This window comes from Parus major, chromosome Z (genome assembly GCF_001522545.3).
Source record: "Parus major isolate Abel chromosome Z, Parus_major1.1, whole genome shotgun sequence".
Classification (NCBI taxonomy): domain Eukaryota; kingdom Metazoa; phylum Chordata; class Aves; order Passeriformes; family Paridae; genus Parus; species Parus major.
Window position 1 is genome coordinate 50,789,926 of NC_031799.1, and position 288,358 is coordinate 51,078,283.

At 40.4% G+C, this 288,358-nt stretch overlaps 9 protein-coding genes and 3 long non-coding RNA genes across 36 annotated transcripts in view; 9 read left to right on the forward strand and 3 right to left on the reverse strand.

The window, feature by feature from the left end:
- Positions 1-23,483: 23,483 nt before the first annotated feature.
- Positions 23,484-36,421, forward strand: LOC117243723. Its single transcript, XM_033511387.1, has 4 exons — positions 23,484-23,668; positions 30,559-30,724; positions 34,523-34,649; positions 35,291-36,421. Exons 1-4 carry the CDS (start codon positions 23,484-23,486, stop codon positions 35,953-35,955), a joined length of 1,143 nt encoding a protein of 380 aa, XP_033367278.1. The 3' UTR covers positions 35,956-36,421.
- TXN (thioredoxin) lies at positions 36,249-45,351 on the forward strand. Of its 2 annotated transcripts, none has more exons than XM_015652685.2 (5): positions 36,249-36,443; positions 42,251-42,355; positions 42,822-42,881; positions 43,690-43,755; positions 45,128-45,350. In XM_015652685.2, exons 1-5 carry the CDS (start codon positions 36,420-36,422, stop codon positions 45,188-45,190), a joined length of 318 nt encoding a protein of 105 aa, XP_015508171.1. In that variant the 5' UTR covers positions 36,249-36,419; the 3' UTR covers positions 45,191-45,350. The 2 variants fall into 2 exon arrangements, with proteins under 2 accessions (XP_015508171.1, XP_033376314.1); XM_033520423.1 differs by lacking the exon at positions 36,249-36,443 and adding an exon at positions 38,516-38,572 and having other exon boundaries at positions 45,128-45,351.
- A 6,731-nt stretch (positions 45,352-52,082) lies between these two features.
- PTGR1 (prostaglandin reductase 1) lies at positions 52,083-72,649 on the reverse strand. 3 transcript variants are annotated; one of them, XM_015652683.2, is made up of 10 exons: positions 72,560-72,649; positions 62,916-63,022; positions 61,015-61,060; positions 60,235-60,294; positions 58,837-59,004; positions 56,845-56,962; positions 56,391-56,546; positions 54,819-54,924; positions 53,686-53,804; positions 52,083-52,757 (listed from the first exon to the last, which is right to left on the reverse strand). In XM_015652683.2, the coding sequence occupies exons 2-10, from the start codon at positions 63,019-63,021 to the stop codon at positions 52,647-52,649; spliced, it is 990 nt and encodes a 329-aa protein (XP_015508169.1). In that variant the 5' UTR covers position 63,022; positions 72,560-72,649; the 3' UTR covers positions 52,083-52,646. The 3 variants fall into 3 exon arrangements, with proteins under 3 accessions (XP_015508169.1, XP_015508168.1, XP_015508170.1); XM_015652682.1 differs by having other exon boundaries at positions 72,564-72,642; XM_015652684.3 differs by lacking the exon at positions 72,560-72,649 and adding an exon at positions 63,693-63,797.
- A 56-nt stretch (positions 72,650-72,705) lies between these two features.
- SMC2 (structural maintenance of chromosomes 2) lies at positions 72,706-94,335 on the forward strand. The gene is made up of 25 exons (XM_015652680.2): positions 72,706-72,793; positions 73,436-73,677; positions 74,576-74,725; positions 75,317-75,439; positions 76,364-76,402; positions 76,583-76,693; positions 76,881-76,925; positions 77,397-77,630; positions 78,295-78,444; positions 79,092-79,325; positions 80,172-80,331; positions 82,238-82,355; positions 83,043-83,181; positions 83,431-83,550; positions 83,863-84,067; positions 84,642-84,777; positions 85,759-85,883; positions 86,698-86,891; positions 87,177-87,320; positions 87,561-87,755; positions 88,334-88,534; positions 89,304-89,420; positions 90,695-90,855; positions 92,103-92,250; positions 93,120-94,335. Exons 2-25 carry the CDS (start codon positions 73,510-73,512, stop codon positions 93,345-93,347), a joined length of 3,645 nt encoding a protein of 1,214 aa, XP_015508166.1. The 5' UTR covers positions 72,706-72,793; positions 73,436-73,509; the 3' UTR covers positions 93,348-94,335.
- A 189-nt stretch (positions 94,336-94,524) lies between these two features.
- ECPAS (Ecm29 proteasome adaptor and scaffold) lies at positions 94,525-156,108 on the reverse strand. 6 transcript variants are annotated; one of them, XM_015652677.2, is made up of 49 exons: positions 156,006-156,108; positions 148,410-148,540; positions 143,862-143,978; positions 142,165-142,283; positions 140,906-141,058; positions 137,993-138,161; positions 137,379-137,518; positions 136,127-136,208; positions 135,766-135,885; positions 135,512-135,597; positions 135,172-135,250; positions 133,579-133,628; positions 132,954-133,020; positions 132,745-132,867; positions 131,572-131,675; positions 130,381-130,504; positions 128,076-128,156; positions 127,124-127,355; positions 126,494-126,585; positions 124,306-124,440; positions 122,179-122,344; positions 121,592-121,764; positions 121,025-121,126; positions 119,103-119,226; positions 118,064-118,209; positions 116,957-117,011; positions 116,120-116,234; positions 115,126-115,191; positions 114,766-114,883; positions 112,858-113,025; positions 111,935-112,014; positions 111,080-111,185; positions 110,392-110,439; positions 109,453-109,574; positions 108,208-108,358; positions 107,399-107,464; positions 105,497-105,586; positions 104,950-105,016; positions 104,231-104,322; positions 104,077-104,143; positions 103,655-103,846; positions 102,208-102,416; positions 101,697-101,740; positions 101,005-101,197; positions 100,313-100,457; positions 99,608-99,713; positions 99,364-99,452; positions 98,131-98,202; positions 94,525-97,320 (listed from the first exon to the last, which is right to left on the reverse strand). In XM_015652677.2, exons 1-49 carry the CDS (start codon positions 156,025-156,027, stop codon positions 97,181-97,183), a joined length of 5,538 nt encoding a protein of 1,845 aa, XP_015508163.1. In that variant the 5' UTR covers positions 156,028-156,108; the 3' UTR covers positions 94,525-97,180. The 6 variants fall into 6 exon arrangements, with proteins under 6 accessions (XP_015508163.1, XP_015508162.1, XP_015508164.1 ...); XM_015652676.3 differs by lacking the exon at positions 156,006-156,108 and adding an exon at positions 155,632-155,730; XM_015652678.3 differs by lacking the exon at positions 156,006-156,108 and adding an exon at positions 148,650-149,621.
- A 2,837-nt stretch (positions 156,109-158,945) lies between these two features.
- On the forward strand, positions 158,946-166,516 carry DNAJC25 (DnaJ heat shock protein family (Hsp40) member C25). Its single transcript, XM_015652637.3, has 4 exons — positions 158,946-159,258; positions 160,269-160,421; positions 162,338-162,808; positions 165,566-166,516. Exons 1-4 carry the CDS (start codon positions 158,950-158,952, stop codon positions 165,686-165,688), a joined length of 1,056 nt encoding a protein of 351 aa, XP_015508123.1. The 5' UTR covers positions 158,946-158,949; the 3' UTR covers positions 165,689-166,516.
- An 11,362-nt stretch (positions 166,517-177,878) lies between these two features.
- GNG10 (G protein subunit gamma 10) lies at positions 177,879-184,056 on the forward strand. The gene is made up of 3 exons (XM_015652638.2): positions 177,879-178,044; positions 181,277-181,408; positions 183,176-184,056. The coding sequence occupies exons 1-2, from the start codon at positions 177,964-177,966 to the stop codon at positions 181,400-181,402; spliced, it is 207 nt and encodes a 68-aa protein (XP_015508124.1). The 5' UTR covers positions 177,879-177,963; the 3' UTR covers positions 181,403-181,408; positions 183,176-184,056.
- Positions 184,057-187,626: 3,570 nt separating this feature from the next.
- On the reverse strand, positions 187,627-282,234 carry SHOC1 (shortage in chiasmata 1). 16 transcript variants are annotated; one of them, XM_015652619.2, is made up of 30 exons: positions 281,851-282,234; positions 236,012-236,253; positions 234,272-234,349; positions 230,352-230,481; positions 229,702-229,786; positions 227,862-228,052; positions 226,051-226,213; positions 224,116-224,218; positions 223,268-223,424; positions 221,929-222,036; positions 218,452-218,581; positions 217,541-217,635; positions 216,299-216,541; positions 214,707-215,153; positions 212,175-212,300; positions 210,572-210,748; positions 207,968-208,075; positions 206,227-206,414; positions 202,545-202,611; positions 200,493-200,565; positions 199,744-199,928; positions 199,098-199,203; positions 197,330-197,441; positions 196,218-196,339; positions 195,132-195,225; positions 193,934-194,065; positions 192,508-192,657; positions 191,263-191,434; positions 190,483-191,040; positions 187,627-188,115 (listed from the first exon to the last, which is right to left on the reverse strand). In XM_015652619.2, the coding sequence occupies exons 3-30, from the start codon at positions 234,338-234,340 to the stop codon at positions 188,015-188,017; spliced, it is 4,392 nt and encodes a 1,463-aa protein (XP_015508105.1). In that variant the 5' UTR covers positions 234,341-234,349; positions 236,012-236,253; positions 281,851-282,234; the 3' UTR covers positions 187,627-188,014. The 16 variants fall into 16 exon arrangements, with proteins under 16 accessions (XP_015508105.1, XP_033376387.1, XP_015508106.1 ...); XM_033520496.1 differs by having other exon boundaries at positions 236,012-236,312; XM_015652621.2 differs by having other exon boundaries at positions 187,628-188,115; positions 200,493-200,562.
- On the forward strand, positions 208,101-234,260 carry LOC107216095. The gene is made up of 4 exons (XR_001525387.2): positions 208,101-209,149; positions 212,002-212,146; positions 214,263-214,384; positions 233,186-234,260. It is a non-coding gene; the product is annotated as an uncharacterized LOC107216095 (long non-coding RNA).
- LOC117245617 lies at positions 236,201-237,175 on the forward strand. Its single transcript, XR_004500484.1, has 2 exons — positions 236,201-236,285; positions 236,385-237,175. It is a non-coding gene; the product is annotated as an uncharacterized LOC117245617 (long non-coding RNA).
- LOC107216094 lies at positions 240,384-245,494 on the forward strand. Its single transcript, XR_004500485.1, has 4 exons — positions 240,384-241,051; positions 241,741-241,787; positions 241,921-241,966; positions 244,927-245,494. It is a non-coding gene; the product is annotated as an uncharacterized LOC107216094 (long non-coding RNA).
- A 233-nt stretch (positions 282,235-282,467) lies between the features above and the next one.
- The window catches only part of UGCG (UDP-glucose ceramide glucosyltransferase), a 34,591-nt gene continuing 28,700 nt past the window's right edge, over positions 282,468-288,358 (forward strand). For both annotated transcript variants that reach the window (XM_015652636.3, XM_033520498.1), the window contains exon 1: positions 282,468-282,650. In XM_015652636.3, the coding sequence (XP_015508122.1) occupies positions 282,553-282,650 (98 nt within the window). In that variant the 5' untranslated portion in view covers positions 282,468-282,552. The remainder of the gene's footprint in view (positions 282,651-288,358) is intronic.

A 288,358-nucleotide genomic window follows, 5' to 3' on the forward strand; every position in this document is an offset into this window, starting at 1 on the left:
AGTACCCAGAGGCAAGCCAGGTGCAATAGGCACTACCATTATTGATCTATTTCTCTGAGGTTATTTCCCTTCATGCACACGATGCAGAGCACTTCTTTACATATCCACCCCATTTACAGAGAACTCCTCTCCCAGGAGCAGGGCTGCACTTCCATTACCCTTGCTTTCTAGCCTGATGTGTTACTAGTGCCTGCCAATATCAAGGTCTGCGGGCTTGCCACTTCTCCCTGATGAGCTTGGAGCACTACAAAAGCTGATGGACTTGGTTCTTCAGCACAGGCTTGTCCGTCCTGCCATATGTCCCTCCTGTAGATGGACAAGGTGACCACTTTGTGCTGTAAGAAGTATCATGCATAGCCTGGTGAAGAGGACACTTGAGTTTCTCCCAGCCAGCGGCAGATTGTGCCACTACAAGAAAGTCACTTCAAATCTTCCCATTTAATGGGTCAGATGAGCCCTTCCTTCTCCCCCCAAGTGGTGCAGATTTCAAACAACAGATGAGATTTAAGCATGATTATCACCTTTACTAATGATAGCCCTTCTGCAGATGTCATCTGCGCACCTCATTGCTAGCTCAGTGGACCAGCGCTAACCTTAATCTTTTCAGTCTAGTATCTTTGCTGAATGTAAATCTTCCTTCTTCAAATTTTCATTTGCAACCAACATCTGCTGAACAGATTGTCCTGAAAACTCAAGTTCTCTCAATGTCTCCAGAAACTTGAGGCTATGACAATGTCATGGAGCCCAGACCAGCACCAGCTCTCTTTGGACCCAGAGCCTGCATGCATGGCAAAGGCCAGGAAAGGACAGGTTGTCAGTGTGATACTGATGGCCTACACTACATAGCAGGTCAAGAGCATGGTGAGGACTGACCCTGGATCTCTGCTCAGTGCTCTTCTCTCCTTGACTACAATTTTGCCATGCTTTATCCCAGTCTCAGGGAATCAGTCTGTCATTATGCAGTCACATGGCAAAGAAAAATCACAGCAGTCACCACTCCCAGCTCATCTATACCCTGTAAATAAATGCAGGGCTTTCCTGGCTGCCTCTTAGTCATGCCTTCCCTTCCTATCCCCTTCTAGTGCTTCCACTGTGCAGTCTATTTATTTCACTTTGTTTTGAATAGTTTGGCTGTAGTACTTCCCTCGCAGTTGGGAGTGGCATGATTTTTTGCAGCTAACTCAGAAGTCACAAGGATTCATTGGATGTGAAGCCAGCAGCCTCACTGGCTGGGAGGGAGGCCCAGTGTGATGTGGGGTGAAGGGTGATAAAGCTCTGCAATTGCTGGTGCAGGCAGGACAGGCAGCCTCTGTAGTGCACAGTGGCAGCCCTGCAGAGCTGAGCACTCTAACTGCTGCTGCCTTGCCTTGCCTTACCTTCCCTTCCTCTTGCACTCCTTAGCCATGCTTTTCATCTTACAGATGCAGGTAATGCTTGCAGCTGCTGGGGGTGTGTCTGTATTTTCTAGACACCAAAGGCACAGAGTAGGGGTACATCCAGATCAGCTTTCAATAGCTGGTGAGAAGATGCTGTTGCCTTCTCCCACTGCACTGCAGCAGCCTAGGGTTGCACTTTTCCCTGACATCTGCTCCATGGTTGTGGCTCACAACTGATTTCTGCATCTATCCATGTGCAGCTCTGTCCAGGAAGCTGCAGTTTCATAGGCGAGGTCATGAGCAGGGTCTTAGGCTGGTGCATAGGACACAGGAGTCCAGCAATATGCAGACACCCCATCTACCTCGTGTACATACCTCATGAGATAATTGTAGGTGGGTTCCAAATGTTGTTCAGTGCCAAGGGAGTTATTAAGGGAATTACTGCTCTTTGCTGCTTCTGGAGGGTGCAATATCAACTGACAGCCTCCAAGCCACACTTAGCACCAAAGCCAGGCTGCATGCCCATCCCTGGCTCAGCTGGGGTGGCAGACAGTTCCCCAGGGAAAAGGTAGGTCCACAACACCCTCTGCAAAACAAAAACTTTGGAGTTGGACCTTGTCCTGGCTCAGCCACTGCCTGTTCACCCTGGGAGAAATGGCACTAACACCAGGAAACAGACATAGGACCACAGTCCATCCCTGGCAAGTAGGATGGGAGCAGAGATACATGCAGTGGTTACTGGTGGTGCTGAACTGGTACCGTCATACAGCTCTGTCCAGGGAGAACCTGGACACAATTCCAGAGCCATCTCAGCTAGCACCGGACATTTGGGGAATTCCTGAATGTGAGGGGAGGTTTTTCCATGCTGGAAAAGAAGGGGTGGAAAAATGGGAGGCTGTGTGGTATGACAAGAATGGAAACCTCAAGAAAGCTGCAGTTTAGAAAGCACTTAAGTATATGGTCATGTCCTACAAACATTAAGGGTACTTAATTGCACCTATGTAGTTAAAAACATGTTTAAGCATTCTTCTGGGCTGCAGTCTGTCATTACAAGATTATAATAAATATGAAAAACTGTGTCTGCCCTGCAGTCATTGATGAGATAGCTGCTTAGTGCCTGGCACTGAATACTTGCCATCAGCTGAACATAGAAAATTGATAAAAGAGGTGGCTGCCCAGTCAGGTATTGCTAGGCCAGATGTCTGGTTTGATTTTATTAAATAGTTTGGTTAACAATGTAGGTTAAGGGATAAACAGCTCATTAATTAATCTTGTTTATTGCATGGAAGTGCTATAAGCACATGTGAGAATAAATTACATGAAGGAAGGATAATCGTATTAAAAGGAAATGATGTGAAATTAAAGTTAGAAATTACAAGTCAGTGCTTGCTGAGGAAAAAAAAAAAAACTAAAAAAACCCACTAACCAACCTAACAAAACAAAATTTTAAAAAAGAACATGCCCCTGGGGAGTGAAGGAAGTGTGAAGGCAGGCTGGTGACCTGGCTATTCCCACACCCACTTACTTTGGGTTTCATGCTTGGGAACAAACAACACTGGCAGAGTGCTAGGCAGATGAGACAAGAACAAAACTATGACTTCTCTTTGGCCAGTACCAATGACATAATGTTGCTGCCACTCCTGTGTCTGCTGGTTTATGAAGCTGGCAGCTGGTGTCCACAAGGGAGGAGGAGGAGTTTCACAAAATCTTGAGGTGGGATGCTCTAAAATGGCAAATAAATAAGGGAAGATAAGCACAGCCGGCCAGGGGCAGGGGGCAAGCAGACCCTGTTCATGCACCAAGGATCACACTGCACAGCACTTACATAATCTTATGTAAGATTACATAAACTAGATATGAGTGGCTGCCATGTATAAATAGCACATTTGAGGACACTTCAGAGAGGAGTCACTGATGGTAGCTATGGGGTTCAATAAAACAAAGGATTGAATGTAAGTCGAGCAGATTTCCCACTGCACCAAAAAAGTGTATGTTTTCTAGGTTACCTGGAGTCTTGGCTCCCTCTAAGGAAACACTGGACTTGATGAGTTGAGTTAGTGTAAAACAAGGCACAATACAGCATAATAAGCACACTGTACAGTCGGAGATCTCAATCCAGAAGGTTTTTTATGTTTCTGCTTTCAATAAGCTACTGTGAGTGTTTTGAGACTTTCAGGTTATTCATGAAAAGATGCAAAAGTGGTGTAGAATACAATCTGGCTGGGAATGAATGACTCAGTACACACACACCAGCACTCCAAAAACCATCAAACACTTAAGAACCAAGAATTAGAAGAGAGAGCCCTGTCCATCCGCTTACGTTTCCCAGAAGATTTGTAATTGAGCCTTAGAGTAATAGAGGTAAAGCTATGCAGCAAAAGTGAACCACGGAATCATAGAATTGTTAAGGCTGGAAAGTAGCTTTAATAACATTGAACCCAACTGTTAACTTTGCACTGCCAAGACCATCAAATTACACATTTACATGTCTTTTAAATACATCCAAGGATGGTGACTTCTGGGCAGCCATTTTCAATGCTTGGCAACCCTTTCAGTGAAAAAATTTTACTAATATCCAATATAAACCTCCCTGGCTCAACTTAAGGCTGTTTCCACTTGTCCTGTCATTTGTTATTTGAGACCACAGAACAACCCTCACCTGGCTACAACCTCCTTTCATTTTCTCCAGGTAAAATATCCCAGCTCACTCAGTTGCTCCTCGTGAGACTTATGCTCCAGAACCTTCCCCAGCTCCATTGCCCTTTCCTGGACATGCTTCAACACATGAATGTCTTTCTTATGTAAGGTGTGCAATGTCAGGTGTACAAATCTGGGCACAGCATTCAAGGTGGGGCCTCACTCAGTGCCCAGTACAAGGGGGACAGTCATTGCCCCAAGGTCCTGATCCAAAACTCTTGCTAATACAGGCTAGGATTCCATTGTCCTTCTTGGCCACCTGAGCTCCCTGCTGGCTCATGTTCAGCCAGATGTTGACCAGCGCCCCACGGTCCTTTTCTGCTGGGCAGCTTTCCAGCCACTCCTCCCTTCACCATGTGAGGTTGTTGTGACCCAAGTACAGCATCTGGCACTTGGCCTTGTTGAACCTCATACAATTGGCCTCAGCCCACCATTCCAAACTGTCCAGATCCCTCTGCAAAACCTTCCAGCAGATCAACACTCCCACCCAGCTTGGTGTCATTTGCAAACTGACTGCAGGTGCAGTCAGTCCCTTCATCCAGATCATCAATAAAGATTTTAAACAGAACTGACCCCAACACTGAACCCTGGGGTACACCATTTTCCTTTGAATTATAGGAGCTTCATTCTGTTCCGTATCCTGCCTTTCAGCTCAACTACCCTGAGGACAGCCAATCTTAGTATTAAAGACTGAGGCAAAGAATACCTGAAGTAAGCTTGCACAAGAACTTGCCTTCACTGGTGCCAAGTTCCCTGTCAGACCCAAAAAGGCTCAGGACCCTGTCACATTTGACATGTAGCTGGGTGCACTGTCTCTCTCAGTATTGTACTCATCACCAGTGGGTGCTTTGGATGCAAAAGCAGCTGCAGATGTCCCCAGCAATCAATATTCATAGCTGGGCAAAGGCCTTTCTGTGTAGTTTAATGAAATTCAAATCAAGTCAAGGATCAGAATCTATGTAAGACATCAGTGGGCTAGTACAGGAAATAACAGCCAGGGTGACTTCTGTAAAAAGACAGCAAGACCACAACTGGATCTTCCACATAGTCCAACACACAAAAAAAATCCATTGGGAAATAAAGTGACATCACTTAATCCAGACAATCTGCTATCAGGAAACCTTCACCAGTTAATATATAACAGATAACCGATAAGTTATTTCTGTACCTCCCTCATGCACACACATGTGCACAGGGGAGCCACTGTCTGCCACTTGTGGGAAAGTAGTGCTGACTCTTGTGCCAGCTCCACATCTCCCGAGGCATGGATGGAGAGGGGGCTGCAAAGGAAAAACCAGAGCAGCTGCCCATTGTTTTCCCTTAATTTAAAAACATCAAAACTGTTGGTGGGAAATTTAGTTGAGCCCTGCCTATGTAGGCACAGTGAGGCAGGCAGGCATCTTCAGGACTACAAAGCAGAGAGCCAGATGCACAGCAGACAGTGCCCTGCAGCCTGGCACAGTCAGACCCCTTCCAGGGGCAGCACTGCTCCACACAGCAGCCGCAAGGAGAAGCAATGCCCAGTGTGTTGTCTCAGCTGCTTTGGAGGAACTGTATACAGGGTGTATATCTCCACAGTGCTCAGGTGCAATCAGCCCCAGAGCAGGGTGTTTTAAGGCCAAAAGCGAGTAACACACCTCCCACAGGAAGCAAGGGTGTTTTCACCCAGCAGACAATCTCTGGAGGGTCTTGTGAGGGAAAGTCAGTCTCCAGAGCAACAACACTGTTGTCCCTCTGCAGACTGACAGGAAGCTGCACGGCCTCTGTATGTTGAACTAGCACTGTGATGTCAAAACCCAGGCTTGGCCTCCAGGCTGAATGTTACATCCTATGTGGCATCCTGCTGTACTGTAACAGGACTACAGAACTTTGTCCCCTGCACTCAGAGAGAGCTGGCTGCCAGGGCAGCAGCCCAGGCTTTTCAATAGGAATGCCAGAAGCTCAGGCTCCTTTGCCACCTTTCTTAGATATGGTGAATTGATGGTATGGAGGCTGCTGCCACCCTCAGTTTCTGCCTGCACCCATGTGTTGCTGCAGCTGCAGCCACTCTTCTTCTGACGAGATGAGGATGTCACTTGGTGGTGTCCTGAATGTCACAGGGCAGATCCTCTGCAGATGGGTGTGAGCTTGGCCAGTTTTCAGACCACAGCCACATGTAATTAATTTCCATAGCAAGACTTGCAGGTATTGATGTCATCTACAAAGATGGGGAAACTAAAGCACAGGTATCAGGTAATCTGCCCAGCCATGCACTGGAGATAGAGAGATACAGTCTGGGCTGGAGCTGGGACTTCCCTGTTCTTCCCCCAGGCTGTACTGCTGCCAGCCCAGGTCTCCAAAGCAAAGCTTGTAGTCAGTGGCTGCTGGGGCTCTTAGGGATGGGGTGGGGTGTCTGTCTGAGGATGCAGGAGGAAAAGTGCCACATGTCACCACTACAGGAGTACTCTCTGCCTCAAAGGCAGACAGAGGAGTACTCAAGGAACCTTGAGAGAGCCACATGTCCAATCTCCAATCACATAGTAGATCATCAGGACCATAAAAGCAGAAAATAACTGGAAACACTGAGAAATAAAAAAGATCTGAATGGGCAATGAGCTGAGTGTTAGGATAAAATGGGATTGAGCCTTCAGGCTTACCATTACCTTTTTGCAAGTTCCCTTCAGCTCTAGCCACTGCATCAGCAGTGCTGCCCACAGATCAGTTTGTAAAACTGATGCAACCAGATATGAAGTACTGCAACTGCATATCCTCTGCTGAAGGTGCCTGTTAGAATACAGGAACAAAAAAAGAGAGAAACTCAAGAAAGCCAGACATGTTGTTTCATGGAGTTCAGTCTTGTCTGGAAATATCCAGATCAGACCTGGTGCATTCCTGCTTGCTGGAAGGAGGCACCAGGCAGCACTTACACTCACCCTAAGTGCCTATCCAGGACAGAAACAGTGGAAGGCCTGAGAACTGTTTTAGCCCTGAGTTCATACTTCCCATAGCCACACAACCCCAAATCTGCCTACCTGAGGTCCCAGTAACCTGTATTTTGCCTGCAGACACAGCTCCTGTCTCAGACCAGCCTGGCAACCCCACAAGAGAGAGTCCCCACATTGGGATTTTAGTTGGGGTATTGGACCCTTCATCCCCACTAAGCAATGCACAGCTTCCCAGTGTAGAAAAGAGGTCTACATTGCACCACAATGAGAAGCTCTTCTGCCTTCTCCCCGAAAATGGTGCTTGCACCCAGGTATCTGAAAATCTTTGCTACCATGGGTAAAACAGTCCTTGAGGGTCCTTTTCTGAAGGAATTTTGTTGTGCTCTTGTTGAAAACCAATATTTAGTTGCTGTCTTTTTCCTAAAACAGGCTGTTTTCCTTGGTCTTCCTCCAAAGCATCTTTAGGAGGAAGTTCTGCTTTCATCATATGAGGAAAGCAAGTACATACGGCTCCAGTTCAGCCAAAAAAAAAAGGTCAGATGAAGATGACTGTTTCCCTGCCAACCTTGTGATGTTTCGGCCAGGATTTTATGCAGCCTGATTGATATGTCAAAATAAAATTCTCCTATGAGCTGGCCACATTCCTGAATGCTAGCTTAAATCTCACAATAGGACAGTGATTCTCCTGGAAGTCCAAAACTGCTGCCTGTGCTCTGCCACTCTCTGCAAAAACCCCTTTGCCCCCAAACCTTCTGACATCAGTCTCTCCATGCCAGAGTTGGACAGGCAGCCATAGAGGGATTGCCCAAAACACAGTCTGGCTTTATTTGTGCTCCGTGTAACTGCAGCTGTATCTTTCTCTCATCTCTGTAACACCTCATACAGCTTTTTAGGTTTTTTTTTCCCCTGCCTTTATCCTGTTGGTATTTTTCTTTCCCTTGGAGATGCAGCAACCATGTCCAGCCAGAGTCTTTTCGCCTTTATACATGTGGCATCAGGAGTTGTGCATCCTCATTAATCACTTCAGCAAACTGTTAAGGCAGTGATGAATTCCTGTGAGCTGGACCAGGGCTCCTGCCAGCCCTGCTGTGGGCTCATGGTGTGCTCCTGAATAAACCACTCATCCCCCATCAGCTGCCTTGCAGACCCTGGATATGAGCTGCCTTTGCTGGGCAGGCATAGACAAGCCCACATCCAAGTGTGGACTTGTACTTGAAAAGGAAAAAGGCTTTTTCCAGCTCCAGATATAGGCTGAAGTCTAACTCCTGGTCCCAGTCTGCAACTCCATCCCTCTCATCATCCCAGCAGGTTGACTGCAATGCTGGTGAGTCTCCATAGTGCCTTGCCCAGATCCCATTAGCCCTGGTTTGGACATAGATACTGTTCTTAAAGGCGTCTGTAAACATATTTTTCACTTTGTACTGCTTTTGTTTTGGGGTTTTTTTCTGCAGCACCCAGGGGGCTGGTACTTAGAAACCTCTAGCCCCTGCAGGGTACAGTGGGAAGTACTGTACCTGGGGGTATCCCTGATCCCATATTCCCCTCCAGAGATCTGGTCTCAGTGGAAAGGAGGATGGCAGAAAACCCACACCTTCCAAAATAATCTATATTTGCTACATCCTTTATCACATCTCTTCATAGTCCCCCAGGGTGTTTTGGTTCCTGTTTGTCCTAATTTTATTTGTCCAGAAACAAGGTGCAAGGAATGAGCAGGGAGAGGTAAGGAGACAGGTAGAAAAGAGCAATCTTTGCTCTTTCCCTCCACAGTACCTGCCCCCAATTCCAGGTATCTCCAAGGCCATCTCTCCAGGGAGAGAGGCCACCTAGCACCCAAGGACTCAACATACAAAGGTGTTCTTGTTTTTATCCTTTCCATGGATGAGGACTCCCAACAGGTACCCTCATGTGGCACCCCCTGCCTCAGCCACCTCCCAGACATCTCTGGTCCGCATGCATGAGCAGTATGAGATAACATCTTTCATGTCTTGTGCCGATGATGTAGGGGTTTATATCTCTCTTTGTCTATTCTGTGTGTCCAGGAACAGCTTGCCAACCATCTGAAGGGGAAGAAGTTTCCCAGACATACTGCAGGGATGCAAACGAGTTGTTTGCACAAACAAGTGTTTGTGCCTGTCCTTTTTCAGAGTAATTCCTTTTATTAACCATACCACTTTTCCAGTTTGCCAAGATCATTATCATTATTTCTGTGCTTCAGGGCAGTGCATCCTAGTCCATCATCATCCATAGATGTCAGAAGCATATGCCACAGTCCAGCATTCAGGCCAACAATAAAAACACTAATCGGGACCAGCCTAAGAAAAAATAACTAATAATAATAAATCAAGAACTTCTGGAGTTTGCTTGGAATATCATGTCAGTGTGACAAGAAGTCACTGTCATCAGATGCAATCATCCAACAAAATCTGCATTCACCTTCTAGTAATCTCATTTAAACCATGCTCTGGAAAGCCTCACAGGAGAAGGTATAAAAAGCCTGTGCCAAGAGACGTGCCAGGTGTCCTGCTCCACAGGAGGTGATGTCAGCATCACCTCTTACCTCCTTTCAGGGAAAATCAGGTTTTTATAGTGCAATCTGCTGTGCAGGTGTCATAATGCACTTTTGAGTCTTCTGTTACATTTCCTGCCTCCATCAAATTTTCAGTGGTAATTACAAATAGTTTTGGGATTGACTGAGTCAACTCTTGCATTGTTAGAAAATTAATTTTGTCAGGTCATGACAACCTGTCAGTGTCTCACAGCTGTGTGTTCTTCTCCTCCCCTTGGCTCGTTGGTTGCTATTACAGTTTAACAACTAGCAAAAAATTCAGCCTGCACCTCAAAATTCAGCCTGTAAATACAGAATTAACCATTTTTTCCCTTCCAGTGTCAAAAGTTTCTGCCTGATTTTCCACTTTGAGTCTCACAGGCAGCTATCACTATATGTATTTACTGGGACTATATCTGCTTGTGCTCTTACACTGAAACGTTGCATGGAGTAAAAATTGGGAAAAAACTCAAAAAATAAACAGAAATTGTTTCCACTCTTTTATTTAAAATTCACTTTCTCTATTGAAAATATTCTTTTAATGATCAACAACAAACTGGTTTTTTCTTGGCATGCCCCTGACCCCCTAAGTGGCACAGAAAGCACACATTTAAGTTCTAGGTCTACCTGGGGCATTCCACAATGAAACAGCCTCAAAGAAGTGCTACCCACCTGATTATATTCTCTGAACATACACTTCATTTGCAAACTCTGCTTGCATGAGGGTGCAGGTTATAAGTGCCAGATATGTTTCAGCTGTCACTACCTCCCCATTTCCATTCATCTGGCTCCTGCTTGATTCAAACTGCCCACTGCAAACAAGGCAACTTTGCAGGAAGTTCAGCTGTGTGGCTTTGCTTATGAGGATGAGCGTGCTGGACCTTATGCCTCACACTGGCAATACAGCAAAGACAGGGTGCTGTGAAACACAGATTTTGGTCTTTACAAAAAACATGTGTTTGGGAAGAGGCATTAATTTACAATACTCACCCACAATACTCAAATGCATGAAGGTCCTGCTGATACTTTTTCCTTCAGACAAGCTGCAAGCATAAGCTTCATTAATTAGTCTTCCTGCATTGGTGCTGACAAAGCTGGCAACACAATCAGGGCAAGAGCAGCATAACCACCACACTGCTGCACTTCTGGCAGGGAAGGCACTGCGTGCAACGTGCATTTAATGGAGCAGGTCAGGATGTGAACACCAGGGTCAATGGATAGCTTTGGGATTTGCCAGACAGTCAAAAGCACTTCAAATGCATAGTACCACCAAAGTACTAAAGTGAGGATGGGCACTTATTTTTGGCAGGTCACCACCATCACACTCAGCAGACTTCTCCTTAGCCAGTGGACAGTATATTTCGCATGCCCCTCTCTCTTCTATCCAGTTGTATTGGGTTTGCATGGCAAGACTTTGGTAGCAAGGTGTGACTTCGGTGAGGGGATGCCAGAAGTTTCCCCTGTGTCTGATGGAGCCAAAGCCAGCCAGTTCCAAGAGAGGGTTGCCACAGGCCAAGCCCAGCCCCATTAGCAAAGGGGGTAGTGCTCCTGGGATAATAAATTATAGAAGGGGGAAAAACTGCTGCACAACGGCAGCTGAAGAGAGGAGTGAGAATATGTGAGAAAGACAGTTCTGAAGACACCAAGGTCAGTGTAGAAGAAGAGGAAGGAGATACTCCAGAAGCCAGAGCAGAGAATCTCCTGGTGGAGCCCATGGTGAAGATTGTGGTGAGGCAGGAAGTTCTCAGTAGCCCATGGAGGTCCACAGTGGAGCACATATCCATCTGCGGCCTGTGGAGGACCCCATGGAAGAGCAGCTGTTTGCCCAAAAGAGGCTGTGACCTATGGGAAGCTGGTTTTTACTTTCTCTAACAGAGAAGCACTAGCATGGAAAGGTTGTGGGACCCTAAGTGCCGATCATGCAAAAGCCCTTTGAAGGATGCTTTTCTCCCAGACTCCCCACCACCACAGGCAGCAAGGTCCATCCTCAAAGTTCAGTCTGCAGGTGAGGGCTGTGATGCATCCTGGTGAACCTGGCACCTGCCCATTTCAAGGGGCTTTGGTGCAATTCCTCTCATCTTTGAAGTCTGTCAGTGCTTCTTTGAAAAGGAATGATATGCTAAAGCAACAGAAAAGCTTTGAGCTTTAAAATAGCTCCATGTTTTGCCTCAAAAAACTCTTCCTGAAACAATTAAGTGGTCTTCTGTTGTTAGTAACAAAGCAGTGGAGGTGATGCATTTAAAAAATTATGCCTCATTTACAAAGTCTTTATCCAATGAAACTGCACTTTTTTGAGCCACTCATCTCTCAGAGGAAGTGATTTTAAAACACAGTTCACTTCTTGCACTGTCTGGGACCCCACTCAAAGCCAGATGTTTGGGCAGATTGTGACCCTTGGGCACTGCTGAAGTCTACCTAAAAGCACTCCCTGCTTTTGGAAAGATGCTGCACAATCAAGGCTATCCACCTGAGAAAGAAGCAGTTTTATTTCTTTCAAAACATTCAAAGCATTGTCTCCAGAGTGTCCAGCCACTTACCTTCTGTTGGAGTGGCGAGTGGAAGGCAGGACCCTCTCCCAACCCCGCCACCACTGTGCAGCTCATGCTCTCCTGAGATGCCAGCTAGCAATCACTCCCTACCATCCAGATCAACTACACAGTCTTGTTTAACTCCAGCAACAAGGATTTAACCCAAGGATTTAAGCTAGACAATGCAGACAGATGTGGTCTTAGCTGATCATTTTTCTGAAAAGTTCTCCCTGGGACTTACAATTTTGTAAACAATTCTTCCAGAAAAATGGTTTGCTCAGAAGCATGCACAGCAGAAACAAATGTCCAAAACCCATTCAGCTGTAAAATAATAGAGATTCTCAGAACTTTCTTTTACTTATGCAAGACACTGCTTTGTTACCTCAGACTGTACAAGTAGGATGAGAAGGTTTACAAGGAATTTGTCACTGGAGGATAAAGATCTGTTGCTACATTGGGCAGACATATTCAGACAACTACATGAAAACATAGGGATGGTGTAACCGTGGGTGATGACAACAATCTCTTGCACCATTAGCATGAAGTGAGGCTTGTAAAAGAGAAGAGAAAGGGATTTGCCTTCCTTAAATTTTTTTGGTAAAAAAATAGTACAAATTATATAAATAATGCAAATAATACAAATAATACAAATAATAGAAGTAATACAAATAGAGGTGAGCATGGATCATAGAAGGGAGATGAGAAATGTTCGCCACCTTGACTTTAACTTGGGAAGTTTCTACTGAGTAAAAGGGGATGATGATGAAAAGCATCCCAAACAGTGAGTTTCACCTATTATTTCAATTGCATGCCTTGTTTACCCAATGCCCAGTTTTGTACATTGCACAGGTTTTGTGGTTCTATAATGAAAAAGTTTATTTTGATTGCAAATTTTTGTCATGATTGGCACCTTTCCTTCTCATTCAAGAGGGCTACCCCTGCACCCTTAAACATATAATGCCAAGAAGGATATTTAATTTCTATCAAAAGGAAAGGTGCTGGGTACCTCCACACAGACCCCACCAACAGGCCCAGCACTACAGGCAACTCCAGCATCACTCCAGCACTCATCCCTGGTGGACCACTGCTCCACTGACAGAAGTGGAGGGGATCATCTGCAAGGACCAACCCTGGCACTGTTCTCTTTCCCTGATGCATAAGGCCATTAGGACTCAGCAGCTGGCCTGAAGGCAACAAAAAGCATTGTCCTTTATTGGCATCATCTGCCTTTGGCAGGTGCAAAAATGTTATGCATAGTTTAAAAAAAGAGAAAGAAGTTGGCCTCAGGTGTCTTCAGCTGCTGAGATGCCACTCCCAATGAGGGGGTACTCACCCATTGAAACCTCTTGCACAAAGGCTCCTACAGAAGACAGAGCGCCTCACCACGTGGCAGGGCAGCTATTTCTTTCCTAAAAAGAAGCCATGGTGTGAGCAGACCTTTGGGTTGACTTATTTTGCCCCAACCCAGGCAGCAGGAGAACCAACAAGAGGAAAGTGGTGTGCAGCCACCTCCAGCAGCACAAGGCTTAGAGCCTTCACTTTCGCAACCAGAGGGTCTCAGCTTCTCCATCAGTTGGATTGATTCCTTCTCTGTTGTTGTTAATTTCTCTCATTTTCTTGAGGGTTTTTGTTTGTTTTGGTTTTTACCTCTCTGCTATAGGGTTTTCAGATCTCCACAGTGAAGTGAATTTCATCTGGGGGGTCAACAGCAGGTTTTCGTCCTGCAGACCCAGGCAGAGCATCCTGTATCACACCCCACATTTGCTGGATCATATGGGCTTGGACTTATAAATTAGCTTTGGTGTTGCATTCATGTGGAGAGGGGAAAGCTGGACAGGTGCAAACTCATCTCATGCTGCACTTGGAGGACTTAAACTGATTTTTCATCTGCCTCTGCACCTCAGTGGCAGGGAGAGGTCCCTGGATGTGTTCCACACTGCAGCTGGCTAGGCAGTACCAGGAATCCAGCCTTTTTCTGGATGACAACTGACAATGGCTAAGCCAGCCAGTAATGGAAAGATTATTTCCACAGGTGCCTCTCCATTGCAACAGCAGCCCCAAGGTTCTACAGAAACCCACAGAAATATGTTTAAATGCAAAGGTGCACTTGCCCCCTACTCGTGGCTCCAGTACCACCGCAATCCTGCTCTGACCTGCTGAGGCATCATTACATACACCTGTCTGCAACCACCCCGGGGCATCACTGGCAATAATAAGACCTCGAGGTAGCAGGACCTCTGGTCTGGCTCAGCATGGTCCTTTCTGTGTTCCTATCTCAGCTAAAGAATTGCTGCAGACTTCTATAGCTCCCTTTGAAACCCCCCCATTTTTCAGAACTCCTGGGGATCAAGAAGCCGCATATAGTTTTCTAGTGAAAATAATATGTCTGTTCCCTGTTTGTATTTAGTACTCCCCATTTAATACCCTTAGTCCATGACAGTATGGAAAATACCTGTTTCCTCCTGAAGAACACATCAAAGACCTAAATAAAACCAAAAATATTAACTGATCACCTCCATCTTCTGAAATCAGAGTAAGCAATTTTCCATCCTTGAGATCTTTTCCACTCACACCATATGATTCTGTGTTTATGGAGCCTTTCTCATTGTTATATTCTGCTTGCCAGAGATTATGATCGCACATTCAAGAGCCTTAATCAAAGAGCAAGCCTGCCTAACATGAACTCTGCACTGGTTGCTAATGAAACCAGCTTTTCATTTGACTTGTACTAGACTTAGTTTGTGAATGCCATTTTCCTTCTGTTTCGCAATCAAACTGCGTTTCCAGGTGAGGAAGGCCCCTTGCTCTGATGTAGTGCAAGAGAAGATAAGTTCAAAAAGCCCTTTATGGCCTCTCTCCAGCCAGTACCATGCTTAGTTCTGCACTTCCCCTCATGTAAATTTGATTACACGTATGCACCCACACATACATATGTTATATGAACACACGCACTAGCATAGGCATGATCAGATGAGGAGGTGGACAGATCTCCTGTGAGGTGTCCCCCACCCAGCGAGGCACTGATTTAGTTTCAGATAAGCATTGATAGAGTGAGAGGTGTGGTTCTTTAAAGCCCTGGAAGAGTGGATTCCATCCCTCTGCCTAGGGGGATGAGCCCAGGAAGAATTGCCCCACCCTGGACCCTCCTGCAGTGGCCTTGTGGGGTGGCCGCCCAGGGAGTTCAGATTGGGTTTGGGTCCCTGGGGTTTCTCCCTTGCTATGTTCCTCTTAGACCCCAACCTTAAAACTCCACCCTGGTTCTGTCCCATAAACCCACCACCTTGTCTCTGTTTGGGGCTCTCTGTCTCTGGATCTAAGCTGAGTTTGTTCCTGTGTTGAAGAAATGATTTCCTGAGCAGAAACCCATCTCATGGAGTCCCATGCTGGTCACTGGTAAACTGTAGCCTCCCTGGACATGATCCTGCAGCCCTGAACACTACAATCCCCAGCTGAGGAGCCCCAGTTCTCCTAAGCCTGAAACTTAGGAGAAGTTCCTTAGCAGGAAGGCATCACAGACCTGGAGACATCACAGCCCCATGTCCCAGGCCTGGTAGGGGTTATCCAAAGAACTTGGTGGGGTTTACTGGGAGTACATTTGCTGTGGTGAAAATGAGAACACATGACCCAGAAAGGCTGGTACCAAAACCCCAGAGGCTGTCTGGGGATGTCCCTCTTGTGGTTCCAAGGACTCTGGGGAAAATGTCCATCCAACAGACCCAGAGTTTTGTGTGCCAAACCCCAGGTGCAGCCAGCTCCCAATAGGTGGACCAGCCTGCTCCCCAGTCTGAGAGACCTGTCCCCAGAATCAGTGACTGGAGAATGCCCTGGTGGACAGGTGTGTCAGCACTACCCTAAAGCCCTCAGAAAAAGGCTTCTTTAATACTTGAGCTGACTTCACAGGCTGTCAATCACAAAATATTTCAGTGGTGTTAAAGCACCAAAACAAGAGTAAGGGGAAGAAAGATCAACCTTACTTCCCTTCAGGTCTGTGCCTTCCTGTGGCTTATTCCAAATCCTCTGGTACCTCTTCACATTTTATTTCACTGATGATGGCTTCCATGTAAGGTGGGGCACAATGTAAAAAGGATCTAAAAAATTTATTATTGATCTGACAGGGGAAGAAGCAAATAATGAACAAATTGTTATCAAGGAGTTTTTAAAGTAAAGGAAAAATAAATGTTTCATTGCAGGTGAAGGGGCATTGAGGGACAATTCTTTCTGCTGATAAATGATAGCCAGTTGATAGACCACTGACAAAAGCCTTGCTCAGTCCAATGTCCTGTCTCTGGGATTTTCCTACAGTGCTGGTACAGTGGTATTTGTGGCACATGCCGCCACACACTGGAAAACCCATGTGTGAGGACATACATGCAAGGAGGTACACCTATGCACAGGGCATGTGCTGCTGGGCCAAGGAGGCTCCATGCCCAAAAACTCTGTGCCAGGTCTTGTTGTCAAACTGGGACTTTTTTTTTATGTCAATACCTGGAAAAAGTGTTTTGCCTGCAGCAGGAGCTTTCCTGAGCATGATCATCAGAATGTGCAGACTGGAGACTACATTAAAGAAAACATCCCAAATAAGCTTGCTAAATCAGAAAAAAAATGTTGAACTGGACCTGTTTTGCTGAGTCAGGATGATGTAAAGGTGCTTGAGAGGAATAAATGCTCCCAGTTCTGAGTCATCTGATAAAATCACATCCTTTGACTACCTCTTAAGTCTGCTGATATGAATGACTTATTCTCAGTAGTTTGCAGTTTGCCAAGTTCAGGAAAGCTCTTGGGAATACACAGATTGCCTGGTAGATGGGTGTGTGCTGCACACTGTTTCTGTGGATTTACATAAGCTCTCCTTCTGATCTCACTCGTTGACAAAGGAGGAGTGCCACAGCACTGAGAATAAAGCTGAGCCAGTAAAAATGGTGTACGAACAAAGCCAGATACCTCAGATTTTGCAAGGTCCAGGTAGCACAAAAATTTTCTACTGGGGCACCTTTTTCAGATCTGAGGCATTGCCCTAGGAATTGCTACTTCTTGTAAGAGCAAATTCAGCCTACAGATACAGCAAGTTCCCTAAGAGCCAAGGTACAGGCTAGCAAAACTCTTGGGTTAGTGGAGAGCAGGTAGAGGCTGGGGAGACATCCTGCTTGCCCTCATACAGTGCCCAAGAGGCTCCTTTGCCCCTCAAAGGCACATGGGTGACATTGTCACCTCAATAGCAGTTATAGGCAAAGCACTGACTGTGGCAACTGCATCTGCTCTGGCAGGGCTTGTGGATTTGTGTATTCAAGTGTAAGAAAGGGACAGGGATGAGGGAGGGCATCTGTGTCACTAACTGTGTTCTATTCACTTTGTCCCAGACTAGTCTTTTGTTCATCTAGTGTGAATTTGACTTTTAGCTGAAAAAGCTACACTGGCTTTTAGTATAGTTTTTTGTTCCACCGGGAGTGCTCATTACCCAGTGAACAAGAAGGTTTCTGGGTCAGAATGACCTGCTGGCTTTAGGATCAGGCATCTTAACTGCAGTGGGAAGGCACCCAGCAGAGCACCTCCTTGGGCTCTGCGAGAGCTGAGACCCTTGACCCCTCATTCTCAGGGCATTAGCCAGACATTCCTCTTGCTTCTTAGGATGAAAGTGAAGCAGAATCCGAGCTCTTGGGACTTAATAACCACGTATAATAAAGACAACTAATGCTACAAAATAGTAAAACAACCATCAGGTTAAGCTGAGAATGTCACTAATGGATGTTTTTCCAGCCCTGCTTCAAAGCACAATGATGGGCTTCCAGCAGAGCAATTACAACAGTACCTACAGTGGAAATATATGAACTAAGTCCTTTTGGGTGGTTGGGCTGCAAATTTTCCTCATGTTTAATGTGCAAAGGATGTGAAAAGGGTTCAAAAATTTGGGGAAATTTGCACATTTTCAAAAAATAAGCTCTGGCTCTTCTTAAGAGTGACAACTCAGGAAACATGGTGCTATGGCATGCCAGAGAGGTGACCTTACCTAAAATTGGTTGTCCAGAGGAAACAGACAAAACTGCTTCTTCCTTGTCTCTCTCTGTCCCTGAATATTGCTGCGCTACATCCCCATGAAGACAGCCCTTCAAGCATCCTCATAACTAAGGGAGGTTTGGGGCCTGCTCACCTTACAGGAGGTGGAAGGCACCGACTGGACAGCCCAGACCCCTGGGAGCACCTTGTGGTGCTGGGGTGCTGTGCTGCACTGTGTCCTGGTGCTGCCTCAGAATCAGGCAGAGACCTGCTAATGCATAGTAAGGAACAGACAAATTTGAAGAGAGCAACATTTTCTGGAGGACAAAGTGAGAGAGCACTGTGCTGCAATGTTAATCCTAGCAGCAGAGGGACTCTAAAGTACTGTCCTTGATTCTGGCTGAGGCAACCAGGGTTCTTGTTCATGGTGACAAACCTGTGTTTTGCTGAACAAGACAAAGCTGTCTTGTTCAGCTGTGCAAACCTCCTGAGTGCAGGTCAGCCCTCAGCTGAGTCCCACTCACAGGCAGCTACTCTGATCCTGAAACAAACCCCAAACCCTGAGCACTCAGCCCAAACCATGCCACGTCTGAAGCTACAAGATCAGATAAACAGAAGAGCAGGGTGAAATGCAGCATATGGATTTAGGAGCAAATTCTGAAGTTCCCTAAAGCTTGGGAAGATTTGGTACAAGATACTTTTCTTGGCTTTCTTCTCTTCTTCACTAGTAATACCTCCTCCACCTAAAAGCAGGCCAAGCATTTGTATGGATTCAGGTGTCATATTCACAAAAAATCCCCTCACTGCAGTGACACAGACCTGCAAGGATCCTCTGTCTTTAGCAAGCACAGTGGAAATCCAAGAAAGCTTCCTGACTCTGCCTCAGTACCTTGCACTAGCAATAAACTGCTGCAATCATATCTCTTCTCAGGAGGAAATAAGGTTTATCTCTCAGCTTCGAGGGAATCACGAAAATGCACTTCAAAGGAGTGACTGGCTTGTAAGTGCTGTGGTTTAATTGCAGAAGAGCAGCCTGTCCAAATGAATCCACATTCAAGTACATTCTGCAGCTCTTCCCTGCCCATGAGTCTATGTACTGAGGACAGCATACTCAGGTAAAATAGCACAGCTTCTGTGCTGCACAGAGTGCTGAAAAGTGCTGGGCTTGTTACTTGTCATGGTGGCAAGTTCATTTACTCTATCTACCCCAAAAGGAATGAGCAACATATTTTCTAATTTTGAAGTCAGTCTGAAGTCAGTTAGAGGCTATAAACAAAGACTGAGTCACCTCTACTTACAAAGTCCTGTTGTCAACTTTATGTCTTGAGCACAAAATCCAAATTACTAAGACCCCCTGCCCAGACTGCAAGAATTTAAAATGTCACCAACTCATATAAGTAAAGAAGCTCCATTGACTGCAAGAGGCTTCCTTTTCAAAGGTCAGACCAGTAAGTAAACTAATATTTGCATGTGATAGTTGGCAGCTTGGGTACAAAGGAGATGTAAGGCATGAAGAAATAGGCACTTCCTCTTCCCAAAGTCTCCTGTCTGTACTCCAGCAACTAAGCTTTGCTACAAAATGAGAAAGAAATCAAACTGCTCCTGGATTTGATTCCTGTACAACCAGAGCCTCAGGTAAATTGGAATATAAGTCCAGCACTAACCATCCAAAAAATGCCCACAGATTTGTTGGATATATATACTGCATCTAATGCAGTTCTAGTTTTGCATTATGGAAATCACATCAAGTTAGGTCCTACTCAGTAGAGATCTTTCCCAGTAGAGATAGGCATAAGAAAGGAAGTTCCAATACATATTTCTAATATTTTTTTCAATCTTTGCTCATTTTGTTTGTGCTAGCAGAGTATACAGCAACGAAACAGGTGATATTAACATATCAAATATAGAACACACTTTTTCCTTTGCTTTTCTGGTAAGGATTCTTAGTTTCTGGAAGCAATCCTGTTCTACTCAAGCTACCATATCCATGCTAGCTGATATAGAGGGATGAGCAAATCCAGATCAAATACAGACAAATTAAACATCATGTTTTATTGCCAAAAATAGGAGAGGGTTTCTGGCCATCTGCCAGGAAGATAATGAAGGTTTAGCTGGACACTTCTTATTTCAAAACCCTGATCTTTTATCATTGTTCAAATTTCCACCTTGGTATACAATTTGGAGAGGTGGCTATTTCTCACCATGAGCAAATCTCTTAATTGTGACAAATAATTAGAAAAAAAAATGAAGAAGAAGAAATCAGGAAAAAGTGAATCTCCTCCTGAGAGTGGGGAAGCAGACTTTGTATGATAAAATGGGAAGACATTTTGAACTGCAGGAAAGTGGTGAGTTTTCTCAAAAATATGATTCAGAGCAACCTTTCATGGTGTCTGTATTTAGTGGACACTTATTTCTATCTGTGACAATAAATAATTGGAGCCTCAACTTCTTCAAGCCGGGGCCTGGCTCTCTTGGGAGAAAACTCCATGCAACTCAAACACTGCTCTTTTGCTTCTATTTCAATCCTGAGGGCCCAACATAGACAGGCCATGGGGACAAAGGGCAGATGTATTTTGAGTGAAATAGGAGCTAGAAACTCAAAGTTTACACTGGCATGAGTGAATGGTTAAGGAAATTTAACAAATCATCATCAGCAAAAGCAGGTTTATTATAAATGTCTAAAATCACAACAAAATTCAATGGCAGGCTCCACTTTAGTATTTACTGCCTACATGAAGCACACAAAGGAAAATTGTATTAGAATAGTTTTAGAAGTACTTATACAGAGGCTAGGGATCCAAAAGTGTAAGAGGGGTTCCCTTCCATTGAGTAACAGGGTTTGGTGAAGACTCCCTTTCTTTCTAAACTCTTGATGAAGCCTAGGTATGGCTGTGCCCAAACTTAGCCCCAGCACAGTTTATAGCTAAAGGATTTAACATCCCTTAATCATTGACCAATTTAATACTTACAAAATTATTCAATAGGGTGTACTGTAACCATAGCAGTAAAATTGAGATGGAGACATTCAGGCTACACTTGCTATATAGGCTGTAAGGTATGTAAATCAATTCACATATGCACACACAGAAAAACATAGAAGTATGTTTTTTGTATGTGCCTGTTTAAAAATCCCCCTCAAGTTCAGTAAAATATGTCAAATGCCTTTGCATTTCTCAGTGCTCAAAGGACTGACCCTCAAGGAGGCAGGGGTATCAGTCCGGTCCCTTAGGCAACTTTTGACAACAGTTCCGAGTCTCATGTGTGAGAGCTGGTAAGCTCCAAGAGGCATCCCACTCAGAAAGTGTGGTGTGAGTGTGGCACCAGGTGCCCTCCAAAGCCACTCTATCATTCCCCTCCTCAAGTGAACAGGCGAGAAAGCTTCATCAGTTGAGAAAAGGACAGGAAGAGATTACTCATCAGTCACCAATATGGACAAAACTTAGGAAAATTACTTGAATATATTAGTAATAAAAATCAGAATAGGGGAATCAGAAGTTTAAAAAAAATCTTAAAAACAGATTATCCACACCTCTCCCTCCTTCCCAGACTTAACTTTATTCTCTTATTTATTAATCTCTACCTCCTGCGCCACATTGGTGCAGGGAGACAGGGAATGGTGAGTACATTGCTTATTATTTCTGCCACTACTTCCTCCTCAGGGAGCAGAGCCCTACCCCTGCTACACAGTGGCATCCCTCCCATGAGAAACAGTCCTCCATTGGCTTCTCCAGTGTGAGACCTTCCCATGGGCTGCAGTTTTTCATTAACTGCTCCACCAGTGGCTCCCTCATGGATTCTGCCAGCAAATCTGTTTCAGCATTGGCTCCTCTCTCCATGGATCTGCAGGTCCCTGCCAGGAACCTTCTTCAGTGTGGGCTTCCCACCACAGGCCTGTGGATGGTGCTTTTTTCAACGTCCACCTTTTCCAGCAGGGGTTCCTCCTCCTGTAAGTGGATCTCTGCTCCACTGCAGTCTTCCTTGAGCTGCAGGGGAACATCCTTCCTCACCATGGTCTGCACTACAGACTGCAGAGGAACCTCAGCTCTGGTGCCTGAAGCACCTCCTGCCCTTCCTTCTCCACTCACCTTGGTGTCTGCAGAGTTGCTCCTCTTACATATGCTCACTCTACTCTTCTTTGGCTACAGTTTTTCCTGTGCAATAACATTTTTTCTCCTTAAATATGCTATCATAGAGGTGCTACATATCACTGAAGGATTTGGTCTTGGCCATTGGCAGGTCCATCTTGGAGCCAGCTGATATAAGCTGTGTTGGACATGGAGGAAGCTTCCATCAGGTTGTCAGAGAAGTCACTCCTATAGCCCTTCTGTCACCATAACCTTGCCACACAAACTCAATGCAGACAGAGATGTTGGTCACAGCCCACCGTGGTCCAAGAGACTGAAAGTGCTTCACTCAAGATCACTGTTCATGGGTTAGATTATTTGCTGTAGTCATCCTGGTCACTATCAGGGAATTTTTACTGGAATTTTCCTCAAAAAAAGTCCAATAACAATAATATCGTTCCACTTTGGCTAGTATTTTGACAAAAATAAGGGTTTAAGGCTATTCATTAGAAAACTGGAGCTCATTAGACAACAGAAGCTCCTGGGAACAGAGAGTTCTTTTGATAAGCTCAAGGGTAACTTAACTGCCCATTAATCAAGGCCAAGGCTAACAAAAATTCCTTGATCATGGAGTGGTCAAGGCAGGGAGTTAAATGGGGATGTGCACTACGGCATATACCCAGTTTCATATGCAGTCTTGAAGTGTGCTGCTCCAAAGATGGTAAATGTTTTATTTCAGGACCAAATAGACAAAGGCATCAGATTAGGCATTTTCTTAAGCACCTTTTAATGAGAGTGCATTCCAACAAATACCATTTGCCTAATAAAGACTTGAGCTCTTGTCTTAAGCCATTGCAAGTGTTTTGGGTTTAATTTATGCTAAAAAGGGATTTCATCTGTGCTGAAAAAGAAAAAAATAATTAATAAGGACTGGGTTGCTTCTACAGGTTCCTGAATGGCTGTTTATTGTATGGAGGCTGCAGAAATAAGAGCCTTGAGAAGGTGTTAGATAGATGCTCAGTGCTTCTCAAGACAGATGCTCAAGCTAATGTACATCAGCTGATATCCAACCTATACAAGTGTGTTAGTTTGGCACAGCCTGGTTTTTGGTAGCGGGTGGTGCCACAGAAGTGGCTTCTGTGAGAAGCTGCTGGAAGTTTCCACCATGTCTGACTGAGCCAATCTGTGATGGCTCTGAAGATGACATGCTGCTGGCCCAGTTAGAGTGATGACATATTTCACAAGAAAATAAAAAAAAAAGGTGCAGTTTTTCCCCAGAGGTAGCGAAGCGCCACCACCGGAGGCCATCCCCAGCATGGCGCGTGGCGATGTGCCACCAGGGCCACCACCATCTCGGCATGGCCTGTGGAGAGCCTTGCCTGCCTGGCAGCCCCTGGCCAACTACACTGCGGGCAGAGGGCAGGGACAGCAGCTCCCTCTTCCCAATACCCTGCATGAAGAGAGGTGTTAAATACGCCGGCACCACGGTGGCCTCCACTGCCCGCATGATGGCACTGGGGCTGCCTGGCCAGCAGGAAGCACGGTGAGCAATTCCCCAACTCAGAACCTAGATGAGATCAACCTCTCAGCTCCGTGGGATCCTGCAAGACTCTCTGGATTAGTGGAACTTGTTGGCAATGGTACCTCCAAACTGCAGTTTTCCTTCTAGTCAGGGAATAGGAAGAAGGGAGGACACGTGAGGGAAAACAAGGCAATACCAAGGTCAGTGGAAAAGAGAGGGAAGAGGTGCTTCAAGTGTTGGAGCTGAGATTCCTCTGCAGGCAATGGTGAGGACTATGGTGAAACAAACTATCACCCTGTAGTGCATTAAGTCCACAGGGGACACAAAGATCTGCTCGCAGCCCGTGGGAAAAGTGCTCACGCTGGAGCAGGTGGATGCCAGAGAAAGCTGTGTTCTCGTGGGAGACCTGAACAGAGAGAGAGACGCTGCTTCCAGAGACAGAGAGAGCCCAGAGAGCCCTTGCTTCCAAACTAGAGCAGCCTATCCTTGAAAGGCTGCAGCCTGTGGAAGAGCGACCCACACCACAACAGTTATCGAAAGACTGTTTGCCTGTGGGAGGGATCCCACGGCATAACAGAAATTCCCTCTCCCTGGGTGAAAAAGATCTTGAGTAATAAACTGACCAAACCCCTATGCCCTGTCTTCCTGCACAGCCTGTGGGAGGGAGGGGCTGGGGGGCAAAAGGTGTTTTAAAGGCTTATTTTTGTTGCTTGTTATCTTCCTCTGACTCTGTTAATAATAAATTTATTTTCTACTTTAAAATTTAAACCTATTTTTCCATTAGAGTGTTTTTTTCTCTCAATCCTTATCTCAATTCATAAGGCCTTCATTAATCTTTTTTCCTCTCCTCTGCCAAACTGTAGCAAGAAAAGGTGAGTGAATGATTCTCATGGGTGCCCAGCATTTGGCCAGAGTCAAACCATGACAATGGGAGACAAAAGCAACATGAGCCAGCTTCAATAGAAGGGGTACACACACACAAAAAAAAGGCAGGGTACATGGAGTTCAGAAGCTTTTCCTTCTGCTCTGACCAAAAACTCACAAAAGGCCAGTGACCAGTCAATGTAAATTAAGACAGAAGTCCTCCTGGAAGCACCATCTTTGTTTGGAGTCAAGAAACAATGGGTGATTAGTGTCAACTGCCATTGACTGGGTGGGTGTGGTCCAAAGACAAGGGCTGTACTCCCAGGTATTGCAGTTGTTAGTAACAGCCCAGCCCTGAGTGCCCTCATATTCTTGTCCTCTCCAATTCACCTACTTTAACAAACTTCCTTTGACCTCCCTCAGCCAGCCAACCACTAGCCTCACTCTTAAGAGAAGCAAGCCTAAGCTGGGCCCAGACCAAAACCCAACAACCAAACTCTGGCTTTCTGTTCGCTCCCTGTCCTGGCCACCAGCTGCCAAGTGATGTGTGTTTGCAGTGACTTACCAGTTTCAGCACTTTACTGAATTGCAGCTAAAACCAGTGTCCCAAACCTCATGGTGAAAGCTGGCTCCCAGAGAGGTATAGGGCTGTAGAAACCTGGTTACTATCTGCCTATGACTTCATTTTCTGCAGAAGCAAAGTTTTCAAGTGACAGCATTTGGGGATGGCTTTGGACTTCCCACTGGACCATTTCCTTTTTGCACACAACCCTTCCCCCAAAATAAACCAGTTTGTTGCAATGACAGCATGTTTTCTGTAAGAGTCTGATGAAAAAATCTGGGCCTTTATTTCAATACTGAAAAGAGAAATGAGTCAAGGGAGCCCTTAATCTTGTTAAGAGCTCAGAGAACTCTGAAACATTAATTGGCCTGTCTAGACCAACTCTGTGTCTGGACACTATTATTGTAGCCTCTGCTGCAACTATTGAAATTAGAGTTTGGGACCACACACACACAATTTTAATTTATATTCTTTACATTGCATACCCTATTTCCTGCTTACAGCCTCTTTTCGTTTTTAACAAAAAAGAACATACTTCTCCATTTTAATTGGTATTTGTATTCCTAAATTTCTGTGCTTTGTAGCTGCTGGGAAAAAAAGCTACGGCTGTGATTGCTTTAGAAGGAAAATACATAAACATGATGCTAAAGAGTAAACTTAAGACTGAAAGTGCTTGTCTGGCACAGATGTCACTGTGCAGTACAACCTCGAGGGAAGGGCCCTGCTGAGCTCCACATCAAGGTTCAAGTTTACATCTCAAATTTGGGTAAAATCTGAAGAAAACCTCCAGATTAAAAAAAAAACCAACTCCTGGCTGAGACAGTATTTCCCCCAGACCACAGTCAAGGGGGGACTCTTATCTGGAGGAGAGAACACCTCATCTATCCCTGTACACTGGTGCTTGCCTGGTGCAGTGCTGCAACACTAGTGGGAAAACCTAGGATTTATCAGAAAGCAGATGACCAAGAAGAAAGCCACCAACCTATGTGGACTGTCCAGGTGCCCCTCTGCAGAAACCCCCACTGCTCCAACACAACTCACAGATCCTAAACATGGGGTAGTCAAGAAGAAATTGTTGCAGCAGAGCACCTGTGCCAGGTACAGGTGCCCAGCCCATTTGTCTCTGTTGGCAGGCAACAGTAGTGCACTCATGCAGAAGCATCTCTCATGAGGCATGGGGTGCCCAAAGGCTATTAATGAGTATCACACTTCTCAGAAATGTCTCATAAGTCATTTTGGAGTTGCCGTGAGAGGAAATTGCATGGCAATAAAATAGAATTATTTAGTTCCTGTTAATTAACTAGAAAGGTGTAAACATTAACTATCATTGAGAATCATGTGATGCATACAGATGTGTTCAGGTTCCTCTCTCAGCTCAACACTGTTTTGATTTTCTTCATACGGAGGTTCCTGGAGATGTGCTGTCTCGAAGGATCCTGTAGGATGTGACAGCACACTGAGGGAGAGTTAGCCTTCCAGCACAGGAAAGAAAAGCAGCAGCTATGCCTCCCTTCATCTTTAAGCACTGTCACATCCTGTCCCCTACAGCAGTTCAGGGAGTTGGTATGACAGCACTGGCTGCAGTAGTGTTCACCTTTTCAGCAGAGCAGAAAATGAAAGGAAGATCCACACATTCCCCTGAGTCCTCACTAGGCATATGACCACAATTTTACTGTGAGGGCAATGGTCCAAATGTGGCATAGCCAAGTAACTTGAAAACCTCTTCTGGTTGGAGGCTGAGGTGCAGCCTGGCTGTAGAGAGGGTGGAAAGGGACCTACTGCTCCTCTGTAGCACACAGAAAAGCCAAGGCTGGGTCTTCTCCTCATGCCCTGCTGGTGAGTAGGAAAAGATTCCCTCGTACTCCTCTGCTCCAATAGACAAAACTGGAGCTGACAGATGCCTGAAGTGCATCACTGGCACTCATGTGACCTGAACCCAGTCATACATTTGGGTACCATCTGTCAATGGTCACCCTGGTCACATGGACAGACACACAAACCACTCATATATGTTAGCCAAACAGCTGTGAAATCCTTATGAAACATGTGATACCTGCCTCCAGCAGGGATGTGACATTTACAGCATCTCTTCTACCCAGATGTAGCAGTGGCTTGAGATGTCTGATGGATAAGTCTGACTAGAGGGGAGGACGCTCCTCTGTCCTGGGGCTCTGGCTGTGTGGTTCCTCAAGCCTCATTGCATGAATCTCATTGCATGAATCACAGCCACCTCCAAGCTTGTGGAAGGGGCAAGAGCGCATGGCTCATGTTTCAGCTAGTTTTGTTTCTTCCTGTCTGCTCTAGGGCACCTCAGCCCTATTTTTCAAATGCTTTATTACAGATGCCTTCAAGGACCCTAAGTTCTTCTTGGATGTGGTGTCCATCTTCCTACTCATCCCTGCATATTTTCACATCCAAAAATATAATTGCTTTGAAAAATGTCAGCTGGACAACTTCTGCAGTGTAAATATGGGCTCTTCAGCATTATTTGTTTAGGCACAGAAATGCAATTGCATGTGCGCTTTTGGAAACTGAAGCTTGGGCACATCTCTCTCTAGTGAACATCATGATTCTGTTAAACAAGCATCAAGGAAATCATAGATTACGTTTTTTAAACTTGACTCCACACCCACACACAATCATACCCTGACCTGAGCAACAAGAGATGAAGTGTTCCTGGTTTTGGGAAAGAAAATGAGACAGTGATGGTTTATGGATGCACTGCATTTACAAGGCAAATTTTCATGGAGGGGTGGGGAGGGGCTGCCTACAGAGGTGGCTTCTGTGAGAAGCTTCTAGAAGCTTCCCACCTGTCCAATGGAGCCAATGCCAGGCAGGTCCAAAATGGAGCCACCACTGGTCAAAGCCAAGCCCATCAGCCATGGAGGTAGCTCCTCTGGAGTAACAGAAGAGGAAGAAGTTACTGTGTAGGAAAGGAGAGCCAGGGAGAGGAGTGAGAATATATGAGAGATGCAACTTTGCAGACACCGTCAGTTGGAGAGGAAGGAAGAGATGTTCAAGAGACCTGAACACCATGGTGAGGCTGTTCTCCTGTAGCCCACAAAAGTCCATAGCAAAGCAGAGATCCACCTGCAGCCCCTGGAGAAATCCAGGCTAGAGAAGGGGAAGAGTGTGAGGAGTCCTCCCCCTGCAGAGGAAGGAGCAGCAGAGACAATGTGTGATGAACTAACTGCAGTCATCTCCAACTCCCTGCATTTCTGGGGGATGAGGTAGAGAAATTGGCCAGGAAAAAGGAAGAGATGGGGTGGAAGGTGATTCTTTAGCATTTAGTTTTATTTCTTATTACCCTACTCTGATTTGATTGGTAATAAATCCAATTGATTTCTCCTCCAAGTCAAGTCTGTTTTACCATCATTACCCATGATGGTAATCAGTGAGTGATCTCTTCCCATACTTATCTCAAGGCACAAGAATTCTCTCCTCTGTCCAGCTGAAAAGCAGAATGACAGAGCAGCTTTGAAGAGCACCTGGTGTCCAGTCAGGGCCAACCCACCACAAGAGGCAACCATACAGCTGCATTTTAAGAGACTTGTCAACTCCCCAGCCTAGGAAGAGCCAAGGGTGCAAGGACAGAAAACAGTGCTGAGGCAGTGGTCTAGTGTTCTGACATCTACCTTGTGGGAGGGATGTGATGCTGTCCCATGGATGACATGAAGGCCTTGAGACACCTAGGGATGCAGGCTCAAAGCTAGTCTGCCTTTCCCCTTCCATTGATTTTCCTGCATGCTGCTGACAGCTTCTTTACTACACTGCTACAATGTCTCCAGACATCAGGTCACACATTGCAGGGTTGCAAGTGGAGCTTGAAAGTGAGAGCTCTGCATGGAGTCCTGTGAGAGGTAACACGCTTGCTCTTCAGAAGGCAGTGAAGATGACCCAATGCCTCACATCCATTCCAGTTTTTGGAGCACAGAGGACCTTAGAGGCACTAAGGGACCCTGGAGCTAAATTTGTCTCTGCAGTGGTCCAGGGAGTGTATAAAACAGGAAAGAGGGTGTATGTGAGCCCTACACCTTCCCAATAAGGCCACAAACAACTCTCAGTGTACAAACCACATAATGTGTTTTTAAATCAGACCTGACAAATGCATCACTGCTGAAGGTCAAATTTTGTGTGGCTTATGCATCTGGGTCCCTCAGCCTGCAGGTAGTGCAGGAATGCAGAGTTTTGTGAGGCAGATTCAGATACTACAGAAATGTAGTATTTTACTTCCAGAAGAAAAGATGCAGAGGATGGTGAGAAGAAAAAAAAAACTAGGAGAGGTCAGGAACTAAAAAATACAAGACAGGGAAGAGGGTGAAGCTTAAAAAGAAAGAGAAGCAAAGCAGAACAGCTTTGGGCAGCAAACAGTAAAAAACAATGTTTGTCATTGGCAATGGTTTGTAATTTGAATGTGATGCTAAGAAGAATGCAGAACTGAACCTTATTCTCACACCCCTTCTCACACACTGCTTCTTGCGGGCAGCACAGCGTGGTCTGCCACAGCCAGCTGCCAAAAGACACTAGTTTCCTACACATTTGATCAGGAGATCAGAGCTAGGCTTGATTCGAGGACACCTGGATGGTGGCATTCAGATCGAACAGTTCAGGACCACAGGAACCTACCTCAGGGGCATAGGGATGTTTTTCAGTCTGTGAACAAGATTTGAGAAGGTAGCTAAAGATAATTACAGCTTGAAACTTCTCTATATTACATAACAAAGCACCTGTGTGTGATGTCAATACTTTTAATGCAAATGTGAGCGTTTGTTCACTGGTAACACACCAACTCAGTGTATCTCATTCACAAACTTGCATTTAAGATGAAGAAAATCAAAAGCACCTGGCAAACTGTGCTAGTGGAAATTGGCTGAGCCCTGTTGATTTCCTGGAAACTCTGATGAAAGGGGTCCTGCCCACACAACAATGAGCAGACTCTTCTCTGGTGGAATATTTACATTAGTCATTTCCAAGAACTAATGGTATTTCAGATAAATTGTAAATCAAAAGTACTGGATCAAATCCCTGGTGAATGGGAATTAGTTTTGGTAATAGGGGGCCTGCAGGACTGGCTTCTGTGAGAAGCTGTTAGAAGCTGCCCCCATGTCAAATGGAGCCAATGCCAGCTGGCTCCAAGATGGACCTACCACTGGCCAAACGTGAGCCCATCAGCAAAGGTGTTACCACATCTGGAGTAAGAGATTTAAGAAGACACCAAGGTCAGTGAAGGAGAAGGGGGAGGAGTGCTCCAGGCACCAGAGCAGAGATTCCTCTGCAGTCTTTGGTGAAGACCACAATATGGCAGTCACTGCAGCCCATGGGAGCTCATGGTAGAGCAGAACCTACAGGACCTGAAGTCTGTGGAGGAATCCATGCCCAGAGCAAGGGATTGTCCAAGGAAGGCTGAGACCCCATGGGAAGCTTATTCTGGAACAGGCTTCTGGCAGAACCTGTGGACCCATAATGTGGACTTCTGACCCCCCAGGGGACCCTGGCTGGAGCAGTCTGTGCCTGATGAATGGCACCCCAAGCAAGGGACCAAAACTGGAACAGTTCAGGAAGAACTGCTGCCCATGGGAAGAACCTACACTGAAGAAACTCATGGAGGACTGTCTCCCATGGAAGACATCCCACAGTGGAGCAGGGTGGGAGTAAGAGTGCTGTCCCACAGAGGAAGGAGTGGCAGAGACAACGTGTGAGGAATGGACTCACAGGAGCCCCCATTCCCCAACCTCCTGTGCCACTGGAGGCTTGGAGGTAAAGAAAATCAGCAGTGAAGTGGTGCCAGAAGGATGGGAGGGGTGGGGAAAGGTGTTATAAGGTCTGTTCCTATTTTTCATTATCCTATTTGTGATTTTAACTGGCAATACATTAATTTCCCCAAGCTGAGGCTATTTTGCCTATGACAAAGCAGTCTGTCCTAACTCAACCCACAGGATTTTGCTATAACTTCTCTCCCCTGTGCAGTTCAGAAGGAGGAATGATAGAGTGGCTATGGAGGCCAGCCAAGGTGAACTCGCCACACCTGGAAGCAAAACACACACCAACCATTTTGTCCTCTACATAGACACAACATACACATTTACTCTGCATGACCTGCTTCCTCAAAAACATCTCCACATGTGTATCTCCACATGTCCTGAAACACCAGTGCTTGCCTATTATCAGGCCAAATCAGCAGATACTGTCCCCCAGACAAAAAGTTGTGAACGTGCACATGTCCCAAAAAAGTAAAAATATCTCATCTTCTCTCCAGGAGGACCTCTCTTGGTCTCCCATTCTGCAGATACCCAGCACAAGCACAGCAACCTCAAAGGGCTAAACTTCATCTTCATGCTTTGGCACAGCCTTGAAATTCTCCTTTCCTTTTTGTCCACTGCTGTCCTCAAGGTCAAGAGCCTTGTAATACCCTCCTGCTCCCCAAAGACTGTTGCTCCGGAGTAGCAGCAGGGGACATTTGGCACAGACAGATTCAGCAGTGTTCCTTATGAAAATGAAGGATCCCCTAAAAAAAATATGTGGTTCTCTAGGAAAAAAAAAAAAAAAAAGACACAACATGTCTTGTAGGAGAAATGCAGGTCTGCTTGCTTCAGCCTGCTCTACTACCCAAGGAAGAACAGAGGCTGTGGGCATGGAGGAGGTGCCTGAGTTTGAGACACTTAAGGCAAATACATAACATGTTTGTCTTGACATGAGACCCAAAGTGCCTCAGTACCAGAAAGTGCAGATGAGCATTTCCACACACATCTGAACATCTCATGTCAGGATACTTCCCTTCTGGAGATCTGGAACATGTCATAAATCCAGGTAAGCTTACAGAAGCTTTCTTTAAAAAAGAAAAACAAGTTCTTTCTAATACAAATCCCAAAAGCAGCAGCTTCATCAGCTCTGGAGTATTTTTAAATTCTTTTCTCCAAAGAGTTTACTAAAAATTAAGCAAAAATTAGTGCAAGGGAAGTAACATGAATGTTTTCTTGATTCCCAGAAATGCTTTGTTAACCAAGATCTCCCCATGGTAAGGGAGGTTGGTTTGTTAACCAACATCTCCCCATGTGGTCAAGATCTTTATTCCCTTTTTTTTCCCCTCAACTTCTCCTCTCCTTTTTAACCAGACATGCTACACCAAGCATTCAAAAGACTCTGCGCAATTACATCTGCAGTACATCAGCCTGGGAGAGAGAAAGAAGCATCTTTCCTCTGTGACTTATGCTGGCACAACACCAAGCACACCTATCCAATTATTAAACAGTTATTGCACCTTTAATAGGCCGGTTACAAAAGCAAAATCTTCCAGAAGGGCAGGCTGGAAGGAAAGGGAAAGTACAATTAAAGGTTGCAGCTCAGTTGCAGTGTTAGGGCGAGGTGTTACACTCTCAATTTCCATTGTAAGACATTGGCAAATAACCTGGCTTTCCTATAGTAAAATCTGATGCTGCTATGGCTGGAGTTGTTGCCTCTAGCAGCCTCCTCATTTCTGCAACTGGATGTACTATTTCTTAATGCTGGACATGACCGACCATCTGTGCCCTGGCTGTAGCAGTATTATCCATGTAGCTGTGCCTTTTACTTTTATGACACATTTGTGTGATTAGGAGACTTAGCAGTGGTTTTAGGAGACAAAAGTTTGTTTTAGATATGCTCATGGGAGCTTGGAGAGGTTACCTTGCAAGAAGACAGCACAAGCTGCTGGATCCGGTTTCCTGCTCTTTTTTCCTATTCCATTTCCTTTTTTCTTCCCTTTTTCCCTCCTATTTTCACTTTTTCTCACTCTCCATTGCATGCCTATGAGGAAGTGGAACATGAGTGACTGTTGTGTGCATGAGTCCAAAGCCTGCAAAGAGCAGGTTTTCTGTTGGCTAATGCTTTGCACTGTTGCACTCAGGATGTTGCGCTGCAGACCTCCAGCCTACCTTGGGTCTCACCACTCCATGCCATTTCCTCCATCCACCAACATGCACTGGCACACAAAGAAGAAAAGACAAAGCAAGCCCTAGAAAGCAGATTCATGGCTCCAAAGCCTTGACACTACAGACAGGTAAACAGATCTGGAAAGCCACATGGAGCTGGAGGGGCATCACACCAAGACCATGTGTCACAGCTCTGGCTCATTCATGCAGACAGGACACCATGATCTACAACCTGCTTCACTGGTCATCCTGTCAGGGATTACTGCTGCCCACCTTTCTTACCCTTCCCACCTCTTCCAGCAGCTCAGAAAGAACTGAAACTGTAAATTGCTCAACCTCCCAAATCTACTGCAGGTCTGACCCTGAGCACACCCTGAGTTCACCTCCAGGTCTGGGTAAAGCTCTTCCCTACTGCTGGTACATGTTGCTCTCACCTAACAGGTGACAGAAATCAGCACATGCAAAGTCCAAAATAAAAGGATGCCTTCCATCACAGGAGCTTTAAAGGAGACTAAACAAGGCAAATTGAATTTCTTACTGGAGGTTTGTGAGAATTGTGGAATAGCATAAGCTCTCAAAAAATACAGTGCTTTTTACTACTTAGGCCTACACCTAAGTGGTACTGATTAATTTTCTTAAGGGTGCCTAAATTTAGACCTGCTGACTTCCTCTCCCACACTTTGTCCAGACATTCAAGGAGTGTGGCAAATATATATTTACTTATAGTGCATGGGTGGCTCAGGCATTTGTCAATATCTCCAGACCTTTCTACTATCTAGGGACTGATTTTTGAAGATTACATTGCCTTTCCACTCTGTCCCTCCTCAAGCCTCATTTTCTGACTTTCAGAAGCAAGCAAACACACCTTCCTGTGTGTCTTTAAGTGCTTCCTGGTCCCCTGTCACCCCACATTTGCCAAGAGGCATCTATTGGCCACCATCCTATCCAGTGACTCCTGGGTATGACACATCATATAGCAGTCTGCTGAAGCATGAAATTCACGTGATTTTCAACTTCTCCACAAGTCAACTTGCATAACTTTAATATCCATTCACCAGCAGCCGGGAGGAGAGAAGTATGTTACATTTGCATTTGTGAGGAAGGTGGGTGGGGGTGAGGGCACATGAGAAGCTGGGGCCCCTGTGGTTGAGTGACTGTACATGGGAGAGCTACAGCAATTTTGAGGTAAACAATGAGACATTCCATAGTTTGAAAAAAAATATAAGAAAAAAAATAAGAAAAATGTAGATTTTTTTCCCCACTTAGAGGACACGTTTTTATTATGTGCCATCATGATAGTAATTTCTACAGTCTAAAAATGAAGCACAGATCAAATTTATCTCATAATTATATTACTGTCCAGTTATTTTAGGTATCCATGCAACAATCCTACAGCAACATTCTGGACTTCAAACTGCTGTCTGCCTAAGCCTATACTTGACTGTGAGCACAGCAGGAGGCAAGTGGCCACACATGACACCTGAGGAGGGGGACACCTCCTCTTCCAGTTTAGAAAGGCTTTACTCACCTACACTTGCCTAGAGAAAGCTGTTGGTTTCTAAGAATTTATTATCTGGGTGGGTTGTTTCCTGCCTTTGCTTGCACTGGCTTCTGCAAGAGCCACGCAATGCTTGGCAGAGGTGGAGCATCCAGGAGTTGGACTTTGAAGGTATTCTGGGCTTCTTGTAATTTTATCCTGCCAGGCAGCAGGTTGCAGAGCAAGGTGCCTTGGCTGATGAGGAATTCCTGCTTTCTCTTGAGCCAGCAGCAGCAGCTGCACTCCCCAAAGCAGCACAGGGCACATGTACCAGCTGTGTCTGTCAGGCAAAGGACACACAGACACAAGGGCAGCAGGGACCAGCTGGAGGAAGCTGGAAGAAAATATGAAAGACAGCAGAAACTAGCAGGCCTTCACGGTGCTGTTTCTCATCCACAGGCATCCTGGCTCCTCTAATATTTTTTTTCCAAAGAAAAAAAGGGGATACTTATGGTATCTAACAGGCAGGGGAAGAAGCAGGGACAGTAGCACCCGAAGTGTTTCAGGCAGATAAATACCAGGTATGGAAAGAGCTAGACAGGAGGTAGCTGACTGTGGTGCAACTAAAGCTGAGCAAAAGGGATGCAACTAAAGGGCCAGGAAAGAGCTTACTAGTTCTGCTGCTGTAGTACACCGCACACTTAATATACTTCCAAAAGAAAGAATTACTTACACCGTTTTCACTACAAGCAGAGCAACATTAAGAGGGCACATCTTGTTGGGATAAGCTGCATCCAAACCAAACTGTCCTTTGCTTTCTTTTTCTTTTTAAGGAAGAAGTGTTTTTTTCATACAGGACTTGCACTACCTCTTCCCATCCTCTGCTCAGCTGTATCCCAGAGCAAACCTTTCACAGCCTAGTAACCCAGCTGCTAAAACCTGCAGAAACAGCCCGTTTGTGACACACCTGGCGCCGATATCCCAAATCCTAACCTTTCCTGTGTCCCGTGCAGTGGGAGCTGGAGTCAGCAGCCTCCAGAGTCCAACATTAAATCCTACCAGCCCAACAGAAGAGGAGGGCTGTGGCAGACCTGTGGTGGGCAGCGGTGCAGGATGTGGTGAAACAAAGGCTGTCTCCAAAACACAGAGAAATAAACAAGACAAATGGGAACCTAAGGTTCCACCAGAGTCTCCTCGGATGGGAAGGCTGAGTTGTTTCCGTGAGGAGTCTTTCTGGTCCTGGCTGAGTCCCTCCGTGAGGGGAGCTACGGGAGGCGCTCAGTGTTTACCCCGGGCCAGCACCGCTGGCGTCGGAGCCTTTCGCGCTGCAGAAAGGCCCGCATCCCAGAGAAACGGCGCCACTCCGTGCTTTTGGTGGTGGGAAGGAGAGCAACAGGGGCCAAAAAGGAAGAAAGAGTCTTTCTTATTCCAGCCTTCCAGCTTTGCAGTAGCCCCGCTCTGCCCGCATTATGGGCAACACCAGCTCCCTTTCTCGTAAGGCGAGCAAACCGCGGCGTCAGACAGAGCCGCTCCGCGGGGGGAAGCTGGGGGGGGAGGCCGAGCACTTCCTGCTCATCGTTACACAGCACTTTTCCAGCCTTCCAGGGCTTTCATTTCTTCCGCTGCGGCTGCCGCTTCCCCCCTCAGCTGGCTGGCACGCCCTCTCGGGGCCCGGCCGGGGCTGCGCGGGGCGGGGCTTCGCCGGCTCCCCTCAGCAGGACCCCAGCGACCTCGGCCCCGGCGGCGCCGTGGGCGGGGGCGCGCTGGGAGCGGCGGGAGGCGGGTCGGACCTTGCGCATGCGCGGCACAGCGAGGTGCTGGCCATAAAAGGGCGGCCGGGGCGGCGCGGGAGCAGCGCTGGGACGGCGGGCGGTAGGAGGGGAAGCCGAGCTGAGCTCAGTACCGAATCCCTTGGTTTCTTGACTTTACGCCACCGATCCTCCTTTCCCAGCCGCCGCCGCCATGGTGAAGATCGTGGGTAGCTTGGTGAGTCCGATGGGAGAGGCAGCCATGTCCTTTGGCCGTGAGAGGGGCGGACGGCGGGACGAGCATCACTTCCCGGCGGGCGGGCGAACGGGGAGGGAGCGCTGCCGGGGGCAGCTTGGCAGGCGGGGGATCCTGCTCGGGCTTCCCTGGGCTCCCGAGAGGCCTTGGCCTGCGGGAGATGGCGGGTGAGAGCCCGTGTGCTGCCCGGGCAGGCGGAGCCTGCTTCACCCATGCGGCGGGAACGGGGGAAGCCGCGCGGAGGGCTCGGTCGGACCAGAGGGAGGGACAAATAACAGCGCGACCTGAGGCTTCGGGGAGTCGTAATGAGCAGGGGGTGATGCAATTTCACGTTATTACAAGTTGCTGCTCATCGGACTTAAAGTCTTAAGGAAAAAGTGTGGTTTCTCCAGCGGATAACAGGGTACTCCAGCGACAGGAGGAGAAGATACAGTCTTAAATTGCGTCAGGGGAGATTTAGGTTGGACATTAGGAGGAATTTCTTAAAATACAGGGTGATTAGGCTTCGCAGCGAGGCAGTTGAGTCACCGTCCCCGCAGATGTTTTAAGAAGAACTGGACGTGGCACTGAGTGCCATGGTGTGGTTGACAGCGTGGTGTTGGGTCACAGGTTGGAGACGATGATCTCGGTGGCCTTTTCCAACCTAACTGATTTTGTGATACAGAACACTAATTTAGTAGTCCCGATTTGCTTCATGTACTGCTAGTGTGTAGGGGACCAGGTGGCTTTCTTAGAGTTTGGCCTAAGTTCTGTTGCATTTTTGGGCAGGGCATCATGGAAAAGTTCATCCATTCTTGACTTGAAAGGAATTGCTAGAGCCCATTGCCTGTACTTAGCAGGAGTTGCTGGCATTAAGAAGTATTTCATTTTTTATGTTGCTGTCTGACATATTCACAGCCCTAATGCAGCACATTGCTGTTCGGGTGATTCTGTGAATACAAACGCATCTGTGGCTCTGAGATACAGAATAGTCATAAAGCCTAGACCAACACATGGAGAATACCCCGCTGGTGAGGAAATAGTATGTGGTCTTGTGCACAGCAGCTGATGTGGTTGATAGACAACAATAGAGTATTTGTTAGCTGTAACTTAGGAACGCAAGTCTGGAAAAATATTCTCCATGCAAACTTAGCAAGCTCTTCATTTCAGGAAAAATCCTGTTGGGCTAGTCTCATCTTTTGAACTTGAAATTTGGTGCAAGTATCACTTTAATCTCATTCTGAGGCATCTACAAGTGATGCTGTGTGGGCATCCTGTAAGGCTCCAAAAAGTCATTCAACAAGGTCTTTAGAAGGGCTTGCAGTTGTTCTTGTCTAACTCTGAGTTAGACGCAGGGGAGAAATACCCACAAGATATTCTCAAGAGGTCAAAACAATAAAAAAGGCTTTACTGGCAACTTCAGAAAATTAGAGAACTTTGGCAAAAGGTTTAGTGCAAAAATTCAGTCAACACAGAACACTTCTCAAAGCATGAACACTTAGCCCATTCAGCTTAGCAAACTCTAAGCCTGTTTGACTTCAAGATAAAAATTCTGAGAAGAGGGAATTAGAAGAAGAAAAAGACAGAAAGGACATAAAGGGCACATATAGCTATACTGCTGTAGGGCACACCCAGCTAACTGCTGGATCCCAGCGGTGTTCAGCTGATGAAAATTCCAAGAGGAGGTAGGTCAAAACATACGCTAGCAGCCTGTTTGGCCTTAAATACCCCTTGCCGCTAGTGTGCCAGTGATCAATGGACACTGTGTGTCTGGGATACAGGCTCTAGGGATGCCCCCGTGCTCCAGTGTGGGGCACTGCACTGCCCCTCACCAGAGCAAGGCCTGACCTGCCCCTTCCCCCCCACACATTTGCACCCCAAAATGTTTTGAGACCTCAGTCTTTAAAGTCTCAAACACATCCAAGTTTGTTTTCTAGGCTGTGGTTTTCTACCGTCAGTTCACTTTTAAATGAAAAGCATGTCAGACTTCTCCCACTGGACTGCAAAAAGTGTTGACTTGTGATACATAAATATACAAGCTAACACTTGTGACCGGAGCTCAAAAACCCGAATGCTGGCAGCTCCTTAAGATGAATGAAATGACTTCCCATTCATATCCTGGAGAAAGAATGGTATGTGAATGCAATTCTGCTTTGCATCTCTTCCCACTTCTCTGTTTGTGGTGGCACAGGAGAGGCAAACTTTTGGTGTAAGATCCGAGGTTCTTTACACACAGGAACAGATTAAAAACTGTTTAATCAAGACAAACCTGGCTCTGGAGGAAGAGCCTGCTCTAAGTTAGCTAGGCTTCTACTATCCTGGCTGTGAACTTTGATTAATAGTCTGCTGTAGTTAAAGCAAACTTTTGTTACTCATCCATGGAGAGTGTGGACTCAACAGTCATGCTGACAGTAGCATTTTAGCGTCAGTGGCACCCAGAGTATTCAAGCACAATACAGCTAGGATTTCTGGATTAATTCCGATTTTCTGTAGCGCAGGTTTGTATTCTTCTCTGATACAAAGGGGAAGACCCATTCTTGCACTGTCTGCAAGAGCTTCAATGAGTGAGAGCTAGCTCGACATGGCCCTTCTCCCTGCACACCTTTTCAGAAACAGACTAGCTTCTGAAGAATGGCTACTTTCAGGGTGCTTGGCTGATCCCTCTGTAGTACCTGCTGTAGCACAGAAGAAGTATTTTGTCCCTTCTGTAGTGGCTCTGAGGTGAGTGACTAGTGTAATTTGTAAGAGGGTTTGACTATGGCATGTCATTTTATAGCCAAAGCTAATGGGTTGTATAGAGTTAAAAAGCTGGGGCTGCCAAAGCTTTCCTTTTGATTATAGCTGCCCCTCTTGTTATTTGAGTTAAAGAAAATGCTGGAAATTTGCAGCTTTTGCTACAAGTGCTAATTCAAGAAGTGGTGTGTGCTAGGGAGTTTAGGCTGTTTAACCTTTGGTCTGCTAGCTTCTGGATTTAAAAAAACCTCACTAAATTAAAAAGTAACCATTGGCAGTCAGCTGATGACTGGGCAAGTTCAAGGGTGACTTGATACTTACTGAAAATAATGTTTACAACCAAGCTTTAATCAAATCTGCCAGATAGTGTGGACCTATCTTATCTATTGCTGAGAGCAGCAGACTCCTTTCAGCACCATCTGTGGCCGGCAGCCTCCTTTCTGAAGCACTGCCTAGTGCTGGGAACCTCTGAGGCACACTGGAAGTTTTCGTTACTAGAGCTTCTTACTTGGCCCTTGGGAACAGATGCCTGCTACCAATGTGTTTGTTGAAGGTAGCATGCCCTTTTCTGATGGACAATACAAATAAAATGAGATCTTGTGTATGTTCAGGGAGGTTGTAGTTAAATGTTTAAGAAAAACAAACAAACAGAAACAAATGCTGCAAAGAACAAACTGATATTGACCAGCATACTAGCTGAGGTTTCTCTCAGTGGGCTGCTACCTGGAGAAAATGCTGTTTAACGAAGTTGGAGTATGGTCTCAGAGCATGACAAAATAGCCTTTTGATGGGAGGTTCCCCTTCTGGTAACAGAGATTATTTAGCTTTTTTATAAAAAACCTTGTCACTTTACAGTTAACATGAAACACAACTAGTGAAGTCAGTCAGACAGACCAAGCAGCTTGTTTTTTGTTTTGCTCCTGCTACTGTTTTCCTTCCTCCAGGGAAATTAAGCTCACTAGAAAAACTTCCATAATCTCCCACTAGTTTGATATTTTTTAAATTGCAGAGGTAAGACCTTTGGACCCAGCATCTTTTTTCACTGTCCTGCAGCAATTTTGGCCGATAGTAGAGATGATTTGCAGGGTAACACCTGATTTGTAGTCAGGACCAGGTCACCAGTGGAGAATGGTATATGTGACCAGATGTAATTATGATGCTGTCCCACTTTCCCTTTGTTCTGTGCAATAGCAAACCTGAGGTATGTGGCCATATGATGAACACATTCCATGGCTGGGCTTCCTTTTGCAGAATATAGTAATTATGTAGCTGGACAGGACAAGTAGGGGTTAAAAGAGGATGATCTAACTGGCAGCTGTGGGAAGTGGAATCAATAGAGTGGTGATGCTACCGTGCAGAGGTCTGGGAAGCTATACCAAAAATCAGTAGTAGAGTTTCCAGGCCAAAAGGAGTGAGGCTCAACTGAGGAACTTGCAGTATAAACAAGTGCTGGGAGGGAACAGCGAGTGTGGATTGCTGTAATATACAGGGACATTAAACATTGCTGGTGGGAATGGGCACAGGAATCCATAATATGTCAGTACAGGAGCAGGGGAATGTAGGGAAATAGGAAAACTTGATAGTTTCTATCTCTTTCAGAATGAGAGTAGGTGGTGTGGAGTGTTACTATGGGTCTTGTAGCAGAGTAGACTGTGACTGTCCAAGATGCAAGGATGGAAAAACCAGCACGGATGCTGTGCCTCTGAAGAGAGCTACGTGGGGAGGGAAAACATCTGTCAACAGAGAGATGTAATGCTGAGTCTATTTGAAGTTATAGGAAGCTGTGAAGACTTTCACACAGGATTATACATACATAAGAATGCTCATGAGAGCATGATCTCTGTTTGCTTTTTATGTGTATTCATGTCCAGTCTGACTTTTGGCTCCTCACCTGTATGACATTCTTTAGCTTACTAGAGTCAAGTCGCAACTTAGTGTGGCTGATTGCAGAAGCAGGTATCAGTTAGTTAACTCCTGCACTGCAAAACCAACCCCTGCCCTATCTGGCAGTAACCATACTGCTTTCAGTCAGCTGTTGCTGACAGGACTCCAGCACTTTGCTTCATTAAGTTGAGGGGCTACTAAAGCAGCTATCTTTTGACATTTATACTGACAGCTATCCTGAAGCTTGATTGACAAGACAACAAAGTTGAAAATTATTGAAGTGGTTTGTACTTTCTTTGACAAAGATAGTGTCAGGAAGTAGGTGATCAGCACTTTCTTCTTCTGCCTGAAATATTTGTTTGCCTTTTCTTAGCATCCAAGTATTTATTGTTTTTAATATCTTCCAGTTCTATTAAAGCATTCACTTTTTGGCCAGCAAAAATGAGGCATGGTATGTAAGAATGTTTAGCTCCAAGAAATATTGTCCACAAACGATTCGTGTGACTAAGTGCAACACACAGATTTGAAGACTCTGAATAAGCATCGAGTATTTGTGTAGTCTGTTTGTGTAGCATTGCTTTGGATAATGATGTCAAATGTGGGTTCACTTGGTAAAATAACAGTCCTATGAGGTTGCTTTCAAAAACATGCTTTATAACAAAACACACAATACCATTTTAATATTAGCTATTGATTGGAAAAGTCACCAGAGTGGAGGACTGTACAAAGGTTTGTGTCTGTCCTTTTCAAATTCTGTAGAGGAAATGTGTATCCCAGAGGAAAATTTAAGTCTTAGTGCCAAGACAGAAACAAGAATATGGAATATAAAAAAACTCTAAGGATCATATATTGGGGATAACAGAGCTATCAGAGTTGAGCATCGTAACTGAAGAATTTCTAGCTTGCTTCCACAATTCAGTGAGCTTGACTGAAGATTGTGGTTGTTTTCTAATTGGTGAGTCATAAGACATTGACTGCCTTTAGCACCAATGAAAACAATTCATACTTAACCACTTACATGATAGTACAAATAACCCAGTCAAGTGTTTAAGACTTGCCATAATGACTAGTGTATTAGTTCTGAGAGCAAGCCAGAATTGAGATTAGTCTTATATCATTTAGGAAAGGAGGGGGGAAATCATCAATGTGTTCCAAAATTCCAGAAAGTTTTTTTTTTGTTGGTTTTTTTTTAGGTTGAATTTGAGGAAGAACTGAAATCTGCTGGTGAGAAGCTTATAGTAGTTGATTTCTCTGCCACATGGTGTGGACCCTGCAAAATGATCAAGCCGTTTTTCCACGTAAGTAGTTTTTCTGGGTTTCTACATTAAATTGTATATAAATTTTTGTGTTGCTTGATAGTAACACCGAGTTCCTTTTCCCTTATGTGGTTACCAGCATTTTCTGGAAAAGTGAGAAGTTGCAAAAGTATCTATTTTTAAGACTACCAAGTGAAATAGACTGACTGTTGATATAGTTGGAAACTAATATGTGGTTTAGCTTTTGTCCTGATGCTTACATGCATTTCAGGTCTATAGAGAGATGCCAGTTGCATTGCCTCAAGAAGTGGAATGCACAGAGGAAACAATGCTTATCCTTCTGTACAATCAGCAGCAGAACAGAATTTTTTCTCTGGTAGTAAAATAGCTGCTTTAAGACAACAAAGCATGTTTCACTAGCAGTTTGAGCAGCAATTTATATGAACATGTTTTCAGGAAGCTTTCCTGAAACACTGTAACTGCATAGTTTTTTTTTATTTCTTTCCAGAGTTTGTGTGAGAAGTATGGTGATGTGGTGTTCATAGAAATTGATGTGGATGATGCCCAGGTAAGGTCCAGGGTGGTGCTGAGGGAGGACAGCTAAGGACTTCCACACGAGTGGTAGACAAGAATTCAAAATGTCTTCACAAATACTGAAACAGAACAAGAGTTTACTTCAACTAAAAATTGAAATACAGGGATTTAGCTGGAAAGAATTATTTTTTTTTCAGGGGATACCTGAACAGAACAAGCTGCCTTGGTTATCAGCACATTTGAAGTCCTATGGCATGTGTCAGATAACTTGGAACCAATCCTGTGCTTTGGGGGGGAGCATTAGTCTAAGGTCTTAAGCTGCTTCAATGCAATCTTCCTTAAACCTACTGGTTCACAGCCTACTGATCTGTCTGGTCCCTCCACTACCCTTGGCACTGTTTCCTCTTTCATTAAAAATTAAATTAGGTCTTGAATTAAGTGCAATAAAATGTCTGCTGTATTGCAGTTTCAGCTTGTCAAATATGTATTTGAAACATATCACATGGAAGCGCAGGAGTTGTCATAGGGCTCTTGAGTCTTACAGCCAGACATCTGTTTTGATGCAGAGGTCTGTTTGTTTTTTTCCAAACACAGAGTACAGGTTAAGGTTTTGCTATTGCATGAATTAAATGTTGAGGAAGGGATCTTTAAGGCTTACTTCAGGGAGATGTTACCGTTGCACTGGTTTTGCTAGTGGTGGACTAGCAAAAGAGCTTTTGCTTTATCTTGAGCAGTAATGGCTTTACCCTGTCACCTAAACAGAAGTCAGCTACAGTGGGTTCTAAATTTAGCATCCTTAAGAATATGCCCAGTTGAAGATGTTTTTTTTTGGTCTCTTCCAGGATGTTGCTTCACACTGTGATGTGAAGTGCATGCCGACGTTCCAGTTCTACAAGAATGGAAAGAAGGTAAGGCTCTGTGTTTTTGGTACTGGAGCAGGCAAGCTAAACACTTGAAAGAAGATTGGGAGTGTTGGACTACTTAGTCTGCTTTCTCTTGATTATGTCTCTGTGGTACCACTAGCATTAAGACACTCCTGAGAGCAAGCAAGTTCATCTTAGTACTGTACCAAATGTAACCGGCAGTTCACTGGTGATGCAGACTGGGTTGTTCACAAGTAGTGAACTGAGTTAGTTACAGGTCAGGCTTACAGACAGTTTCATGAGAGATAGTGGGGTGAGATGTCTGTATTAAGACTGCTGGTCTATCTGCCTAGCACTCTGCTATTTACTTGATCAGTGTTTGTCTGGATGCAGCTTGTGCTCAAGCAGAGACATAACCATAAGGTGTCTTTGGAATCCTACCCAAACAGAAGTCTCTAACCTGGCTGAGGTTACTGTTGGAGGACTGAACAGAACTCTTGTGTCTGCTCTGCCAAGGGATGGATGAGATGGGCTACAGATTGTGCTCTGACAGTCTCAGAGCTCAGCTCAGCTGACCGTGGGCTGCCTGTGCAGGGTAGTTTGAGTAGCTCTCTGCCTGAACTTGCGGAGCTGAATGTGTTGTCTTAGGCTTTTAGTTTGCTAAGCAAGGTGAAGGTAGGCTTTTCTAAAGGAAAACGATGTTTGGGTGTAAGTTTCATGGTTGAAGGTGATGGAATTGCACCTTGGATAGTTGAGTGACTTTCAGTATGGGGTCACTATGAACCTTTGACAGTTTTGTTAGGGTGAACTTCTGCAACTTCATGATGTTATTGGAAGAATTGTAATCACAGTGCTACAGTCAATGTGTGGCTTTTTGTACCAAGCAAGCAGTTTCATGGCCTGTAGTGTAGTCTGCTCTGTACCTTGCGCCCCTGGCAATACAGGAGGACAGAGCTGCTGTTTCTTGAGACAGTAGATGAATGTTGCCTCTATCTTTCTGCCTTGTAAATTACAACAACAGTTCTTCAGGAGAAGCTGGGCACAGGGGTAGGTCATTTGGAACATTCCTTCCAGAATTTGATTGGTAGAGTCTTGAGCAACTTCAGGTAACTTTGAGCTGCCTCTGATATGTGGGCACCTTCAGAGTCTCTTCAAGAGAGAGACTCTTTTTGAGTCTTATAACAATATTGATTCAGGGTCAATGGTAAGTGAAATTTGATAGTCTTTTGTCTCAACTTTTGCATGAGTTAAGTGGGAAATAAATACATGAACATCTGCAAAATATTTGCTGTTTTGAGGGTGGGAAAAATTTTAGTTTTTAGCAGAATTTAATAGGTGTGTATGTGACTGGATCCTATGCAACTAATATTAAGAAGCATTGAATGCAAGAGTTCTAAAAACCAATCTCTCTTTACAGGTGCAGGAGTTCTCTGGGGCCAATAAAGAGAAGCTGGAAGAGACTATTAAAAGTCTAGTCTAATCTCCAGCCATGAAGACATTGAAGCATGACAGCTTTGGCTAAATTACAGCCTGCAACTTTTCTACTTAAAATAAACAAACTAAACAAGCTAGCTAGATTAAGTGGTGGAAACTATCTTCTTGGTCCATGTATATGAGTAAAATAAAGTATAAACTCTTCACTTTTGGATACTGCTGTGTGTTTAACAAAAATATTAAGAATTTCATGATGTCAGGTGAATGTCAGGTTTTGCTGTGTTAAGGAGTACTGTCTGTATACAAAGACTTGTCAAAGGCAACCTCATCTATTGTTGGCTTGGGATAGCCGTGACATTTGCTTCAGGAGGGGTCTGCTGCCATCATGTTCAGATGGTAGTCACCAGGATATAATCTGGTTTACAAATACAGAAAGAGGAGTTGGAGAAAAATGGGTAGTCACTGGGTGGGATAGTGCTTTCTTTCGTTATATCTTTTTAGTTAAAAGACTTATAAAATGTTTCAAGCTGCATTTTAGTCTTCAAAGCTAAGACTTGTCCTTCCAGAGCATAAGACCAATCCTACCATGGAACTGCAAGGTAGGACTTGGACTTACTGTCTTTTTGCCTTATCAATTTGCCTTTCCATTGGTATGTGTACATTCTGGTTCTATTAGTAACGAGGTGTGTTTAGTCAGAGTTGGGCTGCTTTGTTCTAGGCAATAGTCTGGAAGAAATGACTGAAGAAGTAAAACTTGTGATGTCTTAAGGTCAAGAAATTTTTTTTATACTCCTGTAATTTTCACTTGATTGCACTGTTGCACTCTTAGAACACATCTGACACTGTGTTGGACAGTAAACTGGATTCTGTGGTCCTCCAATTGTGAATCAGGCTGTCTAGATGAATGCTGACCTGCCAGCCTTTTTATACCTGACATTCACCTACTCCTGGCACTGTAACCAAGGGGAACAGTGTTTTTTCCACAGAATCAAAATCGCTTCCTTGCTGGCTTGGATGTCGTCTTGTATAAGATCTCTGTAAAGAAGGGAGCAGGGCTGTAGCTAGCAATGGGTTAGTGAGCTGTGCTGCTCCCTGATCACTCAGAAAAGCTAGACTTCCTGCTGCATATGCAGACAATGTGGAATGAGTGAGCCTCTTGTCTTTGTGGTAGGGAACTCACCCATGACTCAGCCTTACACTCACTTCCCAAGCATGCATGAGTTTCTTGATGGCTCTGGAGGACTGGAGGCCTTGAACAGCTTAATACATATGTTCCCAATTTGAAACAAGATTTTTCTAGTCCAAGAAGTGGCCACACCCTTTAGTTGAGGATGATGCATCAAGGTTCTTCTTGGATGTAAGTTCTGAGTTGTGATTATGCAATGAGAAGAACATGGGAAATGTTTTACATGTAGCTCTGGCTGTTTGAGTAAGAGATGTGCAGCTGCATGTTTGAACTGTTCAAAGGTAAATGGAAAACCACTACCCCAAGTGGTGCCATGGACAGACTTGTGAGGAGAGAATAAAATGAAGCTGTAGCAAGAATGCACTATGAATACCACACCATCTACAAACAAGCATTGCTTTGGAAAGCAGTTTCTGCACGGCATACATATACCCTTTGGGCAGTAACTGTGAGCAAGAAAGGTTTAAAAAGTTCCTGCTGAAAGTTCCAAATGAAGGTCAGTAAGAGACCCTGGCGTCCCACTTCATCCTTAAGAAATAGTACTGAAGCATGCTGCAACATACAGAATTTCTGCTGAGACCAGACCAGGTTCTTGCAGGGGAAAGGTGCAGTCAGTGATGCATTGCTGCTTTTGTGTTGAGTTTAACTTCACTTTGTTTACTTTCTTAATAAGATGCTACTCTGCAGTAGCCTTGGACCAATCCAGGTGACAGTGACTGGAAATTCAAGTCATGCTTGGGAAGACCAGAATAGCTGGAATATCCCTTGTGCTGAACCAAGGGGTACAAAGCAATTCTTAAAAAAGCAGTGAGTTCAGCTTCCTGTGCTGCAATATCTTCCCCTCCCAAGAACTGGCATGTAGGCATACTGTGATGAAAATAACTTGCATAGCCTAATTTGAAAGATGTTCTTTAAGGCTTGGCTTTTTGAGGAATATGCAGTGAGGATCTCCATGTTAGGTAAACTTTCCCTTTAAAGGAGCCAACACATGGTCCTCAAATGCAGAGTTATCACAGAATTTGACTGTTTGTCAACAAATTCAAAAAACCAAAACTGTGGTCATTACAGGTGATGGTAATGACCTATGCTTTGTTCTGATTATATGTAAGAAGCCTCGGTTCCTAGAGGAAAAGTGCCCCTGCTGGTAGGAGAGAACCAAGTTTAGGACAGGAACTGGCTTGAATCATTCAACGTGCAAGGACAGGGCGTTTCAGTCTTGAACAAGCCTAGGTATAGCAAATACACATCTTGTTCTAAATGGAATGGGTATGAGTATCCTTGCCCAGGCCCATATGCCCTCCCATACAAGTATTAAGTAATGATACTTCATAGATAGCTCAGTGGGTGCATTTTTTTGCTTGTTTTTTGTGAGAAGGTGTGAGGCCAGTATTCCTATGTGCCAGGCAGTAGCACAGCATTCACTCTTTCATTAAACTCTGTGGTCTGCTACTTGCATGAACAGAATTGGTTGCTTTGATCCAGTGATCTGCAAAGATGTGTGTAACCAGGAAGTGGGTAGATGGCCAGCTGACTTGAATGTAAACCTGATGTACATGGCAGAGAAAAAAACAACATAGAAAGGTTTTTTCTGGGAAAAAGGATTTCAGGAAGAAGTTCTCCCCTCAGGCAATGACTGCAGTCTGTGTCATTTGGCTATGAAATAGCTGGGATCTGTGCCTTGCTGTCAAACAAGAAAAACAAGATGTCTGCAGGCCTGTTACATAGCTTGCTTATAATGGGCTGGCCAACAGGAAGAGAAGTACTTCCTTGAATACAGCAATTAAAACACATAGCTGGAATAATTAGGCTTAATGAGAGAGGACTAACTAACATGAAAGAAAGGGCCAAGGGGTCACAGTGAGTAGACAAGTGAACTGTTCTTGACCAAGCTGCAGTAGAATAGTGACACTCCTTACCTCCATCCAGGGGTTCTGAAAGAGCTGTTGTGCACTTGGGGATGTGTATATCCTGCACATGAGGCACCGAACCACCCATGTGTCTCTTCCATCTCTTACAGCAGTTAACCTAACTTCAACTCCAGCTAGCCATCTGCTTTCCATTCTTTCCTTGACCTGAATGAAATCAGACTTTGATTCCCCTGGAATAATTCCAATAAGAGTATATTGGTAATAATTTTAATGTTTAATTTCTTAACTGTTCATACATCAAAACTAGTTGGATCTACCAAGCTAAAAAAATTACTTCTGTTTTTTTACCAATGCCAACAAACTAGCATAGCAGCTTTTCTGTGTTATGTTCTATTGACATGCAGCTTTCAGCTACTGAAGGAATTTGCTTGAGGAGCATACTGTTGAAATCCTTACTGGATTAACTCTGTTGTGCTGGTCCCTGGCCCTTGGTTAAGGGTGGGAGTCTGACCTGGCAACTGTGTCTTGCAAGATGCTTTTTCTCATGTGCTCTTGTTCCTTTCTCCCTGCTGCTATAGTTTAGAGCTTTTATTTAAACTCAGATATCACAGAGGGCTTGGCTTGGGCCATAAGTTAAGTCGCTTTCGGAGATGGCTGTCACTCACCATCTGATCTTCAAAGAAATTGGCCAGGAGAGAAAACTCTGGTCTTACACCTTTATTAGGCTTCAGCTCTTGGGGTGGGGGGCCCGGGGAGTTGCTTGCACCACGGCCATTCCCACACTGGCAGCTCCAAGGAGGAGGCACAATTCAGCTCTGCAGCACACACTGCAGAGCTGGGGCTCCCGTCCTCATGAGAGTAGCCAGGAGGCCTGTTGTTCTGGCTCGTTGTCTACGGTGGTCAGTTCTTTCCAGTCCTCTTTAGGTCATGGTGATGCAGGAAGATGGTTTCTAAGCAGGCTTAGGTGATGCAGGGAGATGATCTTTCATCACAGCTTGCTATAATATGTTTCCTTGTCCTTTTATTCCTCTGTTAGCTCGTTGTTTTGGTGTCTTGCATGCCTTAGTTTGCATATTACTTGGTTGCACAGCTTCCTGGGAGTTTCTTTGTTCTAGCGTGGCACAGCCTCCATGGGAGTTGCTCCTTCTGTGGCATACCTTTCTAAGGGGTTGCTTTTGTTAGTTTGATTTAGCCCCCATGGAAACAGCTTTGTTACATAGTAGCAAGGAAGTAAGGGAAAGGGATAGAACAATGTCTCATAAGAACCTTTAAAACACTTGAGAAACTGGTAATTAACATTACCAATAACCATCGGAGTAAACAAGGGGTACAACAAGCAAGGTTTACAAATGGGATAAGAACATTAACTGTACATAACTAAACACACTATTTTAACCGGGGTGGATTTCTTGAGAGATTTTATTCATGACAATCTAATGACCAACATCACATCTGATGTGGCAGCTTCTGGTCCTCACCAGAAGCCACCCCTGTAGACTCCCCAGTAACAAAACCTTGACAAGGATAAACTAGGTGAGTTTAATAAACTTGAAAAAAACTGAGGAGATGCTGGAAAAGGATATCCACCTGAAATGCAGTTTTTCTTCCTATAGTCCAGGTTGGTAGAGAGACAAGGTGAGGGAGGCATGGGAGCTGCATGAAGCTCTATTTTTACCTGCAGCTGACAAACACAAGCTTGTGAAATGCAAATCACCACCAGGTGGCTGTTTGGGTTTTATACACTTGTGTATACACAGGCAGCATCTGGGAATGCCTTCTGCTTGCACCTCTCTTGACAGTGCTGAGGTCATGGTTGTAAGGGTATTAAGGTAATGGGCTAGAGGGGAATGCATGGGGGAATACTGTCCTGGTGGCACCATCTGTCTGGCTTACAAGAATTGAGGCGTTTGTCATGGATATGACAGAGGTATAAACAGACTATAGGGGGTGGTGAAGCCAGGCATTAGGTCCAAGGGCATAGAAGAAGAAAGTTTTAGACCAGGCTTGGGTCATCTCCCTTCTACCTGAGTAAGGCCGCTACATTTACTCAGGGAGACAATGAGGGTCTGGTATTTCAACTTTCTTTGTTTCTAATTTCTCTGAGAGGCAGCTGGGGGAAAGCAAAGACACACATCATGAATATCTGTGAAGCCTGCTGATAAGGGAAACACGATGGGCAATTTTAGCACCACTTAGCAGGATTGCTCCAAAGGCTTTCAGCTTCCTTGGAGGCTGAGCCCCACACTGAGCTAGTAATGATGGGCTGGAGTACAGGGACAGGAGGCATCTCCCTACACTGTAGGTAATGGCCAGCAGCAAGCTATCCTGTCTGGAGGTGATGGTGTGAGATGAACAATTAAAGTAAGGTGTCATGGGAGCAAGATAAAAGCAAAGGATCCGAGGTATGACTTGCTTGCATCAGTACAGGCAGAGGTGGTGCAGGTTTAGGGTTGGATTTGATCCAGCTAGGGAATAAATCTCACCTCACATAGGAATGGCTGCTGGGGCTGGGCCATGGTGTCTCATGACCCCTCCTGTGGGTATTGACCCTGAGGGGACCATGAGAGAAGCTCATCAATGCATTCCAGGAATAGCTCCCTGCTTTCAGCAACTCACAGCCAATTGCAACAATTCCCAGTGCTTCCTGAGGACACCTGTGGTGTGGCAGGCCATGGTGAACTCCTCAAGGAGGGTACCCACTATGTCTTTAATTATTGCCACCAGCCCCAGCTTGACATTGCTTAGGAACAGGACACAAAAGTTGCATATTTATTAGCCTGGAACTAGTTTAGAGACTGCTTAATTTTGTACAGGCAAGCATAAGGTGTTAAGCAGTTAAACCTACTGTAGAAATAAGGATATCTATAAATAAAGAGTTATTTAGCCAACAAATGATGAAGCCTGCAGCTGTTTACATTTAAGATTAAATAAACTCTTCCTGTTGCTCTCTTATGTGTGGCTATTCTTAATTTCCCAATCATCACTTTACTTGAAACAAGAGATCAATAATTTACTGGACTCAATTCAGTATTTTAGGACTCAGAAGCCCTCTAGAAATTCCTTAACAAAAAGTCACCACGCAACAGCACACCTCTACTCACTGCATCTGAAGCCTACTGACAAGAAGTTCCCTTTTTTGTTTACTGCTTTACATGACATGCAGTGGCATTAGTCTACAGATCTTTCTCAGCACTGGAGCTAACTCAAATTGTAAATTTGTTCTCCTCAGAAAACACTTTGAAACTACCAGTATCTCTTCCCTACTTGTGCCAAAATTCATTATTTCCAGTGGCCAGTTGACCTGCATTTCAGGGTGAGTTTTGTTAAGTCCATTCAGCAAGTATTGTCAATCTACATCTTAAATAAGTGATCCATTTTTGTGGACATACAGAGTATCTAAACCTGCCACTGTGAAGATATTAAGGCTGCTTGGAATCTCTCTTCAAGGATCAGTAACAAAACCTGAAAACTCACCAAGAAGTCCTCCACAGTGACTGAAAAAGTGACCCTCAAGGCCCGTCCGTATCCCACAGTAAGAGGCCCTTGTTCTTTTTCAGAACATCTGAGATTCTCAGTGTTGCTAATGTGTGTCTCCTTTGCTTGGCACTTTGTGTGTGAAGGAGTGCAGTGTGAGTTCATATGAACAGTAGGGCTAACATGTTCATCTCACCTTCCAGGAGTGCCAGGGTGAACACTATGGCAAGGTCAGCTCCAAGGTTGGACACCAATGACAACTTTCTCAAGGAAACTGGTAACTATCCATATCACCTGTACTGAGATCTGCTGGGATAAACAACTCCTTGTAAAATCATAGCTCCTTTGTGTTAACCACAAGGAAGTGAAAGAGAGAGGGTTCCACAATCAGAACTATAAAACAAGCAAAGTATACACATTAAGAGGTTTATTTTTCCCTTCCATATTCTCAGAATAACTAAAATAGCAACACTGTATAATAAAAGAAAAAAAAAGCCAACTAGAGAGGAAGCTGGAATCCCCAAGTGCTGTTAGCTTAGCTTGTTCTCCACTCCTTGATATGGGTTAAAAAAAATCCCCCTTGCAAAGTTCTGGGCCAAATCAATAGGTACAAATTAAACGTGCCATCAGTTAGCAAAGCTTTTCAAATTGATTTGCCTTTCTACAAGCCCGCCCATAGAAAGGTTCAAACTATTATCAAATCTGTTACAGTTCTGATTTTCAGCAATTTAAAGGCACTTTGTTTTGTGTAGCTCCAGGAAGCAATTCTCAATTTCTTCAAGAGCAAAGCAACTGGAATATTAGATTTATTAGCCAAATTATTACTTAGTAGCCAGAATTATTATTAGAGGTTACAATCACCAAACATCCGGCAAAATGACAGAAACATGATGATCGTATGATTTGACAAGTGAATTAAAAGCATTTAACAGAATCACATTCTGCTTCACCAGTCTCCCAGAAATATCTGATCTTCACATTTTTATAACAGCTTTTCCAAGATTTTCTCCCTTTAACATTCCTATAAAAGCCATTGGCATGTTCTCAAATCCTTCAGTGACTTGCTCATGGTACTTCATTTTTCCCTGTCAAAAATTAGAAAGGAAATTACTGAATTTTCATTCACCAAAACTGAATAAATCACAGCAAAATTTTCTCCAGCATATATACTTCATTTGAAATATGTAAACTGGCATACACCAAGATAACTGAAAAACCAGGTGTGCTCTTTGTGAGGATCTGCTTTTGTTGTAAAACTGTTTACTTGGAGTCATAACAGTAAGCAAAAGTCACTGCTGTAAAAATATACCAGGACAGATTTATTGCTACTTGGTCCCAAGACAATTGACAGGTAGGGGATCATCTCCCCAAAGCCAGGCCTATCTCTACCCATAAAGAAGTATGGAATTGCAAATACAATGATCAAAACTTCACCCATCCCAAATCCTCATGTTTGTAAAAGCTAGAGTCTCTTAGCCTTTAGTGTTCACACTCACAAACTTCTCACAGACATGAACCAACCTGGTTACTAACTCAACCTCCATCTAGAAAAATAAAATATAAAAATTCCCTATTAAGTCCCTTTAAATCCTAGCTCCCAATACTATAAAAACATTCATTCTTGCCAGTAATTTCAGCACAATACTACAATGGAAATCCTGACCCATACTGCAAATTACCGAATGAGAAATACAAGAATTACTCCAAATACAAAAATCGTCATTACCAAATATGTGTTTTGAATTATTCTGGAAGCATGCTTCTTCAAAGCCTACATGTATTCTGGATTATATCTGAGTCTACATCTGATATCACACAACAGAAAACAGAAGGGATCAGGCATATTAACTATTGTTTAAGTGTCCCCAAGAGTGTCAAGGATCAAGGCAGTGAGAAGGAAAGTGTCATGCTGGGACCTCACCTAAACTAGAGGTCTCTATGACAAGAGACCTCTTGCAAAGAGAGAATCTGCAGTGTGAGTACATTTTAAAACAGCTGCCCTTCCTTCCTTACCTCCACGACCCACTTTAGCAGAGCCTGCAGACCTTCCTCCCACTGGTTCTTCCACCGGCTCACAAGAAACCCCTCCATTTGAAGCTCTTTGAAAATCATGGGAATCTGCACATAAGGCCCTGAAAGAGAAAGGAACCAGCAAGCCACCTGCAATATTAGTTTCATTCAAAATAAGTCCCAATGCACAAAGTGAACTTTTAGCCAGTAAAGACCACTGAATCACTTTGTTTCAGCCAGAAGCAAGAGATATTTTTTCCAGAGAATTTCTAGCACAAAAGACCAAAGACTCATGGACAGACTAGGGAGACAAAGCCTGATCCATAAAGCTATGGGGCTAAACAATTCTGGAAACAGTTTCATTCAGAAATAAAGTGGCCTCAGTTTCACCTGAGGGACTTAAACTGAATCTCAAAAATACTGTTTTAACACATTTTGGATAGTGTGCTGATAGCCTGACAGACTCTCATGCTCTCTCTAACTCTTAAAATTTAAGTTATAAACTCTAGAAGACGTTTCCTCAACCACAGAAATGTGTGATAGTCTCCTTATTACCAAAAGCCTGTTCTATTTTTTTAAAGTGATCTGAGCCGGTCAGCTACCAAAAAGAATACAGTCTTTTTATTTCTTTTAGAAGGCAAATCTGGAAAATTTAAAGCTATTGAAAATGAATACTCATTCAGCCACATTTCTCAGCAGTTTCATTAGCAGCTGAAATCTTATGGGGGTGAAAAAAAAAACAACACAAAAACCTTAACCTGCATTATCTAAAAACCTGAGGGAAAAACCATTATCTCATCTTAAAGTATGTACTGCTGTATAAATGGAATCATGACACCACACCTGGCTTCTGCTGACCTGTATCTGCATAGGGCCATTTGGAGTGCTGTTTTAAGCAGTTTAGCCACTCCATCATTTCTAATCAGCTGATTTTCACAAGATAGTGTGCACAAGGGAGGATGAGTGCATGTACACACAAGGAGCATGGTCCCAGTGTCCCACAGCAGCAGTCAGTTACCCAAATATATACACATATATACTCTTAAATGGCACAGGGAAGTAAACAGTAGATTGCCATTATGTCTTTCTGCCATCACCAAAGAGAAAACCAATTTAGACACAATAAAGACCTTCACCTTTCTGAGGCACAGTGTCATTGTACTGAGAGATGGCACCACAGACTGCAATCCTTCCATACTTCTTCATCTGGTTGATAGCAACACTGGCAAATTCTCCACCCACCTGCAAGAACCAGCGCATGTGCAGCGTTAGAGACAATCCAGTGTTTAGCATTGACTGTCAAATTCTGCCAACATTGCATTGTTGCACAAAGTGGTTCAATCAGAGCATCAACTTCCATCACCCCAAAAACTTGGTGGCCGCAGAAACCCTTGCATTTACACAGTGCTATAAGGACTCCATCTCACTCTTCTAAAAATTAGTTATGAATGTAAGGAATCAGTTTTACTTCCAAATCTGCTTCACAAATCTTGGTTTGGAAGTATGAGACAGGACTAGCACCACAATTTTACATCTATACGTTGTGGTGATGTAAACTTTTCACTTTATGGTTCTCATCTCCAAAATAGGGATGTGATGTAAAAAAAAGTTTTTAATGCTTAAAAGCTGTGAGAAAATTGACTGCTGTGGGGAGCTCTGCAGAAAAGTTGGAAGTGAAAAACAATGGAATGGACATGACCATAAAACCTATTTAAGACCATAGCAGCATGGGACATGAAAGTTGGAAGGCTAAACACAAAGTGGCAGGAGCTCCTGCAGCAGAGACAAGCACTCTGCCCTGACACCAAACATTCCTTTCAATTGCCAGAAAAAGGCAAAACACCAAGACCTTCATTCCTGGATTGGCAGGACTCCTGAAGGAAAGACATGCTAAAGAGGTGATAATGGCTTCTTTTAAATGGGGTATATAGCCAGGGAGTTTAAAGACCATGTATCAGTTAATACCCCTATAAGGTATTATATTATCAGGTATAATGCATATATTAGCTGTAGTAGGAAAACAAAAGAGACAGGGCTAGTTTTCTTTATCTTGAAAGTGAACTGACATGATTTACCCGCATCGCATCCATACTGTTAAACTTTCTTAGCCTTCAAAACAAGATGCTCACATTCAAACACCTAGCAAGAACAGCACATAGTCCCCATTAATTCCAGCTTTATTTGGGAGATGTCAGAAACTTTCTGAGGTCTGCTCCAGTAGTTTTGCCAGTGGGCCTTGCTACAGTTTTGTTTATAGGAACCAATGTAGTCCCCATGACCACATAATGTGGAGCAACCCGCACTCGATACCGTTTCAGTAACAGCAGAGAAATGCTGCTGGTCAGAGGTGGGGCCAGGAATGGAATGGATCAGTTTCACGTTACTGTGACTGTCACCTCCCCAAAACGTGCCATGCTTTTCAGAGAGTAAAGTAAAACTTATCTCTCTACATTCACAAATATTGCCAACAATACAGCTTTGCCTTTTGGGTTTTGTTCTCTCTCTTACTGCTCAAGTCAGCTGCAGAAATATGTGTGGGAAGGGAACAGAAAAGTGGTAAGCTCCTACAGAGACCACTGCTTGATTAAATGGATCTCCATACTGAAATCCTAGTGTAGATTTCAATTAGATTATTACAATATTGAGTTCCTGCTACAGTTAAAAAAAAATGACAGCTGCTCAAGGCAAGACCTTCTCTCTGAACTTACATTGTCAAAGAAACAGTCATAGCCATCAGGAGAGGCTTTACGCAGTGCTTCATCCAGAGATTTAACAGTCTTGTAATTAAAGGCTTCATCAAAGCCTATTTTTTTCAGATAGGCAACCTTGTCATCTGAGCCAGCACAGCCAACCACTTTGCAACTCTGTAAGGAAAGGAGAAAAATATTTACAAACATCCCCTGACAACACAGAGGTCAATTCAGGCTGACACTCAGAGTGTGCAGAGTGAAGGGTTCACCCTTAAAGTAAGGCTGTTGTCAGCATATGAGCTCCTGAAACATCTAACCAGACTTACTATGTCTTCAGGAGCTTTTCCATCTCAAGACCCTAGTGTAGGCATGTTGTCAGGGATGCTTGTCCTACTGATCCTTCATAGCCTTGTTGCCCTGTTTTACAGCTATGTCTTCTCAGCAGCAAGTATGAGCAGTTCAACCCACTCACCCAAATTTTAGCAAGCTGTCCCACCACAGAGCCCACTGCACCAGCTGCAGCATTAACCAGCACTGCCTCTCCTGGCTTCACCTTGCAGACCTTCAGCAGACCAAAATATGCAGTGAGGCTGCAAAGAAAAAGAAAGAATGTTCAGTGAGGAATAAAAGATGACAGAAACAGAGACATGACTTGACCACACTGAACCAAAATATCATCACCACAAAACAAGATTGTTTTCCTATACTGTGAAATACCTTCTTAATTTGGCCTTTTCACAGCAATCATAGGAAAAACCAGACACTGCTGGGAAAGAGAATGCTAAGGCAGAAATTTCTATAAGGTGAAATCAGCTTTCATTGTATTTATTAGTAGAAAGGAGAAACACAGATAACTCTGAGACAACTCAGTTACATACTGGAAGAGATAGTAAATCCAAGCTAGACAGAGGTCAGTTGCCAATTGGTATCTACTAGATTAAATTATACTCATCACAAATCAAAGCTGGCAGAAAAAGATAAAAAGGGTGAGAAACACTTGCTGAACTGATGGGCTCACTGCTCCTGAGGACTACTCTGCTATGGCTACTGGGTGAAACACAGAATCGTTAAGGTTGGAAAAGACCTCCAAGATCACCAGTCCAACCTTTGACTAATTATCACCTTGTCAACTAAACCTTAGACCTAAGTGCCACACCCAGTTGTTTCTTCAGCACTTTCAATAGTGAATAGTTAATCCACCACTTTCCTGGAGAGCCTGTTCCAATGCTTGACAACATTTCCTGGGAAGAAATTCTTCCTGATGTCCATCCTCTGATGGATCATCTTCCCGATGATCCTGAACATCCTCTAATACACCTTGAGGCCATTTCCTGTTGTCCTGTCACTTATTACCAGAGAGAAGAGACTGACCCCCACTTGGCTACAACCTCATTTAGGTAGCCATAAAGAAGAGTAAGGTCTCCTTGACCCTGCTTTTACCCATGCTGAATAAGTCAGACTTGTGCTCCAAGTCTTCCATCAGCTCTGTTGCCCTTCTCTGAATATGCTCCAGCATCTCAAAGTATTTCTTGTAGTGAGGGGCCCAAAACTGGAAACTGTACTTCAGGTCTCACCAGTGCACTAGAAATTTGTAGGAACCACTAAAGTAGTTCATCGACTGGTCAAGAATCCCAAAAAGTACTTCTTTTAATTTCTAAATTCAAGCTTAGAGCTTCCCATGTGGTCATAACTGAAAGAGCTAAGTGGATCCCTTTAAAAAAAAAAAAAAAAGCATCTTGACTGTTGCTAAAGTGAAATCTGAGAAGTTCTTTACCACACACAATTTTACAATCATTTTGAAAGCCTTCCAGATCATTAGAACTAACTCCTGATCTCCCGTAAAAACCTCGTGATGGTAACATAAAAACTAAATGAGGTAATGCATGAAAATGAGGTAATGTATAAAAACTAATGAGGTAAGAAATGCAAGATCACAGAGAGATTCCAATAGTAAATACGGATTCCAAAGCATAGCAATTCTGTCTGCTGCAGTGCAATTTAAAGGACATCTATTTTGCTGCATGAAACAGCATCTGCCTTTTGCATGTTAGGGTTGATACTGGAAATACAGCAATAGCAACAGAGCCAAATCAGTAAAAGCAGACTAGTCCAGGTGCCAGTGAAGTTTGAGACTTTCCACTGCGTTTAACACAGACAGACTTAACTAGATTCTTTCCAGCTCTTCCTGGATTCTCCTTCTGACTCATTACAGCTCCTCAAAGGAAGGAGCATAATCTCCTAGGCAGGAAGAAGGAGCATAATCTCCAAGGCAAATCTCCTCTGATGTGGAGGACGGGCCAAACTTCATGCCCTATACAGGGCAAGGGCAACCAGAAGCACACCTTTTTTACCGGCATAAATAGGCAATATGCTGGTAGAACAAGACAAAGGTCAGTACAAACAGCCAGAAACCTCCTGCACACCAAAATCCAGAGGATAGTTGCCTTTTCATCTCAAAACTTACCCTGGCATGCCAACTGTTCCAAGAGCTAGAGATCTGGGGAGTGATTCTGGCCAGTTGGAAGGAAGGAGTTGTAGGTCTTTCCCATCAGAGATAAAATGAGTTCTCCAGCCCTTGTAACCCAAAACAAAGGCCCCCACTGCAAAAGCAGGATTTTTGCTTTCTACAATCCTGTTTAAAAAGTAAAAAAAAAAACCAAAAAAACACAAACACAAAATCAAAAACCAAAACCACATCCTGTCAGAAACAAATTAATACCAGCTCTTCCATTCTTCCTGTGATTCAGAAAAGGAGTGTTTTCACGCCATGATTTTTATCCCATATTTCCTGATGCTGTAGGTGTCAAGTGTCTTTCCTGAAATGTTGACAACATCTTATCATGAGGGACGTACTGGCAAGATGATTTTAGATTCAGCCCCTCCACAATAAATTGAATTTCCCACACAAGCCCCAACTGTTTCTTTGACTAGCACCAGTTTGGTCTGAGATCAGACCAGGTTTCTGTGATTTAGAACACAGGAAAGAAGACACTGGGATTAAAACATGGAAGAGCAAGGAGTTGCTGATGGACTGACTGTTCTCAGACAACCTGCACCTCATTTAAAAGTTGAAGATCCTGAAGATGGAACCTCTTTGGGTAATGAAACCAGATAAAAAGCAGTATCTAAAATCAGGGAGACATCCATAACAGCAGTCTCTATGCCAAATGAAAATTCCATTCTGTTCAACAAGAAAACTGTGTTGGAAAGCGGTAGATAAGAAGTTTACAATTATTAGAGACAGCTAACCTTCCATTCACCAGACTTGGTTGTTAATTTATCCTAGCCCTCAATGTTTCTGCAGAGAAACACATGAGTCAAAGGCCACAGATGTTCCTAGGCAGCAACTTACAGGCAGCACAGCAGGAACAAGGCGACAGAGGGCAGCATCTGTGTATCTTCATTGCCACAAACTTGGGGAAAGGATGGATTTAAGGTTATATAACCCTTTTGCTAGAGCTGTATCTTTGGCAATGCAGAGATATTTTCAGATGGAGTAGATAGCATGCATGGTTGCAGATAAGAAGCTACTAGCACATCAGGTTTTAAAGCGTTCAAAATGTGTGGCAAGTACAATGGTTGGTCCTTTATACTTGTAAAAATTGCCTTTGAAGACATTATCAGAACAACATACAGATTTTATCATAGGTCTAAATGCTCTCCAGAAAGGCAAAAGTGGTTCTTAGAGGCATTATATATGATGTGATGACACATTCCAATCAGTTACAGCTAAGAATGTCAGTAGCAGAAGTATGTATACACAAGTCAAAGATGGGTAACATAGGCTGCAGATGTCTCCAGTGTCAGCACATTCCTGTTGAGATCTGCCACGCACACTGATAACAGGAACTGAAGATCTTACCTGGCAACCTGTGAGCCTATCATTATGTCACCTTCTTTCATGTCCCTTTGACTGTAAGGCCTGCAACACAGGCAAACACAGTTTACTGTAAGCAACTTTAATAATGTACCAGACACGCTACATAGTAGCAACTATTTGACCCAGGAAGACAGTATCAGCTGTGCTGCTGAACAGATCACAAATAGCTTGTCATTCTAACAGCATAACCAGATGTTTTCCAGAGCCAGCTACTTGGGCATCCTGGGCAGCAGTGTTGGAGGGATGATTGCATCAATCTTCCCAGCATGGTCTACCACTAAAAAAACCCTGAGACTGAGAGAACTATCTCTGAATTTAGCACCCACAATGCCTCTTTAAACTACCCAGTCTCCCTGCGCTTCAACTACCACCTATTGGGTATATCCCCAACTGGGTATAGCAATGTCCAACTTAGAATACGTGTCCTTAAGTACAAGTTTGCTAAGTTAAATTAAGCAGGAACTCCTAAGAGGCTGCAGTCTGATTTGAGTACATTGCATTCCAGTTGAACACATGACAAGGAACAACAGATGATTCCAAGAAAAGTCTAGGGCAGCAGAAATGTTACCCCAATGTCTAGCTAAATCTGGCACAGCTCCATATTTTGAGTGTTGCAATTAACATATATTTTCTAAAAAGTGGACAAAAGCATTGGGACTCTGGCAACAGCAGGTACTGCCTGCCCACTATTTTTTTGAGGTTCAAATGGCAAATCAAATGAGGCGGTTTAGCCAGAAATTCAGAAAGGACATAAAGGTATACCTCATGTAAGGATCAACACTGAGAAACACGGATTCAAGCAGCAACTCTGCAATGAAAGACAAAGCAAGTTCCTGGATATTAACAGTGCAGAAGAGCATAGTTTTCACAAGTCAATCTTTCAGCTAAATTGATATGAACTCCTGACAGCTCAGAACTCCCATATCCCATCTTTGTTTAGGGGAAAGCCTATCAAAAACAGCAACTACATTCATTAGTTTTGGTTTACTGATATGCTCTTGAAACTTTTCCCAGTTTAGCTTTAGGAAAGCATCTTATTTTCAACCTGCAATTTTGCATGTGTCTCTTCTCCCTACAGAAGGGTCAAGCAGACATTTTGTTTTCCTAAACAAATCTCTCATTTAATTTTGATGTAATAAAAAATGTCAACCCATGAGTCAGGCAGAAGAGGGTGGCACAGGTCAAATACAAACTATTTGGCTGCCTTAAACAGAAGGCATTAGTTTATCTTTTCTAAGTAGCCACTTTACTGTCTATAATAACCCTAGTTCTTGGGAAAGACATTGCTAAACAGGTTTTAAACTTCTCATTTACCCTGCACTTTTAGCGGTTCCTCTCCACCTAGTAATATTTTTCATTGCCTGTGCTGTACTGATCTAGCTAGCACAAGCTAGAAATGTACTCAGACGTACATACCTTCTCTTTATTCGAGTGAGCAGGAAAGCCATGCAACATAACAAGGAAGGCCATCCATCACCTTTAAAAATGTCATTGTAGTGTGAACTTTTGCCTCTTTTTGCTTTAGGGATTAAAATAGGAAGGAAAAAAATACTCCACGTTCTTAAATACCCAGCAGCATGAAATTTTTAAGTGTATGCGTATATGCAAGAAGAAATCAGTTTTCAAACATTTAAGTTGTAAACATAATTGGTACTTTAATATCCTTCTGCACAACTCCTTCTGCACACCTTTTTAAGTGTGGCAAATTTTGTAAATGACAAGTGATTTGTCATTTACATTTGTCATTGGGATGAGGCTCAAGAAAATATGGTACAAATGTCCATGTGAAACCAAAAATCACAGTTCATTCTTTTATCAACAGCTCTTGCTGTTGATATGATATTAAGTTATCATATTCCTTACTCTTCTCAAAACAGAGAAACACAGGAATAAAAACTGTCCCTTTTTTTTGTATATTTATATTCAACCTCTCTTCTTGTTGCAACAGAACAAATAAAATAAGGACTGGCAAAAAAAAATAAATTTGAATGCAGGTAGCAATCATGCTATCCTACCTCTAGAAATAAAAGACCAACCTTCACTGACTCCAACCCCAAGGTCTTTCAGCTGTAAGCTCATTCCCAATGCAGTCACTCTGCTCCTCCCAGCACTATCCTCAACATTTTCCCCTATCAGCACGAAAAACTCCACCGAAAACCTACTCCTACAGGGCATCATGTTCTCCATCTTATTCCAAAGGATTTTGCAAATTTAAGTAGATAAAAACATTCTACTAGTAAAACATGTTAGGATTTTAATACAGTTACTTCATTGTCTGTTTTCCCTATGGTTGTAGGTTTTGATGCCATATCACTTTGGTAATTTTCTCCATTTGCAAACACATACGAATGCCTTTGTCATCAGGCAGCAAGTGTGATTAGACAGCATGAAACTGTGAAAGGTATGGTGCAACTGCTGTGCAATGCACTTACAATTCAATCACTGTTTCTACGGGCATTATCAGAAGGCAAGGTGTCTGAAACCACCAACCCCCTCAGTATAGTCTTCAGCAATTGTCCTTCTCCCTCAAGGCACACAGCTTGAGAGAAGCCAGCAATTTTTGCAAGTCCAAAGAGAAACATGCAGTTTGATAGATTCACAGCCATATATCAGCAACCATAATCTCCAGAAAAATTAGTAGTAACAGGTAACACTCTACTCACCTCCATCCTTTAGATTTGGTAGCTCTATCTCTTTCAGGTCAAAGTCACTGGTTTTGGGAAAACCATCAAAATGCTTCTTGAGAACCCATGCTTTGGCAGTCACCATCCTGTGCAACAAACACAGACAAAACACGTGTCAATTTGATGCCCAACAGTGCTGGGTTGCTCAGGGGGATGGTTTAGATTTCATCAGGCAAAACGCCTATCTCAATAATATGCCATCACACAAGAAAGCTTCTGCTTGCTTCTGTGGTCAAATCACCAGGTAAAGAAAAATGTCAGAAAAGTCTCCTTATTGCTTTAGCAACCCAAATCTTCCTGTGACCTGTCAGACCTCCCTGCCCGATGGCAGCAAGTCCTCATGTGGGAAGTCATCCCAGAAAAATGTACAACTCCCATGCTAAGGATAGTAAAGAAGGAAAATCTACTATTTTTAGGAGAAAAAAAAATCCCTTCAGAAAAAGAGATTAAAACTTAAGTCTTAAGTTGCCACCATTACCTGAGATGTCTACTGAACCTACTTTTACATGCTTGAACCAAAGTGCAAGTGAGAAAAAAATGGTAAGCAAGACCTCTTTCTGTGACAACCATAATATTGAAAGAAAACACTTCTCCAGTAGCGAAGCTTAGAGCTTGGAACTGGGAGCACATTGCTACAAATATATTCCATACAAGACAGAAACAAATAAATTACTTGCATTAATGCTATCCTCACAGATCCTTTTCCCTTCTTACACCCAAGTGCATCAACAAGAACAAAGAAAGAGAAGCTTATACTTAGAGCAAGCAGATGAAAACTGGGTCTTCTGCTGACAAGTTAATGTGTCTGCTCAGTCAGTGGCTGGACTCCTTCAGTCACACACTTTAAAAAGGTGAAAATGTCTGCTGTCGACAAGTACTGCCCTCAGTACACTTCCCCAGGAGTATGCGTAGATCCTCAGCAAACGTAGCATAAAGGCACACCCACTGTGATTCACCTTCTTCCCATTAAGATTTGACATCAACCCTTCAAACACCCCCAGTTCAGAGCCCAGCCAGTTGCACAGGCATGTTGTCAAGCACACAATGCTAAATGCATAAAACCCGTGGTTCTAGATCTAGAACCCACAAAATACTGCAGTCAGGAGACCAAGACTGTCCACCACAACACGAGTTTCTTCAAATTACATTTTACCAATCCAGCCCTGAAACTCTTAACTCAGTGCAAAAATTTCTAATTGAAAATTAATGTCCGTTTCATTGCTCAAGTCATACTTTATCACAGCAAATGGCCCATATATTCACCACTCATGGTGTGCCCTGGAATGTTCACTGCTCCCAGCGCAAGGAGAGTTTGTTTGGCTATGCCTCTGTCCACGAGCCACCTTAAGAAACAGTAGCAAACTCTGGCATTTTGCCCCAACTAAGCTGCAATGAGGTGTGTAGCAAGGGAGAAAACTTTGAACAGGAGACTGTCTTCAGCTTTTGTTCTTTTTGTGAAAACGCACAAGTACAATATGAAGGGTGAAAACTGTAAAGAAACCAATATATAGCGTGCGATGTGTTCAACTACAAAACCCACGAAGACAGAAGTGCTAATTGGTAACAAGGACCTGAGGGAAAAAAAGCAAAATGTGTTTATTGAAAGTGCACATGTAAGGATCAAGGAGAACAGAGCAAGCTCTCCATTATTTAGATAAAAGAGTAAGTCACCAAACCCAGAAACTAATCAGCACTCAAAAAATTTCTGTGATGAAACAGAGATGTTCTGTATTCCTCAATGACAAAGAAACACAACACAGGTGAAGGTTTCCTGCACCAGAAGCGTGTGCAGGGGAAATCACCTTTCACAAAATTAAGAATAAGTATCCTCAAAATCAATGTCAAAGCACTTAGGTAAATGAGCAGCCAAAGCCAGCATTTGTATCTGCTGCTATATGTGTTTGCTTTGTTGTCAACAGTGTTTGGCTGTAATAAAAGACACCATGACACTGCAGCAACAACAAAGCAAAGCCAGAAAACACATTTACAGGAGCAAATGGTGAGTTCAGAGTAACACAAAACTGATCCCACTCACTAGCTTACAGTCCCAGGCATTGAGAGGGATTTGTCCCACCTGTGTGCCCTGCATTCAGATAGGTACCCAAGTGGTCCAACCAGAAATGACCAGGGACAAAGGGATGCTGGCTAGGCTGGCAGCCATTCACTGATGTGCCATTTGCACCTCCGGGGAGCCAACAGTGATTCAGAAATGCTTTGTCTTCCATTCTGTCACACATTTGTGAATCAATAACTGACTCCCTGCTTTTTGTATCTTTTGTCTGTATGCCTCCAAGGCACCAGCCCTGTTCTTTATTTTCCCACTATCCTATCTTAATAGCTTGAATCTCCATGTCTGAATACAGGAACTCGTTATTTCTTTGGGCTGTCCTTTGTTTTGCCTCCTGGTTCTTTCAAATATGTTGTAATCATGTGATCTGCAAATCTCATTGCCATCAGTACTGGCCATTTCTGTCTCTGCTGTTGTTTCTTCGAGTGCTTCCAAGCTCAGACCTCAAAGATCTCTACTTTTTTGGAATATGGGTTTTTTCAGCAGAGCAATGATCACGTCTAGGAACAATACTGAAAAACTAATTTCACTAAACCTTTTTTTTTATTACATTTAGGCCTAATTCTGGAAACAAGACAAATTTTCTGCTTACTATTTCTCTTTTTCTGTTGAAATCACATCGTTTCAGCCATTTCAAGGCTAGGAGACTTTCCTGTAGGTCGTAAAACCAAAAGCCTCAAACCAAACAGAAACCACAGACACGTGCTTGATTAATGGATCCACAAACTAATTCCTAGGTTAACAAACCAAGATTGTTTTGTATATTTAGATATAAAATTTTAAGAAATGGTAAGGACTACATTGCTTAAGCATATTAAATAACTCCAAAGGATAAACAGCAGTGATACAACATTTGTGGGCTCCAGTTAAATCTTACTGGACTAAGCATGTCATAACCAAAAACTCAGTTCCAAGAACAGTAACCTGCTCTTGTAAACTGTAAAACTACTTTGTTTTCAATGTCAGTAGGTTTAAATAATACATTTCTTTTGACTGTGACTTTTGAGTTTTAGCTGGTTTTCATTTAGATCTGTATGGGCTGAGTGTCAGTTCTGCACCTGCAGAACAGGACTCCAGGGACCCATACCTCTTAGACAGCCTAATCAATAGTTGAAGAATAAAATTCAGCAAAGAATAATTTAATGGTTATCAATTAACTAGAGATGAATTAGAAGTCACAGAACAAGAAAGATATTTTGAAAAAGGTAAGGAGTCAAAGGCCTATACATCCCAGAAAACTTGATTAATACATTGCAGGTGCAGTAAGGGAGCCATTTCACAGTCGAGTACACCTCAGAAATCTTAATCAATAGTAATTGTCTAACCAGTAACTTTAATAAAGCACTGTTTAGCTGGATAAAACTTGGGTTATCCATTAAACAAAGATAGATGAAGTGTTCTGGAAGCAAAATAAACAAAGCACATATACCATGATGTAACAAAATAGGCAGATTTTTGGGAGTGTCTATAAAAAATCTTGAATGTTATAGTGTATATAAATGCTGGAAAATTGTTGTTTCTTTGAACATGTCTCTGGCACATAAATTCCCAATATGTTCCAAATTTTGACTCAAAATTATTATTAGGAATGTTCATCTAACAGCTTTTTGCTGACAGATTTAAAACTCTTTGTTTCACTTCTGTTTGTTTTCTATATAAAGTGTATATATACACTTATAACCATTATATTAACCACTATAAATTAATATAATTAATAGAATATAAATATAAAATACATCATTACAGTAAAGAGACTGCTATGTTAATTTGAGAACAAACAATCAGACAGTGATAAGACTCCTTTAAAAGTAAGGTGATGCATTTCTGCTTGATTCTCTTACAAAAGAACCATCAAAGCCTTTGCTGAAATTTAAGTCCAAGACAGCATTTTTTCTGATGTCCTTCTAACCCTCCTTGCCCTGTAGTCCAGCCCATCAAGTTATTAAATAATAAAGGCTATCAAGGAAAGAAGTAATGGATTAGGAAGTCTTGGCTTTTTGCACTAACAATATATATAACAAAGCAAAGATCCCATCTGTGTTCAGGCACTGCAGTTGCTGCAAACTGTACCAGAGCTGAAAACAAAGCACTTTCAGGTAATCATAGCTCAGTCCCCCAAAATCAGCATGGATAAAGAGATTCACAATTCAGGGGAAAATGGAAGTGAAAATGGAAGAGGTGAAAACTGGAATACCATAATAAACACTAGCAACTAGAAAAGAAGGTCAGGAATGAAAGAGACAGACAAGTCTGAGAAAAATGAAATACTTTAACTGAAGGCTGAAGAGCTAATGGTGATACATGAAATCTGGGAATTGTCACATTAAAGTAGAAAAGCCATAAAGCTTCCAAGACAGCATGAGTCAAATCAGAACAGTTTACCTTTCTTAAGTAACCTCAGCTGTTATTCCTGACTGGTGTGGTATGGTTTCCCAGCCTGGACTTGCCCAAATCTAACCTTGAGGACAAAATCCTCTTAGAAACCTGTCAGTTATGAGTTCAATTCAAATTCTGGGTTAGTTTAACAGCTCATTTTCCTGACAGTCACAATTTGCAGATATGATTGTGGTACTTCTATCTCCATTCTGAAGCAGTTACACCTATTCTCACACCCACAGTGGAAGAACAGGGCATGATTAAAAGCTGAGTAAAGTGTATCTCGGTCATAATTAGTATACACACACACATACACCAAAACAAACAAAAAAACCAAACAACAACAAAGAACACCAAAAAACCCACCCCAAACTAACATTAAAGGATTTCCTGGGAGCAGATACTGCCATGGCAGTAATAATCCAGAGGCTACTTCAGGACTTCCCATACACATACAAGGATTACCAATTACCTAGAGTGAGTATAGCCTCAAATCCTATGTGCCTACAACGTTTAGAAAAACTACCTTTACCTCCCCTCTGGTTTAGCTCTTACAATGCTTTTTCAATTGCATTCTTTTTCCCTGTGGTAAGAACAAAGTAAAGGCAACCCACTCCCATGGTACTTTCAGCAGAGACCATACTGCAAATATCCATGCAACCATGACACTGCATTTTGAAGCAATAAAGCTGCAACTACACTTACTTACGCAATACTAGCAAACCTTGGAAGAAACTCAAAGATTGGAGGTGACTCATTATCACTCTATTAGATGGCTGTGCGACCCTGCACTTTGTTACAAGGTTGCAATTGCAACAGAAGTCCAAAGGAGCAGGTTCACAGAGGAAGAGAAAAGGAAAGTTAACACCATCATGGAAACAGGTCTGCTGCATTCAGCTTTCAGAAACTGCACATAAAGTAATGCTTTATCACTCTCTACAGCTATCTGAAAGGAGGCTGTATCCAGTCTGCAAGTAACAAGTGGCAGGATGAGAGGAAATGAGCTCAAGCTGAGCCAAGGGTGATTTGGTACAGGTGCTATGAAAATATTCTTCACAGAAAGGGCTGTAAAGCATTGGACCATGCTATCCAGGGAACTGGTGGAATCACCATACCTGGAAGTGTTCAAAAATATGTGGATATGGCACTTCAGGACATGTCTACTACATGGACAAACTACATTCATTTAGTGGTGAACACGGTAGTGCTAGGTTGGACCTGATGATCTTAAAGGTCTTTTTCGAACTTTAGCAGTTCTATGGCTCTATCTGGCACAGCAGTTGATGCGGGCTGATAAAAAAAGCTGAAGCTTCTAAAAGGGCCAGCTGTGCTTTCCCAGTCACTGCACAGGCACCCTAAACTTCTTACAGGAACTTTTTTGACTTCTGACTTACTTAAATGTTGGTACAGGACAAACACATGTTGTAACATCAGCAAATGCAAGATTTCTTCAAAGCTGTAGCTTTCCTGTAGCCCAGTTTCACTTCTTTTATTTGCAGCAACAGACCTCTTACTGCCCCACAGAGAAAAATGCTTAATCTGCTTGATTTTACAGCTGCCACAGAAAACCAAGTTTTTAATAGCACAGGTTTCTACAGAGGTTAAACACTCCCTTGCAACATACACATCTCTTGCAGCATAGTGTACTACATGAACTTGGATCTCTGAAGCTCCCTCCTGGATTTCTGTAATATTTTAGAAGGGTAGTTTCATCGCTGAACAAGTTCCTGCTTGTAACATGCACAACTTCTCCCTCAAGATGGAAACTCACTGCTCCAGCCTGCTTAGCATACACATACCTCTGATCTGGTACCTGTTATATTGTAACATTAAGGAGACAGATAAATGAAGAATTAAAGGGACATGAGAAAAAAAAAGAAAAGAGATGTGAACAAGAGTAAGGAAACAAATTTTAAGAGTGGAAGCACAGACCAGACTGCAGACAAACATGTGAATTATATTTCTTCTAGAAGATAAGGACTTCACAGTCTCTTCAGGCAACCTGTTCTAGTATCTGACCATGACATGGTTTGGCAGGAGGACTCCATGTGCCATGGGAAAACACTGTTTAGCAAACAACATTTATCATCTCTTACAGTGCATTCCCCTAAGATGAGCTGTGTTCCATTCTCTTAATAATGTCTTGCTAAGCAGCTAAAGAAGGCAGTAGGAAAAACAGCTTTTGTTTCTGGATATTGAACAAAACCATTTCTCTCTTGGTTCTTCATCATCTTGGTGATCCTGCACTGGATTTGTTCATGTGTACCAGTGACTTTCTTCTGCTAGGGAACTGAGAACTCTGAATGCAGCAGGATCCAAGTTCAGGGTAGCAGGGAAAGATTCTGCCCTTCCAGGTCATGACTATCTAGGTCTTCCATAAGGTTATCAAAAATTTTGGCTGGTAATGGGCTGCCAACTGGACTTAGTCCTGTGGTGGACAATCCTCCAATTTAGGGACAAGTTTAACTCTCCAATTTCTCTCTGAGGTATGGCTAGATGAACACTCACATTTACAGACCATAGGAAATATCTCAGAACTTACATGACTACTGTTGATCAGTGGCAAGAGGCAAATCTGTCAGTTGCCATATTTCACTGCTTCTTTGTCATGACACTAGAACCCCTAGGGTGGTATTTTTCACAGATGCAACCCTGCCACCTTCAGTTATGGTGGGAAACACTTTTATACTTGTCCCTACTCTTCTGTCCACCGATTCAAAGGGTGTGGAAGGAGAGGTGATTTGCCATTGAAGACCGAGGCAAAAAAGTCATTGAATACTGTGATAGATAGAGACCCTTTTGTTCGACTAAACATGATGTTCTGTAATGCTATGTTGTGTAAAATCACGATTACATTGAAGGTTGATACTGACGCTGGCATAATTATTATGGCCTTGCCGAGATTCTTTGAATTCCAGAAAGCCACCGCGATTAAAACACCTCCGAAAAGGGTAGAAGGTCAGAAGAAAAAAGAATCTTGTGATCACAAGAGGGCAGAAGAAGACCAGAAAAAAACCCTGAAGGCTGGAAGGACGCAGGCGCAAAAAGAACTCAGGAAAATACTCAGCAGAAGAGCCGAACAGATAAAAGGGGATTGGGGGGGGGCACGGAGACACGGCCAGAAGTGGGTTACTTTCTGGCCGCCAGCGCGCTGTGATTTGCTTATTATCTTGCTTGCTATAATTAATAAAACTTTTCTTTAATCAATTTTAACACTCTCTAGAGTGTATTTATAACAAATACCTCAACCTTCTTGTCCATTGCTACCTGCTTGCCAGCCTTGCATTTTCCACTGTAGCATGTGTGTGTGTGCATGTACCCTTTCTTTAACATCTCTCATCTGAGTAACATACCCGTAGAAACCACTCTTGATACTCTTCAAACTCCTTCTCAAGATGCTCCTGGCCTTCCTCAGTCCATCCCTACACAATCAGACTCCCTATACTCTTCCCAGATACCTGTCCCTGCTTCCATGGCCTCTGCATGCCTTTTAGTTTGGCCAAAGAAACACCAGCAGTTCCCTACTCACCCATGCTGACTTCTTGCCCTTCTTACCCAATTTATTGTGACTGGGGATCGCTAGCTCTTGTGCTGTGTGGAAGGTGTTCTTAAAAATATGTCAGCTCTGCTCCATCCCTTGTCCAAAAGGGCAATTTCCCAGAGAGTTCACTGACTAGCTCCTTGAACAGCTGGAGTTTGCTTCCCTGAAATTCACTATAAAGTTATTATAACAATAGCAAAACCACTCCTAGATAGCCAGTTGCTAAAAATATATTTTCCTTCCTCAAACCATGTATTACATTCATTCCAATGTGCTAACTGCATGCTACGTAGCTACAACTGGATTTTATTTTTCTTAAAATGAAGCACTCAAATTTAAGCCTTATGACATCAAAGCTATTACAGATCTACTTAAGAACCTATTTCTTATTTTTCTTTCTTATGTCATATGCAAATAGGGAACAAACCTGGCTATTTTTATACCATGAAGCCTCTCATATCAGAATTGGTTATGCTTTATTCTGATTTCCTTTTTTCAGGCTATGGTTAGTCTGGATGGAAAAGGAACAGTTGGAGCAGTTACAGTACTAGCTCCCCAGCTGCCAGCTCCATCAACCACACATTGAGAATGACTTTGGCCATTTGAACAACCAGGTGCCACCTACAGTGTAGTCCAAACAGCCACCTCTAACAGGAACAAACCAGGAACCGTCCTGCAGGCAGGCAACACTCAAGCACATTTGCCCCAGGGTGCAGATTCAAAAAGAATTTGGGAACATTTTCAGTTTGTCAAATAGAGAGTGAGCTGTATAGTTATACAGTATCAGATTCTTGTCCATACCTCAAAATCATTTTTCCCAATGTAGTTTCCAGATGTAAGAAAGTGACTAGCAGATAAGGGACCATCAAGCGCTTCTGGCTACAGTATTGCCACACTAATTCCTTAAACAGCTGCATCCAACGTAATTCCTGAAGCAAGCAAATACACTAACTTTTTTCCCTAATGCAATGTAGGCCTGCAGTCTGAATTATTTCAATTTACTGAAATAACATCAAACTCAGTAGTCCAGGCCACCAAGTTTTACAGCAGACCTCAGCAGTAGCACCGTCCAGCTGACAGAGCAAGACTGGAGCCCACCGCCAAGGTCCTGGTCTACTTAAAAATCACAACAAAAGCAGGTTCAGGAATGAGCAAATGCATCCAGCCGACTTTGCTTTCTTGCTTTGACCAGCGCATCAATAAATAGACAGCTACTGTTCCTCAAGTAACACATACTCACAGATTTTGAACAAGTTCTCCTAATCCTGCTTGAATGGAAGCATGTATAAGTAAATGTCAGCAATGGAATTTTTCTTTCTTTTTTTTTTTTGGTGGGGAGGGAGTGGGGGGTGGGATAGTAGGAACGCATGTACAAAACATCGAACAGCACATCGTTCATTTCACTATAATTCCAGGGAGGTACAAAGACACTTGCCGCTCAAGTTAACGCTCAAGCTTCCTCAGCCCCGCTTCAGAACTCCTCACGAGCACCCAAGTGCGTTCCTGTGCACCCCCATCTCCCCCGGGGACCAGAGGCCCCAGGCCTCTCTCCCCCACCGGGTCAGCACCCGTCATTTTCCGCCGGGTCCCGCCCCCGTCAGAGCCGGAGGAGCCCCTTCCTAGCCATGCCCGCCGTGCCTGCCTGCTCCGAAGTGCGCTCACTCCCTCCAGGCCACGTCCCGGCTCCGCCCGCTCCTCTCCCGGCAGGAGCCAGGCGCGGCCCTGCACCGCCCCTCTCCCGCCGGGGAGGGCGGGCCGGGCTGAGGGCCGGGGACGGCCGCCATCAGGCACCGCCCCTAACGGTTGAGACGCTGGGCGCCAAAATTTGATCCTGGCGGACGGGCGGGCATCTGGGAGCGGCGCCGGACGGGGGTGAGCGAGTGAGGCAGCGGCATCGGGGATCAGCTCTGCAAGGGGGTGGGTGGGTGGGCGAGTGAAGAATCGGGAATGGGGAGGGAAGCAGGGTTGCCCGCGGCCGATTTGGCATCAGAGCCGGCAGGGAGGGCTCGCTGGAGCGGGGTCGCTGGCGGGGCCGCGGGGGCAGCGCGATGAAGGCGGCAGGGTCGGGGATGCGGCTCTGATGGGTCCTTGTTCTCGGTGCCTCTCAGCCGAGGCTGCCGCTTCCCTGGGATTTTACCCCTCGCGGGCGGTGTGGCTGAGCAGGTCCAGCAATTCTGCCAGCGGGAAATAGAGCCTCCGCCGTGTTCTGAAACATCCGGGCATTTCCTTCCCCTTCGCTGGCGGCCAGCTTTGCGAAAAACCGTGGTTTTGCCGCGAGTCTATACCCAAGTGTCGTGATAAACTTTGTGCGAAGGCAAGTCGCTTAGGAGTTCTGAAGTACAGGTTATTGTTGGGATACTGCCAGGATCTCTGGTCTACTTGGCTTTTTTCGTTTATAAATGCATGATATTTTTGTTGTAAAAGGCATGCGTTCTCTCTATTTTCTCACAGGTCTAGTTGTTTGGCAGTATGATTCATTTGGTTATTCTTTTTTCTTTACTCTGAAACATACAGGATTACGATCCAGATACCTTTCTTAGTGCTTCTCAGAGGAATACTGTGACTGAACCCTTAGGAAAGTTGAGAAGATGTACATCAAGTCAATTGTTCTTGAAGGTTTTAAGTCCTATGCTCAGAGGACGGAAATTCGTGACTTTGACCCGTTATTCAATGCCATTACTGGCTTGAATGGTAGCGGCAAATCCAATATTTTGGACTCCATCTGTTTCATTCTGGGAATCAGCAATCTATCACAGGTAAAGAGACGGGACCTTTAAGAAAGGACTTTCTTCTGTCAGCAATTTTTCATGTTGCTCTAGTGAGTGACCTCCCACGGAAGACCTGAAGTGGTGCTTCTTTGAAAGAAGTAGTTTCATTATTTGGATTTTTCATTACATAAATCTGTGTCTCTGTCATTGTTTCTCAATCTTACATTAAGGCTGAGTTACAGCTTCATCCACATACCAGTTACACAAAGAATGTGGCTTAAAGCAATAGGCTAACAGCTTCAAACCAAAGATCTTTTGCATCTAAAGGCACTAATTTACCCATTTGTAATAAATGTTTTCAGTTCTTAAATTGGGTCTTAAAATCTGGCTACCTGGTTCATCAGAAAAAAATTTAAAAGTTTTCATGCAACACCTGCTATTTAAGAGATAATATATCTGCTTTATTCTCGTAAAAAAACTGTGTGCTCTGACATCAATTTTAATCTCTGTCTGAAGGTGATTTTTTAATTTCCTTTCTTTCCCATCCCTACCTTTCCCCAGTTGTAGACAAAGCCAGCAGACCTCCAAGGAACACTTTCTGAATCACTTCCTTGTGAACTGCATTGTGAAAAATATATGCATGTTAGATAAATTTACTGTCAGGCGGCTTTTTTCACAGTTGTATTCAGTGTTTGAACTGAACGCTGTATGAGACTGAATACATCTGATGCAGAAACAGCTGGATAAGTGAAACTAGACTGGAACACACTGGTTGTGGTATGACACTGATAGCACTCTGCAGCTCCCATGTGTCTGTTCATATGAACACATAAATACGAAGCTAAATCTTCATTTTTTTATTAATTTCTCCAAAACCTATGGTTGTACAGTGAAAATGTGAAGTTAATTACTTTCAAAAAAGTATTTATCTGTTCCCTGGACTTAGGTGCGAGCTTCCAACTTGCAAGATCTAGTTTATAAGAATGGGCAAGCTGGAATTACAAAGGCAACTGTGTCTATTAACTTTGATAATTCAAACAAGAGTCAAAGTCCGCTGGGATTTGAAGCTAATGATGAGATCACTGTGACTAGGCAGGTGAGTCTTTAATATCTTTATTTTTTTGTAACCTATATACACTTTTACCATGCTCAAGAGCAAACAAGGAAAAAAAAAGGTAGTTTTTAAAGTCCCTGAGTTTCTGCAATAGAGGCAAGGTTTCTATGTTGCCTTTACAGTGTACTTAGTTCCATAAACTGTAGGAGTAGATCCAGTGTGTTAGCTAGGATTGTTTATATAGCAAGTTTAAATTTTCTGTCTTGTGGCTTTTTCTGTTTTTATATCTTACTCTTAGTATCTGAATTGTGTGTTAAATTTGGTCTCCAGGAACAAAGGAATCTTTATTTTTTCTGATGAAGATGTTGTGATTTTGGTTCTTGATTATTTTTTGAGTGTTCAGTTTTTTAAAGTAGAGCTTTTTTGAAAGTTTCTTGACAGTATCAATGACTCAATGACTAATCTTTCTTACATTTTAGTTAAATATTTTAAATGTCAAACAAGCTCTGTTTTGATGTTCTGCACAGTATACACATACATGTGTATGCAGTTGTGATTTGCTCAGATGTTTTATTCTTTATTACAGTCTATATTCTCACGACACAAAGCGGTTTTTTTGTCTTTGCTCTCCAGGTTGTTGTTGGAGGTAGAAGTAAGTATCTTATCAATGGCGTGAATGCTGCCAACAGTCGTGTGCAGGATCTTTTCTGTTCTGTTGGACTCAATGTCAATAATCCTCACTTCCTCATTATGCAGGTATTGTGTGCATCTTTATAAAATCCAGAAAGAATAGGTCTTTCACTAAATTTAATAAGACAGGGGAGATAGTGGGAAAACACTTCATTTTCTAATTAGAGTAGGATCTTATCAATTAAAAATTAAGTCTGTTAAGTAGTTAAGATTTCCAGTACAGCATAGTTTGATCCTAAAACACATCTTGTAGCACAAGACCTCATGTTAGCAGACTTTACTGGAATATGTACCCGTTTTATTTTGTATCTTTTTTTCCTTAACAGATAGGTATTGCTTTTATAAATATTCTAAAATGGCAGATTTTATTTTGTATAATTTGTGCTGCATGTTAGACAGTAGCTTGAATGAAGTTGAGATATGTACCTTCTTAAGCCACAATTATCAAAAGAAAGCTCACAAAATTAGAAGACTGTAAGGAACTAGACAAATACCTGAAATATTTGCAAGGAATAATAAAACAGAGTAGGATTTGTTGTTTCAAATGTAACTGTTCCAAGTGGATGGCAAAGGAGGGACAGTTTTGTACACACTCTCTTTCTCCCTGTTATGTATGAGCTACATCACCAAAAAAGCTGGTTTATGATTAGGAGCTTATTCAACATCAGCAATCCAGTAAGACTCTAGGAAAAATACTTGCATTACTCCTTTAAGATGTAATCAGGACTGTGGAGGATGAGCATAATATATGACATAAGGGCCATTTCAGGTATATTACCTGAAAGAGTGACTTATTTGAACTTCGAAGAGCGAAACAATTGAGTAAACTTGATTATTGTTTAGAAAAAAAAATAAATTCAAAAGTGCTTGAGCTTAGAATACAGTGTAAAAAAGTGAGTGGGGAATTAATGTATAAAAGTGAGTGGGGGTTTGAAGTTTTGGTTTTGGTTTTACTTTTTGCTACCACTCTTCTTATCTTTTTGTCAACAGGGACAAATTACCAAAGTTCTAAATATGAAGCCACCAGAGGTAGGAAAGTTGTGGGAGTTTTTTTGTCTGAACTTTTACTGAACTGATTTGAATGATATGATGATATGTTGGGAGGGGGACAACAAAAATAAGGGTTGGAGGGAGATGAGATGTTCAGTTTAATGGAACCAATCTAACATAAGAAGGAATATCAAATTTTTCTGCATTGCTTTATTTTAGATTTTAGCTATGATTGAAGAAGCAGCTGGTACTAGGATGTATGAGTGCAAGAAAATAGCTGTTCAGAAAACCATAGAGAAGAAGGAGTCAAAACTGAAAAGCATTCAAACGGTATTACATGTTGTAAAGTATGCTTTCATTGGTGTTTGTTAAAGATAACTGAACAACCAGTTTAATGTTGACTTTGACTTGTAGAATATTTCATTTCTGCACCTGGAACTAGTTATCCATGCCTAGACATGTTTAAAGTTTAGAGTTCAGTAAAATCAGAATATAAATCTTCTGTTATGTGTTTCAGGTCTTAAATGAGGAGATCAGTCCAACTTTAGAGAAACTGAAAGAGGTATGGAAAAATTAGAAGGGTGTTAAGGTCCTTCAAGTATTGAAAAAATATTTTCAACTACCCTGAACCAGTATGTTTTGGCTAAAACAACAGCATGTTTTCAAGCTCTGTAGAATCTTTTGAGAGAGAATTTTGTCATATTTCCATATACAGAGCATATGACATTTTTGACTTCCGGGAAATCCTAGAGAAAGATGTAGGGAGAAGGACAAAATCAAGAGAACTAGATAAAAAGTTATTTTAAAGTGTCTTAGTTCTTAAGAAAATTAGATTAAGCAGTATTTCTTGTCTGTAATCAATTATATTAATATTGTTTTTGCTGAGAATAACATGAAGAATCCTTCTTACTTAAAAATACTGATGTTTAGAGGTACTTAAAAGATTTCTATAGTAGTCTTATGTAACATTGTTTTTCCATCAAATTTTAGAGTTGTTTATTTTGTTTGTTTGTTTTTATTTTTGTCTGTTCAGGAACGAGCATCTTACCTAGAATACCAAAAAATAGTACGAGAAATAGAACATTTAAGCCGCTTTTGTATAGCTTATCAGTTTGTTCTGGCTGAAGAAACAAAAGCATCTTCCACTGATCTGTTAAAGGAAATGCAGTCTAATGTAGAGAAGTTTCAGGAATCAAGGGGTGAAATTGAACAGAAGGTAAAACAACTTAATGAAGACATAGCCGAGATGGAAAAGGAAAAGGATAAGGTAAATGGAAACAGAGTTGTGCTCATCTTAATACCTGAATACAAAGAATTTTAAGTCACTGGAATTATTCTTATAGATAATATAGTCTTGAATTTTTATCTTCTTCTGGTGTGTTGCTTAGATTATGCATTGCTCATTGTTAGTTCATTGTCAGTTTTGTCTAGAAGACATCCATTTAAAGGGTTGGGATTTTTTGTCTGAAATGCAAATGAAAAATTACAAGCATAAAAACTGTTTGCCCTTATGTTTCCACTTGGTGCATTTAATGGTAAGTTTTGCCAGAGACTTGTTTTTCTCCTTTTTTTGTTGATGTCTCTAAAGAAAAGTAAGGATGGTTTTGTTTGACAATAATCAGTATTGACTTCAATTTTGGGGGCAGTAAACTTAACAAAATACAGGATGGCCCACAGACTCTTTGAATGTCTAAATCTCCTTTCTGTACAGGGACAATGTCCCATCTTATGGAGTGACATCAGTGTTCAATAGTACCTTCAAGTTAGGTTGGATTTCAGACGTACGAGATGGTCTGACCTGTTGGTATTGGAGACTACTGCCTGCTTGGCCAGATTTCCTTCTATATAAAGCTCTGAACAGAAGACAAAATATTACAAACACAGCACTGGTTTCACAGGCTAAATTAAATTACCTTTATTACTGATTATAGGAAGTTGGTGGTAGACTCCGTGCATTGGAAGCTGCTCTTTCAGAAAATCAAAGAGTTAATACAAAAGCACGAAGTGCTCTTGATCTCAAGAAGCAAAACTTAAAAGCTGAAGAAGTTAAGTACAATGAATTGGTAACACGTATGCAGAAGGTAAGATATTTGTATATAATTTTCATTACATACTAAATTAATTCAGATTGTTTGAATTCAGTTCAGCAGCTGTTTTTCCTTTCCTGTTATGGTATGAAGAATCCTGTGATTGGCAAGAATTATATCAAGAAAGCAGAGACAAATGTTAAGGGCATTGTTCAATTTGTACAGCATAGGTACTAAGTTCCCACTAGAGAAAGACATGATGCAAATACAAATACAGTGCAACTCCTTATGGCCCCAGATTTTCTCTTAAGCTCAGCAGAGGTCCCTGTAGAAAACTATTATACTCTCTGGACATACATTACTCTTCAAATTAAATAAGAAATCTCTACCTTGCATATTTTTGACAATCAATGTTTTTTATGCAGGAGTATTATTTTTAGGTATTGGGAAGATTGAGATAATTCTCCTAGTTCTTGGGCTCTTGTTACCACTTCTTGTATTTCATCCCTCTGAAGATATTTAGCACACTCATGGGGCAAGTAAGGCATTGGAAAACATGCAAAGGCATATTGCAAGATCGCAAAATCTGATAAAGGGTCATGGAAATGTAGTTGATGAAACTGCTTGTTGCTCCTCATACAAGGAAATAGACTCAGGTTTTCTCTTAGTTTTTTCTGTTTTTGTTCTTTATTTTGCTGAAGGATTCTAAAGCATTAGTGTCGAAGGAGAAAGAAGTACAGAATCTAGAGAAAGAATTAAATGTTTTACTGAAAGAAAGTGAAAACGATGCACATGCTTTAGCTGCAGCACAACAGCATTTTAATGCTGTGTCTGCTGGCCTGTCCAGCAATAAGGATGGTGAAGAAGCTACTCTTTCAGGACAGATGATGATCTGCAAAGATGAAATTAGCAAAGCAGTAACAGAGGCTAAACAGGTAAGAAAAAAACCTCTGCCTATCTCAGACTTGCCTTCATGCTTTTGAAAATTGTCTGAAAACAAATTGACACATGCTTTGAAAGGTCAATGAAAGGTTTTTGAAAAGAGGGGCAGAATATCTATGCAAGATATTTTACATTTTGGTATATGCATTAAACTAACTTTTTGATAAAATATAAACAAAATATCCTTGCACAGGAAAATACTGTAATATTGCTGCGAGGGAATATTAGAAACTGGCATTTGAGATATAAAGTAGGATTCACTGTACTCAAATGATCAGTAGTTTTGAATAGGAAAGAAAGGACTGTTGTCCATGGTACACAGTCAAAGAGATTTCTACTGTTAAATGGAATCAAAATAAAAATGCTTGTGATTGTGAAATGGAGAGTTTAGAAAAAACTATTTTCTCCTTAGTTAAATTGTGTGCTCATCACATGAGTGAAAGAGACAACACTTGTTTTGTCTTAAGGTAGAAAACCTCTGCTGGGGTAGTTGTGATAGTGGAGTTTAAATTTCCAAAGTCTACTTTTCTTGTCTCACTTAAGGAGAAATTCTTCTCTGTAGAGGAACAAGGAGAGCTGTATCCCACCTTATTTTACTTTCCTTCTTCTCAGACTCTACTCATGTTCATATATTCATGTTACCATAGTTAAATATAACATTTTAATTTCCAGATAACCTATGCCATTATTTTCAAATTCCAAGGCTGTTTTTTGTCATATCTGCAACCAGTTGAAAATCTTACGAATTATATGGGCAGCTTGGCAGTGCAAGAGTTCTAAATTTGCACCTGCAAGATTGTCTTTGAAGATCTCATTCTGTATTTGCTTACTCCTTATAGGCTGAAATGAAATTAAATTATGCACAAAAAGAATTAAAAGCTAAAGAAGCTGAAGTTAAAAAGATGGATGAAGGCTACAAGAAAGACCGAAAAGCATTTGAAACTGTCGAAAAAATGAAAATGACCCTAGAGAAACAGATAAAGGAGCTGAACTATTCAGGTCTGTACTTCTGATGCATAATTTTGGGGCAATCTGAAAGTAATACAGAAGTCTTGTGAGTTGACCCTGACTCAATGCCAGGTGTTCAAAGCTGTTCTACCACCCCCTTCTCAACTTGACAGAGGAGACGATACATGCCAAAAGCTCATGGGTTGAGATAAGGACAGGGAGTGATCACTTGGCAATTACTGTCATGGGCAAAATAGACTTGACTTGGGGAAATCAATTTAACTTAATTTACCAGGCTCTATTTAACAATTTGATATTCTGTACCTCCTCTCTATGAGTGGCGCAGGGGGATATGGGATGGGGGCTGCAGTCAATTCCTCACATGTTGTCTGCCACTCCTTCCTCCTCGGGGACAGGACTCACACTCTTCCCCTGCTCCACCATGGGATTCTTTCCCAGGGGAGGCTGTCGTCTCTGAACTTCTGCAGTGTGAATCCTTCTGATGGCTTGCAGTTCTTCACAAACTGCTCCAGCATAGGTCCCTCTCATGGGGTGCAGTCCCTCAGGAACAGGCTACTCCATTGTGCGTCCCGTGGGGAGTCACACATCCTGCCAGCAAACCTGCTCCAGCATGGACTCATCTGTCCTTGGGTCTGCAGGTTCTTACAGGACCCTGCTCTAGTGTTGGTTTCCACAGGCTGCAGGTGGATATCTGCTACACTCTGGACCTCCATGGTCCATATTTCAGGGCACCGCTACCTCAGCAGTTTGCACCAGAGGCTGTAGGAGAATGTCAGTTCTAGTGCTTGGAGCTCCTCCTCCTTTTCCTTCACTGGCCTTGTTGTCTGCAGGGCTGTTCATCTCACATATTGTCACTCCTCTTTCCAGCCACTGCAGAGAGGTTTGGCTTTTTTTCCCCCTTCTATAATGTATTATCCCAGAGGCTTCACCACCATCAGTGATGGTCTTGGCCTTGGACTTGGCCAGTGGTGGCTCTTTCTTGGAGCCAGCTGGAGGATGCAGAAACAAATGAACACAAAAGAATTTATGCTCTGCTTCCCATCAGGAATTAGGAGGAAATGTTCAGCCACTTCCTGTGAAGTAGGACCTCAGTATGCTGATTTTGGAAGGCTGTTTTGGAAGACAAAGGCCTTAATAATGGATACTCCCTTCCTTCATCCTTTCTCTTACCTTTTACTGATGAGCACACCTTCATAATAGTATGGAATATCCCTTGGACCCCATATTCTGTCTATGTCCCCTCCCAACCTGTTGCTTACCCACAGGCTTTTGGAAGGGGGACTGGAGAGAGAGCCTTGGTGCCTGTGCCAGCATGTTTAGCAGTAGCCAAAACTGTGTTACAGTTACTGTATGCCTGTTTAGTGGAAACACAAAGAGCAGCACTTTGAGGGCTTCTGTGTGGGGTGTTCACTCCATCTCACCCAGCCCCAATGCAGGAGGGGGATGAAAAATGAAGTACACTGCTTTCATGCATAAAGAAATTTCTCTGATCTAAGCTCTGCAAACTCTTAAACTTCCACAGAAAGCAGCTTGAAATAATTTGATTTTAGCAACTTTGGGCTGAATCTTTTGAAGTTTGATGGCATAATTAAATTCCACATAAAATTAGATGGAAAAGAGGACCAACTATTGATTCCTGTTTTTATGTACCTAAAACACCTCTTATAGTTTGTTTCTTATGCTAGGTAAAATTTGTTTCTGACACTCCTCCCAACTGTTATCTAATATTCCAGATTAACCTTTACAGAAGAACATTACATTTTAAACTTTTTATTTGTGTATTTGGTGTCACAATAGTATTAATTATTTAGTGTGAACATTTGCAAAGTATTTTAGAAAGTCTTCTCTATATATATGTAAATAAACAGTGTAGGATTTTTAAGATAGTAGATTTCTCTGCTCTGAATATGTCTACTGCTTGTCTTCAACTCTGAAGAAGAGAAAGGAGAAGCCCTCCTAGCAAAAAAGAAGGCATTGATTTCTGATATCAACCGGCTAAGAGAACTGAGTGAAAATTTAATGGCAAAATTTCCTCATCTACAGTTCACATACAAGTAAGATCTCAGTGTGATCCTGAAAGATGCTTGAAAGGGTTTTTGGGGACCTTTTACCAGATGATTCTACCAATGTCTTAGCTCTTGCTTTGCTTTTAGTGCCAGTGAATAATGACTGTCTTACCCATGCTGCAAAGTGAAGGGAGGAAGATGAGGGGGAATGTCAGGAAATGTTATAATCTTGTCAGAGTCACTAGAATTTAAAAGTTTTGTCTGATGGCATTTTCAAGTCATAACTTCAGTAGCCAGAGCCATAGAATCCAAAGGTCTAAACTAGGAAATATATAATCATTGTTTCTTGCCTTTGGACACAAAGACTTCCTCTTTGGAGGTCAACTCCAGACAAATACCCATATCCCCAGGTTTAATTTTTTATGTAATAGGCTGAACATACTCCTATAGCTGTGGTAATAACAGAACCCATTGGAAAAAGAAATCGAAAAAATATGTAAATAAATCAGGAATTACATCCTTTTAATGACTATGTAACTGACTCTTCATTATCAAATATCTTCTTGTGAAGTATTTAATTTGACAGGTATTTTTGTTGGGGATTCTTATTCTGATAGAATTTAGAATTGCTTATATGAGAACAATAAGCATCATGGGTTTTAAATAGAAGTTTTTTAAAGATGTGTGAGAGGAAAACAAACATGATTCATGGTCATAATTTGTATTTCTTTTAAGACATCCAGAAAAAAATTGGGATCCAAACCATGTGAAAGGCCCTGTTGTGTCTCTTTTTACTGTGAAAGATCTATCCAATGCCAAAGCCCTGGAAGCAGTGGCTGGAGGGAAACTCTATAACATTATTGTGGACACAGAAGTAAGTTTATTGTGTTAGTACAGAACTTTGAATTTTGACATGTGGTTGTATGATTCAGGGTTGGCAAGCATGTGCCTTGTTACAGAATGTTTGAGAGTTTGGGTTTGGACCCATGTTCCTGTTTTAACTGGGTCAAGAAGGTGGTGCACAGTTGGTGGCAATGATGTGTTTTTTTCCAGTGCCCTATTGTCTCACTTTACAAAATCACTTGTGTACTCAAGTATGCTTTGTAACTATTTTTCATTTGAGGTTACTGGCAAAAAGCTTTTAGAAAAGGGTGAACTAAAGCATCGCTACACCATCATTCCATTAAACAAAATTTCAGCCAGGTGTGTTCAAGAAGGCACAGTCAAGTTGGCCCAAAGCTTGGTATGTAAATAAATACACTCTTTACATTATATTACTTCTGTCCAGTTTTAATTTTGCTTCTGTACTACAAACCTGGAATTCTTAATGGTTATTATTGTGTGAATTTCTTTTGGGGGTTTTAGGATATGCTGATTTTGTTTTCCTTTGTATCCGTTCAATTTTGTGAGGTTTAAATGGGTATTAATTATTCCACTTGTAGCTGAAATAGTTTTAAAATGTAATGATACTGTCTTTTGTTGATAATAAAAGACAGAAATCCAATTTGAAACTTATAACTTAAGGCACACTAATTGCATTTCATTTCATTTCTAGGCTGGCCGCGATAACTTGCATTTAGCCCTTTCTCTAATTGTATATGAACCTGAACTGCAGAAAGCAATGGAATATGTCTTTGGAACAACACTGGTCTGTAATAACATGGATAATGCTAAGAAAGTGACTTTTGACAAAAGGATAATGACAAGAAGCGTTACTCTTGATGGAGATGTGTTTGATCCCCAAGGAACTCTGCATGGAGGCAATTGCTGGTTCTATTCATATAATACTAATAATATTGTGTGCCTGTTGATATGTTTACTGCTCTTGAGTATTTTTTATAAAAATGAACAGTAACCTTTTTGTTTAGACACATACTGGGAATAATCTGTTTGAGCTAAAGTTGTCTTGAGCTGAAATAATATTAATTAGTTTAAGAAAAAATTACTGACAAACTTCACATAAAGTAATTTAGATTTTAAATAGTTAAATCTTAAGAGACTGTGTAATTCTCTTGGAAGCAAAAGTGCTTGGAATTCAAGCACTACTTGAAGCAATTCATCATTGGTTTGCGATAATTTAATAAATTATGAAAAGTTAGCTATTTGCATAAGATATGCATTTGTAGTATTCAGAGCCTGCAAAACTAAGTTAGGGAACAGAGGAGGTAGTCTTTCTCCTCTGAGAACTCTAACTTTAGCCTAACTGCTGTACCTGTCTCTCAGCTAAAAGAAATTATCAACCTGCCTATTGGTTAATGTTTAGAATTTGCAACTGCCAATGGTAATGGGTCTAGTTACAATTAGCCTGGCTTTTAAATTTTTTTCATTGAACAGGTGCCTCCTCACAGGCTACACCAATATTGTCTAAACTTCAAGAAGTGAAAGATGTTGAAATAGAACTCAAGAAAAAGGAATCTGAACTTGTAGCTGTAGAGAATGAGTTGGCAAGCTTGAAGACTGTTGCTGAAAGGTAGGGTTTGCACTATACAATGTGTAATTTATCTTAATCTGACTGAGTAAATTGAACATAATGAATTGTTTTGGGAGGCCATAGGCTTTTTGAGAATGTAATATGCAGAAAATAATTCCCTTCCTTCCTCTCCTCCCAATTTAATTAGCAAGTCAGCAATCAAAAAGCAAATTCAATTTTAAAACACACATGCAAAAAACCTATGTTTTGGATAACACAGGGTAAAAAAAAAGGGTACACATTGATGTATAATTGAAATTAGTTGAATTTTCATGAAGTACACTGAAAAATGGATCTGTTCTAGACTTAATTTTAACATCTGTACAGAATTCCAATTTGTGGTCAATCTTATTTTTCTTGGAAGAAAATAAAAAGATGTTAGAAATATCCGAGTGCTACTGCTGTAAGCATTTAAATTAAATAATTTTAAGTATATTTGATTTTCAGCTACTCAGTTATTGAATACCATATTAAAAGATGGAAGAGAGAAATATATTTAGTCGGTTCTGAAAAAATGCCATAAGGAAGGTAGTGTTGCATAACATGCTGTCTACCAGCTGGATTTATTTCTTCAAATCATTTTGAGCTGCAGTAGACTTCCAGAAATGTAGCCAAGAGGAGGAAAGAGCTTTGGCTTTTAGATATCTTTTCTTTAATTATTCAGCTAACATCTGTCATGCTGCCAGTTGGGAAAAAAGTGGTCCGTGAATTGTTGCCAAATTCCATGAGTTGCATTTGTTTTAATGTGTCAGATCCAGGCTAAATAGCAGGACCTGCATATATAATAACTTACATGCCTACAAGCCTCACAATTATCATTAAAGCAACTCTATTGGATTTTCATTCATCTGAACTTATTTGCCCTACTCTCATCACTGTATTTTACATGAGAAATGGAATATCTGTATTCATCTACTCAGCTTTGAAAGTGAGATGCTGGGTACCCTTCCATATAGCAGTGTGTCACTACTGTCTCCAAAGGTACCAGCAACTGAAGCAGCAATTGGAGATGAAGTCTGAGGAAGCAGAGCTGTTGCAGAAGAAGCTTCATCAAAGTGCTTACCACAAACAAGAGGAAGAGCTGCTTGACCTGAAGAAAACCATTGGTGACAAATGTCTTATTCTTTTAACTGAAAACTAATTGCTGAGAATGAAATGGATGCCAGGCTGTTAGAGTTACAGAATCTTTATTTAAGAAAGAAGTACTTTTCACTTTAAAAATACTGGTTTTATATTTTGGAACATTGTAACAAAGAATCGTGGTATGCTTGCAAAGGGGTGATTCACTTAAAGGTGGTCATTTTCTTATAGTAAAGGTTATACTCTCATTTAATGTTTTTTATATACTTTGTAATAATGGAAAATACATCTTTGCAGGGAAGTTTAAAAATGGATTTGATCCCATATTTGAGTAGTCGTGGCTTTTTTCAAGCTATCTGTTTCTGTAGGTGCTTAAGGTTAGTAATACAGTAACATAGTTTGCACAACAAGAAAGCATTGGAAAGAAATAGTGTTTCATATAGCTAAGGAAAGACAGAAATGCACAAAACGCAGCGAGTAAAACATCTAAAAAATGGACAGAAGTACGTATCTAGACATAGTATTCTAGGGATGAAGTGACATCTTGTTAGGTAGCCATCTGATTAATTACTTCTTGATCCTGAGACTTGACATATTCTTCCCTCTGTCTATAAAAAAGGTCACCTTTTCATAGTGGCTGTTTGCTCCCCTATCAATAACTGGTAGCAACAACACACTCTCTTAGAGTAATCATTGAAATATCTGACTTTAGCAACTAGTGAGTGTTCAACCACTTTTTTTCTGTTGGAGGCAAAGAGAGATTTATTTCAGTTGGCATTTAGGATGTAAATTTAAAGATGAGAACAGTACTTAATCTCAGTACTCTACTTCTTGATTTAGCGTCTTGTGAAGAGACATTAAAGAAAACTGAAGAGAGCAAAAAGAAAGCAGAAAAAAAATACAAGGAATTAGAGAATAAAATTAAAAATGCAGAAACAGAGTGTCTGAAAGAACGGAGTAATGCAGAGCAGAAACTAGAAAATGCCAAGAAAAAGGCAGATGCTTCAAGCAAAAAAATAAAAGACATGCAGCAGGTAAAACTTCACTTTTGTTGGCAGTTCTCTCCCTGTTGAAAGTGGGCACAAAAATCAGAAAATTTGATTCTCCTGCTCTCAATTTTGGGACTTACTATATTACTGTGTAGTCACTGACATAGTCACAGACTGAGGTTTTTTGTCTTTTTCTTTCTTTGTTTTTGTGAGATTGCACCCTTGCTCAAGAATGAGTGTTGTTAATCTTCTACAGCATTTACTACATCAAACTGAATCTTAATTCTCTCCATTTAAGTAAAACTAATAAATTGGAAAACATCTTTCTAGGAAGTCAAAGCTTTAGTTCTGGAACTTGAAGAGCTGAAGCAAGAGCAGGCCTCCTATAAACAACAGATAACAGCTGCAGAGGAAGCAATCAAATCCTACCAGGATCAAGTTGAGGCTATGGTGGCTGAAGTGGCTACAACAGAGGTAAAAGTGAATACTTTCATTATCCACTTTCATGTTGCTTTCTATGTGATCCTTTGAACCTCACATTATAATGTGTATGTTTTTCTGCAGACTTACTTGCCACATTCAATCAGCCCAGGCAGTTATTTTTTGCTTCACTTTCACATGTGAATTTTTTTCTTTTTGCTGTGTCAGTTCTAATACAGCTTTAATGTCACCTTTAAAAGAGGCCAATAAATGTCTGCTGGTTTGCTTTTTCAGGAATCTGTAGAGAGAGCACAGAAGGAGCTTGCCAAGCAGAAGGAAATAATTGCATTACATGATGATGCAATTAAAGACAAATGTGCAGAGATGATAAAATACAGAGAACAAAATAATGAATTACAACTTAAGGTTAAAGAATTGGAACATGGCATCACCAAATGTCAACAAGAGGCTGCTGATGCTGCTGTCAAGGTATTTCAAAATTGTGCTTCTCTTCACATCTTGTGACTGAGAATGGTCATTTCCCTTGCAAAGGAAATAGTCTTTTTTCTTTAAGCACTGTCATATTTGCAGCTCTCAATGTGAAAAATTTTATCTGAGGAAGAGGGAAATTGTACATTGTAAAAGAGCTGATCTGTGTAGAGTAACAGAGGATAGATCACCATGAGAAAGCGATCAGTAAGAACATTCTGATTGTATGGACAAATTAGATAACTAATCAAGGAAGGTAATTCCATGATGTAGTGACATTGTTATAGTTCAGATGTACAAAAAAAGGTGCTTCAAGTAAGTTAGATACATTAAAGCTACCTTAAATTCTTGGTTTGTCCACAATGAGGGAAATCACACAAAGCATTGTAAAGATAAGTACCTGTGCTACACTGGGGTAGAAGAATTAATGTGGTAATTTCAGAATGTAGGTGGGGTTGGTTTGTTTGATTGGTTAGTTGGTTGGTTGGTTTGTTTTGGGTTTTGTTTGTTTGTTTTAATTTTCAGTTCACATTTGAGAGGGGTGAGGGAAAAGCCTCAGCAAATCTATTTGTTTACAGGTGGCCAAAATGCTGAAAGAATACAAGTGGATAGCTTCAGAAAAAACACTCTTTGGCCAGCCAAACACAGCCTATGATTTCAAAAATAGCAACCCTAAAGAAGCAAGTCAGAAGCTGCAAAAATTGCAGGAGCATAAAGAGAAGTTGGGAAGGAATGTGAACACGAGGGCTATGAACATGCTTTCTGATGCAGAGGAAAGGGTAAACATTCTGTGCTTTAATCTATAAAGATTGGGCCGGCTGGTCATATGGTGCATGTACAATATATACAGATTTATATAATGTAGCTTTACATTTTCTTGTGCTCTATTTCTCAATACTCCAAAAATAAAACTAAATCGTCATGAGATACCAGGAAACCTTTTTCTGGTTCTTTCATACTAATCTTAGATCTTTGAACTGTTTGGATGGTAAAAAACACTATTTTATTCATTCTTATCCCAGTTCACCCTAAATTGAAGCATTAGCAAGCTTTGTGGCATCCATTAGAATATCTGAGAACAATATACTGTATTAAAAGCTGCAGACCAAAACAAAATTCATCCTCAAGCCTGATAGCTTGATGGTGTAGCAAGGTTGTTTTGAATAAATCTGCATCTTCAGGCTATTCCAGGATTGTCTGAAAATTGCCCACTGATTTTATCCTTCGTCTTCTCTAGTACTGTTTCCTCCTATTCAGCCTCCAGAAGCATCCTTTCTTCTATGGAAAAGCAAATTAACTTGGATGTGCAACTTTCAGAGTAATGTTGTCCTTCTCCTTTGCTGATTGTTGAAAATTCTGATGCTTTAATTTGCAAATAATCCCAAAACTTACGTCCTTCATGCAGTTAAATAAATGCACTGGATTTTAATCTTGTGGTTGATGACTATTTTATAGCTACACAATGATACAGTGAAGCTGTAAGATTAGCACAAAATGCATTTGAGCACATAGCTCATTGAAACCAATCTTTTCTTCTCATTTCACCAGTACAATGACTTAATGAAGAAAAAAAGAATTGTAGAGAATGACAAGATAAAAATTCTTGCAGTTATTGAGGAGCTTGACCGGAAGAAAAAACAAGCTTTAGATATTGCTTGGAAAAAGGTATGATACTTGAAACTTATCTTAGATTTTGCATATTTCCTTGGGAAAAAAATGTCTACTTTCAGAATTAACATCCCTGACCTATATTTAAAAATAACAACTTTATTTCTCCTGTTTATTCCCACTTTTGAGAATAAGACTTGAATTCTCTGAAAATTGTAAAGGTCCAGTTAAACCTGCAAAAGTACTTTCTCTTTCCTTTTTTTGGTGCCCACAAAAATTTCATGAAGGTTAACACCTATTGAAATTTAATTGGGTTTTATTTTTAGTATTTTTTCTTTTCTTAAACCAGTATTTTACCAGAGTTAAAATTTTCTGGTTCCATGTTGCCTTCTATGGTGTGGGGCTGTGGACCTGGGGTACTGTTCCTGTTACTGTCAGGATACATAATACTGGGGTAGAGCAATGCCTGATTTATGTTTTTGTTACCTAGGCACTCTGCCTTTTTAGCAGGTCTGTCATATAATGAATTATTACAGAAGTATAACATTTACCCTTTCTACCTTTCTTACCTGTCAAAGAAATCTTTTGACACTTTCTTTTCTGCTGTACCAGCAGAACTTGTGCTTTTTGGCCTTTGAGAAAATTGATTTTAACCAAGATTAAATTGCACATAGATGATGAAGTATCCATTTAATTATTAATTATCCTGCCTGTACTTAGGTTATCACTAACAAAATGGTACCTTTTCATTGTAAAAATCATGTTTGGCAGAAATTAGTGAGTTGTAATGCAAAAGCATCACACATGGTGGAATAAGTGTGTTTTCAGATAAATTCCTAAACCTAGGAAATTGCAATCTGCATTTACAAAGTTGCATCCCAGCCCATACCTGGACATTGTTTAAGTAAGCCTGGAAAGACAAAGAGTCGAGAGAATGCAAGTATGTATCTCTTACATGGTGCTTATACTTTTAGTAGTCCACTAATTGGGAGAAATCACAATTTGCCAGTTAATAAATCTGAGTTAGGGTGTCACCATTTCCCTAGCTGATAGCATAAAGAAGCCTTACAATGTATCTTTCACTTGATCCTTCTAAAATGCTTAGTAGAGGTGTCATATATGCTTTGGTGTTGCTTCTCTCTTCAGAGATAAATAAAATAAATAAATAAAATAAAAGCTAGTGTTTCCTCACCGTCCTGTATGTGACATGAGAAGTCACCACGTTGAACTGGGAAAGATGTCTTGATTGTCGTGCTGCTCACCACTAAGTTTTTCACTCTGTGCTTTTCATCCAAAGCATGTTCATACATCTTTTGTGATCTGACTTCCAGGTGAATGAAGACTTTGGTTCCATTTTCTCAACACTCCTACCTGGAGCCAGAGCTATGCTAGCAGCCTCTAAAACTCAAAATGTCTTTGTTGGTATGGAGTTCAGAGTAGCCTTAGGAAACACCTGGAAGGAAAACTTAACAGAACTTAGTGGAGGACAAAGGTTGGTGAATTCATTTGTTTTCCATTGTCATTGTGTATGTAATGTTATGTCTAATTAATTAAAGTTCTGAAAAGCAAAAAACTAATATTTTCCTTGTCAGGGAACTCTGCCTTTTTCTAGATGGACTCAATATTGGAAGCACTATTAATACATTTGGACTTGGAACAATGTCCAATCTTACACTTGCTTAGTGTAAGATAACAATCAAGATTTTACTCCTGTCACACATAAATGACAAAAAAAAGAGAACTGAATGGTGAGAAAACCACATTTAACTCTAAGTAGAACTAACATAATGTCGAATTAAACACTCCTCTCCTTGAGTTGTAGCCACAAAAATCTATGTAGGCGAGTATTTCCCTGGCATAGAAGTAGTGTCAGGGCAACAGTTTTCTTCTCCAGTGTCTATGGCTACCAAGTAGGGCATGTACTTCTTTGCAACTTTTAAGGAAAAAAATATTAGCAAACTGAGAAGCAGAAACAGAATTTGGGGAGAGGTGAGAGAGATACAGAACTTTCTAAGGACAGAATACTTGGAAGAACCAGGTGTGGAAAAACATTGCAAAACTCAGAACTGGAATTAGAACAACAGCATAATTTTAAATAGCATCACCCAGCTAACGTGATCTTTAAATAAGAAGTAATATTTTCTGTTTGTGACAGAAGACTTCACATTTTGAAATGGAAAATTATCATTCCATCTCTTCAGAATCATAGCAGTAATGCGGTTTTGAGGGACTGTTTTAGAATCATAGAATCATTTAGGCTGGAAAAACACTCAAGCTCATCAAGTCCAACCATTAACTTAACTGCCAAGTCCACCACTAAACCATGTCACTAAGCCCCACATCTACGTGTCTTCTAAATCTCTCCACGAGTGCTGACTCAACCACTTCTATGGGCAACCCATTCCAATGCTTGATAACCATTTCAGTGAAGAAATTTTTCCTAATATCCAATCTAAACCTACCCTGATGTAACATGAGGGCATTTCCTCTTGGCCTATCTCATTACATGGGAGAAGAGGCCAACCCCCACCTGGCTACGTCCTCTTTTCTGGTAGCTATAGAAAGCAGTAAGGCCCTCCTGGGCCCCTTTCTCTCCAGGCTAAACAACTCCAGCACCTGCTCTTCATCAAGACTTGTGATCCAGACCCTTTATCACCTTTATTGCCGTTCAACAATTGTTTTCGAAAGCCATAGCCTTTCAGATGAAATTAAATCATAATTTTCTTGTCTCCATACCAGATCACTGGTGGCCTTATCCTTGATATTAGCCATGCTCCTCTTCAGGCCTGCCCCTGTTTACATCTTGGATGAAGTGGATGCAGCCCTTGATCTCTCTCATACCCAGAATATTGGGCAGATGCTTCAAACCCATTTCAGACACTCCCAGGTATGATTTTGAAATTATTGTAATAGAATGGTTTGGGTTGGAAGGGGCCTCAAAGATCATCTATATCAATCCCCTGCCATGGGCAGGGACACCTTCTACCAGGCCAGATTGCTCACAGTTCCATCCATTATTTCCAAAGGCAGTCTGGCACTGAGGACTCCGAGTTGTTTACCTCTTTTATTCTAGGGATGTGTGTTATATATATATATATAATATATATATATGAGTTATTTCATCTGGAAGCAGTGGTGAAACTTGAATGTTGTTGCTGCTGTTGGTTAAAATGGAGCAAGAGGGAGGAGTATCTCTGATACACTTAGTTTCAGACAAGATCCTGAATTCTTTTTAACTGGAGGTTAAAGATATTTCATGTTGACCCTCTGAAATAAGTCACGCACTACTGGAAAGGATCTCTGTATCACTGTGACCTTGTCATGAAAAAAAAAAGGCAGTACACATCCCTATTAAGGACTTGACCATTCCAAATTATGAATGAGGGAGAACATTTGTTACCAGTGTTGCAAAATTATTTGAGTAGTATCTTTTGACTATGTAAGATCCTACAGTCTTTCATAATTAGTGGCAGTTTTTTCTGTTTTCTTCCACCATGAACAGGCATCCTGTATTGTGGACTGTGTATCCCAGGCCAGGTGCTGGGATATGGACAGAACTGTCATTAACTGCAGAAATAGTGGGTGTACATTGACCTGTGTGACACATTCTCTTGGGCCTTAGTTAGTTTTAGAATACTTTTTAAAGAATATTACTGAGGTATTAGCCAAATGAAGGAAAAAGAGTCATCTCTTTGGAAGCCTTTTCTGGTGTTGTTTGGATAGCAACATTTATTACATGTTTCTGGTTTGTTTTAGTTTATTGTGGTGTCCTTGAAGGATGGAATGTTCAACAATGCAAATGTCCTCTACAAGACCAGGTTTGTGGATGGCGTATCCACTATTGCAAGATACAGTCAGATTAAAAACAGAAAAAACGAGTCTGCTCCCAATAAAGCTGAGAAAACATGTAGAGTATTGAAGGAGATAAACAACATAGAAAGCTGGGAAGAAAGACCCCACGAAGTAGGGGTCATCAATATGTAGTAGCACCTTCTTAAGTGTTTCCTTTTTAGGTTTCAAATTTTTTTCCTAATTAGAAAAAGTTTTAGCTGTTAGTTCATACCTGAAGCTTTTGAAGATCTGAAGCGCATTGGAAATAAGCCTGTAACAGTCTGTTCTATTAAGTAAGCTAGACAATTTTTGTCCTGCTTCCTTTCATTCCTTTGTAATTCCTGTCATTCCTTTGTAATATATACAAATAAATGTATAGAAGCAGTAGTTAAAGCTTTTGTATGAGGAAAAGCTGATTCAGCTACCTGTGTTCTACAGCATTCGGAAGACCTGTTGCAAAGTGTAGTAACAGTCTTCCTCACCTGTTGTCAAATTCCAGAGAAAAGTGTCATACCAATTTTTGTTGGTATGTAATTATTTAAGGAGCAAAGCAATCAACAACTAACTCCCAAGCTATTTTTACAATTTTTAACCTTTTTTTACTAAATATAACTACACAACACAGCTGCATGTGTGCTTTCCTTCATCAAAGTTTTTCACTCAACAGTTTCTCAATTTTTAACTTGCCTGATGATTGTATCCTGCAGCTTTCACTGGCCAGACACATCAGTGAGGCTGAGCCCAAACCCACTTTATCACAGCACTGCAGAGGAGGTCTCTGCTCACCACAGCAAAACCCACCATGGTCTGTGCATGGTGGGTATATGGTCTGACCACATTTCCCTTGCTAGGTGATGCTTCAGCCACTTGGTGGCCAGCATCAGTCAGGTTTGTGTTTGTGTGCTGTTCTCGGCTGATCTCATTTGTGTCCCCTCCTTTTTCTTCCTTTCTGAATACTGGTTAGAAAAGTACATATAACTGAGGATGGGAGGGGAAATGTGTCCATGTCTGGAATAATTTGGAAATACTGAAGTTCTTGAATATTTTTTTAGTAAGTTTTCAATCTCATGGCCTCATCTACTATATATATGTAATATATACAGGACTGTATATATAATAAAGGCAAAGAATGTGTCTGTAATCTAACCCTCCCTGTTGCAGAAGACCAAGCAATGGGTTCAAAAACACAGTTTCTTCCAGGGCTGCAGAGCCACCATCTGTCTCCATGAGGTGAGGGCAGCAGTATGGAGCACAACAGCAGCCCACTCTGAATCTGAAGCACAGGAACACTATAAAATACCCACCACAGAAGAAAAATCACTACTCCAAGGAACAGGTCATGCAGCTTTTATTTAGTTTTTACCTTTTTGGTAAGCAGGAGGGTTTTCTTTCAGTCAGATCATTCACATATTTGGACAGTACAGATTGCAGTAAATTTGATGGAGATCTTGCAACATTAGAAAACTTTTCTCAATATACATCCATTTAAGCAACAGCTTGTAAGTCAGAGCGAGAGTGCTAGAGTCGAGTCTGCGCACTGCACTCCAGGTATACAAAGCATCGCAGCAGCACAAGAAATGCCCGTGCTGGGCAAAGTACAGTGTGTTTTACATAGTGCAATCACTTTTAGAGGAGAAACTCTAGGAAGGCCACATCTATTTTTTTTTTAATCCTATCAAGTTTACAAATGCGAGGGGGGTAGAAATCAAACCTCTGACTTAATTAACTTTTGTACAGGTAGGTTTTGTGTATAGGCACATGCTTTAGAGAGGAGCTCTGAATCTGCTCTGTAATCACGAGAAAGACATATTGCTTTGTGATTCAGAAAGTGTCACACCGTCTCTAACCTTCCCAACACTCTTGGCCAGAGTTGTTAATCCAGCTGTTTACATATAGAGTTCCTAGAATACGCTCTTCCCTCTAGTGTAAATCCCCAATAGAGAAATTCAGGTTCCTATTGACAATGGTTACAGTTACTCTACGTACAGTCATTTGACCATACGAGGCATTGCCTCTGAATACTCCCGTCCACAGTGAAAGCTCAAATTACCAGAGACACGGAGGCTCTTGCTTTTCTGTTACTGTCACTCACCAATATGAAAAAACCCAAATCAGACAATGAACCGCTACAGCAAAGCATCACCGGTAATATTCACCTAATACAAAAAAAAAAGAGCACTCATGACATGTCACGGTAAGCAAGTTTTTAAAGATACTGCAAAATGATTTGCCCAGTAAAATTTTAAAATGTACACTGTGCTCAACAGTTCAAACTACACGTAAACAAAAAGCAGCTCCCTGCAACAAGGTGTAAATCAAAACATTATAGCACCAGCTCCCAGCACCAAGGAGTTGCCCACTGACCAGTTCTAATGTACAATGCAATAGTGCTCGCTGAGGTTTCTGCTACACAAGAGCCACAGTGGGACACAGCTCTGCCCATTTCTTACCAACATTCCCTTACCAGATGTGCACAAATTACATTCTTCCCTATGGAGAGCAAGTCAGACAACAAGACTGTTACAGTACCAGGAAACACTGGCTGGGGAATGGCACCTGAGGGGAAAGTAGGTACTGCATACCTGAATCTGAATAAATGGGCATGAAGGAAACATTGTCATCTGAGCAATCCTCTCCTTAACAGAGCAGATCTGAAAGAAGCTGCAGACTGCAAGAAAATAAGCCTTTCGGTGCTGAAAGCCATGAACATGATATTGCCCACACTAATGATTTAATTTTACCATCAGCAAAGCATTTATCCCCAAAAAGTTGTACACATACTGGTCAGATTATGGAGCCGTGCTATCTTCACACTATTACAGTTTGTTGCTATAGTGGTCAGATTTGTCTTTTGTCAGAGGAGGGGAAAAAAAAAGGAGACAGGCAGCAGGGCCACATCACCATATAGCAATTTTACTTCCATGTTAATGCAGATATAATCTTCATAAGTGCAAATTGCTAGAAACCAGCATGACTTGGGCTCTGATAAATGACAGATGATTCAGTTTCTTACAAATATTGACAAGTCTAAATTGTTACAGGTTTCCAAAGCAAGAACAGGTTTACGAACAGGAAGGGAATAAAACATTACCACTATTAAAAAAACGTGTAATTTCAAACTTCAAATGCTCTTCCAAAACATATCTAAAAAAGATTGGTTGTTTTTTGTTTGTTTTTTTTAATTTCCTGGAGCTAAGGAGTGTCCATGCAAAACAATTTTGAGAAGAGCAGTGTTCCACCTGGGTACTAACTAGGCTCAACTTCGTCCCACACAGCTCAGTAAAGTGCTCTCTTGTGCATCCTTCGGGGGAAAAAGTTCTCATTTAAAGTTTGGGAGGCTGTTTGCCATCTGAGGAAGGCATAGTCTCAGTCAATCCATGCTGAGGTCAGAGGAGGAGGAAGGAGTGTCGTTAACAGTACTCTGCCTTTCATAATGCACAGACAACAGGCTGGAAGGGAGGAGCAAGCAGAAGCAGAGCTGGGTGTCAGATAAAACCCTGCTCCTGGGAAGCCACAGGAGTCGAACACAGACCTCATCAAGGGAAAACTTTGTTCTCTACAGATAAACACCAGCACTACTGAAATAGACACCAATTAACAGTTCTCTACGTACAAAAAATGTGAAAACTAAGTATGCTTTTCACTTTCTGTGCTGGTGGATTTTCAGCAGTTTTTTGGAAGGACAAAGGGGGTCAGAGTAACATTCTTCTGCCGATTTAAAAAAAGAAAAGCATCTTGCTCTTGTGTTTTTATGTTGTACACTTAAAAACATTCTTCGGCAGATAGAGGTATTTGCTGATAAAACAACTAACAATCAGCTTAAGAGTAAAAATAATATTAATGGGGAAAAGAATTTAAGGCATTTTTTTATTTTGGCCAGGAATGATGCATCCTACAGAGTAATCTTCATTTCCCCACTTGGTTTTCAGACCACTGCACTTTTTGTTTTTGTTTTACATGGCACTTTGAAATTTATGTTTTACAACTTAATCAAGATTCTCGAGTGTTTTCTTCAACACAAATGCCCTCTCTTGTAGCTCAGGTCTGCTATCTGATGCCATCGTAGACAACGAACGAATGAGGTGCTCTCTGTTTTCTCGTGTCAGGCTTTCCCACTGTTGAGCTTCTGTGCAGATAAAGACAGATAGACATTGGACATGAACACCAGAAAACAAAAAAATTCCAAAAGGACATTGCTTTCCCCAGACAGGCTAAAAGAATGAATGCTTCAACCTTTCACTCACATTCCACACTGTGCTTCCAGAAGAACTCAGATTCACCTAGACACTCATGTATGTGTGCTGCCTCCTGCCAGGGAGTTGCACCTCTAGACCAGGTGTCATTGTCTAAGCTTCTAACATGTGAACATGAGGGCCTGAAGAACCACATGTTTCCTGTGTTGCAACTGGCTCATGAAAGAAGCATGTAAGATTTTTGCCAGAATAAAGGAAACACAAAATGCGTAGCAGAAACCCAAAGGAAAAAATTGTTACAACAACTGCAGATACATATGAACCTGAGACTTAGGAAGACCTCATGCTATGAAGTCAATTCCGCAAGGCTTGAGTACTAAATAATAATAAGAAACCAAACTTGACACTGAAAAGGTAAAAATCACTCTTCCGTACTAAGAGGAGCTCCCCTCTCTACAGAGCCTGAGCATAACACAGATCTGATGAGACAGTTCTGTGAGCTCCATGTGGGACCCTCCTTGCTGACCATTTTCCTCACCAAAGGAATATCCAACAGTACTTTAGAACTTGGCATTAGCCTCAGTTACTTCAAGGCCTCTCCTGCTTCCAAGTCCCAGTTTCCCCAGAATCACCCAGTGCTGCAAGCAGAAGGCAAGGCCATCTCTCCATAGGTCCAGGCCAAACAGCCAGAAGCCATCTTTACCAAGCAGTGACTTTTCTAGGTGGCAAGTAATAAGTCTCACCTTGTAGTTTGGTGAGCAGCAGTTGAATCACAGACAAAGCTTCTGTTCTTATTGACGTGTAGCTTTTGTTTTCTAAGGGATTTAAAGAAAACAGACAAGAAAACCCAAAACCATGTTGACAACCAAAAGCACTAAGCTTTCAAAAAGCTCTGTGATCTCCAGACCACTTCTGTTAACACAGTTCACTGAGCTCTTGTTTGTGCTGTCAGTCCGCAGTGCCCACTTGAAAATCAGGCACATTTGAATGGTGGAAAGTCAACAACTGGACACTGACAAGTCAGCTGAACCTTGTGCATTGCCTCTGCCATTACCACAGAGCTACTGGTCCCTACATATTCCAACAGGGAACAAAACGCTGCCACAGCTGCAGGGTGATGGCAGACAACTTCTCTGCGTAACAGAATGTTCTAGCAAGTTGTACTGGCTAGAGACCATACCAATATTATTAAGTAGCATTAAGTAAGGGTACATAAATCCCATGCCAGCCATCAAGTACAAGCTTGTCACAAAAAGTTACTTGGTCTCTGAACTAAAATCTTACTAAGGTGAGGACCCTAGTCTTCATTCCATGAAGACTGATACCTAAAACAAACTTTCTCCAAAGGGGTCTCTGAATTGGTACCTAGCACTGGTAGGTACTGTCTTCAGGCACATCAGAAACAAGACCACATGCAGGTATGAGATATGGGGCACTGTTACAGTCACAGGACCAATGGGAACACCACAAAGTAATGAAGAGGCCTGTGACTGTCAACATGACATAAGCAGCACTTACATATGGCTGCCCTGCTCCAGTAGAGCACAAACTGCCTCTATGCCTTGGAGCTTCATGCACTGGTGAGAAAATCTGGGGTATCTTTTGGATACTATAATCTTGGATACATAATGCATGTGACTAAGAAGTCTGAATGGTAGAGGAAAAAAGGTGGTATTTCATTAAATCAGGAATAGCTTGATTGTGTTCTGAGAGGTTGCATGGTCTGCTGCCTGCCTCTCCCTCCCCTTGCAGAGCTCTCTTGCACCAGAGGAACGCACTCCTCTGTGAACTGCACCCTGCACAGTACTGTCTCAAACACTGCAACCCCACAGAAATCACACTGCAGTGCAAGGACAGCTAAATGCTTCCTCTGAAAACTTCTGTTCATTCTGCATTTCCTCTACCACACAACCCCTCAGAGGACAATGGTTTTAACAAGCAATTCATCATCTATCACAAACCAGAAATCCATTTACCTAAAGAATGGGTGATAGAGGAACAGGTTTCCAACAGTATTTCTGTCAAAGCCACAGGGTCAGAGTGCTCCTCATCAAACAGCATTAGCCTGTCAAATGCAAAAACAGTCAGGCACCCTGCATCACTGGGATGGAAGTCTGGCTCAACTTCTCCAAAAATTCAGTGTCATCAAGTTCATTAAACAGTTTGAAGCAAGAAAGAGAAGACAAGTCACTGAAGTGGACTGCAGAAAGAAAAATTTACCCTTGAAAGTAGGCATTCATGGCTTGTAGCACTCCAAGCTGCACTTTCCATGTGCTGAGTTTCAGACGGTCACACATTAACTTGCAAAACTCTTGTCGATAGCAACCTACAGGAAAATAAGGACATCACCATGTTACCACAGGGAAAGGCAGAAGGAAACACTGGTCTGTGCTCCTCAGCAAGTGACATCAAGCTAATACTGCATATGACCAAGTCAACATCCTGTAATGAGTGACCCTGAAAATCTTCACCAGATCAATGCACTCATTACAAATGCTGGCAGATGAAACAGCTGCATTACACACTCTAGTATGCTAATAAAAACAACTTTTTCCCATCCCTATCCAGGTATTTCCAATTCTTCCACCTTGTACCAGTTTTGATGCAAATGTAAACGTAAGCAGCATATTTAGACATCTTTTCAATAGGCAAGCCACTTCACTCATCCTGCATATATATAAACTCAGAATATTTTTGTGAATTGTATTTAAGACAAGTAAAGATTTTTCCTAAGGATAGGTTACTTTGCAGGAAAGCTGTTGGGGCAGCTCTCACTGAAGACCATTACAAGCTGCCTGCAGCGAGATCCTGCATCTTCTGCTGCGCTCTTCTCACTGTGCGCGTGATCTCCAGGTCCTTCCCCCCTTCTTCCACTTTTGATTTTAAGAGAAAATAGTTTGTTCTGCATGTCATCAGCTGACTTACGCTGTGTCTCCGGGCTCCTCGGCCAGGCTTTGCCCAGGGTCTCGAAGGCACAGATCAGGGACTCCATCTGAACCTCTTTCTCCCTCATGTCCTCATCCTCTTCATCATGCTTTGGAAAAGCTGCTCCCATGCTCTCCAGAGAGTTCTGCGGAGGCCACAGGGGAAGGTGTGACTGACAGAGGGATGAGGGCAGGCAAGGCACACAGTGCAGTGCAGCTCAGTCTCCCCTGAAGTCTGCACGCACCAGCCCTCATGCCCAGCTCTGCCGGCAGCTTGCAAAGGGGCACCCAAACACATGCTTGTGCTATGAAGCCTTGCTCGCAGAGCTGCAAGGCTCTGCTAATGTTAAACACAAGCACTCTACACAGCTTCCCAGGAGCCTTTTTCTGCCTGTGGAGCAGCCAGGAATTAACTTTTCAAGTGGTAACAGGGCAGTGGAGGACATCACAGGCAGGACTCTTTCTAGAGAACAGTTGGGCTAGTTCAGGTTTTGTGAAGCACAGGTAGAACCACCCCAGGGCTCACCAGCTGCCTGGTATTCAGCCCTACCAAAGATCTGGCTAAGTGTGCAAAATCCCTCACATCATCAACCCCCTGGGCAGAAGCCTGGCATGCAGCCAGCATCACTGGGAGTGTCATCACTTGGGTTTTCTGCTTTGAAAGAGAGAAAACTCAAGAAGTTGAACTGTCACCTTCTTTATCATGGGAAAGGTGATATCAGCAAGTTCCTGGAACCGGTCTTCCTTTGTCGCCTGCAGCACCCCAGCTGCACAGCGCAGCGCCACCATCTTATACTTCAGGTTTTCCTTACGGCATTCTTTCAGGAGAGCCTGGACAACATCTGTGATGGTGGGCTGACCAGGCACTGACTTCTGCAGCTCTGCACTGAAATGCAAGGCACACCAACACTATCATGTTAATCTCTTTCCAAAATTAATTAATTCCTGTGTCCAGGCACTCAGCTGCCTACCAGTAACTGTAACCGAAGTTACACTGGAGTGCTCTTTCTCTCTCTTTTTACTCCCTGTTTTATTTTCTTCTTTTCTCATATGCTTCCAAGACACTTGCTCCCCCACTACTCTTCTACCTCTTCCTCCTTTTCCCATTTAAGGTCTTCATCTTCCCCCTTAATCTCTGCTCTCCTCTTAGCAATTGTGGCCTCTCAACATGCTCCCTTTCCTCTCTAAATCAACCATTTATTTCTGCGGGTGTCTCTGAAGCATCTTGCTCTGATGCTTCAGATGCTTGTCACTGACAGGAGATTAGGATAGTGATGACAAACCTTCTAGAATCTCCTTAGCAGCCTATATGCAATAACACTGGACAACAACCTCCCTTTTGAGACCTCAGATCCTGAGGGAACCACCTCCATCAATCCACCTACCTGCAGGCAGAAACGACACTGGCAATGGCCTTTAACAGCTCCTCCTGTAATGATAAAAGAGACATTGCTGTCAAGTGCCACACAGGGCAAACCTTTGTTTTCATTAGCAAGGGGCAGGGGGAAACATCCCTGTGACACCAGTTTGGAGAAGCAATGTCTCTATCTCCTACCACTCCTCCTGCAGAGGACTTAGCTTTCAATCTGCACAGAACTGGCAGCAGAAAGGGGCCTTGCAGCAGATGTGAGCACATGCTAGTGCTCCCTCCAGGCTAGAAATGGTGCAGTGGAATTAGTCTAAGTGGGAACCCAACTCCAAAAGCAGTCTGAATTTCACCTACCTGTCTTCCCAGTCATTTCTCTATCTGCTAAATGCAGGACAAAAGGCAGACTGACTCCCTGCATCAGTATTCTTACCATGTTGCTCTGCAGCAGAGAACACGGCATTTCCTAGCCAAAGGGCTACATGCTGCTAGGCTCATTGCAAACCATAAGATGACAATTCCTTCTTTACCTTCCCAGTCCAGGTTCTCCCTGGCAGGCCTTGCAGCAGTGCAGAGAGCACCATTCCCAGATGTGGTGGTACAAGGGAGCCTGTCTGTTTGGCAATTGATGCCATGGCAGCTGCTCCCTGAGCTTTCATTTTCCAGGACTGGGACTGCAGAGCCTTCTGGGTGATGGATATCAACTCCTGCAAATACAGTCTGATCCCACCCTGAGTACCTGCATGTCAAATGGAGAAAATTTGTAATTTTGCTACGAAACAAACAAACTTTTGATCTTACTAAAAAAAAAACCCCAAACCAACACAACAGAAAACACCACAAGCAAACAAGCCCAGCCCTACCCTGTAAAAAAAAACCCCACCAGTTACAGATCTCTTGGGGTTTTTGGCTGTGAGACACATCAGAAAGGTCTACTTCAGGCAAAAGTGTGAAGAATTCTCCCCAGCCTGGTTGAAGATGGGTTCTTTTCTAGGGGTCCCAGATAAAGACTTTGCTGTGTATCTTGACACAGAGCTCATTTCAGTCCTTCCATATAGCAGACACTAGACAATGGGTGTTGCTAGAGGACACAAAATGATTCACATAAACACCTCTCAACATCAGAACAGAAAAAAACATGCCTTCATTCTCTGACTCCAGTATTTATAGATTCTCAACAATGACCAGGGATTGGATAATTAAGTTACCACCTTACCAAACACACTGGTCATGCAAAATGTCCATCAAAAGACATTTCTTAGAAGGAATGTGAGAAATAACTTATGTTTATAGGACTTTCATGGGAAAGTAACTAAAACTATGAAAACATTATCAGAAGGTTTGATTTTCAGGGTGACAATTGTGTTAGCCTGTTTCTAAGGTATATATTTTTTTTTTCTTCTTCCAAGAACAAGTCACTAGAAAATCTTTTTCAGCCTCTTTTTCAGACTCCAGAAAAATCATATGGTGACTGAGGAGCCAGATCTGGAATCTAAAAGTGTCATCAAAACAGTACTATAATGCATCCAGATCTGCCTCTATAGAAAGAACTGCACTTCTACAGCACAGATTCATTCATTGAAGCTAAAACCACAGGTATTACCATAGAGATTTCTAACAAGAGAGAAAGGCCAAAACCCCTGCAACTTTGACGTGTGCAGCAGCACCTAAAGGCTGGCATCAAAACTTCCAAAGATGTCTAGTTATCTGTATCATCAGGGCCATATTACAGTGGCATTCAATGTATCACTACATTAAAATACTTCCAATGTACCTGTCCATCCTTGTGATCAATGCCCCTGTAATTATTTTAAATAGCTGGAGAAGGTAACCTTCATACAAGAAATCTAGAGCAAGGAAGAAAATGGGAACAACTTCCCAAATCTCTTAATATGAGAACTCTGTATTTTCAAAATAGAATTCCAGAAAGCATGCTTCCCATGATTCCCAGAAAGCTTTACTATTAACACAACGTACCTGGTACATTTTCCTGCCAAACTTCAGTCCACAGAGTAGAATTCTCTTTCTCTCCCTTCTCTTCTTCGGGAACTTCATGCATTCCAAGAAAAGCCAATGGCAGCACCTGCTTGGCATGGTTCTTCAGCACATCTGGGCTGTAGCGTCCCATAGCATGTACAGTTAAAGCACAGCCTGCTCTGTAAACTGGCTCTGAAAGAGCAAAACAAACACAGTATGACTGGGAAGCAGGATTATCCTTCTAACTGCTTAGTTTGCCTGTTGGAAAGCAAAGTAATGCACAGTATTGTGTAGCACTGTACAGGAATTACTCAGTGAAACCAAACATCACAATATAGAAATGGTTTTTTACTAACTTTTGCTATCACCGGGAACTTTTTCTGCACTGTACTCTGTAAGTGAATACCCCAAAAGCAACATACCTTCCTTCTCCATATACCAGCTGCTCAGTTTGTGCAGCAGCTTCTCAGTGCTACTGTCCCGGGAAGTCTGTAACAAGGAAGAGACTCAAATTATTCAAATGCTTCAAAAACAGCAACCAATAAAGAATAAAATAATACTTGAGGCCCAACTCACCCTGACTAGATGCCCCATAGCAAAGGCAAAAGACTTCTGTACCACACTGTTGCGATCAGTCAGGCCACTAAGTAAAGCACTCATAAGTTTGCCTGTTGGAAGAGACTTTACTTTATGAAAAGTATCATGTTTTATTGCTATGGCAAGAATTACAATAGCCTGCATTTCATTAGATTGCCTGAATTTATGCATTTTTCCTCACTGCATGTATATGGGGTTATAAGTAAATCCTCAAGCTTAAAGTAGTGCTAGTGTTTTGCACATTTTGACTCATAATGTTCCTATATGCAAGCACTACAGTTGATCATGCTTCACTTCTATTTTGCAACAGAAAGGTGATGTTGTTTCTGTTATCAGAATGAAACAAAGTCACTGTTCATGGTTCACCCACAGCTCAAGTTGAAGGAACAAGTGTATATTGACAGTGCTGCACTAACACAGGCACTGTTAAGATTGCTCCAAGAAAAGTGAAGAAATATTTTTGCCTATTCCTGCTCAGTGCTAGTGAATTCCCTCAACTCCTTCCTCTACATCTTCCAACTTGGTGAGGTACTGAACCTACTCTGAGCATGCCTATCTCAAAACAAAAAAGGTAGCTTCAAACAGCTCTCTGATAAAAAAACACATGTAAAGATCATTCTTGTGCCAAACTCCAGGGAAGAAACACAACAGCAACAAAAAGCACCTTTAAAACCTGACACTAAGAGACAAAACCTTACCTGAATAAGGTGTTAAGTCTTGAGGGCATTGAGTGGTTAATGACACAATTACACTGGCACAGCCCCCCTGGAAGATTGCAAGGGAAAACAAAGGTAAGATAAAACAGTATTTGCTTCTGGTTATTATTGTTAATACTTGCTGTGGTGCTACTTGCACTTGTAAGACATGATCTACACCCACTCACCTCTATTCTCATAGTCCAAGAGCAGTAAAAGTTTGCAAAACATGAATGACAAGAATTGAAACAGGAAGTGAAAAAGGACCCACACTCAGGATAGATGATCCTAGAAGATTTGCCGCAATCAAGGACAACCTTCTGCACTCATGTCACAGAGCACAGAAGTCATGTAGCCTAGAGGAGGCTAGGGCAGCACACATTCAGAGGAGTGATGTAGTGGAGTGGGACTCAGTTGTCAAATGACTCCAGTATGCATGAGACCAAGCTGTTGCTTTAAAAGACATAGTCAAAGGAACCATATTTATACAGACACTGCTCTATATTCCGTTCTTCATTTCCAAAAGAACTATTAAAACCCATAGACGTACCTTTGTTCCAAGGCCAACTCCACTTTTGATCAGTTCACACAGCCGAGGGACCAACTCACCAAGGACAGACACATCCAAATACTGCAAGCTCTAGAAAAAGGCAAGAGACAAAGTGAGAAAAAAAGAAAACAAAACAAAACAAAAGGAAAAACAAAAAGGTAATAATGGCAGACTTAAATTGCTATATTTCTAGCAGAGGCTGCCTCAGCACTGCTGGCTAGTCCTCAGCTGAATCAAGAGTTTGCTTCATGATGAGGAAAAGCCAACATGAAGTGGATTCCACCACATGCAGATTCTTCTGTCCCACTTCTCTGCTGAGATGACCTTGCTAAAACTATCATTTGCTGGAACTGATGTGCTCCTGCACTCCAACTCTTCAGGAAGCCTGAAACTAACACACTAGCAAGAATGAGCTGTAAACACATCTGTATCATAGGACAAAATCCAACATTTCCCCAACTCTCTGAAATCAGGAAGCAATAACATATCCAATGTTATCGGACAATGACATGAAACCAGTCAAAACAGTTTTTAAAGAGGTCAAGACAAAGAAGTGGCATAAATGACATAAAAGTACAAAAGGGATGTGACTAGAAAAATTTTTAATCTGCTATGCCTAAAATGCCAGTGGGCAAAACAGCCTCATGCTAACCAGCACTCTGTAATGTACTGTCTGCAGAGGGGAGATCCATTCTCTAGCAAATTCAAGGATCACATACTAAATGAAGGCAACTGAGCTTCCAAAGTCAGATCAATTGTTATTTCCTCCTCCATCACTGGTATGGTGAAGGAAATTACCCATATAATCTCCTAGCCAGGCCCAGAATATACAAGAGGTTACTCATAAGCCAGGACATCTTCACAATATTCCAGGGAAGCCATTACTACCTCTCCTCTACCCTACAAAATCTCAGTAATCTCAATGATCAGCTGTTCCCCAGGGCTGGCAGGGTGGGCCATGGCCTGAAGGAGGGACAGCAGCAGCTGCTGCAGCCTGCAGGGTTGCAGCAAGTACACTTTTACATGGAGCTTTTCATTCCCAACTGCTTTACACTCTATTTATAGAGACCACTTCACCTGACACCAGAACTCAACTCCACATGCTGCTGCTATGTATATGAGAGCTTGCTTTTGATGTTTTTCCTTATGTCAAGGAAACAAACTGTTCTGGCGGCTACAACACCCCTAAAACTTGCTCAACCCTCACATTCTCTACCTTCCCACATGCCCTTGGCTGTGTGCAGTGCCTGAGTAGAAAAGAGGAGCCTTTTTCTGGGAAGGGGAGGTTTCTAGAGAGGATAGGGAGCTCTGACAGGACAGATCCTACAGCACAGCATCTGGGTATCAGCAACTCTCCAGCAGCAGGAAACTCTGGTGCCAAACACCACTTGCTGACAGTGATATCAGCATTTTCTCTAAATATCTACACCATGAAAGTATGAGCAAGGCCCAGATAGGAATACCTAAGGCACCACAAGGCAATGGTTGAATAGCATTTATGCCGTACCAACAATGACTATCATCAATTGAAGACCCAGGTGAAAAGTTAGTTTTGGAATTGTGGGCCAGAGATGAAGAAAAATGCTAGCTAACATAACCCAGAACCAGCTGAGCTCCCATTCAAAGAAAAGCACTTGAAAGATGCCATCTTCATCAAAGCAGGCCAGTCTTCAGATGAACAAGCAATCCATCTGGCTCCAAATGGAGCCAGTTATTCACAACTGATCTGAGGGGGAAGCACTGAGATGCACTAGTCAGTACATGAAAAAGGAAGTGGACAGAGCCACATGGAGATGTGATAAGAAAATGAACCCTGAAGGGATATTCTGTAAAGCTTCCATTTTAATTCCTATTCTTCTACAACATACCTTACACTGGAACCCTTCTGAAATCCATACTTACCATGTTAATGGTTTCCATCATGGGAGATGACTTGACAGCACTAAGTCTGGCACTATCCATTGCAGTCTGAAAAAAAGCCAGGAAAAAACACCAAACAAATCCAAATGTAAACACAACATGAAAACAGTAGAAAGGGCAACAATATCACATGTAACTCGCTACCTTATACTAAAATCTATCTCAGATGCATGGAGAAAGCAATTATGTCTACAGACTATGATGTTTCCCTTTCAGAGGCAGAGAGATGTTCTAGAGGGAGGGAGGGAGAAAGAGAAAACAAAGNGGGGGAGAAGAAATCAAATCTCACACTGAATTGTTCACATTGTTCACTCCCTTTGCATTTGCAAAGGGCTAATCTAATTGACCCTCTTCCCTCCACAACAAAATTAGCTGAATTTGTTTCTAATCAATGAGTTTCAATCACTGTCCTGTGATTGATCAATATGGTTCTCTGATAACAATTAAAGGACCCGGTGCTGACAACATCCACCTCCAGCCCATAGTGCTGTGGCACACCCTCCAATTTAAGTTATACAAAGTCCTGAAGTTAATCCCTTGGGACTGGAAGTGCTCTTCGCTTTTGAAAACATACAGTGGTCTAGGGAATAAAAATAATCCAAATCCTTCAATAAAGCTCACACATTTGTCCAGCCATATTCTGTGACCAAATTTTTGGTAACTTATTATGTATTTCTCTTTGCTTTTTGAACACTTCTCTACCAAACCTGCTATTTTTCCATTCCTTAAATAAAGATTAAATCTTTGTTATCTCTGCTGTGTTGATACTTCCTCATTACAGCTGCACTTACTTTCTCTTGATCTGTTGCAGTAAGACTCAAATAATTGAGGACTTGAGGCTCCAGCACACTCAAGGATTCCAGCAGGGCTGGGATAAGTTTTGGCGCATGAGGTTTCAGCATAGACCCAGCACTTTTACTGATCTTCACAAGAGTGTTAATGCTGGAAAAAGATTAAAGGGAAGGTCAACAGGGATACACACACACTGATCTGAAAAGCCTCTCTGATCTACTGTAATCCGCATATACCAATATAAATCTTCCTTCAAACAAAACCATGTGTAATTTTTGCTTAAACAAAATTATTCCCTAGCCCTGAGCTTCCAAGGGATGTTATGTTTATTTTGGCCAGAAACTGTTTATTTTTGCCCTGGAATCACAAAGGGATTGGGCAAGGAGGCAGTACTGCAGACAGATGTGGAAAAAAACCCACAGCCCCTTAGAAAGATGCATGTTTTAAACAAGCACTGAGACATCCATTGTCTCTGCCCAAGAAAAGAAAAGTTACAATAATCTATTAAAACACTACTAGTCAGTTTCAGATGGATCATATGCTGCATTTTGACAAAGAATTTCTACATCTTCCAAAGAAATGCAAACCGTTTAAGAAATATTGTCTTGTTAGAAGCCTTCTAACCTTCCTAATAATTATTTTTGGGAAGACCAGCTAGCTACCCTCCAACTCTGAACTTTCCAGTTTTTCTGTCCCTCAGTCAAAGGAAAGAATAAACAAGGTTATAAATTGACAAGCATATGAAATCTCTACACAACAAGGGACATTGAACTGGTACAAGACATAAAATGTATTTGAACAGTGTGACCAAATGCAGTCACATCTGGGATGTGAACTGTCAATATTCACAAGCTCTTGTGAAATCAGACATGGCTGTTTGAAGAACCATGGGACTCTCTTCGCAACCAGTGCAACCAGAACAAATATGCCAGTCCCAAAGGACAGCCTTAGCATGGCACACTGCTTCTTGATCAGCCTGCCATTTGTACAGGAAGAAAAGAACTTCCTGCTGGGAACTGAATCTGGGCATTTGCAGGGAGGCCACATACTCCCAAAAGATAGCCAGAGTTCTCGGGGCTGCTACTTCAACTCCATGAAAAAAGAACTCAGCAGGAAGGCTGTTTTGGAAAGCAACTTGTCACTTCAACCACAAAGAACATTCTGCAACTCAGGTGAATAAGCTTGGTGTCTTTGGGACAAGTCATGACCCAACCCCCAGGGAACTTACACGGTGCAGAACTAACCTGAGAGATCGGACTTCAGCAACTGTGCTTACTATTCCTTTGTCTAGAAGGCAAGGGAGCAACACAGCTATTGTCTTCTGACCTGCTGTTCCTTTAGAGGGGTCACACATTTTCACACAGACCTGGGGACAGGTGAGAATCAGTGCTGCGAACATGTACAAACCTCTCCCTCAGATTACATTAAAGCATCTTCTCCTTCAGACAGAAGAAGCCAATAGCAACTAGACAAACTGCTCACAGCCAAGCTCAGCCTCTGTTACACCTCCATTTTCTCTCCACAAGGAAGTTAAGCCCTAAGAGTCATCCCTAAAAGGTGTTTCAACTACAATACACTTCCAGAAAAGGCAAATTCAGAGTCTAGGAGGTCTTGACCTGACTCTGGATGAACTGATGAACGAAATGATCTCTCAGTTGAAGCACAGCCTATCTCAGCCACAGGGACTCAACCATTACACACAACAGAGCAGCAACCAGACGACAACAGATTCTGCAATCGCAACAATTCACAACAACATTTTGGGACCAGATCCTCACTTTCATAATTAAAATGTCATGCACTATGAAGACTGTGATTTCAAACACAGCACTTTAGACCCACTGCCACCAATGTGACTTTTTCAAAGAATTACCAAACAAAATACCAAGTGGTATATGTGTACTATACCCAAGAACCTTTGTCAGTAACAGCATCACGGAGAAGTCCATACACAATTATTCCATTTCATACCAGTGATGTACCACTAGGCTTGGTCAACTAGATCAGTCAGTCTTGGTAAAGTGTTGAAGTTTACTTAAATTCTTAAATTACTTAAATTCCACCCCCAAGCAAGGAAAAAACAACACTAGAGCAAAAAAACACTACAGACTATGGTCACTCCTGACATCAAAACCATGCATGTCTCCTCTACATGTGCATATGACAAAATTGTAGAGCTTTACCTTGCTTAAAGTTTTTAGGGCTAGTTCTGCCGCCTTTCGTACAGTCTCCTAAAAAAAAGAACTCAACAATTATTTCTGTTATTTTTATTCTTCTAGAATGATTCATATTAATTGATAAGAATTAACACTAGAAGAGACAAGGCTATCTTCATGGTTAATACTTAATGCAAAGTAGCAGTATCTTTAGAAGAAAGTATTATTAACATTGTTAGAAGAAATTCTGGCTTTGGTCCATCTGAGTATCTGGTACAATCAATACACTTGACAAAGCTGAAACCTGGAATGACCCAAAGACTCTGACTTCATATATCCAAGTTCAGCACACCATGTATCACGATATCATATATCAGTTCAGCACACTAGCAGCCCAAAATAAAATACATTCAAATATTTCTATATTCAAAAGTTAAGCAACTATTCAGAAATTCTTTTGTATCAAGGAAAAATATCAAATCATCTAGAATAAGGCACAGAAGGAATGAAACTACACACTTCAAACATAAGAGAATTTCCAAGGTGGCATGGAAATTTTACATCCTAGGAACAAGAATTTCTAGTCTGCTTAATAATCAAAACTCCCATAGGCTTCAAGATGACTTGTCAGAGAGTCTCTCTTTATACACCTCAGACAGAGCTTGATCACTGTACTGTTTGTTGAAGATGTCTATTCAGTTCTCACTACCATTACCTTAATGTCATCTTGCACTCGGAACAGGACTTCCCAGATCTCTGGAAGCTTGTCTATGATGTCATCCAAAGGTCTTCCTCTTAGTAAGTCATTTAGTGCTAGACAACTGCAAACAGGAAATTTTATTTCTTTCACACAGTGTTCTTGCTTGGTATAGGCACATGTGTACAGATATGCTTATAAATATAAATAAATGGTTTAGAAAAATGAGAACTGTTTCACACTCCTTACTTTCCCCAAATGCTAAATCTACTCTGTCACAAGAATGTCTCCTTTTGCAGAGGAAAAAAAAGCTCATTCATTCAGGTAAAACCTGAAACAGGTGACAGAAGGTGAAAAGGGCTGCTGTGGTGAAAACTGCTACTGCAAACATTCCAGTGACAAAATTGTTTTAGTCTTCTTGTCTTTAAGCATACATAAGAAGAAACCAAAATTGTATAAGGTGTGGAATTGAAATTAAAATGGAGGTTTTCAATACATCATACAACATAGCTATTAATCATTAAAAACAAAAAGCAGTTTATTAAAAATGGCATCCTGCTGACATAATTGTCAGATTGATAAGATTTTCTAAGAGAAAGCATTATTTCAGATTCAAGGATAGGCAAGAACACGTAACCAGAAAACTCATTCTTCAGAAAATGTTTAGTATGAAGCTACATGCAATAAAAAATGTCAGGCAAATAGCTTCAAGATTGTATCATACCCCTAAGAGTAGGATACATGGCTGGGCTCTATCCTCATGAAAGGATACGTCCTCTTTTCCCCCTCAAGTTCTTCAGGTTAACAAGTTTATCGTGAACAAGAGAAAAGAACTGAGTTTGAAGACAAATCTAATACTTTTCCTAGCAATACCTGGATTCTCTGATCCTCCAAAGACTGCTGGTTAGGTTACTAATCAAATCCTCAAGAATTTCCTTCATGTACTTATCAACCTATAATTAAAAGAAGGAAAAATCATGAAACAAGCACAGCTATGTATCCTTGTCCAGTACTTAGTAAAAAAAGACTCCTTTTGGGCAAAACAACCTGCTTTCAGCCACATCAGATGAACTAATGCTTGCCAGTGCTGTGCAAACTTTCTCCAACTGTGCTTTAGACATGCCTTCCTCTGCACTGCTTGAGTGTTCAACATTGTGAAAGATGCAACAAGAAAAGTCCACTAAGGCCTTTACAGCTGAACTGTCGAAATGCAACACCAAACATGTATTTTACTCAAGAAACAGTTGTGCTTTGATGAGGGATCAAAGTGAATGACTTCACATTAACATCAGCTTTCCTAGAATAAAAAAATGCAAACCCACTTCCAAGCCTTGAAGAACCAGAGCAAAGGCATCTTATGAAAATCACTTTCTTTCTGAAATACACCTGGGAGGAGTTCTCCTCAAACTGATAGAGCAGCCTCAAACCATGGGCTTCCTCCCACTTGAAAAATGAGGAACTATATTTAAATGCTCTTCCTTCAGGAAGGCATCTTAGGCCGTAAGGATTCCTGAAAAGCTTCTCATAAGCAGTATCAAAGTGGAAAGACCCCATTTTAAGTAAAATGCTGGCTGCACAAACAAGGTCTGCAATATCCTTTCACACATGACAGACAGTGCAAAACCTCTGCACAAGCTCCAAGCTCGTCCACAGATTCAGACATCTCCTTGTTAGTGCAATACCTCACCCCTTTCTGCATTGCCTCTCCTTTCACAAAATGCATCTGTCCCATAAGGATCTCCAGTATGCTGCTGTCTGGCAGCAAAGCCCCTCACCACACTTTGCCAGTCACTCACCATGGACTTGTCAGTGACCAGTGCATTCCAAATGCTGGTCATTGCCTGACGAATGCCCAGGTTGGGGTCAAACTGGTAACGGTAGAGCCGGGGAAGAAGCTGGGGCAGAAATGGAGCCAGCTGCTCTCCAGCTTTGGCAGCTATGACATTGAAACCAAAAGCTGCTCCCTGAAATGACAACAAAATAATATTTGTTCAGTTATTGTTCATGAGCACACCACAGTCAGGGTCAAAGATGACTGACATAGTTCAGATTTAGACCAAATTAAAAGGTCTAGAATGGTCTAGAATTAGCCCATCCTCATTGCTACAGTACCACAGTGATCTCAAGCATACAATCACACTCAGCACATAACATATTACTTCCAACTTTCTTTCAACCTTTATTTCAAGATACTGATTGATCTTATTTGCACAAGTAGTACTGGTAAATTAAAACTATGAAGATTTAAATAAGTTCTCCCAAAAGAGACTCCTTCTGGGAAAAACTGGTGAGGCTAAACCACTGCTTCCTTACAACTCTGCTGATTTAGAAGAATTAGAATAACTTGGGAACTGAAAAACTAAAAACAAAACTCCACCTTATTTCTAAAACCTGAAGTTTCTGGGGATTATAATTCTGCATCTGTCCATATTTACTTTAAACGAAAGTATTCTCCTATGATCTTTCCTTTCTCCAACTCTGTCAGCACCACTGTCACTTCTAATACAGTGGAAATGATGCTTGCTTGCGAAGTCCCACAGGATTTGGCAGGATAGCCCAAGAAGAAATTACTCAATGAAGGCAATGCAGTGACTGCATGTAATGACTGTATGTTTTCTGACTTGCAGTGTCAAAACCTGCCATTCAAACTCTCACACTAGGGACTTCACAGAAAGGATATGCTGTTTGGGTTAATCTTGAAAACAGCAATAAAGACACATTTTCAGTTAGGACCACTGCCATGAAAAGTAAGGAGTTGGAGAAAGTATAAGGAAAAGCAAGGCATTGCCTCCAAGGTCCTGAAAAGCATACTCTCTAGCTTTTGTGGGGGCCTTTTAGAGCACAGATTTCCAGATGTCCTCTTCAACCTATAAGATTCTGCAAATTCTTCAAATGCCAAAGCTCATCCCAGACTTTCTGAGTGGATTTTCTTGACTCATCCTGGCTGGAGAAATTCCACCAAGGGTCAGGAACCTAACCACTGCTCTTGTGTTTTTGAAGTCACAGTGCTGAGGGAGATTTGAGAGATGCGCTGAATTGTCAAACTCTCATCAGAGTTAAAGCTGGGACTTGTTTTTTGCACTAAGTGGTGTTATCAGAGACTCAAAACAAGTTCTTCCATGCTTCCGTAAAGCCAGTGAAGAGCCCCCATGTCAATGCTCTGAATAGTACACCTAAATCTTCAAATTTATGCTGCTCCTTTTTCCCCTGGAAGTAGATCCAATCATATTTTGGATTTGCTAAATCTCCCAGCTGCTTTAAAATATCAAAATTTGAGTTAAGAAGGGATACTTTTGACAACAGTGCTTTTTAGCAACTTACTGATTACTTTTTGCTCTGCTTCCTTGGATAACAAAGATCACTTTCCTGGCATCCAAAAATTCATCCCGTTTTCAAAACACTACCATTGTCTGAGCACATTAGGGACCATCTTTCTAAGCACACTCAAAAAAATATAAGGTTGTCAGTTGATTCAGAGGGGAATGTAAGATTATATGAACACTCTGACACCAAAGTTATGTTATAATCATTTCAAATAATCCTGAATTTTTTTCTCAGCCTGCTAAATTTGCCTTGGACTGGTACCAAACCATCAACTCCTTCCACATGCAGTTACTTATAAAACATATTAACCAGGTATAGCAAAATGGATTTTTGTTTTCAGAGTTCACAGTGGGAATGGAAGTATGAAAGCAAAGCATTACCTTCCGAGAATTCCACATGGCATGATGGTTGGCCAGATTCATGAATTTGTACACCAGATCTGGCTGATTGAGGTCACTAGCCAGTGAACAAAGCTCCTTGTAGGTAGAAAGACCTTGACTTTGAAAAGCAGAAGGGAAATCAGTGTTACTATTTTTAGGTAGACAAGTGCTACAACACCTCAAAGCTATTTTCAATTCACATCCTAAAGCAGGCAGAGAAAGGTAACACATCTGTACTACACAGAAATAATTATGGTAACTTAGAGAACAAGAAGGAATAAAAGGTCAGGAAGCGGATTTTATAGGGAATTCTATTTCAGCACTGACTGCATCTCTGTCAGACACTATCAGTAAACTTACCCATCTGGGGTTTTACTCAGACCTCCCTGAAATACCACAGTTTCTCCAGTCATCTCATGTTTGGCTCTGATAGAAAAGAAGTCCAGTATTAGTGCTACCAAACTCTACAATTGAATACACTGCACACTAAAGAAGAAGTAATTTTGCTTTATTAACTCAGGAACTTCACTTTTTTTCCAACTCCAATCCCACAAAAAACACACATGGGCAAAGCTACACACACTGCAAGGAATGTCATTCACCTGTATCACATGCAATGTTAAGGAGACACTGCAGCAAGTGAGAGTTTTGCTGTGCAAAGACAGAGAGTCAAAATACTGAATGATGACTTTTTAGTTCTGTCCAAACGGACAGAAAATCTGGACAGCAAATCTCTACTTCAAAATTAAAAAATACCATTTCCATTCATCTTATTTCTTCCTGCTTACCACCACTGAATCCCTACACTCCAAGTCTAGGCTTTTATCATTCAGTGGACAAACCTACACCAGATTAGACAGGACAAGTCTATTTAAGAACATTTCTGAAACTGACCAATATGATCTCTAGCCATGAGTCTTGTAAGACCAGCACTAAAGCTGACAAGTGACAATTAACAACATTGCCCTAGCAAAGGGTGCTTTTCAACACCAGCAAGACACCACACTTCTGCAACATTCACAATGTGCAGAGCTGCTGTGAGTCGTCATTGCTCTCCCTAATTACACAACGCAGCTAGTAGCAAAACTAACCAAATCCCAACTCATTCGAACCACTTGAATCAGGACTGACACATTATTTTGAAGTTTTGTTGAATGGAATAAAACCAAAACGACTTAGTCACAAAATACTCTAAGCTGATTAAAGAAATGTCTCAGTTTCACTCTCTGTGAATGGGTATTTGCTTGCCCTTGGTCCCAAAACATCTCTTTCCAGAGAGAAAGAAGGCACATTTTTTTCCCACCAGACACATAACTCAAGAGTACTCCCACACTGTGTTCCAAGTTCACTGTACCTTTTCCCAGTCATAAGGGTATCAACGAGCGTAGTGACTAGCTCTTGCTGATCCTGTTCACTTCCTAATTCATATATCAGCCCAAGACCTTTAGAAGCAACATCTTGACTAAGCTCTGCAAGAGATTTCATCAAGCAAAATTCAAGATAAGCATGTAACAAAGCAGTACACAAATTTCAAAAGTAAGGTTCAACCAAAATCAGGATGTAGCAAAGACAGCTCTGTGCTGCACCTCACAGCTTTCCATTTAAGTGCAAATCTAGTGTGTCATGACATAGATTCTACAATTTGTTATGAAGACATAAACCTCTTCAAATTAGGTTACATCTTCACATAATTATTGTTACTGCAAGCTTTGAAACAGCAGGAAGAGTTCTAAGAGCCATAGGTATTCTGACATGGCATGTGATATCATTCGTGGTACTACTCTCCTCAGCTTCAGTGACCTTTTCATAAATTGCTGATTGTCAGTCTTTCCACTAGCTGCCAAAACGTGCTAGCTTGAAGAGGTCTCAGAGTTTCTGTCCATGCAGAACTCTGTGATATACATCCTGTTGCCCAAAACAGAGCAGAAATAACACCATTTCTGCTACTACAGTCTGACAGGACAAATGCAAGTGCACTTTTTAGCCAAACACAAAAAACAGCTGTGTTTCTTATCTCCGCACATGATGCCAAGAAAAGAAACCATTCCTATTAACGTAAGAAACGGGAAGTTTCTACAGTCATCTTTTAATGATGACAAGAGTGTAGTTGACTCTCTGCCTGCTGAAAGATTCCTTCTAATCTGCTGAATGCCCATAAAAAGACACAACTCTAAGATGTAACCGTACTTACCATCACTATCTGACAGAATTGAAACAAATGCACTTTGAATATCCTTGAGATGAGACTGTAAGATGAGAAAAAAGGAAATTATTTTGGATCCTTGGTTTGGTCTCCTGGCAGCTTTCTAATGGATAAACAGAGTCTACTGTATCAATGGAGTTCCCCATTTGAGCTACACTTCGGACAAGAACTGCCCTTCTTTCCAGACAGGCAAGCAGCAGCCTGACTGGCATTCACAGAAGATAACAGTTAGTTGTCCAGCTCACCATGTGCAATTACTAAAGCACATGTTTTATTTTTCTTGTTTAATATAAGGCAGCGGTGCATCATAAATCTGGCTTGCAGCCAGATGAGGCTTTCTTCATCCCCAAAATGATGAGTTTTGCGACCTGCCTTCAACGTGCACTGTTTAGATGAATGCAGTATGACAATGTTTTATATATAAAAGCTTGCATTTGCAAAGCAGCTTGTCCCAAAGCTCTTTATCAATACCTGGAGTACAAAATAGTTATTTGGTCTCATCACAATCCATAGTACCTCTATGCAGATAGAGGACATTTTGGTTTGGAATGTTTTGTTTGATCCTTGTATAGGACTTTTCACATTTTCTCATTATGGACAAATACTTTAAATATAAGGTTCGTAAAGCGTACCAAAAATACACAGTACGTGAAGCACATCATAACTGCTCCTAGGTAACAAAGATAAACACTGTGAAACAAATAAGTTCTGTTCTCCTTCTTCTTCCCCTCCAAGATCTTTCCTAAATATTTTCCCAATATATACTGGGGAAACACTATACAGATCCACTAAGCACTATACAGATACCAAACTCTTCTTCCAAAGGGAAGATGTAGTGCTACTTCATCTTACAACCGCTATTTACACTGAGCTTACTCTGACTTGGATGCAAGTCAGATGTTGACAAACACCCCTGTTCATCTGCCAGATAGTCTGCTCCTCTAGAAACAAAAGACGTCTCAAAAAGACCTCAGTAAGGACCGTACCAGCATGGGGAGAAAAGACGCAACAGAAGTGAAAGGGAAGGAAGGGACAGAAAGAAGATGAGAAGCAAAAAAACAAGGAGCCAGAGTTAGGAAAAGGCCTATTTCTTACCTTAATTGCTTTGTGGGTGCTCAGCTTCTTCACCAGTGACAGAAGCCAGATGCAAGCTGCCTGCCTTACATGTGGGTTGGGACTGATGATGTGCTTGTTCAAAATAAGGTCTAGGACCCAGGGCACCACATCATTCACTTTTAAACCTATATGAAAAAAATAAAGGTGGAGGGAAGGAACTTTGAGAACCACCCATATCCATTTTAATGAAGATAATGAAAAACCTAATGAACTCAAGATTACTCAGGTGACACATTAATCTCTGCTTATTTAGGAAGTCACTGGAGTCACTGGGAAAGTAATAATCGTAGAATAAATAGTAGAAATACAGAATCCTCCTAACCCTTCATGTATATCTTTCAGAGCCTGTGACCAAGAAGAGGTACCATTCACACTGCCTAAGACTCAGGGCAAAACTTAATTTTTTGTTAGGACTCTCAATTTCTGGACCAATTTCTAACACATGGTCAGCTTTGTGTACACTACACATCTAGGACAACTCTAACAAAATTAAAACTTGTGTTTACAGGTTTGAGACTCATATTTTCAGCTGCCTGATTTGAAGCTAGCCTTTTATCACACTTGTACTTCAGTGGGTACAGTCCTTAAACAGAATTTCTGCATTTACTGCACATACATTTTACTTAATTGTAATTGTGAGTTGTAACTTGAAATTATTGGGAAACACTTGCAATTTGATTTTATAACCCTATTTTTCTGTTCAGGCTTCAAAATGGTATTTTAAAAGACTTGTGTATTGAAAACCCAAAACTAATTCAACATGGCAAACAAAAATGGAAAAAAACACAGAGTCAAGTGGCAATTAATTACATAAGAAGCTATTTAAACAGTCCATGAATAAAGTCTTCTGCCCTCTGGACAGATGGACATGAAGAGGTAAAACAACCTATATATAACCACAAACACAAAACCTCTGTTGAATGTTCTGTTATAAACCAAACATCATAGAAATTAAGCTAGGAGCCAAGTGTTAGTCCAGACATTTCCCAAACCAGCCACCTACATTAGGAAGGCCTACCTGAAGGAGGGATATATTCCTCCTCCGTAACTGTCCATGCATCCCGTGCAGCCACTGAGCTGGTTCCAACAGCAGCACTTGTAATAGCTTCACCAACAGTGAACTGCAGCTCTATCTGTTTGACCTAAAATATACATCAGAGCATCACTGACAGTACTAACTAAGCACACACCAAAACTTCAGGCACTTAATCCATAAGACCACAGCCTTTTTCCCAGTCCCAATATTCAGCACCAATTTACAAGATCACTTTTCTGGTGAGTTTCTGAGACTACGTAGCACCTCAGACCCAATGAAGTTGATGGAAAATGAGGCAATGCCAAACTGTCTGAATTGAATGATAAAAGCTAAAATTTCCACATTTCTTAAAGCATACCTTTGACCAAGTCTTACTAATTGTCTTTGACTAGTCTTTACTAGTCTCTGCAGAAGCTCAATTTGGTGAAAAGAAAGAATTCAATCGAATGAAAACAAAACAAAGTTACAATGATGCTGATAGTTATTAGTGGAAATTACTATGGCTTTACTATATTAGGGAGTATTGAAAGAGTCTCCTGTAATTCCATCCAGAACCTGATCTCTTAAAAGATGCAGAAACCCATTTTTCACCTTAAAAGAATTCAGATAGTACTTGTTTCGCTTCACTGTCCTCCTTACTCTATTCTCTGAGCCTTCAGGAAAAGGATATGCTACTTTCTTGTCAGTACTTACGATGAATCCTATGTTGTAAGAACTGGTTTCTATAAGTACCAAGTACCTTCAAGATAGCTTTCACTATGCTTTAGAAGCACTAAAATGCTTAGGCTCTTGGAGAATTAAGCCTTTAGCTTCCTGCAATCTAAGATAAACAAGTTTTTTTCAAGTACACCTTTTATAAAGTTGTAATGTCCCTATGCAATTACAGGAGAAAAACACATCACTCAGAAACATCTTTTACTGTTTGGGTACACAGTATTCTCAGCATCCTTAGTATTCTAGGTATAGTATAGGAGAAGTGGTTAATGGCTTCAAACTGAGAGTAGGCTTAGATGAACTATTAGGAAGAAATTCTTTACTGTGAAGGTGGTGATGCACTGGAAGAGGTCACCCAAAGCTGCCCCAACCCTGGCAGTGTTCAAAGTTAGGATGGATTGGACTTTGAGCAACTTAGAGTGAAGTGTCCCTGCCCACAACAGAGAGGTTGGAACTAGATCATCTTTAAGGTCCCCTTCCAACACAAACAATTCTATAACTCTATGGTTCTTGATTGTTTGATCACATCAGAATTGGAGGACTCAGCAAAGCACACCTGTCTGATACTCAACAGCCACTTGCTTACAATGCAAAATCCTCTGTCAGTATCAGCAGGGAAGAAGGGTAAAACACGCTGTAAATGAAGGACATTAAGAAAGCTCGTTTGATTTAATTTCATTATCTGGCAGATTGCAATATGTATAGAAGCTCTGAAGTACTGTGAAAGAATGCAGTGCACTTCAATATGCATTCAGATGGACAAGAGACATATGTATTCCTATAAACTAATTCAAGTGAGTTGTATTAGCTGATATAGCTCAGAGGTATTTATATTACCTACCCTCAGGGTATTTTTGAAAGCCAAAGCACAGGTCTAAGGCTTCATTAATATAAGCTCTGGAGATTTTATACATACAGTGCACAAAAAAAATCCATAAGCCCCCTGAAAGGGAATGAGTATTTGTCTCAGACTGAGGCAGAGACCTGGACTAGCAAGTTTTTAAACTGTGGCATAAAACCTTTTACCATCCTCAAGTCTACCTCTGCTCTCTATTTCAAAGCAGTTTTAAAAAACCCAGAGGCACTATTACAGAAAGTCAACTCCCTTGTAAATCCGGCTCTAGAGTACATAAAAAGCATCCAAGAGAAATTACTGTAGTATAAAGGATAACACATTGATAGTGTCTCACCTCCACAGAATCCATTAAACCCTGCAGCAGTAGTTTCTGGTGGGGAAAATCTTCATCTCCCACTGGGAAGTAACCTAATGTTTGTATTGCTCGTTCCTTCATCTTAAATACAAACAAAAAATAACACCATCATATAACCTTCCTGTAAGTCCAGAAGATGCACTTTAAACCCACTCTCACCCTTGATGAAATTTCACTCAAGGTATCAGATGTACATGCAAGCAGCTTATTAGATCAAGCAGTCCATCTCTTTTCCAAAGTACATCTGAAAAAATGCCTGTTACCTCTGAGGATTATGTACAGGTAAAAGAAGATACTCCCATTTTTCTCTACTTAAAATTAAGACCATTCATATTTTCATCTCTTAAGCCCCTAGTTATGACTGCAGAAAGTAAAAGTGATCAGTGCTAAAAAACATTATAAAGACCCTGATGCTACCCAATTCACTAAAGCCAACAAAAAGCTTAATTCCTTTAAAAGATGAGACTGAGTTTGGCAGGTGATACATATACTTAGTGAGCATTCAAGGAATGAACATGAATCCTAAGAGCACTAAAAAAATCTTGCCTTATTTGTTTCCTTGCTGGAAGGGATTCGAGCCAGTAAATTCTCAACAAGCTGCAACTTCGTAAATCCTGTTCCTTCGTCGGGGATTGGCAAGGGCCCATTCCTGCCAATCTCCCCAAGAGCCATACAAGCACCCACCACAAGGAACGGAGAGGTACTATCCAGAAAAGAACCTACAGACAAAAGAAAAACAGGATGACTCAGCTTTTGTACTATTATTACCTAGCAGTGGGGAGGCATCTGTATTTTACCCATTCAAGAAGCAAAGCATTAATCTCCTCTACAGCTGGTAGGAAGCATTATGTTAGAAAAAAAAGGAAGTGAAAGGAAACATTGAGAGGAATCTAGACAATGACACCACTCCTGGTTGTGCTGTCCTGGTCTGCAAGTTACAAAGTCCACCTAGGTTTTGTTGAAATGTCCATACATCCAATCAGATTACATTCTTACAGGCTGTAAATTCTATCACAAAAATTGAACTCAAGATTACACCATCTATGGGCTGAGTATCTCAGAAAAATCCTCAGCCTGGGGTGGATTAAAAAAAACAACTGTTACATGCAGCAAAGTCTTAGGCAGGAAGTTACCTATTGTCTCTGTTGTCGCCTTTATAAGTTGTTCTTGTTCCGGCATGACTGAAGTGTTTTGTTGTTCTATGTCATGTAGCTCCATTGTTCTGATTTTCCCTTTGGCCAAGTACCTTCCTACTGTAAATCCCAAAGCCAACAAGGATCCATGTTGGACCTCCGGGCTCTACAGACGACACCAACAGTGCAAAAAATCTCATTTTCAATATAAGTAACACTTTGCACAAAGCACTGATTTAAACACATATATGGACAAGCCAGATCAGAAGGCACCCTGAAGAATGAAAAGCTCTAACACGTAATAAAAAACTACAGAGTTTGATATTGTTAGTGCTCTCTGATGAATGGAGTTCTTTAAGATTTATTAACAAAACTTAAAACAGATCTAGGAGGACAGATTAGGAATTTATCACTAAAGCTACCCTTTGGTAGCTTGACTTAAAAAACCCCAAACTACAATGTCACTACATAAAAACCAGCCAGACTAAGGGAACAAAATGCTTTGGTAAAAAGCAGTAGAGGGTTAATTGCTCTACATTTTCATGGCTATGAATCAGAACTTGGCCTATGGTGAAGGGATTGCCTTTAAAGTTTGGCAGGCCACAAATCCTGAAGCCTAAATAATACAATTGAATGTCAAGAACACAAATTTCTCCAATGCTGATTTGGTGCTAGAACTACATAATGACCATGTTTGTTCCTTCAAGTGAATTCTACCGAAGGGATTTTGTGGAGAAACAAGGCTATGAGACCCAAATGCTACCTAATTGAAAAAAAAAAACACCCCAACAAACGGAAGAGTGCAGGGGCTTAAGCTTGGATTATTTCATACCTCTTGTTTTTTAACACTACAAATGTTGTACTGGTGCAATTGTGCTGCCAGAATGGAATCCTCAACCTAGTCTGGCCAGCAGGGACTATTCCTTGACGTGGTCTGACTGCAGCACAGCCAGCAGAAGATGGATCCTTCCCCCATCTCCACTTTAGTTATCCATTCACACTGCAGTCCTTACTGAGACACTAGGATCACCACCACCACCAAGTATACAAGTGGTTTTGTACAGTAGCAGCAAGTCAGAACTCTACCTGACTCAGACTCACAAAGGCATGAGAACACTCTGCTCTTTTTTTCCTTTCACAGTTCACATGGGGGAGTGGGGCTGAAAGCAGCACTCTGAAAGTGGGGGGTTGGGACCCATCTATATGGCTTCATGACTGCAGGAGCTGTGCCCTACACAAAACTGAGCAATGATATGGCTTTGGCCCACAGGTAGAGCTTTCACAGATTCAAAATAAATCATGTTTGTTTACTACAACATAAAGCAATTAGCACTTCTTGTCAGCCTGTTACCTGCAATGTAAAATGGTGGTCCTTTAAGTCCTTTAGAGAGATGGATAAAAAGCCATTTTGGGGAAACAGAAATGAGAAATGCTACTCCTTTCCCCACTCCCCAGGATTCAAGACACACCAGCACAGAAACCAGATCGATTTGTTTTCTGGACTCCTTTTCTATGCTTACAGTGGCAAAATGGAGAAATAAGGATAAGGGAGGGGTGAAAGATGCTGCTGGAGAAGGAAAGGCAGGCAAACCCAGCATGTTAAGACACAGCTGTGGAGGGCTGCTGAGCAGTCCATGTGAGGCAAGAGGGAAGAAGACACAGTCCTAACACAGCACAAGATCCTGAGGCAGTGAGGAGCCAGGAAGCAACTATGGCTCAGGAGTTGATGAGTTAAACATTTAACAAGTTAAGTTCCTGGTTCTGTGGGTGCTCAGGAATAAGGAACTGGCAAACAGTTTGAGGTAGGTAGTGTGATCCATTACCACTCAATGGGATGTGGCTCTTTAGCTGGCTAAAACTAGTTAAATAAATGACAGTGCTTTGCTTAGGTCATGCCTCCATGAAATCCTCCTACTGACCTTTACAGCTTCAGGGATTAATTTATTTAAAATCTGTTGCACTAACCTACAACAACAACAAAAAAGAATCCTTTCTCACCCTCCAACTGGATGCTAGTTAATTTTACACCCAGATGAAGGTTAATACCTCCTGGACACACGGTGAGATTCAAATATCCTATCAGTTACATGACGTGAGAATGAAAAGAAGACAAAGGAAGGTAGTTACATGGTTGTCTTTTGTCATCTTGATCAGCTGCTCCAAGGATGCCTTAAGCTCATCTCCAGACATGGTAGACAGCACTACAGAATAAAACAGGGCTGCAAGCTCACGCATCTCCTCTTTGTTAGTGTTCATCAGGTTCTGTAAGAGTTTAAAGAAAAAAACAAACCATGAAATATGGAAGCAGCTTCTTACCCAGTCTGTCCATAAAGAGCTTCAACATACAAAGACAATTGTCATGGAGATAGGTATATAGTTCTTAATGCAGAAAGCATTCTTTCTTTTGAAACCAGACAGTATTATTACTTAAGAAAGAGAGCTATCAATTCAACAAAGCATTCATTACACACTGAGCATTTTGGAGAAAGACCACTAGCCACAAGAGGGCCACCCCATCAGTCCTGTGTCAAAACATGCAGATCAAATTCTTGGCTAAATTTTGTCCTCAGCTAAGAGCTTCCAGGTTTTGCATTCATACTGGGCTAAAAAAACCCACACCCTAAACCACTACCTTCCCTGAGCTGCTAGAGGCTTCCACACCCTTCTTATTAATCAAAGGCAAAAAAACACTCAAGAGGGTTAACCATTCAAATCCAACTATGACAAAAAAAGTGCTCAGGAAATCACAGTTCTCAAAGCCAAAATACCCAATTTGTATTTGAGATCTTGTATTGTCTAAGTAAGTTAATTAAATTTTAATTTTGGTAGCTTTGTGTAATTTGTTATGACATAACCTTACCTCTACCAGCAATTTAATGTATAATGCAACACACTCCCATGAAAAATTCACACCCAAATCTTTGACTGCCTTGGGCCACCACAAAGAGACCAAAATGAGCCATGCAAACAAACAAGAGTCATGAAATCTAATGTTAACTTCAAGCTAGCATCAGATCACATATCTGACTTCTAACAAACCCCTCAACCTGTTCATTTCACTTGGCAAGGCAAAAATACATGAAATATGATTTACAACACTATTTCTGAAACTCGGTACTATCAAGAACTACCCCTAGAAGCCTAATTCTGGAAATGGACACTAGGCGAAGGACAAAGAAGGACATTCTACAAATGGAGGAATACTGAAAAGGGAAATGTTTTAAAGTATTTTAAGTATTCTCCTGTGCAGTTCATACCTGCACGCAAACGAGAAGTGATAACCTGTATAAAGTGAAATGCAGCACAGAATCAGCAGGAGAAACTATTAGTACATGTTCTAACATTTTTTAACCTTGACTAAGTATTTCTGTCAGACTGCCCCAGTGAAAGCAATGGCAACCTGTAAGACATTCAAAAATCCTAGATTTTTTTGAGGCAAATCATGAAAAAGCAGAGTCGCCTGAGAAAAGAATCTATGGAAAGCAGAATTCTCTTTGGTTTATTCCCAAGCAGACTCCAGTGTATGGTATTATTTTTTGTCTGGGGCTAATAAATAGGAAAAAAACCATCCCCACAGAAAGGTCTCTGAAACAACTAGGGATGTAAGTAACCTCATCTTCTAAGAAGTCATTCACATCTTCCCCCTGAAACATTCACACTGTCAAAAATGTACAGAAATTTGTCTTCGGTTTTCTTCTGCACAGAAAAAAACTGATGACCATACCAACAGATAGATGACAGACTACCTAGAACATGTAAGTGAATGAACAAAGACAGCCTTGTCAAGGCTATATCACTGGTGAAAACCCAGTACATCTTAACAGTCAAACATGGCCAACCACTCACAATTCGGTTTCCAAGACACTTCATCACCTATCACAGAAGAACTCTTCCAATTCCACGACCACGCGCTAATGGTTGCCCTTGCCATCTGCAGCCTAGTCCTTTATCTCCTGATGCTCACACTTACTGAAAAGCTGCCATCAAGCACAGTCAATGCACAAGAAATCGAGCTTCTCTGAACAATCCTGACAGCCACAGTACTAATCACACTCGCCCTTTCAATCCTACACATAATAGACAAAATCAACGAACCCAACCTGGCCCTAAAAGCCATCGGCCACCGATGATACTGCACCTATGAATACACTGACTTCAAAGATCTCACATTCTACTCCTACATACATACAAAAAAACTTTCCCGCATCCTGGGACAAATAACATACTCTCTTTCACCATGGGAAATGTACCAGATTTTTGTACCACCTAACTCCATCCACCCCCCAAAAACACACCAAAAAAGTTTTTACAATACCTTAATCCAATCCATTTTGTCTACAAATCTGGTGGCTAGTTTTTCTGGATACACTGAAACAACTTCTAGAAGACAATACATGACTGGCAAACCTAAATAATAATTAAAGAACCAGATTATTTAGTAACTCCAGGATTTATGACAATGTAACATTCAGTGCTAAAAAGAGGTAAAAAAGCATCAAGCATTTCAGGCATTTATTTGCAGTTCACAAGGAATAACAAACAATACAGAATAACGGGTACAATATTTTTTAGATATATTATGGAAACTAATAAAAGCAGCTACTCTAGTGGCAATTTGTTCAAAATGCATTCAAATGTTTTAGACTACACTTGTGGCAGATAGGCTATTATAAGGCTAAGGAAGACATAGCATTCACTGGTGAGGAAGCTGTTATATACAATGGCTTCACAATTTTACATTATTATGTCAACTGATGCCGCGATTTCACAGACATGATTTCTCCCACTTACAAAATAGCAAAGAAGAAAACAAGTTTAAGCTAAATAGTATAGAGACTGTGTTTCAACTCTGACTGCTGAAGCCAAGCTCAAAGCACAAGACAACTCATTTCTAGTATGAGAAGACATTTATTTCTTCAGGATACTACTGCACACAGCTTCTTACCTCCAACACCAGCTAAGAGTTGCTGAAGAAGGCCAATATATATATGTACAGGGTTGGTTTCTGCATTTTTTGAAGAGGAGGAGGAGGAAGAGAAAGATATGTGGTTGCCAGACATGAGGTTTCTTATGTAACGTCCAATGGCTGGAGCATGATCTTGCATATCTGCCAAACTCTGTGAGGTTGGCACCACACCAGCACTGTGAGCAAGACACATCCGCAGATAGAGAACTATCTAAGTAGAGAACATAAAAACACAGACTCCTGAATGCATAAGAACTTAAAAAACCATGCAGGAGACAACAGAGCACAGAATACGCTGTATTCAATGTAACCAAAACGGAATCGTTTTTTCATTTATCAGATATAGACAGAAGAGTTAGTATAGAGACAAGAACAAATATGAAGTCTAACAAACCTTAGGACCACTTTCTGCAACAGACCTGACAACCCAACATCACACTCTAAAGATTAAGTCATATGCAGACTTTTGGTCTAGCATCAGCTGATGCAACTCCTTGCAGGGAGTTCAGCCTGTACCCTATACCAGTTTGGCATGTCTACAAATGCAACCCAACACCTTGCTAATACAGATGTCACTTCTCACCCCAGTTTGTGTCTACAGATCACTGAAGTCTGGGATTCTGTTAGAAAAAGAGCCCCAAGGAGCATAATGGGACCTCTGCACAGGACTGCCTGTCTGATATCTAATGCTAGTCCATTAGAGATGCTGCAGAAAGCAGTGGAGCAACCCTCTTGTGACCATTCCTCCCAAGCCCCCCATGAAAATCTTGTTCAGACTGCCATTTAAGGACAAAGGATAGAGAGTTAATCCCAAAATCTGCGTTGATGAATTTTAGAATGTAGGGTGACTTATGGTACCTGTTAGCTTCTTACACTGTCCTCCAGATAAATAGTGGTACACATATCTGAGGAAGTAAAACCAGACATTTACCTCTCCAAATGTGGCAGGATTAAAAGGCAACGCTGAAGTTCCAGTCATATATTTAGCCGGAGTTTTCATTCGGTGAGTGGCCTAAACAACAGAATATATTAAGAGTGGAACATTCAGACCCATGATACCAGAGATGTTGGAAAGCTCAGTGAAATTTTGTTGATGTGGCTCTGCTAATCCTCCACTTAGCAACTGAAAACATGTAACAGCTCTGTAATAACAAGGGCACCATCTACTTGGTATTAGTCACGTCGATCTACTTCATATCAATTCAGAAAGTGGAAACTCTGAATGCGTGAGAGGGAATTGCAGGGGAGACTGAAGGAGTGCAACATTCTTTCTTCCTTTCAGGAAACAAAGAAGTACTTTAGAATTTAAAAGTGAAGCACCTCATACACCTCCTCATAAACTCTGAACCTACCCTTTGACAGGCAATCAGAAAGCTTTAAAATGCCATCTCTGCCTGGAGAGGCTGCAGAGCAGCCAGGCTTCCCCAGTACTGGGTGGTGGGTGCCCTGTTTGGTGCCAGCAAAATCTGCGGAGCCTCTCAGACCGAGAGAGACTCAGAGGGACTCCCTCTACCTGTTGTGGAAGGCTGCAGCAGCCAAGTGAACAACTTCTTTCCATGTAAATGTTAGCTTTGACAAGCAGAAATATACCAGCAGAAAAACATCCAAACAGGAGGCTTTAAGTGACACCCACTGCAAATGTTGCAGAAAAGCAATACGTATATATTAAACACGCAACAAGCACATCAGTGGTAGGGCTTGATTCAGTCAGGCAGCCTTGTACTTGTGTAAATACACAAGGCAATTGTGGAAGACAACAGACCCTCACTCCCCTTAACACACCATGACCTCTTGCAATACTAATTTCAATGATATACAGAATTATTAAAGAAAACCTGATATAGTGAACAGACAGTGACTCTCAAGGAATTGTTTCCCACCCATACCCAGCAGATTGGGTCCTACTCTTTCACATATATTTTTCTTTCAGAAGGAGAAAAGGATCATGCTAAATCATGCAGCCATTTTTCATCTCAGCCAACAGTGCCAAGCAATGCATACAGACTTCTCAAACATCTCCAAAAGTCACAGATTATTGATGGTATGTGAAAAATCACACTTAGAGAAAACTAAACAATTATACCTCTAGGATTTTATAATACACCTTCAGGACACATAAAGAAGGTCTGAAAAGTGCTCAAAAAATTTTTGAATTCCCCCATGATTAAGGGACTCTTAGTGATTAAATTACACTAATCCGTAATTATTTAGTGACATTACAAATGTTAAAGAAAATTTAAAAAACAACTTCAGGGGGACAGAATTTAAGAGTGTTATCTAAAACTCAATTTTTGTATCTACTTAAATAGTCAGGGTTCTGGACAAAAAGCAAGTTTTCTCATAGAACTTCAAAGGCTTCAGAGTATTAGTAGAGTACAACACCATCAGAGCACACATTTCACAAGAAATCTCTCAGGTGTAAGTGCTCTGCTATCACAGATCTCTTGCAAAATCACATGTGCTTCCAACATTATATACTTCTGACATTTTTTTAAAAAGTAGGCTATCACAGGAGAAAAATAGTGTCAGTGACTCTCCAATCTGTTCATCTCCTTTTCTGCTTATACGCCTGGGATAGCTACTATACACAGAAGTGTGTAACACAGACAATACTTTAGCACTTCTCCAGATGTGCTCTCACTGCAAACAGCTGTGAGCAAACTAAGTGGCACAATTTTTGGTGCATCATTCCAATAAACTTGTGAAAGATTATCTACATGGTCATCATTCCATAAATTGTAATGAAGATGAGAAATTAAGCCTTTAAGTCAAAAAATCAGGCTTCTTCACTTGTCCTTCTATTTCCTTTCCTAGCTTAGGATTTTTATTTTTTTTTTGTTTATGTACATTATTGTTCATTGGGCCAAATAAAAAGTAGTCTTCTAGCACCTTCAGGAACTGTGTTTGTGAGAAATGCCAGATTATAAGCCTTGAAAACTGGCTTCCTCATTCTACATATCATCTGCACAAATTGCAAGAAAGCAAAACATTCTCTTTCCTGAAACATCTGCCTCACTACTTAACACGTAGATCTCTTGCAATTGCTGCCACCAGAAAGTGATGACAAGTAGTAATCTTGACAATGAAATACTATGTGTGGTTCTTACTTTGATTTTCTCTAACTTTATTCCTTGGGGTAGCTGTAGGAAACAGACACAAGGAAGGCAAGACCACACTTATCCCATGCCTGAGCATCACGCATCTATTTGTCATTTCCTGTGACAGAAGCACTGTACCTTGTCTTGAATGTAATGGACCATTTCAGGGAAGGAAGGCATCTGCTTTCCAGAACTCTCCTTTTCATTTTTTCCAGAAAATGTTCTCAGTACCCGCTGGGCTTCTCCATGTACCTCCTCCCGCCTTTCAGAGGAAAGGATGAGAAACAAGACATTATTTGCACAGAACAAACAGCCTTCAATGAGTAATAAGATATGCTGGGAAGCTGGGGAAGGGAGACCAGTGGGGATGTTTTTTTAAAGAAAGGGAGAAAAAAATATTCCACAATAACTTTTAATATTTGTTTATTTTACAGATGGGAAAGAAAAAGGGATAGTACTGAGTGCTTTCTGCAAAATTATTTGGACAAGCTTACTTCTTTTCCTCTTACATCCTTTTAGTGTTCACCATCCGTTCCCAGTTCCCACATCCTTGTTTTCCTATCTGCTACTTCTCCCTATCACTTCCTATAGTCAAGCTTCAGATGCCACATACCAGGTTTATCATTATCCACTGCACAATAGATAACTATTCCTGAAACAGTGCTGACACTGCAATGACAGAGCTGGTTGTTGCAACTGATCTGTTTAGCTTTTCTTAGTTACACAATAGCTACTCTTATCAAAAATTTAGTAATTAAAGTAAGTTGGAAAAAAACCCCCGCCACTTACACTGCAGTAACAGAAAACTGCAAATGAAATGATTACTGTAATTTAACAAGTCACCTACTCCTCAGAAGAGTAGCAGCTCTCAAAATTGCATGCTCAATTCCCTGCAAATACAAGCTAAAAATAGACTGACAGAATTTTCCAGGAGAAAGTAATTTCTAGACACTGTAAAAGTGATTTCAGTTAATGCATTTTTACTTTTGCAATTGTAACTGATCATTAATATGAAGTGCTGTAGTAACTGCAGTTCATCTGAAACAAGAAAACAATGTAAAGACTGTCTCTGAGTACAGTAGCAGTTCTCCACAGGAATGTTGAGAATGTGAAGTTTGATTTCCAAGTTACCATATTTAATTTTCTTTGAGTTATTTATGTGTGAACATACACATACACAGATACATGTATTCATATTTAATCCAAATATATACTGAATGTATATATGTGTGTGTGAATATGCATACACATATACACACATACATACATATATAAATGTGTATGTGTGCGTGTGTGTGAGAAAATAATTTATAAAGCAAAACAACTTACGGGTCTCCTGCAGCTAACAGGAGTAAGTATCTTGAAGGGATATGATCTGGAGGGAACACTGTGCTAGCAAATTTTACAGCCACTTGACGTACTTGAACTTCAGGCTTAAAGGGAAAAGACACAAACATAAGGTTGAGTTTTAAAGTTTTAAATGAAAGCAGTAATGAGTTTCATTCATCACTTGTACATTATCAGTCATTTGTTTTGACCTCTGGTAATGACATGACTCAAAAAGTTTAGACATTCTGAGACACTACTCAGGCTCACAATTCGTATGGCAGGAGACAGGGCAAAGAAAAGCAAACTTCTCATACAGACACAAGTGGGGAATTAAATGTTTGATTAAGCACATGCACACTTTGGGGAATCATACTAACTTTTGAAAAACTGAACCACTCCATCCAAGCAGTTTTGAAATGAAACTGACATATATCATCTCTTCATGGAAAACAGACCTATGCTTAGGAGCAGCATAGCCAGAGGTGAGAAATAAACATCAGCTTAGGGTGGTTATTCTGTCTGTAAGGTACACATAATCTCAAAAAGGTACTGCCTGGAGGTTTAGATCCCTTAAGCAAAGAAGTTATCAGCAGGAAAATTATCTCTTACACTAGTACCCATGCAAACACAGAGTATACAACACTCACTCCTTCTGAAAATCCAGACTTCTGGTGTACTCGAAACACAAACAAGGTACTCAAGAGTATTAGTAAGTCAAGTCTGTTTAGTCTAGACTAGTGTCACAAGACTGAGCTCCTGGAGAGGTTCACAGGTGCCTTATGTCAGATATCACACAGCCTGCTGAAACCCCACTTAGCAGTGAATGATCCTTTCTACCAAACTCTCAATGTCCTAAAGCATTTCAGAAGCATTTGCTTCTCAAAGTTTTCTAAGGAGAAGACTTTGAGAAACATATAGTGCAATTGCAATGGCTTTGGTTTTCTGCTAAACAGAACACAAATAGAGAACTGCAGTGTCACCTTCCTTGTGGTCACCAAGCCATGTTAAAAATATTTTATCTGAGCATACCCTGCCTTCTCCCAGATAGGCCAATGTATTCAGTAACGAAAGGAAGATATGCTTGAGAAGTATCTACCAGAAAGAGTCAGGAAACAGGAAGACAATTAATTGCCCTTTTTTTAAGGTATGTGATTTCGACTCCACTGAAAATACCTTTATTAAATAAGAAGCTACAAGAGCTTCCATCAGGGTACGCTGGGCTCCTTCCAAGTTACTATATGCACCAACCATCATAGACAATGCCTCTTGAATGGCAAGCCTAGTATCAGCATCTTCCTGCAGTTAAAAAACAAGTGTAGTGTCAAGAATTGGAGTAAAATCAGATGAAAATAATTATTTCCCAAAGTCCCATCAGCACCCACCTTGCATAAGGCTTCAAAAAACTGCTGTACCAGTGCTATATCCTTGGTAAAGAGCTGAGGCATTCGGCTGAAACAAGATATTTTAATCCATGAAGCTTTTGTTTCTTTTAAGTTGAAAGGCATCACACTTCACTAGTCTTCTCCTCACTCCAAATTTTAAGTGTCAAACAATTATAGCCAGTACAGAAAGTCTGCTCTATCTTAGCCATATCCACCATAAAGCAGCACATTCTCCCTCCCTTAACACAGTTTGAAAAGTGAGACATTTTATGGACAGCTACATAGATCACCAGCACATGACTGAACATACCTAGCTTCACTTGCCTAGCTTCACACACTCTGGTCTTTGCTGTACATTCCTACATTCCAGAAATTCGTATTTCTGCCAATCCAGAATGCAGAACCATTTATTAAATTCTGTGCATAATTTATGAGCTGCCATGCTATCAGCTAAAAACATATTTCCTTTTACATCTCTGGAGTTGTCACAAGAAGGACACTTTTCTCTGCACTGTGCACTCAACTGCAAAATTGGCAGGCAGCATAAAACTTGCTGCTGATAAATTAACTGATTACTTTGGAAAAGTTATTCAATGTCCTGTTGCTTAAATGATGCTTCAGTTACCTGGAGAGCTTTCCAACTGCTGAATATGCCATTGATAGCAGTTTTGAATCCTTGAATAATAAAACAATAAAGAGAATTTAGCAAAACCAAAAATACATACAGGTACATCTTTTATACATAAATGTTGTTCTATTGGGAACGGCAAGAAGAACGACACAGACTCTCTTATGCATTGAACAGGAGACCCTAAGGTTTATTACCTCAGATCTTCTTTTATAGACTGATACATGAAAGTAGAGAAAGGTAAAAACTCTTATTGATTAGTAAACTAACACATCACCATCAGTGGTCAGTGGTGTACACCACCGCTGGACCTTCTCTTGCAAGAAAACAAGAAACTGACAAACAGCACCTGGAAGGCTGTTTGCTATCTCTGAGGATTGTTTCAATTCCTCGTTATGATTTCCCAGGCCACTTTCTCAGGTGAGACTGAGAAAGTTGTGCAGCCTGATTTTTCACAGGCACTGTGCTCCCTGCTTTTGCTCATAGTAAGCACCCACAAATAAAGATTTACTCCAAATTATGAATCCTGTCTTCAAATTGCTCAAGCAGCCTTCCATGGAAAAAAGAATCCTAACATATAAAATATTTTATCCAAGAATATAAAATATATTATCCAAGAATAAAAACATTATATAGAAACAGAGGGAGCACACTTTTGTCTAAGAAACAGAGAAAACTGCAAATTGTGGCAAAATGTCAATCTCTTTTCTGGTCTCAGCTAACTACATTTCAGTTCAAGAGAAACAAATAAGGAGATGCAGTGAGTGTACATGAAACAGTAGCAGAGGGACAGAAACCTTCCACTAGGTCTGAGCAGCAGCTGTAAAAAAAAGGAAGCTGTTTGCACAATGCATCCTGTGGATGACCAATACAGCACATTTATACAAAGGGGCTTACTTTCTCCTTTTTCATTCCCTTCCCAATGGCAGAGGGTGTCCCAATGCCAACTCAGACCAGAAGGTGACATTCAAAGTTTAAATGGAGCAGCAAGAAGTTCAAAGCTGCAGAAGAGGTGGTATGAAACATCTGCCCTTTCTGAGGTACACATAGGAGGTATCATAAGGAATTTGACTTTTGAAATGGCACTGGAAGCACCCCATCAGACCAGACTGGCATTTGCAGTTCTCTTTGGTAACACTCTTCCCATAGTAATACCACTCCTGGATAGTTAGGATGGAATGTATAACATGCAGGACTGTACAGATGCTTCACATAATGGGATAAACATCCAGAGTTGAGGTCCTTGTGTTCTCCCAAAGTATGAGCAGCTAGATACTACTTTGACTTCTCTCTTTATATTACTAACACTTATTGTTTCCTGAGATTTTGCAATTGGTGCCCAAGCATGTATCTATAGGTGTTAAATAAATAAAACAGTTTTCCTATATAGCATTTTAAAATATTTGCTTTTCTTCCAACAAAAATTCTTCAATGGTATTCTCTAGCAGCCTCTCAAGCAAACACAAAAAAAAAGGATAAATCCTTTTATAAATTTATAAAATTTATAAATTTATTTATAAATGTCATAAATTTATTTATCTTGTGCTTTTATTCATATCAAGAATTATAGTAAAGAATTTTTCATCTTACCTCTTTGTATTCATTGATCAGCTTTGTAAGTCCATTTAAAAGCATTGGACCTAAGGGCTTTATTTTACTCTCTGGACAACTGCAATTAGAGAAATCAACAAAATATTATCTTTTGCATTACTGAAAAGTATCTTCTCTAGTATCACTTCTCTTGACTGTGTTAAGATTAGAAATTACAATTTATTGTGTGCAAGCACAGACACACTGAGCTTCCAGGATTAAGTAAAAAAAAAACTACTTTCTCTGAGTTTTAGTACTCATTAGTTCAGTTATATCTTTATTAAACAGAGTGGCCTCTAGGTAAATAACTAAAAAACATCGTGCTTTATGAACAACTTACATGATACAAATATGATGCACAAACTGCAGTGACAGACTTCTCAGTTTTGCATTTGTGTTTGCACCGAAGAGTCCATCATATACCACCTGACCAAAAGGAAGGAGAGATTAGAGAGTGTCTGCCTTAACCTTCAAAGATTTTCATTCCTCCTTTTTAAACACTGTCATCAGTAACAGTGCTTCCTACCTCTAAGTACTGGAGGAACTGTACCATGAAAGTGATTAGGAAGTGTAGCTTTGCAAAATAAGCATCACCTGAATGTTAGCTGGGAACATTTCTGCAGCTTGCCGGGATCGTAGAAGATGAGGAACTATCTTTAATTTAACACGGGTGCTGACTGACTCTCGTTTCATTTCTGGTTTCAGAACAGATCCCTGTCAGAAACAGAGAAGAAATAGTGCATCACTGGACACCAGTAAACTACGTTCTGCTGCAAATCAGAACACACTGGCACAGAGAAAAAAAATTCAAATAACGTAAATATTCAGTGAAAGCAGATATCAAGGGAAGTAAAAGATTTAAGAAATACAGATGTATTTTTAAAAATAAAATAAGACAACTAAAATTACTTATTCAGCAATTAAGAAGATAGACAACTCTGAAGGAAAATCTTACCTCCTTGGTTTTCAGTGGTATATCCCCAAGATACACTTTATACATTTTGTTGATGATAGCAGGATTGTTCCAGTCAATTAAACTGAAGGAAAAAAATACATTGAACACCAAGGTGTTAGGATCCTGATCTTTAACTGCTTAAAATACATCATTTTGCATCACATTCATATTATTCCCAAAATTTACATGGAACTTCTCAGTTTGACTTCCAACCACTTTTCCCACATCTACATAATATATAACCATATAGACTGTGAACTAATTACACTTTAACAATGTCTGACAACATGATATAATTTCTTAGAAACCTACACGCTCCCTTCTCTCCCACTGAAATAAGACATACAGACCACAGTAATCCACCAGTTGATTATTCCATCTGTGAAGTAGCATATAATTCTCATAAGACAGTCAACATTACATATTGTCCACACAGTTATTTTTCTCTCTAGGCAAAGAATTCCAACTCAGAAGAAAAGATGAGACAAGCAGCAAAGAAGAGACCAGTTTCCTCAATCAGGCTTCATCATTTAATAGAATCATGTCCCCTGTCAAGACTGAGGCACATTAACAGACTTCAGTTGTATAAGGTTTCACATTACAAATTTGACTCCATGTTAAATAGTCCTAGAGAAGCCACCTACACATTTCAAAGATGGGCCTGCGTTGCCTCCTACATGAGCCAGCAAATCTCCCACTGCCAATATCTCAGTAAACAGTATCAATAGCCCTTACTCTGGCCTCCTCATGAGTTAAAAACAGAAGCATTGTCTTTAGTTGATGGTGAACTGAAGGTGAGCGTAAGTTTCTGTAATAGTGACATCACTGTTTGCCAAACTTTCTAGACTATGATCCATTTCACAATTAGTCTCTTTGCTCTCTTACTAAATTAAATGAAAGCATACATTTCTGGTAATCATTTACTAAAGCTTTATTGACAATTGATTCACAGAGGGCAATGTGGAAACCATTACTCTTTACCATTTGGTAAGAAAATGGCTCAAAAGTGATACCAAAAATGATCAAACCCACACAGCTAAAGCTGTCAGCTCTGGAGCCAAGCGACATTTCCAGCTGCAAGACTGCAAACCACACCATCCACAGCTCAGTGGGAATACATGGCAGCTTCACAGATACACAGGGGACTTCAGCCTTCCTCACCTCCAACACAGCCTCCCTGGAGCACTATATTCATTGCAGCTAGATGTTTCAGGAGTACTAACACCAACTTTTCCAACCATCCAGACCTTACCTTTGCTTGCTCTTTAGTTCAAGATCTGCTGCAGTGGCAACACTGTGTCTTGTATCACTGGAGGCTACAACCAGGTGTATAACAGCTTCAAGTTCGGGCACTTGCTCAGCTTCAATGAACTTCACTATCCCCAGCTTACACTGTTCAACACCAGGAAAGAGAGTGTTACTGACAAGAATGTGGTTGTAATGTTAGTATAGCAGCTCAGCTGTCTGAAATCATGGCTTCTGCTTGCTCAAGAAGTGTTCAAGGAGAAGTTGCCTCCTGTCAAAGTCATCTGCAGCTAAGTACGAGCATTACCATTACGGGATACTCTGTAATGCCACTGCTAAAAAGGGATGCTTCAGAAACAGAAGACACTGCTGCAACCTTCGGGAGTAAAACTTGAAGTAGGCTGCAGTCGCGGCTGCTCCCTAATCAGCTTCCTCCCCACCCCACCACTGCAAAATTCCTTAAGGCATCATGCAAAATCCCTCAATAAATTTCCTCACAGCAACTGAAGGCCTGGTTAGAATCAGTTACACATTTTCCCTCCAGCTTTCCATTCCTCCATCCACAATCATCCCCATTACCACCTACAATTCATCAAGGACAAGCCCCACAGCTCTAAATACCTGTTCTAGCAGCTCTGGTGTCCATGGACTATCTCCAATTACCCTTTTGGCTGCATAAAAGCTCATCCCTGGAGGTGGCTGAGGGATTCCAGGCCCTCCCATGCTACTTGATGAAGACCCCTGGGCCGAGGGCACGTTTTGTCGACTTTGAGATTCATTCAATACAAACCTAAGCACTCAGGGAAAGATTTTTATTAGAGCCTCTTCCAATCCACATTACCAACTGAATTAGATTCTGGAACTGAGAAAGACACGTAACTTGTACAACTTGATTATTTTTCTTTAATTAATCCCATGATTCTAACATAAGACAGAATTTGAGACCCCGCTACCAATTATCCCAACATATTCTGCAAGAGCCTTAACAATGTCACTGTAAATGAAAACAAACCCCAGTTAAAAAATGGAAGGGTCCACTGGCATTTTCAGAAAGAGTTCTTAGCTTACAAACCAGAAAAAATTATCTCTTTTGTATTAGAAGTAAATACTCATGCAGTGCTACATTCAAGACACTCATGCTAAAAGCTCCAATAATATTTGTTTGATTTCTACAAAAAACAGAAACCTAACAAGAGAAACAATGAAGCATATGCAACACAAGTGGTAGGAAACAAATCCCGATATAAAAAAATAAATAAATGAGATCCTGTCTTGGAAAATGGCAGTTTTAGTACTGGGCAGGGAAGGAAAGCAAAAATAAAAAGAAGTTTACAGAGACTGTTGTTTTGTAAGACCAGCTAGTCTAGCTGCCCTGTACGCACCTCCATGAGTGGAGTGGCTTTTCATAAAAGCCACCCCACCTCTCCATGTATCCTTGAAAGCTGGCCAAATGGCCTCAAAATTGCAGTGCAGAGACCAACAAGAATTATTTTGCCCTAGCCAGCCTCCCATTTTGCATTCAGCACACAGGCGACAAAAGGAAGTAAACAATCTCAACAATAAGGATTCACTCCAAGACTCATCAGTTAAAACTTTAAGCACTTTATTACGAGCTTTAAGCTGTACAGTTAAGCTTTCTGGTTGCTTTACTGCAGGAAACAGGTAAGGCTAATTCAGAACCGGGCAATGACATCTGGAGGAAGCCCAGCCTGACAGGAATCCTCCCCTGGAGATCTGTCCCCTAAGATAAGACAAAACCACCTAGTCATGGTGACTAAGCTGTGGACCCCTTCCTGCTTCAGGACCCCCTGTTATCTCCCTGTTAAGTTTTGGTCATCTTAGCCTGGTCTCAGACTGTTGGTCCCCTTCTAGATTCTCCCCTTCCCTATTGAAACACCAGCTTTTGCCCACTTCTGGGTTAGACCATCACTGGCCCCCTGCACTGAAGCCTGCACTAAAGACTTTCTGTGGAATGCCATATGATCTTCCCATCTCTTGTCTGCGCCGGCTGGAGTGACCCCTGAATGGAGCCAGCTGGGCTGAACAGAGCTGATCACAGAGCAGCAATCACTTGTGAAAGAGCTGGTCACCTGAAGCCTTTTTCCATGCTCCTAAGGGTTACCCCTGGCTGGAGACTGCCTGGAAACCCTGGCAGCTCTCCCCCAGGACGTCTATCTGTCTATCTGGGCTTGTTGCTGGCAGAAGCTGGGGTTGGACAGGCCCCCAGGCTCCAGCTGCAACAAGACAGACCAAGTTCTAAAAAGCATAAATTAGCTGTAAAACACTACAAACAGCCTCAACCCAGGGAGCAAGACCTTAAGAGACAGACATTCAGAGTGACAGGCTAGTTCAAGACACTCTAGCACCTTCTGGAAAGAAAATTAAAACTTTCACCTCCTACTTTCAATATCTCTGAGTGTTTTCTCAGAGGTCTCTTCCAAACTAAATGATTGTGTGATTTAAAAACTCATACTTGGCCAGAGTATTAAAGCATGGAAGGGAGTGAAATCTTGCTTGAAGGCCCAAGGATTTCGTTTGTTGGAGCTACAGCCATGATGAAGCTAAGAGCAATTAACCTGGGTCAAATGGAGTGCGCATCATGAACAGAAGAACAGTATTCAAAACTATAAGCTGCAAGATTCTGTATATTCAAACAAAAGGGAAGTGACCCCTGAATTATCTGATGAGAAGCATGGCCTCCAACAAATCTGCATGGAGAAAGACCATGTACCCATTATTTTAAACTCATTCCTTTAAGTTAATCTATGCAGGTGAGCAATTATGAGCTTAAAAAAAATAAAAATAATCATACTGGCACCAATCCTGTGAGACTTTTATTGCCAGGAAAAAAATGAACGTATTCTACCATCAAAATAATTTTTATTTTCTTTCAGAGCAAAAGCTCCCCTAGCAATACAAAGACACACAAAAAAAAAAGTTGGTAGAAAAAATGTTTTGAGAACGTATTAATTTTAGACATTAGACGGTTCCTAATAAGCAGTGATCAGTAAATTTAAGTTGGTCTGTACACTCTTCTTGCTTTCAAAAACAGTGTTTACACTAAGAAAACATCACTGCAGTTTGAACATTTTTCACCAGAAGACAGACAAAAGAAAAATCTTGTTCAAAGGTTCAACTCCAGAAAGCACTAATTTTTAGAGAACATGTTTGTTTATGACCTCAGAGGAATAAGCCTTAAAACCGAACTGCAGAAAGATGAGCACATATTTTTGTCAGGCTTCTGTTTGAAAGGTAACTCACACGTCTCATAGTTTCACTTTGATCTCACAAGAGGTAAGGACAGAATTGTGTATCACCAAATTGAGTAGAAAAACACTAATAAAATAAAGTAAGGAAGATGGTGATAGGGTTCTTAAAATTATCAACTTCTTTGTACCTTTACACTGGTTTCATTCGAGCCAGGAAGTAACAATGTACTTTAAATGAGTTTTCATGGGTATAGTTTGTACTGTTTCACACATAAAGAACACATTAATGCTAGAGAAGACGAGTACCAGTCATAAGGCAACTCACCCATAAGGCATAAGAAGAACATCCAACATAAAGTCCAAAAGCAGCTGTACAGTCTTTGGTTTTTCAGCAAGATTAAACGGAGAAGCTGCTGCTTTCAGTGGTTCAGCAGGGTATTTCATGTGAAAAAGGGTTGGTATTAGAAGATGCATTAGGCTGAAAAACAATTACATTTACTGCAACCATTTAAAAAAAACACACCTGTTTATTTACAACATACAAGAGAGAAACCTTTTACAAAAAACCTGGTCCTTAACAGCAAAAAAAGAAAATCTTAACGAAGTTAAACATCTACACAATCCAGTGGCCTCTGTTTACCACCTGATGTACTTAAAAACAGAAAGCAGAAGATAAATTGGGATTTGTCCTTAAAGTGGAACATATATGTCTGCATGCATGCAGACATTTGGAGAGAGAAAATCATTGTCATTGCCCAGATTTTTGATAGTTTCATAATTATGCCACAAAATACAGTCTAGGACTGTCTCATCCTTAAGAAACACTGGCAAACACATTGGTTGTATACCACCACAGCCAGATTTTCCAAAGCTCTCTTCACTCATGTACTTGATCATGTACAAGAAAAACCATGTTCCAAGTATTTTCACAATAATCTCATGAATGGAAGCAAGATTTTACTGCAAGACCCTTCAGTAAAGTAATTTTAAAAATATTTTTACACCATCACAGTATGTAGAATGAACGAAGACATAGCTTTGGTGACATTTTCCAATAGGAGCACAGTGAAAACTCATCTCAGTGCAAGTAAGAACCAAGCCCATCAGTTACAGTTTTCTTGAGGTTCTTAGTAAACAGCAGCTCCTGACAGTCTTTTTTTTCAGATATTCCAACTTAGCTAAAATTCGTACTTGAAACACTATCTCTCAATTTAAAGTGGTCAATCCAAGACATCTAGCACTGCTCCTGCAGCTGGTCAGAGGGTATCTACTTAAGGTGTCTGACCTTGAGCTGGAAATCAGAACTTGAAGATGCATGGGGGATATGGAAAGGCATTTCACTGCTATCATAACACAGGCCTCCTATCATATAGGGAGTCTGCTGCTGCAGATTCTGTATACTATTAGAGCATTACACTATAAGAATTTTTTGTACCACCCAAATGACTGAATTACTGATGCAAACAGCACATGCCAAGAACATCCTAAGTAATGAAGACAGTACTAAGGAAATCTTTGAACTGATACACATTATTTTACTAAAACAATACCAACAAAATTCACTTCAAAAGTAAGTAGTTATACCTGTCTTGTTGTGGTTGAGGCTTCCCTTCCATTGCAGTGAGAAGGGTTGGAGCCAATTCACATTGTTTTTCCACAGGCAGACGGGGGTATCCCATCTTAACATAAATTATGGTAAAATTCTAAAGGGGTAGAAAAAGCACACAGTATTGCAGTAATGAAAAAGAAGTATGTGTTCCTTATTCTATTCTTGTATCTTCTGTTACATAATTGGGTACAGGAAACGACATATGCTTTGTAAGACTAATTTCTTAAGTTTAAGACTTATCAGACTGACAACCATTAAAGTAGAGACTCACCAAGGACAACTCATAAAAGCTCTTGCTAGACCTCTACTTTAAAAGGTAGAAAAAACAATTAAAAAAACTCTCTTTGGTTTATCTTTCTCACTGCCAATTTCACCAAAAACAGCTGTAACTACGCAACAGCTTAAAAGAAAGCAAATGCAATGATCTCTCATATATTTTTGAAATAAAATAGAAAACAATATTTAATAAATACAAAGTCATTAGCATAGACAAAATTTCTCTTGAAAACATGTTTCTAAATCACTTATCTAAAAGCTGCAAGTGCTGTCAAGAGTCCAGTGACAGGACAGCACAGCAAAGCAATATTGAATACTGGACTATCTAACTATCTAGCTGTTAAATGCTGTTCATCTAAATCCAGCCAAGAACTGCTGAGGTAAGAGTTGTGTTCCATGACCTGGCTGAAAGAAGTGCCAAAGAAGAGCGCTGTAGTACAGTACACTACTTTGCATATGACGAGTTAAAACACTATAAAGCCTTATGATGCAAATCAATATATATATCTGAGAGACATGAATGAAAAGACATTTTTGACAAGTCCAGCCAAATGCAGAGTTTGTCAAGTATGTCTTTAAACAAGATAGTTTGTTTTGCTCTACAAAACATATGCAGTCCAGAAGTCTTCTGTAAAAAGTGAACTCCAGATAATGCCACTTGCTTAGGACAACCTAAGATTACTTTTATGAATGTCACTGCTGCTTAAAGTCTAAATATTTCTCCATACATTTCTAAGATGTTATATTTTTAATTTATGTTTCATACAAGATTGGATAATAAAACGAAAAGTACTAAGTTTCCCTATGATTTAATCACTTTTGTTTGATGATTTGCAACAGACCTAACAAAACTGAAATGTAAACTGTTTCATAGTTTCAGAAAAACATTTTAAAACTATTTTCACTTTTTAAATTAGATTGAACAAAATAACCCATGAAAGTTTCACCATTAATAACGTAACATTTTTTAAATCTTGCTTAGCTAAGGTTCTGACTCTAAAACCACGTAACAATGCAGGTCCTCATATGTTCAAAGAGATAAAGGCGTTTTAAGTAAAAGTCTGATCTTGCAGATATCAGGATAAGGATTGGCAGCTGCTTGCAAATGCCGCTTCTACCAATGAACAGACCCTTCACAATACAAGCAATGACAATTCATACAATCATGAAATATCAAGAGTAACTGTCAGTAATTTGAACAGCAAAATGCTTTATGAAACTAAGTTTCACCTATACCAGACTATAAAACTGAGTATAAAAAAAGCCCTTAAAACATCAACCTCTTAGCAATTACATACTCAACAGGAAAACTGAGAGAGCTAAATACAGGAGCATTGAAGAATATTCTGCTTGCTAAAGTAAAGCAGCAAATGGCCTTGGAAGAACAGACACTTACAGTGACAAATGACACTGCAGAAGGGTCTTGATATTGAACTAGCAATGTCTCTACCGGAAGCTGAATTTTTGGTCGACTTTTGATGCGCTTATTCAGATGAACCAGCAGCTCCATGACCTGACAGGAAGAAAAAAAACCCAAAAAAACTTGAACCATCATTAATGTTGCTACTTTGGGATCCAATCATCAAGTTTAGGCCAATAGGCAAGCTTAGCATAAGCAAATCAGGTCTGGTCTAACTGAGTATTTAATCTGTAAGAGAACAGCAGCAATTATTTTTAAGTACTATCTTGAAATCACATCACTGTTAAGACACACACGGAAGTTCAAAACCATGCCGCAATCAATAATATCCATCAACAGAAATATAAGAAAGGAAGGATTACTGAAGATGACCAGTTCAAGAGAACCACAGTTTGGTTACTATCTGTCAAAACTGGCTCTGGCTTGGAATCTCCACTGCTGCTCCATACTGAGCTGCAGAATAATGCAGATTCACAAACCAGTCAGGGGGGAAAAAAATAATCCCACCCATTACAAAGTTATTTACTAAGTAAGTGTATGAGAACTCTTTGGAGCGGATCATTACAGAACTGAAATCCTTCAAACAAGAGAAGCCAACAGGAGTGCTGTGAAAGGCAGAAGCAATGCGCAGTCCTGCTTGGGCAGGCAGAGCCCCAGCAGCAATGCCAATGGGAACAGGCAGTTGCTTGAGGGGAACGGCCCTGGGCTCTGACAGACAGCAGGCAAAACTGGGGCTAGAGTGTGTTGAAACAAGAGAGGTGCACCATGGTATTCACCCATGATGACGACTACCAAGCAGCAAAGTTGGGGCCCAGAGGGTTTGTACAATCTTTATCCTCAGAGGTTTTCAAGGATCCATCTTGATAAAATCTCTACCTCCATCCTGAACTGAACTTGTAATGGACTGTTTTAAATAGGATATTGGTCTGGAGACCTCCTAAAGTTCCCTCCAATGTGAATTATCCCATGATTCTACAGTCCTATTAGGTAGTTTCTTAGCATCACCAAAGTGACATTTGTAAATCTGAAGGAAGAATTGTAACTGTATGAAGGAAATTGAAAAACTACAGCTTCTACTCTGAAACTATTATCCATTCTGAGAAATCACACTGAACATCTGCTTGCAAACTTTATCAGATTCTCAAAAAAAGTGGTGCAAAAAAATGGAAGTGACATTAGATGACGTGAGCTCAGATCCAGCAAAACCAGTCAGAGCCAGTCCTAGATTCATGTTGAATCAAGCAATTCAAGCCAAAAAGCCAGGGTGTCATGTGTTTTTGAGGGATCATTGTCTTGGTCATATTATGCTGAAAAAGTAGCTAAATTGCTGTCACTGAAGCCCCTAATAGAAACTGCAGAACCCAATGTATGCATATGAGCAGCCTCTTAAACACTATCTTTACATCTGCTCCATGACTAGGTGTCAAACAAAATCATGTCCAGCTATAATGCAGAGAAACTTTGGAGCTGACTGCAAGCATGTGATTGAAACCAGAAATAAACTAGCAAACTAACTACCACTGACAGCTACCAGATTTTCTGGCTGTAAATTTACTGCAACAGTTACAAATTCATAGGATTTTAGAGAGAAAAAAACCATCTGCACAGATCTCTTTGAAAAAGTGTAGGAGACACTAAGACAGAACTCAAGGAATATGCTCAAATTACCAGTGGTGGCTGGTAAAAAGATGTAGCTGGATTTGGGTATGTGTAAGGGTTTAGCTCACGTCCTGTTTCTCTAATCATTAATGTCAAACAAGTGAGCTAAAGAGCTCATCAGTAGTACTCTTCAGACCTGACATAAGCAAACGTCTGCACTTTTGACTTCTTTTGTTTTTGCTGGCCTCACATGGGATGCATTTAAAGTGTCAACAATATCCAGTCTGGCACAAACACTGCCAGTGCAAAAACAATTGCTGGAGCTCATCTGAAGAAGCAGAGTGAAATTACCCTGGATTAGTTCTTTGTGTGATGTCACTAGGATAACTGATTTCGTAGAAGACATGCTAGAGTAAAATTTAACTCATTTGTCAAACTGTGGTCTGAAAAGGGATTACTTCTTTGGCCCTAAATGGATTAAGAAGGTATAGGCATTACGAGCTTATCTCCACAGTTAGACTACAACCTAGATCTGAAAATGTATGAGGACAATGAGTTCAAATTAGTAAATGTTGCAGCACTAGTGACCCCACAGTCATAAAATTATGGGCAGCAATAAAACCAACAAAGGAATACATTAAGGCAACAGGAAGAAAAATGGAACTTAATTTCCCCTTTTTATTCTAGCAGTATAGGCTTGAGGACAAAGTCAGTCTGGGGAGTCAAAGTAAAATTAGAACATAGTCAGTCCTTCTGGTACACTTGTGAACTAATCCATGCATCTAAAGTTAGGTGAAAGAAGTCCTTGAAAAACTGTACACTTAGCAGCATACTCACAACATACAAATGTTCTTATTTGCTTGTATCTCTACTATGAAAAGCTACGCTGTCAATTCAATTAAAATTATGTAAGCTTTTAAACCATGGTTAACTATACTGGCACACTTTTTTATTGCTGTTGGTGGTGGGTTTATGGGTTTTTAACAACCACAATCACTGCAGGAGATAGACATGACATGGGGTGTCGGTTTTGTCACTGGTAACAGGAACCACTGAGTTAATAAAGAGCTTGCCCTTCTATTTCCATTCTATTTATTACCTTTATTAGATCAGCTTTCCAATCACCTGAGTGCTCATGTTAAATAATACATGTTTCCATTTTGCTTACATTGCATTAACATGATTTAAGCTGGTGCTGAACATCAAGAATATTTTTAGTTATCTACCAGGTAAAATTAGCAATGGAAAGTTAGGTATTTGAAAAGGCAACAGAATTCTTAGCATGTTTTCCCACTGTATTAAACAACATATAAGTGCATGAAGTCTGACAAGCTGAGTTCCAATGTAAGTAATGGAAAAGGGGAACATGCACATCGAAACAACTTACAGATAGCAAATGTTCACTGATATTAATCAGAATAAAACACTGACAGTCTTCCCCTCACCTCTGTCTCACTGATAAATTATTTTGCTATGTGAAAAATATCAAATTAGAAAAAATTCAACACATACAGAATCTTCTTCTTGTATTTTGAATTAATTATGAAAACAGAATACTGAAAAAGTCAAATGCCCTTCACTGATATTATAAGGGCAGAATTCAGGGTAATCTACATGGCTGTAATGAATTAAACAAATATCAAAAAGTACATGCTGTAATTGCTTGTATTATTATCATCTGGTGTGGATGAAAATCTATAGTTTAAACACCTAAAAGGAAGAAGAAATGCATTTTATTTCTTTATTCACTCTAATGCAAAAACTGTGAACTACTACTACAATACACCCTTAAGTAGGCTGTGTGATTTCAAGAGGCCTCTTGAAATTTAATTTTCAAAAGACTAGTCTTCCCTCTTTCCTGAATCTTCCAACACTCCAAAATAACTGACAACACATTCCAGCTTAGAGAAAAAAAAATCATACAAAAATACCCTAAGAAATTTCACCAGCTGGTTAAATGCCTTTCTTCATATCTTCGCATACGGCAAGCAGGTATTCAGAAGAACCCCCCATCCTGAGTTAGAGCAGCTGTCCTTCAGCACAGTGGAGTGAAATGACATCCGTAGATCCACTTTCATGTAATCACTCTTAGGGCCACGTTTTTTGTGCAGAACTTTGAAAATAATCTATGCTACAATTACTTGCAGGTTCTGAAATCAACTTATAAATGCAGTGACAGTATTATCAATTCCCTATTTATACAAGATAGAGTGACTTATGAAACTTCATCTGCACTCTCCTCCAAAATGTTCCAGTTCACTCCTATTACCAGACCTAAAACCTAATGCAGATAACTGAATTCCCCAGTTACATATTAAATTCCACTTCTAAAACTGCTTGATCCTTGCTCCTTTTGACTGGTTACAGGCAACAACTGAACAATTTTGGTTATTTGTGTATATATTAAGATGACAGAATAAATTCTGTGATAAAGCTGTCTTCTGTACCATGAACTGAATTTTTCAAGTAGGTATCACAGTCCATCTTCAAAATTACTGGGTTCTTGCTCTTATTCCAGTTATCAGCCAAGTGAATGACATCAATGAGTATGGCTTCATGGTATTTTGTACACAGAAGCAAGCTTCACAGGTGCCCTAAGTCAGGTGGAATCACAGCAGCCCTGAAAGCCAAGGCAACTGTCCCTATGGCAGCAAGCCTTTGTCCCAGCCTAACTCAGAGCTAGCTGGCCTCAAGTGTAAACAAATACTCCACACATCTGCAAAGCCCGTGCTGCAAGCACTGACTGTTTTGTTTAAGCTCTAACAGGTGTAATGAGCCAATTTCCTATTACAGTAATGATTATTTTTCCTCAAAGAGTAATTTTCTGAACAGAGAACATCCAAGCACAGCAAATCATGATACATCATGGGCATTTCCTTCTCCCTGATCAGGACAATGTATTTTTATGGTAAATAGAACTCTTACCTTTTTGCGAACTCCTTCCTGTGTGCTGGACAGCTTGAGGAGAACAGGGGGTAGGAATTTGGAAATAATGTTCTGTAACTGCTCATCTGTTTCTGCATGGCCAAGACGCAAGAACACGCGCTCCAACTGATCTGCAATTAATTAAAGGAGGAAAAAAAAAAGGAAGAAGAGAAACTGGTTGAAACTCAAAATTCCTGTAGCAAGATTCCTGTTTTCCTGAACATCCTCTAAGTGACTTACAAGAAATGCTGCACAGTGTCATTAGAGTTTTTATATTTCAACAGCACTCATCAGAGATTTTTAACACTAAGAAAACCCTTGATTGTAGAAACCAGCCTGATGGCTTCCAGTGCCAGCCAGTACTTCACAAGTGTATGGAGACCTCTCCTAGCAAAGACAAAAACAATTAAGGCTCCCTTTTTAAGTACACTCCACACACCTGAAAGCACAAGAAACAAGCTACAGAGAAAAAATCAGTTTTCTGAAGCTTGAACTGTTCCAGGGTAAATTTGATACTCATAAGTTAGGGTTACAGGAGAATTCATATGACACCTTGACATGGGCTAACATGTCCAGCACCTGTCCACTGGGGCACTTAGGTCTCCCAGAAAATCTGAATAAATGTTGGCTCAACCAGTTACTTGTTTGTTATAAATAGCTTCTCATTTTTCAAAAAGACAGCACTATCATCAATCGGAGTAAAAGCATACGCTTGAAACATAGGACAGGCTGTTGTCATCCCATTATCACTCTACAAAGTGGCTGGAGTGTTTTAATTCACCTTCCTGTGGCTAGCTGATCTACTCCCCAAATGCAGAAAGGAACAAACAAAAAATCATTTCACAAAAACAGGCAACACCAAAAACTGCTGTCAACAGCTCAAGCACAAAGGCTGAGTACCGTTTGCTTTTATAAAAACAAGGTTAAAAGTCCTTACTTTAAGTGCCAGCATGCAGCTGCCCCAACAGCTATATCACAAGCAAAGCAAAGCCTCCCCAGCAACAGTAGCATTCCCAACAGCTGGACTGAGAAGAGTTCTTGTGCACAGGATCAGCAGCATCTGTTTTTCATCCTGCAGCAATCGAGCCCCAGACCCACAGGCAGCAAGGAGACGATGCTTTTGAAGGACTAAAGGTCTTAAGACATTCTACAGGGAGGAAATTATTTCCCCAAAGACTAATGTAAAGTCATCTATAGCAAACTGAGATTAGAGGGAGACCTAATAATAAGAGAGAGGGGCCTCCTTCTGCAGAGTAGGATCATTGACCTGGCTGTAAAGGACTACAGTGGGGCAAAAAAAAAAAAAAAAAAAAAAAAAAGAAAAAAGCACTCCTACATGGCAGCAGTAAAGACTGAGGTGAATGGACATGCTTAGGACCAAAGCAAACAAAAGGGATGTTGAAATGCAAATATAGCTCTAACCAGCAAACCTATGATGATTTAGCTTCAGAAGCCTTTACTGTCCTATTTTTAAAACCTGCGCTATCCCTGCATTCATAGCATCATTCCTCCTCTGCCAGATGCAGATTAAACATAAACATACCACTTCCAAGATTTCATTTTCTGCTGAGCAAATATGACAGGCATTTGAACAGAGGATGATGAAATTTCTACTGTCAAGGAAACTACAAGCTAAAACTCTGCAGCATTTATAATATAAACTGAAGATATGAGTCAATCTCATTTCAGACAGATTTCACAGACCACTCAGGTTGTCAACTAGTCAAGGGCTTTATAATACTTATCTCAGGTTTTAATTTTTTAAAAAATAATGACATCTGATTTCTTTTCACCTTCCTTTTTGTGTCATCCTTGCCCCTCCCATCCCAATGAGCCCTCATTCAAGGACCTCCCCTCACTACCCTAGAGATAGTGAGGGACTACTGAAGTCACATCAAGCAGCTGAAATTACTCAAACAATGAATAAAAAACTATCAAATCTTTCCCCTTGGACCTAGAACTCCAGAAGAACATTGCAGATCCATCATCATCAAGCACTTCATCTGAGAAACTTTATCAATATATTCTTTTACACAGCCGCAGGTCAAAAACAAGTGTAATGAAACACAACCAAAGTTAGTTCTAAAGCCATTTGTTGGTAGTCACTGGACTACACACACACCTTCTGGAAGGCAGAGAAACCACTTCACATGTGCACTCAAGAAATGCAACAATGCACTGAATTGCAAGCACCTGCCCCATTTCCAGCTTCCTCCATTACTCTCTTGTTTCAAGCAGCAACCAGAATGGTGTAAATAATAATATCAACAAGATCAGGAGCACAAAAAGCTACTCCCTTCTTTACACTGCCTCTGAGGTAAGTTTATTACTTTTCTCCTATCTCTGCTGCAAAGTCAGTTAAGCCCTAATACTGTCATCAGATACTCTTCCCATAACCACAACAAGACTCTTCAGCAAATTCAAAGGTACTAGTCACCTGGACGTAGTTAAAAAACTGGTCAGGAGTTTGTCAGAGCACTCTCCCTTGCTGCTGATGCAGGCTATATCTACAGCAGTGGGACAGGAAAACAAAGAGCTATAAAACCTCCCAAGTATTGTACATCAAACAGTTCCTCCATGGTTTTTATTCTACTAACAATTAAGACCATTTCTCAAGCTGACAGTATTCATTACGGGAAAGCATAAACACTGGAGATTTAAAGCATCGCACACAATACTCCAGGAACTGTGGATGAAGTATGTGGGTCTCAGATGCTGTGTCCTGTCTTCATGTGTGCTGCAGACCTGGCTGGCATGAGAAAAACGTCCTTCCCTCCTTTATGTCTCTTCACAGCCTCCATTCAGCCTCAACCAGCAAGCCTCAAACAAGACAGTTTGCTCGTAACTGGTCTCAATGCCCCATCTCATGCATTTACAAAGTTTTTAGTATAAAGCTAAAATCCTCTCCATCTGATTTTACAGCCCCTACTGCCAACTGAAAAACAATTACAATTTTAGGAGCTCATCTGATAGTAGAAAAAATTAAAGCAAGATGTCCAGCTTGTTTCACTACCTACCAAGGAGGGTGGAAGAGGGGTGGAAAGGACAAAAACTGTTTGGAAAAAGCCTTAGCAACTGGAAACCAATTTTAGAAACATCATATGTGTGCCACAGCTATGACAGGTAGCATTTTACTATAGATTAAAAAACACAACACAACAAAGAATAAGGTGCATGAGTTAAAAAAACGGTAAGTAGTTTCACTTTTAAAATGTTCAACTAAATCCATGCAGAATTTGAAACAGTTATTAATGTATTTTGGCACAATCACTTCTTTTCATGCTTCAGTACTTTCACAAAAAATGCCAATTTTGTGGCACTTTCTTGAGGAAATAAAGGGTGTTTACAAGAAGACAAAGATAAATATGGAGAATCAAACAAAAGGCATTGCATATGAAGAAGACATTTCCTTTAACTCTATGTGAAAGAAACAATGGGGCAGAAAAGCAAGATATATCTTTGTATCCCTATTTCTAACACCAGTGTCCAATTTGTGTAAACTGACATGGTGTATTTGGAATCTGCAACTCCCAAGTTACCATGGCAATGCAGCTACCTATATGAGAAAATGCATGTTTCACTTCTGGTTCTTTCCAACCTCCATTTAAGATCACAAGAACGAACACAGGTTTCAGCACTTAATCTTGCAAAGACAAAAAAGAAAGGAATCACTTTCAAAATACAGATAATGGACACAAATCCTACATAAAAGCTACTTGACAATGAGACACTGTAAGATAACTTCCAAATCCTACAATACCATCCATAAAAGGTTCAGAGTTATTTTAAGTTTTGTTACTTCAAAACTGACCTTGCAGTCACCCAAGGCAACAGTAAAACTCTACAGCCTGCTCATAGACAAAATATGCCCTTTCCTTCCAATACAGTATTTGGTAAATACTGACATGGAGGTCATCTAAGAGAACTGAGAGAAGGACAAAAAATATAAAAATATGGATAAACAGTGAAATAGCAACCTCAGTATAATCAAGAATTTTAAGAGCTTACCTTCATTATTTTAACTGAAAAGAAAAAAAAAAAAAAAGAAAAAGAAAATGTCTGGCCTTACTGAGGTAGCTATGCCACCGTTTATCCGTATTTTTACCATGGAAATCTCTCTCTTCAGCCAAGCACAGTTCTATTACAAATCGGCTCCTTCTAGCACTTATAGATATTATGTACAGCACAGTTATTCCACACAGACCCCTCAGCAATGCCCATTTGTGTAATAGAGTATCAAGTAAAACACACACCCTTCCTTTTATGAAAACTGACTCAAGAAACTACTGGGGCTAAGACATGTCAAACTAGCTGTACTTCATAGTTTGACTGTTTAACCACAAAACATCTGAGGAACTAAAAAGAGTGTCTGAGTCCTCTGCAAAACACAGCAGATCTGTGCATGAAGTCAGAATTTATCTTCTCTTTCCTGAGAACTACCAGTTTGACAGATTGGTGGACCAGCTACCAAATAAATAACATCTACAATGGTTTCAGTAATTCAGACAAAAAATCCTGCAACCCCCCTCTATTACCTGAACTCTGTAGAAGCATTACGTGCACAAGCAGCCCCTCACACTTTCTCCAAACGGCCCTACATCAAACAAAGAGCCCTGGGCACAAAAGCATCTCAACTTCACCTCCTGGATGACTGGGGTAGTTTTATGGGCAGGTTCTTGCTAAAGCAAAAGCTCTAACACACCCTTTTGTCTCTCCAGAACTGAGCAATTGCTTCTGCATTATTCCACATATAGAAGAAAGAATAAAGTTCTCATCTGCTGTGCAACTACTAAAATAGGAGTCAAATTCTTGTTCAAATGTTATTAGACTCTGGGAGAAAATATATCTAGTATGATTATAGCAGCAAACAGTGAGTCAGGATTTGCTGGTGCTATTCCTGTCTCTACCAGTAACCCACTGTGTGCCTACAACCAAAAAACTTAAAGGGAGCACTTGCAGAAACAGGCCAGTCACCAAGGCGTTTTCCAAGGTTTGACAGGAAAAGGCTAGGAAGGCTTGTTAGAGGGGAGATATATTATGGGTTTTGTCCCATCCTATTCTTTCATTTTATAGAAAAGCTCACGTAAAAGCTTGAATAGTACACCAGAACCCAAATAATTTTCAATATGCCAGGCTTAGGTTCTCCATTTGAATGGATGACTACTATCACTCAAGATTAACTTGCCTCTCTTGCATCTGAACTCTTATGGCTTCAGGGCAAATTTACTGATTTTGCATTAATTTTTAAACAGCCATATCTTATGCTGCCTTCAAACAACCTGTCCTCTAAAATGACAAGCATCCCTTACACAGCATTTACACAGAGTTTCCATGTTTGACAGGGGTTATAGATGAAATCTTCCTACAGCCATGTGAATATAAAGCAAGGAAATCTAGTTTTTCAATCTAAAACGAATGATAGTTATTCTTGTTATTTCAGGACTAGTCATCATCCTATAAAAGAAAGTATTTCTTTCCAAATATGCTGAAATTTAATCATTTGAATGTATCAAAAGACAGCAAGCCCACATGGAGGCTTAGTTTCCCTCTTGTTCTCTAAATGAAGTAACTCTTTTTTCCATTAGCTTTAATTAATATTTTATTTAAGATTGCAGTACTTTCTATTCAGCGACAGAGAGGTACCTCAAAAAAAACAAACCAAAAAAAAAAGAAATTTCCAAAAAGAGATTCCTCCCCCAACTCAAAGAAAAAAAGATTTCTAAGCAAACCAATAAAACTCCCTAATTTTTGAAGGTTGCAGTGGTCAAATAACCTAATAACGTAATTATTAATGTGAATCTCAGTCTAGGGACATTTGTCTTTTTAGCCCAGCTTACGAGAAAAGGCCGTGTAGCAACAGACACATGGCTGAAGACTAATTTTTTCCAGGATCAGATTTGGAGCCTGGAAAGCTAGATTGCACACAGTTAAAGGCCAACAAGTTACAAGGAAGAGATCTCACGATGTCTGGTTTTAACCAAGGGGAACTACATTAGCATTGTAAAACTAATAACAGAATCTCTTGGATGACAGCAGCTGTGAGAGCTTTCACTATCATCAATTTATCCCAGTTGTCAAAGGAAAAAATAGCTTGGCATTCGAGTCCTCCAGTTCTAGGCTCAGTACAGGATCAAGATTCTTCTCCACTCCACCATGAGACCTTGGCTACTTAATAATGGAGATTCCCACCATTATCATATCGTTCAGCCTAGTTCTAACAAAGAGCATAATTAGGATGCTATCTACACAGAAGCTCACAATTTAAAAACAAAACAAAACAAAAAATCCTAAACAAAACCCGAAAAAAACCCGAAAAACCACCACGAAGAAACAGCACACAGAAATTCTTTAGTACTGAAAGCCAATAGTGCTCGAATATGCTTGAAGTATTTCTTCTGCCCTTCCTCTCTGACGACTGCCAAGTACTATTTCAGGGCAACCAAAGGCCCTCTCATTTGGCTGAGTCATATGCTATCTTGTATTAACTCTCCAAAGATAAGCACCAGCTTTTATGACAGGACAGGAGAAGCAAAGGAAGAAAAACCGCTTTTTTTTGAAGTTCCATAAGCTTCTCCAAAGAGCATCTGATCGCGTGCTTTCCCAGAGTCTCTGAGAAAAGGTTTTGGAGGTAACAAGCAGGCAGGGCCGAGCTCGGCCGTCTCGAATGCTCGGCGGCAGCGGCACCTCTGGTCATGTGCCGAGCGCCGCAGGGGCGGCCGCGTCTTGCTCTCCTACCCACCGCCCGGCACTGCACCTCGGGGGCTGGGGGGACCCGCCCCTGGACGTGCCAGCCCTGAGCGTTGTGCTCACACGGCTGCTGTGGTTCAAAGACGGCGGTCGCACAACACAAGGCGAGAGCAGCGACGGGCAGAGACGCTGCCGCTTGTGCCCGTTCAGAAGCGGTGGGCGGAGGCCGCTCCCCCTGCGCCCGGGGTCCCGGAGACGCCAGGATCCGTCCCGGCCAGGAGCCGCCGCCACCTCCCCGCAAGGTCACGCAGCCGGCGTGTCCGCTGAGAGACCGGGGATGCGGGAGGTGCCGCTGCTCCCGGTTTCCGCTTCCCGAGATGGCCTCCCAGGGCCGGTTCGGCCCCGCTGCCGTCACCGCCCGGCCGGGCCGGGGACCGAGCCCCACCGCAGAGGAGACCCGCTGCGGGGAAACCCCGGGTCGCTCGCCCGCCCGCCAGCCAGCCCCGCTGCGAGTCCCTGCGCCGCGAGCACTTACTGAGCTCGTCCTGGGCGGCCGCGGCCATGTTGCCGGCTGAGGAGGGAGGGGAGGCGGCGAGAGACGCTCCGCGCCTCCCACCCCTCTCCGGCACCGGCACCGGGCCGACGGCCGCCTCTCTCCTCCTCCCCCTCCTCCCTCTCCACCTCTTCCACCCCCTCCCCCTCCTCCTTCTCCTCCTCCTCCTGCTCCCTGCGGCTTCCCTCAACAGTGGCAGCGCCTGCTCTTCTGTCACCGCCAGTTTATATCAAGAGAGAGCCGCCGTCCCCACCGCCCGCCCCCGTCATGTACACGGCCCGGCCCGGCCCGGCCCTGCCCTGCCGCCGCCCCGCTCGGCAGGCCCCGAGGAGGAGGTTTACGGGGGCAGCACTGACCGGAGTCCGCGCTGACCTCCATGGCGGCCGCGCCGGCACCGCGCTCGGCACGGAGGCGCAGGGACGGGACAGGATGGGAGCGGCGTGCGGCGCCCCCGCGCGGCCGTGAGTGCGCTACCAGCGGGAGGGCGGCGAGCCCCGCCCCCAGCCGGGCACGGCCCCGCCCACTGACCGACATGACCGCGCCCACCGAGCGGCACGGCCACGCCCCCCGCCCCCGGCGCTACCGAGCCCCTGTTCCAAAGCTATTCCTCGAAGGGATAAAGCTGCTCCGTAGAGCCCCTCTCCTGCCGTTCTGGGGGTGCTCAGAGAGACCACCGCACTGCGTCTTTGTCCCCAACTCTGCGATGCTACATATGATCTCTGAAAGGAGCATCTTGGCAGGATGCCCCAGACGAGGCGTCCCTGGGGCAGCTCTAGAAGCAGCCAGCGTGGCGCCCGCTCCCGAGCTCCCTTACTGCTTCCTGCAGGTGGCACGGGGGCAGCTGGTCACGTCTCCCTGAAGCTCCAGGGCCAGTCCCACGACAGACGTTAAGTTCAAGTGACAGGTGTCAGAGGACTAGCTTTCTTCTCGAGTCAGGAAAAAAAAAAAGGTGACAAAAGCTTCTGTGCACCATTCTTGCTATATTTGTGCAATGCCTCTGTCTGAGCTGGAGCTCATTTCCCCCACAGCAGCCCTCACCTTGCTGCACTTTGCATCGATGGCTGGAAAGGTGCTGGTAACACACCAGTGTTTTGGCTATTGCTGAGCAGCGCTGGCACAGCATCAGCGCTGTCTCTCCAACATTCCTTCCTCCATCAAGGGAGCTGGGGCTGGGCAAGATCCTGGGAGGGGACAAAACCAGGCCAGCTGAGCCAAACTGACCAAAGTAAAATTCCATGGCATATGATGTCAGCTCAGATACAAAAGCTGAAGGAGGAACAAGTGGCATTCATTTTTTACAGTTTGCATTCTGGAGCAACCTCTGTGCATCCTGAAGTCCCACTCCCCAGGAAATGGGCAGATATAACTTGTGGATGGGAAGTAAACAATAAAATTTTCTTCCTCTTTGCCTGTGCATGCACAAATTTTCACTTTTGCTTTAGAACACTGCCTGATCTCAACCAATAAGCCATTTTCCATCTTATTCTCTCTCTCCCATCCACCTGGGAAGGGGAAGTGATAGAGCAGCTTGGTGGTCAACGGCCACCAGGTCAACCCACCACAATTTTCAAAGGTCAGGATCTGAGGAGTTGACTCCCAACCTCCCATGTTGAGAGGCTGGGCTCTAATGAGTTGCAAAGAGGTGGCCTTTTATTTTTTTTTTGAGGAAGCAGATTTGGGACCCATCCACAACTGATGGAAGTTATAAGCATTTATTAACGCAGAAAGGAGACAGGCAGGGGAGACCAGCCACACAGGAAGCACACTCATTTCTAGCTTTAAGAACAGCAGATGCTCTCTAATGAGCTGAGAATTTTTGTGGTGAATATTTACAGCATCAAGCCCATATCTGCTTTCCTAGGAAAGGTCAAACACTGTGGTGATGTTCCTGCTTGTTCCACCTTAGCAGAGGTGTAATCCTCATCCCCAGGAGAAGTCTTTGGATACAGCATATCACAGGTGGCAGACCTGTTGTCGAAGCTACCATTTCAGGGAGCTGTGCATACAGAATCACTCAGAATCACAGAAGAGGTCATGCTGGAAGGATATCTGGTCCAAGCTCCCTGCTCAAGCAGGACATGCTCCTAGAGGACATGGATTGCATCCAGACAGTTCTTTAATCTCTCAGGTGAGGGAGACTCCACAACCTCTTTGGGCAATCTGTTCCAGTGTGCAGCACAGTAAAGAAATTCTTCCTCATGTTCAGGTGGAACCTTGTCACCCTCCCTTGGGATACTTCTAGACAAAGATGATGTCACCTATCAGTTGTGTCCTTGGGCAGCAGCGGGAATGCTCCCCATGAGTCCACGCCATAGAAGAGATGCACAGGACAGTTCCCAAAATGGGACTGCCAGTTAAATTGCGTTGGACCCACATGACAGGTGGTCAGACCCTGAAATCCTGCCGGGAGCAAACATAAACCACGTACAGGCTCAGGAAGTACTTAAAAGGTACTGGAAGTCTAACACAATCATTGGGGTTGGAAGTGACCTCTGGAGATCATCTATTCAAACCCCCCTGCCAAGGCAAGGGTCCCCTACAGCAGGTGACACAAGAAGGTGTCCAGGTGGGTTTTGAATACCCCCAGGCAGGGAGACGACGACTTCCCTGAGCAGCCTGCTCCAGTGTTCTGCCACCTTCGGTGTACAGAAGTTCTTATGCCGAGGTGAAACTTCTTGTGTTTATGGTCTTTGGTCCTCATACTATCTCTGGGCACCACTGAAAAGTCTGGCACCACCCTCTCAATACCCCCCTTGGAGGCACTAATATGCATTAATGAGATCCTCTCTCAGTCGTCTCTTCTTCAGACTGAACAGGCCCAGCTACTGCAGTCTCTTCTCATGAGAGAGCTGCTCCAGACCCCAAAACACCTTTGTGGCCTCCTCTGGACCTCTTCCAGTACCTCCGTGTTTTTCCTGAGCTGTGCAGCTCAGAGTTGAACACAGCAGTTCAGATACCGCCTCACTAGGGCTGACTACAGGGGCAGGATCACCTCATCGACCTGCTGGCAGCGCTCTTCCGAACGCATCCCAGGATTCCGTTGGCGTGGGTGCAACGCAAGGGCACACCGCCGGCTGCAAGAACGGGGCGGCAGCAGCCGCTGACAAACCGGGGACAAAGGACCTGCGCTGGTGCTCGGCTCGTCGAGCAGGCCGCGCTGCCTCTCTCCGCCGCCCCCGAGCGCGGGCTCTGCCGTGACCCGCCCCCTGTCGCGCCCCCGCCCTCCCGCGCCGGCCCCGCCGCCGGCCGCGCGCACGGCACGGAGCGCGGCCCGGCCCCGGCGGCGGCGGCGGCGGTGAAATGGCGGCGGCGGTGGTGCGGTGTCCGGGCGGGCGGTGGGCGCTGTGCCTGTGCCTGTGCGCGGCGCTGCTGCCGCGGCCGGCGAGGGGCCTCACCGACCGCCTCTACTGCGGCCGCCGAGTCTGCTACGAGGTGCTGGGCGTCAGCCGGCAGGCCAGCAAGACGGAGATCGCCCGCGCCTACCGGCAGCTCGCCCGGCAGTACCACCCCGACCGCTACCGCGGGGAGCCCGCGGGCGGCGAGGGCGGCGGGGCGCAGGCGGCCCACGAGAAGTTCCTGCTCATCGCCGCCGCCTACGAGACCCTCAAGGTGAGAGAGCGGGACCGCCGCCGCGGCCGGAGCCGCTCCGGTAAGCAGTCAGGGAGGGGAGGAGAAACACCCCGAAAAATCCTCCTTCCGTGGGCAGCCCGAGAGTGCTGGAAGGAGGATGGAGTGCTCTTGAAAATCCTTCTGTGTCTAGAATTCGTTCTTTTTAAATTGATGTATTTTATTTTATTTATTTATTTATTTATAACGAACCGTCCGGGCTTTATCTTGGAGGTATACCTTTAAAAGTAGCAGTGACTCGAGTAGCATATGGGATCTGTAAGGGAAGGCTTCTCAGGGCAAAGCATGTGTGACTTGGCAAAGATGGAACCCAGGAATGGAAGAAGGAGACCTGTAAGTGTTTTAAGGCTACAAGGGGTTAGAAAAGGGAACTTTTTTTTTCTTTTTTTTTCTTTTTTTCTCTTTTTTTTTTTCCCCAGGGTGGGAAGGGGGACGGAGTTTGAAAGGAATGCAGTTGATCCTGGCAAAATTAAATTTCCCATCATGCAATTATATGGAGGAAAATGATGAAAAACTCAGAGAATATGAGAACAATGAGGTTTTGAATTGGCCTTCCATTGGACAGATTCCATAGCCCTGTAAACTAATTCCTTTAAGTTTTGTAAAACAATCTCCTAATAGGTTCTTCATCTGAAAATCTTTTCCTGAGCAATACTTATTAACTCTAGTCCATCTGGAATTCCCATTCTGAAGTTAAAAAACTTACTCTGTGGATTTTAGTTGCTTGTCTATTTTCTAGTTTTAAATGCCTTTGCACAGTACCTGCTTATTCATTTTAAGTCTAAACGTGTCATATGTATATGGGCAGAAAAGTGTGAGAACAAATTAATTGAGAGTATGAGAAAAGGACAAATTTCCTCTATTTCATACTCACTTGGGCTGTGGCCAGTTTTACAGCAGCATGGTCCTTAATGAGAAGTAAAACACAGATACAACAGAGCAAGTAAAAGGAGGAATTTAAACCTGAATGAGTTTTACATCTCATCCTGCAGGATGAAGAAACACGTAAAGACTATGACTACATGCTGGATCATCCTGAGGAGTATTACAGGCATTATTACCACTACTACAGCAGGAGACTGGCTCCTAAAGTAGATGTCACAATCGTGATCCTAGTTACAGTGTGTGCCATCTCTGTGTTTCAGGTAAAATTTCATGTTTACATCATACTGTGAATTTCTGAACAAGAAGAGAAGTAGTGGCAGTATTAAATGTGCCATTTAATAAAAAGTGTCTGTGAGGAGCCCTGTTCCTGTGTGCTGTGGTCTCGTTCTGTGTGGTGTTCATAAAAATCCAGAAGTCAGGAGGTACTTAGCAGATTTTTGACTGCCCTTGGTGCCTTGAACAAAGGTAGATATTAGTTTATTTTCATTTTCTTTGAGACAAGAATCTTTTCTGCATCTTTTCTGAACAATTTACTTGGTTCTTCCTGGCAGGCTCAGAGTAGCTCAGGCAGGACTAGTGCCCCAAATAATGTGTGTCTGCCAAGATGCATAAGTAAATTTTTTAAAAAAATGGATTAGTAGCAAACTGAATTCAAGACTTATTTCAGATGATAGGAGAATCAGGAGTTTACTAGTGTGTGAATCTTGCATTGTGGTGTATTTTAAACACCACATGGATGAAGTAATGAGAGAAGCATTCAGTTCAGCAGTTTACTCTGAAGGTGGTAAATCTAAGGCAAGAAAACCCTCTGTGTTTTAAATGAAAATACTTGTGCTGTTGCTGACAAGAGGACAAAAATGCATAACTTCTCTTTAGGATCTTTTAAATCACTGGTTCAAAACATCATTGGAAATACCCAAGAAGTTTAAGAGATGTAGACACAATTTATGCTGTGGTGCAGGTAGCTCAGTGTTTAGTGGGATATTGGAAGTTGGAATAAAAAGTATGTTGATCAGAATTTGATAATTTGGAATAATAAATTCTAATGTCATAGTCAACCAAACACCTAACTTTTCTCCAGAATCAGTTCCAATGCCAAAGTTTCATTTCACGTCTTATTTCTCATTTTGTGTGTAAGTGCAGACACTTTCCTGGAGTCCAGCTAAGTTCTAAATTCAGTGTAAGCATCTCTGTAAACTGGTTTTCCCGTGATGCTTTCTGTTATTTCTGCTTTTTGGCCTTTGCTAGGGCTGTATAGTGGGTTTATGTCTGCACTTTCTCTTGGTAAATGGTGTGAGATGTGTCATTGTTAAAAAAGTTTCATCAGTGAGACATGCTTTTTTGTCCCAAGAATGAAAGTGAGCTGCTAACTTTTCCTCTCTTGTGCCTATCTAGTTTCTTCCATGTTTTCCATGCCTCATCTTAGGTCATTTACAAGACACTGGATGGGTACAACATCAAATCTCAACTAGTCCTTGTGCTTCCTCTGTCTTCAGAAAGAAGCATTCTCAGGCTTGTGCTGTACAGGGCTAGGAGTTGGACTTGATGATCCTTGTGGGTCTCTTCCAATTCAGGATGTTCTATGATTCTGTGTTCACTCAAACAGTATTTTTCTCTGTTTTGTTGTTTGGGAGCTTTTGTCCCCACTCCCTTGAAATCCAGAAGGCAGCTAGAGATAAGAGAGGTATGTTGGGTCTTGCAAAGTAGACACTGCCAGACTGATGAGATTGTCATACTTAATATGTGTTCAGTGAACTGCTTTAAATGGGTAAAAAATTTTATACTAAAATATAATATAGTTTGTATAGTAGCTCCTATATTTCTAAATGTAAGAAGGGGGGCTTTTGAGAATGGCTGGCACAGCCTGGTATTAACTTTATTGCCATCTGCTCAAGAACAAAACTGTTCAGAACATGGCCTTCCTTGGCATCATAAATTGCTGTGAGATACATTTCTATACATTCATTTTCCAGGTGCTTCACTGAGTCTGGAAGGATGATTGTAGCTCCTATGATATCATGGAAGTACTGTTAGCTTCATTTTTTGCCCTTACTTTAATGTAACTGTGATTAAAAATGTGTGACAGCATTACTTTTTTATTTTCCTGGCAAACCCCCGAATAGGAATGTGTCTATATTAAAACATGGTTTTTATGTTTACTGTTCTTAAATTACAGTTCTTCAGCTGGTGGAGTAGTTACAATGAAGCTATCAACTACTTAGCATCTGTGCCAAAATACCGTATACAAGCTACTGAGATTGCCAGGCAACAAGGTTTACTCAACAAGACTAAAGAAAAAGGCAAGAACAGACGGTCTAAAGAAGAAATTCGTGAAGAGGAGGAAGAAATTATCAAAGACATTATTAAAAATAAAATAGATATAAAGGGTGGTTATCAGAAGCCCAAGATATATGATATCCTTTTATTTCAGATCCTTCTTGCTCCTTTTTACTGGTGCAAGTACATAGTTTGGTACTGTTGGTGGATTTATTGTTTCACTATTAAAGGGCAAGAGTATGGTGTGGAAGAGAAGTTGTATATCATACGAAGGTACATGAAAATGTCTCAGTCTCAGTTTGACAGCCTGGAAGATCATCAAAAGGAGACCTTTCTTGAACGGCAGCTATGGATACGAGAAAACTATGAGGTGGGTAACAATACTGAAATCTGCCAGGAAATGAACTTTCTAACACAATTTGAAGTATTAGAAAGCAGGCACTCTTTATTACAGCTCTGGACACACCCAAAGCATGTATCCTCAAATAATGTATAATGTATAATCGAGTGTGTGCTGTGAAAATTTACAGTGGGGTATTTATTCTGTCATGATCATACATATTCATTACAATATACTTCCTAGCTAATACATAAACATCACTTTTCTTAGAGCTAATTTGCATGCATCTGACTCCTGGAAGTCCTATTATGGTTCTAGAGGGCTGTCTGAAGGGGTCTGTGGTGCTTGTATTGACTGAGCACTTCAATATTACAGGTGAACTTTTCTTGAACTTTTTCTTCGGGCCTGTTGCTTTTGCTTCTTTTTACATGGCAAAAACATCCATGTATTCATTATTAACTGTTCATCCACTCGTTCCAGCTACTTTTACATACATTTATCTTTTTTTTTTTTTTTTTTTTTGCTAATTAGTCTTTAAGGTCTATCCAACAGCTTTAGGGAAACTGGAAATTTCTCTTCTCTTCTCTGTTATTTATCAGTAGTCCTGGTGGAAGAACTAATGTTAGCTATCCTGCACTCCCAGAACAGTAATAACAGTGTGCTATTATAGTAGGTTGAAGACTATTGTCTGCTCTCCAAACGGTAATAATTTGTAATAAGAATTACCCATTCTCTTTGAAACTCCTATTTCATCAGTCTTCTAAGCTGTTAATTCCTGGCCCAGGGGGTTTTAATTGTTAGTTTTTGTTTTGGTTTTCCCATCTGTTCTTTGGTAGTTCTTTGTCCTGTGTGAGTCATGGACTGTTCTTGAAGTGCTGTATACCTATTCAAGTAAGGATGGCATAAAAACCACCAGTAGGCATAACTTCTACTCTTGCCATGGACAGATAAAAAAAATCAGTAAGCAACACTACATAGTCATTGTATAATTATTTTAAATTCTGTGGGAGCGGAAAAGGAACATCAGCCACAGCATGGAATTCACACTCCAGAATTACTTGGGATGCTGGGGTTGATGCATGGCGGGTTGATAAAACTCTTCTGTTGTTCCACAGAGGTGGATCTGTGGGCCCTTTGGATGTAAGGTTTCTAAAGAAAAACATGAGAATATGAACTCAGTCTTAAGGGGAAAAGGAGGTGGTGCTGCTGTTGTGCACATGCTGGGAAAAGAGATGGGATGGCAGGACACCAAAGATAAGAGAATGTTCCTTCACCCTCAGACAGGGGTGGATTACTCTACAAACTTGAAGAGGAAAACAGTAAAATAGGTGTTAATGTAAGGAAAGGTTTAGCTGCCATGTTCAATTAGGATGGGTCTGCTAGAAAGCAGTCTGGAAGTCCAAAGACTGAGTAATGCTTCTAGTTAAAGCAGATGTTACTATGGAAAAAGATTGGATGGATATCCTGTAGTAGAGAAAAAACAGCCCCGGTTTCTTACCCATTCAGTTTTTAACTAAGGATGTTTTGGTCACTGAATGTGAAAGAGCTGTATTGGCCACAAGTCTTTTTAGCTCACACTTATCTCCAGCAGTTGATTTTCCCTGATGAATACTTGACAGCTGCCCCTGTATGGTAATATTTATCCAAGATATTTTGCAGCTTTGTAACTTTCTGAAAAGGAAATTGTCTTTGTAGATAATTGCTTTATTCAATTTTTACCTAGTCTCTTGAATGCATTAAGGTTTTAGTGTCTGCTGTGTCATCTGGTAATGAGTTCAATACTTGTAGAAGGTGGTGGAAGAGGATTTTTTTTTAAGTCACTGGGACTCCTACTCATTCCAGTACTACTGGAAATGGAGAATAATCATGCTTTATTCTGTTCTTGTGCTGGCTTGTACTTCTATGTACCACTGCCATATCCTTACTTGAAACACAGTTGCTGTAGTGTTTCTCCCCAAAAGCTTGTCTGTTCCTTCATCACCGGAGATGTGTATCTACATACTGTCCAGTTTTCCAGTGTTGTTTTAGGATGGGAAAGGCCAGGAATTCAATACATAGGTGCATCATAGAGCTCCACAATATTTGTACTGTTTCCTAATGATTCTTAAAACCTTTATGATCACCGAGCATTGAGTTTGTGTATTCATGCAGCCATATATAACATAGTATTTTTAAAATCTTGTTTGTGGACTTTGTTAGCAGTTCTCTAAATTTAATTGGTGTTTGAGTCAGACTAAGTCATGTGACAGATATTTCTTGACAGAATATAATTGTTTATCTTTTAGTACTATAAAGATGCAGAGATATTTGAGATATTCTCAACTTTGTTGAGAACCTTTCTTGGGAACAAAAAGTTCCATAGTGGTATTCTGTTAGATGATGACTTTGAAAAGGGAGAACAGCTAAAATGAGGAGTTGAACAGTTTCATTGAACAGTATATGTGCTGAGAGGGACCCACAAGGTTAACTTTTTAGAACATTATCTGTTGCTTAGTGTGTATTTTGTTGAATTCATTGAGCATCTATTTCTCTAAGAAAAAAAATAAAAATATTACGGGGCTTACAGTTCTGATCTCAGCAAAAGCACAAAGCATCTTGGGCAGCAAGAGACTCTTGGGCTGCAGGTGCTCCAGTGCTTTCTGTTGGTCAAGGTCTACTTTTACACTGCAATCCAGTCTTCTGTAAGAACAATAGGGTGGCAAATGATTGAATTATAAACACACTCCACTTGAGGCTCAGTTAAGCTGTTTCTTCATTCTTATTAGAAACTTCTGTCTGTCTTACCAGGTGTATAAACGAGAACAAGAGGAGGAGCTAAAGAAGAAGATGGCCATGGATCCCCGATGGAAGAGATACCGGCGGTGGATGAAAAATGAAGGACCTGGAAGACTGACTTTTATTGATGATTGAAAGTTGCTGAATGAAATGTGTGTTGCTGAAAGTGATTTGCAAAACTTTTCATTACATCATTCAGAGTTTTGTCTGCTGTGGCTTAGCAGTGATCTAAAACTCAGGAACTACTACATCAGGCCGAAGCATAATACAGGTTTACCATTTTTATAAATCAGACCTATTAAACAGGCTCAGCCTAATGTATATATACCATTTACTTGGGGATATCAGTGTGGAATTCATTATTCCAAGCAATGTATTTTTGCTAGATACTTCATCATCAATGAAACCATAACTCTAGTCTTTCTGAAGATGTTAGTTCAAACCTTGACAAGTTCCAGTTTTCCTCTTTAAATTGAAGGGTTCTTCAGTGGAAACTGAAAATGCTTGTAAAGGATTCCGAAGCAAGGACCATTTTCAGTTTTCCTCTCTTTCCCACTACTATTCAATCTAATTTCTAAGATGCCAAATTGTTTTGGTTTTTTTTTTCCATGTAAACAATATGGGGATTATACAAGACTACTGCTACTCCTGCTTCACTTGGAAATGGATTTTATTCTTTGTGGGAATAAATGATGCATGATTGATCATCATTGTGATGCAAACAAGCCTTAATTCTTTGTTCTACAGAGTAATTCATGAAGCAGTATGCTTGGATATTTTGTGGTTTTTCATCTTGTACATTGGATTATACCTGCTTTTTCAGAACAAGTATACTAGTGAATATTAGTCTATTAAATGTGACGTTTCTTTCACTAAAGTATTGGTTAAAGGGAAAAATGACCCTTTTGTTTAAAAGGGCAATTTTGATGCCTTATGTAAATAAAATTTTATATATACAGACAATTAGTTTCAAATTCTAAATCTTAAATATTCATTACATTTATCTCTTCTGATCAGACCTCTGAGTACTTAGAATAAATAATGCATAACAGCAGTCTGTGGTTTGCTCTGTAACAGCCCAGGTCAGAGAGTTTCTGTGATTTGCTGGTAAAAGGGATTCTGCTGCCTTATTCCTCTTCAGTAATTTTACTGAGGAAGGAAAGATGAGTGCATAGTCTTTCTCCTGTCACCACACCTGTAAAAGTGAGTTCTGTATAAGGAAACTGCTGAAAACAGTGCCTTGTTAGCTGCCTTCTGTGGAGATTGGTTCTGGGAGTGCAGGTTTTGAACTTGCTTCTCCTGACCTTTTGCACATTTTTGAAATGTTCCAGTTTTCTGTTTAAAATAATATACTCAAAACCGTATGTTGTAGTTTTATGCCTAGCTGGAGATGACACACCTCATATCCACTTGTTCAACTCCCCAATCTTTTCCCCCCACCCTGATAGAATGGGGACAAGAATCAAAGTAAAACTTGTATGTTGAGATAAGAACAGTTTAATAACTGAAAATAAAGTAAAATACAGTAAGAATGGGAAATAATAAAAAAACCACAAACAAGTGATGCACGATGCAGTTGCTCACCAGGCACTGACCGATACCAGACTCCCCTGCCTGTACCCAGGATCCACTGGTCTTCTGGATAGCCTCCCAGTTTATATATCAGGCATGATGTTCTCTGGTGTGGAGTATCCCTTTGGCCAGTTGAGGTCACTTGTCCCTCCCAGATCTTTTTTTTGGTGTATCTTCTCACAGGCAGAGCATGAGACAAGGTGAGAAAAGTCCTTGACTTCAGATAAGCACAGTTTAGCAAAACCCAAAACATCACTGCGTTATCAACCCCATTCTCATTTTAAATCTGAAACAGCACTGTAACAGCTACTGAGAAGAAATTACCCTAGCTGTAACCAGGACAATACCCACCACTTAATCCGTATCATCTGTGTCATGCAAAGTTTTACGCTCCCCAATATCCCATCACCTTCCCTTTCTGTGTTGATAGATACACAAACATCATTCTTTTAGTCAATGGAACACTCTGTTAAGTGTTCATAAAACATCCACACAATTAAAAAAACAAGTTTGTTGAATTAATTTAGTCCATGACTTTGGCCTTCATCTTCGGTAACAGTCTTTGAAGCAGAAAAGATGGTGTGAGGTGTTAGATTATTGCATGCTGCACATTTGAGCCAGTTGTGATCCCAGTACTGCTGCACTTGTTCAGTTTTATCCAAGTTCATTCTCTGTGAGTGCAAAAATCAGAGGGGAGTCAGGCTGAGGTCCCAGAGCAGTAGTTAGGATCAATGCTGTGAGGTGATACACACACAGCTGTTATTGCCACTTCTACACAGAAGTGGCAATAGTGTTGCATAGTGATGGACATCATACAGTTTAATTCACTGGCTATTTTCACCTAAAATCTAATCACCTTGAGGCACACACAGAGCTTCCCCATCCTCCAACACTACACACCAAGTGCACCTTGGACCTTGAGAAAAAGCAATCATGCAGATGGGTTTGCCTTTGCCTGGGGCAGGAATAACCCAGACTGTTTTCCCCTGCATGTTTTTAGTATGCACTACAGGTAATTTATCCCCTTCTACCCTACATAAGAACTTCGGGCAGGGCCAGCCTGGTTGGCAGATCCACTGGTATCTAACCAGGTGGCCTTTGCTAAATGTGTATCCCAGCATTTGAATGTCCCACCATTCATTGCTCTCAGTGTAGTCTTTAGCAGTCCATTACATTATTCATTCTTTCCAGTCTGGTGCACGGTAGGGAATGATACATCCACTCAGTGCCATGTTCTTTGCCCCAAAACTCTATGAGGATGTTTAGGAAGGAAGTTCCATTGTCTGATTCAGATCTTTCTGGGGTGCCATGTTGCCACAGGGCTAGCTTTTCCAGGCCCAGGATGGTGTTCCAGGCAGTGGTGTGAGGCACAGGGCATGTCCCCAGCCATCTGGTGTCTGATTCCACCACTGTTAGCACATGGCACTTGCCATTACAGATTTGGAGGGATGTGATAGGTCAATCTACCAGGAGTCCCCATATCTGTATTTCAGCCATCATACTCCATACCAAAGAGGCTTTAACTGCTTGGCCTGCTTTATGGCTGCTCATGTTTCACATTCATGGATAACCTGTGAGATAGTGTCCTTGGTTAAGTCCACTTCTCAGTCCCAAGTACACTGCTATGTTGCATCTCTTCCTTGGTGTCCCAAAGTGTCATGGGGAGAAAGCTAGAAATAATTTACCCTTGAGCTGCCAGTCCAGGACCACTGAGACTCCTGAGTCCTGGAAGCCTGGTCCACCTCCTGGTTATTCTGATGTTCTCCAGTGGCACCAGAAGGAGAGGTAATATGTGCTGGAGAGGCCCCACTATGTAATAAATTACCAGAAAGGAAGGAGCAATATGCCTTTTTCATTTGGGTCCTTGCTGTCTTGTGGGAAAGCACCAGGGATGGAAATCAGCCGTATAGAGTCCCCCACAATAAGTCACAGAAACTGCTGAAGGACAATACCGTGCTTGGGTATGTGACGTACCTTCACAACCAGGGTCTCCATCCAGGCAGCAATATCCTGCCACAGTGCAGCAGCCCAAATGTGTTTACCTCTATACTGCCAAGTATTCTGCTTCCTTTACTGCAAGGCCATTGGCCATTTCTCTCGTTCAGCAGTGTCTGAGGTCAGCTTCCTGTCTTTCACCTCTGCAAACTGACTCAATTCGCCTCCTTCATCAGTTTCTGTGCCTTGTTTTGGGGGACCCCATGCAGCTGCTTTCCACCTCTGGTGCTTTCCCACAAGACAGCAAGGACCCAAATGAAAAAGGCGTATTGCTCCTTCCTTTCTGGTAATTTATTACATAGTGAGCCCTCTCCAGCACATATTACCTCTCCTTCAGGTGACATTCCAAAATCTTTGCCTTCTGGTCAGTCCATGATCTTTTCTAAGATTCCTGGATGATGAGGTTTCCTATTCAAGCTTGTTGTGCAACCAGTGCAACCCACTTACTCCAGGTAGCATTGGTTGCATGGTGTGTAGAGGAGATCCTCCCGCTGAACATTCAGCCCATCACATGGGTTGCTTTGATAACCCATTTTTGACAACCCATTTTTGACAACTTTGACAACCCATCATTTGCCAATGCTGGTTGCTTAGACAACCAGCAAACCAGGAGGAGCTGTGCTTCAGTACCAATCACCTCTGAACTGGCTTGGACACCATAAGCTTCAGTTGGAATAAAGTAGGCTTCAGACTCTTTGTATGCCCAATTTCAAAAACCTAAGGGTCAACCTCAATCCTCACCTGGTGCTTTCTGTCAGAGGCTCCAGGAAGAACCGCTCTCTTCAGCTACAGTATTAGGGGCATTTTTCACATCTTGCCCTATTCAGACTGGCCCAAGAGATACACCATGAATTATCTCCTGTTTGATTTATTCAAAGGCTTTTTGCTGCTCAGGGCACCATTCAAAATAATTCTTCTTCTGTGTCACTTGCTAGAGGGAGCTTACAATCAAACTAATTTGAAATGTCCATTCTCCAAAATCTCACAGTGCCTAAAAAAACTGGTGTTTATTTCTAGTTAGCTGGTGGGCACATCACTTACTAATCATGCCCATTGGGATCTGGTGATGCCCATCCTGCTATTTCATTCCTCCAAATTTCATGTCCTTTGCAGGTCCCATTACCTTACCTTGATTTATGGAAAAAATGGGGTTTAGAAGGATTTGGATTATTTTCTTTTGTTCTGCAAAAACTTCACCTGCTGTGTTGCTCCATACAGTGATGTTATCAATATATTCCAGGTGTTCTGGAGCTTCACCCTGCCCCAGTGCAGTCTGGATCAGTCCATCAGCAGATGGTGAGCTGTGTTTTCACCCCAGCACAGTCAGTTCCAGCTCTTCTGGACATCCCTCCAAGTGAAAACAAACTGTGGCCTGCCTGCTGCTGCCAGAGGGATTGAGAAAAACACATCAGCAATGTCAGTGGTGGCACCACTGGGCTGCCTTTGGCTCATGTTCACATTGAAGCTCCAGAATGTTGGGTGTGGCAGCACCCAGAGGTGGCATTCATCCAGGCAGTGAAAAACCTCTGGGTCCCCATCCCCATTAGACTCACACTTGCCATAAGGGGCTGTCCAAGGGTAAGCAGCTCCTGCTGGTCACCCCTTGGCTCTCCAGTCAGCAAACCACCCACAGGGAGGAGTTACAGAGTCTTGGCTGGAGCCTCTTATTACCTCCCGTGCACCACTGTGGTAGTGACTGGCACCTGCTGCTCTTCAGCCTCCAGCAACCCCACATCAGAGGAGTCCTCTGAGGGACCAGGCAAGGTAGACAGATGCCTCATTTCCTCTTCCTCTGGGGAAGTTTTACCAAAAGCCTCCCATCCCTCTTGGATCTCTGAAATATCATGTCTTGGCACAGTCTAGTCCAAGGATGCATGGAGCCTCTCATCCAGGCACACCAGGGTGCTTTTGCCTTTAATTCCCAGTCAGACTAATCTTAGCCTGCAATAGAGTCAGCTGTTTGGATTCCCCTGTCACTCCAGAAATACAAATGGATTCTGTCCCTATGTAGCTTGATGGCAGTAGGATACAATGTGCACCAGGGGCTACCAAAGCCTTGTAATCCTGTGGGGCTGCTGTGCCAGGCCTTTGAATCCACACAGTCCAGTAAACCTAGTTAGCCCTCTCCTCCACCTGGCTAGAGGCAGGGCCCCTCTAATACTGATTTCAAGGTTACCCACTAACACCTTGTAGAAATGGATTAGACCTTATCTCCATAGTGTCAGTAATATGATCAGACTTTCCAGTCTGCCTGGAAAACTGTCTGCTGGAGATTGGAGCAGCAATCTCCTTGGAAAAAAAATTGCACCATGGCTTTTCCCCCCGCAATTCCCATATCTGTGCATCTAGGATCAAGGTGGATTGTTCATTCCACTTCCTCATATCCTCCCCATGGTCCTGCTGGTAAAACCACAGGGTACCCTGTGTGTACCTTCTATATCCTCTCTCTTAACCAAGAGGACACCTACTGTCGATTGTAGAAATAGGGGGCTGTGGAGGAAGCCCAGCCTGACAGGAATCCTCCCCTGGAGATCTGTCCCCTAAGATAAGACAAAACCACCTAGTCATGGTGACTAAGCTGTGGACCCCTTCCTGCTTCACGACCCCCTGTTATCTCCCTGTTAAGTTTTGGTCATCTTAGCCTGGTCTCAGACTGTTGGTCCCCTTCTAGATTCTCCCCTTCCCTATCGAAACACCAGCTTTTGCCCACTTCTGGGTTAGACCATCACTGGCCCCCTGCACTGAAGCCTGCACTAAAGACTTTCTGTGGAATGCCATATGATCTTCCCATCTCTTGTCTGCGCCGGCTGGAGTGACCCCTGAATGGAGCCAGCTGGGCTGAACAGAGCTGATCACAGAGCAGCAATCACTTGTGAAAGAGCTGGTCACCTGAAGCCTTTTTCCATGCTCCTAAGGGTTACCCCTGGCTGGAGACTGCCTGGAAACCCTGGCAGCTCTCCCCCAGGACGTCTATCTGTCTATCTGGGCTTGTTGCTGGCAGAAGCTGGCGTTGGACAGGCCCCCAGGACCCAGATGCAACAGGGGGCCCTGCAGGTGAGGAGTAGGACTCTGAAATGCTGAAAAGCTTGACTCAGTTTATCTTGCAGTTTATCTGATAGCTTTTCCACAGCTGCAGTGATGGGAGAAGAAATACTGTCTTTGTATTCCTGGGTGTGAAAAATCACCTTCTGTTGGCTGTGCATCATCTTTAGAAACAATAGTTGAGAAGGGGCTGGCATGCGCTGTTGGCACTCTCTAAAAATTTTCACCATGAATCATTGATGTAAGACATCACCTGGACCTGGGGGGAGCTGTGCATTGTCTAGATCAAAATATATAATTTCTCATATGGGTAATTCCCTCAGGTATTTAATACCTTTCTCTATTGAAGCCCATTTGCTTAATTTACATGGAATAGCTTCTTTATAGGGACACCTTGCTCTCACACTTGATAAGAGTCAGCTCCACAGACAAAGGGCTTGTATCTTTTTTCACATTGCTTTGTCAGTGGCTGGTTTCTCAGCAGAGTGATCCCATCTCCCTGCCTTCCTTACTCTCTTAATGCCACACTGCTGGCTCTGCTGTGCCAGCTCTGGAGCAGCCGGGTGATTATACACCCACCTGGACAATGACTGAAATCTCCTCATATGTCCCAGCTCACTCAGGGAAAGGGATAAAGTTGTGGCTGGCTCTTCTGTTTCCTCTTCCAGTTCCTGTGATGGCCTTGATGATGGCTCTGTAATTCACCCTTCTGATGGTACTGCTTCTTTGTCCTCTTTATTCTTCCTGTCCTCCTTGACTGTTTTTGCTAAAGGTTTTTTACAGAGTGACTTTCATGCACATTTCTTCTGCTTCTCTGCAGGGGTAATTGACACTGGCACCTGCAGATTCTGTTTCAGTGGTTTCAGTGGCAGTTCCTGTCGCTGGGATTGGAGCAGCTGCAGTGTCTCACAGTGGCTGGAGCAGCTGCATGGCCGATTTTCATCTCATGGTCAGATTCAGAGATCTTCTTTTCCCCCTGACAATACTAAGCACTATTGACCACAGCTTAATAAGCCTGGGCCAGGCCACAACATGTTGCAGTGGTCTAGATCCTCTGGGCTGCCAGGGTGACAGCACACTTTTAAAAAGTAGTTTACTAGTTTTCTGGATTTTGTACTTGCTCAGGGGTAAGGCAGGAACATCTTGAAGGTGCCCACTGCCCTATGTACTTGCTCATAAAATCCCACACACCCTGCCACTCCAAACTATTCAGCTGTTCTGGTAAAAGCTAGGGTAGAGTTAATTTCTTTTCAGTGGCTGTTACACTGCTGTGTTTTGGATTTAGAATATCATTCAGCAGGTGGTGAGCAATTGCACTGTAGATAACTTGTTTGTTTTCTTTTTATTATCAGTATTATTATTTCCCATTATTATTGTATTTTACTTTATTTTCAAAGTGTTCTCATTACAACACACAAATTTTACTCAGATCATTCTCCCCATTGTACTGGGTTGGAGGTGGAGAAGAGGGGGTGGAGTTGAGCAAGTGGTTAATTTCCATCTGGCCTTAAACCACAACAGTCCTTTTGGCATGGACCGTAAAGGTTGATATAAGAACAGGTCTGACCAAAGTTTGTTAAAGAAAATGGTTATAAACATTCATTGTAATAGTTTAACAGTTGCTAGTTACAATGTGGACTTATTTCCTCTCATATTTGTAACATTTTGTTTGTACTGTACCAGTCATACTTGCAGTACTTGATCTCAGTGGTGTATTTTGTAGGAGGGGACTATGATATGACAGTGCCTCTGGCCAGGACACCAGTCAGGTGTATGTATTTAGCATTGCAGGCACCTCTATTCTTTACTGTGAATGATTAATAATCTTTGTATTTTTCTCCTCAGAGGAACGACCTAAGGGGGAACACCTTCATTTTTTTTACTCTCTCCTTTTTTCCTTTCTAGCCCTCCAGGATGGTTATGGTAGTCAAGAATTTTTAGGATTTTGAATATCCTTTGATTATTTTGAAACTCAAAAAAAAAAAACCCTGGTCTTTTTACTAGGAGCCAGCACGTTGTTGCCAATGGCTCAAGTCTTCTTTAACACCAGATAAAAAATTGAGAATGTTACCCAGAGATCTGCCTGAAAGGTGGACAGTTTAGAGTGGTAGGAAGGACTGCTAAATTAAAACTTGTATGTTGAGATAAGAACAATTTGATAATTGAAAATAAAATAAAATAATATAACAGTGATAACAAAAAGGGAAAAAAACAAGTGATGCACAATGCAATTGCTTACCACCCACTGACTGACACCAGAGGCCCCTTCTCAAACCCAGATTGATAACTCCAGTTATCAATCCCCAGTTTAGGTACTGGGCAGGACATTCTATGGTATGGAATATCCATGTGATCAGTTTCAACCACCTGTCCCTGCTATGCTCCCTCCCAGTACGGGAGAGCATGAGAAAAGGAGGAAACAAAAAGTCCTTGACTTTGGATTAACAAGACTTAGCAAAAACCAAAACATCAGTATGTTATCAACACTATTCTCATCCAAAACACTGCACTGTTACAGCTACTGAGAAGAAATTGACTCTATCCCAGCTGAAACCAGAACAGCATGATAGAAGTAGTATGCTGAATTTCTGTACACAGTAGTGAAATTGAAGAGGAACTGCTAGATTGTTCCTTCACCATCATCATGTTGAGTATATAGTAGCAATGAACTTAATTCATCTAATTATCAATTAAAATATAAAAATTGTTAAAAAAGGTATACAGAAAAAGCTGTGCTTGTTTTTATGAAGTAATCTTAGGGACACTGCAGAGATATTTATGAAGTGAGAAACCACAATTTCGGTGTATTACTGCTTCATTCCTGAAAACACAATCAGTCTCCTGCCAGAGTAGAAGAGGAAAGAATTAATTGCTGCTGTAGAAAGAGAGAATGAAGCTAAGCAGAAATAGAGTGGTGCTGATTATTAGAAAAGACAATTATAGCTGGAAATGTACAAGGCAATTGTATACAAGAGGATCTAAATCTGTGTGTGCAGTTTCACAGGCTAATAGCTCTGGTGCTCTTGACCTTCTGCCTCATTTTGCTCAGTCCTTTTCCAAGCCAAATGTTTGGGTTATGCAGATATGAAGCCGAAAGATGGATCTGTTTTTCCTTGTTGTCTGCCTTCCTTGTAATCAAGATCAATTTCATGACGTGATAGTATAGCGGAAATCAGCGCAATGGAGATACAGTCCTGGCAGAGGACAGAGCCGTATCTTTCAGAGGCAATGATGTTCTGTCTCTAGCACTTGTGGCCTGATACCAAGTGGCTGGAGAAGTCAGATGTATCATACAACCTGCTGGAAATGAGCCATTTTGCTGGCTCATTTTGGAGTTCCCTCTTCTCTAGACATCTCACTGTTTGAAAATAATCAGATGCAGACACAAATTCATAGAATGTAGCAAAAATGTGCTGGGCAGAAACACTGCAGTCACATTCCTGTGATAAAGATAGAAAAAAACTCAGGTGTCTTTAGAAAACTCATTGGCAGAGGCTACAAAGCATTTCTAGGATATCATGGTAATACTAAATTATGTCTGTCTTAAATTTTTATATATAAAAACTTATAAATTTTCAGAGATAAATTTTGAGAGACTGCTGAGAGTTACAATAGCAGGCCAAGTATAGCCAGTGTGGTTAAATTGACTTGAGAGAGAAATGTCTACATGAACAAATATTGCTGATATGGGTAGTGGTGAGATCATTGTGGGAAAAGGGTTACAAAGTATTAGGATCTTGGAGAAGATTCAGTGTGTCTTTCCCAAGTCCATGCTGAGGCTCTGACTCCATGTGCATGCCTGGTTGTCCCTACAGAATAATAGAATCATTAAAGTTGGAAAAGACCATTAATACCATTGTTCTGCTGGACCTGAGCTGAACTTTGCTCAAAAATCTGTAGGGAATACCTTCCCAAATGACCAAGAGTGACCACTAGAGACCCCCAAAGAGGCCCATGCAGGTGTGACACATCATAAGGCTGTGCAAACTAAATGACTATGCCCGAGGTAGCTGGCAACTAGGTATTAGATAGGTGGGTTTATGTAAAATTTTGTACATAAATTCTCTTGGTTTTTACACCTTGGTGTGCTTGATTTGTAGGAAAACTTACTCCTCACTACAATAAGCAATATCTCTGTGTTCCTAAAATGTCTGAGTTCCAAAAATTTGGCAATACCAGCACCTCAATGTTTTTCTTGTTGTGAGAGGCCCAGACACACGACCAGGTGTGGCCTCACCATTGCCAAATACAGAGGGGCAGTCTCTGCCCTGCTCCTGCTGGCCACACTATTGCTGATCCAAGTGAGGTTGCCATTGGCCTTCTCGGTCACCTGGGCACACCCTGGCTCATGTTCAGCTGCTGTTGACCAGCACCCCCAGGTCCTTTTCTGCCAGGCAGCTCTCCAGATGCTCGGTTCCAGCCTGCAGCACTGCCTAGGGTGCTGTGACCCAAAAAGCACTCTGCACTTGGTCTTGTGGAACCTCATGCAATTGGCCACAGTCCATCAATCCAGGCTGTCCTCATCCCTCTGCAGAGTCTTCCTGCCCTGCAGATCAACACTCCCACTCAGCTTGGTGTCATCTGTGAACCCGATGAATGTGGAGCTTATGCTCTCATCCAGGTAGCTGATGAAGACATTGAACAGTGCTAGTCCAAGTACTGACCCCTGGGGAACACCACCAGTGACCAGCTACCATCTGGATTTAACTACACCACAGCTTTTTTGGTCCCAGCCATCCCACCATGGTTCCTTAGCCACCATGAGCTGACAGTTTCTACAGGAGAATTCTGTGGGGGATGGTGCCAAAGGCTATGCTGAAGTCTAAGGAGATGATATCCACAGCCTTTTCCTTGTTCTCTAGTTGTGTCACCTTGCTACACAAGGACATTTGTTGGTCAGGCAGGACCTGTCTTCCACAAATCCGTTCTGTCTGAGCCTGAACTCCTGGTTGTCCTGTTTTATGTTCAGAGCAACCATTTTATGCTATAAGCTTCAGCCCTACAACTTTTAAACAAGCCAGCAAACTAACAGCTGGCAAACCCCTGCCAAAGAGTGAGAGGACTTAGTTATGGTCACTGCTGAAATGGTGGTGAACAGTGCTGTGTGGGGAGAGGGGAGATGCAGCAACATTGGGAGCAGCTGCCAGGCACTTGGAGCCTAGCAGCTGCCTGTGGGCAGAAGACATGTTCAGAACTCCATCTTTGTCAGTGTTCCAGTGTTCAAGGTCAAGTTTGATAGGGCTCTGAGCAACCTGACATAGTGGGCGGCATCCTTGCCCAAAGTGGTGGGGTTAAGAACTAGACCGTATTTAAAGTTCCTTCCCATCTAAACTATTCTATGACTCCGTGAATTCCCTTTCCCCTGTCTTCTTCTCCCCCTTTCTACCCCACTTCTTTTCTTCCTTTCCCCTCTTTTTTCCTTTTTCTCTCCTTTTCCCCGTTTTTCCTCTTTTTCCTTTTTTTTTCCTTCATCCCTTTTTTCCCCCTCTACCCTCCTCCCCCGCTCGCCCTTCTCGCTTTATTTCTGTATTTTTTGTTTCCTTTTCTTCCCTTTTACTTTTCGGCCGTGCTGTAACCAGCAGGTTTCCGGCCCCGGAGCCGCTCGAGCCCGCGCCCAGCGCCGCTGCCCGGCTCTGCAGGCGGCAGCGCCCAGCGGGGTCCGGCCGAGAGCCGGGGCGGTGCCGGGGGGCTGCGGGCGGAGCGGCCCCGGCCCCTCCCCGGGGCGGAGGGAGCCGAGCCGAGCCCGCCGGAGTCGCGCTGTCTGCCCGCTTCATCCCCTCCGTCTTCCCCGCGGCTTCGGTATGTCGTCGGGCGGCAGCCTGAGCACCATGCAGCGGCTGGTGGAGCAGCTGAAGCTGGAGGCGGCCGTGGAGAGGATCAAGGTGAGCCGGGGCGCGGTGCGGGGTCCCCGGGAGCGGGGTGAGGCGCGGGGTGCCGCGACCCTGGCGGCGGGGTGGGAGAGAGGGGCCGCTCCTGCCTTTCCGTCCGCACTGATCCCCGCCGCCCGCCCTGGGAAGGAAGGGGGCGAGGGGCTTCGAGCCCCCGCCGCACGGCAGTGATGGAGCGAGTGCCGTTCCCTGGTGGAAGCAGCCGTGAAAAATAATACAGCAGCTCCTCGTTAGTTCTGCACCAGCAAACAGATAATCGTGAGTAGCTCCTCTTAGCGAAGCCAGCCCGACTCCCCCCTGCTTCGGAGCGCTGGCAGGATCTGCGGGGGGAGGCGGTGCGGGGTGGTACCCGCTGGCACACTTGGGGAAGGCGGGGGATTTGCTACGCATGCATGAATCTTCTGCTTGCACATATCCAGACAAAGGCAACATGATGAGGCGGTCCTGTCGCCTGCCGGCTCCTCAGGTTTGGTGACCTGCCCGAGACAGCTCTTGGTTTCCAGCAGATGCGGGGGGTTCATCCCCACGTACAAAGCCCAGCACAGTCTGTGAAAGGATAAAAGTCAAATTAATCTATATCCTGCACTTTTCTTGTCGCTCTCCTTGCATTCGCCATTTTTCTCTGGCCAGTCACAAAAGACCAGCTTCCTCAGTCTGACGACAGTGCCAACACATTGAGCTGCAGGAACTTAGCTAATTGATTTAAAAATAATTCAAAATACTCCTGTCCTGGACTAGTGAAAATTTGAAGTACTCGTTGCAAGGTGAAACCACTCTGGCTTTTGGATTTCATCCTAATCAGTTTGTTGATGTTACTACATTTTATTAGCAAAACAGAATCAGCAGATGCTTGGTTCACTAAAAGTGACTGTGCGTATCACTGCAAAAAGGTGTGAGAATATGTGAAAAACAGCATGTTTCAGAATAGAAATGTAGACTTGTGGCAAGAGGAATATTGTCAAACACAGAAACTGTTGTCCACCAGTTACTGTTGGTGCCTGGATCTCTGTTCCTGCTCATTTTGAGTCATAAACTCAAAATACCCATATACTCCTCCCCACTATTTTTTTGTCGGTGGGGAGTAGCTATAAAATACATAGTTTGTAGTTTACAGGTGTTACTTTGTGGCAGTAACATATTCTGGACTTCTCAAGGCTGTGTGTTTTTATGAGTTTGCTCTCATAATCCAGGGAGGCTTGTCCTTGATGGACCTCAGACTCATCTTTCTTGCAGCACTGTGCACAGTAGACTCTTCCATGTATGCTGTTCTAGGAGCCTGGTCATGGTTTTGAAATGACACACAATTAAAAATGTGTTGCATAAATTGTATCATCTGGGTTTCTTTATATATAGTACAAAAACAACGTGAAATATATTCAGCTGATGAAAAACTGCTTGGTTCAGTTTTAACAAGCAGTGAAATGGGAGAAAACATTGTTCCAGCTACTTTGAATAGACAATGTGCTTCCAGACGGAAGCTGGTTATGAAAGGATTTTTAAAAATACAATCCATACTGCCAAGTTCCAATGGTGATTTTGTTTACCCTGCTGGCTAAAAAAGCAGACAGGAACAATATTTTCAGAAAGAGGAAACTGAGTAGGAAAGAAGTACCCATACACATCTTGCATCCAGGAGGCTGCTGAAGGGAGCGTGTTTGTCATGTGATGAAATCCTGCAGAAACCTTCTGTGGGAACAGGAGAAAAGAAGAATGTTGTGGGGCACAGGTGGGACTAAGAGTAGGCAGATCTGGTTTCTGTCTTTTGAGGATATACCAGGATATACATAGCTCCGTATGTGTTGGGGGGTTTGGCAGCAAGGTGCAAGGAGATGCTGCAGGCACTGCTAACTCCCAAACGAAAAAGCTCCAAGTGGCCTTGGCCTGACCAGTGTTGGCTAGTGGCATCTCTGCCTGGTAGCCATGCAGTGCACACTCGGACACCACAAGGGGCAGGCACTGTGGTTGAGGCAAGGGTGCGAATGCTACAGGGGGTCCAAGGGCAGGGCAGGAGACCTCTGCAGCCCCCAGAAAGGGCTTCTCCCCAGGTAAGGAAGGAGTGACAAAGCCTGCTGACTTAGCAGGAATCCTTGCTGCAGATGCTTCTCCCTGTACTCTGCTCAAGAGAACCTGGGAGGCTGATGGGAAAAAAGCTTCTCATAACTCCCTGAAGTGCCAACAGCTGCTGGCTAAATTCAGGCAGTTACTAGGATGAATGTCTTGGAGGCGGGCCTGGAGGAGAGCAGCAAAATACCGAACAAAAGTGTTTTTCCCAGAATTTCCCATGTGTTTCCAGATGCTGTTAGATGGCATGGCCCAGAATCAAAATTTCAGTGGGGCTCTGGGGTGGTTGCTTTAGATAGGAGGCTGGGAAGTGTGGATGGTCCTTCTGGTTATTGTTTTGGCAACACTGCAGAGTTGTGTCGGAAGAAAAGTCAGAACTTCAGGAGTCCTGTAACAGAGGTGAGGTCAGAGGGGAACTTAAAGTTCTATCAATAGATTTAGTATTTCCTTTTATAAAATATGTATCAAACAGCATGGGTTTGACAGTTCTCTGCATCTGTTCCTAATGTGTGTCTGGGAAACTGGAAATTCCTCTAAGTTTTCCTTCAAAAATGTAGACACATGACTGACTTGCCATCACAAGGACAGCAGGAGCCTTCAATGCTGAAGACATTTTACCTTTGGGATCCTGGGCTTGTTCTGCAGCTCTGGACTTTCCTTTCAGGGGGCCAGAGTGTGGATTTGAAGTTCTCACTTCACTACTGGGGGAAGATGACAATTTGGACTTCAAAAGCTTTTCATCCTCATCTTACTGCTTTCACTCCTTGTTACACTTCATGTTGTTTAAAAGTTTGGAATGAAAATTTTTTTAATAAATTATCAGAAGATTATATCAAGATTATATCAGAGCTCAAATGCAAATCTCCAAACACCACAGTAGACTGGAAAATGGTCACGGCTCTGAGCATTTTAATGGGAATAAATTGCATCACACTGGCACCTCAGTCCTCTGCATACTTCTGGCTTATCACTGGCATAGTATTTCATGTGTGGTTCACCAGAGCTTTGTAAATTGTGCTTCTGTGCTATTTACTTGATGTTTTAGAATCTAACAGGTGATTTGGCTGCACTCCAGCTCTGTTTGATAATAGCTCTTCAAGAGGAAATGCTTAATAGATGCTTGCGAATGAATTAGCTTCCTCTCTGGATTTTTTTTCCTTTTCAGGTCTCTCAGGCAGCTGCAGAACTCCAGCAGTATTGTATGCAAAATGCCTGCAAAGATGCCTTGCTTGTTGGGGTTCCTGCAGGGAGCAATCCCTTCCGAGAACCCCGATCCTGTGCTCTGCTCTGAAATCAGGTAATAAAGTCACAGGTGCCATGACAACCACTCTAATTTGAAACCCAAGCCCTTGAGGGGACAAAGACAGTGATAGTTGTTTTAGTGTTGAGCTCTTGCTCAAGTGTCCATCATTTCTCTGCTGGTTCTGCAAATGGCTTTCTGGGTTTTTTAGGTGTGGCAGTTGAAGCATGTCTCTCTTTTCTACAGCTCTTTCTAGAGGTATTTTCTTTATGAGTTGTTTTATTTTGTTGGCATCATTGTGTTCTTGTGTTTATGTAGTAATAAAGTAATTAGCAGCATACAAACTAATTAAAATTGTCTAAGACACACAGCTGTGTTTGACACAGCCGGGCAGTAGACAGTCACATAGCCAGCTTGGAGAAGTAAGACAAAGCTGTGGCAATTTTGTATGTTCTCATGACTAGCTCACAGCTTAAGCAAGACTCATATTAAAGTACGTTTAGGTCTTTAATGCCATATTGCAGTTCATTTTGCTGTGTCTGTCCTTAGGCTCTTCCTGTTCTTACTGTTGGTACAGAACCAAAACTAGTGGAAGTAGAGAGGAGCTGAGGAAACCTGTAATCACATCCTTTGTGATCTTTTTCAGCACAGATCTAAGGGATGAGCTACTCCCTGAATTCTGCCTTAGTGCTCTGCATTGCCTGTACCCCTGTGACACCTGCAGAGTAGGTGGGTGGGTGGCCGTCCAACATTTGCAAACCTTTGGGATCCAGTTCCATGATTCCCAGTCTGGCCTCTCCCATTTGTCACAAAAGTTATCAGTGGTTGCAGCAGGAGAAAGAAAGGTCATGCATGCTAGTAGTCTCGGGCAGAACCTCATCATAACTTGGAAAATCTCCTTCTTTTGCTTGACACACAAATTTGGAAGTAGGATATTCAGAAGGGGTTACTCCTCCTTAAAAGAAAACATATAAATAGTTCCTGCTAAAGAGCTGAAAAATCTACAGAGAGTGGAAGAAACACAGAAGTCTGTTCTTTTGATGAGAGTGCTACTAAAGAAAAAAACTTAATGTTTTCTCTAAGGGCAGAATTTAAGCTAGAACATGAAGTCCTTGTAGAATCTTCCTCTTGCTGCTGCCAGCTGTTCCTGAGCTTGCACTTGAGCTTTTGCCTCATCAAATGCATGGCTTCAGTTGTTGGTACACAGGTTTAACAAAATAGGATTGAACCTAAAGAAAGGGAAAAACTGAACATGAGATGCTTTTCTGGAAAAATTTGGAGAGGGTGAAGCAAAAGCAGATTTTCTTAAGTTGGGTACTGCTTGTAACTCTTTCTGCAAATACGATAAAGTTTTTAATGACCATTGCATATGTTCTTCTGTTATTTAAGCAGCCTTTCTACTTTTTGGTTTTTGAGGGGTCTCTGTGTGTGTGTGTGTGTGTGTGTGTGTGTGTGTCTATGTATTTTGAGGTGATCACATCATACAGATACATTACAAAATATCTTCTCAGAAGGACTTGATGATTAATTTACAATACATTTAAAATTGCATCACTCAGCCCAAGATGTCATTTGGTATTTTTTTTGCTGATAGATCAAATATTTAGTTTATTATTCTTGTGTTACCACAGGATCATAAAAAATTCAGAGCAAAGTAAAAAAGCCAGTTAAAAATTTTATGATATGGTGACGATACCCACATCCAGCAAAGGATAGTAATTTGGTTTTTCTCAGTGCAAAGAAACTGTTGTAGTTTGTAAGAGAAATTACATTTATCAGCTTAAGAAGATGGCATTTAATAAGCCTTTTCTTTTCTTCTTGTAGGGAAGGTCATTGGAGAATTGCCTTCAAGCATGACATGAATAACAACTGCCTTTCCTTCACAAGAAAAGTCTCTGTCTTTTATGTGGCTAAAACAGCATCCTAGATATCTGTCTGTGTGTTCTTGTGAATCCGCATTCCACTACATTTTAGTAATATTCTTGAAGCTTTTTAATGTAACTCTTTTCATAATCATCACCACTTTTACTACACTATGCTAACTATACAAGTATTACTTGAGAAGTTTACATTTTAGAAATGAAAAAAATGTGAATTTTTAACCAAATTACTTACTCTGATCTTGATACACTATAACACCAGAATAATAACAAAAATTATTCAAGGGGATTTTTTTTTTTTTCCCAAAATAAAACAACCCAAAAGTGAATAATTAAAGCTAAATTCTGTTAGTGCTGAAGTAATGTCCTCAGGGGACTTTTTGCTTGCATTAGCAAGATCTGGAACCGAGTTTAATTTTTTTTCAAGTGTATCTCAGTGCATAAATGACACATTTTAGTAACTGCTGAACACAACATGTAGCAGAGTCTTGACTCCTAAAGCATGTTTCTTGCAATAATTCTAGTCTGTAAGCCTTCTTCTACTTTGTAACACTGCTGTGGTGGAATTTTCTTGATGTATTTAAAATGTTACCAAACAGACACTAAAATCTGTGAACACCCAAAGATAATTGCATGCATCATTGTCACGGTTTGCAATACACAGAATTTACTAAAATGTGCTCGGTCATTTGCCTTCACTTTTTTGATCGAGCACTTTTACAAGAACAACTTTTTAAATAGGTTTTTAATTTTGTCTACTTTGTATTGTTTGTATTAATCTTTTAGAAGTTTGGAAATAAAATTCCTTTCCCTCTTTGCTTTGAACTCATTGTGTAATTGTAATAAAGAGCAGCTAGTGTAAGGAAGAGGATACTTGGATTTTGCAGTGGGAGGGAAGGCCTCAAGATCTTTGTTCTTTTGGGGAAGAGAAGGTTGGAGTTTTAGAAGCCGTATCATATTAGTAGAAAAGTCCCATTCGTATCAATTGACCATGTTTTTAAATACTAACAATGTTACGCAACTCACACATTTTGAAGCTGTGAGGAAAAACTCAGCAGTCTGAGTACTTAATGTTCATGAATGTTAACTGAAATGGGGCAACAGTGTCCTCCAGACAGTTCAGTCTTTGTCAAATATTTTCATTGCAGAAAGACTCCAAAATGCGAACTGTAATACTGACAGTATGTATTGTGCCTTTAAATACAGAACAGTCTTCTTTCACTGTAAGCCATTTAAGTATAGTAATTTTTCTGTTAGTACTGGACACAGATATGGAAATCTAGAGAAAACCAAATTACTCTTGCACAGAGGCCATCAGAGGCTTGGTTTGAGGCCAAAATGTTAAAGATACTGAGGGAGTGTGTACATCAAAAGCCTTTGGACAGCCAACATATGACTGCTGCCTACTTCCTCCCAGACAAGCCCTTCATATTTCTTCTGCCTCTTGAGAAAAAACCTCCCCTCATCCCACACCCATTTATCTCCCCAGAAGCCCTCTTGCATACACTTTCAGGCTCAGCAATGTCAGTTGGAGCTTGGGTTTTGAAGTGGCTGCTGAGCTGGCATAAGGAGGTGGCCAAATCACAGCATACAGCAGAGAGCCACCACTGCTAGACAGCCACCAACCACTGTTGTCTCTTGGCTGCCCTGCCCAACTCCATCCGGTCTCTTGCAGCTGGAGCACCAGGTCAACACAGCTGGAGTAGCACCGTGAGCAGGACCTGGCTGCATCAGGGTCTTGCACCATCAAAGACTAGAAAGATCTGTGAAGCAGTTGTGAGATGGATTGGGAACACTCCACTCCAATGTCCCTCTGAGCATGGTGTTTATTCCTCAGACATGGATTCCAGCCTCTTCAGAGCAGTGTGGTTGCTGCACCTCCTTGTTCTCAGGGCAGTGCGTATCTGAGCTGCTGAGTAGAAGCCAGGAGAGGTGTGACAGCAATGCTACCTCTGCCCTCCCAGGGCACGTTCTGTGAGAGAAGTCGATTGTCAGAACAAGCTCCACAACAGGATTGGTCGGCACTGAGGCTCTTTGGTTCCCATTGGCAATCAGTTTGGTGAAATGTGCCCGTGCTGGTTATTTTGTGCTGGCTGGGTGGAGTGGGTGCATCTCAGCAGCTCAGCATTTGCAGGTCCCCTTTCCTTGGCATAACCAAAGAACCTGACAAACGAGCCTGGGCAGCTGACAGCTTCTGTAGGCAGGAGAACATTTGTCCCTTACCTACTCAGTCTACAGGGCAATGTCTTTTCTCCAGCTGCAGGTGTACCTGGGTTTGCACAACTGCTGAACTGAACTCAGTGATGGCTTAGACCAGGGAAACCATCACATTTTGCCACTTGTGCTCCAACAGGTGGGATCTGCAGTGAGGTGGGCAACTGTGGGCAGCATCTCAACTTCCTTTACCAAAGACTATCCAAGAGGGCTATCTGCTGCACAGAGGCCTTCAATACCATCTGATGGCAGCAGGTCCTACAGGATGCCCAAAGTAAAGAAGGTTGAGTGTGCACATTTGTATGCTCAGTGCTCCACATGAGCCACAAGCCCCCTTTTCTCACAGTCACCTCTCCCAGCTGATCAGCAAGGCCCTTCTCCATCTACAGCTGCCTCCTGCCTGGTCACTAATATGTTTATAAACTTGTTCCAGGAGTGGAGTGTTCCTACCTGCTGATGTAAGACTGGAGATTAGATTTTGTACTGTGCCTTTTTTGTCTAAGAATCAGTTGCTTCCTAATTCACAGGTAAAATGGGGGGGAGGGGGAGGGGAATAGAAGGAAGGGAGGGAGGAGTGGGGAAGGGAATCACTGTAGTTCAGCAGCAATTCTACTCCACATTAAACAGACAAAAGGAGGGGGAAGAATGTAATTCATAAATTTGTCAATGTGTCCATATCTGTGAGAGACTGAGATTTGTCATAAAGAAATACTGTAAAAAACAACTGATCATTGCAAGCCCTTTTCCTTATCTTCCACTACATTACCAGTCATTTAATTGTACACTGACATTTTTTCTACCTAATGGAAACTTAACACTGACAGCACTTGAATTTTTTTATTTAATGTAGACAATATGCCTTTGTTTTTAAAGCAATCTACAGATTATCTATGCTATGCTTTCACAGCTGTTCATGTGGAAGTTCTGGTGTCAGCCTTTGCCTGTGGAAGAGGAGAACATAAATACATAACTTGGCACTGGCAGCTATAATTTTCTCAAACTGTGGTCATCTGTGACTGAGACTTTGTAGAGCTGTATTTTAAAAAAAACAAATTCCTGGTTCTAAAAATCTGGGTGGTAGTTCTGAACAACATAACCCATGATGCAGAAGAAGTAAAATGGTTTGGTCAGGTGACCACAAAAATGGGCCATGTATAGCAAGCAAATTGCAACTTTTATTTCAGTGTTTCTCTTATTCTAGGAAACAGTGTCTTGTTTGCAATTTTATGAGAAATCTTTTTATGTTACCACTTGTGAAAAGTATTTTCTCAAATCTTCCACACAATCAGTGTACAAATAATTCAGGTGTATGACTGTGAATTAAAATTGTAGTTAGTGCTGTCATAGCTTTTTCAAGCTTTTGTCAAGAATTCAGTCAAAAACCAGCACTCTGTTTTCTCTGAGAGACCAAATCTTTCTTCCCTAAGTGCTGGTTTCATTTACTCAAATAGAGAATATGTGCTTAACGAAGGTTTAATGTCAAATATTTAAATGCAAGCATAAACCTTAAACTTGGTGGTTTCTCTTTTACTACTTCCCTGCCCGCCCCCCCCCTTCTGTTACTGCATCAAATTAAAAAAGATTAACGAGTTTGAAACCTGAATCATCTCAACTGAAGGTCCCTGAACAGAAAGAGACATTCTGGATCTGGCTGGCATGCCTGTGCAAACCGTTTATGCATTCCTGCAGCAGAATGGAGTTACTGTCTTCCATTGCTCCCACACGTATTTCCAGTTTTGTTGCCAAATCTTTTGATGGAAGGTGAGGGTTTGGGTACTGTCCTATCCTGTTCTTTTGACTGCAACTGAGATAAATTTTTCTTTTAATCCAATCTTTTATCCCTTATATTTTTACCCTATAATATCTGGATCTGCCTCTCAGATGACTTTCATCCCCCCCATACTTGCCAATACCCTGCAGAAGGCTGAAAAACATGGATGCCAACAAATGGCCTCCAGCAGGTTGGGGTGAGGGTCACAGCTTAGTTCCCTGAATCAAATCTATGAGAATGCTAAATTTCAATGCAGTCTTCTCATATTGTCCATAAAACAAAGAGCTTTTTCCTAGACTAAGTATGATTAAAATGAGCTCACGAACTTTTTCCTGAAGAAGCTGTCAGAAGAAAAGTAGAACAGAGCCCAAGGGACAGCTACAAAAGTCACAGCTGTAACAGGAAGAAATCTCTAAGACTTTGAGAAGCCTTGAGATGTCTTGAGATTTTGGCAGATCTAGCCTCTCCTTTACACTGGAAAAGCAGCAGGCTCAGGGAGCAAACACAGGTGCCTTGAAAACTCAGAGCAAGCCTCCGCATCTTTTTTTCCATGAATATTTTTTTAATATATAAAGAGTGATAAAGTCATTCACCCATGACAACAGAGAAACAGCAATTATGCAGCTTCAAGAAACTAGTTGGTTTAGCAACATTTTAAAAACATACAGAAGAATCCTGATCTAGTAAGAATTTCCAAATCCTAACTTCTTTCTAAAAACTAACAACAATAATTTATTTCCCTTTAAAGAGTTCAATAATGAAAAAAAAAAGTAGGTAACATGCAAATCCCCATTCTGCTCAAAAGAATTTAAGACGTGTTTGTCCATCTCTTCTTCCAGGGACTCTTTCATAAGTCAATTTCCTTTTTTTGAACTCCTGTACTTCTGGAAATCCTGAATCTGAAACAGAAGTGGAGAAAAGAAAGACCATGATAAACTATAAATACAACATGTATGCAGACTTATCTGTGTGTTTCTCAGAAGCAGTGACAGACTTTGGTTTTAACTGGTGTGTTCCCTAAGAAAAGTATCAACTGTCATAAAATAAAATGTGTATAGATCAATATTTTCTACTTGCTGCTACTGACCCGTTTTATGCATATTGTCCTGTAATAGGAATATGGGACCTTATATGAAAATAAATAAATCAACCTATACTTAACTATGATATTTTTCAAAATATTTAATGTTTATTTCTATTTAATTAATTACTATACTGTAATTGTTGAAATTTAGCTCTTCTTAACCAGACATAGTCATATTTCTAAGTTGTTTTAAGAAGCTACTTACATTGGTAATATTTAAGTGCTCAAACAATGTATTTGAGAAGTTGCTTATTCAAAACAAGTTACTGTAAGGAAATTATATTTAGTCTCTACAAAAAGTATTGTCAGAAAATGCTAAAACTGACCTTAGGATTTGATATGTTACAGTGGAAATAGTGGCTTGGCATGGTGTCATGAATTATCTGTGGTTTAGTGAGAGCTTGATCTGACACCTGAAGAATCCTTGTGGTTTGGTCCCAGTGTTTCTTTTTAACTAAACTCTACATATTTCTTAAATTTTTGCTCTCAGAGGCTTTTACTGTATTAAGGTGAAGTTAGGGGTGGTTTGTTTTTTTGTGTGTTTTTTTTTTTTCTGGGGAGGGTGGGATGGTTTGCATTAGCATGCAAAACTATTTTGTGTACTTATTTTTCCTCTGGTTGGTGAATTATAAAGTAGAATAAGCCTGTTCTTCTAAAATATAAACCAAAAATCACTTTTCCTTGTTTTGATTTGATTCACATTCAAGTGTACTCTTGTTCTATTGAGCAAGAATAATAAAGAAAACTTATCAGCTAGAGATCCCAGTGTTTTCAGTACGGTATCACCATAAAATGTGGTACCAGGTGAATCTTCCCTGATTTCTACTGAAATATATTGTATGTAGAATGCTATCAGAATATTTGCTACCTACTCAGCAATACTGCAGCTCTCAGTTGTAATTCCAGAGGAGCAAAAGGTCTGTTCTGATTTTCTGCATAAACATTTAAATTTACATACATTGAAAATTAAAAGAAGTCCACCATATCAAATTAACTTTTTCTCCCTTTACCTCCAAAATTACCCTAAGCAGTCCATGAAAGAGTGGTTTAAATTAGTTTACATGAATGAGTCTGATCTGATTAGTGAAAACATTTTAATGCTGCGCTGACCTTCTAGCACCAAGAGATTTAATGACAGCCAGCAACAGACACATCATAAATAGGCACTTTTTAAAAACAAATTTAACTTGCATTTAAAAAAAAAATATGGCATCTCACCTACCGGGAAATAGAAGAATTAAAAAAACATGCAACAATAAATGATACAGCAACACATAGTCTGACACAGGGAGAAGTCATAGGGACTTTCTTAGTTTTAAGACTGTGGATACATATCATGGTTTGTTGAAAAAGGTTTCAAGCTAACTATATTTGATAGAGTAAACCAGGAATAAGAAAACTACAAAAAAAGAGAAGCCTAGTATTTTGTATAAGGACTGTACACACTTTGAGGGTAAACAAAGTGAAGTACATTTTGAAGTACACATCATACCATCTCTTTGAAAATACAAGCTTTGGAATAATTTCAAGTGGAGAGTTTACCCCTGGAGATACTAGCTAAAAAATAATCCAGGAACAAGGAAACATATGAAACAAACTTAGAAAATTTTCAGAGTGCCATTTTTACTCCATTAGTGCCAATAGCAAAATACAGCCATTAGGAGAATCTGAATTTCACCCTTAGGATTTGCTGAATCTCCTTTTTGTCCTATAGAGAAAATATAGTATTTTGTAGACCCTTCTCCAACTCTATGTTTACAAAACAATCTTCCCTATAACTTTTAAATTAGTTCTGGCATGTTCATTATATTTTAGGCACTGTCAAAGAGAAAAGAAGCTGAATCTTACACTATTGAAGTGTTATGCTTTTCAATATTTAGCAGGGAAAATAATGGCAGCAACACCATTCTAGTTCATTTGGTTTGGCTTTTTTTTTTTTTTATTTTTAAATACCCCAAGCCATCTTTATGCTCAAAACAAAACCTGTAAATTTCTTCTTTTATCACAGAAAAAATACATATGCAAATAAATTTTAGCAAAGGGAGCATGCAATTGTTGGGTTGAATTTGATTTAACAGCTATTTGAATAAAAGATAAAATACAGTCTTATAGATACTCTTTAAAACTTTGAAGTTGAGTAACAAGAAAGAATTTCAGCAAAATCTGCTTACTTCGGACCTACCTGTTTTAATATTTTCTTTGGTCCAGAAGAATGGAGGCCTTTGTTTTCTCTTTCCTTTAGATGCTCCACCTACTTGGTTAAAATTCAGATTTGGAAGCTTATCCATACCATTAAAGAAATCAGAGAGAAAATCATCATGTGCAAATGAATTATGTGGGCTTGTGGATAAAGAGTCATTCCACAGAGGCTGGGCAATTTGAATTTCTGGGCTGTTACATGTTGTGTCTGTAAATTCTTCTAGAAAACTCTTAAAACTCTCCTGAGGTACACAGTCACTGAAAGTTGCAAAGAAGTCCTCTTTTTCACAGTCTTTGGAAGAATTATCAGAGCTATCATGCATCCTGAAAGGCTGTCTTTGAACATGGAGAGAATTTTTAACTTCTAGATGAGCAAAATCTTCATAGTCCTTTGACACAGCAATGAAATCTGGCTTCCTCCTTGTAATTACATCTGATAAGCATGCTTTCTTTCGCATACAACTTGGAAGATCAGAATTTAAAACACCCTTATGATGATTCAGTGGAGGAATTAGGGGTTCAAAATTCATATGAGACGTTCCTGGTAGAGAAAAATTTGAACTATTTTATTTGAAAAATGAAAGGTTAGCTTATTTTTTACATTTTACAGAAAAAAAAGATGTCATTGAGCATTGTGATTGCAGTCTGTCTCATCAGAATAACCATCAGGCCTTACCCTGATTAGAAGACAAGATTCTAATACATGCAGATTTTTCACTTGGTTTCAAAGGAGATACATTTTCCTAGTAATTCAAGGTATTACCTGTGTTGTTTTGTGCCTTATCAAGGAGGTCTAAAATCTGACAATTTTGTTTATTGTCAAGATACAATGTGTTGAAATTATTCTGGTTTTCTGGGCGTGATGCACTTTTCACTGTTTTTTCTAGAGGAGCAGCAGTGTTTAGGCTGTATGAAGATACCATGTCACTGAAATGCTGAAACAATAAAGTATTTGTCAGGAATGTTTATGGTACATGTCTACACTGCCAAGTACAAAAAGATAAATCAATTGTTAAGATTATAAGATGTATAAATTTTTGTTTACTGGAACACAAAAAAAAGGACTTACCAAAGCAGGACAGGCATGTACAGTACAAAATGTACCACCTGTCTTAAAGCTATAAACAGATTAAGTAATAGTCTCTGTCTTGAAATACATGAAAAGAAATATCTTAATACAGTTTATTCTCTTTCATTCCTCCGAGACTGTAGGAAGAAGTGTCTGCAATGGACTGGCACCTATTATGCATTACAGAGAAATTTAACTGAGCTTCTTCTGTTAATAAAGATGGCTTTACACATATACAGTTAAAACAATAGTATGCACAATTTCACATTCAGTGTCCAATTATCCATTCACTTGCTCCTTCACCTTAATGGAATGCTTCACCTTAAATGACTGGTGTTTTCAACCATTTTCTTGAATGACAAAATATATGCCTTTTTTATTGAATTAAATGACTGTATTCAGTCTATGATTTTCCCAGACCTGACCCAGCTGGAACAGTAGGAGCACACAATTCATCTCTAGGGCTCTGTCAAACACTTACTACTATGAATGCTAATATAGGGAGGGGGGAGGCAGACAGGAAGGAAGGAATGAAGGCAAGCAGGAAGGCAGGCAGGAAGGAAGGAGGGAAATCCTGAAAATATTTAATTGGAAAAACATCTTTTACATTAGAAATAGACAAAAGCCTGCACACTGATACAATACTCAGTATTGTGAACCTTGAGGAGGAAGTTGATCTAATGAGTATTAGTTATATATACAGTTAAGGAAATGCTCTCATTATCTTCCCACAAACAAAACGGTGATTTGACAAAATCTGCTGAGAATTAGCAGACTCAACATTTTGGAAATGAATGATAGGCTAAAACCTGTAATTAATTTTTAAACTACACCAGCACATGCAGCATCAGATTAAGAAAAACTCAACAAAACAACCACACATTACAACAGAGCAAAATAAAAAAAATTGATCTAATACATGAAATAATTTTGACCCACCTTTAAAACTTTTTTTGGAACCTCTGGCAGAAGTTCCTGGAGTTGATCAAAGCTTGCAAGAAATAACCTGTTCAGTGAAGACCCCTTCTTTAACATAAACTGAGCAACCAAAGGATTGATACATGGAAAAGTAAGCAAGCATTTCTCTGTCTGAAAATGGAAATTATTTTATTAGATTGATATCTGACAAAGTTTTTATCCTTTGTTTCCTGTTACTACAAAGTCACATCTTACTCAGTAAGTCCTAGAGTATATAATAGAAAGACAGCTTTTAAACTGTATACTTTTATAGTCCAATAAAAATTCATTTTTCTTACTATTGGTGCAACATAGTATAATTTCTGAAAAAGAGTTAAGTTCTGCATAACCATTAAATAAAAAGCAAGTCTAAATATGTTTATTTTCTAAAGATTAAAACCAGTGAATAACTTAAACTTGATTTTAAAATGCATTACCAGATTTACTATTAATTCTCCATGTTAAAGTGAATTACCTAGATCAATATAAACTGACAAAACTGGTTCTGTTTTACAAAACTTGTATTTGTTACAGGTAATGAAACAGGTGGCAAAAGCAGGAGTTGTCAGGGAGAGGATGAATGTCACAAACAGGGCAGCAAGTTGAGAGTAGCTGGTTATCAGTTTCAGCTTCCTCTTCCTGACTTTCATTAAAACACCAGGATCAAATATATTAAACAGAGACACAAAAACAATTAATCCTCTCAAATTTTACCAGCATCCTTAATCTCTAAATTGGAAAACCTATAAACCAATACTCCTCTCTTGAAAGGCCATGCCAATACCTGCTTTATAATGCTTCTGAATTTTGCAAAAGCCAAAAAGCAATCTCAGCTTTACAAGAGTTCAAAGCTGTCATATAAAATGAACAAATCCATAAGTTTCATTTGAGCACCTTACTGCACAGGTTAAAGGATATCATATATTTGATGGTGATTGATGAGCCTGTTCCAGCATTTACTGAAATGAGTTAAACAATTTTACCATCTGTTACTAAAGCAAAATGGGAAGCAAAGCCATTGACTTCAATAATGGATCAGCACTGCTGATGAGCCACTGTATAGTTATCTTTTACAATCTGGATAGTTTTTTAAACCTAGTGCCTAGAACTGTAGAATTGCACAAATTGGCAGGCAGATGTGGTGGATAAGCTTCCCTGCAGGTTAATTGTGAGAGCACAGGAAAAGTCCAAGTTACATCTAATTCTGCTGACATGGATGATGGAAATTTCTATCTTTGCATATATACTAGAAATATGCTTGTATAAATATCTGCATATCTAGATACCCATATATAATAATGCTTGTTTTAGTAATATATTTTAAGAGAACTACAACAAAAAAAAAAATCCTAAAACTTTGTGAATCTTAGGAAAAAAGCCCTGTAAATTCACGGGAAGAGAAACAAACCTCAGATGGCAAGACAGAAAGCCAAGATTTGTCCAGCCACTCATGAGGACTGATATCAGATGCTATCAAAATGTTGTCAGCAATCTGACGAATTACCAGTGCTGTCTCTTCGATCCCTGGAGTAAGAATTACCTAAAAGCGATACATAATATTCTTGGTTACCTACTCTTAGGAATGTCATAATTTGCTACAGAAGTTGAGGTGAAAACTAAGGGTCACCCTGAACACAAGAGTTGGCACTACAGTAATTAAACCTGATCCATGCTTATCATGCAGAAAAACTCTAACCTCTGACTACTAGCCTGGCTGCAATTACACTCTTTATTTATGCACATCCTGTGTAGGTGAAATTAATTGATTTATCCTATAGGTCTTTTATATGTAACCAAGTTTCTGGGTATAATATGAGCTCCTAATGAAAAAAGACAATTGTGAGATGCTTATTACAGTTAAGAAGATGTGTAACATTTTGAAGCTATAATTTTTACACAATCTACATTGCTGAGTGAAATGAAATGAAAAAAGCTTCATCCTCTCTTTGTCCTTGTAACTTTCATTTAGTCAGGTAAATTTTATACAAATTTTAATATGCAATTAATAATGACTTTCATAAAGATGAAAACATTGATGAAAACCCAACATTGGCAGCTGATAAGTGAAAAAAAGTGTTTAAAAAGGTATCACTTGGTTCAAAAATATAAGTTACCAACAATTTGGTAAGCTGAATGAAACTTCTGCTGCATTTTTTAATCCTGATTACTTTAGATAGTAAAATAGATTTTCTAGATTTAGAGAATTTATCTTGTCACATTAAAAAAGCAAACTAGCTGGCAGCAAATTTTCTTTTGAATTCTTTTCTTCAAAAAATTATTTTTTTCTTCTGCCACATCAGCAACATAATATTTATCTGAAACTTCAAATTAAGACATTAGAAGGATAAATATGTATTCTAAAAATTTATTAAAGGTATGGCCTCATTTTTTCACTCCTAGTTATAAAAAGACTTCAACAGCTATTTGAATCTGATTCAACTTGTATTGCAGTCAACACAGTCTTTGCACTGACTTTACCAGCACTGAATTAAGATCCTCTCTTATTTCAGTAATTTTGAGCTATTTTATGTTTTTGATGTAGAAGGCATACTTGATTGAGCTTTTAGAAATATCGTATCATGAAGATTAATACAGAAAAAAATTACCTTCACTTCAAAGTCTTCGGACTTCTGTGTAAGTTCAATTAGAGTGGCATAAATTAAGACAAGATTAAGCAGAGTATTTCCCTTGAGACTGTACCTGTAAAACAGTTTTACTGGATCACTAATATTTAACAGGCACATGTAATAATCTCAAACCATTTGTTCCATGCCTTCATAAATATCTGTTTCATTTCCTGGAATTCAGAATACTGGTACAGTTTAAGCATTAATATCTGTGGAAAGAGAACTAGAGTACATTAAGGGACTGACTGCTGAAGGATGGACTGTAAGAAAAGAAAACAGAAAAACAGAAAAGAAAGAAAAAGAAAAAAAGAGAAAATAGTCTACAGAAAAGCAAGTCTGGTCTGAAGCAAAAGGTCTGGATCAAGGTCAGTCACTGGAGACACTGGAAAAAAAAAAACCCAGAGGAAATTATCACTTGCTCATAGAGAAAAAATCCCCAAAGAGGTAATAAATTAATGTTTATGAACTGTGTCAACAAAAGGTGTGCTTCCATAGCAAAAGGAGAACTACTGATACACTGGGAGAGCATTTGAATAATGTTCCCCAGTTGTAAATTATATACAGTGATACTAACACAGTATGTCATAACCGTGCATTTGTAGGGGTTAATTTACTTCAAAGAGATGTAGGAATAATTCCAGTATTTCATATCCTTATTGTTGTGAAATTTCTGGACCTGCTGATTTGAAATACACCTCATGTTAGTACTGCCTGCCCATAACTCTGTTTTTTGTAACAACCATTTCTTTATCATTTTTGTAAGACTAAAAATAGCCTTACAAATAAAAAACAAATTTTGTAACATTTTGGTGGTCTCCAGTGATCACTGTTACTTTTACAATTTCACTGAGTTTCTCAGTACGAGCACAACAACATTGTAACCAAACGAAAAACTCAAAGCACACTAGAAATATGAGTTTACAATACTCGTATTGTTCTAAGATAAATGTATTCCTACGGAGAAGTTCAAAGATAAGTGAATATCAATTTATTTTAATAAGCAGCTTTCTTTAGTGACAAGTTGTTTTAAAAACACCAGGATAACAAAAGAATTTAATAACTTACTCTGAACTCAGTCTTTCTCTGGAATAGAAAATAATCCAACAGCACATATATTGGAGTGATAATGCCATCAGTCTCAATATTACAGTGTCACAAGAGTCTTCATAATTTAGTTCTTCCATACTCTACCATGAAATTTAAATAAAGAGTAAAAATTAAGTAACTAATAAATAAAAATAATATTATTTAGTTATTAATAAATAATTTATAACATTACCATGGCTGCACCAAGCTTCTAATGACTATTAATATAATATGCAGAACCTATACCAAACATAGATACAGCTAAATAATGTCAGCATTAAGGACACATATGGGAATTGGGAGAACTAGCTTGCATTTCCAACTTTTATTTTCTTTGAACTTCAAAAAGCTAATTCTTGGCTTTATGACTCTTCTTCCTTGCTCTAAAAAAAAACACTGTCAATACATTTATAGGCTATTCTTAAGATTTTTTGTGAACTTTATTGATGTAAAATATTGTTATAAACTTCTGAAGTACTTACTTGGCCTATACAAATCCTATCATACCTACACTGACTCTATAATAAAGTTCAACATCACTAATTGTAGTAGCTTGTAGGAATGTCTATGCTGTACTTGTAATACGAATTGATTATTTTATTATGTGTTATTTTTCAGAAGCAGCTCTTCTACCAGTAATCTGTCTTGCTGCATACCAGAATTCAAGTAGTATGCTATTGCTTAAACTATTATTTTTTATTAAAAGTAGGACAAATTATTCTACAGACTATTTCAGATAATCATCTGATATGGGAGGAATTAATATGCACACTGGTAAGAGAATAGAATCATAAATACATTTAATTGGTTGTTACAAAATTTCTTTATACAACCCTATTTTCAAGTATGCATCCTTTAACTACATTTTATATAATCAAATCACAGGTCAAATGTTACTTCAGTGAAGAAACTGAGAACATTTTAAACTAGTCAAACTGGCACAGACAGAATTTTAGGGTTAATGATTTGTGATGTGAAACAATGCACGAATTAAATATGATTATGGGAAAGAAAAGTCAGAAGTCTGAAGATATGGCCTGAAAGTGACCAAACACATAACAGAACTTGGACAGAGTAGTTTCATTCTGTACCTGTAAAAAGATAGCAGTACCTTCATCTATTGTCAATACAACGTAACGATCTATACTTCCAAAAAGCCTTAAGGAGTAACTACTGCTTCTTTCAACAAAGGTAATGCTGTACCTGAGGAAGTAAAATTGCTTCATTAGAGCTCAGACAAGTAAAACAATACTATTTTCGTAAAGAAAATTGGTAACGAACACCCCCTAATATAGTTTTTTGACTTATACGGTCTTGATCTTTCTCAAATGCTCAGTTCACTTTAAGACACACTTGAACAATACATATCAATGTAGCAGTGATTTAGTGAAATTAAATTATATTTCTAACTGCATTGAGTATGACATTGACATCCAGGCTTCAAGTTTACAAAAAAAAAGAGGTAATATAGAAACTAAGATAGATTCCTAGAAACTTTTTCTGACAAACTTAACATACTGTATTTCTTTTCCTCCTTTCACAATTGTGCAGCACAAGGCAAAGCAAACTCCCTGATTGCCATTGGTATAATCCTAAAATTTCTGACTGACTTAGAACTGCCAGCAGCACAGCCTCCTGTTACGTTTTACTAGGAGACACAAGAGACCTAAACCTGAATCTGCCAGCAGTATGTCCTCTAGAAACTTGTATGGACAGTGTATTGAGAAACTTTAAAAAAAGTAAACTCTTGGCTTTTCTGAAATTGTACAGCTGTTTGCTCACCTATTTAAGTCCTTCATCACTGCTAAAAGGAGCTCGTTAAAAAGTAACAAAACATTGTTCCCAGCTATGTGGCTTATAGCCAGGCTGAACAGAAAACCTGTTCAAGTCAGAGTTTAAAAGCATGTCAGATTGTGGGTTCAAATTTTAAATGTCAAAGATATTTATTTTTTTCCCCTGCTTAACTGTAATTGGACACAGACAAAAAATGGCTCCACAGTAGACTCAAGGATATAGCCAGGATTAAAAATGGCATGTCTCTCCTGCAACATGGTGAAATCAACTATCTGTATCTCTGTCATTATGTTTGAGAGATAGGGCTGCTCTGGTCCCTATTTCTTTCTTTCTTTCTTTCTTTCTTTTCACTTTTCCCTCATGAGATAAAAGGTAGCTTTACCAAGTATTTATTACTGTGAAAGCAAAATTCAAGAAAATTATGTCAAAATAATAATAAAGAAGCACAATGATTTACAACCCTAGCAGTTTTCATACAGGTTATAGAGAATTAAAAACTAAGTGAATAGTGGATCCGAATTTTATGAGTAAATTAGCTTTTGTTGAAAACTCAGCCTCTCCTAAACACTGTGATGCACCAGGAAAGATGATGTTTTACTATTATTCAGTTTGAGTATTTAGCATAGCTTCAGTAGACAAAAAAAACAACAAAAAAAAAATCCCAAAGTAATTTTTATGAAGAATTAAACACAAAGTCTTCCAAGGACCAAGAAGCACTAAAGAAAAGAAAAGTTCGTAAATGTTATGAATTTCAGAGAAAAGTAGACAATTAAAAAAGTTGTTTTGATTAAAAAGTACCAGCTATAATTAAAATATTGGTCAATTCCTTTCTGGCTGGCATGTGTGTGAATTTCTAGCACTAAGTTATCAACTTCAATAGAAAAAAACTAGATTCTTTTCTCTTAAAGTACTAATAGTTTAATCACAGAAATGTACCTGATAGCCAAACAGATGGCTAATACAAGACAGAGCAGAACAACATACTGTTGTCATGTCAACATACAACATGTCCTGAAAATCAGAAAATAAATAGTCCACATGATTAAATAGGTTCTTTTCACTCACTTGGATTCAAAAAGCTGAAGAATATCTGGCATATTAAGAAGACCTTCAGTTGTCAGAAATACATATGGAATCTGTACTTCCAGAAGAAAGGAACCACCATGATTCCCTGAAACATTTTATATATGTAAGATAATAGTTTAATAAGCGAAAAACTGGAGTTTTTTGCTTATTGATGTTCTAAATACATAATATCTAAATAAATAGAAATGGACATTTGAAAGTGCATCTTTTATTCATCTCCAATAAAATGCTTCCATTCTATACTTTTCCCCCCCCCCAAAATTAAACTCCTTTGAATCTCTTTGAAATTATGCTTTAATTCAGACTTTTTTAGATCTACAACGTTCCCTTAGGATGAGGAAGGGTGGGTACAGCTTGCAGAAGCTGTAAACAACTTAAGAACTTGGCACAAGTGTCTTATGAACCCACATGTTCTACTACATCCTGGCCAAAACTAGGTTTACACTCAAATAAAAACACATCCTTGCCACATAGATAACCCAGCACTGTTTGTTTAGCTTTAGCTCTTGTAATATATTACTCATGCTCTTTCACAGGCATATGAATATAGCAATTTATGGAACAGAAAATATTTTCTTTTCACATCTCAGTCTAACTGTGTATTATAATTCTGGAGAGTACTTACGCATTTGTATTGTTCCAGGGAGAGTGGTTTTAAAAGTCATGTAAGTAATATTCAGATTTTTGCACAGATTTTTCCAGCCAGAATTTTCAGAATAATCATATTCCATTACTAATGAGAAGTGTGTCCAAGGGAAGTCAGCTCCAATTTGCTGATTATGTACAATAACACAGGAATATCTACTAAGACTTAAAAAAACACAATAAAATATAAATAAAAATAAGTGTAGGTAGAATTACCCTCAGGACAAAATAAACTCAGTTTTACTTTGATGAATTCTAACTGCTTAAAGTCTGTTTACAAAAAATTATTTACCCTTCCTGGCTAAGTCTCCAACTCCTTTTAAAATTAATTGAAAAATCAAAATCTGTACTCTTCCTCTATAGTTATCTGCCTGAAATATTTTATTTTCCAGAAATGTAATTTGTCATTTCTTCTGTTATGCACTTTCACCACCGTTTTCTAAAACATGCTAAAATAATGTTTTTCTACTAAAAAAGTTTTTCTAAACAGGCAAAACAACATTTAAAGAATATGAAATTGTTTGTTCCCTAAAGTTCCCCTAAGCCCCACCAAGCATTTTTCTAGAGCTGACAAAATCCTCAACTCTAAAAATGAAGCTGTAGGTTCATATCATGAAGACTTTACTCCAGACTGGAAAGCCCCATGGAAATGAACTAAAGTAACTGAAGTTTCACTAACCTTAGTCCTGACTAAAGAATTTGTTCTCAAGAATCAAGAATTTGACTTACTTGCTTATTATCTCTTTACAACTTAAAGTGCTTCCTTTCTTCTCAGAATTCAAATCCACAACTTTCAAACCTGCTTAAAAAAAATCGAAGAGTTTATGAAATAAATGAACCTCTATCACTATGAATCAACACACAACAGTAAGTAGCAAATGTGGAACAACACAGGTTATTAAAATTTCAAGTATTACATATTCTGTCTTGCTGAAGTCCTGTACAATTTCTGTTTGTATTGTACTGTTTGATTGTAATGATTTAGAAACTTAATTTTCAGAGCCCAAGGAAAAAGTAACACAAACAAGTTTCATGTCTCACAAACTCACAACCCCATTACCTTAAAATGAAGTATTAAGTGGTAATACAAAAGGAAGCATATTTGCCCCTTTATTAAGTTTAATTTGCTTACACTTTGTATACATTTGAAATTTTAACTGAAAGATGTATCTAAGAAGGAATGTTGGTAGTAGACTGTAAGAGACAGTGGTGAGATGGAGACTACAGATGGTTCTTTATAATGCTGTTTATTCTATAGACTAGATTACAGCAAGGGGTCGTCGGTATTCCTACAGCTGCTGGCTATAGGCAAGCCATGTGTCCTGAAGCCCATTTAGTTTAGTTACAATGCATTATATCTCTTTCTTTTGCTGTGCATATTATTATATAACAACCAATCAGCATCATACACAATACCTTCACATTTACATGTATCCTATCAAAAGTGCTAAATTTACCATACTATGTTAGTGACTAACCAATAATTTGAGTTAGTAATTAAATGTTAAACTTTGAAACTTGTTTTGCAGTGGAAAATTGTTTTTGCTTTGGTAAAAAAACATCTTTCTGTCTATGCTTTTTTACTTGGTAGAAAACATGATTTGTTTGAAGACCATGAAACCTGTTGGACTTTAGCCATAAAACCTCCTTCTAACTGGCTAAACCTTTGTTCTAAACCTTCCAACTCGACTAAACCTTTGTTCTCTCAGCTGCTTCAGCAACAACTGGTTCTAAAAACATCTTTCATATATCAAAGCTTCCTTTCATTTCTAGAGAACCTTCTGCTAAGCATTCATATCACTAAAACTTTTCTGTTAGATTTTCGTCCTTCCCAGCACTACACAAGTGCCTATTTTCAAAAGTGTAGTTGGATTGACCTGTGTTTGCAACCAAGTCTTAAAACTTAAATGATCTTCATTTTCATTAAATATTATCATTAGCAAAAGCACTGTGAACATGCCTCCTCCCTTTCAAAACATTCTAAAAGACAGGCTTTCTTCTTTTAAGAGCACAGGCAATCTAACTTTATTTTTAAAGGCAAAAGAGCAGTACAATACACGATACTTGATAAGGTTCAAGCAAGTAGGATTTATGAAAATGGAATATAAAAAAATCAATATGAAAGGAAACATGTTTGTTTTACCAGCTGAATTTGCAGTGTTGAACAAGCTTGTACTTGTAAAACTACACACAGGTAAAATGTTGATGTGATGAAAGTGCAAGTTGTATCAGTGGGGAAGTGGGAAATAGTATATTTTTGCCTTGAGGTTCATAGATTGATACAGTTTATGCTGACATATTTAACAAATTAGCAAAAAATATCAGCAACATATAGCTAAAGGAAAATATGATTTGTATCTGACTACTCATTCAAGGCTTTACGCTGGGGAGTTTAGTCAAGACTTTTAAAAAGAAAGCTTGTGACCAATGATGAACTGAAAACAATGAAACAATCTGATCAAGATAACAAATGCAAATATAATTAGGCTATGGGCTGTCCACAGTTTCTTCATGTTCTGTTAAAAAAATCTTGACTCAACACAGAAATTATCACTCTCTTGTAATAGAACACATTAAACCAGAACCCTTAAATGGGAGAAAATAAAAGATAAAAGGCTGATGGAAGAGTTGCAAAATATTAAACAGTATGAGAAAAGTATGTAGGAAGGCTCCTGATGAGAAGGAAGAACCACCTGCACCAAGCATTCAAACAGGAATGCTGCAATCTACAGAGTAACAGCCACTTTTAATATCAAAACATCACATAAAATAATTACTTACCGTCTATCCCAGATAATGGGTGAATGAAGGCAGCTTTTTCAGAGTCCATCCTTGTAATGATTAGTATCTGTATGAAGACAATTAAAAGAAACTGTAGTAATGTTAATTTTTTTTATCTCTCAACCCACATACATCTTTCTTTCTCTTCTGCATAGAACATACAAGATTGAATAAACAGATGGCAAAACCAGAAACTTTGGAGTTTTCCACAACAACAATTGTAGAATATCTCAAGTTGGAACCTATAAGGATAAGAGTCCAACTGCCTGATTCTCACAGGACTACCTAAAAATAAACCACATGACTAACATATGATTCCTGTGTCCAGACAACTTATAAAAACATTTAAGAGCACTGTCTCTAAAACTGAGCCCTGAGGAGCACCATTGGTCACTGGCCACCAGCCAGTAATGTAATTCCATTCACTGTAATTCTTTGAGCTCAAACCACCAGTCAATTGCTCACCTAACCCAATATTATGGACTTGTCTAGCTCTGTGATGAGCAGTTCATCTAGGATACTGTGAGAGACGATATTAAAAGCTTTGCTAAAATTAAAATCTACACTCACTGGCTTCCCTTGGTCAACTAGGTGGGTCACCTTGTCATAAGTGGGAAAACAAAGGAAATGAAGTTGGTTAAGTAGTACTTTTCTCTTGTGAACCCATGCTGGTTGCAGCCAATGACTGCATTGTCTTTCAAGAGTTGTTCAGTAACTCCCAGAATAAACTTTTCTATCATTTTAACAGGCACTGAAGTGAGATGGACAAGTCTGCAATTACCAGAGGCTTTCTTCTTTCTGTTCTTGAAAATTGAAACAACATTTAACACCTTCCAATCAACTGGGATCTCTCCAGACTTCCAAGACTGTTGAAAAATAATGGGAAGAATTCCCACAATGATATTTTTGAGCTCCTTTAGAACCTTGGGATGAACCCCACTGGGCTCTATATGTCTATGCACATCCAGATGGAGTAGCAAGTTTCAAACAAGTTGAGGATTGGCTAGGAGTTTAACATGATCCTCACAGTCTTCTAACACTGCGCTCTGGGGATTGAAGACAGAGACAAAACAAGGCACTGTTTTAATGCCTCTGCTTTGTCTATGTCCCTATCTGTGAGGTGACCAACCTTGTTGAGGAACAGACCAATGTTATCTCTGATTCCTATTTTGCTCTTGACTTATTTAAAAAAGCTCTTTTTGTCTTCCATCATGGTGTTGGCCAGCTTGAACTTCAGTTGAGCTTTGGCCATTTAAATTTTCTCCCTACAGGAGTGAATAGCCTCTTTAAAGTCCCTTCATGTCACCTGTTTGTAAGTGACTTCCAAAGTCCATATATATTCCTTTTCCACCTAAATTCTAAAAGATCCCTGCCTTGCTTGCTTGGCTTTTAACTTGCTTGGAATTGCCTGCTCTTGTACTCAAAAAGAAAGCTTATCTTTCTTAAGATTAAAGACACTATCTGAAGATATTATATCACATTATTGTACTAGATCTATGTACTATTGTACTAGACAGATCTGTCAAATTTGAAACACTATCCTTATGGAAAAAAAACCTTAAGCTGAAGATATCTAGAATTCAGCCTGCAAAGTACTGATGTACTGGAGAGAGGTACTGTATGTACTGCTGAACTAGTTAGAAAGATTTTTCCAATCTGTAGATGAAGTCACAAAAGTGTTTCTGCCAGAGATACAAGACTTGTTAAATATTACTTAAGACAAAAATGTTGAAAAGGATTAGAATCTACTGAACTAACACAGTATTAAAAAGAATCCCCACCACAGAAGGTGTTTACCTTGTCCATCATTTCAACTGATACAAACTAAACACATACTACACTAAGTATATAAAGAAGAATATGTACCTACATACATGCATCACACTGTCTGACAGGATGCTCTATGAACTTTTATGCCAACAGACACTTTTCATGGTGCACACAAGGTTAAATTTTTAAGAAGGCACACAGCATTGGCTCAATCTTATGATTTACATACATAAGATAATCATATGTGTAAATATTAAAAGTGTGTTAGATCTTGCCAGAAAAGAACTTCTGGCCAGACAATCATAAGGCAGATTTCAATTTCCTTAAGTAGGTGCACAGAAGAACCAGTCAACAATCCACTGGCATCTTTATAAGCAGTTTTGGACAACTGCATTTAAAAATGTAGACCTGCTTTTCCACACACAGTTCAACAGCAGACTCATTATACGGTCACATGAGCTAGATGAAACTTTTAGACATTTTTATCTAATCATGAGTACAAAAGATAATGAAACAAAGAGCAGAATCAATTTTTTTTCTAAATCACCAGTAACTTCTTCCTTGCAAAGGAAATATCCCATTACAATCCTGCATCAATAACAACTTTGGCTAATAAAAGGATAATGAGACTATAATATTTCACATCACATTAACTGGTAATGATGTGATATGATCGAACAGTAAATAGCTCATTGAGTACAACTTTTACTTCTTATTAAACTGGAATGCTCCTTCTACCTAGACTGGCTCATAAAAACCTGTCTCTGAATGCTAGGAAACAGTAAGCAATTAGTAATTGTGAATAAAATAATATGTAACATAATATTGCATGCATGTGGCACAACATCAGGTTCTCATATACCTCCTACAAAACAATCCTAGTATGACAAAGCAAAATGTGTTGCTCTTAAGAAGACAAAAAGAATGCAAAACCATCCTAGTGTGTCAGTTGAAGGACAGACAACACAATCAGTTGCTTTATTTTAATTTAAATCACAGAAGGGTGTATAATAAGGTATTATATTGTTCTTCTCAGCAAAATTTAATCATAAGATATTCAGAGCTCCCAGTGCAACTCTTAAACACAAGAAGAACAAATCCCCTGGAAGTAAAGTGTGGAAAGAAGCTAAAATAAACCTAAAGATCTTTTTTTTGGCTGCATTTAGGATCATAAATTCTATTCCAAACAGAACACTTTTAACACTACGCATTTCATTCTGTTTCCTAACATGATCAGTATTCTGTAAAGAAATAATAAATATTTTGCAAAGGAAAGCAGTGATTTTCACTGCATCGTATCACCCAAAACATTCACATATCAGAAAAGAGAATCTTTGGATAATCTGAATATCCTCCAGAACTCTCTCTTCCACATCAAAGCTATCTCTCACAGATATTTTCTTCTTATATCATTCAAATGCCAGGAGGTTGGCTAGGTACACTGGTTAACAGAGGTTATCTGTGGATGACACCATACACACACTCCTTGGCATACATACACTCCAAGTCATGCCATTTAGGCACACATTCATGACTTGCACTATGATTCTCTCTGTGTCAGATGATTGATGCTTTCAAATAAAAGATTATACTATAATTTTCAGTAACTGATGTGATACAATATACTTATCAGGAAAACAAAACCACCTGCAACAAGATAAAGCCCTGGCAATGCTAAAACTCTTTTGCGTGTTTTTAACACATGCAACAACGGGAGATTTGAGCAAACAAAAACTTGTATTGCTGTGACAGAGTTATTAAAATTTATATTAGTCTTACTTAATAGATACCATGAGGTAATTATTATACTTTTTTTTCATAAACAAACCCTTGTTAAAACATAATTTTGCAATTATTCATGTAATCTGGAACAATTTTGTTTGTTAAGAGAAAGTGGTTACATTGTGTTAACCTTAACACTCTGTTTCTCTCCATAACTTTTCATCCAATTTAATATTTCACACTGAAGTGCTGTTATTTTGGGATGAGTTTCATGCTTTTTCTGGCTGCTGTACTGTATAATCTTCAGCTGCCTCCAGATATTATTCAAACAGGATTCTAAAATGTTTTTATAGATATCCTTTGCCTTGGACAAATAACCTGTTAACAAAGCAACAAAATAAGTAAATAAAGTGACAAAATATATTTGTCAAGCATCTGCACATCAATTTAAAATTTGTGTGAAGGTATCTTACACAAAAACAGAGGAAATTTTATGGCTCCCCAATATGGAAGGAGAATATGACCACTAATCGGGTACACAAATGGTGTTTATAAAATTGCTCTGCTTTATGTAGTATATGCTATGTAAGTCCAGATAGAATTATACAAAGATTGCATCCTAAAACTGCAGATGCTAGCAGCAACACTCTTATATTTAACTAATCTGTATTGTTTATACTAACTAACAACAGTATTTCTATCACCATTGTCGAAAGCTTGTTTGTCCTGTGTGTTTACCACTTGCCATATTACACAACTATTCTCAACTCTGAATGATGAATAAGCATTCATCTCTATGAATAACTCTATGAATAAATGGTGAACAATGGGGTTATCTTAAAATGCATAAAGAGGAAATACATCCAATACATGATGAATCACTGCTCATCAACATAATAGTGAAGACTACAAGGCCTACTTAGTATCTTGCTCAATTTTCTAATTTTTTGTAATTTTACTTGTACAATTTCCTGTGTGAGCTGTTGCTCAGGTTTGGAAACACAGGTGCATTTGTAATTCTGAAACATCATCTAGAGTGCTTCTGCTACAACAAACAGTGGAGGAAGAACTGCCCATTTTTCTTCCTCCCATCCTTCTACATTATTGAGCGTAATGATAGAATTGTACTTGGGTTTCTACTTATATATTTGTTCTGTATTCTTCTTCCTACTCCTTTATTGCTAGAAATATTTAAGGAAATACAAAATAATATTTTTCCCTACAGTTCAGTTTATGGCAGATGTTTTACATCAGTTTTAAGGAAACACCATCAAGGGATATTTCAGACTGAAGGTAGATACTCTGAAGCAACTTTATCTCCTGTAAAGGGAGTCTGACTTTCCTAGGGCATTCATATACACTGACTTCAACTTCTTATGGATCTATCCTGACAGAGGTATCTGAAAATTCAAAATACACAACTATGGGAATTTGACAAGCTCAGCATCATCCTTTCAGGCATTAAGCTGGGTTACAATGGATTGTCATGTTCCAAATTTGAATAAGACCAGAAAAGCTCCAAAAAAAAGGGGGGTTCTATATAAGTCCAGTGCTGTAAGTTCCAGCTTCTTCCCTCGTGACATATTAGATAACATTTAAGATTTTACTTAAGGTGCTCTCAGATTTAAGTAGCTCACTTCCACAGAGCCCAACAATATTTTACTTGGAAAGCGTTTCACACACACAAAAGATGAAAGAACTTGACATTTTAACATGCTCCTCAGTTTCCACACAGAGATTCCAATGGAAATTTGCCATTCTGAGATATAAGACATTATAAATGTGGAAGTTCTTAACAAATCCATGGAATAACATAAACACTGGTCTATTAGTCATGAGCATATACCCGATGGCAAATGTGAGGGATGGCCTGCACAACACACACAAATCTTTGGGTTTCTGGGTATCGTTATTCAGTACTGAAAACAAACCTAGAGCTGTATCCAAGCCACATGTTAGTAGCAAATCTCGAACTGTCACCAGCAGGTGTACCAGAGCAGCATGTCTGAACAGCATGATTTCCTTCTCATCTATTTTACCTTTACAAATAGAAGACAGAGGTGTAGTCTACATAAAATTTCACAAGTCACATTAGACATATATATACATAGTCAGCTTAAAAGATCCTGGCATCTAAGCATTTTCATTAAACACACTTAAACATAGATAAACTTCAAAGGTTAATCTTCAGATCTGGTGGTCTTGCCAAATAGCTTATGATATAGCATAACTTTTCCCAGGCCATCTGACCCAGAGCAGGTGGCACACAGGTGGTGTTTTTGAAAGGTGTGTACAGATAGATAGTGCTTGTGGAACAAGAAGGGAACACATTGCTTTACTGATTTTAGTGTTGCAATTCTCTGCACCTAATTAATATCTCATGACAAGAATCTTCATCTTCAAGAAGGTAAATTTGAATGAGATTTGCTTTTTCTTAGCCCTACACACATCATACAAATGTATGGGCTTCCTATTCCATATTGTGTATCCATTTTGAATATGTACTATAGGACTTGATTGAACAGGAAGGAATTTCTAGTTGAAGACAGAACGTAATTTTGGGAATTCCACACAAGTAATGATTCACTTCATTATCATAAACCAGAAATTTTTGAAAACTCAGCTACAGAGTAAGTCTGCTTACTAATAAAACACATATTTCAAAATACTAAAAAAGGTTGAAGAAGATAATTAAAGAATAAATTACTACAGCCAAAGGTGCATTCTAGGAGGAAAATAGTAGCTAGTTCTGTGTACTGGGATTAACATAAATTTTAATTCAAAAAGGAAAGCAAAGCACTTGGGAAGGAAAAATCAATGTAAGGACACAGCACACAGAAGGACATAGCTGGAAACCCCAAGAAACACAAAGATCTCACAACTATTCCGCATCAAAAGTTAGAAAGTCTATGTTCAGCTCTGTTAGTGAAGGACTACATTCAGCTCTTTAAACCAATCACCATAACAACTCAGTGGGGAATACAGGTAATTTAGAAACAAAGTAACACAGTAAGAAACCGCTTCATGATGCAAGACTGGAGCACTTGGTGATATTTGCTGCATAAAAGACCAGCAGGGGAATAGCAATCTGCTAATAGATCACTACCATCACAGTAAGTGATTGTTTCCTATGCTCACTCAGGGATTAAGGAGAAAATGTATCAGCATCCTCTGGAGTAAAGTGGAATATGACTGGATATTGTGAAACTATTTAAAACTGGGAAGGAAATAAAGGATGTTACCAGGGAGATTTCTGTATCTCTTACAGAGACAGAGAAATAGTCATTAGGAATGAATTGGATATTTTCTCTCTTGTTTCTGAAGACCTTTCAGCAAGAAATATTCTTACTTCCTTCTGCTGCTTTAGTTGGGGAAAAATGCAATTCCCATAGCATGTAAATGCATTTAAGAGGATGTAAGTTTTCTTAAATTAATCTTTAATTGAAATGCAGACTCTTACATATTTTTTCCTTGATTCAGAGAAGCAGTAGAAATTCTCTATATACTTTTCTCACTAATGTTTTCCTTTCTTGATTCACTGATACAGATATAGATACCATATTTGTCCCTGATGTTTGTGAAGACAGTGTTTGCTTTTTTGTAAGCTCCCTCACATTAAGAGAGGGCTTCTGCTGACATTTTAATATGGTAATTCTATAGATCACAGGCTATCATTCTGCAGGGCCAACTACAGAAGCAAGTTTGTTTGCTTGTTTGTTTGTTTGCCTTCTTTCTCATTTGTGGTTTCATGGTTGTTAATGTTTTCATTGAGAACATTCAGCACAGAAAGTGATGAAATTGAGACAACAAGAGTTTATTGCATAATTTGCGACATAATATAGACAGAAACTTGGCAGGTAGTAAACAGCCTACTATGAGCTGTACAACTCAAAAAATAACACAAAATACCGAGTGACTTTCTAAATGTTCCTCAAACAAACCTCTATTTTGTTATGAAGTTTTCCTGACTCTCTCTTTACAGTCAAAAATCTTTGTAAGGGGTCACTAACTTTGATGACTTTCCTTCTTGTTTTTCTGGTTTTATAGAGCTCTCCACGTAAGAGAGAAATGAAGTCAGAAAGAAACCAAATTATTATGGATTCTTGTTGCTCCTAATTTCTATTATAGGCATAGTATTTGGCATCATGCAGGTGTGACAAAACATAGCTACTAAAAGAAAAGAAAAAAAACCCCGCATAAACAGCTTTTAATTTTAAAATCTGGCACGAGAAAAGATTAAACTTTGTTTGCTATAGAAACAATATTTCTGAAGCATATGTAAAATCTTTTAAATTTAAATCCAATTAGACTACTTTTGTAATACAATATTGAGCTTAATAAATGTAAGATTGAACAACAAGGAGACATTTTTGGAATAAGAGGAAATCAGTTGTAACACTATAAGATATAATGTTAAAAGACTGATCATTAATTTATTTATAAATTATAATTTACAAAACATCTTGAACCTTCTGTCACCAACTGAGTCTGTATTAGTTTTAAAGAAAAAAACAGATGTTGTTTAAAAGACATACCTTGTTGAAAATTATCACATATCACTTTCTCTTGCTGTTTTAAGAAAAACCTTGTATGATCAAATTTAACACTGTCAAAGCTCCAAGTAACAGAAGCAAGTACACCCAGATGTGTCAAATCCTTTAATACAGGGATGGCTGCTTCTTCCAAGAGGAAAAATGCCTGCAATTGGCTTTCTGGAAAACACAATGAACAAAACATACTAATGAAGTTTGGTTTCACACACCACAATTGGACATGAATATTCAAAAGACCTACCAAAACATTAATAACTTTATCTTGTTCATGAAAGCTGCAACATTAATGGAAAAAAGTTATTTGCCACAGAGCCTCCTGAGTGGTAGCAATCAGCTGATCTTCACATCAGCTGATCCATGCATTTCATAATATATGAAACTTCATGAGGAGAAGTTAGGATTTTCTATTCCTGTAACTCACACTAAGATTGTTCTACTTTTCAATTGTTCTATAGTAGCCTGTTTCTACATCATAGTCATTTTCAAAATGCTAATTTGAAAAATGCTAATTATTTTTGACTTGACTGCAGAAATGCTCTAAAATTTCTCCCCAATTGCATTAAAGGAATTTTGCTTCAAAATTAATTAGAAAAAGATAATTTAAAAATAAGCTTAAAGCTCTGGTTCCCATCTCAGGAACAGATGAGAAGACTATGCTTTCACTGGTTCTGTGAAAGAAAATCTTATTAAGCAGCACATGAGTTGGAATGAATCCATTTCCATGGAAAACCAACTAATCTCTGCTAAGCCTGCAATTTCTTAGGGCTGGGTATTTTTAATTTGAGGCTTTATAATAGCTTGGATAAATATTTTCTAGGTTCTCTACCATTTCTACTGCATGAGAAAAGTGTTGTCCATTATGTTCTTTGATACAATGCATCTTACAACAGCTAGAGTTCAAGGGGTAAGGCCCAGTCATGTATGACATAAACCCATAGTTTATTTCTACTATGTTAAAGACCTTTCCTATCAAAATGACTGCTGATCTCTTTCATCTCCATTTCTCATTTACTCAGACAGAAATGAGCGGAATAATAAACAGAAGGTACCGACTGGCATTAAGAGATTTCGTGCCTGCTAGTTTTGATCAGACATAACTCAAAGTCCAAGTTACTCTTTTCACCTTGCATGCAATTTGCTTTAGTCTTAAGATGGAGCCACATAGTCTGCTCTCACTTCTTTGCCAAAATAAATATCCATCTTGCTTCTGTTACTTGCAATACTTTCAGCCACAAAGAGAAGAGACTAAGTCTAATAATTTCTGTATTTGTTTGAGTAAAATTATTTAATATAAAATCCTATTGCAAAATTATGTAGAAGCACAGAATCACTAAGATCATTGAATTAAACAGTTAGCCCAGCACCACCATGACCCCAAATGCCACATGCTCAGGTTTTTTTAACACTTCCAGGGATGGTGAGTCCACCACTACCTTGGGAAGCCAGTTCCTGACCACCCTTCCAATGAAGAAGTTTTTCCCAATATCCAATCTAAACCTCATCTGGTGCAGCTTGATGCCATTTCCTCTGGTCCTGTCACTTGCTACCTGGGAGAAGGTAAAGCAGTTCCAAAAATAGTGTATACCTGATGGTTGAATATTGACAGTGATACTGTCTTCACTCTCTGGAGTTCTTTCCTCTATTTTTACAGTCTCACAAAAAGAATCATCATCTTTGTGAACACACATATGCTGCTCTTCAGGCTGTACCACTAAATAATGGAACCACAAGTGAATATTTAGCTATAAATATCACAAAACCAGCTCAATGAATAATAAAACTGTTCTATAAATTACTCTAATGCAAAAATACTTTCAAATTAAGTTGTTTCTGTGACACATACATTTTCTCTTCATGATTTCTTTACTGTTTTCATGGGCTTTTACAGTACAAAAACCCACAAGGCACAAAAAGGGATTAGGCCTTGTCTTCCTTCACAGCTCAAGAAGTCAGGCATTATTATATTGCTCTTCCGAAGGGCAGAAATACAGAGCTGGGAGAGTTAAGGAGCTGGTACTACTGCTCTATAATACAGCTCCACAGGAAACCTCATATGACTTTATATGGAGAAAAAAAACATTCATGACAGAAAGAGGCTGATGACCACAAAGAGTTCAAATTATGAAAAATACAACATGGAGTGTGAGTAGAAAAGCTTAGATACTTTAAACCATGCAGAAAGAACATATAAGCTGCAAATGGAAAAAGAGAAAAAATTGCATATTGAAAATAATTTTTCTTCTGTCTTCTAGCTATCTTTTGAAACTTGCTAATACTTCTATGTGACCTTCCGTTATTCCTGATACCTACTGATGCAAGAGCTACAACTTCTAGCCACAAAACTTCTTCTCTTTATTTCTGATTATTTTTCTGTGAAAGGGGCTCTTATTGAATAAGAATATTCTTCTAAATATTACTGATTTTTCTACTTAGGAATGCCACTTTCCTCAGAAAACAAGATAATAATACAGGGACAGAAGGAAAAGAAAAACTGAATTTTTATTCTAGTTTGCTCAGATTACTTGCCTTATTTTGAAAAGATATCTGGGGTTTAAAATTGGATCATTGAATTGTTTCTACTACTTCCCTCCTGTGTATTTTCTAAACATTACACACAATAATATTTTAAAAAAATGAATCAAACAACAAAGAGGTCTACAACCACTGCTGGCCCTTCTAGCTTTCGGCAGTGCGACCCTTGACAAAAACTTTTCTTTATTGCAAAAGGATCCAATGATTTATATAATTTCTACATTGATGTGGCTTATCACAGACCCCTGTATTTTAATGGGTTCTCTAAATATCAGGCGTAATGGATCTGCAACACTGGGGTCTATCTGTACATATCCTAATCTGCACTGAATCTTCTTAAATCTCCTCAAGTCTATTGCGAATGTGATACCTCATCCTTGTCAGGAAACGCAGTTCTGGTCAAGGCTCACTAGATGGCAGCATAAAACTTCAGGTACCTCGGTCTCTTACAAAATTTGGGTTATTGCTTTCTGACGCCATGAAAAGTTTCATGCATCTCTGACAGTGTCAGAAACACGTGAATTTTACCAAGCAATAATTACATACATAACATTTCATAAGATTACAATTAAACAAATGTCCCAATTCTACAGGAATTATTGCTGAAGCTTTTAAATTAAACCCCAGTAACAACTGGGGTTTTGGCATTTTTTTTTGTTTGTTTGTGGTTTTGGGTTTTGTTTTTTTGTTTGCTTGTTTGTTTTGTATTTGGTTTTTTTTTTTTTTTAATGCTGGGACATTTAACTAAAGCATAGATAAAAGTTATTGTCAAAATTCTGCCATACAAGTCAAAAAAATTCTTTCAATTTTTTTTCATATAATTTTAACCTGGAAAGTGAATTTGGAGGTATGCCACTGTCACCTGCTACTTTATGTCACAGATACTTCTTTTTAAAAACAAACAAAACACTTCCACTTTTTTTTTCTCTCAGCTATTTTGCATTTCTTCAATGCTGAACACAAAGTTCAGCTAGTTCCCATGTACTGCCATCAATGAGAACAGGCCTACGAACAATTTTCTGTTTTCCCTAATACCTGTTCTGCATTATTTGATGATTTGATGGGGTTTGCACCAACGTAGCTGGCTCAAATGAACCAGCTGTTCATTTCAGAAAATTAACAACTCCTATTCATTTTTTAGGCTACAGAAGTGAGAGTACTGATATTTGCTGTTTGATAATACAATGAATTTGAGGATTACTACTTCTCCAAAGTGGCCATGAGATCTGATTCAGAACATATGGATGGAAGAGATCTCCTGAAGTAAGTACCATTTAGAGCTACTTTGTCAGAATCGGAATAAACTCAAATATTTATTTTATGAAATACCACTTCCAACACAAAAAAAATTCTGTCCCAAAAAAAGAGCACTCCCCTATGCCAAGTATACCATATAAAGAAATATATCTTAAGGAAAACAACAAAAAGTAAGATACTTAGCTAAAAATTCATCTGCATTTAAGACCAAAAAAATGGTGCCAATTTACTTCAAATAACTGACTAGGATGAATTAGCACCTACGGTAACTAGTGAAATAGAGAAGAATTAAATCTGGAAAAATTGCAGAATAAATTGGTTCACATACCATTTTCAGGTCTATCTACATAATGTTTTTCTTCTCTTTGGGTGACTATATGCTTAGATCTCATCATAATAAAGTTGTTCAAATCAGAATCATCATCGGCCCATTTAGAAGCAAGTGCAAGTGATGCAGGCTTTCCGCTACAGGATGATTTGTCTAGTTTGGAAGACACATCTTTACAGCTCTCTGATTCAGATGGTTTGGGGATTTTCTTTTCTTGGTTTAAGAAACAAATTGCCTCTTCTGTCTTAATCTTTCTTATGCTTCCTCCAGTAAGCTCTTCCACAGATGTATTTGTACTGTGAATGTTGGCAGAAGATGCAGCACTTGTGGCAAAGTACTGCCTTTGAATCTGCAGTGACAAGTCAGGGTTAACTACTTTCTCTGACTGATGTCTTTCAGCAGACAGCAGCTCTTGGTTTGTAACAGAATTCTTCTCTTCAAGCCATCCTGAAAAATACAATTCAATTTCTTTGCACTGACATAAATGTTTTTCTTTTCTCCCTCCTCACTGGAGCTGAGGACTTTGGATGATTGATAGAGAAGGCATATAAAAAAACTTCTTTCTGCCTTCTCAGATCACTAGGATCCCTTTTCAGAAAACTTGCACTGACTAATCCTAAGTAAAAATACACAATATTAAGACACAGAAAGCCATGCTATTGTTTGAGTTTTTCAAACAATCCTATCTACGTGGGATTTATTGATGTTAGAGTTCTAGGAAGTGGGATACAACACATTTCATTTGGAAGAAAAACTGGTAATTTTTTATTTTTTAGAGGGAAAAATGAAGAATGCAAACAGTTGCCTCTGAATATATGCTTCAGTAGAACTACAACTTTTTTGCATTGTGGCTGCAATTTGAAACACATCCATTTGAAACACAGTAGCTAAACAATTAAAGAAATGAAAAAGGCAGTTAATTGGAAATGTTCTTTCATGAGCAGTATCTATAAGTTTCACAATATATCATGTTACTGCCAATCCTTGGCATTCTACAACTACAACTGGTGCCTTGCAGTCTGGCCATAGTTATCCAACAAAATCTGAATAACTTCATGCATTTTTTGTTGGAGTTTGATTATAAGTATGCAAAAAATGCCCATGAGAAATTCTGGAGTGATGAGCTGTTCAAATTTGAAATAGTCTGCATTAAAAAAACCCTCTACCATCACAAAATAAGGAATTTTCACAGTAACATACTCACCCCATTGACCTTGTGCAGGTAGGAATATGTGAATATCTGCTTTATTAAAATATTCCAAAGCAAAACTGCTACTTCTTAAGAAATTCTCCTATATGAAACTATTTTATTAAAAAATGACTGGTGGACGCTATTCTTCATCTTCACACTAATATAAATGATGACTTTGTGTAGATCAATACTTTCATTTCTACAATTTGTTCTAAGTTAGTGAAATACACCTTAATTGCATTAGTGCCCTTCCTTCATTTTAAAGTAAAGCATTTTGTTTTTAAGAGTAAGAAATAATTAATTTCCTTTATTCTTGGAGATATGTAACTCCCTGTGTGATTCTCTGTTAATGTACCTATCTTTGCCTTTATATAACTTCTTCTAAAAAAAAGATACTTACTTTCTAATTGATATGATGTAAATTTTGTGAATGTTTCTATTTCTGTAGGAAGCAGACTGTTTGCATTGCTTCCATCCATATTGAATTGTTCCAAAATTTCTACAGCTGCTAGACTTAAACCCATATGAAGCCACCAGCCCTCCTCTAGTGATCCAAGCATTGGTGCTTCGATCTCAACTGGCAGCTTTTTCTGCAGTTCAGTCAGTGAATGATGCTGATGTGCAAGGTTAACATCTGGATGCTCTGCAAAAGAACCAGAAATTCACATATACTATTGATAGACTAGAAAGATGAAAACAGTATGTCATTTTGGAAATGAAAGCTCCAAAGTACTGCTGGCCTATTACATATATCTATTATTCATTCTTCCATTTGTAACTCTGTGTCCATCAATAGATTTAAGACCAAAGCAGTTAACATTATCAGAGCAAGCATGCTTTTCTGAGTTCTGTAAGAGGAGTGAGAGTTTCAATTTTTTTTCAGAACTAATAATGTGTAGGTGTTAAATTACTAAAGTTACAAATTATCTTGTTAATTATCTGTGGGTTATTGTCATGGTTACAAAGACTTATAATCCTTACCTGAAAAAAAATTAACTGCAACAGTAATGAGCACACCACATATTATTTTCAACTATAAATTAATGTACAAATGAATTGGACAACAAAACATGCCAATATACATAACTTAATCCTGAGACTTGTAAAATGGCAGCAAATAAAGTGAAAAGAAAGAACAGTGGTAATATATATTCCGGCACTTTCATGAATAGCCTGCAGCTTGTTTTGGTTTTGTGTATTCTGCTTCTCTTCAATTCTTGTGAAGTTACAGTATTATTTTCCATCAACAGTACTATTATATTGGTTGCTACATATTTTGAAACATTATTTAAAGGAAAATATCACACAGGAAAGAGTTAAACAGATTACCAAATTTCAGTTTTTAGTTATTGTATAGTGAATAGTAGTGAACACTGTCATAAAAAACTCCAAACTCTTACTTAATTCAAATTACCTCCATAGAAGGACACATACCAACTTCTATGTTGCCACACTGTTACTTTTTATATGTACTAAAATAATCACATAATCCAAACTTCACAGGGTTACAGGAACTGGATAAACCTCAATGGCTCAATATATGTGCTCTGTAATATAACATTATCTTTTCTGCTATATTTCTCCGTGTACATGGAACTTGTAAGCATCAGTTAGAAATTGATCATCAATTAGAAATCCTTACCGACTAGCAAAAGAGAGCTCATATTATCCCGATACTTCTCTGATTGCCAAACCAAAGATTCTAAGAATTCCCTAGAGGGCTCTGCAATCAAAATACTACAAAGAACATAAATAAAACAACTTGCAGTATGACTTTTGGCAGCATTATCTGTTGAATTTTGATTTATATAAAACTACCTTTTAAACATACTCTGTCTTTAAATTTTCAGTTCATTCATTCATTCATTCATTCATTCGTTCATTCACTCGTTCATTTTTTCCTACCCTTACAAAGGACAATAGGAAAGAGTGAGAGGAGAAGCCATGAAGGCTGGATCATGAAGTAGAGCAGCACTGAATGAGAATTCTGTCTACACCATGGTTCCTACCCCAAAGGGATATTGAAATTCTTCCTGAATATGTTTGAAAGATAGCAAGGCACAAAATGCTAGTCCCAAATAAAATGAGAAGGAAAAGATGGAGGAATCCTAATCCTATGCTGGCAATAAAAGGCCTGAAATCCATTGTTGGAGGATCTCCCCAAAATAGACAATACTTTCTTAGTATATCTCTTCTGGATACTTTGCAGGTGATACTTATGCACCATATGTACTTGCCATAGGTATAAATATGCATATGCCCATACACATTCTTGCTAAATGCTTTAAATATTTACTGTTGCTTACTGCAAAAAGGAGACGGGATTTTCAGGGTAGAAGAGAAAAACGTCTATGGAAGCAATTTCCCTTTCCTTTTTCAGCCTCCTCTAGAAAACCACATATATGGACTGTGCATTCTGTCACTCTTTCACACAAAACACAATATATATGCAGCTCAAGGAATCTAAGCACTAATTCATAAATACACTGAAGTTATTTTTTCAATTATTTTGAGGATTTAGGACAGAATTTGACACTATTAAGGTCTCATTACCTGTTACTAGAGAGAGAAATAGGTTCTTCTTGAAGTCCTCTGCACAGAAAATTAACCCATGATCTTTGTTGTCTGCATGGAGGAGTTAAAGGCATTTCCATTTCATCATTCAAATATGGAATATATTCAACTGGAAATTGCATAAAGCCCCAGCCAAAACAAAAATAAAAATAAAAATCACAAAGCTACTTTTGAATGAAATACACATGCTTACAAATCTTACACTACTGAAGTTTTGGATTAAAATAGAAAATATTTTCATGGCACAATTCAGTAAGCTATATACCCCAAATATTTCACACCTAATTTCCAAACTATTTGGGGAAACAATTGCAGATCCCATTCATTTGATGTAGTTGTGGGTACATACACTTTGCACATAAGATTATTTTTATACTTAAATCATCAGGTACTATGGCTGAGATTTTGATATTTATGCCAGTTAGTCTTCTTAGATAGTTCCTCCATAAATGAAGTAAATTAAATGGGAGAGAGACTACATGCAATATTGTGGCAGCTGTAAGAACAGCCTCAGGAACTTCAAGAACAGTCAGGATTTTAATGAGAAAATTACTCTTTCAAGCAGAATTAGTACTCAATGAAATTTCTAGGGATGATCACTGAATTTACACTGAAATTACAACAGCAAGGGTTTTTTTTTAGCAGTATACAAACAAACTTGGCATGATAAAAGTCCTCTACAAGTAACTTTAAACATTCTTTTTTTCCCCCCCCCAAATCCTATTAAATGTGGACATATTAATGCTTATTGGGTTTTTTCAAATCTTACTACAAATTTGCAACTTCATTGATTTTGGTGGTTCACATGACTGCCCTGGCATTAATCTCTCTGGCATTCTACTAACTAGAAAATAGAAATCACAAAAACCACAGTTGTTCCATGTTCTATGGTAACTAAAGCAGAAAAATTGTGAATAAATCAGTGCCTCCACAAGGAAAAACACTTATAATGAATTCCCTATTCATTCCACCAGGCAGTAAGTAGATGCAATCATCATACCCACATTGCCTGGCCAATTGGCACAAAGCAGGCTATGAATCAGTCACCTGCCCAGCTGTTCACAGCTTCTCCTTGAAGGACCTAACAAGACAATTGTTAGGCAGGAAGGATAAAGGACAGTGATAAAAAGCCAGCAGACACAACCATACCAGAAAAGCAGGAAAAAAGGGTAAGAAATAAAAGTGGGTACAAAAGAAAGCAAATACTTCCAGTCAGCATAACTTCTTTCCCTCTTACTTAGAACTAAAAAGGCTCAATGAACTTACACTGTGAACTTCAGCTCTCAAACCAGTTTTTGTGAAGAGCGACAATTTTAAGACTTTACTTTGAACAGGACCGAAGCTGATCTCAGGACAGCAAAAATACCTGCCACATCTAAAAATAACTATTCTTTCTCTTTGACCAATACTATTCATATTTGTTCTTGTCCAGTTACTTTTGCCTTTGAGAGTGGAATTTTTTATCAGCCACGTTAGTTAAACTCTGCTTCCACTCAGAGTAACATTCCCCTTCTCAGAACATTGCTGACTCAGAGAACTAACTTATCTCCTAATGCCTTTTGTAAACAAACTCAATGACTAGAGAAAGACTGCTTAGTCTTATGATTGCTTCTTCTCTGAATTCAAGCAAACATATTTCACTTCTGGTAACTCATGAAGAGCAAAATTAATTAGAAGATTGTCATGCGTCTCAGCTGAAACCCAACACCCAATACAGAAACTTCTACTATCAAATGGTATTCTAGCAGTGTTTCCACACATTTGTAGGTCTTTACCCTACAGACCTGAGTCTATTCTAGGGAAAAAAAAAAAGAAAAAAAAAGAAGAAGAGAGAGAGGGAGAGAGAGATCAAAGCTGATTATGCCCCAACAATATAATTCTGCCTGATTCAACAGCAGAGCTAAGAGAGCAATTGGTAACAAAGATTAATGCAGCCACTTTCTTTAAAGGACAATTCAAGAGGTCTTGATTACTCATCTACTGCAGAATGGACAATAGCCTAGAGAAGATCATAGTCAATTTATTATTACTATATACAAGGGAAGAGTCTGATCTACTGCACTTAAGCCCCTTCTGCTTGTACGCTTTAGAAGTGAAGAGCAGTAAGCTGACTAGACACAAATTACAGTCTATCATGCTAGACAACAATCTCCAGATGTAAAATAATCTTAACTTTATGTTGGTGGAATTTGGTGTGTTTGCATTGAGCTTTTATTTCAGACACTTTCAAACTATATGACTGTTCAAATCAAAATTCCACTACAATATAGTATCTGAAGCATAATACTATTAGTACTACTGGCCTGCAGGGGACAACTATCAGCTCAGCTTAAACTTGTTGAAACTAAGATAATAAGAAGGGTCTTGGTCTGGAAAGAACTCAACCTTTCTCAAGTATTTTAGTAACTTCTGGATGGAAAACTATCAAGTGAACAAGCACTGATGGATAATACTGCTACTGTCCAATGCAACAATGGATAGATCTTTTCATAGATAGTATATACATTAGGATAAGACATACATGTATAATCAATCATGCATTGACACTCAGCTCAGATCACATTAATTTGTAAATGCTACTCCTTGTGCAGGCCTTTCTGCATTAAATGAAAGGTGAAAAATGTCACAAGCACAGCCATTTTTCTGCCTCACTCAGTCAGCAGAATTTAGCTGTAAAAACAGTAGGGCTGGCAAAGAATGTACATTATTTTGAAAGGTTACACCAGGAACCTGAAAAATCTTCAACTAAGGCTGGACAATGAGGTTGAGCAAAGCTGTATTGGTCGATGGTGTAAACACCATGACTTGGATTTTCAAGCTATTAAAGTTGGACACAGTCTATTTCCTGATCTCAGTGAAGGAGAAGCAAGTATTTGCACATTAGCAAATACTCAACAGTTTGAGTTAATTTCTGTAGAAAACAGCTCTGGTTTAACTTTTCAATCACATGTAATTACTGAACCACTCGCAAAACAGAATGTCTGAGCCTCTAGTTTTGAACCTCTAGAACTTACAAACACTTCTACCTGAATTGCTCTCCACCACCCTCTTCTGAAAGCATTTATATAAGACTTTAACAAACTTTAAACTTGTCCTTTGACTCCACAATTTTAATCAATGTGCCCTAACTTTCACCTGCTCTCTCTTGGTGGATGAGCTGTTAGATAAAAAAAGAGCTAAAAATTTAATAAAGTGCAAAAGTCATAGACATCACTTACAGCCAAAAACAACATTCAAGAATTGTAAACTTACTTGTGTTTAGTCTATAAACTGCTATACTCCAGAGAGGAGTACAGCACTTCTCCCTCCTTATGGTGCGGGTACAAAATAGTAGACTACACAAAGTGAATCTTCTTATCTATTCGGTACATGTTCTCCCACAAACAGAGTATTAGAAAAACTACTTGAAGAATTTATTTTTGATTTTTATATCTTGATTTATACAGATCTTCCTACCTGACTCACAGAATTCCAACATACTTGTGCTAATACTGGAGCAAACCTCTCGTGGAATGGCACAGTACTTGGAAATTTCTATTTTGTATGTAATTGCTGCTTTGAGATCTGAAAAAAGATTTTAAAAGGTGCCATAAATGAACCATTTATTAATATTTCCTGCCAGAGCTTTCAGTATTTTTATTGAACCTCCATGATATACTGCTATGAAAAATTAGTCATGGTTAGTAACCCCAGAAGCTTTAGCTGATTAGAGCTGTACTCAGTCTTGTCCCCTAAGCGACAGAAAAAATCCCCACCCACAATTTCCAGAACAACTAAGTAGCCTAAATTTAGTTTACTGGGAGTATGTGTATGTGGATTCTTTTGCTACTAAAATAGGACTAATACAGAACAAAAAGACCCCCAATAGGTTGACATTTATATACAGAATCCTCATATCTCTGCAATCTCAGGTTGAAACACGGCACATACTAAATGTATCAGGGGAATGCACATGAAACTGTCTTAGTCAAATATCCACTTCAAAAAATTTTGTTTCTATCTTCAGTAAGAGACTGGATTACTTCAAACTGCTGCCCTATCAGACACAGAATTCAGCAAACGTGCTCCATCCTCAGAAGCATTAATTTTCCTTCTTTGAACTGCCTCCTGTCCACCAAAAGTTAGAAAATTACTTATTTTGACTTAAACAAACAAACAACAACAAACCAACCCTCAGGGAATGCCTTTTCTCTTTTAACTAAACAAATACTGTCATACAAATCAATCCATTAATAATGGATTCACATCAACCAGCCAATAATTGTCATTAAAGTTATATTTATCAGTAGTCTAAAAGCATTTAGTAATTTTTCTAAAATTCCTTAAAGGAAACTATTACTGTCATTGAGAATAATCCTGTTATCCATGGAAATATTTAACCATTTTCCACCAGAAATCTATTTTTGTGTTTGCAATTACAATGCAACAAAAACATTTTTTTGTTTTTGACTGTTCTGCATATAATCCTCTTAGGGATGACTCTGAAAGTAAACTTAAAAACATATTGAAGAACAAAAGACCAAACTATAATAGCTATGGTTGATTATATATCACAAGTCATGGCTCATATTACATGGACTAAATCAAATGGCAAGCAGTTTACTACCCCTTAAGGAGGCATTTCTAATACCAGAAATCTGGGTGTAACACAGGTCCAAGTTCATCCACAGAAATTCTCATCTGATAAGCTGTGAAGTAATTTTTAAGTGAACTCAGTATAAAAGAGCTTGACTGTGTTAAATGCATTCAAATGAAAGGAAAATCAGGTCAAGCACTTAAGAAAGCCAGCTCTCACCTTCTCTGATCACCTGTTTGCAAATGTCTTCATCATCTACAGTGACTGGAGTTAAATTTAACATCTCTTTCAGTTGCAAGTATGATGGAATCTTAACACAATCAGATCTGCCATTGCTGGGTTTCCCAAATTCTAATTCAGCAGGTAACAGGAAATACTGAAAAAATATTAATCACAACAGAATGGACAGTAGTTTTCCTTTGATATTACTGTACAGTCAAAGCTTCTTCAAAATCTTGAAATAACTTAATTCTAAACTAATTTAAGAGCTCTTACAAGAGAAATCACTTTACTTTTACACAGCACATAGAAAGCTTTGCTCAATACAGAGTAAAATACAATGTTACACAACCTACTGAGTCAGTGGCGTGTAACAAATGTGTCTTAGAATTCCTGACCAAGTACAATTGTAATTTATTTTACTGAAAGTTTGCTTTTACAATTTTGAAAAATGGAGAAAAAAGTAGATTTGACTTCTCTAAAAAAAGAATTTTTTGCTCCCACAAATTCTAGAATGTGTCTTGTAGCTTTCCCTTTCCCATGCTCATGTCATGGCTTCCTGTTCTTTAATTTTTATTCTTAGTGTAACAAATATTTACAGAAAACTGCAAACACATCAGGTGTCAGGAGAAATAGGTGGTCAGAGTGGAAACTCCTAAAAACAGCATCCAAGAATTAAAAACCCCACAAATAATACCAGTGTTTTCTAATCTTTGAAACATGAAAGCTCAAAATATTTGGCAAATATAAAAAGAACTCAGTAAGATGACATGCATGGGAACAAATACATATCCATTATGTAGAACAACCACTAATGCAATATATAGTATGAAACAATAGAATGATACCTCTTCATCTTTTATAGATACAGTACAGAAATTCTCCTTAATCCCCTGCAATTCATTTTGACTCTCTTCCATCTTAATTTCATTTTGGAAAGTCAAACATTCCCTTTAAAAGATCATCAAACAAAGTAAGTGACTTATTTGTATTACTTAATGTCTAAGAAACTCTTAGCAATACTTTTGATAGCCATATACATGCCAGAAGTTTTTCTAAATCCATGCCTTTTCTAAGAAGGCAATTCCAAGTGATGGTGTACTGATCTGTGTAATAAATCAGGAAAATTTTTCAAGAAATAACACATTATATGCAGAGAAGAACTGCTTAATATTGAGGCCTACCTTAAACAGTTATAGCAAAAACCTTCATATTAAAATTCTTCAACATGCCAGTACATAAGTCCCCTCATGTATAAGTGCTTCCTGCAAAAGTTGCAGATCTAATTTCTTCCAATGTCAATTTTTTTTACTATACATTAAATCTCTAATCTGTTTGCCTTATTTCTATTTTGCCACCTTCAGTTTCTATTTTCAGGAAAGATTCAGCATGAAAGAAGTCAGAGTATACTTATTACTAGTTAAAGCGAAAACTAAGAGTATGTTCCTGGTTTAACTGAAAAACTTGGAAGTGAAAGTCAGGAATGAAGCTACTACTTGCATTGAAAAGCAAGGACACAAGCAGCAGAGGGATGATTTGTCAGGCAGAAAGAAAATGCTTCATCAGGCTTGCCCTTTGTGCCAGTTACACACACTAAATCTGTAGTGACTTTTTAGGGGAGCAACTTCCTCATCACTCCACCACTATTTTCTGGAGGAATATTTTACACCACAGAATACAAATTGTTCTGTGTCCAGCCTTGAGATGCTCATGAATATTAACTGAAGTTGAAGTCTGTCTAATCAAGTCACTTTCACTAAATGCATCTCCCTGTGTGCTGCACTAGGAGATCTGGACTCCCACCTTGGACCGCGGTTTTGTTAGTCAACCACAGATCAGGAGATCAGAGCTATTTCTGTAAAGCCTCACACTAGCATTTTTTCCTCACATTGCTGGTATTTCTGAAAGTCATAGAATTTGGATCATGTTATCTTCACTGGTTATTTACAGTATTCACACAACGTTACATCCGAGAGTCACTGTCAGACTGGGGCTCATGTCTGAAAAAACAGGCAAACAACGCCATTCCTCCTTGTTCTACTATATGGGTACAGTTGGTTCAGTTAAAATCTGCTTTATCTTTCCTGTCAGTCATGCAACCTTTCCAAGTGCAAAGGAAGCAATACAGTAGTTCAGACATGAAGTAAATCAGCACAAGATTTAGCCAGACTATGAATGTATGTACACAATGAGTGTATTAACAAAATACTAGGCCCATTTGTGATACAACATACATGTTTTAATGTACTGGTTTGTTTACATTCATTACATAGATATCATTCAATTAAATTCAATCAATGTAGCAATACAAAACTGAGCAAAACTGTAAGAATAATTTATATTTAGACTTGAAGAAATATAATTCAACAGGGTAGGTGCATAGATTTACTGGTCACACATCTGAGAGGAGAGAAAAAAGAAACATTGAAGCATGTGTAAAATCCTAGTCCTACTAAATATAGTGATATTTTCATGAAAGGGAATCAGTCAGTTTGAGGAAGGACAAGGTCTCTTAAAGATGTACATTTTTTTAGTACTCCAAAACGAATATCCTGATTGCATTTCACACCTATAGAATGTAGAAATGACACAATTTCATTAATTCAGTTTTCTTAATGCATATAAATTTCACCCTCATTTTTTCCTAAGATGAAAAGCTGGAGCCTTTACCTGTTACAAATATAAACTAGTTAAAAAGGTAAATACAACAAACATCAAAATGTTAATGGCATTATACACAGACTATTTTTTATGTTTAATATTACACAGCAATTTATAGGTACCTGAAAATATTCTCTGCTCTTAAAATCTGTCCTTCAGAATCTAAAAGGGGATCTTTCACTAAAAAAAACTGTAGTCTGCTCAGAAGTATAGATAATGTTGGCAGTTTTCTACGAAAATTTTCCAGATTATCAATAAAAACAAACTCCTCTTCCAAACATAAATCTGACAAAATAGAAGAAAAAAACCACATTATAAAACAAGATAAAAATACTAAGAATTATCAGAATAAAGAGAATTGTTGAGCAACTGTTGGAATACTACGAATGTCAGAAAAACTTAAACACTTTTTACTTTAAGTTGAAAAATCCTAAAACATTTAAAGTGCAACAAAGTCTAGACTTCCATGATTAATATGATAACCTCTAGTTTTCTTCAGGATTTTCTTTTGTCTTACAAAATACCCGTTAAAACAAAAGGTATTTTCTTTTTTTTTTTTCCTTGTTTGCACTTTCAAGTATGATAAAGGAACTTCTGGGGTGAGTTCTGGCCAAGAAACAGCTCAGTGCAATTTTAAATGTAGAAATGAGGCACTCTTTCCATACATGTCTAAACTTAAATGCAGATTTCCTAATTCTGAAGAAGAAAAAAATTATAAAAAAGGTTGCAAATTACTATGATTTCAAGAAAGATGACATCATCATATCAACACAGTCATCAACAATCAATAGCAGCCCTGTGAGCAGGACTGGGTGTGCTGGTGGGTGAGAGGCTGGACATGACCCAGCCATGGGCACTCCCAGCCCAGAGAGCCAAACGTGTCCTGGGTTGCATCCAAAGCAGTGTGGGCAGCAGGGGAGGGAAGGCATTTTGCTCCATCTGGAACCCTGCATCCAGCTCTGGGGTCTTCAGTAGAAAAAAAGACATGGATCTCTTGGAGCAGGTCCAGAGGAGGGATCACAAAAACAATCAGAGGAAAGGAACACCTCTAGTTTGAGAAAAGGCTGAGAGAATTGGCATATGTTCAGCCTGGAGAGGAGATGGTTCCAGGAAAAGCTTACTGTGGTTTTAAAGGAGGCCTATAAGAAAGGGAGGGATAGACCTTTTAGGTCTCAGGTTTTAAACTGAAAGGGGGATAATTTAAATTAGATGTAAGGAAACAGTTTCTTACAACAAGGGAGGTGACTGATGCCCTGTCCCCGGAGGCATTCAAGGTGAAGTTGGATGAGGATCTGACTGACCTGTGCTGATTATAGTAGTGTTCGGATTCCCACAAAAGGTTCTTTCCAACTCAAGCCACCACATTATTCTATTTCTTTTGAGTTTAAACTACTGCTCTCCTGAGACAGGAGTGATCCAGTAACAACTTTTCACACATTCCCTTACATTTGCAGTATGAAATTTTACATTTTACATATTTTACACATATATAATACATATGGAAGGGCAAAGGGAGCTTTTTGTTCTTCTTCCTTGTTTTTTACCAATATGGAAGTCTCCTCATTCCCACATCCTCCTGTGACTCCTTGGATGATTCCCTATCTGTAATAATTCTCTGTTCTCTCATCATGCCTGGAAATGATGGATACTGATTATGTTCCCACCAAACTGTTTTATGATGCTAACTCAAACAGATCTCCATAAAGAAATCTATCTTAAACTTCTTTTGGCTTGCATCTCTCTTAAATTATTAACACAAGCCCTGCTTCTCCAGGAAATAAATCTGCCTTCAGTGGTTATACATTATGCAACTGCAAAGCTTTTGATCACCCAAATGATTTCATCAATGCCTCTGGAACATGTGCAAAAAAATTACGGAAGTTAACAAGATTACTCTACCAAAACTTAGAAAACAGTGAATTGAACATTTTACCTTGCTGTGGTTCTTTAAATTCAGTGGCATAGTAAATCTTCAAATATTTGTCTTGGGTGGAGTCTCCCTTAAAACCATTCTTCGTAAGTAAAAAACACTCTTCTGTGCCAGTCTGAGAGCAAGGATTTGAGCTTGGAATAACTTCTATTAAATCATTGCTAGCCTGAAACCCTACAGAGAAGATAGGTTTCCTAAAAAACATAACAAAACAAAAATATCTGACACTTAAGCTTTACCAAAATCAGTATTATAACTTCCCTGACTTATCAGTGAATCAACAGCTCTTATGTGCTTTGAGAACTTTGATAATCACTGTGCTCACCAAAGAAGGTTGGAAATTACAGAGATCGCTCTATTCACTGGATCCATGGTCAAACTACACTGACCATGTTCAATTCTTCCAAGAATTCTTCCCAAGAAAACGTTGTTTAAGTTTACATCCAGCACCAAATTGAACAAAAAGAAAAGGGCATCAGTGATATTGATGTCATAACATTTGTGACAAAAATTTGACGCTGGGTTAAATGTACACTTCTGTTTCAAAAACCAAGAAGAAATTTCAAGTAACAACAATATGAAAAAGAGTGTAATTGAAGAAACAGAAACACTTCAATTTCCTGTAACTTTTTATACTAACCTCAGAACTACTATTTATTTATTTACTACTATTTGTTAATAATTATTATTATTAATAATAATATTATTTATTATTAAAACCTCCCTATTGTTTGCCAAATCAGTAGGAAAATCATTTGACTAGGGAAGGGAAAAAAAAAGGCTGTCATTTTCCTGAGCTAAGCATCCATCTGGACAAAACAGTCACAATAGTTGATTAAAATATGTGTTAATGCTGTGCTACTCATATAAATTGACTGCAACAATACAGTAACTATGACGAGTGCTGACATTTCTGAAGCACCCAAATCAGCTCATCTACAGTTATTGTACTTAATACTCTTATTTCAGACAACTGATTTCTCAATTTTGCATCCTACTGATTTATTCATATTTTTAATCATACTTAGCATTACACCATCTTGCTATTTGCTAGTCATCTAAAGGTAATTCTCATAAAAGCAATCAGTGTATAAGTGTACCTCTGAAACTCAGTACAGGACTTCATGTGAAAACAGCAATAGAAGGGAATCTTTGCTACACATCTTAAAAAAATCAACTATTTTACAACATTTTGATTATTAAGTTAATTTTGAAACTACATGTAGTATAATTCAAAAGTAATAACCATGTGGTACAGATAATAACTAATCAAAGTAATCAAAGTTTCGCATGACATAAGCCTTTGAAAATACATGAACCTTGAAAAACTGCCCAAGTTACAACTTCACTGAAATCAATGGGTTTCACTACAGTTTTATAGATAGAACAAACCTAAGTTGCTTGTTTTGAGACTACACAGGCCACCTCTTCCAAAGTCAAAGTCCCAGTAAGACTTTTCTAGAAAATGGCAAATATTTTAAGGCAGACTATTCTAATTATGAAAAATATGTTCAAGTCTTATAGCTTGTACAGTTACATGAGATAATTGTCTTGGGTTGGGGAGGGGAAAAGCTTATTTTCATGTCATGTAGGACACTTTCTCCAATGTCATAAATAGATTACACAACCATAAAAAAATTATATAAAGAACCAGTGAACTCCATAAAACCACAGTACAATCTTCAGTGAAAAAAAGCATCTCTAAGCTATCCGATAGTGTACATCTCCAGCATACTTGCTACTGTCAGGAAACATCTCCATATACTGTTTTCATCATTAGCTTATAATTCACAAAGTACCTGAATGATATCAAAGAAATCATAAATGATTTAAAGTTACTTACTTTTCCAGGAAATCCTCCACAAGTAAACTTTTCTTCCACTTTTGATCCAATACTGAAATAGCAATCATGTTCTGTGTTGAACCAACTAAGACAAAAAGGAGAGAAAAAAAGTCATGCAAAAAATATTAAAATTATTTTTAATATATTGATTAAATAATTGCAGAGGTTAATCAAACTTTACACACAATGTCTAGAAGAAACACCACCTTTAGTTTCCATTAACAAAGGTAATACAAATGCACAAGTAAGGTGCAAACACTTTTATACCTATATCTACTTTGTCATTTGAAAACCTTTTTCCCCACATTTCATAACCTCAGCATCATCTTCCAAACCTCTACCAGCTAATCAGATTTGGTGTTTTACTTATCTCTGATCATTGCTTTTTCTTCCACAAACACTTCTCCAGAAAGAAGTCTTTCTGGAGATCTCTACAAACTAATGAAATATCATCTCATTTATTGTGCCACTCAAATATCCATTTGTTTAAATTCGGGCCATGAAGATGTTCTACTTTTAAAAGCAATAAGAACTGGCATAATGCTGTGTCTGGAAAGAATTGTTTTTAACCAGATTTATCATATTATGGATAAACACAAGCTTTTCCTTTAATCTACAGAAAATCTAAACTAAAGGATTATATAACATACTTCTAGTCCATGGCTTCCTATACTTATCATCAGCAAAGAGTCCATTGAGATGATACTTTTCATCTTGATGTAAACAGGGAGGAAAGCAAAGTGATAATTTCCAGATGGAAAACTTCTGCCTTGCCATGCTCTGAATAAAAAAAGGCATGTGATAAAATCATGAGAGAGACAGTTCCATTCTTTTTGTGTACTGCTTCTTCAAACATTCCCACTGCTTTCAAGGGTTTTCTACTAGAACAAAATATTTTATAATTAAACCTTATTTTTGTAATGCTAACACAGTCCAAACTGAGAGAAGATATTAACATTTACCTGATTTGCTATTTAACTTTTAATCTACACCTCTGAGTATGCACATACATTTAGCTACTAACCTAAACTTTGAATGTGCAATTACAAGTGCTTATCTTAACACTTGGAATGGTCTCCTGAATGGACACATGGATAAGAAAACCAGAAACATTTTAGTATCATTCCTACTATTGGTGTTTCAAGTGCTTTTAATATTCTAAGGCCTCTTGTCTTTCATACGCCATTATGAACTAATGAAAGCCTTTTTAAAGCCTTTCATTTTCACCAAAAGTGGGGTAGTAATCAGTTGAACTCTGGAACTAAATAGTCTATGTGGCAAGCTTAGTAACTTCACTGAATACCAAGTTTAATAAACTTACAGTTCTTCTGTCACAGAAACCCATGCCCAGTTTTGTATAAAGAGCACAGAATAACCAGTGAGTTCAGGAAGCAAAGAAAAATTATACTTACACATTTGTGTTTAACAAGATTAAAGAAAGAAAAAGAAAGAAGTTGTTCTTTAAAAGTATGTGGAGTAAAAGGCATATTGGAAAAGAGAACTAGCTACAGTCATGTGGTATAACACAATGAATGAGACCAGAAACTTTTCTCTACTTGTAAACTCATTGCCTCACTTCAGCTATGTTCCTTCAGGTCCCAGAACTCCCCACCCATTCCAACATATGCTGTCAAGCCAATACAGCTTGTAATGTTGGACACCACTAGAAAGACTGGGAATATTTCACTGACTCAGACTGGAACCAGAATAACCATGGTACTGGTGCAATTTTCAAGCCTTCTCGTCTAAGAAAAAAACCAAAAAACAAGAACAACAAAATAACCAAACCCCACCAAAATAAACCAACACCAACAAACAAACATAAAAACACATGAGAAGCAATGAAAGCAAAGACTGTCACTTCATTAATGCAAATTCTTTTTCCATTTCAGTTTAAACCTTTGTTGATAGTTCCACTTCTGTAAATGCTAGTTAATTTTAATAAAAAAAAGCAAAAACTCTTGCCATCATAGGATCTTTTCCTTAAAAGGCTCTTGTGAAAAAACAAGTCTGATCCAATGCAGTCCTCTTGCCTAAGTCAAAGCATGGCATTTCCTCAGTGATCTCTTTCACAAATTCTGAATAAATAAGACAGAATCAGACAACTATGGGCAGCTGGACCAACGTCTTGTTACTGGCCATGTATTAGTTTAGGTAATCTCTACTGAAGTTACTGCTGAAATAACTGCATTTATAAAATAAAAGGCAGCTAGTGAATTTCCTAATAGAGATAACAGAAACAGAAAATCCTAAGGCTAACCCTTCTCTTCATTAAAAGAAGCTGTCAGAATTGGCACATGAAGGTTGTCAAAGGACTCCTAGGTTGAAGAAGAATGCTACCGTAGAAGTAGAAGCTACTGAACAAATAAGTATGTGCAATAATAAAACAGACCAGAAAGAAATTTGAAACACCACTATGTAGTTTTACTTAGGCTAACTTTAGCTTAATACCTAAAAATTGTTTTCTGTCCTGAAATTTGTGAAGTGGAAGAAATACATCCTAGAGCCATCATCACAGGTAATAGCCTTAAACCAGGAAAATTGTGCATTTTACAAAATATTTTAAATGAAATAGTTCTAACTGTAAAGTTTAAGCTGAATTAGTTCATTTTATAACATCTGATAAGACACAACCTTTCCTGCCATTTTCAAATATATAAAACTGTTTTTCAATGTCACAATTAATGGCTGAAGCATTCAATCAGTGCATCTTTATCCCTATGATAAAAGAAAATAGAAAGAAGAAAATGAAGAAAATAGAAAGGTCTCTGCATATTTCTCTTCTAACTGAAAGTTATCATGTGCATTTTCCCAGTCCTATCCACAGTGCATGTATTGTCCGTTTATAACATTAGAACACTTTGCACTACCAAGATGATTTTGCAATCACATCTACAACACTCAGGAGCATGAAATATGTAACTCTTGCATCTAGGATGACGGAAAAGGCTCCTTCCTTCAAAGACATTTATAAAGGGAAGCTGGAAAAACTATACCTGAAATTGATATAAGTACATAACAAGTATATTAGGAGCAGAATTCTGCATCCAGTTGAGTCAGATATGAGCAGGAAGCAGTTTGATATAAGGTCCTTGAATTCCAGTGTTTTCTAAAAGCTGGAAGCTTTAGTCAAGTGCACTCAATACATGAAAAATCAACTTATCTTTCTCTAGAGGGTAGCAATTAGGCACAAGAGTGGAACCAGAAGAGCACAGCATATCCCTTTCACAGTCAGATCTGTAATACCTTTAAATGTGTGACCACATCCATTAACCCCTTCTGGTAGCACTACAGAGCAAGATTTACACTGTTCCAGGGCAGCCATTCAGCAGGTCACTCAGCATTTCTCTTATAAATGTTTTCAGTTGTCCTGATTGTCAGCATCATCCTCCTCAAAACTCACACAAGAAAAGCCATGTAATTATTCTGTTTTCCATGGAGCCTATAACATGTTTTTGCCAACACATCTATTTTTTATTTGTAGATAATATGGAAATAACTGGTGATGAAGCTGAATGGAACCACATTGAGAAGATTTCCACCCAAACACTGCATGACAGACTGCATACTGTTGGAATTACAGTAGAAAAACAAGTTCTGGTTGCTACAGTCTAAGAAAATAGTAGGTTCATACACCAGCACTATACAGAAGAGCTGCTGTACTCTGAGGAAAGGGATGTGGGCAATGTTACATAACACAGATCGCACTTTAACTGCAAGTACTATTGCTGGACCACTTTCCAGGCTGCTATTCTCCAGTTATGTGCTAGGAGCACTTCTGTCTGTCCTTGTACTCTCCCTGAACTCCTAAAGGCATCAGGTCTTGCTGAATTGCTCTGCTCGCACACTACAAATGCCCCCTTCTGGCAAAGCACCACTCTGCTTCTCTACAAGAGAAACCTTGTATTTGGTCTGTAGCTTTTCTTTGAAAATTTTAGTTAGTAAAAACCCAATTATGACACGGTGCTTCGGGGATAAGAGGTTGGCAAAATCATAGATGGAGACAGGAAGGAAAACACACAAGGCTTCTAGATCTTACCTGATCAAAATCTGTAAAGCCAAAATATTCATTGTTGGTACGGAAAAGAAAAAAACCTCCTTTCCATGAATTTAACCTAAGACATTGCAAAAAGTTTTCCCTACAATCATTAAGGAACACAGCATTGTGTATCACAATCATGTGTACTCTAATACATGGCAAAGTAGCTAGAAAATTGGATTACTATCCAGAAAGTAATTAATTTAAATTAATGCTTTAGGAGGCACAGTGTATTCTCCAAAGAAACCTCTAAGCAGAAATCTTGAATGTGCACAATAAGTAAATTGTAAATGCAAGAGACACTAAAAATAACTGATGCTTTTCAGTGTATGCAAAACTGTACTTAAAATTTTTATTAAAAAACCTGTAACCACTTCACTATGTTATCCCACAAAGTGCAGCACAACAACCTCTGTGAAAGAGAATTCTAAAGAAAGTAGTTCTTCATATCTTCTTTAACGTCTACTCAATCTTTTCATCAGTAACTGCTATATTTCATTCAGACTATTATGACAAACAATAAAACCATACCTCATATAAATAGTCTGTTGAGTGATACTTCAAAGCCGCGAACATCTTGTTTTGTGATGTTTTCAACATTTCAATTGTCTGGAAGACATACAGAATATGGATCAGTTAAAAACTTTTTATATCATCCCAAAATGTTGAAAAGGAAGGTTGAATTTCAGATTCAACATGAATAGCTTCATAATTTCTAGCAGATGCACCATGGACTGAATTTCCTCTAGTAGAAGGCTACCCAAAGCATTCAGTATTCTTTCTCTGGAAGAATGTAACAGACCAACCACAGACCATGAACACTTGATTTTTATTGGAAAGAACAGGGTTTTTTTTGTTTTTTTTGGGTTTTTTTTGTTTTGTTTTTTTTGCTATGCCTCTTGGTGTTTATGTCTCAGAAAACCTTTAGAGTCATTAAGTGAATGTAGGCAATACAAATAACCTCCCTTAAGCAATAGCTTTAAAATTAACTGATTCAATGATTTTTATGGATTATAGATTAGTTTTTAAAGGCACTAATTCACTGTCAAGATTATTAACTTATCACTGCCTCATGTATTTGTGAGGGGACTTTCCCCCAGTTTCAATTTCATCAGAGAAAAGGAGATTGTATAGGCTAACTGGGAGCATGAGGCTTCAGTGGAACACTGGGTCTCTAAGTTAGTTGATGCTTCTGAGGGGAACCAGGAGAGAGGCAAAAACTGTATAAGGCCAGAGACACAGTGTGAATGCAAAACAGGATATACTGTAATTGAATTTCAATTAAAATGAACTGTGGGGACAAAAAGGAAACCTATGACAGAAGGCAATCTTCAGTCAGTCTTACAGTACCAGTAAGTATCATGATATGAGGCTAAAACTGACTACCTAACAAATTTGGAAATAGGAATTTCAGGTACGGATGTAATAGAATTGGAACCAGTGGAGGAAGAAGTAACTAGGGGGTAGTTGGTTACTTGAAAGGAGTCTGGGAAGAAAAGTGCAGGAGAGATAAAAAGGTAGGTTCAGGCAAAGAAACAAAACAGGGAATAAGGTATACAAAATCATACAGAGAACAAAATAAGAACAAAGAGAGGAACCTTCTGAGGGAGGGTGCATGGATAGTTCAAAACAATGATCCAAAACCACTAGATGCTAAAGAAAACTCTTGGGACAGCCTCCTGGACCCTCCATCAGATCTACATCCAACAGATTGGGTACGGGAGAGTGGAGCAAGCAGGGATGGGCTTGTAAGGAGGGATGGATCTGCACCTTAAGTGCTGGAGGGCAATGGATAGAACAGCAATTTAGCAGAACGGACGTGTATCACTAAAACTGTCTCTACAGCAATCTAGCCATGCATTAATTCAAGTATTAGCTACAGAATTGCAACTACCGCTCCCAGTGGTAAAATTTGAATTAATACACTTAGAAGTAGTGAATTGCTCAGTAGTCACTCCAAATACTGCTAGTTTCTTAAGGGTGTGTCATTCAATAAACAACGAAACCGCTGCACCCGGGTACGTTCCAGCTTTCCAATTTAAAACTAAAAAAGTGGGACCTAGAAATACTAGTCTGTGAGGCTACAAGGAAGTCTTCAAAGTTTTTTAACGAAAAACAGCGAGTCTGTAACAGGCTGTGACCCTGTTTCATTTTCCAAAGACTCGAGGAAACACCACCCAGTAAACCAAATATACAGGATGATACTTTTGCCAGCATTAAACACTTTTAAATGTACAGCGGTACTAACACGAACCAACCACTGCCACCCACCTCAGCTCCTCACGGCACGACAACCACACTCCCCTCAGCGCCGCGGCACCTTCACCCCGCCCGCTCGGGACGGCGAACTCGCCCCTCTGATTGGCTGTCTTCCTGAGCGTTCCCGTCTGATTGGCTGTCTCTCAGAGCGTCCTCCTCTGATTGGCTGTGTCGCTGAGCTGTCCCCTCTGACTGGCTGCTGCTGCTCCCGCCTCGCGCCCTTCCCTCAGGAGCGGAGCGGCCCTAATCGCTGCCTGGGGAAAGGGGAGTCCTCGGCAGTTAGCCGGTAGGAAAACTTCCGTGATTTTCAAAGCTGAAAATATTTTTAAAACAGTAAATGCATAAGTAAAAGCAGTTAAGTAACTTCTTCTGTTTCCCCGGTTAGCAGGTTGCATGGGAGAAGAAGTTAAAAGGACGGGGAAACTGCTGACCTGCCTTGCCTGTTACCTGGGGAAGAGAAGCACAACGGGGCCACAACTTAATAATACGCAGAAATACTTACTCTTCTATGTTCGGAAAACCTGTGAAATGTCAGTGACTACAAGAAGCAGTCAGCTTAGGGAAAAAAACCCACCCCCACCCCCCCCTTTTCTTCTTTTCTCTTAATGGCTGCCTAAATTGCTCTCAGAACCCTCAAGCTGCTGCAAAATGTGTTTCTCAGACGGCAGTTCAGTGTCAGATTTCTACAGTGCCCAGACTCTGACTAATCCCAGACATGCCAAAAATTTCAGGAGTAGCTGTGCAAATGCCCCATCGCCCCTACCTCACATCATCCAAACTCTATCCACACCACAACCTGTAACTAGGCCAGACAGTTCTGCTTGCAGAAATGACAGCTTGTTGTTGGTGCCACAAAGCCATTTTATTTTCTGTCCACATCTTCTCCTCCTTTTACCATACATGTGGATACCCACAGAGATTACATCAGAACTGCAAAACCCCTTGGCAATGCGGCAGCAGGTGCATTCAGCCAGTTGCTGTAAGTTTGGGGAGTAAGGAAAAAATCATCTCCTCCAAGAACTCATTGCAGGTTGAGTTCCAGATGAGGGTTGGTTTCTCCATGGAAAACAAAATTTACACGTTTCACTCTGGTTCCAGGAATTCCATCAGTACATTCTAGTGAGTGAAAAAGTTAAATAAAAAGCATATGACAGATGCTTTCTTTACTGCTATGAAGTAATTGGTTTTTTTCTTTATTTTTTTAACTCTGAGGATGGGTTTAGCTCAGTCGCAGGCATATTGCCAGTGTTTCCTAGACAATTGTTCCTATGAAAAATGCAAATGACAGTAATTTATAGTTTTCTTGGTATTTATATATTTATAATACATTTATATTCTGCACTCTAAGAATTAGAAGACAAATTGTTAGGCCAAGTAGCACAATACAGAACCCACTAACTTCCAATTAAAATACTTCAGAAGTGATCCTCTCCAGCTGCCATGTAGAAAAACATGTTTTACCCGTGCTTAGACAATCCCACCCAACACCAGGAGAAAGAGAAGCTGTTGGCAAAGGTTCAGGCCCCTGGCACAGGGGCCCCAGGCTGAAGAGGAAAGGTGAGAGGGTATTTGGCTGGTGCAGAAGCTCTTTGTGCTGCCTCAGCTGCTACAGTGCTGCAACATGGCCTGCAGCCTTCCCAGTGTTCAGACTCCACATCCCATGCTTCCTGCAGGGCTCACTCCCCTTTCTGGGATAAGCACTGTACGACTGGTGGGCTGGTGAGGCAGGAGACTGGGACTCTTGCTGCCCCTATGGCAGGGCAAGTTGGTGCATCCCCTTATTTCCCTTCAGGGTTAGGATTAATATTCATGACTTCAGGAGGGGTGTGAAGCCCCAACTATGCTCATGGCCCCTGTACAGGTGTGTATTGCGGAGCAGATGCTCTGCTGACCTCAGTCATGCTCCAAACGTTCTCCCCTGACTGCTGGATGCCTTTCCCTCTTCACCTCTTTCTACTGCATCAGCTCATGCCAGGACTCATCCATTTGATCCCTGTCCATCTCCAGCTATTCCTCCTTGGCTCTCAGCTCACAGCCCCACAACTTCAACTCTGCCTGCTCCTAGGATGGGCATGGGGGATACCAATGCATTACTTGTCCTGTCCTGGACACTGTCTCATTTATGTCCCAAGTCATGAAGGAGATCTGGTCCTGCTGAACTTCTCGTGTGGGCCAGTTTGGGGCAGATCAACACCACCAGGTACTTGAGCAGTTCCTCATGCATTCAGCTTTGGATGGGTGGCCAGGGCTGGCAGAGCTATAGTGGTACAGATGCACACAGACTCCTTCACAAAACGGCTGGAGCCCCTCACCATGTTGCACACCCTAAAGTAAGCTCAAGGCATGACAGTTTGTCAGCAGTAGAAAATCTCGGAGTGGTTATTTTGCACTCTGGTAGTTCTTAAAAAGGCAGTTCTGCTGCAAAGTCTGTTCCACATATCCCCTCTGGGCAGCCCCAGGCAGGAGCAGAACTGACTCTTGACACATTCCCAAGGCACAGGGAGATTTTGCTTAGCTCACTTTGGTGGTTTCCCCTCACTAGAGTCATAACAGAGGCACCTTTGCCTGCTCTAGCTGCCCAGACTCTTCACAGGCATAGGAGAGAGACAGGTGACATCTAAGACAGGCTGGTGGAAGCTGTTCCTGGAACAGCCTGGTTCTCACTGTGACACCTCTGTCTTAAATATCTAAAGGAAGTGCTGAATGTCTCCCCTGTGTGCAGGATACATCCCTGAGCCTGCCAGGCTGTGCTGGAGGCCACAGGAAGGGGCCTTACTGCAGTGGAGTCTCATGTTGGAGCCCATGTGCTGAGATTGTTCCATGTTATCCCACATCCACTCCTTCATTCAGCCCATGTAGCAACCAGCTTCCCTCACTCCTTCAAGAACTCCTGCACCATCGACCTCCTGCATCAAAACACTCCGGAGAGCATTGCAAGGGAAGCAAAGGGGATGCCTAAATCCCATCTACTGCAGTCTTTTTCTCCTTTAACCCATTACTGTCACTAAACCCCAAAACATCAGGAGGCTGACTCCAGCCCTTGGTGCCTGACCAGCACCCCTTGTGGAGATTTCTGCTTCCCTGAGGAGAAGCACACACATGCACGTACACAGCAGCCTTTGTCTGTCAGATTGCAATTCCACATGTAAGGAGATGGGATTAAGGAGGCAGAGGGCAGATGAAGGAGGTTGCAGCCCAGCACTCAGCTCTTTCCTACACCACACCACTGTTCAGACTCCCAGCACATACAAAAACATGTCTGCTTCAGCTCCCCTTTGCCGTATTCAGCTCTTCTCACTTTGATGGAAAGCTGCTGAGTCATGAATGGTTGCTGCTCCTCCAATAAGTGCTGCTGTGATTCTACTTTGACTTGCTTTGCCATTGCCCTTCAGTGTTCCTGCGTTTGGACACAGAGGAGCCAGGGATCTCCAGTGGGCAGGACACAAGTCATATACCCAAAAAGGAGAGAGATGACCCAGGCAGACAACATAGCACAGGCTCACTTGCTCCAACAGCTGAGTCTGCTTGCTCAGCCTCAGTTTTGCAATCACCTCCATTACTCCTCCATGTTCCGCTGCTCTGGGAAGAGGCAGTAGCAAGATGGTGTCAGCATGAGTTGAGATAATCCCCTGTCCAAACCACATGCATGGAAAACTGCATGTATTTATGATCTCTGCTCATTTCCAAGACACTTTTTTCAAGGGGAGACAACTTTGCCAGCCTCAGCTGGACTGACTTTTTCCAATGAACTCCTTGGCAGAGCTGAGTCTGCATTGTGACTGTAGTTGTTTAATGTCTCAGAGTCAACACCTGTAGATCCTACTGGAATGAATCCCACTTCAATGAAATGTACCTTTAAACAGCAAAGCATCCTGCTCCTGGGATGTGAGATGCAAATGTGTTGGCTCTGCAACAGGAGCTGAGCTGCCAGCTGCTCCTTCTCCCACCACAGCTCTACCTCCTGCTGCCTGTCAGATCCCTCCACCACCTTCATCTAGCTCCTACCTAAGAGGTCACAGCAGGTAAAAGGTGTTGCTTTCATGGCCATACCCATCCCTCTAGGGATGTTCTGGCAGTGGGACTGGCTCCTCCTCCTCTATGACACAGTGTTGGTGAGTCAGACCCTGGCTTACCTGTGGGGCTGTTCTCTGCAACACTGGTGTGGCTCTGCACCTACCTACCCCAAAGATAGACAGGGGAAGCATCCCAGCAGTCCCACCCCAGAGAAAATAAGCAGAGGTAAAGGTAAAGACCTTACAGAGGAGGAGAACACAGGCCACAGCATGCTACCTGTGGCTGTGCATGAAGAGATCCAGGTCTTCCTAGTATCACTGCTGGAGAAACTCCAGAAACTGTCTTTGCCTGTGTCCACTCCAGCTGCACTGTCTGGACCTGTCTAGCACCCAAAAGAAGGTCCTTATTCTGCCCCAGAATCATCAAAACTCCCACAGCAGCAGGAACCTACAGACATCTCTGAATAGCAACACTTCTCCTCTCTGCCCTGTCACCCTGGTGCTGTTTAAGACAGACATGGCTCCTTCTCTTCCCCCTGGTTCATCTGTGATGCCCCACTCAGCAGGTGATAGGGGCTCCCTTGGCTCTTCAGCTGTGCTGCATTAACCTGGATATGGAATAGCCCTGCCCAAAAGCCTGATGCAGCCTGGAGATGTGCTCCACATGGGGTACCCTGTAGGGACACAGTGATGCTCTTAAGGAGGTGAAGCACTGAAGAGACTACCTCCCCCTTGCCCTGTATGAGCAATCCATCCACAGCTCCTCTTTCACCTGCCCAACTCCACCTCTGGTTTGGGTTCTTTTCCCCTACTACAGACACAAGTTTGCTGATCATTATTCTTGGGGGACTCTAGGAGAGCCAAGGAGTCTCTAGGAGACCATGAGTGTCCTACCACTGGAGCAGGGCAAGGAGACTCAGCTGCATGAGAAATGGAGGCTTTCAAGGCCAGGCAAGAGTTGCATGTGCTGTCAAAGGCTCTAATTCCACTTCAGTTATCTAGAAACCATCTCAGAACATCTGCCAGTAAGCACCTGCCAGTAAGTAATGCCATGACACTTCAAGTGAAAACAAAGAAGAAATAGATTTTTTTTTAAACTTGTGAGTTAGTGTAATGTTAAAAGCAATAAAACCTTATGCTGACTTTCATTTCAGGAAAAAAGTAAGTGGAAAATGTAATTGGTAAGTGTAGAAATAATGACAAGAGAAAAATAAAAAACTTGATGAAACAGGGTACATAAATAATTTCTAGCTAGAGTGCATGAAAAATGAAGAAACATGGCCATATTCATTAATTGTTTGTAGAAAAATGCACATCCACATATTGCAAATCCAGTAGTGGATGTAGAAGAGGTTTTGTGAAAGGCTGTTGTGGACATAATTGAGTTCCCCTAGGGGCTGTTATTGTCACACACCTAGGTGAATGGTTTTCTCTTGCAAGAGCAAACCATAGGCAGAAAAATCCCACAGGGACTGAAAAAGAAGGGTTTCAGATCTCCAGGTATCTCCTTTCAATGGGTCTTTGTATTAGCCCAGTCAGACAGGAAAAATCTTGTAAGGGTAATTTGCTTTAGTGGTAGCCCCTGAAATAAAAGTTACTTTCATAGAATTTTGATGTATTTTTTTTTGCTGTTTTATTTCCTTGCTTTTGAAAGAAAATAAAAAATCTGTGACTACTAAATTATTATGCTGACACAGAAATTTTGTGAACTTATTTTTTGTTTAACAGGTCCCAAATACTGCAGATTATTATGCCATGTTCCTAGAAAAAAACATGTATGTATGATATATGGTTTTTGGAATATAACACTGAAGATCTGTGCATTGTTTTTGTAAGTCCTGTTTGTTAAGGAGAAACTATGAGGTAATATTTTTACCTTTTTTTTTTTTTTTTTTTTTTGGTATGAAGAATGCATCTGTCACATGTATCTCACTAAGCCCTGAAAGAAGTTCACGTAAGTGAGTAATACCATTGTAATATTAAGAATGCTTTTTGAAACACATTTGCAAACCTTACACTAACCAGAGTAGGCATCAGAGTGAGTGACACTAGGAGGTGACTTCAGTCCTGGACCATTTGCATGGTGGAGGAAGCCCATGTAAAAGTGATGAAGATGTGCTAGCCACAGACAACCCTGGAGACACATAAAAACTTAAACAACACGAGCAGGTGTTTTTTTCTTCTGTGATACCTTTAAGATTAGAGCTTTGTTATTGTTTATTTTATAAATTGGTCTAAGACATTCTGTGGTGGGATAATGTAGTATAATAATTTGCCACAGGTATGCTAGCTGTAGGAACGTGGTGAAAGCATACAGCACTACCTTGGAGAGTATCTACCTTTTGGCTGAGTCTTCGCATTTGAGCATTTCACTGAAAAGTATCAGGAAAAATAATGGTATTTGTTTCAGTGTTTCTCAGTGAAGTCACTTACCTGTCTGAGACAACTGCAGCAATATTTGATGAATCAAAAACTTCCCGGGACAGTTAGTTATGGTGACTTTAATCTAAATCTGAACAGCAGTAGCAAGTCCTTTTTGTTCTGCACAGGTAGAAAGCTTATAAAATTCTGGAGCTTTCAGTGGTCGTGTGTGGTTTTAATCACCGGGGGGCAGATACATTGTTTAATTCAAGGAGTTTAGTGTCAGGCTGCCTGCACAGTCAGTATAGGTGGTCTGTATTTCAATGCCTGGAGAAATGCTGTGTATTCATTGCTCTCACTGGGGAGGGATATTACTCTTCCCCTTAGCTACCAAGCCTATCTCTGAACTCAGATATATCTAAAGCGTAAAGTTAAATGGATTACTCCCAGCAGTCCTGCGTTGCATTTCTGGCCCAGAGCACCATTCTTCAGTGAGCATCTGCCATTAAAAAGAGCTGAACATCCATGTCTTCCTTACTGTGTTGGGTTGCTCTTGCCATGCTGCCATTCTTGTCTATGCTGTCTTCAAAGCAGCTCCTGAAACTTTTGCCAGGTTATGGCAAAATATATACTGCCTAATACAAATATGTAATGCAAATATAAAATGCTTAAGGGCAGCATCTTACATAGAGACACAAATCTGAAATACTGTCCTTCATTAAATGCTGCAGCTCTCAGTCCTGATCAGTAGACAAATGCCCTCAATGCTTAATCACAAGCCTTCACTGCATCTGGATCATTTCTGGGAAACTCTGTATGTTTAACATTTCCTCTACAAGCTCAACAGTAGCTTGCTCCACTATGATGTGTGAGTGGAGGATTGATGTTGCAGGACTTTGTGATACCTGCACCACAGAGGCACAGAATGGTTTGGGTTGGAATAGACCTTAGAAGATCCTCTAGTCCAACCTCCCTGCCATGGGCATATCAGTCTTCCACTAGACTGCGTTGCTCAAAGCCCTACGCAACCTGGCCTTAAACACTTCCAGGGATGAGACATCCACACCTGAAAAACAGCTCATCTTTCACTCAAGCTGCCAGTAGAAGAAAGGAGAAGGGTTGAAAAGAGAAAGGAGGCAACATGCTGACAGCAGAGTGACTGGAGAGGTAGCAGGGACACCCCTCTAATGTGTGTTTTATGAAGGTCTCACTACAACATACAGTCAAGGCAACAGGAGGGATTGTATTATGAGTTTTTACATTTGTGAATTATAGTAAGATTACAGTGCTGTGAAATACAGAGGACCAAACTCAGGCAAGGCACATCTGTGATGTCCTTAGTGATATACCAAGTCTAACAGGAATTGTCTGCAACTAGATATTGTGTATAGGTAGAGGAAACCAAACAGGAAACTGCAGAAGGAACAAAGATGAACACAAAATCTGCCTCTGTTATTAGGTGGTAGTTAATACAATCTGTGTTCTCTTTACTGCAGACAGTTTTCACTGTGGTTATTACACAAACTGGGCCTCTCAGGCATTGTTTCATGCATATTTTCTGCACTTACTAAGTATTTGTAGTGGTTATTATTTCCCGTGAGCTCATTTGATGATGGATCTAAGGCATTTACATTTGTTTTTCTCCTGTGTATCTAGAACAGTGAAAATTTAGGTGTTAATGAAATTCTTAATAAGAAAGACAATAATCAGGCTATTCATAATACTGACATGGGGTTGCTGATAAGCTGCATGTTTTTTTTCTCTTGACTTCAGTAAGTATTTGTAAATAGCTTGAATAGTTCTCACCAGGACAGGTCTGTGGCTGAACAAAACTGCTCTAACATCTTGGTCTGTCATCTTGACCAAAGTGTCTTAGTATTTGTGCATGGAGAAGCTAAGTGCTGCAGCACCAGTCACCAGTATTTATTGCTGACATGGCTGGGGTTTTTTTATGAATAGAAAATTAACAGATTTTTAATAATACAGTTGAAATTATAATTTGTTAAGTCAAATAATTTGCGATGTATTTGTAGACTGAGGTAGCTGATAGAATGCTAAAGCAAACCTGTGAGGCTCAGCTTACCAAGTGTTGTATTCTAATATGAAAGTTTAGTAAAAATCTATTTGCTTGAGTGACATATGCTTTTTTACTTATGAGGCTTACATACGAGTTAAAATATGGAGGTCTTTTCTCCTGAACATTTTTGCACATAAAATGAAGAATAACGGTAGTAAACACACAGTAATGTGGTTTGTGTCTCCAAATGTCTTGACTTAGGCTAATGTTTAGCAATTTTTTACAACAGCACCTCAGTTGTACCTGGCAAACTACATTAATCAGGACATAAAACTGTAACAGAAACAAAGAGATGCTGACAGTGGTAGAAACCATTATACCCCATGAGTTTTCATAAGTCTTGTGAACAGGGAGAATACGTTGTTGTAGCCTGTTCTTAATGGCTGGAATGACATTGATATACACTAAATCATAGAGAAAAGGATAATTTTTTTAATGCAGGAATTGTATGAAGATATTTCTGGTGTTACTCTTAGGTGGAGAGTCTAAGGAAGTGAGAATCTGCAATGAAAAATTCTTTGTATATGAGGTAAGTGTTCCAGTCTGTACTACAGTGGGCAGTGAGCAGGGACTGACATCATGATCTCACAAGGACTAAGAGCTGGTTGTGAATTCTTTTTATATAAGCTTAACTGTTCACTGAACACTTCCAGAATGCTAAGGTGTTGACAGCTTCTTGGACATTATAATCCAAAACAAATGCTTTTTTTTTTTTTGCAAGGCTGTGACATAATACATCAGATAACACACTAATGGGTATCTGGAATGCACTCAGGAACTGTAACATGTAGTATAGGGAAGGGCCTCTAAAAAAACAGGCTCTGTTTTTTAGATATATTTTTAAGACCTAGAATGCATACAGCTCTGCAATTTAATATTCCAAGGCTTTGCAGCATCAGTGGTAGCTCCAAGGAGAGCTCAGTTTTTCTAACTAGACAAAATCTTTGACATAATGATCAAGCTCAAAATTTATCTGAGTTTAGGAGATGGCAAGATGTCTGACTTAGGACTGTGCTGATACTATTCCTGCTTCAATTTTTTAAACTCTCTCTCAAACAGCTCATGATGGTGAAAGGCAGCATTATGGTCAGAAAGCGTCATGTGGACCAATAATGACAGATTTCTTTCTTCTTTACTTTTCACTGTTCATTAGAGGTGTTGCCACACCAACAGGTATTATCTATTTACTCCCTCAGCAGAAGAAATGAATATTGGTAGCTGTTGGAGGAGACATGAGACCAGGCTGCATGTAAAGGGGATTAATGTAGGAAGCTACATTTAATATTTCAAAACATCTGTGAGTTGCTGGAAATTTTTACTTGGTTTCTGCATACTTTCATCATCTGTTGTTTTTCATCTTCTACACCTGATGGACCACAGAGGGAGACTTGTTTTGAACTGACATTAAAATGCCATATAAGATTAATGACTGAAAACCCACTGTCCACTGTTTACTGAAGTGTTGTATTGCTGACATTGTAAGCATTGTTGAGTAAAATATTTTCCAAACTCTGGCCCTTAGTAAATATTTGTAAGCACCAGTGCATTCTCTTTATCATGATGTGTAAAACCTAATGACATGAGTTTGATTTTTTTTTAAAGAAATTATCACACACAAAATAGATTCTAGATATACTTCATAGCAGGGACAGATTGTTAAAAGGAAAAGGTCCAGTTCTTCTAAAATATATGTTACTGATGGTAGCCACGAGCTTTTATTAACACACAGTGTCTAATATATTCTGGGGACTGGCAGTTTTGAGGATGTTAGTTGCTCAAGAAACAGAGATAAAACTAGAAGTGTGCGGTGTGCTTTGCCTTATCTCTTAAGTGCCATCTTCTCACTTCTGATGCCAATTCTTATTCTTCCCCAAGCCTGACTTTGAGTAATGTATTACAACATTAAATACTTGGATCATGGATCAAAGTGTCATAATTATTGCAAAATGTTTTTAAGTCAAGTTTCAGCTGATGAATGTATTTGAACAAATTATTTGGTATAGCGAGACCTTCCAAGGGTAATTGATGTTCTGTGACGGAGTACTTTTTGTCTTGGCTGCAGTACATAAGGTCAGATTTTTTTATACCACAGAAATTAATTAAAGTGATATTGCCTGGTTTCCTGCTGAAACATTACATTTAATGTTAACAGCTAGATTAATGGAAAACAGGAAAATGTAGCTGGTGTAAATTCTTAGGATCATCAGTGTAGCTGGAACAGCTTATATGCATAAACTGTCCCAATGGGCTGTAATTACTCTGTACTTAGGGAAAAGGTGGAAGAGACACAGCTTTGGAAGGTGTAAAAAAATGTTCACATATGGCAATACCTGTTTGTCATGTGTCCCTAATACTGCTGGACTGTGCTTGCAGTGACAAGCAGCATTTGCTTCTGTTTCAAAAGAATATTCAACCCCTGCTATGTATGTCATTTGAGCGTTTGTGCTGGAAATGCCCTCAATCTGAGATTAATTTGTACACAGATATGTTTTAAGTGCCTTCATGTGTCCTCCTATTTACCCTCCTTCAATTCTGTGTTACTAGCAGTAACTAGCAGTGTCTAAGCCCATTTCTTCTACTCACTTGGAGACATCTGTACTGTTACTTGAGTAGTGGGGTAATTTTTGTATTGACAGAAGGTCAGCAGGAGAGACCAACCTTAGTCAGTAGGCTGCATCTTTAATTCCTGCTAATACTCCTAACTGCTGTCCTAGGCCTACTTGGTCTACAATAACTCATACTACTGTGCATTATTTTCTTCAGGAAGGTCTAAACATCCAAGTTCATAAAGGAAGAAGCTTAAAAATCGAACACCCTTTCCTTAAACTCAGGATCAGAAAAGTACCAAGGCTGGGACCCTCACAGCATACCAAGTAATCCCGTTCTGACATCCACTTCCTGATGTCTATCCATTTAATTCATCATGTATAGTTTCCTTGCTATGTCATACAGCAATGTTAAATTATAAAATTACTAAGTTATTTGAATGAGAAATCTTCTTGCCCTGCATGATTTGTAATGCACAGGTGTAAGAATGATACAGTCACACAAGAAGTGTTTTGCATAACACAGGTGATGTTACACTTCCAGAGCCTAATTGCATGTTCCATCAGTACTGCAGGGAGGACAGGAGCATAGTTCCAAGACTCTTTGGCATATTGTCTTCTGCAATGTTGATATGTCATGTCATACTTTTGGTGCCTCATTCACTGTCAGAAGTTTTGAGACTGTCAGAATTCCTATGTAACTAATAGGACATTGGTTATAGCTTTTGCATGACACTGGAAAATTAGGGAATGTTTTCATAATGTATGTGGTCTAAGAGGAAGTCCAGCTGAAGTTTCAGTCCAGCCAGCTCTCCCTATCTGACCAGAGTGACAAGAGCAGAGAATTACTGTTGGAAAGAACTCTTGAATAGCAAAAGTATAAAATTTCTGTACAGAGATGCAATTTCTATTTTCATAAACTAAAGAGAGAGAAGCAAGGTAAAAGTCCATATAGAGATATTTCTGATGTACCTATTGCCCTTATGAGTTTATCTAACCTGAAGTAAACAAGAAAGGACAGATCTTTGGTTCTTAAAAAATTCAGGCTGTGTTCAATAAGCTGCATTGCATGCCTGTGTCCTGTTTTGTACTGTAGTATTCCAAAATGATGGTGTCCTTTTCAGAAATGAGACTCTCAGCTGTAAAAGTTGAGGCATGCCTTGATTATTCATTAATGCCAGACTCAGCCACAACAATTTCCATGTGCCATGAAAAAAAAAGTATGTGCTCTGAACTGAAATTAATGGGCAACACCACAGTTTCAAAGTTTTGTTTGGTGTTTTTTGGTTTGTTTGTTTGTTTGTTTTTTTCCCATTTGAACTTTATTTGCACTATAATAATAGTTTGTCTAACTTTTACTTGAATGAAAACTTTTTGATCTTTTTTTATTCTTAAAGCTGTCCTGTAAGACAGCAGGTAGTGAAGTGAGCCAAAAGGTTCCTTCTGTTCTTTTCGGGTGGGTTGTTACACTCTTGAAATAGAAATATGTGTATAATGTAAAATGTCTTTTGGGACATTTAACACTTTACTAAAAGCTATGAGAGCAAGATTGCACAACAAAGTAATCCCATTTATAATTTCTTTTGACAGGCATCCAGAGGCAAAGAAGCAATTCACAGCTCACAGATTACACAGAACAGAGGAACACAGGGGGAACATAGAGTCTTTGTTTCTGCTGGGGAAAAAAAATCAAACCAGAAAAGACTTTCCTCAGTTTTGATGGTCATTTTCTGAGGGTAGTTATGTCCCTGCCTGCAGCTGATGTTGGAGACACCGAAAATAAGAAAGCAAAGATAAAATTCACCCTTAAAAATAAGTAAAAATCAGCTGCTCCATTCCCTGATCTTCATGTCCTCCATCATTGTGCTTTGAGCAGTCATACATTGATCAAGCCTTTTCTTTCTTTTTTTTTGTCTTTTCTTTTTTTTTTTTTTTTTTTTTGTGTGTGTTTTTGGTTTGGTTTGGTTTTGTTTTGCTAAGATGAACACAGTTGCTGTGACTGATACTTGTTCTGGTAGTTGGAAGATAGGAGTGTAAACCACGGCACTATTATGCTGCACTGGCAACGTAGATTTCATGAGTGAGTGAGCTTTGGCTTCAAATGTCCTTATAAGCAAATCAGGTTTTGATTTAGTCAGGGTCAGTATTACATACCGAAGTACTTACTCAGGATCTTTTTGGAAGAGAGAAACGTATTTAATATTACAAAATTCTTTGTGTAGATTACTCAGCTGACAGTGATTCATCACTCACATTTCACTTAGTTTTCACATCCTTAGGTTCTGGGTCTTGAGATGCCACTTTTACATGGCTGGAAGATTTACCACAATACTGGACAAAAATAAGCCCATTTGTTTTTTGCCTTGGCCTGCCAAAATCCACTCCCTCCTGCTCAGTACTTAGCTATGTGAAACTTGGTGATAAGAAGCTCCACCTCTGATTTTGTGATTAGGTCTGCATAATTCTATTTTTGTCACTTAAGTGAACAGATCAAGGAAAAAACCTATCCCAAAGGGACTGCAGTTTAGGTTGGATGTGGTTGAAAAAGATAACAAGAAAATGGAAATGGGAGGAATGATTACTAGTGAAAGGTAATAGCACCTTGCTTGTGCTATTATATAGTATGCATATATTAAGCCCATTGGTATCATTAATAGAACACTTTTTGCAGATGCACGTTGTGTCTCACAAATTCATGATGAATGGTATTGCAATCTGTGGGCAGTTTGACAGGAAACTGCTCAGGAGTTAGCAGGACTGGCTAATCTTGGAAATGCACCCAGCAACGAGATGTTTTGATTTTGAGGAGGCATTGTCTAAATCAGGAACAGAAGGAAGTTTTAGAAAGTGTGGCAGACAAAACAGAAAAACAAAAGTAATCAGTAATCAGTAAATCTGAAATCCCCGTCTATGGAATCGCCATCTACAATATCAAAGCATGTTAAGCTACGTATTTGAAACACCTGTTACCAAAAGAAATGTCTACCAAGTCAGAATGCTACAGAATATATCACAGGAATCGGTATAAAGGACTCTAAGGCTGAGAGGGCTTTTTCTGACACTGTAGCAGAATTTAATCTGTAGCAACCAATAACCCTCAGTTGAGCAGCTCTTGAATGTAGCAGAATGATAAAGCTTACTTTGTGCCTGGTCTCTTTCATGCAGAAATGTCATTATTTGACCTCCACTCTCAAAGGGTTCACTGCATGTTGATAGCAAGTGTGTCCAGTACAGTGTGTAAGAGCTGACCAAAGAGCAGTTTGCAGAGAGTGTTGGCACACTGTGTTTCAGAGCTGTGCAGTCTGTGTGTGCTGTCAGCATGTCTGGAGTAGTCAGTTAATTTTTGTCATGGACTGTACATATATACAAAGCCATGACTTTGGTTTGCAGTGTGCTTACCCAGTCCATGTTCTCTAAAGGACTATAAATAGTACCTATAAAGATGAATGACTACAGAAGTCACCATGGGAAACGGATAATTGGATTTGGGCTCAGCCCCTTCTTCATTGAATCATTTCCTTCACTGTTGTAAAAGAGCATTTTGGAAGGGAAGATGGCAGCACTCAGCTTCCCTGCTAAGACTGGGCTGTGAAGGGCATTTGTCTTGTGGCACCACATCACTGTACAGTCTCAGACCTCTTTGGGGACAATGCTCCTGCTCAGCCATCAGTAGCACTTGTCCTGTTGGTGAGTGTAATGGGGTTTTTGGGTAGTAGAATGTCCCACTGAGCCAAGACAGCTGGAGGTTAATAGACTGGAAAATTCAGAGCATGAAATTTGCTCACTGTGTTAATACTTGCAAGAATTGTCATCCCAGCTGCTGCTGCTAGTGAGCAACACACAAAAGGAGGCTCAGCATGGTTCTCTGTGAGAACTCACATGCATGCAGTTGTATGGGGCAGCTGGTTTTTTCATGTGACTAAATTGTGAGAATATATTAGAAACTTACTAAGCCTTGTAGCACACAACATTATTTAAAGATGGTGAAGGTTTTTTCATTACTAATTCATACCTAACATGAAAATAAGAAAGGTATTCCAGGATTTTTCTTTCTAGGAAATTTTGGGGACATTGATTACTCCTTTCTGATTAAATTTAATAAAATTTTATTAGGTATATTAGTTAGCATACATTTGCAGAGAGTTGCAGCACATACTCTATGCAGCCTCAGACCTGGTTGGGGGAAACATTGCTGTCCTGTAGGGGCTTGTCCTGTATGTGAGAGTGCTGATGCTTTGGGATAGTGTGGTCCCACTGAGCAAAGTCAGTGTCTGTTTAATATCTATTACACTAAGGGCAAAATAATAAGTGAGGTTTTGTTGATACCTAAACCTAAAACAAATGCACTTGACAGGATTTCCTTCTGGCTCTCCTATGAGGTTCTCACTGAATGTCACAAATGTCTTCTGCAGTTCTAAGCCTGAGAAGATAGGCTTTGTACATGGAAGTTTAATGCTATGAGATAAAAACTTCTCTCAAAAGCTTGGAGGCATCCACAAGTACACCCTTTTGCCTTCACAATACACAAGATTGCAATGGAGTAGTCTTTACCACCAACCAGGGTGGCTGACATGGGTTCCAGTGCAAACCTGGACCCCATTTTTCCTGTGTTCTCAACATGCAGTGAAGCCACCTTGACTTTTTAAGTGAATTGCTTTGATGACACATGCCCAGATGATCCAACAGAATATTACCTTCCATCTACAAAAAAAATATAAAACCAGCTGGTTGTTCAAGTCAAACCTTAGAAAAATCATCCCAGATTATAAGTCTGCTGATGAGGTTGATGGATCATTTGAGCATCCAAGAGCAGACATCTTGGTATCACTCCTACCCTGTGGTCACAACCACCTGATGTTTTTTGTCTAGCTGTGGCCATTGTCTAGCATTCAGATAATGGCTAAACCCCACCCCACAGCCTCCCTCCCACCCCCACATAACACATATGAAACTGAATGTGTTGTTCTCACAAAACCACAATCATTCTAGGTTTTGGGGGGTGTGACTGCATGAACTTTGCAGAGCAACAAATGCTATGGTTACGCCTAAGGTGTCTTCCCTGACAGATCTCTCTAGAGACTTTAGGAAGAGGTGAAGGAGACATTAAGAAGATTTATCTTCTCAACAATATTTAAGACTGATAACAGTAAAATAATGGTTTACAGAAGTTAATTTGTGTGTTAAAAATTAATTAAAATTAAATTAAAATTTTAATTTATATTTTATTAATTAATTAATTAACAATTGGAAATCACACTTGCTCAGAGATCCTTCATCTCCAACACTGGAGATTTGTTGAAAAGCAGTGGAGAAATGCTCAAGCAGGAGCTGCAGGCTTGATGCAGAAATTGCTGAGTATTTTTCTCTGAACTTAAAGGAATTTGGTTTCTGTCCTGTCTGTCCTCAGAAGCTCTGTGCCAAGTCATTAAACAAAACACTTCCTCAGAATCACATAGCTGCTCTTAAAGTTATTACCCTCAGATCAAGTGTTAGCAAACCTAAACAAATTAAACCAGTACTTGCTGACTCACATTCTGGCTAGTGTTGGTGCTTTCTGATATCTGAGATAGGGTATTGCCGTCATGTTTGGAGGGGTAAACAAAGCACAAAAACTGGAATATACTGCAGAAATAAAGTGCTGAGATGAGTCAGTTTAGGAAGCCAAACAAGGATAAAACCAATAACTTACTTATTTGATAGGGCTGGTTATATGTCAGCTTAACTCTGTGATCAAGCTGGTCAAACAAGCATTAATAGTGTTGGAAGAGGTGAAGCAAGCACAGAAGAGTGGAGAGAGAAGTAGGGCAGCTGGATAATTTAACCACTGTCTTCAGCAGCAGCTAAAATTATAGTTCATGTGTACCCTCCATCCCCCCCCCCCATATTTGATTTCCTTATGATAGATATAATGGCTGATGAGTTCCATCCTTTAATTCTGGCAAGATGGAACATATGTAAGGCTTGTCAAATGACACGGCATTCAGACACTACAATGATGGCATGAAGTGTAAACATATACACAGTTCAGGAGAACAGATTTGCTTCTGGAATTATCTGGGTCTCAGGACAGAAAAAATGGTTGATCCGTAATCAGCATAATTTCTTAAGCCCCCAGACAGCTGCATGGCAGTGAGTAGGAATGTGGGAGGGCCCAAAATTGACAAGTAGCAGGCCAGGAAAAGCAGGGAGGCAGGAGCTTCTTAGACAAATTTCATCATTGAAGTAAGGGCACCACTGAGACTGGCTGTTGGGTTCTCCATCTTTGGAGACTCAGTAAGATTTCAAGTAACTTAATCTAGTTTATTTTGTTTTGAGAAGGGGCTGAACCAAAAGCCTGTGTACAGGCTTACAAATATAAAGAGTATTTTCACATTTAAATAATTCTGTAACCTCATTTTAGACCTGAAGTAAGCAGCATATGTGAGTGATAAAGAGGCTTACAGAGAGAGAGAGAGCAACTTTCAAATTACATATAAAAAGTTCCCAGACACCTATAATATCCATAGTTTGTATTTGATCTCTAGCAGACAAACAACTTTCTTTTTTATAATTATCCTCAAATCATGGAAGTCTCAATCTCTAACACATAGGTGCTAACTATGACATAAATCAGGAAGGCAGCAATACATCCATAAAGACCTTTCACCATAGATGAAGGCAGAAAAAACAATAAGTAATGTTTAGTCCCTACCTGTGATTTCCCTATTTGATTTTTTTTTCTTTTGTATTCTTGTGTTTTCAGGTAGCTTTGTCATTGCTCTTTATGAGAGCAGGTATATATTGCCTAAGTACATGTCAAATAATTTCACTCTGCATGAAAGCTTCTCTCTTAGTCTAAATCAATTGCACGTATATATTTTTCTTTCTGTGCCTTGCATAAAAGAGCACCTGAAAGGTTATGGCAGAGACTAGATCCTAAGTATATGCACATAATAAATTATATTGTCATATCATTTAAACTAGCCTGAAATGATTTTTTGTTTTGTGAATTTATATAAACCTTAAAGTTCTAAATGGAGTACTGTATTACTGCTTAAAAAAATAATATCTTAACTAAAGAAGAGCATCTTTGGGATAGGTAAATAGTTGGCTGAAAAATGCTATAGGGACTCATTCAGGTATAGTCCATTGTTCTCAATATAGGTATCACTTTTGCTGATGCTACATCCTATTAGACACCCATTTTAAAATGTTTTTCAAATGTTGCATTCTGAAAGCACAAACCAACTAAGTTAAAAAACTGAGAGGCAAAGTCCCATTAATACAGTTATCTCAAACTCTTACATGTTCCACCTTAGCCTTCTCAACAAGATGGTTTGAAAGCACCCTGCCCCACTAATTATATGTATTTATTTTCTGTTTTCACAACATTTTCACTCCACAGGTTTTAGAAAATGAATGGCTTTAGATTCACAAATCCTCACAGTTAGACAGTGTTAATATTCCCAGAGTACGTGTGTATATATATATAAAATTATGGACAAATTCAAGCAGATGTGGTAACGGAGCTTTTATTTTAAAATTCAATGACAAATCTAAGAGATCACATAATCATTAATGATGAAAAAGATCTCTAGGATCAATTGAATCCAGCTGTTAACCCAGCACCACCATGCTCACCACACCACTACGGACACCACATCTACATGTTTTTCGAACACTTCAGGGATGGTGATTCCCTTACTTCCATGGACACTCTGTTTCAATGTTTGACAACACTTTTGGTGAAGAAATTTTTTCTAATATCCATCCTAATACTTCCCTGGCACATCTGTTTCTTTTTGTCCGGTCACTGTTTGCCAGGGAGACAGGACTGACCCCCACCTAGCTCCAACCTCCTTTCAGGCAGCTCCAATGAGTGACGAGATCTCCCCAGAGTCTACTCCAGGCTAAACACCCCCAGCTCCCTCAGCTGCTCCTCATATGACATTTGTTCCAGACCCTTTGCCAAGTCCCTTCCCCTCCTCTCGACTTGCTCAATGTCTTGTAGTGAAGAGCCCTGAACAGGACACAGCACTCGAGGTGTGGCCTCACCAGTGCCCAGTACAACAGAAAGTCACTGCCCCGACTCCTGGCCACACTATTGCTGATACAGGCCAGGATCCTGCTGTCCTTCTTGGCCACCTGGGCTGGCTCATGTTCAGCCACTGTTCACCAGCATACCCAGGTCCTTTCTTGCCAGGCAGCTTTCCAGCCACCCTGTCCCAACCTATAGCACTGTGTGAGGCTGTGACCCAAGGGTACTTCACCTTGTTGAACCCCCTTGAATCAGCTTTGCCTCCCCACTTCAGAATGGAAATTTGAACTAAGACTACTTATCATGGGCTAAATGATACTTCAGATTCACATCTGTCATTGCTCCAAGCAATGGCTAACTCAATGAACTAACCTTTTACTTAAAACAGCCTGCTGAAGAGAACTCTCAGCTAGTATCAAACAGCACCAACACTTAACAGAGATGTACAGAATGAAATGGCTTTATTTTATGTTTTGTTCTTGTTAACAAATTATTAATCTCAAATACCAAGCTACCACTGTTTCTTTGTTGATGCTGTTTCCCTCCAGCCCATGTGGGAAACAGAAGGCAAAGTTACCTCCACTCAGACTGTATACTTTATAGCACCTTTGAGAAGAGAATTTCTGTTCCTTCAAGCTTTGGATTTGCTCTTATAACTCAGAGTGGCTTTGTGGTACTCTGCATCTCAGGTTTTTTTCAATCCTGCCTGTTAATTTTAAATTAACAATGTACCAACTACCGTTTCATAGAAGAACAAGTAGCAGCTTAGCCTATGCGCAGTTTGGATTTCTAAATGTATTTACATAATAATAAGATATAAAGGTACTCCCATGCACAATTATCAAATGTCAACTTCCTTGATTTCATTGCAAGATAGCTGTCTGATCTACTACGGTATTTTAGGAAATTCTGTTTTAAGGCTACCAAGCTCTGCCTGTCAATCTTTGCTGCATATGTTACCTGGGATGTTTTGGTCCTTTACTTTGCACATAGTGATTGAGAAGATATGCCATAAATAAGTACAAGAATGGGAATAAAGCAGTTTTGTGCACTTGTCTTTTACACAAATTGACTTTTTTTTTTCCTTTTTCTTTTTTTTTGTGAAAAGAGAAAGAACAGGAAAGGCACTTAAGATATATAGATAGCTCTGAGCATAATGGCAGTTTCACTGTTGGCCACAGGACTGGCTTTGCACTACAGACCTTCTTTGAACTGAAGCTGGTACATTTAGATTTCATCAGCAAAAGTACTTTCTGATGCAACTGGCTTGTAGTATTTTCATGCAAATGACACAGAGGATAAAACTAGATCCTAACTATAAGATCACCAGGCAGATTTGGTGTAGCAAACATATTGCAAAGAATAATAATCATCAATGACAGGAGAGAGCTGATTTCTTCCCACGTTGTGCAATACTTTCATGCAATATCCTTCCTCTTAGCCTGTGACTTCTTCCCACATTTTGCACTGCTTTTCTGCAATATTCTTCCTCTTAACATGACTTTATTTTCCCCCATGATTTTTCTACTAATGTGATATATTATAAAACAATATGAAGTTGATATATGGTCAAAAGTTAAGTTTAAGGAGATAAAAAGCTCTCAATGCAACTAGACACACATTTGTTTTACTGAGAAAAAACCTCAGATTTCATAGTTTTTAAAACAAACCATCATTTTAGTGGTGACTCATTACTTCAATGGTAAAATGGGGCAATATGTATACAGATGTATTTAACCATGTCTTCTTCTTTAAAGGCCAAAAGATATGTAATTTGCAGCATGGTGTGTTTGGGAAAATTGCAACTTGGAAATTGTTCCAGTTATGGGCTATCTGTATTTTGAGTTTTGAGATGGCTCATGTATACACACATTTGTGATTTTAATAGCAGCAAAGCTCACCTAATCATAAAGTTAGCTGGGGTCTGAAAAGAGACAGATCTTTTCAAACTGTTGAGTCTCATTCAACATGATCTTCAAAGAAGACAGGTGAGGAACTTTAAATGCCCAGACTATTGATATGTCAGTTATTATTATTTGTTGAACTGAGCATTTTTAAACTATTTTTTTATCCACACTCTGCTATATGGCTTCTGCTAATGGTTTACTTATTGTCAGTTTGCCAACGTAGATACGTATCTGGAGAAGAACTCCTTTTGAAAACAGCTATGAATTTGATTCAGGAAAGGTTGCTCAGGAATTAGCAACACCCAAAGGAACAAGAAGGCAAACATTTGAATAATTTGTATGTATTCTCTCTTTAAGCCACAATAATGGCAGTGTTGTAAGTGCAGAAGTTAAGGCACAAAGTGATGATAGATCCGGCAAAAGTGCAACTGTGATTTGGACATCACAGCAAAACTGAAGAAAGTTGCAGCACTTCTTAGGCCTTTTATTAAAATGGAAAATCTGAAAAAAACCAATGCATATGTGATTTTAAGTTTGAAATATTTGTTGCAATAAGAATATTTACTTAAATAAAACAAAGCAATGAAGGTATTTACAAACATATGGTCTTTTAGCCCAAGCACATATGACATAAAACCTTCATACACCTAGGAAGAAAATAACAGGGTGGTAATTCATGAATGAAGAAAAAATTGAGGCTTGCTGTCTCCATTCCTCAGCTTAGGATCATAGGTACTCTATAATACTGCAAGATTTACTTTTGCCAGGTATGAAAGACCATAGATGAAGATCACACAGTTGACTATTCTCAGAGAATCCATCCGAGATTTACAGAACAGCATAGTGAACGACTCCTCTGCTACGGCACGCGGCTAAAAATATTTCTTTCCAGTGAAAGTACCATTTTCTAATTTTGCACTGTGCAAAAATCTGCTTCAGTAGAGCAGTGCACTTGGCATCTCTCTTTTACCAAAAATCAGTACAATAAAATTTTTTAACAACAATGTAGCATTAAGAAATATGTAGCACAAGAAACAGGTATTCTTTATTTGGCAGCAGATGCCTGAGGGGATATTTCCTCTGAAATACCATGCATCCTGAGTACAGAAAAGGTTCCTGTGTATATGCTATATTTTTGATACTATAGATAGGTTTTTCAGAAGAAATACATATGCAATAACCACTTCCCTGGAGTCATTAGCATTCTCTCCCATTGGCACACGCATTCTCCTCTCCCAGGTGTCCTTCCAGTGGTCTCCAGTGGCTGGTTTCTGATTCTGAAGTTTTACTTGACTGCCTTATGAACTTGGTACTATGTCCTAAATTAGGAGAAAAGTTGGCATAACTGGCTTAGTTCATTAACCTGCAAGTCTTTAGATCAATGAAGTATAGTTTCTTACTCCTTTCCTTGGTTAATGTTTATTGTAGTTTAAATAGTATGGTTCCATAGCCTAATGATTTTACAAAATGATCAATGTATTAACTCACCAGGTGCAAACAATTTTTCCTACTCTCCCATACTCCTTCCTTTGTTGTGGTGGGAAAGTTGAAAAACAAAATAGTTTGAAATGTTGCCACCATCCATGCAACTACTCTACAGTTTCTCTGCATTAAGTGTATATAGCAACAGGTCTTGACACGAGAAATATCATAGGAAACTCTGTGATCATCTGTGGAACTTGAGCAAGCTGGACAATCTGCTGTCAGAATCAAAGATATTTTATATACCTATGTCTGCACAATCCTAGGCTTCCGTCCAGTACACCTGTATGTACAGTATTAGAAAATTATTCTGTGCTTCTTGCATACACCAGTATAATGTAGTTTTCATCAACACCTCTTTTCTCAGAAAGTCAGTGATATGAGTTGATACATGAACGTTTGTGATGAACAGCTTTCAGAGTTTCTATGTGGAAAATCTCAATCTGAACCAGTTTGAATCTGAGAACAATTTGAACCAGTTTGTCCCATCTGAGGGGACATGCTCTACTTACAACTCCAGGAAACACCAGTTTGTGACAGACTGCTTTGATCACAGCTAAGTGATTTGAGGGCTAGTCAGCAGAGAAGGACCACCTCAGTATCAATCTTGGTGTAATTGCAAGGTCAGAGGACCTCAGTGAGCAAACAAAAAGCCCTTATCTTTTCTGTTTGAACTTTCAGTTCATTACCAGAAGTTAACATGGGTGACAAGAATGTCAGTCCCCAAGCCCCTAACACCCAGACATTTGTATTCCTCAGAATGGGAAGGGAAGTACACAATGCTGGCTATCTCATAAACCAAATGCCAGCTCTATGCTGACCTACTTGGTCTCCAACTGCAGATGATCTCTTACTCTCAGAGGACGTGGGAGAATCACACAAAAAATATGAGATAGAGCATTTTTGTAAGCACATAGTGATTAAAACAGTAGAGAGAAAAGATAATTTCTCTTGATGTCTAATTTTAAAAGGCTGTACCCTGTTTTTCAGTGTAGCTTTTGTCTCCTACTTGAATAGCAGTATATTTTAAAGCTATATTTCACAGCAAATAAGAGCTTTAGTGAAACATGCTGTGCTTCAGATTAAAATGAAGTGTCAGAGAATTTTTCCAGAAATAGTATTGTTGAACTATTGTGAATAGAAGGACCCTTAACTAGAGTAGGCAAAACCAGAAATGACCCAAAAATACTATAATATTTTGTGCTAATTCCCTTTTAATTTTTAGGTTATATCAACTACTTGAACTTTCTGCTGTATCAGAAGGGAAGTAAAATACAGTATATTAAGTTGAAACCAGGATATTGAAGAAGACAGATGACTCTGGGTCATACTCCAGCATTAATTTCTGATGTTTCCTTGGGTAAGTCATACAGAATGATTAATCCCAACCAGCTCTTGTTGCAGTAATGCCTAATTAAAACTAATTGTGTAAATTATTCCTGAAAAGGGGGATTATTCACATGTATTTGAGTTGTATGCTCCTCTCTCCATTTACTACAGAAGAAAACTATGGGCTCATTTGGATGTTTAGCTTGTGCCTTCTTCAGATATAGGTAACATGAATCTAGGTATTAGTTTCCTTTAAGTTCTAGTTTAGACTTTATTATTTCTAACTCGTATGTTTAAAACATAGTTATTCTTCTTTTTATCTTGTCTTCTACAGCTAAGTGTTTAGCTCTTTGGAGATGGAACTGTCCCTCAATAAACACATGCAGTACCACACAAAACAGGATTCCATGGGGATTAAGCACTACTGTAAAATAAACAGTATTAGCAACCCCTTCTCTGACTCTTGTAATGTGTTATATCTGCCTTGTGGTCTGTAGTCCAGGGGTTGAAGTACAGCTTTTGCTTCAATCAGAAGTGAGTTTATTTGCTGGTGAAGGTGACTAAAAGTAAACAATCAGAAAGAAAGGCTCAAACTAAAAAAAAGGTTAGAACAACACTTTCTCTTTTTTTTTTATTTTATTTAATGCCTTGAGTTGGCAATAATGTAGGACTCACAGAGACAGTAGCTCTCAACTGGCTCCTGGCTCTGATGAAGGTTTCACCTTGTAGAGTGATTATTTGACAGAACAGGTGGATTCCAGCACCTCTTTAGATCCAGGAACCTGATTAGGAATGTGTTTTTTGTTCCAAAAAACACATTTGAGATTTTCAGATCTCTTCTTGAAGTACTTACTGTTTTGAACGTCACAGAGGAGGGAGAGTATCTTCCTGCTCTGTCTGCTATCAACTCTGAGATCAACAGGGCCTTAGTCAACACTAGCTGTGGGGGAAAAAACATGTAGCTGCAATAATGTGTCCATATAAAGGACAAATATATGCTCTGGCATAAACACAAGACATCTTGTGGGAATACACCTGCCCTCAGAACAACCACTGGAGTTCCATCAGCTAGCAACCTCACCTCCGGTCTGCAGCTATTGGAGCCCTGTTTAAGGACAGTGGCAGGATAGATGAATGCAGTGCATTCTTTAGAGCCTTCAGTGGGGATGGATATTTCTTGGGGAAGAGAGACGCTTCATGAAAATTAAATATTTTTACCCCAAATCTGCTTTCTTTAATATTTACATCCCCAGTTAGTTGCCTGCAGAACACCTACACAGATATTTACACCTGCTTTTGCAGTGGGGCCCACACAGAGAAACGTGTGAGGTGAGCACAGTTTTGTGTGCCCCAGCAGCAGATACATGCATCTGGCACCAACAGTGCCCAGCTGTCCAGACAGCAAGGAGCTGCGTCTCAAGTTTGAATTATTGTCCTTGTCACTTCTTCCTGCATAGGGTTTGGCATTAGGATCTTTAGAACAAGGGCTGCCTTTTCATTCTTTGTCAGTGTGCCATCAATCACTGTGGCACCCCTATCCATTCCTGGAGTTTCTATACATTATCCACAATGTAAATAGTAACTAAGAATAGTAAGTGACATCTGTGTGCCAGAAGCTGAGTTTTTAAGGGTGTTCATGTCTGTAGTTCATAAAGAACTGTGGAATCCTCCCTTTATAAATAGCACTTTATAAATCTCAAATCATATACTTTTCAAAATATTACCTATTAAAAAAATATTTTGCAGTTTTAGCTATGAATGATAGCAACCATTCTTATCCTGAGTTGATTTGTAGATAAAAGTCAGAATCATGAACAGTTTGGGGTAAGCTCTGGGTAAGGATTAAGGACACGATGCACTGTATGGTCAGCTGATGCCACTGTGACAGCGATGATCCTTGAATCCTGCAGCAGCCCATGACATAAACTTGGCCATGGATGACCAAGACACCTCCAGTCCCTCAGCTGCAGCCCTTAGGTACTCCTCTGTCAGAGGTGTTGCATCCCAGGTTTGTTTGTATGCCAGATGAAGTGGAAACCCAGCATCCACAAACTCACAAGGACAAGGGTCTGCATTGATCCAGTCTCCGTTTGACTGTGAGCCAGCGCTGGTGCAGAACAGGAAGACATAAATGTAATCAGGAAAGGAAAAAGAACTGAAGGATCCCAAGCTTAAATTTATTCAGAGGACATAGACCTGGCAGTGAGCTTAGGACTCAGAGGTGGCATAGGTCCTGCCCCAGTCCTTGCAGCAGCAAAAAAATAAAGATACCATTGCTAAGATTGTTCATATGAAAAAATATAATTGAGTAAATTTTTAATTTTTTTTTTTTAATATTTTGACAGAATTATGTAATGGCTGGAAGGAGGAAGTCATATTGCAATGTCTCAACAGTATTTATAACAGGAGGAGCAGGGAAATATGGGCTACTTTTTCTTAAGTGTTAGTTTCAAAGGCAGCTTTTTGTGTAAAATCAACAGCAATAATGAATTAGCTGAATAGCTCCATCTCATAATGGATGTTGCTATGGAAATTATGAAAATATGCTTGTTCTTTAGAATTACAAAGAGTCCCAGGAACTTTAAGGTCCCTTCCAACCCAAGTCATTCTGTGATTCTATGACACACATGATAATAGCAAAAAACAAAATACATTATAACCACTCTTCTTAAGTGCTTCCATAACACTAGATAAAATTGTGTAGGCCTGTTTATAGTTCTTACCCCAAAGTCAGTCTGCTATCATTTACTTGTTCTCTAACACTTTACATGGTCACTTCAAGAAAAGGCCCTTAAACAATCAGGATACTAGTGTGAAGCTTCACTTACAGCTTGGGCTCAGGGAGTTCTTCAACAAGTTTTGCATTATTTACCCAATTGTTTCCATGGGAACCTCTAACTCTGCTGCTAGTAATTGAGAAAGGAAAGATTCAGAAAGTTCAGCAAAGCCAGTACAAAAGAGTGGCTGCAAGCTTTTTATGTGGCCTAGATGAGACAGAACAAAAGGGAGCTTTAGTAGGAGAAAGGATGGAAGAAACGGTAGTCTCTTAAAAATAAATCTGTATACCTCAAGAAACAAGTCCATCAGTCCATAAAGGGCAAAATTCAGGTGAAAGTACATAGCACGCTTTTAATAGCTCCAGGCATTGTTGAAACTGCCATATTAAGGGCAAAATTTACTTGACTGGGTAAATTGCAAGCAACACACAAACCACATGTGAAAGTAAGAAGCAGTAATGCTTCCTTAATTTTCTCCAGAGCATAAAGGAACTGGACCTGGCCACACTCCTGGTTTTGCCTTGCAATATAGTGTATTTCTTGGGCTCTTAAGCACCAAGGATGCGTTATATGCATTATACTAGCTTCTGCTCCGTAATTGCTACACTAGGAGTATATTTTTTGTCCAGTGGAAATGAAGGTTGGGGCAAAGTTTCCTGAAGCTCTGTTTGCTGGCAAGGCATTCAGTCCTTCCAAAATTGTTATCAAATGAAGGAATGTTGCCTCTGAAGTACCAAAACAAATATATCATGACTTGTCAACAGACAATGACAAATGTCACTTGAAATGTATTTTATTAAGTGAAATACATATATAAGTGAAAAAAGAGATCCATGGGTTGAATCCTTCTATCAAACTAAAAAAAGGAAATTTACTTTTTCTCAAAGGCAATTTGTTAGATTTGTAGAGTTTATTTGTTTGTTTGTACAGTACACAGTTGTAGCCTAGAATTTTATGAAGCATTAATTATAATAAGAGAATTTGAAACCACTGTTCTTATGCTGAGTTTGTTCTTGTAACATTCCTGGATTAATCCTACTAGGATTAAAGGATACTGTGGTAATTTTTCAGCACAATCATGACCATTTTCTAGCAGAAACTAGTTGCTATGTTCTGGGGAATGATTTGATTTTTGTCTTCCTGGAAGTTCTCAACTTGGACAAGCTCAAAAACTATTCCATCTACTGTGTCTTTTGAAGCAACACTTTCAGAAAGGAATATATTTGGCAAAGGAAGTTTGATACTTCTGTTAGCACATGGAGTGATGACCATTGTATGCTGGTATTTTTGATGATGGCTTGGCATGTCAGTGTTGTTTTGCCATGAAATTAAGGCAAGACATTGCTGTTCTACCCTAATCTATTGCTGATAAAATGGGAGGATGAAAATAGGAATGCAGAAGCTCAGGATTTGGTGATTTATTCCTGTGTTTGGTGGCTGGGCTGTGTTGCTACAAAGGCAGTAAAACATCTGTGAGGAGAGTGAAATTACTACCTTATACTCCAAGCTGAATGACTGTGCAACTGCTCCTATTGCTCAGCACCAAGTAGCTTTACAAGTCCATCACCAGGGCAAAGGCAATCACAGAAGACAGGTTTACACTGAATGAAAGATTACTGACAGAAGACTTTGCACATATACTACAAACTTGCTTTCAAAGTGATTTACAGTAAAGCTTGTGCAGAATGCTGCTGTTGAGTGCAGCTGTCATGGAAAAGGGTGATGGTGTTAGTTCTGGAGGGGGATAGCTGGACTGTTAAGTGAAATTTAACCAGCTGCTGATCTCTGTCATCCCTGGCTGACATGAAGAAAAGTAATTTAGTCTGAAGTCAACGAATCTCATTTACACCTGGGTGAAGTAGATTAATGTTTTCAAGAATATTTTCTCTGCATTGTTCAAAAAACTGTAAACAAAAATATAACCTTAATTATATCACTTTAAGAAGTTCATTGAACTTTGCATTTCAATTATCCTTTCACCAAAATGTGGTAACTATATCTACTTGCCTCCCTGAACACTTGTGAGAATAAATTATTGTTCCTAAACAGCTTGCAGGCTGAAAAGGGATGAAAAGGGAAACAGTTAATATTAACATTTAGGAAAAGAAGAGCAGGAGAAAAAGGTCACTGGTAAAATCTATGTATACTGTTTCCTCACCCAATATAGCATTCACTTGAGAACAGAAGAGGCCAGGCACATGACAACAATACTGAGACACTTCTGGCAGGATTTGCAGTGCAGGCCAGTACTGCAGCAGTATCTGCTCATGGGTCTTCTCATCATATATGGAAAATGCACACGAGAGCGGGGGTTGATGTACAAATGAAGGAACAGAAGCCTATTCATTTATTTGCTGTTGCTTAACATGGGCTCGGGCACTAGTCTTCCCAGGCCTTCTTGAACACACCCTAGTACCTGGGAACACTTTCATACAGCACAGTTACGAAATACTGTGGCTGATGTAATTCTGATAAGAAGCTGTAGCAATATTTATAAACTGCTGAGCTCTATAGATAGCAATACACTTGGTAACAGGAAATGGGACATGGTTGCTTCACCTGTCCAATTAGTGAAGCAAGTCTCTGCATGTTCACACTCTTATACAATATGAACTGGATAGAAAGACCCTATTGGCACTTGGGCTCCTCAAAATGCCATGGAGACAGTAAAGTATCAGAAAGCACTGGGCAAAATTAAAGAGCTGAGAACACACTGCCTTACAGTCAAATTCTATACTGTACAGCTGTGTAAATAATTACAGCAATGAAATAAAAATGAAAATGAAAAATGAAATGAAAATGAAATGAAAAATGAAAATGAAATGAAAAATGAAAATGAAATGAAAATGCTTGACTGCTGGTATGAATGGTATACATTATTCTCAAGCCGGGATTGCTTTTTGCATCCATTCAGAAAGGTTTTCATTTTCTAAAATGCCTGTCAAATTAAGGAGCTCCATGAATGCTGGGACTCTGCCTACAATAAAAACCAAATAAAGCAAAATAAATGTAAAATAACTGAGAGAAATTAAAATCTTAGTCACAGCATCTTGTGTCAAAGTTTTGCTCATGTCCCTCAGCAAAAAGATGTAATTTACTTTTTCCAAAGCACTGAGTTAAACTGTTTACAAATAGCATTTTCTCAGATCCCTCCCTACTCTGTGAGATCCAAGGAATTTAATCTGATTGGAATCAAAATCAATGGTCTCACTGGCTGTAAACTTCAGATCAATGTGGTCAGGTTTTGTTTAATCACGACCAAATTTCACACCATTTGAATTAATGTGATCTGACAATGATTCAAATTAGCTTTTTTCCTAAGAGTTAAGATTTCAAAACATGTTGCATAAATACAATAGTCTTACTTTTGCGAAGTTTTGTCAGTAATCTATTGTGTATATAGAAGGGGAAGGCAATGGAGGGTTAGCACTAGAATATCGCTGACCATCTGCTGGGGGGCACTTAGCACACAGTGGAAGAGCGAGACTGGGCAAAAACTTGGTAAGTTTCTAAAATCTTTAAAGGTATGACTCCATAGACACAGAGACCACATAATTCTAGGGCTCATGGTTAATTTTTGTAATGGGGAAAGCTTCTGTGAGGTGAAAGCAAGTGTGATCTTGGTGAAGGAAAACCACTTCTCTGACAACATGAATAGAAACAAAACCCTATTCCTCTCTGAACTGGCTACAAATAAGTACAGCATTTTAGTCCTCTCTGTTGTGCAAAAAGTAGGTTTTTCTAGAGCTTATACACCTAAAAATACAGAATAAAAAAATTTTCAAGATTTATAAGTGGATGTAAGTTGGAAGAAAAAATTAGAAAAACATGTTGAACCTTGGGAAAGGAGGAAGAAGTTTCTTTTCTGCCCTGTGTATTGCTGATGGTATGGTTGGCACTGCATGCATTGTAATCACAGCTATTAGGGATACACAAGTGTTGCTGCAGATACTCTCAGTAAAGTTCTTAGCTAGTAATGACTTCTAGTGTTGCCCTTCATTACATATCAGCAGAAATATATTATTCTGTGGACCAAACATTACTGCACACTGCTGTGCCAGCTGGCCTCTAATAAATTTCAGTGAGAAATCAAACTTGCAAAACATGATCAGGGTGTCTCTCTTTGCTAAGCTGCACATACGGTGCTTATTGCAAGCTAGAAACACACATGGGCTTCACACAGCACATAGGTATGTTTCCAAACACTCTTGCCACCTATTTTTCTGTGCTATATTCTTAGAACATATTCTGGTGATTGTCAAGTTTTATGAAGTCCTGTACATCTCTGACTTGATCCCCTTTTTCTGTTGCTGACCCAGGCTCAACAAAAAAAATTCTTTTTCATTTGGTTGGTTTGTGGTTTTTTTAAATAATAGTCTCAGGTTTTTGTTTTTCTTTACCACAATATAATTTCATTCTCTTTTTTTGTTATGGGGTTCCTCTTCTCAGATATGTGAGATTTTTTCCCCTTTATAGCAGATTTAAAGCAAAAGTGATAATAGTCAAGGAAAACTGCTGTATCTATCCAGGAGAGAATTTTTTTTCATGCAATCACTTCAGAAGACAGATCTCTGAGCCACAGATGTCCTTAGAAACCCTGCCTTTCAGGAGATTAAAGCTGGGATGGTGAAGAAGCTGGAACAACCTGTATGTGCTGAGAAGGGTCTAAGCAGATCTTTAGCATGTAGAAACATGCCAGAAGGCTTTCTGGACTTCAGCTAGCTCTCCAGGACTAAGTACTTGAGAGGTACTTAGGAGTTTACAGCTATGATCTTCTTTTTGCCTGGCCTACATCTGTGGTAGACAATCTCAAACCTGTATTTTAAGTATGACTTACCATGTGCTTAATTTTACTGTCATTTGTATCACTAAGGCTGGAGTGCCTCAAGTAGCTCTCTTTAGAAGTCAAGGGCCTGAAAAGGCATCTCAAATAGGAAGTAAGAGAGATGAAGTTGGATTGAAATGAAGAAATTACTCATAAAACGAAGTTTAGGCAATGTAGGCTTCCGACTATTGAACAGAGAGACAACACAAAGCAACTGGACTGCTGGAAATTTTAGCATCAAGCTATAGTGAGTAGTGAGAGCACAAGAGTCTATATGCTGTGTCAGTAAATGTATATGTAAGATTCTAAAAGTGAGCATTGGAACAAGGGAAGAGCTTGGACAGCAGGTCACTGAGAAGAGGTAGGTTTTGAGGTTCTCTAGCCTCTGAAAATCAAGACAGCTCTTTGAACACCAGGCTCCTCATTCCTATATCACTGTTCCAGGCATTTACATCAAACACAGCAAACAAATTATGCCAAGTCTCTTACAGACTTGTGGAGTACTCAGTCTCATGTTTTAAAGTAGGCATCACCTTCCCTCTTACTTCAAGCTAATTTCAGCCCATTTCCCAGGAATAGATCTCCTTCAGCTGTATAACGAGAGTATTCTTCTGAAGGGAGAGAAAGAGGGGCAAATTCAGAGCAGATGTCCACCAGATATGGGGCAGCACAGCCAGGGTGCAGGGTGGAAGGATGAGGTTCATAAAAAAGAGAATTACAAATTCACAGATTCAATCAGGCAAAGTGCATAGCACACAAAAATAAGGAAAGTATTCAGAGAGCATTTACTTTGCTCAGGGACATCCAGATATTAAGTGTATTGGAGCCAAACACTGAATCCGTAGACAATATCTTATCTACGGCACAGCAAAAGATATGTGGCACTTGCAATATCAATGTCACCTCTCATATAACCTTTATGCTTTGGAGATGTTCTTATGGAGCCCTTTCCCACCGAATATGAGCCCAGTTCTTGAGTGGAAAGGGTTTTTATCAGGTTTCTTTTGTGGTTCCAAAGAGGATACAATGTGTCTCTAAATCTCTGCATAATAGAAAGGTCTGGTGCTTTATAACACTGGGAAAGCTGGCTGTTAGAACAGATTCCCATTCAGAAAAAAATGGGTGGATTAGAAAAATAAGAGAAGTGCAGCAAGCTTTGGGACTAAAGGGGGAAAGTGTTTGAGATATGAATATCAGAAAATAACTGTAATATTTAGATTCTAAACAAAGAAACTATACTAGAATAAAATTATTCTTCATGCTAGTATCTTGAAAAACAAGCCTCTATTCATCAGAGCCAGCAGACAGGAACCACTCTAATGTTACCAACTTTCTTAGAAAGTAAAACAAAGAGATTCTCTTCCAATGAAAACATTTCGCAAAACACTTCAGTAACAAGAATCAAAAAGCTTAAGGCATTTGTAGCAAATGTTTAGTATTCCCCATGTCCTGAAGCCATTTTTTTGCTGTTTACAAAGCTCTGTAAAGTTGATGAGGATCATTTCACTGTTCTACCAATGCATCCACTGAAACTGACTTTACTTTTAAGTTGGTAACAAACAGAAGAACTCAGTAATGTGCCTAATGAAAAGGGACAAAGAGGTTACTTTCTTAGGAAGAGCATGATTTAAAATTAAGCCCTAATTTAGCAGCATCTTAGAAAGTGATCTTATACCTTAAATAGAAAAATAATTTTGTAATTTTTGAATAATTTGTATTTCTGGGTACATGGAAACTACTTGCATTCTTATTTGCCAAAATTATCACAGCAAAATTGACTCAGCTGCTGTGCTTAAATATGTGTTTAATGCTTTGGCATTTTATATTTCTTACATTGCTCTAGAGGGACTATGAATTAGATTTCTATACATGAAATGAACATCTCTATACTCCATGGTATTAAAATTAAATGTTTTAGCTGTAACCTTAATTCCCCTTATTTATTGCCCCATGTTTACTGCCTTTGTAGTATCATGGCTAAAATCTGACATGAAGCTGCTTGAGGAACAGTCTGGTCTCTGTAGTACCACAGAGTATGCCGCATACTTAGAGCAGAAGTGAAATTGAATTATAATAAAAATCTAGAATATTTTGCATGTAAGTAGCTATGATTTTATCATAGTAAACATTTTAAAATTGCATTAATTGGAAATTGTAGCATTGGGAATGATTTTCCTAGCCTTCATAAATGTAGGTAAAAATTACAAGCAGTACATGTAAGAATGTTGGTATTCACTCTATCAAAGGAAATAACCTGCTAGCAAAAATTCAGTTTCTTAAGTATAGGTAAAGTATAAAAAGATAAATGTAAATTAATTCAGCATGATCAGATGTGAAACACCATATATTTCAGATACCACAGTGTTATTCAGAAGAGTAAAAAATGGTTTTGTTCTGTTTCAGTCTTTGAATATGGGGGTGCACTGAGGTTTCTTTAAAACTTCAGAGCATTTCTAGGATAAATAATGAAAATTGCAATAATTTCTTTGTCATGCAGCATGGACTTTAATATCTGGAATTGGGTCTTTTTAATGTTGGGCCAAGCTTTAGGCTGGTATAAGTGAATATAGTTCCACTGCAGTCAGCGTTAAATACTAAGAAAACAAAAAAGGCATTATGCATTATGAAGAGCATTGCCAGCAGGTTGAGAGAGTTGATCCTGACCCTCTACTCTGCCCTGGTGAGGCCTCACCTGGAATGCTGTGTCCAGTTCTAGGCTCCTCAGTAAAAGAGAGACATGGAGTTGTTGGAGCAGGTCCAGCAGAGGACTATGAAAGTGATTAAGGGACTGAAGTATCTCTCTTATGAGGAAAGGCTGAGGAAATTTGGTGTGTTCAGCCTCAAGAAGAAGTGACTGGGATGGGATGTCATCAAGTATTTGAAGGGAGGGTGTCAAGGACATGCACCCAGGTCCTTCTTGGTGGTGCCAAGCAATAGGACAAGGGGCAGTGGGAATAAATAAGGAATATGCGGAAGGACTTCTTTACTGTCTGGGTGACCATGCACTGCAACACGTTGCCCAGAGAGATTGTGGAGTCTCCCCCACTGGACATATTCAAGAACCATCTGGACACAATCCTATGCCATGTGCTTTGTATGACCCTGCTTGAGCAGGGAGCTTGGAACAAATGACCCGCTGTGGTCCCTTTCCAACTTGACAGATTCTGTGACTGTGTGAACTGTCAGTGCATTGCATCAGTATGGAGTCAGCTTTGGGACAACAATTATGACAGCTGCTGACATACTGCTTACTCTTTTGCTTTAGCAGTACTTTGTCATGGGCTACATATTTAATGCATAATAGCATGTATGAACATATATTACCAACCTATCCACCCTTTAACCCAAGTGCTGATATCTGTCCTTTCAATAGGAGGATATTTACAAATGTGGTAAAACATAGTGAAGTAATTTATTTTGCATTTCCCAGAATAAGATAAATGCTGTGGAAGTATTCACAATCATAATTTAACATTCCTTAATCAATTGGCTTTGTCTGTCACATTTTTTTCTTGATATTTAACTGTCTCCATACAAGGTAGAATACCTGTAGGCAAAGGTACAGAAGAATATTTGGGAGTACTTTTGCTGGAGTCTGAACACTAACACAGCTACAACCTTTAAGTACCTAAGTGTAGACTTAGGTACAAACCACTGTGCCAAACTCTGCCTGTACAACTCTGGTGGTCTGTGCTCTCACCCCTTTAAGTTTCTCTAAAGATTGTCAAAGAGGTTGCATTCAGACCCCATGAATATGCCTGCTCCCCATGAAAGGTCTGACACCTGCTCCTTGTTCCCTAGTGACGGAGAGAAACACTCCAGTCAATACATCCCAATTTCTTTGGCCACACAGCCCTCTAACCAAAGAGTAATTTGCTGCGTAAATGTCTGAATCAGCCAGAGGAGGTTTTCTTTTAGCCTTTGGAAAAGCTGATTACTCCATGCCGAGCATAGCTGTATTGCCCAATGAGAGTTTGTTTATCAGCCCCACTCTCACAAGTAGGTAACTGTGGAAAGATTCAATGGTGAGTAAGTTCCTGCTGGAAATAGTCTGGAGTTTCTTTTAAAGCCACACCTGTTCATGTGATACAAGCCTCTTAGGTGAGCTGCCTGTTCTCTCACGGCATTAAGAAACAGAATGTCACAGCCCAATGAAAAGTAAGGCAAGGCCATATTGAGCACACAATCATATATGCAAGCAAGGAAATAGCTTTAGACTGCAGAAAAATATTGCCCATTTAACCATATCTAATGTTTGTACTCTCTCACACACACAAAACATTTGGTGCCTGACCAAATTTCTATTTGCTTGAGAGGGAAAAAGAATGAAAGGGCAAAGGAAAGGTTACTAGGAGGGAATGCATAAAATGTTTGTGTTTCAACTGTGATGAAGTCAGCTGAAGACAAAATGCCTACTGGTTTTCACAAGTGCCATGGTTGTGACACACAGAAACAGAATATAGCCTTTCCATATTCAAACTTACAACAATGATATGCCTGAAAAGAACCTTTAACTGTAATAAAAATCAGAACAAGTCACTAAGAAATGGATGAGAAGATAAAATCTTGTAATAGTCCTTTGGAGTCCTTGGAGGATGTAGTAATTTGTAGACTCTTGCTTCCTACTTATCAAAATCAACTGTCACACCTTACACTGACACCATGGGTTTGGAATACATGATGCAATGCAACGATGGCTCATGATGACAAGCATGCAAAATTAACCTGTTCCCTGCATTACAGCTGATCCACCCAGTTATGACTCACTGGTAAAGGACTGAACTTTTTGTCCTTAGGCAAAGGGCACAGCAGCTGTCTCCCTGACACAGTGCCAATGTTTTCATGACATATCCAACTGCACTCAAGATAAGACTTATCCAAGAGCAGTTTCTTCGTACCACAGGGATTTTTGGCACAGAAAGGTAAGTAGAAGGCTTGCATACAAGCAAGACAGATAGATCAAAAACCCTGTGGCTTTCACTTTCACACTCTGGGCTGAGGTCTCAAACTTAAATGAAATTGGAAGAAATTAGTCAGTCATTTGTGTGTTCACTTTTGTCAGTATCTGAAACAGATCCTGAATAAGGTGAAATTTTGGTGAATCCTGCAGCTGTTCCCACTGTTTCATCCTTGATGTCCAGAATGCCATCACTAACCTTAACACAACAACAACCAGCTGCTTATACTTCTGTTCCTGGGAAGACTCTGTTCTTACAAATGTAAGCAAGGCTGATGAGAGCCACTGGTGGTTGCTAAGACCAGTTGATTACAGAAGCAGATGAGTCAATATTCCATTTCAGGGACATCCTTTAGATTCTACCATTTATCTACACCAAATCATGTTAATTCCTATCTGTATATCTGTATGTAAAAGTCACTCTCTGGGTCAACATGAAAACCAAACTGAAGAGAACTTCTGAGTAGAACACAAGTCACTACCTGAGAAGACCATGATGCTAAGAGCTCTAGAAACTCCCCACCTCTCCTACTATTGAGCAGTCCCCAGCATGAAGCCAGCTCACACAACACCTAACAACTCAGTATTTACAACAAACTAAAACAGGTTCTGCTTATAGAAAGGAAAATGTACATAGAATTTGTTAATTCACTGTTTAAAAAATAGAGTTATTTTTTCAGATCTGACTCCTTTGTAAAAAATCAAAGTTCAGCCTTCTCTCTCACCTGTTGTGCACCTAATTATATGAATATTCCTTTGCAAAGAATTTAGAAGAACATTAAACTCTAGTGCTTTTGTAATGGGCTTAAATAGTAACTGAAACTTGGTAATTTCCTCAGCAGGTTTCCCCACATTTTTAAGGAATAACTCCTGTCAAGGATAATCTAACAACACAACTAAGGGTAAAGGATGATATTTCCTTTGCAAAGAACAGGAAAACGCTATGGAAATACTGAATGTTTTTAGAAACAGAAACTCAGATAGCATCATTTATATTGGTTATCTAGAGAGAAACTGAAAAGTCAGGCTTCAAATTGTGCCTGTCTAGACTCAATGTATATTAGTCTTCTGAGCCACTTAACAGCTGCTTCACTGTGAAAGTGGTAATTAAATAACCACAGCAGAAATACAAATGACCAACAACACAGCGAGCTTGGCAGACCAGACATCTCAGGTCACCCTTATTGCTTCTAACTGGATGCACATCCCTGTGCAAAGCCGAAGTCTGTAACTGCTGCGGAAAATGAGCATAGGTTAGAATACATAATCCCTGTGAGCTGGGTAAGGAAGATCTGAGGCACCAAATTGCAAATATTCTGCATGAAGGACCCCCACTGTTTCTGCTAGTCTCAGCGCACCATACCCTGTGCACCTCCTAGATGTGCAGGAGTAGCTACTGAAGTCGTGACCCATCAGCCCAGTTCAGCACACAACTGTGAAAATGGCTCTACTACTGCAAGTCCTGAGCAAAACAGTTCTTTTGTTCTGGAAAAAACATTTCTCTGTTTGAAATAGCAGGTCTGGACTATACTATAAATATATAACACAATTTGGAACAGTAGAGCTTGTCAGATACAGGGGCCTGTAATTTCAACTCCTTTAAAAAAACGCAAGTACAGCTTTTGCAGGATGTATACCTGTATTAGATGTGGTAAATAAAAGGTGTTCCCAAAAAAGAGTTGGGAAAACTTGCTCAATGTGGTTGTGAAATATATTTGCACAGTGGCTTTTATTATGTTCCTGTGACCTCTATTATTTACCTTAGTTTCACAAAATAAAGGAACTGGGACATCAGAAAGCATTGTGGGAAGATGGAGGAGCAGCAGTAACAGCTAAATGAGCAGCTCTGGAATCATTCATATCTGATTGAAATATTGTGTTAACAACTATTTAGAAACAACTGTTTCTAAACCACTTCAGGAATAGCGTTTGAAATAGCTTTTAAAAACAGTATTCTTAGAATGACTGACAAATATTCCTCTTTACAGCTCTAGCTGTGTATTTTTGTCTTTAGGTTACACTGTCCCCAGGTTCTTTCAACAGCACCCAGACAGAAACTGAACAAGTCAATATGTCCCTTTCAAACAGTGCTATGAAATTGTTACTCTGTGATTAGAACCAAGTACATGGCTAGAACAGATGTCTCAGTGCATTCTGGCTATTTAAACATAACCATTCTGTCCATCTTCAGTCTGCACCTCCACTCATATAGTGGGAAACTGCATGCAAATACTCACAGATATCAGAAAGCAGATCCTAGCACTCCATAAAGGAGCACAGAGTGATTCTGGATCCTTGACAGTTCTGTAGTGGTTGGGAAAGATTCAAATACAACTCATATCTTCGCAGCCATTTCGGAAAGAGGCATTCCTTAGGGATGCCTCTGATGAAGCTAATGGTGTATGCTGCAATACCAGCCCTTGAGACATGAGAAGGAAACCCTGCGAGATATCTTGGACTACATTCAATCACAAGTTATCTTGTCGTCAGTGTGTTAAAGTGGACTTCAGAAACTGCTGGACGCTCAGCTTCAAGGCGGGGCTGAGCCTGATTTCTAAAACAAATATCTTTCTAACTTACCTTACTTTCTAACTTATCTTACTCCCTCCACCCTCTAAGCTTTGATAAGTAATGACCAAAACCTCTTTACAATTTTGCTCACCTATCTGGCCAAGGCAGTTTTGCTTCCAGGCAGTCATGGTTTGTAGTAATGAGAAAGGACTGTGAGCTTTCCAGCTGCTCCTGGGTCTGCTTTGACTGAGCTTGGGAACCACCTCCTACTCTAGCCACCATCTTTGTACCATGGTGCCAGTCTTGGGGCCCAGGAGTTTCTTAAGGACTAATCTCAGTATCCATAGATCCATTTAAATTTATAATTTGTGTCTAAATGTATTATTGGAGCATCAAATACTTGTTCTTGGAAGCAACAAATATTACCTTTAGATATAGTGTCCCATTCAGTAATGAAACATCACTATTTAGCTCACTTCTGTGGCTAGATTCTGTTCCCTGGATTTCAGCCTTTTCAGCTTTTATTCTTGGCTTACAAAAACGCTCATGTTTTTGATCCCCAAGAGGGCTCTCTGACCACAATTACTGTTCTGTTGCTCACTGACCAAATTCTTTCCCCCAGCTCAAGCCCATGATGTATGTCATCTGTTCCTAAATTCCTGAACAACTTGAATCCACTAAGACTTGGAAACCTGTTCTTGGCTATCCTTGCTTGGGTTAACAAGAATGCAGCTGTGCTGCAGAAAAAGGACTGAGAGATGCAAAGAACCCAAGGAGGGTCTAGCAGGTAGAAAAAGAAACTTGATCGCATGTTTCTAATGGTAGAATACCCTTAACTTGCACTCAGCATTTATAATTTCCAAGAAGGTTCACACTGATGAAAACTCAGAAACCCTCCTGTAGAATGAATGCTTACGCTTCTGAAAATCATGAAATATGCAGCTATCTAATCAATTTCCAATTTTGCTTGATTTTTCCCTTATCTTTATAAAACTGAGATATCCATAGAAGATACTGGCCATTATGAGGTGATGTCAATGGCCAACTGAGTTCCATGAATAAAACAATAAATTATAGTCCAAGTGGAAAATCCATGCATAGTGTGTATGCAACTGGACAATTAACAGTTAGTATTTTTTAAGATACTTGTGAAAAAAACTGACTTCATTCTCAAAACTATTAATGAGAAATGTAAATTTAAAACATTACCTAAATAGATAAAGATGTAAATATAAGTGACCTTCTTCTTCCCTCTCAGTGTTTGTACTCAATATTAAGGACATGCTATATTAATTACATACTAACATGTTTCTTGGTTAAAAATAACAATTATATTTTGATATATATTCTGCTCATCATGTGAAATTCTGTGTAAATGTCAGATGAAGAATTATTTGCACAGCTGTTGGGAAAATACAAGGCTTATGCTGCAAAACCAGTAGCCAATGCAACCACACAATGCATATTCTGCAGGATCATGTTAAACGCTAACCAAGAAGAGGTGCAAAATAATGAAGTTACTTCCATTTTTGGGAAGTAACACCAGTTTATTTATCAGTCAGCTACAACTTTGGGGTTTACAACCACCAGAAGAAACCCCAGGACATAAGAACACATTTGCAAAGGGAGGGAACATTTAAGAATAATTTCAGGGAAATAATTATCGCATGTATGTTTATTCCAAGAAAAGAATTTAATATTACGTAAAATTCAGTATAAAAGCAAGAGCTTTTCTAAACTCAGCTCAGCTGGTGCAGATATCCATGTGCAGCCAGTGCCATAATAAAGAATGGCTTCTTCTTAATGCTGCATTGGTATTAAGGAGCTTTATTTACCTGATTTTTTTGGTAATAATACCTGCAACAGATTTTGTTCTTAAAAGGAACCTGTTTGCTTAATATTCCTTAGAGATATGACTTTTAAAACACTAGAACAGAGAGATTATTTTTGAAGCAAAGCTAGCCCCAAAAGTGAGAGGACTTAGAGCTTTAAAAAAAGCCCAAACAACTCTGAGCTTATACATACATACATACATACATATACATATATATACACACACATATATATACATATATACACATATATATACACATATAGATATACACATACACATATACATATGGGAAACAAGGCTGGTGAAGGGTCTGGAACACAAGTCCTGAGGGATTTGGGATGCTTAGCCTGGAAATAAAGGAGGCTCAGGGGAGATGTTATCACTCTCTACAACTTCCTGAGAGGGGCATGTAGCCACGTGGGGATCAGCCTCTTCTCCCAAGTAACCAGTGACAGGATGAGAGCTGTGGCAGGGTGGGTTTAGGACACTAGGAACAAGCTCTTCACAGAAAGAGTGATTGGGCATTGGAATGGGCTGCCCAGGGAGCTGGTGGAGTCACTGTCCCTGGAGGTGTTTAAGGAAACACTGGACATGGCACTCACTGCCATGGTCTAGTTGACAAGATGGTGTTGGTCATAAGTTGGACTCAACAATCTCAAAGGTCTTTTCCAACCTAGCTGATTCTGTGATTCTGTGAAATATATAGAGATTTAGATAGATTTACTGTTTCCTTTTGTACTTCAGATATGAAAAATATCATAACTATCACACTTTTTCAATCAGATGTTCTCACCCCTGATCATCAACCTTGTTTTCTCATAACACCATACAGGGAGAGATTTCTGGCCATCCTCCTTGGCCTGTGGCTCCACAATAACCAAAATACTGTGGCCAGATGGTTTTGTTTTCCAGGAGGTAAGGATAGCATGATACATCCCAGAAGGAGCATATAATTTGTTTATAGGACATTTTTTAAAAAGTAAAAATACACTGGTGTGTAGATATGACAATTTTGTGAGTCTGTATATTGAAAAATAATGTCTTTTAATCTCAGAGGGATAATCCTTGTTTTGAAAATTTAAAAATAAAAACGGAGACAAGAGGAGGAAAAAAAAAAATTAAAAGGGAGCAGAACAAAATCGAAAAAATGACTTAACACTTATAACAAAGCCCCATTCATGTTTTTGCTCGTTGATAATTGTAAATTAAAAGGAGAAATGGAGTACGTAACAGAGGACAAGCCTCTTTCTGAAGATCAAAGTACTGAGGCTTTACTCCTTTCAGATTTGTACTTTGAGGTTTCACTGCACCTGTAGCTTTTCAACCCTTGGGCATAAGAGCTCTGGTCTCTAATTTTTCTGGTGTTCAATTTTTTTAGACACAGTACCAGACAAGACAAAGACTGTGTTATGGCTAGCCTAGAACTGTATTTGTTAAACCTCACAAGCCACTTCACATATGCAGATCACATAGCTTGTTACTGCCAAAGAAAGCAGATACTGGCAGAACTGTCTCTTTTTGGTCTCTCTCTCTCTTGCCCCTACTAGACAGGCTTTTATATCTACAAATGCTTTAGGACTTAAATAAAGTTGTGAACTCACTTAGGCATGGAGGCTAAGTGGGGAGAAATTGCACAGATTTCTATATCAAATCCAAATAACTGCATACTTTTTTCATAATCTAAACATTTAAACAAGAGGAAGATGCAAGGCAGAGTATTTATATAATAACAAACATGCAGAGCTGTAATACACACATTTCTCTGATTTAATTAAAAAAAAGGAATAAAAGTGGATTTTTAATAAAAGAAGACAGACATCTCAGAGTTTAAATTACTAAAACCAAGTTTCAAAGACACATAATACTTACCATTGCATATGCCCTTTATAATAAGGTATTTTACAAAGCAGTTTCAAAGTGCAGATGCATTAGTGGATCTAATCATTAAGCAAAGAGAAAGCTTCCATTGTCTGTCCCCTTGTTTTTATATTTTCATATGAAAAATGACAGATAAGCTAGAGAAAGCAAATTTGTCCTTGCCTTCTATTTGCCCAGAACCTCAGTGATATCATTCTAAAGAGAAACAGCAATAGTAAAGTGAACTGGAGAATATATACTTGGAAACAGTAATACAAATTCTGAAATAGCATTTCAGTGGATTTTAAATACAATTTTAACTGTAATCTGGGTGAAAAACTGTCTTGCCATCTGAGGATGGAGACTTAGATCAATTTTCTCTTTCCAAAGCTTATGTAAGCAATGGTTTTCAACAGAAACTCATGGTTGAGAATAAAACTGGGAGGTCTGTATAGGGTTAAAACCTCTCATAGATATACCAGTAGGAGAAACTTCAGTGGTTTGGGTTTCCACAGCCTTCTCAGCATTAATATCAGTATAATTACAGGTTAATCCACTATTGTTCAATTGTTAACTGATTATATTTATCCCATTTTATCAGTTCAGAATTACACGAGTATTTCTATTGCATCATTTTTGTTATTGGAACAAGTCTTATATCTAGGCCATGACAGAGATTCCTATTAAATTAATCTTTTTCAGACTGCAAAAACCTACACTCTAACAGTGTTAAAATTAATCAATATTTTGGCAAAATGATGAATGAACCAAGAACAGCAGCTTTATAGCACATGGAAGGGCTAATTTTGTTTTTAATTTAAACATAGTACACATTTGCATTAAGTCCCAAGCACCTGATTAAAACACCAGGGTGTACCATGCCCCAAGGCATAATGAGGCACCTTTGAGCAGGCAGATTTGCCCTACTTGAAGAACACTGCTCTCTGTGAATTGTTGCACTCCACACTCACAGAGAGGAACCAAGTGTACATCCCCTACTACTGAACTGTCACAACTCCAGGCAGCCCCGCTCTTCAGGCAACCTTTAATACTTGCTCCCCCACTGATCTTAATATACCTGCTGAAAGAATCCATATGGCAGCAAACTTGAATAGAGAAGTTGCTCAGGCTGAAGGATTTACCATACCTGATTCTTCTCCATTACAATCCTGAAAGTATATTGAAGATTCTGGTTTTAAACCGTACATCGTCTTGAACATTAAGTGCTGCAGCTTTTTACCTTAAACACGTCATGAGAGAGTTCTTTCTCCCCATACAGTCAGAGGGCAGAATCACATCCTAGAGAGGATGGCAGACAGGTGAATCCTTTTCTAGACAAAGTTATTTATACTATCTTGTTTTTTTTCCTGTGGAACATTTCTTGAGGACTGCTCATTCATCAGTACGGCTGGCTGAAGTATAGGAGTCATTACCTTTATTCGTTTTGTTTATGAAGAAGCCTCAGCAAAGTTTGTTTACATGGAGCCATTAACCCTACCTGTTGCACAATAAGCAGCCTCTCAATCTAATCTCCCAGGCAAACACCTTCTAGGACAAAAACTAAGCTTTACTGCTTCACTTTAATAAACCGTGATTATTTGCTTTACTGATTACTGGAGACAGGCCCTCAATCTTCCTCAATTCCCTGTACTATCACATAAGCCAAAATACTCTTTTGCTTAGGCTGTTTCTACCTTAGAAGAGAGATGCGAGCTAACCAGGTAAGGGTTATATGAGCTATATTCTAACAGTTCATACGTATCAGCTCTGAATTCTCTGACTCAACTAGCCTTGTGACTGTGCCAGCATCGAGCATGGCAATTCAAATCATGGCTAAAAAATGCCTATAAAGCTCATTGAGGCAATCTTAAATCAATATAAATGTGATCATTAAACTCTAAATGCAGGAACAAATATAAAAAAACCTGCCACTTTCAGTTACAAATGACATACAAACACAATAGGGGAATTTGAAAATTAAGGTAATTTGTTTTACTTGAAAAGTTATTTTTAAGGAAGTTATAATAAGAAATCACTGAAGCCAGTGAAAAGGCATGTTGCTGGCCCCATGATTTATTTATGTGGAAACTAACATTAACCAGGAACTAACAGACTATACAGGCAGTGTTTGCACTAGAATGGACTGATACCTCACTTGCTCTTACCAGTTATTAGTTAGTAGCTTTTCACTTTTAGTTTTAAATTATACTTTTAATTTCGTCAATTCCTCACCAGGTGAGACCCCATCTTTTCTGACAGTAAATTGCCTATAAATTGCTATATCCTAACTTCTCACATACAATTAGAGCTGACTCAAAACACAGTTTCTACATTTATTGTGGTGACTAGAATACTTTTCAAAACCACAACTGAGTTCTTAGCAGAATTTATGAACACTCCTTTACCTACATTAATGAGAGAGATACGTGAAGGGAAAAAAACCTATTAGAGAACATGCATACACTGCAATGTTCAGCTTGTGTTATTTGTCAAGACTCATGAGAAAAAGTGTACCTTCTCATGTACAGGTAAACATAGTCTCTTATGTAAGGCTACGCTTATTCTGGCAAGCTCAGAATGCAGGCACAGTCAGTCAAGTAATTTTATCCTCCCACAGCATACCCCAGATTAATGGAGTTAAATTTAAAACAGTTAATGCAATGCACGTTTGCCTATTACACAATAAGCAAAAAAAGAGATAAATTGATATTTCTGACCCAGATCAAAAATGCTGAACTGTAAAAGAGGAAAGAGTTGGGAGATTTCTGCATGCCCCTTAAAAATGGAGCCACATCACAGTAATAGGAATTGCCATAAACATTGTAATGAAATAAAGGCAAGAATTAGTCTCAGAGGATTAGTAATGAGTAACTGACTCTTTCATTAATAGGGCACTAACTCAAACGTAGCCAAGGCTGGTAGTCACCGAGTTGCTTTAACACTGCTTGGGCTCCACAGATGGCAGTATGACTGCTGGAATCGCCCCAGTCCTTGGAGCACCCTCTCTGACTCACAGAGTTCAGCACCCCCAGCAACTCACAGGTGCACACCTATGATAGAAATAGCAATCCCGTCCTCCAGCATTCAACATCACCAAGAAAGTGTTCGGGCTCCAGAGCAATAAAGAAAAATAACAAAGGCCATGCAGCCCTACTATTAGCCCCCCTGTACTAGATCTCAGAACCATAGAGCAGTTAGTGTTGGAAGACACCTCTGGAGATCATCCCGTCCAAGCCCCCTGCCAAGGCAGGGTCACCTAGAACAGGTGGTCACCTAGAAAAAGTGCAGGTGGGCTTGGAATGTCTCGGGACAAGGAGACTCCATGAAACTCTTTGTGTAGCCTGTTCCAGTACTCTACCTGTGTATAGAAATTCTCACGTTGAGAGGAACTTCTTGGTGAAACTTCTGATTTAGTTTATGGCCATTGTTCCCTGTCGTGTCGCTGGGCCTCGTCGAAAATACTTTGGCACCGTGGTCTTGGCACCCGCTTTTGCGATATTGATACGCATTAATGAGATCCCCTCTCACTCTGAGCAGGTCCAGCTCTCACAGTCTCCCCTCAGAGATGCTCGGCAACACCAGCAATACCTGGTTTGCCCCGATCCCCGCCTCTCTGGATAAGGGGCTGCGGTCTCCTCAGCGGCCAACACCAAAGTTGGCCGACACGGAGCCAGCGCCCCTGCCGCGCCCGGCGGCCGGAGCAGGCGGGGCAGAGCTCGTCGCCGCGGCCCCGCACCTCCCTCGGCGGCGCGAGGGGGACGGACCCAAGGTCAGGCGGCGGCGGCGACGGCGGCGGCGGGTGGGGGGCCGGGCCGGTAACGGATGTGCCCGCCCGCCCCGCCTCCTGCGCTGACAGAAAGGCGGCGGCGGCGGCTCTCGGTGCGCCAGCGACTGCCGCGCGCAGGCCGGTGCGGAGCAGCAGCGGAGCCGCCTCAGACAGAGCCCGCCCGCAGCAACCACCGCCCGCAGCAACCGCCGCTCGCCGCCCTCAGACCGCCTGCGCCCCCGCCTCGCTCCGCTCCGCCGCCGGCTCCTGCCCGGGCCGCCGCGCCCCCCGGGGATGGATGTGCTGGCCCTGGCCTCGGAGGGACTCGCCATCTTCGGACTCATCCTCTTCGTCGTGCTCTGGCTCATGCACTTCATGTCCATCATATACACGTAAGCGCTGGGGTGCGGGGGGGATGGCGCCGGCGTTGTTCCGTCACCCACCCGCCATCGCGCCCGGAGCGCCCGGGCAGCGGGCCCCGTCCGCCGCGCCGCCTCCGCCCCGGGCCGGCGGCTCCCCTGCCCCTGGGTGTCAGCCCGGGGACCCGCCTGCCTCCCTGCTCTGTGACTCCCTCAGACCCCGCCGAGAGACCCGGGGGTCGGGCTGGCCGTGCTCGGGGCACGGCGGTACCCCTGCTGTCGTTCTTCGGGTAAAAACCGTCCTCTGCGTTTCTGCCTCCTGCTCTGTGCGGTGATTTTTGCTCCGTGCCCTTAGTGCTGCCGAGCAAGGCTTGGTGTTTGTTGTGCGCTGAACACCTGAAAAGTGTAGCTTTCTCAGTGATAGTGGGAGACCAGGGTGCACAGGACTTACAGGATGTATGATGTGTGACTGCAGCGGCTGCACGGTAGAACAACTGAAAGAGCACAGTACTCTGTGCCAGCCATAAGCACACTTCTTTTTTGTATTGAGAAATAATGATAGTACTAGTAAAACAAGTATATGCAGTGAGTCAGATCCTTCTTGGATAAGTCCAAGTAAAAATGCCTTTAGAGTTTGTGAGCAGTGTTTGCATTTTAGTGACTGACAAAACAGATAGAACCTAGCAGAGGAATTTTCTGTGGGTATGTGGGGAAAGGATTAAGAATGCATCTCTTTGTAAATAGTTGTTTTGCTCCCTTAAGTAAAAGGCCCTCTTGCATCACTATTAGGATTAGAAAATACCTGAATTTGTGTTTGCTTTCCTTGTGCTTATCTGTTCTCCTTACTTGCTGCTCCACTGCACCTGATGGGTACCTGTGATAAAACTCAGCCCTTACTGAAAGGAAATCTTGCAGAATGGGTCAGGTTGGAAGGGACCACAGTGGATCATCTAGTCCAACCATCCCTGTCCAGCCATCCTGGACATCCTGTCCTGTTAATCCTAAAGTGCATGACACAGGATTGTGTCCAGGCAGTTCTTGAATATCTCCATTGAGGGAGACTTGACAACATCTTTGGGCAATCTGTTACAGTGTGCAGTCACCTGCACATTAAAGAAGTCCTTCCTCATGTTCAGGTGGAACTTCCTGTGCATCAGTTTCTCCCTTTTGTCCTACTGTTTGGCCCCACTGAGAAGGTTCTGGCTCCATCCTCTTGACACTCTTCCTTTAGGTACTCACAGACATTGATGGTGGTCCCCTCTCGGTCGTCTATTTTCAACACTGAACAGGCCCAGCTCCCTCAGCCTTTCCTCATGTGAGATACGCTCTAGTCCCTTAATCATCTTTAAAAGTTATTTTTATTTTTCATAGTTCTCTGCTCTCTGAGCTCTTTTGTCTCTCTTTTACTGAGGAGCCCAGAGCTGGACACAGTATTCCAGGTGAGGCCTCACCAGGGCTGAGTAGAGGGGCAGGATCACCTCCCCTTAACCTGCTGGCACTGCTCCTCTTAATGCAGCCCAGGATAACACTGGCCTTGGCCACCAGGGCACTGCTGGCTCATGGGCAGTTGTTGTCCAGCAGGATCCCAGCTCCTTTTCCACAGAGCTGCTTCCCAGCAGGTCACCCCCAGCCTGTGCTGGTGACTGGGGCTGTTCCTCCCCGGGTGCAGGACCCTGCTTTTGCCTTTGCTGAATTTCAGAAGGTTCCTCTCTGCCCATCTCTCCAGCCTGGTGAGGCCCTTCTGAAGGGCTGCAGAGCCCTCTGGGGTATGGGCCACTCCTCCCAGCTTTGTGTTGTCAGTGAAATTGCTGAGCAGGCCTCTGCCCTTTCACCCAAATCATCGATGGAATCACTTTTGGACTTTGGGGGACACCACTGGGGACAGGTCTCCAGCTAGAGCCTGTGCCACTAATTATGACTCTGGATCTGCTGTTCATCCAGTTCTCATTCCGCTTCACTTTTCACTCATGCAGTCCACACTTTTCGAATTGAATTCATGGATACCAAAATTTTGCTTCTGCTTCCTTTATTTCTTTTTCGTTGTTGTTTGTTTGTTTTAAAATGTGAAATCACTAATAAGCTCTAATTGTTTAACTACTTTAATTTTCTTCTACTGTAGTTTAGTTATCCTTTGCTCTTATATTCACTTGGATGAATAACTTCTTTTTTGGAAAGTACCTGTTACCTTGGACACAAATGGCAGGATTTCAGTACTGGGGGGCAGAAAGGGTGCTTAGTTGGGGGAGAGACTGCTTTGGTCACGGCTGATTTTGGTCAGTTTTAAAGCAGTCAACTGCATGTTTAAATCTCAAGTGGGCATGTGTGGTGCTACTGCTTCTAACTCTTACGAATAAGTAACAACTGAAACGGGCAGGAGACACAACTGAAGAAGATGTGAGAGAGGATGAGATATGCTAAGATAAATAAGAAAGAGCAGGGAACAGTGCACACTGTGACAGTCTGCCACAGGAGCTACCCCCTCAAAGAGACTGCCTCCTGTGGAGGCAACACTGGAGCAGGGACACTCCTGAGTGTACTTTGAGCTGCTGATAAAGCTCTGCTGAAGAGACTGCAACCTGTGGGCAGCCCATGCTGGGGTATAGACACCCTGAGAGTATGCAGCCCCATGGTTCACTCTCCGCTAAGGAGACTGCAGCTCATGGCAGGGCATGTACTGGGGCACAGACCCTGCCAAAGGGATTGCTACCTTATTGTACCGAAGTCAGTCCTGGTCACTTACACCTTCCAGAGCAGAGTAACAGTTTAAGAGGCAACCAGGAATGGAAGAAAAGGTGTAAGAAGGCATGGCAGAAAAACCATTATGTGCTGACTTTGCCTCCTGTGTCATCTTGCTGAAGGGCTGGGGAGGGACTGAGTGGAAGGAAGCATGCAAATGAGCAGTTCAGATAGAAGGGGGAGGGGGGAAAATGTTTCTAACTGAAGCAGAGCCTGGGGAAGGAAGACAAAAGGTACTTCTCTGAAAGTTAGGTTATCTGTCTTTTTTTCCTCAGTACCCAAATCAATAATTAGTTGCCTGATCATTGCCAGTAATTTAAATAGAATTGCCTGAGTTGAGGCAGTTTTGTCTGTGACAGTAACTGGTGGGGAATGCAAGAAGCAGCTGGACACCTAGTATGCCTGCATCTAGAGTATTTGCAGTGGTGTGAAATCTGGAAGGATTTGTATTTTTTGTTAATGGGAATTTGTGTTACAAGTGCATGTATAAATTGTGTGTTAACAGGTGGAAAACTTGTCAATTGTGGAGGGGATGTGTAAGAACTGGAGTGATTCAGTCTCAGCCTCTGAGGCCCCTGGTCTGCTTCCAGCAGGGCCTGGGAACTGCCATGTCAGTAGGGCTGGAGTCAGGAGCTGATGGCAGCAGGGGTATTTAGTGTTCAGTGAAAACAGTGGCCCATAGCTGGGGGTGAGCAGCTGGTAGCCCTGAGGTGACTGAATTACAAACTGTTCTGGGTTCACGGGTGGTCATGGAGGAGCTGACCTGGTTACGGTGGTTTGGCAGATCTGAGGAAAAAGGACCACAGCTCCTCATAGTGTGACCACACGGCTGCTGTTTGAAGAGAAAATAAAGTAGTGGACACCATCCCAGGCAGCTGTCCTTGCAGCAGCTGTGGTGGTGCTGGGAAACAGTAGCTGATGGCTAGAGGGGGCACTGTGCTGGTGAGTTTGGAGCCTGTGCCACTAGTTAGCACTTCCCTGTGCAAGAGAGGAGGGCTGGGAGGCTGTCCAATGTACGTGGAGGAATGGCCTGCAAGGAAGATAGTCCCGTGAAGGGAAGGAGGTGACTTTCTTTGAATGCTGGAGTATGTTTATGGGGAAAGGTGAAAGATGATTGCTAGTGTTATGGCCTGAAAACTCTAGTGTCTGGACACTGTTACTAGTGCCCTTCAACTCAGAGATTAGTTTTATCCTGGATGGCAGACACAGCACACTTCATCCTTCCCAAAACCCCTGAGGAAGGAAAGGGTTTTCACTTACGGACAGAGATTGCTTTTTATGTCAGTGGATGCAGTATTAGAATAGAATTAGATGATACTTGGCATATACTGAATAACATATTGTTCCTATTACAGGCAGTAAAGAGGAAAGATGAAACCAATTAGTCTTCCTGTTTTCTCCTTACAGACAGTATTGTTGGCTTAATTTTTTTAAAGTCATTGAGGTACTGCTTGTACTCCGCACTGTGTCTAGCTGTGCTTTATTGGTGAATTGGAAGGTCCCATCTGAGGCACTGAAGTACTGAGCTAATGTTGTAAATGTCAGTAAAGCTGTTGTGAACTAGACAGTCATCCTTCTGTGGTTTCCCATTGGTATATAAGAAGTTTGATTTAGCAAAACACTTAGAACGCGTGAATTAAGTAGGTAAATGGAGTTATTCAAGAAGCCAAGCTTTTTTTGTCTTGAAATGCTTTCAGCAGTTGTTGAGATTAAGATCAAGACAGTATTTCTTTTGCATTGGTTTATGCTGTAATTGTGTTCAGTTGTAGGATTTGGATATCTAAGGTACTGTTCTCCCATACTGCATTCGCAAAATCTGGTTCTTGCTACCTCTTTCCTCTACTTTGAATGGGTTTCAAACACAGAAACGTTTAGGTTGAAAAATGACCTTGAAGATCATTGAATCCAGCCTTTGACTGATCACCATCTTGTCATTTAAGCCTTAGTACCAAGTGCTATGTCCATTTCTTGAATATCCCTGGGGAAGGTGATTCTACAGATTCTATGGGCAGTCCATTCCAATGCTGATAACCATGAAGAAATTCTTCCTGATATCCAAGCTGAACTTCCCCTGACAGAGCTTGAAGTCCACTTGTCCTGTCAGAAGTTGCCTATAAGACACCAATACCCATCTGGCTACACGCTCCTTTCAGAGAGTTGTAGAGAGCAATAAAGTCCCCTCTGAGCCTCCTTTTCTCCAGCCTGAGCTACCCAAAGTCCCCCAGCTGCTTCTCACAGGACTTACTCTCTAGACCTTTCTTCAGCTTTGTTTCCCTTCTCTAGACAAGCCTCCAGCATCTCAATGTTTTCCTTGTGAGAGGCACAAAACTGAACCTCCATGTCCCTTTCTACGAGGCAGCTTTCCAGCTACTCTGCCCTCAGTGTGTAGCACTGCTTGGGGTTGTTTGACTCCAGAGCAGGACCCAGCCGTTCACTTTGTTGAACCGCTGTCATGGCTTAAACCCAGATAGAAATTAAGCACCTACAGCAGCTCACACACACTCCCCACTACTTCTGCCTTGGTGGAACACCACCTCACAATTGATCCTAGCCTATCAATCCAGTTATGTCTTCAGAATCTTCCTAACCTCCAGCAAATCAACACTCCTGGCCAATTTAGTGGCATTGTGAATGTACTATGCACTTGATCCTGTTGTCTGTGTCCTCAGTAAAGATACTGAAGACATTAGATAATGTTTGGTAACTCTCTTTAGCTATCTGGTCAAAAAAGCTGAACTCATGAGAAGTCATATTCTGGCTTTGAGTCTTCATTGTTATGTCCCACATTGTCAGTGGCAATTTTAATTATAGCACTTAATGGAAATCACTTTAAGGCAGCTACAGTCAGATGATATTGAGGTTGCTCATTTTCTTGGTTCCCAGGTGTAAGTGGGAAGGGTAGTATGTGTTACTTAATTGATAAACATACTGCTGGTTTTAGACAAATTATTTTTAAAAGCTTTTAGTTATAGCCAATAAAGAAATAATGAATTCTGCATTTGTGT

Excerpts from the sequence above, each read along its gene's own strand:
- TXN (XM_033520423.1), top strand. The coding sequence starts at position 38,531 with ATGAATGAAATGACTTCCCATTCATATCCTGGAGAAAGAATG. Across the intron at positions 38,573-42,250 it reads CATATCCTGGAGAAAGAATG|GTTGAATTTGAGGAAGAACT; the intron begins GTATGTGAATGC and ends GTTTTTTTTTAG. Across the intron at positions 42,356-42,821 it reads TGATCAAGCCGTTTTTCCAC|AGTTTGTGTGAGAAGTATGG; the intron begins GTAAGTAGTTTT and ends ATTTCTTTCCAG.
- SMC2 (XM_015652680.2), top strand. The coding sequence starts at position 73,510 with ATGTACATCAAGTCAATTGTTCTTGAAGGTTTTAAGTCCTATGCTCAG. Across the intron at positions 76,694-76,880 it reads AACTGAAAAGCATTCAAACG|GTCTTAAATGAGGAGATCAG; the intron begins GTATTACATGTT and ends TATGTGTTTCAG. Across the intron at positions 89,421-90,694 it reads TAGATATTGCTTGGAAAAAG|GTGAATGAAGACTTTGGTTC; the intron begins GTATGATACTTG and ends TCTGACTTCCAG.
- SHOC1 (XM_015652620.2), bottom strand. The coding sequence starts at position 234,340 with ATGTTGAAAACATCACAAAACAAGATGTTCGCGGCTTTGAAGTATCAC. Across the intron at positions 199,929-200,492 it reads TGTAAAGAGATAATAAGCAA|TCTTAGTAGATATTCCTGTG; the intron begins GTAAGTCAAATT and ends TGTTTTTTTAAG. Across the intron at positions 192,658-193,933 it reads TTTCTGTCTTGCCATCTGAG|ACAGAGAAATGCTTGCTTAC; the intron begins GTTTGTTTCTCT and ends TTCCATTTTCAG.
- LOC117243723 (XM_033511387.1), top strand. The coding sequence starts at position 23,484 with ATGGCCTGTGGAGAGCCTTGCCTGCCTGGCAGCCCCTGGCCAACTACA. Across the intron at positions 23,669-30,558 it reads CCTGGCCAGCAGGAAGCACG|GGGACCCTGGCTGGAGCAGT; the intron begins GTGAGCAATTCC and ends CTGACCCCCCAG. Across the intron at positions 30,725-34,522 it reads CACAGTGGAGCAGGGTGGGA|AGAAAGCTGTTGGTTTCTAA; the intron begins GTAAGAGTGCTG and ends ACACTTGCCTAG.
- ECPAS (XM_015652676.3), bottom strand. The coding sequence starts at position 155,659 with ATGGCCGCGGCCGCCCAGGACGAGCTCA. Across the intron at positions 122,345-124,305 it reads AGATGACAAAAGACAACCAT|AGCCCGGAGGTCCAACATGG; the intron begins GTAACTACCTTC and ends TGTCGTCTGTAG. Across the intron at positions 98,203-99,363 it reads CTCTATCACCCATTCTTTAG|AAAACAAAAGCTACACGTCA; the intron begins GTAAATGGATTT and ends TAAATCCCTTAG.
- GNG10 (XM_015652638.2), top strand. The coding sequence starts at position 177,964 with ATGTCGTCGGGCGGCAGCCTGAGCACCATGCAGCGGCTGGTGGAGCAG. Across the intron at positions 178,045-181,276 it reads CGGCCGTGGAGAGGATCAAG|GTCTCTCAGGCAGCTGCAGA; the intron begins GTGAGCCGGGGC and ends TTTCCTTTTCAG.
- PTGR1 (XM_015652683.2), bottom strand. The coding sequence starts at position 63,021 with ATGGTGACTGCCAAAGCATGGGTTCTCAAGAAGCATTTTGATGGTTTT. Across the intron at positions 59,005-60,234 it reads ATAGGCTCACAGGTTGCCAG|GATTGTAGAAAGCAAAAATC; the intron begins GTAAGATCTTCA and ends CTTTTTAAACAG. Across the intron at positions 56,963-58,836 it reads GGAACAGTTGGCATGCCAGG|CCTCACTGCATATTTTGGTC; the intron begins GTAAGTTTTGAG and ends TTTTCTTTGCAG.
- DNAJC25 (XM_015652637.3), top strand. The coding sequence starts at position 158,950 with ATGGCGGCGGCGGTGGTGCGGTGTCCGGGCGGGCGGTGGGCGCTGTGC. Across the intron at positions 160,422-162,337 it reads GTGCCATCTCTGTGTTTCAG|TTCTTCAGCTGGTGGAGTAG; the intron begins GTAAAATTTCAT and ends CTTAAATTACAG. Across the intron at positions 162,809-165,565 it reads GGATACGAGAAAACTATGAG|GTGTATAAACGAGAACAAGA; the intron begins GTGGGTAACAAT and ends CTGTCTTACCAG.